The following is a 280,836-nucleotide window of genomic DNA, read 5'->3' as shown; positions in this document are numbered from 1 at the left end:
TGAAACACAGGCTGCTTTATGGGAGTGGCTGGCACACGCTCCTCCTGCCTCTGCTCTACCGTGCCCTGTGCCCCACCTGAGGGGGCAGCCTTGCACGCTGCTGAACAGCTGAGGCCCTCCACACCCACTGTGCTGCCAGGCAGGTGTTTCCTGAAGAGTCTTCATGACAAAAGGTTCTCAAACAAATTGTCATAGGAATGTCATTAAGGCGCAGCAGTCAGTTGCAAAAGGCTCAGGATGGTTGACAGGTAGATTTTTCCAAATAAAAAGGATCACGAGAACAGATGATCAACATTTCATACATTGAATATCAGCAATTCCATGTGGTTTGATGTGAGAGATAGCTGGCTGGCTGGCTGGCTGGCTGGGTGGGTGGATCATGGATGGATGATGAATGGATGGATGGATGACAGATGGATGGATGGATGGATGGATGGATGATGAATGGATGGTGGATGGATGGATGGATGATGAATGGATGGTGCATGAATGGATGGATGGATGATGGATGATGAATGGATGGTGGATGGATGGATAGATGGATGGTGGCTAGATGGATGGTGAATGGATGGTGGATGAATGGATGGATGGTGGATGGATGGATGGAGGGAGGATGGATGGATGGATGGATGGTGGATAGATGGATGGAGGATGGATGGATGGTGGATGGATGGATGGAGGATGGATGGATGGATGGAGGATGGATGGATGAAGGATGGATGGTAGATAGATAGATGATGAATGGATGGAGGATGGATGGATGGATGGATGGTGGATGGATGGATGGATGATGGATGATGGATGGTGGATGGATGGATAGATGGATGGTGGATAGATGGATGGTGAATGGATGGTGGATGAATGGATGGATGGTGGATGGATGGATGGATGGATGACGGATGGATGGATGGATGGATGGATGGATGATGAATGGATGGTGGATGGATGGATGGATGGATGGATGATGGATGATGAATGGATGGTGGATGGATGGATAGATGGATGGTGGATAGATGGATGGTGAATGGATGGTGGATGGTGGATGGAGGATTGGTGGATGGATGGTGGATAGATGGATGGATGGATGGATGGATGGATGGATGGATGATGGATTGATGGATGGATGGATGATGGATTGATGGATGGATGGATAGACGCATGGATAGGTTGATAGATGGATGGATGGACAGAATGAAGGCTTAATCGATCAATGAGCTGGTGAGTAGGTAAGTAGAAGTATGTGATGGAAACAGAAGAAAATATGTTGAAGTAAGATTTTGAACATTTTCTATTTCTTCCACTGTAGAGTAAGCATATTTAGCTTCCAAAATCTGAAGAAAGAAACCTCAAAGCCTTCAGCACTCCTCTCATTTCTGAAGCCAAGGCAGAGGGAGAAATTCCAGTGCCCAAGAAGCTGGTCTGTCCTGGCCCATGGGTTTGAAACAGAGGGGCCTCTTTCTTCCCAGCTCCGGCTGGCGGCCTCTATGACATCACCATCGCAGCGTGTAACTCGAGAAGCATGTTGGGAAGCGTTGGGACTGATTGATCACGCGTGCTGGTGCCCTCTCCCCAGAGGCTGAGGGGTTGGGCTAAGGCGGCAGCTGGCTGTGTCTCTCACCAGCACTCAGGGTGGGAGGCCCCATCGTCATATTCCACCAGGCAGCATTGGGGAAACATCCTCGTGAGTCCTTATTTCTGGACGAGCACAGCAGGGCCCGCAGCCAGGCGCTATAACAACAGGGTCAGGGTCCCTTCCAGGGTCTCCCCCGGCCCCACCTCTCCCCTTGCCCCTCACTCTCTGCCCCCGCCCGACTCCCTGGGTGGCCTGCTGTCATGACCCCTTCTCCACAGAGAAGACAGAGGTGGAGAGGGCTGGGGGATGCCATCCAAGGCATCTGGCAGTGGGTGATGTGTCTGCACTGGCGGATCTGGAGGAGGACGAGCCCCAGGCTGCCTGGCCAATGCCGAGGACATGGGAGAAACGGTAGCTTTGTTTTTTGTCATTTTGTGGTCTGAGGCTGGATGCAGCTGAGTGGCCAGGAGCGGCAGACCCAAGGAGCTTCTCAGCCCAGCTCCACCTGCTGCCCAGGGGCTGCCCCTGCCGAAAGCCTGGAAGCCTCAGTGTTGCAGGCTGTGAAATGGGAAAGCATGCAAGCCAGAAATGTGGCTGCAGGAACAAATGAATGATTCACTTGATGGCTGGACCCAGAGAGTGACTGGCCAGCAGTCCTGCCTGGTCACCCAGAACAGGACTGAGTCTCTGTCTCTGTTGGGTTTCAGGGATCACACAGCTCCCACCCCTGGCCACGGGACCCCCAGCAGGATGGCCGTGGTTGGTCATCCTCCTCCCCCATCTCCTCCAGCAGGTGAAGCGCAGGGCCCATCTCAGCCCCAGGAGGAGCGCCTCTAGTATGGGAGGGGTGATTCTCCACGGCCCCTTTTACTTTCTCATATGTGAGCTCTCAGGACACACGTCTCCAGGCTAGAGTGCCCTGGACACCTTGCTGCTGAGAGCCCATTGCTCCAGAACCTGAGAGGTGGCACAGAGGTGCCTGTCCTGGCAGTCCTGGTGCATGGTGATGCCAGGGCAGGCAAGGCCCCTCACTGTCCAGAGCACCCTGACTTCATGGCCTCTGGCTCTCCAAGGGGACTGGCTGGCTGGGTCCAGGACACAGCATCTGCGTGAGCCAGGAGGGACAAGATGCCTCTTGTTCCCGGCTGGCCAAGGAGCATTCAGGACCCACTGCAGAGCCCCGTGAGTGCCCTGGTTGGGGGGCAAGTTCTGAGCCACTGTGCTGGAGGCTGGACCTACTGCCTTGCAGAAAGGTCAAGGGCAGACCAGCTGCATTTTCTGAGCCTTACAAGACTCTGTGAGACAGAAACTGTCAATGCTCCTGTTCTCACGTCGTCCCTGAGGAAACCGGGACTCAGAGAGGTGAAACTGAGTCCAAAGTCACACAGCTTCTAATCGGTGGAGCTGGATTTCGAGCTGGCATTTCTCTGGCTGCAAAGGCCTGGCTCCTGTGCAGCTAATAGCCTGGTGGGGGTCAGGTCGAATGGCCCAGGCCCCTGGTGGCCTTGTGGGCTCGCCTGAGGCACACATTAGCTAATGCGGTGCACACAGGGATGGTGGGGAAAGAGCAGGTCAGAGTGAAGCTGGCCGTCTATTTTGGGGCAAAACAATGACTTTATGTTCAAGAGAAACAGGCAGAAAGCGCTTGTTTAGATTGCTCTCAGAACCACCCAAGGACCTATTTTCAGAAACCATTCAGATGCTTTTCCTTCCTTTCCTGGAGAAATCCGCTTCCACTCCTCCTGTGCCTGCCAGCTCAGGCTCTGGATGGCAAGGTCTGCAAAGCCCCAGCCCCCTGCCCCGGGTACCCGCCGGGGGTGAGGCCTTGAGGCCTTCCCAAAGCTACTGAAAAAAGTGAACTTTTGAGACCTCGAAGAGAACGCTGCCTTTTTACCAGGGAGGGGGGTGGGGAGGAGATAGGTCAGGCCCCCCTCGCTGAGGCAGTTAAAAAGTACACACAGCCCCCAAATCACATTAAATACATTAAGCAAACACGGGGCAGGCGGCATGGATATTAGGTCATTTCTCATAAATATTAATGCCGGCGTTTTCCAACGGGCGAAATTAAAGAAACAAAGACGCCTCTTCACCTACTGCAGCCCTGGAACCGACCCAGCAGAGCGGGGAAATATCAAGTAAACTCAGCCCCAGAAAGCCTTCCCCGCTTCTCACCAGAGCTGCCAGTTGTGGTTGGCAGGAGGGTGAACTTTCCCCAGCCCAGCCCCGGCCCTGGCAGAGGCAGTGACATGTCAGCGAGAAGAGGCCACATGAGGGCCGGGACCCCAGCGGGGCTGTCTCCCCACCTTGGGGCTGCCCCTCGCCAGGGTGTAGAACTCCTTCCCCCAGTCCCCGCGACCCCACCTGGAGCTCATAACCAGCCAGAAAGTCTGGGAAGACCCTGTCCCAGCAGGCCTGCGTGGCGCTCTACCGCAGAGGCCTGCTCCCCAGAGCCCCAGGCCCCCCCTCTGGGGCAGGACCCGGCGTGTGCCCCAGGCTAGGTGACCCTCTGGAAAGTCCCGACGAGGAAGCTGGAGCCCCAGGTCCCCTCACAGCACCGGACACTGGTCTTTCCCTGATCAGGGTCTGCTTTCCGCCCTGCACCTGCCAGGTCTCATGGAACGGGCACTGGCCCCACAGGTGCAGGTGCAGCTGGGCATGCAGCCCTGCACTTGGGCAAGACAACAGAGCTGGTCATGCCCGACCCACAGGCTGCCCTACCGGGGGTGGCCTAGGCGCCCTGCTCACCCGGACAGCTGTGGCCTGTCCCTCAGCCCACTGGCCCCAGTGAGGCCACAGAAGAGGCTTTCTTCTAAACCACCTGATCAGGCCAGGGCCCCACCCCGCTGGTGAAAGGAAAGGACACAGAGGGAAGGAAACATCACCGTGGAAACTGAAATGCGTCTGCACAGCACTTGCCACTCGGGGGCTGAGGACCCCCCAGACCCCCCTCTGTAGACGGGGTGTAGACACATTCCCATGGCCCTTGCTGCCCAAAGCGGGATCGACCCGGGGCCCCAGCAGCTCCCTCTCTGAATGCGACAGGGATGGGCCTGGGTCCTCAGAGCCTGCACCCCCACCCAGGACCCCTGCACACTGGCCGGCCTGGCACAGTTCCCCCAGGCGACAGAGCAGCTGTGGGTGTGGGCTCTGGAGTGAGGTGGATGTGGCCCAGATTCCAACACTCAGTGGCCCTGGAAAAGCCACCTCACTTTCCAGGCCTCAGTTATTTATTTTTTTAACCTGAAAGAGAGGCTGTGGGGGGTCAGTGGTTTAACCTGGGGGAAGAGAATGTGTTCGTTATAAAGCTGCCCAAAGCCGAGGCCCAGGACATGATCACAGCCTCAGAGAAGGAAGAGGGGCTGCTTGCAGAGGGAGGGCGAAGGCTTCTTGGGAGGAGGCAGTGGAACCGCAGCGTTACCCTGAGAGGGAAGAAACCCCACACACCAGAACTTGTGGGTTTACAATTCCACGCCCAGAAAAAACCTACTCTAAACGCCAAGTGAAATGAAGACTTGAATGAACACACGAAAGCAGGAAGAATTCCTCAGCAGCAGCTCACGCCGCGAGGAGTAGCCGAGAGCCTCGGCCCTGACAGGTGCTGCAACATGACCAGCCCCCGAAAGACCACCCGAGAAAAGGAAGAGAAAGGAGACACCAGTGCGCACGGTCCCACTCCAGTGAGACTCAGAAACCCAACGGGTCTGCAGCAAGGGGCAGCAGTTCCACGGTCATCTGGGGACAGGGCAGCAAGAGGGAGAGCCGGCAGAGGGGCAAGGGAGACTTCTGGGGGGCAGTGGAGATTCTCGTGACCCTGATTGTGGGGAAGTTTCCCAGACTCACACCTGTGCTGAAATTCATCACACTGCATGCTTTAGACTGGGCCATTTCTCGTAAGAAAACTGTCCCCCATAAAGCTACTAAAGAAGATCCTAGATGCTCGCTGCCTGACCTGTGAGGGCACACAGCCGATAATCCCAATAAATGGGAGCCTTAAGAGTGAGCCTTTAAGACAGGGCTTGAGTGGGGCGAATAGTGGAGCCTCAGCCGTCACCTCCTGGGGCCCATTTTACAGGTGAAGCCAAAGTGGCTTTAGGTGCACCCACCAGAGCCCTCCCTGCCCCCTGGAGCCCACCCTACCTGCTGGAGCCCACCCTACCTGCTAGAGACCACCCTGCCCCCACCTCCCAGCTGCCCCCACCCAGCCAGCCCCGAACCTGCTCGCCTCAGGCTCCCTTAGAGGTACCCCCTAGTCGAAGCTCCACTGCTTGGCAGAGCCTCCTGGGAATCTCGCGCTTGCTGGGTTATTTTTGGAAGCTGTTAATGATTCTGTTTGCATTTCCAATGACCTCAAACGTTCCACTGCCTGGACCCCTCCCCCACCACCGGGGGCCCAGCTGCCCCGATTCCTTCCCTCGGAGCTCAGACCCACGGGCAGGGGGCTTAGGACCTTGGCTCCCCACCCCCGCAGGTCAGGTTGTTCCCAAGTGCCTGAGCGACACCTGTGACAGCAGGAAGGGTGACAGAGGCCTCGAGCCTGGTGAGTAGGGCAGCCCTGCCGCTGACTGCTCAGCCCACCTGGGCGACTCCTGCTGCCGGTGCGGCGGGGACAGTCTTACAGCATCGCTGACATGGCTGACAGTCACAAGGAAGAGACAATCGTGTGCAGGTCTGCGCCAAGGCACTGGCAAGTGTCGTGGGTGTGGGGATGGGCAGGGCGTGCACCTGTGTGGACCTGTGTCTACACTGTCTGAGCTGGGAACCGGGTCCAGGAGCAGGATGAGAGCTGGCCCGGGTCGTGGCCTGGGCTGGCTCAGCTGGGTTCAGCAGGGAGTCCGGGGCTGAGGACCTGCCAGCCACCTTCCCTCACACTTGCAGGGAAAGTGTATGCAGCATTTTACGGGCCCAAAGCCGCTTTCCCCTTGATTTCCAAACCCACGTGTATTTATAAAGGAAATTTAATCAGGTTGTTTTTAATTCTCTCACACTTAACTCATCAAAATGCTATTTGGTGAGCGTGGGACCAGACCCAGGGTGCCTGCCAAGTCTGCCTGCGCAGGGCTGAGCAGGGCTCGCCGGACACAGCCAGGTCCGCCAGGGAGGGACGCGCCGCGGCTGGGACAGCTCCGATCCGAGAAGCTCCGCCGGGCCGGGTCCCACACAACGGAGCCTGTGCCCTCCTTGGCCGCTGGGGTCCCTCTTCCCACTGAGAATCTCGAGGACCCTGGATTGTGGACCTGCACCCCAGTGTAAGCCACCTCTGGCCCAGCTCTTTGCTCCTGAGGAGGGGTGGCCAAGGCCAAGCACACAGAGGTGGTAGCAGGAGGCTAGCCCTGTCCCCAAATGCCCGAGACCTCCTCCTGGAGACAGGAGCTGTTCTCTGGAAGGAGGCAGGAGGGCCGTGTCCGCGGAGGCCCAACACGCAGGGCTGCCTCAGGCTGGCAGACACAGCCGGGGTGGACGTCTCTGCTGGCAGCCAATGGCCAGAACAGGTCTAGCCACCATGTTGGAAGGGATGCAGCAGGTGTGCCCCACTCACGACGGGAGCGGCAGGGCACCAGCACACCCCATGCCAAAGGAGCTGCCCTGCTGCTAGAAATGAGGTTCAAAATAGCTGTGTGCACAGGGCCAGCAGCCAGGGGCCAAGAGGCCTTCGAGACACCATGTGTGGGCGTGGGGTGGGGGGGCCACTGCCAGACCCCCCACAGCAGCGCCTTGATGGGCAGTGGGAAGGCAGGGGGGCAGGGGCTGCACCCTTGGCTCCTGAACACAGCCAGACATGGAGGCACCCCAACATGGGCAGGAGTGGACGCTGCCGGGCTCCACGCAAGGCACACACCCTCGCACACAAAGTGTGGCCTGGGACCCCTGCCTGCCCCCATGCTGTCCCATCCAGGCCTGCAGACCAGGTGTTCGATAGGGGCGTGGGTGCCCCACCTCCCGGACCCCCCAGGAAGCTCCCAGTCTCCCTGCATCCACTCCTGGGCCACCCTCCTCCTTCACTATCTTCTCACCTTGGGGAGGAATGAGGGGTTGCGGGGGACCCTGGGTGGGGACGGCCCCTGAGGAGGATGCGTGCAGTTGGTGCCCGGACAAGCTCTGCCCTTTCTCCAACTGGGGAGTTGGCCCTGGGACTGCAGAGCCAGGGTCTAGGGACCCTAATGAGCCTCTCAGAGGAGGCCGGCGTGGACGGCCCTGGCCCTAGCCCCCAACTTCCGCCTTTCCCTCAGCTGCACCTGTGGGTCTTTCCTGCCCAGCCCTGCTTGGCAGCCCTGTGTCCCTCGATGCTGGTGGCTTCGCTCGCATGTAGGGGTGGATGAGGGACGCCCTGGGCATGGGCAGGCTGCCTGCCCCCCTCAGAGATGTCAGGCTCAGGCCAGTGGCTGCCTTGCCCCAGGTGCCCTCAGGTGGAGGAATCTTCCAGCCTGGCACAAGGGGCTGCCAGCTAGGCTGGAGAGGGCCCCGTCCTTGCCCCTCAGTCCCCTAACACCCTCCTGTCCATGTGCCCTCCTCTGACGAGCATCCCCCAAGCCCCTCACCTCCCCTTGGGCCTAGCTTGCTCAGGCCTGGGGTTCCCTTGATAACCTCTCCGGCAGGGGTCTCAGTCCAGTGGGGAGGTGACCAGCAGTCAGGCAGTCACAGTCCTGTGTGGCAGGGGCCAGGAAGAGGTGCCCCACCCCGGTGGAGCCTGGTGGTGAGGAGAGGACACAGGAACGCATTGGTGGCCAGCCCTCTCAGTGAACAAAATCCCTGGGCCTGGGCAGATGCACCGGAACACAGATATCACCCTCAGGCAGGGGCAGCCCCTGAGCCGGAAGTGGAGCCTGTTGCGGCGGGGCAGAGAGAGCCAAGGAGCCCCCCACACACACTCGGAAACCAAGAACCTCCCAGAGCAAGGAATGGGCCCGCCCAGGCCCCTGGCTCTCTGCTCCCGGCTGTTGCCATCTTTTTTCCCATTACTTATGGGGCCCCTTTGTGTGGAACACCAGCTCTCAGGAATAATCCAGGAGGAACCAGAGGCTGCAGCTGAGCCACCGGGTAGGAGGGGAGAAAAGGAAAACCCATGTGGACCGCCCAGGCTGTCCACTCAGACCCCCACCCACACAGCCCCAGGGGGCACGAGGCCCAGGTGGACACCAGGCCCCAGGTAGACACCAGGCCCAGGTGGACATCAGGCCCAGGTGGACATCAGGCCCCAGGTGGACATCAGGCCTAGATGGACACCAGGCCCCAGGTGGACATCAGGCCCCAGGTGGACATCAGGCCTAGATGGACACCAGGCCCCAGGTGGACATCAGGCCCAGGTAGACACCAGGCCCCAGGTGGACATCAGGCCCCAGGTGGACACCAGGCCCCAGGTGGACATCAGGCCCAGGTGGACACCAGGCCCAGGTGGACATCAGGCCCCAGGTGGACATCAGGCCCAGGTGGACATCAGGCCCCAGGTGGACATGAGGCCTAGGTGGACACCAGGCCCCAGGTGGACATCAGGCCCCAGGTGAACACCAGGCCCCAGGTGGACATCAGGCCCGGGTGGACACAAGGCCCGGGTGGACACCAGGCCCGGGTGGACATCAGGCCCCAGGTGGACACCAGGCCCCAGGTGGACATCAGGCCCAGGTGGACATCAGGCCCCAGGTGGACATCAAGCCCCAGGTGGACATCAGGCCCCAGGTGGACATTAGGCCCAGGTGGACACCAGGTCCCCCTGGACAGCCAGGGCCCGTGTCCAGTCTCCTTAGAGCTGGGTGGACAGCCCTCTGAGCACAGGGGCTGGGCCCTGCCAGGTCTCATTGTGTGGCTGACACACTCAGAGGGCGCGGATGGAGGTGCCTGAGAGGGCACAGTCAATGGCCTTTTCATTTCGTTCTATTTCACCTCCATGGAGTGCTCGCTCCCACTCTCCCTAATAGAATTACTCTTATCTGCAAGTGATTTAAAGTCGAAGGTTTACTGAAGATTTAAAGAGTGTGAACACAGTTGGAATGTTTTAAACTAACAGTACAAGTTGCATTTTAAGAAAATAATTAACTCCCAGGGGAGGTGCGGGTTTTGGAGCAATGGCAGATTTTCAAGGTTGCTTTCCCTATATGGAGTTTCCAAATAATAAAATATCTTTGATTCCCTGCTGATGTCAGACGAGAACCTGTGAGTGTGCAGGCAGACTGTCATTTTTTAAAGAGGGCCCATTAGTGCCTTAAAGACGCCGAGCCGAGTCCGCAGGCAGAGGGCGAGGGGTGGAGAGTGGCCTCCGATCTTGCCGGCCAGCTTGTCCATCCTTCACCCTCCCTGCTGGGTGCCCAGACCCCTCCTAACGGTGCACCCCCACCCCCCCGCAGGGCAACACAGGCCCGAGTGTTCCCCTGCGAGGTCATCTCCAGGTACAGCAGCAAAACGCTCACTGTTCAGGCCCAGACCAGGATGTGGGGGTCTCCAGGAGGGGCCTGGCCCAGTGTCAGGGGTGGAGGTGGCTTTTGGGACCCGGACATGGGGGCAGCCCCAGGCGGATTCACACCTGGCTCTACAAGGTAGTGCCAGGCAAGGCATTTTAACTGTATTTCATTTGCTGTTCACATGCCTCCAAGGGGGCATCTTCCCCATTTCACAGATGGGAAAGACAAGGTTTAATGAGGTTGAGGAGTTTACTGAGGGCCCAGCGCTGGTCAGGAGCTCAGCCCCTGAATCTGCAGCCCCCGGCCTGTGCCCCCTCTGTGGTCCCAGGGCCTTCTCTCTCCGGATTTGGGTTCCCAGCACGTCCTGGCCTTTCTGCTGGGTCTGTGGCTCTGAGGAGCAGTGCGAGAGCTGCCGGTCAGCAGCTGGGTGGAGACTCAGAGCGTGGAGCTGCTGGAGCCCAGCTCTCAGCCACAGCGGGAAGCAGTAACGCTGGCCACACCACTCTCTGGGCAGCCGAGGCCGGGGTGGAAAATCGAGGAGGACCGCGGCTGCCAGGGTCGGAGGGAGGCGGGAGAGAAAGGGCGTGAGGGAGGGGTTCTCAGTGCAGCTTTCTCAGCACCATTTCCACTTTCTAGGTGACATTTCAAGGCGGCTTGCACAGTCCACCCACTGGCCAGTCCCCAGGGTCTCGGTCCCCAGAGTCTGTCCAACTTGGCACTGGATCCATGCAGGTGCCTGTGTGCGTGCCCCACAGGTAAGCCTTGTTTGTTCTGGCCTTCCTCAGCCCAGGGCACTGCCACTGTCCTTTCTGGCCAGGGTCAAAGCTCTGGGGACCACCTTCAAGGACAGAGTGGCCAGCTGGCCCTCAGAGAGCCAGTCATTCCAGTTGACATCCCTCAGCTCTCCTGGCCAGGCGAGGGTTGGTGAGGCGGCCCACAGGCCAGCTCTCATCACCCCCCCTTGGGAACTCGTCCTGTGCCCTGGGTAAAGGGAAGAGCCCCCGCATGCTGAAACTGCCACCCTCATCCTCCAGGCAGCACATGCCCTGGGCTGGCTGGAACCCAGATCCGCCTGGACCATCCACCTGGAGGAGGCACGGGCCCAGGGCACCCCCTCATCCTGCTGGCTCCTGCCTCCGGGATTCTGGGGACCTCATCTGTGCAGCTCTAGCCCTTCTCCATCGGGGAGAGGACAGCTCTCCTCTAGCCAATTCCCAAGTGGGGGTTCCAGCTCACTCTGGGGAAGAGGCTGCCTCTACAGGGAGACAGGCAGTCCAGAACCCATACCCCACACTGGCCATGACCGGACCACCCTCCGAGGGGGACGGAGAGGGTCCCTTCTGCCTAGCCAGCTGTGGGAGGCGTTCTAGGAGCTCTGGCGTCCGTGCTGCCCTGGGCCCTCTCTCTGAGGAAGCAGCTCCTGCAGCGGGGAGGTTTGGGGGGCCACCACCCCTTCTGTCCCACTTCATCCTGCTCTCAGAAACCAGCCTGCCTGGCCCTGGCCCGCCCAGCCTTCTGGCTGGGAAGCACGGAGGATGGAAAGCAGCGCTTGCCAGTTGTCCATTTTTCTAACACCTTTCCCCAATGTCTGCCTCTCAGGAATAATTCTTTCTGGTAATTTACTTGCAAAACATTTGGCCATTAACACCCAGCCAAGAGTGGATGGCAGGTCACAGACTATTAAAACTATCCACACCTGGGCCCTCCATTGCCTGCTGAACCACTGCCCTGGGCCGGGGCGTCCCGCCAAGAGCTGTGCCTGCGGCCAGGCTGGGGCTCCCCTTTCTCCCTCCTCCCTCGGCCCCCACACAGCCTCATCCTCTGGCAGGGGCTGCGGACTCGTGCAGGAGGGGTCCCCTGAGACAGCTGAAGTGGGTGAGTGCTTACAGCAGGCTGGCCAGCAAGGGCAGCTCCCACAAGGGCTGGGCATCCCAGCTCCGCCCAGGGACCACTCACGCTGTGGATACAGCACACTGCAGATGGACAGAGGATGCCTCCTCGAACAGAGGCTCCCGCTGCCTCTGTGCCTCAGGACACTGTGTCCTGAGCCCTCCGCTGTGCTGACCAGGGTCCTCCCAGAGGGTCCCTTCTCCTGCAGGGTAGGAGAGGACCCCAGGACCTACTGAGAGTCCCTTTGGGTGTCAGGTGCTGAGACATGGCCTGAGTTGATCTTTCTGGAAGGACAGTGGATGAATAAAACCCTCTCCTCTGCAAGAAGGTCTGCGTAGCAGGAGTTCGGCACATCCAGCCCATTCCGCCCACGCAGGTGAAGTCACTTACTCCTCCACGCCACTCGACAGGCCGGGAAACGGGGGCACAGAGAGGCAGAGCTCTCGGGGCGAGGGGACGGGTGCTGAGCCCGGCCCAGACTTTGCTTTCCCTGTGCCAGGCAGGGCTAGGGCCCCTGGACCTCCAACCTCAGCAGTTTCTGGAAGGCAGCCTCCTTGGGGGTCCTGCCTTGGCCCCTGTTGAGGGAGGCTTTCCTGCTGCTCCGCTGCTCCAAGCCTGGAGCTCCTGTGTGGGCGGCAGCAGTGAAGCGTGTGCTGAGCCCGCAGCATGGATGGGACCCCGGTAGCCCAGGAGCCCAGCCCCCATCCAGTGGGAGGGCATCAGATGCATCTCAGCCCCAGGGAAGTCTGCAGCCCTGTCAAGCCCCCTCCCAGCTGGCTGCCTGTGAATGTGGGTTCCAGAGCATGAGTCTCTTGGGGCCTGGCGAGCCTGGGCCCTGAGGCTTGGTGGGCAGCCTTAATTTCGAGGTGTCCAAAGGAGAAGACACTGATGGGGACTTCTGAGGGGGACCTGCGTGGGCAGGAGCCTGGGCAGTGCTGCAGGGGCCAGGGCCGAGGGGAGGAGGAAGGGCTGCAGCATCGCCAGGTGCGTCCTCTCCGTCCCAAAGCCCCAGCATGGAGTCTTACCATCCACCATCCCATGTGGCTGGCCTGCCTTGGGCCTGGGGTGTGAATTATTCTTCTCTCCCAGCCCCCAGAGCCCTCAGCCCCAGGCCCATCCAGGAGGATGGGAGAAAGACCCAGGCACCACTCGGACCCCAGAGGGGCCCTGTCCCCTGTGCTGGGGGATCCACCTCACTGGTGTGAAAACCAAGGACTTCAGTAGCCAGAGATCCCCAATCCCCCCTCCCGAGTCAGCACCTTCCTGGGCCCTGGAAGGTGGCTGCCACCCTCCAAGGTCAAGTCAGCCACCACTGTGTGGTGGGAGGGCCGGGTGCTGGTGTCCAGGATTTAGCCCTGGCCACCTCGTTCAGCCCCTGAACTGTGGCCAGTCTACCGCCCGGCATCGCTGGGGATACCCCCAGACCCAGTCAACACCTGAACCACCAGGGCCCAGGGACGGTCTGGGGCTCCAGCGCTCAGGAGGCTGGTTCTCGGGGGGTGGTCTCCACCTAGCCCTCAGGGAGCTGGAGTCAGCCATGCTTGTCCATCCCAGGGACAGCGCCAAACCTGCACTCTGCTGGCCTGTCCCTTAGTGCTGCCCGTCCAGGAGCGGCCTTTTCCCCAGGCGTGAAGGGTGGAAGCTGAGGCTCAGAGAGTGCATCTGCTAGGATTGTGGGGATTGAAAGTGATAGAAACTCCAACCCAAACCTGTGTGAGCCAGTCTGTGCCAGCATGCCCAGGCGGGAAGGAGGCAGGGCAGGGGCGGGTGCCCCAGGGCTCCAAGAAGCCGTGAGTGGCCACTGGTGTCCCGTCCTCCTTCACTGTCTTGATTTCCATCTCAGCTCCACTGGCAGCAAGAAGGCGGCCAGGCTTCCCTGCCTCCCGCCCAGGCTTCAGGCCTCAAAGGGCATCAAAAGGCCTGGTGGATCTCGTGGGCCAGCCGGGGAATCACAGGAGCTATTGCTTCTGCCTGGTGCAGGTCTATGCCTTGGGGGTGGGGGTGGGGCCAGCTACCTCCACAGGAGGGGCTGGGGACAGAGAGGGGCGCCTGGGCCTGTCTCAGGACAGGGAAGGAGGCTGGGAGGCGGGAAGGTTGTATCCACCTGAAGTCACCCTCTGGGCGGCCCAGCCCTTCTGCCTCCCAAGTCAAAAGCCTGGCCACAGACCCTCCTGTCTTCCGCTCTCCAAAACCCCTAAAACACAAATGCCACTGAGACCAGGCCCACATGAGGGTGCTGGGCACAGGCTTCAGGGACCCAGTGCCCCTGCTCAGCAAGGCTTGGGTCCCCAGATGGGAAGGACCAGAGCCCTGGAAGGAGGGCTGGGAATCACCGCCCAGATGTGTGGCCACGACACGGTGCAGCCGCTGCCCCTGAGACTGGATCTCCATGCTCCAGGAGAAGAGACTGGATCTCCACGCTCCAGAAGAAGAGACTGGATCTCCACGCTCCAGGAGAAGAGACTGGATCTCCACGCTCCAGGAGAAGAGACTGGAACTCCACGCTCCAGGAGAAGAGACTGGAACTCCACGCTCCAGGAGAAGAGACTGGATCTCCACGCTCCAGGAGAAGAGACTGGATCTCCACGCTCCAGGAGACTGGATCTCCACGCTCCAGGAGAAGAGACTGGATCTCCACGCTCCAGGAGAAGAGACTGGATCTCCACGCTCCAGGAGAAGAGACTGGATCTCCACGCTCCAGGAGAAGAGACTGGATCTCCACGCTCCAGGAGAAGAGACTGGAACTCCACGCTCCAGGAGAAGAGACTGGAACTCCACGCTCCAGGAGAAGAGACTGGATCTCCACGCTCCAGGAGAAGAGACTGGAACTCCACGCTCCAGGAGAAGAGACTGGATCTCCACGCTCCAGAAGAAGAGACTGGATCTCCACGCTCCAGGAGAAGAGACTGGAACTCCATGCTCCAGGTGAGCCCTTCCCAAGTGGGGCACTGGGGCCATGTCCACCCTGGGCCGGCTGCAATCAGCCCTGAGGATTTTCTGAGCCCTCCTCACACCGAGACCCATGGACATGTGCTGGGCCAAGAGGAGGCTCTGGCCGGTCCCCCCACCCCCATGCCCAACGCCCATCACAGGGCAAGTGCTCTGCATGCCTTGGCCAGGTCACCCAGTGGCCAGCCACAGGGTCACTCTGAAGATGTTTCTGCCCAGACTTCAGATGGGAAAGAGCAAGGTGCCCGCCTGGCCACTGCAGAGAAGTGGCCAAGGATGGGGAGGGGTGAAGTGGGCGCCCAGCTCTCAGCCCCCAGAAAGGCCATTTGCAGACGCCCCCACCCTGCCCTGCCCTCCTCGCCATCATACCCCAGCAACACCAAAGGGTTTATAAGGAACTGTTCGGCGCACCAGAGAGAACACCGCCGTCATTAAGGGATTTAACGACAGCTCTGCCCAATTCTGGGATTTGCTCTGCCCTCATTACACACAGTAACAAGCGTTTCTCTGAGACGCGGCCCTGCGCCCAAGGCCACCCTCCTATGCTGTGTGTGACTTTCATTAGAAGGAGTTTTATGAAGCCACCGATCACAGACGCACGTCTGACCCGAGGCCGTGGCAGCTGCTGCTCACCGGCCAGGCGTCCTGCGCTGGGTGGGGCCTGTGTGTACCTGAGGGCCTGTCCTGTGCTGGGTGGGGCCTGTGTGCGCCCGTGGGACTGTCCTGTGCTGGGTGGGGCCTGTATGTGCCCTCGGGCCTGTCCTGTGCTGGGTGGGGCCTGTCTGCCACCCCAAGTATACAGAGAGGCACCTATTACAATGGTTATCTCTGCAGCCAGAGCCTGCCCCTCCCCGACACCCTCAGCCAGGGCTGGCATCGGGGACTGAAGGTCAACACCTGTCCACAATGCTGTGGGCCGAGCTGAGCCAGGGCCTCTCTCTGGCCCCGTGTCGGCAGACACATGCCTTTTACCTTATTTTAGCAGCTGGACTATTTTCCCACAAACCATTAAATGGTGTAAAACCCAAGTCAAAAAGGCAGAGGTGAAGCTGGTTCTGTCGGCACACAATGGCCACCCCTCGCCTCACTCCACTCCCACCCAAGGAGCCCCGGGGACACCCCAAACTCCTGGGAATCTTTGGAACCATACAGTGACTGTGGCCTGGGAGTCCCCCCAGCTCAGCACCTTGCGCCCCTAACAGTGAGTATGGCTGCGCGGGCAGCAGCCCTGCCCCAAGAGGCAGCCTGGGGCACCTGGGTTGCACCACCCGTGGTCTGGGGGCACAGCAGGCCAGGGCCCAGGCCCCAGTGCCCAGCAGAGGAGTGGCTCACTCCGAAGCAGGACTTTGGAGAGAGACAATCCCCTTCCCAAGGTGACTTTGGAGAGAGACAGTCCCCTTCCCAAGGTGACTTTGGAGAGAGACAGTCCCCTTCCCAAGGTGACTTTGGAGACAGTCCCCTTCCCAAGGTGACTTTGGAGAGAGACAGTCCCCTTCCCGGCCATCCGAGTGCCTGCTTGGCCAGGGACACTCTCAGTAGACCTGTGTTTGTAAGATGGGGAAGGCAGGAAAGAGTCTCCCAAGGACAAGCTGCCAAGAAACTTCCTGACAAGCAAGTTTTGCAGCTGGAAGGCCCCAGGTGAAGCAGGGACTGGTGGCCGGGCTCTGTCCCTCTGGTTCTCAGGCCCTGCCACGGACCTTCTGCCCTCCACCCAGACCAGCCACCCTAGGCCAGGATGGAAGCAGCCTCCCCAGGTGCAACCCAGACTGCAGGGTCCCTCTCTGGGCTCCAAGAGCCCCTTCTTCACCATGCCTAGGAGGGGCAGAGATGGGTGGTCTCAGGCTCTCCATGCCCAGCCCCGTGCAGGGCTCTGAAGCTCTGTCTATAAACAGTTGTGGCTCTGCCTCTTGACCAGCAAAGAAGCTCAAAGGAATGAGAGCCACGGCCCAGGTGAGGGGGAGCGGAGTGGAGGGGAGGTGGGACGCACCCACAGCTTCTCAGAGGCCACCTCGGTCCTGCCCCGCTTTCCCAGACAGACGCTTGCAAGATGCGGGCCTGGTGAGGCCTGGGAGAGAGAGTGCAGCAGAGGGAAGCCGGCAGCCCGCTCTGCAGCTGGGCCAAGCGCACCCCGCCCCCCAGAAACAGCCCATGAATAAGTCAGTAACAAGCCCTGGGATCTGGCTCTGCCCTCGCACGGGCCCGGCCGGGGCGGCGATGGCGTCCACAATACCGTGCATTCATTACGCTCCTTAAAAACAGTGTTGTGTGTCTGGAGAACAGGAAGTGGCCGTAAGTCCCCCGTGTAAAAGCCATCTGAAGCCACGGACCAGGTATGTTCCCAATCAGGAAGCAGGCAGTAAATAAACATTTACGTCCCGCGGCCGCGCACCCGCCAGCCCCAGGCTGCAGGGGGCACAGAGAGCGGAAATTTGTTTAGTCCTATAAAAGCACAGGCCGTATATCAATAGATGATTAAAAATGGAAACGGTGCTGGCTAATGGATGGTATTGATTTTAATAAGCGTTAAGTACATGGGTTCAAAGATAAGAACCACACGGCCATCTCTTCACGCTCGGAGAAAGTGGCTCCTGCCAAGAAGAAAAAAAAACCTCTTTTCCAAATGGAAACTTTCACCCGTCTTACTGGGGGAGTGGCTTCCAAATCAGCATTCATTTCAGAGGACAGAGTGTGGCCCGAGTGATATGTTCAGCCACTCCTGCAATGAGGTGGGCACACTGCCCTGGAAGCAGGAGCAGCACAGGCGCAGGAGCCTCCTGTGTCCACGAGCCTGCCTGGGTGCCACGGGTGTGGCCACAAGTGCTGTCACAGGTGTGGCCAGTGTCCACTCACCCTGGGCAGTGTTGATGTGTCCAGGGTCAGGACTCACCCCGTGCTGCTCCCTGGTCAGGGAATCACCGATTCTGGATTTCAGGCTGCCCAAACACAACCGCACTCAACCAAATTGAGCTCTTTAAAAATTTTTTGAGACAAGGTCTCGCTTCATCCTCGAAGCTGGAGTGCAGTGACAGACTCACAGCTCACAGAAACCACCACCTCCCCAGGCTCAGGTGATCCTCCCCCCTCAGCCTCCTGAGTAGCTGGGATGCCTTCACCTGACATGGGAGAGCAGCCTGGACCCTCGGGAGGTTCTAGAAGTTGACCTTGCCCTTTGGCTGGACTCCTTTTAGGCAGGAGGGGGCATAAGACTGAGCTGACTATGTCCTGGGTCAGTGCACAAGGCCCCAGAATAAGGCTCCACCCTCAGACCCAGAGACGGTCACCCTGTGCAGCCGCTGGCCAGATGCAGGTCCCATGCTCCAGCCTCAGTCACTTGGCCGGTGGGGGTTGCGACTGCTTGGGGAGCCCCCGTGCCATGTGTCTGTTATAGCCTTGGTGGGAGAGGCTGGGTACCCCTGGGCGTCTGTCACCTGATGGCCCCGCTGCCCCTTGGATACAGCTGGACTTCCTCCAGCACCGCTCCACGCTCCCCTGGCTCCCACGAGGAGGGCCACTTGCTCGGCTTATTAACTCAGCGTTCTTCTCACCGTCTTTGGGCCTCCCTGCCTGCTGGCCTCCTCGGGATACTGGGCCCTGAGAGGCAGGAACAGTGAATCCAAAATTCACCCGTCAGGTGTGTGGTTGGAAGCACCAGGTCCTCCCAGGGAAGATGCTTCCGGGCGGCAGGGGCAGTAGCAGTTCTGAGACAATGACAACGTGCTGGCGGCTCATCTGCCCGGCTCTGAGCCCAGTCACAACCAGGCACCGGCTGCCAAGGCAGCGCCCCCTCCACTCCCCAGCGCCTGCCCCGGCCGGGAAAGGCCCGCACCACGCCGCAGTCTAACCACTGCAGACAGTCACTGGGAATTTTCTGATAAATTATTTTGTCTAGCCTGCTTTCCAGGCCAACCTCTTTGGCCTCCACAGCTCTTATAAATCATTTCCCATTGAGTGGGAAACTGAATTCTTCCCAAGTCTCAGCTTCAAAGTGGGTGGGTTTCTTTGTTTAGACATTTCCTATTTTTATAGGCAATAAAGAGACCCCCACCTTCATCAGGGCACCAGCTGGTCAGGGCGTGAGGCGGCAGGCTTGGAGGCCTCCCTGGCTGTGAGCTGTGAAAGGGGAAGCCATGGGTTCAAGATGGAGAGTGGGCTGGGGGAAGATCCTTGCTTGTTTTGGAATAAACAAAGTGCCCAGCTGTACATTCTACAGCACCTACTGTGCACGCCAGTTCGGGGGCTGGGCTCTCCACAGAGCTGTGGTTCAGGCCTAAAATGGGATGAGGAGTGGACGAAAATGCCAGCCTTGCTCCGGGGATGCTGTATCCTGGGCTGCTGTATCCTGGGCACATGGCAAGGAACGCACTAGCTAGAGTCCTGTAGCTGTGAGGTGGGAGGCTGGCCGGCGGGGGGATGTGCCGGCCTCCTGGCTGCTCTAACAGTCGGCATCAGTGGAGCACGAAACTTCTCCACACAATACAAGTTTATTCTTTCACAGTTCTGGAGGCCAGGAGCACACAGCCAAGGTGTGAGTGGGGCTGTGATCCCTCCAGAGGCCTTAGGGGAGGACCCTTCTCCCCTTCCAGCTTCTGTGGCCCTGGAAATGCTTGGCTTATAGAGGCATGACTCTGACTTCTGCCTCCTCTTTACAGAGCCTCTCCTCCATGGCTCCTCTCTGTCTCCTCTGTGTCTCGTCTGTGGCTCCTCCATGTCCCCTCTGAGGCTCTTCTGTGGCTCCTCCATGTCTCCTCTGAGGCTCCTCTGTGGCTCCTCCATGTCTCCTCTGAGGCTCCTCTATGGCTCCTCCATGGCTCCTCCGTGGCTCCTCTCTGTTTCCTCTGTGATTCCTCTGTTGGCTCCTCTGTTGGCTCCTCTGTGTCTCCTCTGTGGCTCCTCTGTGGCTCCACGGCTCCTCTATGACTCCTCTCTGTCTCCTCTGTGACCCCTCTGTTGGCTTGTCTGTGTCTCCTCTGAGGCTCCTCTGTGTCTCCTCTGCGTCTCCTCTGTGGCTCCGCGGCTCCTCTATGGCTCTTCTGTGTCTCCTCTGTGGCCTCTGTGGCTCATCTGTGGCTCCTCTGAGGCTCCTCTGTGGCTCCTCTGTGTGTCTGAATTTTCCTCGTCTTATAAGGACACCAGTCATTAGGTTTGGGATCCACCCTCATCCGGTATGATCTCATCTTGACTTGCTCACATCAGTGAAGACCATATTTCCAAGTAAGGTCACATTCGCAGGCCCCAGTGGATGTGAATCTTGAGGTGCCCTGTTCCACCCAGCACAGATGATCCATACAGTCTCCCAAGGAGCCACGCCCGACACCCTCCACTTCCCAGAAGGGCTGGGTCTGTCCTTCTGTGGGGGCTTTGAGCATTCCAAGCCCCCAATCCTAGGGGCAAGATTACTCCAGCCTTGGCAGTCTCACCCTTAAATGTTATTTTACTTGCCAACTACAGGTCTTGGCTTAACTTCCCCTTCTCACAGCTGCAGGGCTCCTCTTCCCATTTAACCTCCAGGACAACTTATTTTTCTCTACTTTTTCCATCATGATCTGTAATGATAAATTAAGCTGTTCCTGTTCCCACAAGACTGTGGACTCCACAAAGGCACAGACTTACCTGTTCACCACCATATCTCTGAACTGGCACAGCACTTAGCAAATGGCCACCTGGGAAATAGTCATTGAATGAATGGGTGGAAGGATGGGTGGCTGGATAGATGGGTGAGTGGATGAATGGATGGACAGAGGAATAGTAGATGGTGAGATGGATGGATGGTGGGTGGATGGATGGATGGATGGATGAGTAGTAATTGGTAAGACGGATGGTGGTGATTGGATGGATGGATGGGTGGATGAGTGGATGAATGGATGGATGGATGAGTAGTAGATGGTAAGACAGATGGATGGTGGATGGATGGGTGGATGAGTTGATGAATGGATGGATGGATGAGTAGTAGTTGGTAAGATGGATGGTGGTGGTTGGATGGATGGATGGGTGAATGAGTGGAGTGATGGATGTATGGATAAGTAGATGGTAAGACAGATGGTGGGTGGATGGATGGATGGGTGGATGAATGGATGGATAGATGGGTAGTAGATGGTAAGAGGGATGGATTACACATGGATGAACAGATGAGTAGAGGGATTGTGGGATGTATGGATGAATTGTGATGAATGCGTAGGTGGATAGATAAGTGGATAGATGGGGATAGATGGAAAGATGAGTGTGGGTGAATGAATAGATGGATGGGGGATTAGAAAGATTGATGAGTGGATGGAAAGACTGATGGATAAGTGGATGGATGGATGGATGGATGGATGGATGGATGGATGGATAGGCAGATGGTGGGATAGATGTAGATATACAGTGGATGGATGGATGGATGGATGCACGGATGAATGGTAGGATGAATGGATAGATGAGTGCATGGGTGGGTGAATGGATGAATGAATTGTGAATATATTGAAAAGTCGATGGGTAGGTAAAGAGATGGATGGCTGAAGAGATGAGTGTGTGGATGGGTGGATGGGAAGATGGATGGATGGATGGATGGATGGATGGATGGATGGATGGATGGATAAATGGATAGATGGGAAGACTGGTGGATGGGTGAATGGCTGGATGAATGGGAAGATTGATGGATGGGTGGATAGACGGACGACCATTTCGTTCAATGTTGTATCTTTATGTTCAACACAAGACGCTGTGCATGGAAGGTATTCAGGGAATGGGAGTCTTGAGGACGTGAAGGAAGTAAGAAACGGAGTGGAGAAGCAGAGCGAACTTGGATCCTGAAGTCAAGGTTATGGAAAGGGACCCTTCCCTGCAAATAAGCACAGAGCAGAATCTTTTGCTTCCATGTGCTGGGGCAGGCAGGTTCTCACAGACCTGGGCACGTAGGAGGCATCAAACGCTGGCTGCCTGAGCAGGTGTGTGAAATACGCCTGTAAGGCTGTTTCACTTTGCCCCAGGGTCGAAGCGCAGCTGTGCTCCACACTGTGTGAGGGGACCCCTTTTGTTTTTTGCCCTAAGACTGTCTCTTCTTGAGGGGTCAGTGGGCTTCTGCTAGGCAGGTCCAGAAGGTAAACAGCACTGCATGGGCCTGAACCACTCAACTCCTCTGCTGGAACCTGAAAGCAGGCATGGGTGGTGCAGAGCAAATGGGCTCGTGGCTGCATTCCAGTGCAGTTTCACTCATGGACACTGACATTTGAATTTCATCTGAAGTTCATGTGTCACAAGATTCTATTCTTCCTTGATTTTCTTTTTCAACCACTGACAAAATGCAAAAACCATTTTTAGCTCACGGGCCATTCAGAAACAGGTGGCAGGTTGCTGACGCCTGCAGGCACTCATCTGCTGACTGGAGAAGACCTCTCCCTTCTTCCCCCAGTGCGTCACCATCGGATGAATGAATGTGCACTCATGCTTTCTCTTTCTTTCTAGAGACAGGGTCTTGCTCTGTCATCCAGGCCGGGGTGGAGATTCCAGCCTCAGACTCCTGGCCTCAAGCCACCCTCCCATCTCAGCCCCCAAGTAGTTGGAACCACAGGTGTATGCCACCATGCCTGGCTAATTTTTGTATTTTTTGTAGAGACAGGGTCTCACTATGTTGCCCAGGCTGGTCTCAAACTGCTGGGCTTATGCAGTTCTCCTGCCTTGGCCTCCCAAAGTGCTGGGATTTCAGGCATGAGCCACCATGCCTAGCCCCATGTATACTCATTCTATAAGCGACTTTCAGGATTTGATGTGGGCATATTCCCCTCACGTTTCTCCTTTCCTGGCTGAGATGAACATCATTTGTGGGTGGGGTTTCTTCAGCAATGCCACATCCCAAAGCTCCCCAGGTCCGTGCCTCCGGCCGCAGGCCTGCCCCCCACCCCCACGGGACAGCAGTGGGCTTGGCTTAGGCTCATGGCTGCCCCAGGTCTGTGCGTTCAGGGGCCTGCAGGACAGTGGTGGACCCTGGGCACACTTTTGTCAGGACGTGTCCCCAGCAGGCAGAAAACCAACATCCCTCAGCCAGAGAAATTGCCCAGAGTCCACAATGGGGAGGTCACCCCACCTCACCGCAGGGGGGCGGCGGGGACAGTATTTGCTGAGCAACAATCCAAACGATCGCTTGTGTTCTCATCAGTTTCTCTAAGTGACTGTTAATTTCCTTAATAGCCCAGAGGCTCTTCGAGGCTGGGAGCTGTGTTTACGTTGTTCACCTTTAGTAAGCAATGAGCAAATATTTGTTTGACCACAGAGTGACACCCGCATGTCTGGGATCCCATTTACACAATGTAATTGCCCCTGCCCCTCCCAGCGCCCTCCCAGCAGCTGTGTGGGAGGCTGCACACCAGGACACCTTTGGGCTGGTCCCACCCTGGAAACTGCAAAGGCCTGGAAAAGGTAGCTCAGACTCTGGGCGCTCAAACAGCAGATGTCCATGGTCTCACGGTCCCCAGAGGCTGGAAATCCAAGGTCGGAGTGTGGGCAGGGCAGTTGGTTCTGAGGCCTCTCCAGGGTGTGCCTGTGTCCTATCACCTCTCCTTCTAAGGACACTGAGTCATGATGGATGAGGGCCCACCTGAATGGTACCGTGCTCACGGATTCACCTCCTTGGAAAGCTCATCTCTAAACATAGCCACACAAGGAGGTTTTGGGAGCTGGGACTTCAACACATGAATTTTCGGGGAGACACAGCTTAGTCCATCTCACAGAGGCTTGCAAAGAGGTCGGCTCTGCTCCCAGAGGGCGTTGGGGGTCTCTGAGCATCGACCTGCTTCTGCCTTTCCCTGCCAAGGAGTTGCAAATCCAGCTGGGCCTCCAGTACTCCACAGTGCACACAGCCCTGCAGAGGAGAGGCGCCTGGGCGCCTGTCTGGGGAGGTGGGTGCTGCTGCGCCGGGTGCTCTCGTCATGAGCAGCGTCCAGATGCCAGTCGTCATTCCCCACTGATTATTTCCATTTCTTACCCAGTGCAGTTACTTGGAATGAATAAACACACCCTCGCCCACCAAGGCACGCAAACCTGGCCTTCCCAGCTCAGAGGCTCCTTGATGGCAGTTTGAGATGAAACAGCTGTGATCAAAGACAGAAGGTGGAGGCAAGGCTTAGCATCCCACAGAGCAGAGGCCCTAGTCCCCCAGGACGGACAGGCCAGGGGTGAAGACGTCCACCAAGCCTGAATCGCGGAGCTCAGGAGAGGTCATGGCCCCATAGGAGAGGATGCTCCCTGGGTAAGCCCTTCCCTGAATCGCAGGCTCAGGACACGGAGGCCCCGGGCCCCATAGGAGAGGACGCTCCCCAGGTGAGCTCCCCACAGCATCCAGGCATTCTGTCTTTGTGCTCCTGTAAAATTGGGCTTGTGTTTGCAAAGTGTCGTGAGAAGTCGGAGGTCCCTGGGAACGACGTATATACCAAACAAACGCCTTGGAGAACGCTCGCAGGATGGGAGATCCCCAGGTGTCTCCCCAGGTTAGAGGTGGCCAGAGACCCCAGATGCCACCAGCCCCTTCTTTCCCTGACCTGTGTCCCCTTTTTCTCCTGATTCTGCCACAGAAAGCTAGAATTCAAAGAAAGACTGAGGCAGATTTCCGAATGATTCCCGGCTCTGTCTTCTCCGTCCACTCTTTGGTCTGGGGTTGAGGAAGGTGTGGGGTTGGGAATCTCACCCAAGGCTCCTGGCCTCTGTGCAGACCCCAGGGTCTGCCCAGGAAGCCACAAAACCAGTGTCCACACCAGCACATGCTGCCCAGGAGAGGAGGATTGGGGAGGAACAGAAGGCCTGGGGTGCAGGTCCCCTCTAGCTCCCACAGCTCCACTCCAGGCCATCTTCCCTCTTGACGGGGGCACCTCCTGCCTTAGAGAGAGGTGGGGATAAACATCTGGGAGACCACGCATCTGGTGGCCCAACCAGTGACGATGGGGAACTCGTGTTTATTTGGCTCATAGCAGCAAGCCTGCCATGGCATATGCTCTGCTGCTTGCAACTATTCCAGAGGCCAGCACGGTTCCTTTCTCCAACCCAGGCTTCGCCACAGAAATGCCCGGTCTATCCAAGACCACCCTGCTGGGGACAGCGGTTACTGATCCTGCCTCCTCTGCATCCACTCTAGCACAGGTGGGAAAGATGCCTGCTGAATCCAAGCCACCCCATCCTCAGTCCCGGGCATGTACAGGCTCCTCCATCATAGGCCAGAGATGGCTGGCCAAACACTTTGTCACCAGGTGAGGCTGTGGCAGCTCCCAGAAGGGCTAGCCTTGGCCTCTGCGTGGTCAGGCCAGAAGGGCTAGCCTTGGCCTCTGCGTGGTCAGACCAGAAGGGCTAGCCTTGGCCTCTGTGTGGTCAGATTGGAGGGGGCTAGCCTTGGACTCTGCGTGGTCAGACCAGAAGGGCTAGCCTTGACCTCTGTGTGGTCAGATCAGAAGGGCTAGCCTTGGACTCTGTGTGGTCAGATCATAGGGGCTAGCCTTGGCCTCTGTGTGGTCAGACCAGAAGGGCTAGCCTTGACCTCTGTGTGGTCAGACCAGAGGGGCTAGCCTTGACATCTGCATGGTCAGATCAGAAGGGCTATCCTTGGCCTGTGCATGGTGAGATCAGAAGGGCTAGCCTTGGCCTCTGCGTGGTCAGATCATAAGGGCTAGCCTTGACCGCTGTGTGGTCAGACCAGAAGGCATGGCCTTGGCCTCGGTGCAGTTGTCCTAGAAGAGCTAGCCTTAGAGAATCAGACATCCTCCCCAAATGTTCACCTACTTAACAGTGGTAATTTTTAATTTAATCACGTTTCTTGATGTTTTTGGCTGAATACTTTGGCTAACTAAATATATTTGGTTCAATGATACCTAATAAAATATCCCATCTGGTGTTTGTAAAGTAAAAAGCAAAGGCATGAAAATGTGCCTCCCACCCCTTCTAAGCAGGGCTCATCCAGCCGGCTGTCTTTTGGCAGCTCACCTCCCCTGCCCTGAGCATCCTAACAAGGATGGCGGTGCCCTGGGCGTCACTCCAGTCTTGGGGCAGGTGGGGCACTCTGCACACGTGCATGGGCATTCAGGCTGGGGCTTCTCTCTACACTTGACCTTGCTGGCAGGAGAAGAAAGCTGTCCCATCTTATCTGACATTTTTGGAACTTCTTATTAGGCAAGGTTACATCTTTCTCCTAAGCATCTCTTTTCTCTGACATTATAGCAGAAAGAGAGAGTTAACGGGCAGCAGGTGACCATGATGTTTCTAAAGCAAATTCCTGCTAGGATATATTCCCTGCCGGCCACCTCATGAGCCCTTCACACCACCCCTTGGTCACTTTTACAGACACTGGCACGTGCGTGGCTCTTCCTCCTCATCCTGGGAGCTGCCACGACAGGCTGACTGCTCAGGACAGCTGAGCCACCCCTGCCTGCCCCTCACCCACATAGTTGTCAGTGATGAATTTGGCCTTCAGTCCCCAGAACCCAGCATCTCCATCCCAGCAGTGACCACCCCTTGACCAGGGACAGCGCGAATTGCATCTGGGATGGAGGGATGGAGCTGAAAGTGGCCAAGAGGCACTCCCCCAGCAGACCTGCTCCGTGCTGCTGTCTGTGGACCCTGCCTGACCATCTCCAAGTGCCCTAGCACTCCCACAGAGGAGGAGCACACTGTCCCCCAAACCTCTCAGCCAGGCCCAGCTCTGGAGGATGCACCCACCTCCCATCATCGGAGACATATCTGTTTGTAGCAGCCCTCTCCAGCAGACAGGCAGGCACCAGCCAAGGGTCTGGCAGAGGTGCTGCTGCTAATTCCCTGCTCGCGGGCTGCCAACAGGTTGTGCTTCTTCCCAGCAGGCTTAAGTCAACAGGGTTGCCTCAGGATCAGCAGGGAGTAGCATGATGCTGCATCATCAAAAGCAGCCTGGGGACGTAAGCTCTGATCCAGGCAGAGGCCGCTTTCCTCACCAGGGCACAGGGCCCATGGCTGTGCCATGCATCAAAAGTCCACACTTGGGTTGGAAGTGGTGGCACACCTATAATCCCAGAACTTTGGGAGGTCAAGGAGGGCAGATCACTTGAGGCCAGTAGTTCCAGACCAGCCTGGCCAACATGGTGAAGCCTCATCTCTACTAAAAATACCAAAAAATTAGCCGAGCGTGGTGGCACACTCCTGTAGTCCCAGCTACTCGGGAAGCTGAGGCATGACACTTGTTTGAACTCAGGAGCCAGAGGTTGCAGTGAGTTGAGATCACACCACTGCACTCCAGCCTGGGTGACAGTGAGACTCTGTCTCAAGAACAAAAAACAAGCAAACAAAAAGCCTACACTTGGGAAACCACTTCCCTGCCCTGACCTTTGTCCGTGTGTCTGTCTTGGAGCCAAAACCAACTGCCCTAATGCCTGCAGATGTGTAAGACTCATTTCTATCTGTGGAGCACAAACTCCCTTTTTGGTTTTCGAGAGTGAATCGGCCCCTCCAAATGTGTTGATTTTTCACATAACTTTAAAAATTAGCCTGTAAGTTTTCACAGAAAACCACATAGGATTTTGATTAGGATCGCATTAACTCTACAAATCAATCTGTAAAGGATTGACGTCTTTACCAACTTGGGTTTTCCAATCAATAAATATGGTATTCCTTACTTTCATTCTGTTTCATGTCTCTGAAGGTTTGTATTTTTCCGTGATGAGGTTTTGCCTGCCTTTCACAAGATTCATTATTCCACATTTGATATTTTGGATGCTACTATAAATGATTAAAGTTCTTTAAGTTTGTTGTTATATAGAGCAATATTTGCAGGGCCAGTCATGGTGGCTCACACCTGTAATCCCAGCACTTTGAGAGGCCAAGGCAGGTAGATTACCTGAGGTCAGGAGTTCAAGACCAAACTGGCCAACATGGCAAAACCCCGTATCTACAAAAATACAAAAATTGGCTGGGCATGGTGGTGTACACTTGTAATCCCCGCTACTTGGGAGGCTGAAGTGGGAGAATCACCTGAACCTAGGAGGCAGAGGTTACTGTGAGCCAAGATTGTGCCACTGCACTACAGCCTGGGTGGCAGAGTGAGATTCTGTCTTAAAAAAAAAAGAGAGAGAGAGAGAGAGAGAAATAATTGATAATCTTATTACTTTTAATAATAGATTTGCAGGCTCTTTTTGGTTTTTTAATTACCTAATCATATTATCTGCAAATTATGACAATAGTACTTCTTTCTTTGTAATAATTATAACTTTTATTACTTTTTCTTGCTGTATTGCACCATCCAGGATCTCTAGTCCAGGGTTGAATGCAATTTATAATAGCAGACATCCTTGTCTTGTTTCCAATCTCAGAGAGCTTTCAACAATTCACCATGGATGATATTTGCTGTAAGTTTTGTTTATTTACTTTGTCAGATTAAGGAAGCTGCTATCTATTCCTAGTTTATAAATTGATGGTTAGTATCATCAAGTTCTTTTCCTGAATCTGTTGAGATTGTCATATGATTTTCTTCTCTATTCTATGTATATGCTTAATTACATTCATTAATTTTAAGAATGTTAATCCAATCTTTTTATCTTTCTCTCTGGTAATGCTTTTTGCCTTGGAGTTATCTGGTCTCACTGTAGCTACTACAGCTTTGTAATGTCAGCCTTTCCCAGCACATCTTTTTTCAATCTTTTATTTCAATTCATCTGGATTCTTATATTTAGATTGTAGGTTTTAAAAGAATATATACTTGAATTTTGTTCACATAGCTTTTATAAGGAAAATATAGTTGAATTTTATTTTTAATTAAGCATGACAGCCTTTATCTTTTAATCAGACCATTTAACCAATTTATATTTAATATAATTAGTGATATACTTGGGCTTAAATATATCTTTTCATTTGGATGGAATAGTCTATGTTCCTTTTAATATCTTTCCTTGCTTCATCTGAATAATTCCATTTTTAAATTACCGCACTCCCATTATTTATATAAATATTAGTTATTTTTATTTGTTTAGAGGTTTCCCAAGAGATTACAGCATGCATTCTTGCCTTATCAAAGTGTAATATTATTGACACTTTTGCTCTCTTCTGAGACAATGCAAACTTTTTAGAATGCCTTAATTCCATTTTATTTCTCCAACTTTTATGTTACTCATATTATATATCTTAATTGTATATGCTTGTTATTTTTGTTTTACAGTCAGCACTCATGTAAATTGAACCACATATTTATCATTTGTGGTGCTCTTTATTCCTTCCCGCATCTTTGACTTTCCATATGAAGGTCTTTTTCTCTGTATTGAACCTTTAAATGTTTCTTATTTAGTGAGCATCTGCTGCTCACAACTTCTCAGATTTTGTTTGTCTGAAAATGTCTCTTTCTCACCTTTTTAGAGATATACTTTTGCTGTCTATAGAATTCTAGATAGATAGTTACTGATATAGTTTGGCTGTGTCCTCACCCAAATCTCATCTTGAGTTGTAGCTCCCATAATCCCCACATGTCATGGGAGGGACCTGCTGGGAGGTGATTACATAATGGCGGCTGTTACCCCCATGCTGCTATTCCCATAACAATGAGTTCTCACAAGGTCTGATGATTTTATACTGGGCTTCCCCCTTTGCTCAGCACTCATTCTTCCCTTTCCTGCCACCATGAGAAGGATGTGTTTGTTTCCCCTTCTGCCATGATTAGAAGTTTCCTCAGGCCTCCCCATCCCTGCAAAACTGTGAGTCAATTAAACCTCTTTCCTTTATAAGTTGTCCAGTCTCCAGTAGTTCTTTATAGCAGCATGAGAACAGACTAATACAATAAGTAAGTACCAGGAGTGGGGTGCTGCTATAAAGATATCCAAAAAAATGCAGAAGTGACTTTGTAACTGGGTAATAGCAGAGATTGAAAGAGTTTGGAGGGCTCAGAAGAAGACAAGAAAATGTGGGAAAGTTTGGAACTTCCTAAAGACTTATTGAATGGCTTTGACCAAAATACTCATAGTAATATGGACATATTGCTGATAGTAATATGGGCAGTACAAGCTGAGATGGTCTCAGATGGAGTTAAGGAACTTGTTGGGAACAGAAATAAAGGTGATTCTTGCTATGCTTTAGCAAAGAGACTGACAGCCCTAGAGATCTGGGGAACTCTTAACTTGACAGAGATGATTTAGGGTGACTGGTGGAAGAAATTTTGAAGCAGCAAGGCATTCAAGAGGTGACAGAGGTAAAAGTTTGGAAATCTTGCAGCCCAATGATGTGATAGAAAAAAAACAACAACAGCATTTTCTGGGGAGAAATTCAAGCCAGCTGCAGAAATTTGCAGAAGTAACAAGGAGCCAGATGTCAATCACCAAGACAATAAAGAAAATGTCTCCAGGGCACTTCAGAGATCTTCATGGCAGTCCCTGTTATCATAGGCCTAGATGCCTAGAAGGGAAAAATGGTTTCCTGGGCTGGGCCCAGGGCCCCACCACTGTGTGCAGCCTTGGGACTTGGTGCCCTGTGTCCCAGCCACTCCAGCCATGGCAAAAGGAGGCCAAGGTACAGCTCAGGCCATGGCTTCAGAAAGTGCAAGCACCAAGCCTTGGCAGATTCCATGTGGTGTTGAGCCTGCAGGTGCACAGAAGTCAAGAACTGAGGTTTGGGACCTCCGCCTAGATTTCAGAGGGTGTATGGAAACTCCTGGATGTCCAGGAAGAAATTTGCTGCAAGGTGGGGCCCTCATAGAGAACCTCTGCTAGAGCAATGCAGAAGAGAAATGTGGTTTTGGAGTCCCCTACAGAGTCCTCACTGGGTCACTGCCTAGTAGAGCTGTGAGAAGAGGGCCACCATCCTCCAGACCCCAAAATGGTAGATCCACTGACAGCTTGCACTGTGCACCTGGAAAAGCCTCACTCAGTGCCAGCCCATGAAAGCAGCTGGCAGGGGCCTGTAACCTGCAAAGCCACAGGGATGGAACTGCCCAATGCCATGAGAGCCCACCTCTTGCATCAGTGTGACCTGGACGTGAGACATGGAGTCAAAGGAGATTATTTCAGAACTTTAAGATTTAATTACAGCCTTGTTGGACTTTGGGCTTGCATGAGACCTTTGTTTTGGCCATTTCTCCCATTAGGAACCTGTGTATTTACCCAATGCCTGTACCTCCATTGCATCTAGGAAGTAACTACCTTGATTTGAGCTTACAGGCATGTAGATGGAAGGGACTCACCTTGTCTCAAATGAAACTTTGGACTTGGACTTTTGGGTTAATGTTGGAATGAGTTAAGACTTTGTGGGACCATTGGAAAGGCATGATTATGTTTTGAAGTGTGAGGACATGAGATTTGGGAAGGGTCAGGGGAGGCATTATATGGTTTGGCTCTGTCCCCAACAAATCTCATCTTGAATTGTGGTTCCCATAAGCCCCATGTGCTGTGGAAAGGATGCAGTGGGAGGTAGTTGAATCATTGGGGTGGTGACCCCATGCTACTGTTCTTGTGATAGTGAGTGAGTTCTCATGAGATCTGATGGTTTTATAAAGGGCTTTCCCCTTTGCTAGGCACACATTCTTTCCCTTCCTGCTGCCAAGAGAAACAGGGTGTGTTGGCTTCTCCTTACACCATGATTGTAAGTTTCCTGAGGCCTCCCAAGTTCTGACTCACAGAAACTGAGTCAACTAAACCTCTTTCCTTTATAAATTACCAATTCTCCAGGCAGTTCTTTATAGCAGCATGAGAATGGACTAACAAAGTTACTTCAAAAATTTAAGTCACAATTTCATTGTCTTTGGGCTTCATGTGTCTGTTACCTAGCTTTTGGTCTAGCTGTAGCTTCTTTGGAAGTAATGTGCCTTACACCTTCTGGGTTTTTTTAGAGTTTCTCTTGTTCTCTGGTTTTGAGCAGACAGGAAAGACCGAGGTGGGTAGAGATATGGAGAAAGACAGCATTTGCCCAATGAAATGGGGTATGAGATGGTCCTCACCCTGATAATTACTCCCTCCACCTTTCGGTAGGCCACCCCACATTTGCAGGATCAACTTTCATTGACCTGTTTGGGATTTGTAGCACTTCTTAAATCTGTGGTTAGATGTGTTATGTGGTTTTAGAAAAATTATAGCCACTATCTATGCAAATATTGCTTCTTCTCTGTTCTTTCCATCTTCTTTCTTCCTCTTGTATCTAATTAGAAGTCTATAGAATTTTTCCCTTTATGTTTTGTGAGTCTTAAACTCTCTTCTGTGTTTTCCACAGTTTGTATTCTTCATGCTTCAGTCTGGATTTTATTTCCCCCATCAATCTCCAAGTTCTTTAATTATCTCTCTGTATGTGTCTAATTTATTTTTCACCTCCTCTAAGTTGCTAATTTTGATTATTGAATTTTTCAGTTCTTGATTTTTTAATTGGGTCCATTTTTCCAGTTTCCAGTTTTCTGTTGAAATTCTAACTCATTTGTGTTACTTCCTTGAATAAGCACAGATGTTTTCATGTTTGTGTCTGATAAGTCCAACATGTGGGGTTCCTGTAAGCCTCTTTCTATTTCCTGTTGTTTTCCTGGTTTTCATTTACAGAGTCTTATCTTCTTGTATACCTAGTTATTTTTTGTCGAGTGCCAGTTATATTTCTTTTTAAACTATAAAAGGAATATAAGCCTAAGAGTTATGTTTTCTTCCTCTAGAGAGAATGTATGTTTGTTTCTGGTGGAAAACTAGTTAGAAACTCGTTACTAAATAGTTTCTACTAAATAGTTACTAAATATTTCTAGATACAAACACTAGTAATCCAAGATCACTTTAGTCCAATGTCAGGCATTGAGATGATGAGTCTCCCAACCACGTCCTCTGAAATTGGTAGAAGCCCCTGGAGAAAAGCCATCCTAAATGGTAGGTTCCCTTCTCTGGACGTTGATATTCTCTTGGCTCTTATAAGCTGTTACTGCCTTGTCTTCTCTGATTCAAGCTCGTTTTGCCTGACTTTCCTAGTCATCCACAGTAGAAGGATTGGCCTGAATTATCTAATCTGTCATTAGTGTACACAGAAACCTTTTTCTTGCCCATGTTTTACTTTCTGAGGTGCAGGTACAAACCTGCAGCCCAGAGCATTGTGTGATGGCCAGCAATGAGACCAGAGGATGAAGGAGGATGATCCGCTGGGGTCCAGGCAGCTCGAGAACCACTGGGAAGGGTCGGGTAGCCAGGGGTCAGCAGCAGAGTGGAATCCAGCTGTGTATTTGGGTTTGCAAGGATTCCTATGGCAAGAAACAGTAAATGCTAGAGAGCCTCAGATCGGCCCTGGGCAGCTCTGTCTCTGCCTGTCCAGTCTGCTGCCATAGCAGCTTTCCTGGCTGACCAGAACCACCTGATCACTGACAGATACCTTCTGACCAAACCTCTGAGCATCACGGCTACAAGGAAGAGAGAGAGGTGGAGAGAAGGGCAGAGTGAGAGAGAGGGGGGTGGGCTGGGAATGGGAGAGGGAGGAGGTGGGAAGAGGCACAGAAGCAGAAAGTAAAGAGGAGATGGGGTGGGTCAGGGGAGCAGAGCAAGGAGGAGAGAGTGTAGAGTCGGGGAGGTGCGGGCAGAGCATGGAGAGCTTGAGGAAGAGGCGGGGAGAAGGGAAAGGCTGTGTGCACTCCAGGCCCTTGGATGGGGCCAACTCCCCACATCTGTGCTCTCGGCTTTCCCAACACATCTTTTTACTCGTCACAGTATCCCGGCTTTGTTGACAAGGCCTTGCCTCCTGGGGCCCTGGGCTGGGAAATGCCTCTCCTCTGAGCCCCGGTCTCTCTCCAGACATGGCCTTGACTCTGGGCTTTGTTGGGGCTGCAGACCAGCCTTGGTTTCCTGCAGCAACCATCTTCCGCACCATCCGGCATCCTCAGCAGCACAGACCATTGCCTGGGACACTGGAGCCCCAGCTTAGCTTCCCTGGGCCAGGGATCATCTCCACAGGGAGTGTGACGCAGCCACCTTCTCAGTTGCTTTGGACATTCTTGACCATGGTGCACATTCCAGATGCTTGGGAGGGTGAAAGGCAGTGTACGGATCCTGCGAGCTTTAGTGTGGAGCTCGGAAGATCCCCCTCCACATAGAGAGTGAGCATCTGAGTGGAGCTGTTTTTATTCCCAGCCCCTCACCTCTGCTGAAGGTGGGCTCTGCCCAGCCACGCTCCTCTCCTGCCCAGGCAGGTTTGATCTTGGCCGAGGCCAGCAGCAGGCAGCTTGGAGGAGCAAGGGAGAGACTGCCAAGCATTTTGCCCCCTCTGCCCACAGCTTCTTTGGAATGTTTCTAATCTCAGATGGCACTTCTGGACCATCCGCTTCTCCCAGCTCTGGAATTCCAGCCACGCCGTTACTGGGATGCGTCTTCCTCACTTCTCGCTAAGGGCCCGTGAAGGCACCAATGCCTGCCCCTTCTGCCCACCCCACCCAGGGCTACAGGGCTTGTTTCCACTCCAAGTGTGCCTTTGAAGAGGGCATCAAATGCCTCACCAAGAGCCTTTTATCATCCCAGAAGCATTTTCAGCTCAAATGTTACCCAAAATAGATCTTGGAAGGCTCCATTTACCTCAAAGCAAAGACAGGGGCACTGGTTTGAATGAAATCAAAACCAACCTCAGGCATTGCCCCAAACAAAGCAGGGCATTTACTGAGATTTGGGGGAATCCCTTGGGCTCAGAGGGGAGTGCACGGCCGTGCACTTTAGAGGTAATGAGAGCCAGGGCCCTGGAGTGGGTGGCGGGGGCACTCTTGGATGGGAGGATGGTGGGAGTCCCCAGTACCTGCTGCTGGGAACCCTCTCCCCAGGCTTTCCTTGGATGCCAAGGGCCACTCAACAAACCCAGAACCCAGAGGGACTCAGACGGGTCCCTCCATGGCTGCTGCCGCCCCCGCAAATGTCCCCCCAGCCAGCCCCTCTGCGTCTTCTGTTTCTTCCTGAGAACAAACTCACACCCTCTGCCTGACAACTAGTTCAGGCTCCAAACTGTCGAAACCCTGAAGCCCAAGGAACCGGTGGCACCGAGGAAAGCCCCGTAGCCCGGCCCTCCTCAACACCCTGCGGGTCTCCTGCACCTGCCACAGCACCCTCAGGAGAATGGCAGAGGTCGGCAGGGCCAGCCACATGGGGTTTGAGGCCATGCAGCCAGTTCTGCAGGCTCCTGGTTGCCTTCTTTCTAAAAATGACACCAGCAATCTCTGAGCTGGACGATGGCACTGGGCTCTGCCATGAGTGTCTTAATGGGGCTGGTCGGGGTGCCCAGCGACCTGTAGGCAAGCCGGGGAGCCAGGGCTGAGGCCAGAGCAGGCAGCCACTCTGTCCTGAACTGGCAGGGTCTGTGCTGGTCACACTGTCCTAGGACCCAGGCCAACCCTCACCAAGCACAAGAGAATGGCATGGTGGGTTCTGCTTGAAGATTCGGGGAGACTGTCTACTTCTCTTTTGCAATAAAATACAGGCACATCTTTACATAGAATCCAAACGACATAAGAACGCAAGACACGGAACATACAGAGATAATCTGTTTGGAGCTGGAAACCCTCCCTCGCCCCTTCCAGCTTCTGGGGCCCCGACAGTCCTTGGCATTGCTGGGCTGGCAGCCGTGTACCCCCCGTCTCTGCCATGCTGTTCACCTGTGGTTTTCCACCCGTGGGCCTCTCTGGCCTCTCATCAGAGGGACTCCAGTCACTAGAACGGGGCCCACCAGACCAGTCTTCATCCCAGTCCTCATCTTAACACGTCATATTTGCAAAACTTAATTCCACATAAGGTCACATTCTGAGGTTTGGGTGGACGTGCCCTTTGCAGGACACTGTTCACCCCCTGGAGAAGCCCCCTGCCCCGGCCCTGCTTCAGCTCCGCCTGCCCACCTGCATTTGGGGATCCTGGGAGCCCAGACTTCCTGATGACTCTAGGGCTCCGGGCCTGAGAAACAGTGACCTGACGTTGTGGGTGAGAGGGCCGGCACAGAAAATAAACGAGGGGCGTGGAGAAAGGACGGGCTGCCCGGCTTGTAGGCATTGGGGATGCTCTGGGGGTGCCTGACAGGAAGGGACACTGGGTGACTCTCCTTCCTCCTGGCTGCCAGCATGCATGCGCAGCCAAGCAGAGCCGTGTGACAGCTTCTGAAGCCAGCCCTAGGGCCTACGGGGATTCTGGAACCGTCCCCTCACCACACGCCCGGCCCTCTCCCGTGCCTGCCGCACCCGGCCCATGTGGAGCCAGCCCAGCCCTACAGCCCAGCACTGCCACAGAGCGGCCAGCACCACCCCTGCCATACAAAGACAGCCTTGTTGCTCCTTTCAAACGTGCAGCGTGCAGCTGTCACAGCAGGCTGACCTGAGCAGGCGTGGGGAGAAACCAATAAAACCGGGTGGCTAGATGCCGGGGCCCAAACAGCTCCAGGTATTGCTAATTGCTCAGACCCTTGAACGTCCACGAATTAGCTGACTACACAGGCTAACAGGTAGGCACACGGCTGGAAGGAGGCTTTTCGGAAGCTCTGATCGCCGTCATCGACCACAGCGATTTTCTTTCCAATGGCCCCATTCAGGGCCCCATCACCTGGCGACCATGAATGATGGCGGTGAGCAGATGCTCTTTAGGGCGCCCTTCTGCAACCAAGGACGCCTCTTCCTCTCGAGAGCCGGGCTGGAGGAGGTCGCCCACCGTGTCTCCAGCAGAGCCTGCCTAGGAGGCCATTCCTGCTGGCCCTGGAAGCAGCTGGGCCCGAGGCCTCCGAGGAAGGGCACAGTCCCAGCTCCCCGACACTTGCTTCTTGCCCTCCTCCTTCCAGCTGTTTATGCTCACTTCCCTTAGGCCCGAGGTCTCAGTAGAAATGCCCTCTCCTCAGAGAGGAGACCCGCGCCCTCCAGGCCAGGGGCTCTGTGAGGACCCCATCTAGTGACCTGCTTGTTTTCACCATCGCACAGAACCACAAGCTGCAGGCATGGGCTCTCCAGCTGTTTGCCGTCCACCATCCACTGTGGGAAGGCAGGCCCCATCCACTCCCACTCCCTGGAGCAGAGGGCACAGGCAGGAGGTGGTGGGCTCCTGGGGCTGCTTTGCTGTGAGGGCCTATCCCCTTGCCCTGGCTTTCCTGGGGCGGGGCTCTGCTCAAAGCCTCCGCAGGGTTCCCTCCCCCAAGAGCACCATAGCCAGCCCTGGGGGCCGGGGAAGGTCACCGCTTGAGCCCTGAGGGATCCTCACTCCAAAGGGGCCTAGCCTGAGCTTTAAAATGCTCCATCTTCGCCGTCTTGAAATTCTTGCCGTTCTGGCTTTGAACTTGTGCTGTATAAATGCAGTCCCACGGGACAATGGAGCATGCACAGCCCTTGCAGCCTCAGCCCCCGCACAGTCCCACCTCCTGCCTGCTGGGTGGATGGATCCCCACTTCTGCCTCCAAAGTTCATTTCAAGCTTGAAACTCCTACATGCGCAGGAGTAGGTCCTCAGTAGTGAGGAGTAGCCATGGAGGAGGGGAAGGGACGCTCCTCCCCGGAGGGAACAGCCGCTGAAGACCCCACCCACAGGGCAGGGGGGACGGTCCCCACGAACCTCAAGTGGCAGGGCTGCCTTGGAGCCACAGGCCCGTGCGGCTGTCCTTGGTCTGCTGGAAACCGGGAGGGCGCCCAGGGCCCTTTACAGGACGCTGGGCTGGTCTTGCCGGGCACCATTCATTCTTCTGTTTCCATAAAGTCACTTCAGCGGCAACTGGCCTTGAAACTGATCCCCTGATTGGAGGCAGGTTGGAAGACATATTGAATTAATGATGCAGCTGGGGCTGTTGTGCCCCAAACCATTTTTACAGCAACAGTGGGAGGGAAGGCAGTTGAGTGGGGTGGAGGGAGGGGGAACTTCAAATAAAAGAGGTTTGGGTCCCTGTTTTGTTTTGCTAACATTTGAATTTTACCTAAGATTACTTTTTCTCCCCTATTTAATATATTATTTTAAATAAAAAATCCTAATAAATCTTGAGCGAAATATGTCATAGCAGAGCTTAAAAACCGTAGTGCAATATATAACAGTTCATAAAATATTCTATCCAAATAGCCAAAATTGCAGGGCATTTGGAGCAGAAGTAGTTAACTGCGGGAATGGCCTTTTATTAGCTACTAAAATTAAGACAGGGCAGCGCTGTTTCACAGCCAGATAATTAAGTACCGTTTTCTCTTTTTTAATTCTATAAAATTAAACTTCCTGTTTTAAAGGTCTGGAGGACCCTGGGCAGAGGGAGCTCGGATGAGCCCTGAGGGCAGAGGCAGGAAACCGGCCAGGCACTCGGGTGTGCCCAGGACTTTAAGACCCAGGGCTTGGAAAAAACATGCTGCAGTCAGCAAAAAATTGCAGGTCATAAATCAGAGATTCATTTTTTCACATCATTTTAACTAATCCATTCAATCACGATGCCCAGGGCTCGATCAGAAACAGAAGCTGCAGCTGTCCAGCACTCACGCCGCCTGGTGTGGTTCAAACGCCGTGAGCGGTGACCCGGGCCCATTAAACCAGGTCCCAGCACCCACACCAAGAGGTGTGACAACGCCGTGAGCAGTGGTTCGAGCCATCAAACCGGGTCCCTGGACACCCATCACCCACTCCCAGCTCTGTGGGCAGCGAAGACAGGGCAGTGTCTCATCTACTAAGAGTGCCACTTTAATCGCAGGGGACAGAGGGGTCCTGAGGCTGCAGCCTTGCCCAGGAACCAACCCTTTCTTCATTTCCTCAGGTTTCTTACTGGTTCTGGCCGAGGAAATAAACGACTTAGATGGGCCTGGGAGAGGCAAGAACTCCCCACACTGGGGGTGGGGGGCAGGTTTTGTGGCCTCGAGTATGTGCGATTTGGGAACCCCCTTTAAGAAAAAGACTAGAAAACAGCTTCGTTTTGAAAATATTACAAAAACATGTGCGCATAAGGCACCGGCGCCTAGCAGACATGCCTGGGCTGAGCTTTCTCTTGTTTAATTCCATCCACTTCGTTTTGCTTCTCCGTTTGGGAGCCTTTTTGTCACAAGTGTAGGCAAATTCTTAACGAATTCAGTTTTTAAAACATTCTCACACAGCCAGGTGGGTTGCTCTGTGGTCAGAGACTTAGGACAGGGTGACCCAGGGGCTCTGTCACTCTCCCTTGGCTGTGCAGTTCCTGAGACAGGGTGGATAGACCCGGGGGTGACTGGATGAGGACGGGAGCTTTGGCTCACTGCCCACCACGTGGAGGTGTGGCTCTGGGTCCGGGCTCAATCCATCCTCCCTGATTTACGAAACAGGTCTTCCTGGGAAAAGGATCCCCTGGCCGCCAGCCACGGAACGTGAGTCTCACCGTCTCCCATCCCTCCAGCCCTTCCCTCACCATGACCATGCAGCGGCATGTCTGGGGCTGTCCAGCCTCATCCATAGGGGCCTGGGGGAAAAGGGCCACACCCCAACCTGGAACCCGATGGAGGGTGAGTGTGTCTGCTGGTCCAGAAGAGTAGCAGGGCAGGGCCAGGGCTATGGGGACTGGGGCTGGGGGCACAGTGGCGCTGGGGGCTGAGGCACTGCTGTGGAACCCAGTGCTTGTGTCTCTGTGGGCAGGGCTAGCATCTCCCCCTCCATGTGCCATCCCTGCGGCTCCTCATGCTGGGTGAGGTGGGAACGCCCGGTGCAATGGGTGTCCCCCTCCCCGTGCATGGGAGGCTCCCCCCAGTGCAGACCACATGCCTTTCTGGGGGGCCTCTGGGGATGAGTGGTTCGGGTCCACCAGGAAGCTTTGACTCCACACCAGATGCAGGTGGGGGCGCAGCACCCCTCGCCAGCAGGATCTATGAGGAGTTGGCCGCCTGGGTCCCTAGGCCTCCCCACACCCCAGGCTCCCAGGCCTTCCACATTCCAGGCCAGCTCTGACCCGCTGCCCACGGGAGCCAAGAGCCCATGGCTAGAAGGCCGTGGAAGACCCAACCCTTTTGTTCATTTATAGAAAAGCATGACCACATTTTCCTAACAAAATACTTGCTAAATCTTAAGAAAAATATGAAAAAGCCTTTCCTGTGGCCATTCAGTTTTTGGCCAGGCTAGGTGATTAGATTTCAGGCACCTCCTGGTGGCAGGGGCAGCTCCAGCTCCAGCTTCCTCCTGACAGGAGACAGGAGCTGTGGCAGGGAATCCTTGGTGAAGCCACAAGGTGTGTCTGCCAGGAGGGGTCCCCAGGAAAAGCCAGGGGCCACTGCACACTAATGTGTGTGCCCACACTCACACACACACACACTGATGTGTACCCACACTAACACACACACACATGCATACACACAGGGGCAGATTCACACTGACACACATGGACACTGACATGCACACACTAACACACATGCAGACAGACACGTACACACAGAGACAGACTGACACTAACACACATGCACACGGACATGCACACACTAACACATGCACAAAGACACACACACACGGGGTAGACTCACACTGACATGTACACTGACATGCACACACACACTGACACACAAGCACACACATGCACACACAGGGACAGACCTACACTAACATACATACACACAGACACACACAGACTCACACTAACATGCATGCACACAGACGTACACACAGAGGAACAGACACACACTAACACACATGCACACTGACATGCACACACACACAGTGACACACATGCACACCTGGCCCACTCACTTGCACACAACTCAAACATGCACAGAACTGACATTCACACTAGCACACACATGCACATGGACACCCTCACACACACTGACACACACTAACCTCTGTTCGCACACACAGCACAGACACACAGTTTTGTTTCCACCAAGTGAGGACACAGGGAAAAGTGGCCCTGGGCAGCTGTGTGACAGCCCTCACCTGAGCCTGATCTCAGGCTTCCAGCCTCCAGCACTGTGAGCAATAAGCCAGAACACACACACACAAAACCAGAAAATGGACACGTGCACACATGCTCACACACACGGACATACACGCATACACACACCTGTGTTTGGAAGAGTCTGGAGAATCCTGCAGAGGTGCAGGCTAGTCATCCTGTTCGGCTAAGGCCCGCGTTCAGCTCTCAGACCCCCATTCTCCAAGCCCCTCAGCTGTTCCTGTTGCTGGGGGCAGGGCATGTGGTCCTGGGCACTCTGACCTGGCCCTGGTCCCAGGATGCCATACAGGGCAGGCAGCCAGCTTGGGGCAGGACACAGAGAAGCCTGTCCCAGAGTGGCCAGGAGCCTGGGGTCTGTTCTCCTCTGGCGGCCAGTGGAGGGCAAGGCATCTGAGGGGTCCCTCTAGAAGGACCCTATGGGGAATATCCCTTCTCCCGGTTGTGAGTAAAGTTCCCCCTGATGCTGTCATGAGAGTGAGCAAGGAGGGGGACTCAGGCATCAGCTAGGAGGGGAGTCCTGCGGCCCCACAGCAGGCCCCAGCACAGGCCCCACAGCCAGGGCTCCCCTCAAATCAGTGCAGAGGAGGGACCATCTCTCCTGAAAGACAGGGCTGAACATGGGACTGGATGGGTGTGTCCGTGGGTTTCAGGGGCCCCTATGCTGGAGGCTGATCTCACACAGCTCACCTCTCCACAGGGGCCATTGTCAACCAAAGGGGACAGGTGCCTGACAAAGAGCAGATTTCCTGATGTGTGGATTGCGGATTTCCCAGTGTGTGTTCATGAAAACCCACACTGATTTTTTTTTAAATAACAGGCATTTACCTATTTAATGGGTCACGGTACACAAAGGGAATACTAAGGTCTGGCTGGGTGCGGTGGCTCACACTTGTAACATCTGGAAGGCTGAGGTGGGAGGATTGCTTGAGCTCAGGACTACCAAAAATCAGTGAAATTAGCTGGGCATGGTGGTCCATTTCTGTAGTCCCAGCTACTCAGGAGGCTGAAGTGGGAGGATCGCTTGAGCCCAGGAGATTGAGGCTGCTGTGAGCCATATTGGGCCACTACCAGCCTGGGCAACAGAGCAAGACCCTGTCTCAGGAAAACAAAGTAGGGTTTCGGGAACCCGAGGTGGGTGTGGGGAGGCCCGAGGTACCTGTGTGGCGGGTGGTCTTTGCCAGGAAGCCCAGCCCAGCACCAGCTGAGAGATGCCCTTTGGCACCAAGAGGGCTAGAAGGGCTGGAGAGGGTGTGGCAGCCACCACGAGCCCGTGGAGCTGCCAGATCCTTCTTGTGGCTTCGTGTGGGTGCGGGCCATGGTCTCATGAGTGTGCATGTGCACATGGATGTGCCCTCCCACGTGGATTACACTTTTCCCCGAGGTTGGAATTGTGCCACCAAATCAAAATTGATGGTTCCCCTCGCTGGTGTCCTGAAGGGGATGACGGTGGAAGTCCAGGATAGATTTCGGTGTCAGAGGTGGCATCCAGACCAGCGAGCGCCCACTGGTGATAGACACCCAGCTGCTGACCGGCCAGGCACTTCCTGTTAGAGCCTACGTCGCTCCTTCCTGCTGGCCCCTGAAGGCCAATGGTTTCATGGAGGAGCCCCCCAAGTCCACACCCACTGCTCCGTGGCCCATTCGGCACTGTGGCTGGTCTGGTTCCAAACTGCAGTCCCAGAGCCAGGCAGGGAGGCTGGGCTAGACAGTGAGAGACAGTGCCCTTCGGCGTTGTAACCAGCAACAGCCAGCAGGCATGTCCATATTGGCAGGTTGTTTTGGGGACTATGAACCTGAGAGTTTCAAGGCTGGCACCTGGCCAAGGCAGAGGGAGGGTCCAAGCATGTGAGCGACCACAGTGGCCAGTGTCTGGAGTGGCAGGACAGGAGAGAAATAGAGTAGACCTGCCTCCAAGGAGAATTTGCAGTCAGCTTGGGGCTGAAAGCTCATAAGGAAGGAACGCGCCTCGGGGAGACGTCTACATGGAGGTGCCCTTGGCTGGGAACATGGCCCCAAGGGCCCCTAATCCAGGGGCAGAGGTGAGAGGCCTCCAGGATAGGCAAGTTCAGGCCTCTCCTGTATGAGTGGGGGAAACTGAGGCCAGCAGGAAAATGACAAAGTCACTCAGCAGCCCGAGGACTAGAACTCAGCCCCTGGCCCTGTTTCCCCCACCTCAGCAGGTGGGCATGGGAGCCCGGGCAGAGGCATGCCCATGAGGAGTCTGGTGAGTGGGGGTCCTCAGAGGGGGAGCTGGGTGGCAGGGCAGTGCCTGGGTGACCTGGGAGTGTGGACCAGCCTGGGCAGCCACTGCAGGAACGGGAGCCACCAAGTGGGCTTTCCATGCATGCCCAGCAGCCAGCAGTGACGGGTGAGGACAGAGCCCACCCAGCCCCCTCCAGAGCTTCTCTCCGTTGCAGCCTTCTTAAAGCCCAGATGCTGGTGAGGAGATTGCTTTAAAGGAGACCCATTAAAATCAGCAGCAGCAACAGCAGCCCCACTCCGTCTCCAAGAGCTCCCCGAGGAAAGCCCTGTCCACTAAGCTGATTTTATAGATGGAAAATGGAGGCAAAAGGAGTTGAAAGAACTTGCTGAAGGTCCTACCAGAAGCGTGTGTGGCAGCACTAAGGTCCAACCCAGGAGCCCACCCTCTCCCCAGACATGCTGCCCCACCCTCTGTGAGAGCAGTGAAATGGGAAACAATGGGAAGACGGATTCGGGAGTCCTGTGGCTGACCAGGAGGGGAGAGCAAAGAAAACTGAGAAAGAGCCCAGGAGTACTCAGCCTAAGGAGTGAGAATTTACCCATGTCAGGACATAGCACCGTGGGAGGTGCACTTGACAGCTTCCAAAGAAGAAACAGAGCAGGTCCTATACAAAGGGCCAGAACTAAAAATGGCTTCATACAAATGTGCTGACAATGAAGCAACACCTTTAAAATGCAGAGGGGGAGATAATTTCCAATCTAGAATTTGATGTTCAAACACACCATCACAGTGTCTGTGAAATACAAATTATTTCAAAAATTACAACGTTTCAAAAATTTACCTCCCATGAGCCCTTTCTCAGAAAGCTACTGAAGGATGTACTCCAGAAAATCAAGGGCATAAACCAAAGGAGAAACCAAGACAAAGGAAATGCAAACTTGAAAAGCTGAGGAACCCGAGGGTGATGGGAAAAGCAAGTCCCAAGACAGCCACTGCCCCAGTGGGCTACAGATGGGGTGACAGTCAGTCCTGATTCCTGCCCGTTTCTCAGTGGAATTCTTAGTACTTAATAATACCTCTTTCATTCCTCCATGCATCCTGATTAGCATAAGAACAAGGAAACAAAACAGAACATCATGAAGCAAAAACAAAGATGCCTCCAAGAAAAATAAGTAAATCAAACACACAGAACCCTAAAGTCCATTTCTAGAGAAAGTTTCTAGAAACTGATGCAAATGAAAATATAGGGCAATTGTTAATGCAGGCTAAGAACAACGTTCCTTAAGAAAGAAAACAAATCTTATCCACACATTCATAAGAACAAAGGCTCAGAAAACTGATGTAATAAAGGTTGTGTACTAACTGAATCAGCAAGTGTGTGTTAAAAAGGTTAAATTTCTGCTCTTCAACAGTGGCCAACAGAAATTCCTTAAAATTTAAACACTACATGTCATATAAGTTTGGGGCAGAAATCAGAGGATCAGTGAGAAGTGAGGAACCTTTTCTTTCTTAAGGAACCTTTTCCATGCCCTGATTTTTCCCTTGGTTTATGCCCTTGATTTGCTGGGATACATCCTCCAGTAGCTTTCTGAGAAAAGGTTCATAGGAGGTAAATTTTTGAAAGGTTTTCATATTTGAAATTGTCTGTATTCCTCATAAGCCCTGAACTATATACATATATCACTTTGACAAAATATTGACAGGTGTAATTCTGATAGGAAATAAACTTTAATTGGAAAAAGAAGAAAGTAGAAACACATGGACTTGTTCTTCATTTCAGGGTTGGTTCCAGCACCTCAGGGGTGGGTGGTCTTGCGCATTTCCTTGTGGGCCAAGACCTCTCTAGTGATCCTGAGCTGTCCCCACCTGGAGGTGCTCAGAATTGCATCCTCAGCGAGGCAGGGACGCTGGAAAAGAAACTGATTTCCATCCACCTCTTGGGAGCTGCTGCCGCCAGCAGATGCCTCTGGACAAAGAGGCGAAGGAGGTCAGAAAGTGGGGAACTGGGACACACCATCCGTGCAGGGTGTCACCAGACAAAAGATTCAAACGGCCCAGGGACAGCTGCTGAGGCACAAAGCAAGACCTGCCTCTGTCCCCAGGCCCGCCTTCCATATGGCTGAGACCTTAGTGCAGGCCCCTGATTTCAGATTTCAGCCTTTGAAATTAACACTCCTCCCTCGCTGCCTAGGACACAGCCCTGCCATCTGACCCCCCATGTTGGCTCAAGCTCCAGTGTAAACTCCAGAGAGTGATTGGGGGGCCTCTGTGTAAGGTGGGGCCTTCCCAAGACACCAGTGACCCAGCCACAGCCTGCAGGAAGCTGGGGAAACTGGCTTCGGTCTGGGTAATTGCACCCCTCGCAAGCCCAGCCATGGTCCCCACAGGCCCTCGGCCTCACCACGAGCACTGCTAACGTCAGATGTTCCTTTCTGCCCCTTCTTGGAAGCCTTCTATGTGTGCCTGCAGCAGAGGTGACCATGGCTCCACAGTGTGCGGCATGTGCAGCCCTGCCCCTCTGATGGCAGCAGGGCTCTGTGGGGATGGACAGGGACAGTGGTCACGGGCCAGCCTGCAAGGCCAGGCACATTTGAGCGTGTCTGCCCAGTGCTCTCCCTCTGCATGCAGCCTGGGGCAGTGCCTGTGCAGTCTCCCTCTGCTCCTGACCCTGGAGGGGCTGCTCAGCCTGCAACAGGGCTTGAGCCCTGCAAGAGGGGGGCCTGTGGCAGGAGGAAATCCCACCGCCCTGGCTGACGCCAAAGGAGAATGTGGACACACGGAGGCCAGGGCTCATGGCATCCTGGTCTCATCTCAGCGAGGGGCCCGTCCCCACAACTCCCAGGACAATTTGAGTCTGGCCTGTCCTCACTCTCAGGCCCATATGGGCCACCCCTCCACCTTCCAACCTGGACACAGTTCCCCAGGGCGTCGAGCCAGGATCCAACCCTGACACCCAAAGGCCGTGGCAAGCCAGCTGTGGCACCTCTGCACAGGGCCCCAGAGAGCCGTGGTCACACTTACAGGCTCTGTAGCACAGCAGTGGATGCCATGGGAGAGCTGGCTCCATGCTGGGTGTCCGGGGCATAGCCAGATCCTTGCAGGAGCACCAGTCTTGCCAGCAGCCCGGCCCCACACGGTGGGCGCCCAGGAACACCTAACCTCAGTAGGGCTCATGGTGAGGCTGAGGGTCTGTGGGGACCATGGCTGGGCTTGGGAGGGGTGCAGCTGCCCAGGCAGAGCCTTTGGGCTGGTGTCCACAGGTCCTCTCCCACAGCCCGTTGGCGGCCTGGCCCCCCAGCCCCTAAGTGTGTCTGGCTCCTCCACTCCCGGGATTCATATCAATTTCCTTCCTTCCATAGCAACAGTGTCCTCTCTAGGAGAGGCTGGTCCTCCTGCTGAAGGAGTGAGTGTGCGCACACACAAGTGCACATACGTGTGTGCATATGTGTATGTGTGTACCTATGACTGTGTGTACATATGCATGAATGTGTATGCACATGCATGAGTGTGCTTCTCTGCATGTGTGTGCATGTGGGGGGCTTGGGTGTGTGTGTGCACACATGTGTATATGTGTATATGCATGGGTGTGCTTGTCTGTGTGTGCACGTGTGTGCACACATGTGTATATGCACTAGTGTGCTTGTCTGTGTGTGTGCACATGTGTGGGGACTTGTGTGCATGTTTGTGTGCACATATGTATATGTGTGTACATGCATGCATGGATGTGTGTTCATGCACAAATGTGCATGTCTCTGTGTGTGTACATGGTGTGGAGGCTTGTGTGTGCATGTGTTTGTGTATGCACATATCTGTATGTGTGCACATGTGTCTGGGTGTGTGTACATGCATGATTGTGCTTGTCTGTGTGTGTGCATGTTTCTGTGTGCACGTGTGCATGTGTGTGCCTGTGGGCATACACAAGTACAGATATGTGTGTGTTCAGCCCGCCCACAGGTGCTGACTGGGGTGTCAAGGAATTGGGCAGAAACGGTAAAATGACGATACAAAGAATTGATATCAGTCCTCATCGTCAAATGGTGCCATCAGCATAACGTTAAAGTCCAGTGGTGTTGGGAAAGGCCAGCCCAGGCCCTCCTGCGCTCAGTGCCTCTGCTGGGGCCTCAGCCTGACCTCTGGCCTGACCCAGAAGACAGGCCCTAGAACCTTCTCTGCTACAGCCAAACACAGGGAAACCAGGCTTTTCCCCTTTGTCCACTTATTAGTGACGGACAGGAGACTCTGACCTTCTTAAAGCCAAAACCAACAAAATCATTGAAACCAGGGGGCTGTGAGTAAAGCCCCAGAGATCCTGCTCCATGACCACAGAGGCTGTGGCCCAAAGGAGCCAGGAGGGCAGGATGTCACTAACCAGGAGTCTGGCTTTTTGAGTCTTTGCTGTCTAAGACCCAAGAAGCTGAGCTGGGCCCTGCCTGGCCGCTGGGGCTGAGCCTCTCCAGAGGCCGCCACCTCCCCTCCACGAGTTCCCTAGAAGGGAGCCGCACTTGGCCTGGCCCCTCTGACTAGGCAGAGCTCAGCCTTCCTCCCTCTCCTCCACACACCTCCAACGGTACGCGTGTTGCTGGGCAGGCCCACATTCCAGTATCGCCAGCCTATACCTGGTGTTGAAAGAGGGCAAAAATGATGAATTGAATGAGAGGGAAATGGCTAAGGGCCGCTATTCATAACCCAGAGTCGAAGGTGCCAGGGCCATGAATCTCCCAGGTGAGGCTGCCACGCTCATAAAGGTCTGATTCACGCCCGGGAGGGGCCGGCCCTGTGAACATGCTGGTCAGGATTTACCCCACTGTGGCTGGGGGAGGCCAGGAGGTTCAGTCTGTGGCAAGGACCCGACAGGAACACACGTGGACTTGCCTGGCCTGTTTTCCAAAGGAGGCTCCCCTCCCCCACCTCCCACACGAATAAGAGGGGACCTGCCCATCCACAAGACCCCCGCCTCTCTCCAGCCTTCCAGCCCTCTCTGGAATTCCCCGGCCCAGGTGTACAGAGGATGGATGATTGTAAAAGCACGTGGGCCAGGTGTGCCCTCCTGCGTAAACATTTCGTGGGGTGTGAACTCGAGAGCGAGGGAGATGCTGGCGCAGGTCCCAGGGGAAGGGGAGGGGCCCTGCCTCCCCTCAACACGCTGCTCACCGCTGAGTCTCCTCCTGAGCTCCATGCAGCCATCTGTGGTTCTGCTCAGATGCGGAGACTGTGGCTCTTCACCCCCCGACACCCGTAGGAACATCCGCAGATCTTTGGGCGTGAGAGTCCCAGGCCAGGAGGCGTCAGGTGAGCAGAGCCGTCAATCTGTTTTTCCGCAGAGACTTCTGCTCATTCAGTCTCAGTTCTGGAAAGAGCTGATCATTTCAAGGTTAGGGTCAGTCCATTTAGGACTGACCTCTCCTTCCTAAGCCCTGAGGTGACGTCTGCAGTCCAGTGTGGGGGGAGCCAGACTGTCGGTCGAGGTGGTGGGGATGGCGGGCAGCTCCCTAGCCCAGCTTTGGCTGAGAAGGGCGTCATCCGGTGGCTCTCGGGCGCCTGTGCCTGCAGGAGGTCCCGGTTCCCAACGCCTCCTTGGAGTTGAAGTCCACCTTGGGCCTGCTGGCAGCTCCCTTCCCATCCGCAGACTCTCCCACTCTTTCCTTCGATCCACTCTTCTGCGTCCCTTCAGGCTTCTGGGCTGTGGGGCTATCCAGGCCTCCTCCGTCCATCCGTCCTCACCTGCCCCACGTCTGATGGCACAGAGTGCCCGCCAAGACCCAGGCTGCTGTGACCCTGTGGGGAGTGGGGCAGGCTCGCTGGGGCAGGTCCATCTCCCTCCCTGTGCCCACCCCAGGAAGGAGGGCTGAGGCTGGCCCTCTCCCCCTCCCTCCACCCAAACCTGCCCAACAGCCATCCCAAGAGGGGTGGGGACAGGTGGAGCCCTCCGGGTCTCGGCCAAGAGTTTGCTGCTTTGAGTCTGCAGTCTCGTCACCACCACCCCTCCCTGCCGCGAGTTCCTGCCCATCGCCCATGTGGGGATGAGGACTGGTGAGGAGGGAGAGTCAGGAGGCCCCATCAGCTCATCACCCCCGAATCCCAGTCACTCGTCTGTCCGTAAAGCCCAGGCCCCAGGACAAAGTAGGGAGTAAAAGGAGGCAAAATACTAGCCCCATAATAACCCCAGCCTGAGTTTGCAGCCCAGGGAGTAGGTGGGGCTCTCTGCAGTGCGGGGAAAAGGCCTGCCAGGCATCACTGGCAGAGGCTGGGCAGGGGCAGGATGAGCAGGAGCCAGTGTGTCCAGGCCTCAGGGCTCCTCCCATGAGCGCCTTCAAGAAAGGGCAGGAGGCCTCCCTAGACCCAGAGCTGGGAGAAGCACAGGAGACTATGGCAGAGGCCCCTAGGGAGGCCCGGAGACCGCAGCCACCCATGTGGTCCAGCAGGGAGGGCCTGGGGCCTCAGACCTGCGTCTCGGAGCTTCCCTAGCCTCTTCTGTTGTCTGATCCCCTCCTCCCCCACGGGACAGACATAGGAACAGCAGAGGAAGGCTACTTCATGTGGCCTGAGGGCCACCCTTGGGCAGATGGAGGGTGCTTGGTGGGTCTGGAGGGCACAGGGCACCCTCATTCGCCTTTCAAAGAGTGTTTTTCTTTCTACAAGGTGGGATGTTTCCTGGCTGCCTGGCTGACAGGTGGGGGTGGGGCCCACTCAAATGAAAGCAGGATCCTGAGCCACGTGGCTGCCGGGTGCCTGGAGCAGGGCAAACTCGCCGGCCATGCCAGGCACTCCCAGCACCCCAGGTGTGGGGCGCTTCTCCCAGAGCAGGCCCCAAACGCCCAGAGGCTCTGCATCATGTGCTCAGGGCAGGCACCCAGCAAGGCCACCATAGGGCCGCATAGACCGGGCTTAAGCAGCAAAACCCCCTCCCCCGGGGCCGGAGATGCAGGTGCCGCAGGGAGGCCCCTCCAAGGCTGAGAGAACCTCCTCCCAGTCTCTGGTCTGTGATTCCTGGCCAGTCTCTGCCTTTACCCACACTGCTCCCTGAGTGTCTCCTTCTGTGCGGAGGCTTCTCAGTTCACAGGACACCAGTCATCTCAGGGTAGGACTATCCTGATGGCCGAATCTGAACTTGACTGTCTGCAATCAGCCTGTTTCCAAATACGGTCACATTTCAAGATATCGGGGGTTGGGACTTCAACATCTGCATCTTGGGGGACACGATTCTACCCGTGACACAAGCCAAGGGCACCCCCCCAAAGCACGGACAGCCCTGCTCACCCCGCAAGGTGCCCCACTTTCCACATCAGTGGCCAAGAAGGGCTCAGGGCCGGATGAGAGGCCCAGGACCAGCTGTCTTTCAATCCAAGAGGTCCCGGTGACAGCCCCATCCCCACCCCGAAAGCCCCAAGGTTTTTGCGAAGCCAACAGCTGCTCCCAAAGACCCTGGTGGGCGAGGGGCTTGAGCCAGCCTAAGCAAGCTCATCCCACCAGGGGCCACCGTGGGATTCTGCTGCTTCAAGCCCTAAGAGCCAAATTTGTCTGGACTTTCAATTATCCCGACAATACTGAAAACACGTCGGCGCGGCCGGCATCGGGTTACGATTGCAGATTCCGACTTCAAGTGCGGCCATAAAACAGAGCCCCCAAGCATGTTTTTCGCTTTTTTTCCAACATTAGCAACTCATCCGATACTTAATCGCAGGCTCTGGTTTCCTGAAAGCTGAGGACATTTTAGAGCCGGCCGGCCGGGGCAGGCCATGGGTAATGAGCGTGTGCAGGCACGGCTGGGAGCCGGGATCACAGGTGCAGATGTGTCGCCCGGGCCGTAACTTTCTTTCATTACCCTCCGTATTAGGCTGATCCTTGTTTTCTACCTGAAAATCTTCAGGCATCAAAGATGAAGAGAGCGCTCTCCCAGGCCTGCCGCAGCTTAACCTCCCTCCCGAAGGTCAAGCGCAGAGCACAATCTTCGAGGCACAGAGAATCCATAAACAGGACCGGGACCCCAGTCCTACTCGCGGGAGGAGGAGGACACCACCCCGCCTTGAGCTTCCAAGGGGCTTCTGCGCTTCAAGTGGCCTCTTTGGAGCCTTCCCCACCTCGGCGTGGATTGCTCCCCCAGCATGGCCCACGCTGGCTCCCAGAGGGGCAAGCTCCATGTGAAGCCAGGGATTTCTGCACTGAGAGGCAGATGATGGGATGGGAGGAAGGGACGTCCTCGCCTCCCCCTGGCACCCTCTGCTCTCTGCCTGGCTTTATTTTTCACTCATTTTATCCTCATCACCCTGCAAGCCGCCACTCAGTGTAGGAGGACGCTGAGCCTTAGTGAAGCAGAGACCTTCTGAGGCCCTCAGGCTGGGGTGTGGCAGTCGAGGGGCACAGCAGTCCTCTCTCAGGTCCTCTCCCCTGTCTCCTGAACCTTCAAGGCTGCAGAGGGCAGGGGCAGTCTGGGGAAATGCAGGAGTGGGCAAGGGTGTGCCCCAGAGAGCAGGTGTCGTGGGCCCCACCCTGCAGAGACCCCTGCATTCCCTTCCATCCCAGCCTGGGGCTCAGCTCTGAGGCAGGTGCCTGGAGGGAGGGTGGTGGCTGTCACAGGCAAGTACGCCTGTGGATGTGCGGGTGGTACCATGCCTGTGCAAAATGAATGCAAGCGCAGAGTGGGCCTCGAGGAGCTCTAGGCTTTGGGGGTCTGCAGCTCGGTGCACAGCGAAAGGGGAGTTCCTGCACCTACAGCTGCTGGGCCCAATGTTGGGCCCTGTGCCTCAGTCTCCTCTTCTGCAAAGGGCAACTCCAGCACCTTCCCTGCAGTGGGTGGGGAATAGATGAGGAAACTGACACTGTGGGAGCTGCCAGTTGACTATCCCACAGCCGGCAAGCTCCATGGGGACACTGCTGCCTGTCTCCTTGGGGCTGCATCCTCTGGTCCCTATCCTGTGTACCTGACCCGTGGCCTGTGTCCTCAGTCCCTTTCTTGGATCCTGCGTCCCTGTCCTGTCCCTGGTCTCTGTCCCGTGTCCCCTGGTCTTTATCCCATGTCCCTGGTCTCTATCCCATGTCCCTGGGTGTCTATCTCATGTCCCCCAGTCTCTATCCCATGTCCCCTGGTCTCTTGTCCCTGGTCTTCATCCAGTGTCCCCCAGTCCCCATCCCGTGTCCCCCGGCCTCCATCCCGTGTGCCCTAGTCTCTATCCCATGTCCCCTGGTCTCTATTCCATCTCTCTCGGTCTCTGTCCCATGTCCCCTGGTCTCTTGTCCCTGGTCTCCATCCCGTGTACCCCAGCCCCTGTCCCATATCCCTTGGTCTCTGTCCCATGTCCTCTGGTCTCTGTCCCATGTCCTCCGGTCTCTGTCCCGTGTCCCCTGGTCTCTGTCCCATGTCCTCCAGTCTCTGTCCCATGTCCTCCGGTCTCTGTCCCATGTCCTCCAGTCTTTGTCCTGCATCACCTGTTCCCTGTCCTTGTCCCTGATACTCTGCTCTGAGCTGTGTCCTGTGCCCGTCCCCTCCAGCCTGTCCATAGCCTGCTGTGGTTGCATGAAGGTACACACTGCACTGTGTCTGAGGGGACACCTGCCTCACTGGGCCTCTCTTCTCCTCTTAGGGGGAGCTATGCAGTCCAGAGCTTTCTCTGGGGCTCCTCCATGGCATACAGTGCCTTTGGGCTAAGGAGTGTCCAGAGATGATGGAGACCTACACTCAGCCCCCAGGGAGAGGAGGGCACAGAAATAAAGATGGATGCCTATGCCCAAATGGCTGTCCAGGTGCCCAGGTCACCAAGAGGGAACAAGGCTTTCTGCCTGGGCTTTCTGTCCCTGAGGAGGACTCAGGGACAGGCAGGAGCCGCAGTGACGCCTCACCCCGCCTGGTAGCAGTGGACAGAGTGAAGTCCAGGCCTTTCCACAACACCAGGGGGACGGCCCCCTCCCTTGCTTCCCCCTGCCCCATATCCCAGCCTCGGGGGCCCGTTGCCTCCCCAAACCCTCCATGCCCTTCACAACCCAAGCATCTTCACTATGCTCTGTCAGTGGCTGGACAATGGCCACTCACTCTTCCAATCCCAGCCGTGTCCGTGTCCCCTCTTTCTCCATGAGGTCTGGCCTGGCCCCAGGTCAGCATCACCCATCCTGGGGCTGCTCCATGAGCCTCACACTGTCTGCACCTTCCAGAAGGCCAGGGTGCACATGGTCTGCACACTGCCGCGCTCTAGCCCCTAGCACTGACCTGACACAGCGGCTCATGCAGACGTCTGCTGAGCAAAGACTAGAGCAAGCGCTGCCACTGCCTGTGGGCCTGCTCCAGGCGCCCATGCTGCCAGGAAGGTGTAAGCTGCCCACACCTGCCCTGCTGGGCTCTCTGCTTCCCAAAGAGTCCCAGTGGGGGCAGGGTGGACCCTTGAGCTGGAGCCAAAAGCTACATGGATGTGGCTGACGTCCCCTCTCTGCACCTGCATAAGAGACAAATGGACCACCGCAGCTTTGCACACAGAAGCCCGATGGCCATACACTCTTCTCATCTCGGACCTGTGCAGGAGCCCAAAGCCAGCCCCTTCCCTTCCCAGACCCACGTAGGAGCCGAGCAGGTGGCCAAGGTCCCTCCAGGCCTGCACAGGGGCTGCCCCTGAGCTGCAGGGCTCCCCGAACAGTAAGGCTGCACCTCGCCAGAGCCAGCGCAGCCCCACCCCAGATGTTGTGCAGGAAGCACATCTGCTAGCCGCATGTGTCCAGATGATGAACAGAAATGCGCCCCAGGAGGGAAGACACTGGTAGCAGGGCTATAGCGGCCCCTGCACCTCCCTCGCAGCACAGGAGGACCTTCATTGGGCATCATAAAAATATCACGCCTGCTTACAGGGGATTTATAACGTCATAAAATGTAAACAAACAGCTTTCTAGATCAAAGAAGCATAAATAACAGACGCCCTGGCTTCTGGAACAGAGTTAATAAACTGAGGGTTTTTCAGCTGAAAGCTGCTCCTGGCATGAACACTTCCCAACCTCCCGGCTGGCGCTGGGTGGGGTGGCGGCCTGCAGCCGATCCACACACGACACACACCACGTGCAGCCTGGCCATCCAGGCCCCTTCATGGGGGATGCTTTGCGACCGCGGCCACCCTGCCCCTGTGCACCACCACCCTGTGCCCCGGGGTCCCGTCTCTGCATCGCCCACACCCCAGCCTACACCAGGCGGGTTCCCGGGGCATCCGGAGATGAAGCTGGACTGGAAGCTCGCCCGGCCCCCCAGCTCCTGGGTCGGCCTCTCTCTGCCTTTTGAACTAGAGAAGGGCGCCTGGTGTTTTCTTAAACTGTAACAGGCTGGCCTGGGTCTCATTTCCCTTGTCATCATCCGAAATCTGACCTGTGTGAGCCGCAGCTCCTCGGGGCCGGAGCCACTCGTTAGTGCCTCCATGAACCTCTGTGCCTGCACACAGAAGACTATATGCTGGGACCTGTATGCATGTGTGTGTGCGCATGTGGGTGTGTGCACGTGTGCATGCATGTTTGTGTGAATGGGTGTGCATGTGTATGTGTATGCATGTTTACACATGTGCACCCGTGTGCACATGTGTGTGCATGCACACATGTGGGTGCATGTGTGTGGTGTGTGCATGTTTGTGTGCATGCATGTGTGTCTGTGCATATGTGCAAGTGTGTGTGTGCATGTGTGCATAGTGTGTGTATAACATGTGTATGTGCGTGTATGTGTGTACCTGTGTGTGCATGTGTATGTGTGTGCATGTGTGTGGATGTGCATGTGTTCCTGTGTGTGTGCATGTGTTCCTGTGTATGTGTGTGCATGTATGTACACATGTGCGTGCATATGTGTGCATATGTGCATAGTGTTCATGTGTATGTGTGCATGTGTTCGTCTGTGTGTGCATGTGTTCATGTGCATGTGTGTGCATGCGTGTGTGCATATGTGCAGTCTGTGCATAGTGTGTGTGCATGCATGTGTGCACCTGTGTGCACGTGTGTGCATGTGTATGCATGTGTGTGCATGTGTATACATATGTGCATGCATGTGTGTGTCAGCATAGTGTGTGCATAGCGTGTGTGTGTGCATGTGTATGCATGTGTGTGCATGTGTATACATATGTGCAGGCATGTGTGTGTCAGCATAGTGTGTGTGTCAGCATAATGTGTGCATAGCGTATGTGTGTGTGTGCATGTGTGCTCGCCTGTGTGTGCATGCATGTGTGTGTGCACGCATCTGGGTGTGCAGTTGAGGCAGCCTATGGAGCTGCTCCTCTCCTTTTCCACCACAGCTCCTCCCAGCCCGGATCAAGGGATTCAACAACTCCCACCCCCAGGTAAGGCCAATCTGGCCTCACACATCTGAGGGGTTTCAGGGTCCAAGCCTTCATTCCCCTTGGGGCATAACTGCATCTTGGGGTGGCCTCCATGGGGAGCCAAGGGGTTGCCCCAGACACAGGCTCCGTGGGAAGGGTGGGAGGATTTAGCAAGGAGAAATCCAGGGTGCATGGTTCTGTTTGAATGTCAGGTAAGCAGTGAGCACTGTTTTAGCGTGTGACGTCCCAGGGTGCGTGGATATGTTTGGATGTTAGGTAAGCAGTGAGCACTGTTTTAGCGTATGACGTCCCAGGGTGCGTGGATATGTTTGAATGTAAGGTAAGCAGTGAGCACTGTTTTAGCGTGTGATGTCCCAGGGTGCGTGGTTCTATTTGAATGTCAGGTAAGCAGTGAGCACTGTTTTAGCATGTGATGTCCCAGGGTGTGTGGATATGTTTGAATGTCAGGTAAGCAGTGAGCACTGTTTTAGCGTGTGATGTCCCAGGGTGTGTGGATATGTTTGAATGTCAGGTAAGCAGTGAGCACTGTTTTAGCGTGTGATGTCCCAGGGTGTGTGGATATGTTTGAATGTCAGGTAAGCAGTGAGCACTGTTTTAGCGTGTGATGTCCCAGGGTGTGTGGATATGTTTGAATGTCAGGTAAGCAGTGAGCACTGTTTTAGCGTGTGATGTCCCAGGGTGTGTGGATATGTTTGAATGTCAGGTAAGCAGTGAGCACTGTTTTAGCGTGTGATGTCCCAGGGTGCGTGGTTCTATTTGAACGTTAGGTAAGCAGTGAGCACTGTTTTAGCGTGTGATGTCCCAGGGTGTGTGGATATGTTTGAATGTCAGGTAAGCAGTGAGCACTGTTTTAGCGTGTGATGTCCCAGGGTGCGTGGTTCTATTTGAATGTCAGGTAAGCAGTGAGCACTGTTTTAGCGTGTGATGTCCCAGGGTGTGTGGATATGTTTGAATGTCAGGTAAGCAGTGAGCACTGTTTTAGCGTGTGATGTCCCAGGGTGCGTGGATATGTTTGAATGTCAGGTAAGCAGTGAGCACTGTTTTAGCGTGTGATGTCCCAGGGTGTGTGGATATGTTTGAATGTCAGGTAAGCAGTGAGCACTGTTTTAGCGTGTGATGTCCCAGGGTGTGTGGTTCTATTTGAACGTTAGGTAAGCAGTGAGCACTGTTTTAGCGTGTGACGTCCCAGGGTGCGTGGATATGTTTGAATGTCAGGTAAGCAGTGAGCACTGTTTTAGCGTGTGATGTCCCAGGGTGCGTGGTTCTGTTTGAATGTCAGGTAAGCAGTGAGCACTGTTTTAGCATGTGATGTCCCAGGGTGCGTGGTTCTATTTGAGTGTCAGGTAAGCAGTGAGCACTATTTTAGCATGTGATGTCTCAGGGTGCGTGGTTCTATTTGAATGTCAGGTAAGCAGTGAGCACTGTTTTAGCGTGTGATGTCCCAGGGTGCGTGGTTCTATTTGAACGTTAGGTAAGCAGTGAGCACTGTTTTAGCGTGTGACGTCCCAGGGTGCGTGGATATGTTTGAATGTCAGGTAAGCAGTGAGCACTGTTTTAGCGTGTGACGTCCCAATTACTGCATGGACATACTGTTTTGGGTTGAATTCTGTCCTCCCAAAAAGATATGCTGATCCCCTAACCTCCCGTACCTCGGAATGAGGCTATATTTGTAAATATGGTCTTTAAAGAGGGAGTTAGAAGTGAAGACAGCAGGGCAGGCTCCAACCCAGCAGGACTGGTGTCCCCATAACAAGGGGGATGAGGACACAGACACACACAGACGGATGGCCACGTGTGGACACAGGAGAAGGTGGCATCTACAAGTCCAGGAAGAGGCCTCCGAGGGAACCCGTCCTGCCAGCACCTTGACCTTGGACTTCCAGCCTCCAGGACCGTGGGAGAGAAAATTCCTGCCTTGAAGCCGCCTGGGCTGTGGTATTTGTTTTGGCATCTGAGCCAAATAATATACATGCTTGCACTAAGAATTACTGTGGTTTGTCTGAATTCGCATTTGACTGGCAGCCCAGCCTCAGGGCATCTCCACACACTCTCCCCAGTGTTGGGGGGGCCTCCTTTCTGCATTTCACTGCCATGTTTCCCCAGTGTCCAGCCCAGGCCCTGGCATGACGCCGCACCTCTCCCACACTGGCAACCCACCTGGGTTGGAGAACAAAGTTCATACTGGGGCTGCCAGCTGCGGCTTCTACCCAGGCTGCCAACCCCCATGCACGTGACAGTGACCACGGAACAGGTGCAGGGCCTGTCCGTGGGCCAGCCGGGGCCACTGCAGGCCACCTTGGTGGGGTGTGAAGTCACCCAACCAGCTCTGCAGTGGGAGGGGCCTCAGGACCTCACAACCGCCTTGGCCTCTGAGGGGCCAGGGAGAAGTCACACTGGTGGCCGTGGGTGGAGCGGTCCAGGCAGAAGTCCTGCACTGCAGAGGCTCCAGGTGTCTCACACGAGGCCAGACTCCTGCTCTGAGCCACACTCCAGCCCCAAAGGTGTTACTCGCTTGGAGGAACAGACTGCGACTCTGAGCAATGGTGACAAGCAGTAGCTCAGAATCACTCTGCGCCATTTCCCGCATCCCGGTGGAGGCGGCAATGCTCGCTCGGATCCGGCAAGCGGAGCTTTTGCATCAGCCTGCAGTCTCTGCAGCCAGGCTGAAATTAATCAGCGCAGCAATTAAGACAGCAGTGGGTCCTTGAGCACAGCTTGGGGCCCGAATCTCTGCTCTCTCCTTGATTTTCACGCCATGTTTGCTTGTTTATGGGTGGAAGCTCGGTCTGTGTCACAGGCTGCTCTGCAAAGCCACTGCATTTGAGAGGCGGTCCAGCTGGGAGCCCCCGACGCACACACTTCTCCTCATCCCGGCCCCACCTGGGAAGGCCCCACCGTGCTCTGTGTGGCGTAGGAGCTGGTGGTGCTCATACAGCAGTGCACATACTCCCCAAGGCCATGCACATCCCGGGAGCAAGTGGGCAACCCCACATGCCACGTCAGAGCCTCTCCCCCAGGCACACAGCAAGCAAGGTGGTGAGGCAGGTCCCTATCCCCCCGTTCCCCCAACCACTCGAGCTGAGTGCACTGCCTGCATATACCATGCTGGGGTGGTCTCAGCTCACGCCCCGAGTTCCTGACGGGTCTGCACACCACACCCCGGGGCACAAAACTGCTGCACTTAGAGGCAGAGACCAGGGCTACACCGCGTCCGGAAGGCCAGCCCATCTCGACGCCCTCCTCAGGCATAGGTGCAGGCGGTTTCATTCCAAATGTGCTCGACTAAAAATATCCCCTTTCTGTGTGTTTTGACTCCACGCCCAAGAACATGAATGCATTTCCGTAGCGAGCGGGAGACGTGAGCCCGAAACATCTTGGAGTGATTTGGACTCCTTCCTCCCAGGACGGTCTCTCCTGGATCTGAAACACCGATTTGGCTGCAATCTCGGTGCAGTGTTTGGTCTTCCAAACCATGAAGATCAGACGCTACAGACAGTTGTTTCTTCAGCGTTTCAAAGCACAACATTGACACCGCATTTTGCTGTAAAGCAATCTGGGAAACGTAATGGCCCTGAGAGGTTTTAAGTGGCATGGCAAATCGCTCCGGCACTGGGTGAGTGGAGGTCGCTCGGCAACACCTGGTCATCCCTCTCACCAGGACAGCCAAAGGATGGTGCCGGCATCCACTCAGCCAGTTGGGATCACTGGGCCCAAGCCCCAGTTTGGCTCGAAAACAGAGTGACGTTTTTCCCTCTCCTTCTTTCCACACTCTGGACAAGACCCTTCCGTAAAAAGGGCAGCGACACATGGAGTCACAGGTGCCTGCACTTCTGTATGCTGGCACCTCCCTTAGGAAGGACTGAGAGCTCGCCGGCTCCATGCTGGATTCAAACCCGGCCCCGGACGTCAGCCCCAGACATCAGCCCCGGATTCCCACCCAGCCCCGGATGTCAGCCCTGGATTTGCAACCAGCCCCGGACATCAGCCCTGGATTCAAACCTGGCCACAGACTTCAGCCCCAGATCCCCACCTGGCCCCGGACGTCAGCCCTGGATTCGCACCCAGCCCTGGATGTCAGCCCTAGATTCGCACCCAGCCCCGGACGTTAGCCCTGGATTCCCACTGGGCCCCGGACGTCAGCCCTGAATTCGCACCCATCCCCGGACGTCAGTCCCGGATTCCCGCCCAGCCCTGGACGTCAGCCCTGGATTTGCACCCGGCCCCAGACGTCAGCCCCAGATACAAACCCAGCCCCGGACATCAGCCCTGGATTCGAACCTGGCCATGAACTTAAGCCCCGGATTCGCACCCAGCCCTGGTCACTCCTCAGACAGACACTGAACGGAATCGAGGCTCTCTCTGGTTGGATCCTGGGCCACTTTTCTCTGCCTTTCACTTGAAGTCAGTTGATGACATTTCTCGTGGTGGGTTCCCCATTCTGACCTGGATCCTCTCTGTGAGAGGCCAAAGTAGTGCAGTGCCCAGTAAAGCTTGACTCTCCCTGAGAAGGGACAGGGTCAGGAGCACCCGGTCACCCCAACACAGGAGAACTAACTCTCCTGTTTACAGGGGGTGGGCAGGAAAAAGAGATGCTGCCCAGGGGGCAAAAAGCCTGACTCCTCACCATGCCCACCTGCACCACCCTTACCCCCAGGTCCCCACCCCCCAACCCTCATCCCCCAAACCCTCTCCCCCAACCCCCACCCCACCACACTCACCCAACAACACTCAGCCCAGCCCAGCTCAGTTCCGCCCAACCCCACCCCACACAACACTCAGCCCAGCTCCGCCCACCACCACCACCACTCAGCCCAGCTCCGCCCACCACCACCAACACTCAGCCCAGCTCCGCCCACCACCACCAACACTCAGCCCAGCCCAGCCCAGCCCAGCTCGGCGGTGGCCTCAGCCTTGTGTCCTTGTTACCTGGGTCCCTGCCAGGCACCACCTATAATATCCTAGGATATCCCAGTGCCCCTGAAAGGGAGGGCTTCTCCAAGGCCACCTCATGTCAGGGACCAGCCAGTCCCTTCACCTAACTCTTCCCAGCAGAGAAAATACCCCAAAAGGAAGCCCTGGGCACCATCTGAGGACCAGACTTCATGCCCACCCACAGCTGCTGAAATCCTCAGAATCAATACCCTTCTCTCTGAGACCCCAGCAACCTGAAGGCATCAGCCATTTCCCTTTCCCACACTCGCCGGGAAGGCTTCAAGGGGCCATAGAGCCCAGCTTCCCCGGCCACCTCCAGAGTCCCCTGGGAACAGTGGCTCAGGCCTGGCCCCAAGTCAGCGTGCCTCGCCTGGGAACCCCAGCAGGCTGAGAGTCCTGCGGAATTCCTTACCCCACACTTGGGATTCCGCCAGGAAATGAGGTTCCGTGAAGCCAGTCTCACCCATGTCAGGGTGGGGTGGGGGGCCAGGGGTGTTTTCATTGGAAAGAAATTTAGCTCCTTGAACCACCCCCCCAATAAAAGGAAAACAAGATGTCCGTGTGAGATCGTGCCATCCGAGCGTTTAAAATCTAGATATATTTCCAGAACCCTGTTGATGGCAAGTCTTACCATGAAACACCCCACAAAAGCATATTGGAGACGTCTATAAATATTTTCAAAATCATAATAGAAGGCTCCATGAAATACAGACCCCCCTCAGCTGGGCACAGAAGCTCACACCTATAATCCCAGCACTTTGGGAGGCTGGGGTGGATGGATCACGTGGTCAGGAGACCAAGACCATCCTGGTCAATATGGTGAAACCCCATCTCTCCTAAAATACAAAACACTAGCCGGCCATGGTGGTGTTTGTCCATTTCCCAGCTACTCGGGATTCTGAGGCAGGGGAATCACCTGAACCCAGAGGTGAAAGTTGCAGTGAGCCAAGATTGCACCTCTGCAGTCCAGCCTGGGCGAAAGAGAGAAACTCTTGTTTCCAAAAAAAAAGAAAGAAAAAGAAATACAGATGCCTCGTAGGATGGAAGAATCTGGGGACATGCTAAGCTGCCCCTGCCACTGGCAGGCACCAGAGAGGGGTCCCCATCCAATGGCATAAAGAACAGAGCCGGGGCTGGCCACTCCCAGACTCAGCATCGGGTGGGCTGCACGGTGCCCCTCCTCCCCTGTGGAGTCCAGGGTCCACACAAATCCCGCACACAGAATGTGGATTAAAGGCCACTAGGGCCTGGGCAGGGCTAGGGGAGGTCTGTGCTCGTGGTTGAAGGATATGGGGTTCTTCTGGAGGTGACGAAATGTTGTCATACTGTTTGTGGTCATGGTTCTGCATAGATCTGAATTTACTAAAAACTGTGGAATTCATGTCAAGTGGGTGAATTGTGCAGCATGTGGATAATAGGTCAATAAAGGTGTTTTTGGTGACAATGCTGACTCTGTCGCCTTCCGGCTGAGCCTTGAGGGGTGGACTCCAGGCAGGGCTCTGGCTGCTGAGTCTTCCGTGTGGGTTCCAGCTTCTTTATTTTCCACACGCACTCACTGCCAGCAGTGCCAGAAAAAATGCCGCGTTCCCAGTTACCTCTGAATGTCACAGCAACAACGACGAAACTGTTAGTGTGAATATGTCGTCTGTATGGCGTGGGCTGTTCCCAGACCCAAATATTATTCCTCGCTGACCTGAATTCAAATTTAACTGCGCTTCCTGAATTGTTAGTTGCTCGACCTGGCCACCCTGCCTGGACCCCCATGGTGGGGGCCGTATACTTAGATCCCCAGTCCCAGTCTCAGTGATTGTGGGACCCCAGGGAAGGCGGACCGCGGAAGGACAGAAGGGGTCAGAGCTGGGCTGGCAGTGGTGCCCAGGACAGAGCAGGCAGCCGCCATGGCAGCCACTCACCACCAGGGGGCTTCCTGGGCCCTCAGATGGGCCCCACAACCCGGACGGACAGATAGGGGCTGCTGCCCTCCTGCAAAGCTGGACGGACAGATGGACAGGAGCAGCCACCCTCCTGCAGAGCTGGATGGACAGACAGACAGGAACACCACCCTCCTGCAGAGCTGGACAGACAGATGGACAGGAGCAGCCACCCTCCTGCAGAGCCCGACATTGGATGGACAGACGACAGAGGCCAGCCCTCCAGCAGAGCTGGCTCTGCTGCTGTACCTCCCCCGAGGTGCTGCAGCTGGGACCCCCTCACCTGCAAGGAGCTGGGACATGGGTCCCACAGCTTCGAGGGGAGAGTAGCCGAAGTCACCCACTCAGCACGCAGCACCCAGGACAGGGGGCCGTGGCGGGACCCCACTCTCTACTCCTCATTCTATTCCTTCTACTTCAAAGGGATTTTGAAATAGTCTCTTTCCAGAAAAGCTGCGGTGACATCAGCATGTGCCATGGGCAGCACTGCCTGGGTCCACCCCTCGGTGGCTCCCGTCTGCCACAGGACCCCAGGCTCCAGCACGGAAACTGACGTCAACTCTTGGAGGCCAGAGATGTGCCCCAGGTGGGTTAGGACAGGGTCAGGGCTCCGGCAGCCTCCTCCTCCACAAGCCTCTCCCCCAGATAAACTTGTGACCAGTGTCCCCAGGGCCCGCTTCCAGAAACTGCAGGGAAAGTTCCCAGGGGAGAGGACAGGAGCCCCAGAGCCAGGCAGAGGGCAGCAAGAGAAGGCCCTGCTGTCACGTTGGGACCCACCAGCCAGTACTGGGAGGAAGCGGGAGAGGCTGTGTCCTCAGGGGTGGCGGTGGTGGGGAGACTGGCTCAGGATGGCGGTGGGAGGCAGGTGAGGGTCTCTCAGAAGCAGGAGGCATGCGGGCTGCCATGGGTGAGCCGGCTTCCCCCACGCATAGCTGAGCAAGGGCACGAGCAGTGGGATGCCAGTGGGTGCTTCAGTGCCAGGCTCATCTGCCAGACCCTCCAGAGCAGCCGGGTGCAGCCGCCGAAGTCCTGAGCCCTCGGCAGAGACCACGGGCCCAGCCAGAGGTGGGTGCACATCTAGGGTCTGCCCCAGGAGCCTTAGGGGAGGTCAGAGAGACCAACAGATCCCAGTGGAGTGAGAGCTGGGGGCCTGGGGCCCCTTTGCCAATCACAGGGACCTCCGGGATCTTTGGGCTCTGGAGCGGGCAGCCCAGGTTCAAACCCCCACTGCCTCACTTCCTGGCTGTGTGACCAGGGAAAACAGCTTGACGTCTCTGTGCCTGCCTCCAGTGCAGGGCGGCCGTGAGATGAGTTCAGATGTGTGGAGCACAGGGAACGGGGCCCTGGAGGGGACACAGGACGCTGGGGCAAAGGCATCCTTGTCCCTCACCATCCGCTCATGCGGGGACCCGAGGCTGTGAGGCAGGAGCCTGTGAGTGAACAAGGTGGCCTGGGGGACCCCTGGGCCCTGCCCATTGGGCTTGGCTGGAGATGGCTGGATCTCCATCTCCAGCCAAGCCCAGAGACCCTGGGGGAGCAGGGGCTGGGAGCCACATGAGAACAGGCCTGACAGGCCCTTAGCCAGTGGGCCCAGGGCGCTCAGCGTCCTCCTCTCCAGATCCCGGGCATAGGGCTGGCACAGCCTCCCCGCTGGACACAGCCTCTCTGAAAAGCTGAGGCAAGGTAGACAGGGTCCCATGCCCCCCAGGAGCTCTCCCTGCCCCCATGTGCAGTGAGCAGAGGGGAGGGGTACTGCTCCCCGCTCCCCCGACCCACGAGGAAGCCCGCGCTGCAGCTGCTGGGCTAAGCCCAGCCATAACGCGCCTTCACTGTGGGCTTTCCCCTGCCCGACTTTTGATATTTTGAAACCCACTTTTATATTTTAATGCATGTTTTTATGGAAATATTTATGGTGCACATGTAGCAGTAAAACACCATTGTAAAGCCGCTTTTCTCCGATTCTGCTGAAATAAATGATGTTACTGTGCTGTTTCTCGGGGCTCACAGAGGTCCATCTGGCCGTAATGAGAATGGTCTGGGCCTGCTGCGGCCGCCGTCCCAGGGGCTTTGGCCTCCGTCTGCACACAGGACCTCACAGTGCTGCAGAAACACTCCCCTGCCACGGCCTCCCTGCCTGGGGGAGGGTCAGGCCTGCAGTCAGGGGTGCCAGGGAGGGACCTCCAAGGATAGGATGGGCCTCTGCAAAGAATCCCACCCCCAGACACCCAGGGGACATTTCAAAGAAAGCCACTCTGAGGAGAGAACTCTGTCTGGGCTTGACTCAGTTTCCCCAGCTATGAACAACTTCTTACTCTGCCTGTTCCTGCCTGGCCTCCGGGGACCAGGCACACATGTGATCATCCCAGCAGGACTCTCCCTGCCCTGGCTGCCTGGCCAGGGTGATCCCCACTCTGGCTGACCCAGGAGCCTGGCTCCTGCTGTCCAGGGATGCTCCTGAGCCATCCTCAATCGCAAACAAAGACTCGAAAACCAAACTCACTTTGGCATCACCTACCTAGTGGCTTCAAAGGAGCAGAACTCAGGCTGGCCACCAAAGTGGTGAATTTAAAAATTGATACGCCAGCATCAGAAAGCCCCATCCCGATGGCCTGCTCCACTGCCTCTCATCCAGGGCTGGAGGTGGTGAATAATTGAGATGTCGCTGTGTGCAGGCTCTGAGGGCGTGAGCGCAGGAACCAGCGTTAAAAGCCGCGCTGGATTTCACAGTTCCAGGCAATGAAGCAGAGGAGACGGCCACAGGTCACCCTCGTGGCAGCTAGGCCTGTCCTGGCCACCGGCCTGCCTGGCTGCAGGGGAGCCGGCTCTCCCTCTGGTTCTGCCCCAGTGAGGCTTCCCTGCCTGCCTGCTGGGGGGCCATCAGGGTCTCATGCCAGGTGTGAGAATCAAGCACGATGAAGAAGACTGGCCTCTGCACAGAAACGGCATGTCGGGCGGTGGAGATGATGATACCCCCCAGCAGCTCAGAGGCCCACAGAGTTTCTCTCCCAGGGGATGACACGGCCAGGGCCCTCAGTTCCTGGTTCTGGCTGGGCCAGCACAGCCCCTCCTCTTATTACTAGAGACACAGGCTGCTAAAAGCCAAAAACAAAACAAAACATAACAACAACAGCAAAATAGGGCAGGTTGGACAACGTGGCAGCCTTGGAAAAGACCCCGTCCTTCTTAAGTCTCGCTAGAAAGTGCTAGAAAGCCCCTTCGGAGGAACCGGCAAAGGCCTCATTAATTTCATAAAGCGGCTTCTGTTTGCCAAGGACTTGAGCATGGGTGCGCTCACTGCCCACAGCTGCTGCTGAAGGTGGGTGGGGTGGGGCTGCCTGACACCCACTTTCAGATGAGAAAAGGAGGTCAGAGGCTCGAGAGCCCCCAAGGCCACCAGCAGGGAAGGGGCGGGAGCAAAGCCCAGGCCTCGCCACCGTCCGACTCCGCTCACACTCCCTCCTTCTCGCCCCTACTGGCCCTCCGGTGCCACAGAGAACAAGTCTTCAGAACAGAAACGGGTTCTGTTGCCTGCCTTGGGTGGCAAAGATATCACCAGAGGCCAGGAAGAGGGAGAGCCGAGCGCAGGAAACCGATCTCCACACCTCACGACAGCAAAGGCGCCGCAATGCAGGACGAGGCTTTAAAAATGTCACGCAGTCTCGTGCCTTCTCTCCCTGGACTCTGAGATCCGCAGTTCCGAGTGTTAACTCCAGACCCCTCCCCCCACCGCTGACGTGAGGCTGGAGGGGTGCTCTCCCGGCGGCAGGCTCGGCTCTTGGGAAGCCCCTCAGGCCAGCTGAATGTCCCCAGGCGGTCACTGTGTCCTGCTTGGCCTCTGGCTCCCTGCCCTTCAGAGGACCCCAGGTGGTTTCTGGTTCATTGTCATGGGTTGAATTGTACCCCCAAAAGATACATTGAGGTCCTAACTCTGGGTGCCTGCAAACGGGCCCTTATTCAGAAACAGGGTTTTGGGAGATGTCGTCTTGCTAACATGAAGTCGTACACACAGGGCAAAGATGGCCGTGGGGCCAGCGGCTGGGAGTCTGGGGAAGCTGGAGCCGCAGACGCTGGAAGGCACAAAGAGGACCCTCCCTGAGCGCCCTGGATTTCAGACCGGTCTTCCAGACTGGGAGAAAATGAATTCCCATGGCTCTCAGCCGCCGGTTCATAGAACTTTGTTCCAGCACGGTGTATTAATGCCTCACACTGAAGGTGCACAGTAACGCCTGAATAAACAGTGGGTGTCCGGGTGTGCTGAAATGAGCAGTGATGGAACGGAGGCACGACAGGAGCCTGGTTGGGGCTTTTAAAATCTGAAAACAGTAAGCAGCCCGCCCCATCGGCCCCTCACCCCTGCCCGCCCCACCGGGCCCCTGCACCTCTGCCCACCCCACCGGACCCCCGCACCTCTGCCCGCCCCATCATGCCCCGCAACCCTGTCTGCCCAGACATGCCGTTGCACCCCTGCCCACCTTACTGTGGCACTACAGGGCGATTTGCCCACAAGTTCGCTCACACGCAGCCTGGTGGAGCCGCTACATTAAATATGCATGGCCTCTGCCTTCTCTGCCTCCGGCCGGCACACCTTCCCCTTATTTATTTATTTTGGGAGTTAAATGTGTGTGTTCCTTTTGTTCCCAGCAAATGCGTCTCCCACATGTTTGCATGTTTTAAATATTCACGCATGTAAAAGAGCCACAACTCATGTCGTTGATTTATTATTTAGGGCACTTTTTCTCTGATAAAACAGAAGCACCTCCACTTGAAGGGGAATTTCACGTTTTATTTCCATTAAAGCCTCTCGTTAAAGTTTAAACCTGCTTTGTCTTGTACCTGAGGACTGATATTTCCGTCTGTCGTCTGTCAGGAAACCCGCGGTGCTTGTCGACCTGACAAGGGGGAAATGCCAGCCTGTCAGCCGGCAAGACGGCGCTGAGGGAACATGAGGCTGGCCCGCAGGGGTCAGGCCCCACCTGGGGACGAGACCTCAGAGCTCGGGTCCTGGGGCAGCCGGATCACAGCCCAGAGGAGGAGACGCCACAAAATCCTCACCGCGACTCGGAAGGGTTCTGACAGTGGTGGTGGAGCGGATGCCGGCCCAAGAGCCCCAGCCAGCTGCCCCACCTCAGCCCCACGTTCCAGCACCTGAGCAAAGTGCAGACAACTACACACGTGAGCACGTGCAGATGTGGGCGCATGTGGATACAGTGGGTGCACGTGCAGAAGCAGGCACATGGCATGCTGGTGTGGCCCCTGGTCACAGGCCACACGCGTGCATCTGCACACAGCCACAGTTTCTCACACCCACGCACACGCTGTGGCTGGCACAGCTAGGAGTGCCCTTTGCCTGCCAGGACCCCGGGGCCAGCCATCAAGAACCCCAGTCCCAGGGCACAGAATGTGTCTGAGGCTGGAGGGGCCTTGGGCCCTGGGTCCTGGGTGAGGTCCTCAGTGGCGTGTATACATGTATGTCATGTGTGGGTGCACATGAAAGTGGATGTGTGAGCATACAACTGCATGGGTGTGTCTATGTGCATATGTGTGCTGTGGGAGTGTGTGTATGTGTGTGCATGTGTATATGTAAGCATGTGTGTGCTGTGGGAGCATGTATGTGTGTGTTGTGTATGTGTGTGCATGTGGTGCTCTGGCAGTGTGTATGTGTGCATGTGTGTACATGTGAGCATGTGTGCTGTGAAAGTGTGTGTATGTGTGTGTATGTGTGCTCTGGCAGTGTGCATGTGTGCATGTGTGTACATGTAAGCATGTGTGCTGTGAAAGTGTGTGTATGTGTGTGCATGTGTGCTCTGGCAGTGTGTATGTGTGCATGTGTGTACGTCTGAGCATGTGTGTTTGGGAGTATATGTGTATGTGTGTGCATGTGTGCTCTGGCAGTGTGTATGTGTGCATGTGTGTACATGTGAGCATGTGTGCTGTGGAAGTATGTGTGTGCATGTGTGCTATAAAATTATGTATGTGTGCATGTGTGCTGTGTGAGTGTATATGTGTGTGTATATGTGTGTGCATGTGTGCTCTGGCAGTGTGTATATGTGCATGTGTGTATGTGTGTGTGTCCTGTGGGAGTTTGCATGTGTGTATACGTGTGTGCATGTGTGCTGTGGGAGTGTGTATGTGTGCTGCCTTCTGCAACTTTTGCCCCTCAGGAATTGGCAGCCTGGTGGGAGGGGATGACCCCACACATGTTTCCAGAGTCATGGAGGGCATCAGCTTGGGGCCAAGTAAATTTCATGTACCCAGTCTGGGTACCTGGGTACCCCTTCCAGCACCCTGGCACACTTCCTACAAGGTCAAGCCAGGAATTTGAAAGGGCTCTGTCCTCTCCCACTGCCCCTCCTGGGACACTAGATTGGTTTTGAAAGATCTAAGACACATCCCGCAGAAATTCATGGAGTAGGGTCCATACCCCGCCCTTGGGGTTCAAGTTGGTGATTCAGGTGTTTGGGTTACAATATCAGCCTAAATTGGGACAAATTTATCTCCTGTTTGAGCCACGGCCTCCAACCTATGGACAGCACGTCCTGTCCCTCTGTGGATCTCCCTCAGGGCAGGCTTCCATGCCCTCACCCACGCCTGCAGGGCTAATGGCTGGCCATTCCCTCCTGCCTGGAGCTGAGCCAAGCATGGGTCCTTCCTGTTGCGGATGAAGGGCTGGGGCCTGCGCCTGGATCTTTCTCCCTAGGCCTTTCTGGAGAAACAGCTTTCTGCCTCCCTCTAGAGCTCTCTGGAAGCTCCTGCAAGCCAGGCCACTGTGTACACAGAGGTGGGGCAGGCAGACAAATGTGCAGGATCCAATGCCCTGGGTCCGCGTGGCTTCTGCCAGCAGCAGTGAGAGTCACTGGCCCAGCTCCCTGTCCTGCTCTGAGCCTGGCCCTCATCACTGTCACCATCATCATCACCGTCATTTGCACAAATCCACATAGAAGGAGGGGTCAGAATCCCCACTGCCCAGCCAGTGGGGCCCCTCAGGGGAGACCCTTTGATACGGGAATCAATGCAGGTTGGCCCAACAGGTAGAAGTCCCAGGAGCAGGAGCTGGACAGGGGGCTCGGCAGGCCCTGAAGGTAGAGGGTCCCAATGCTCCCAGAGCAGACAGCGAGCCCAGCCCTCCATGGAAGATGCTCCCGGGGAGGGCACGCACAAGGCTCCAGGATGACTGCACCTCTCCTGCCAGCCTGCCCAGGGAAGCCCTGCCAGAGGCTAATGGACAGATCAGAGGCCAAGGCTGATGCGTTATCAGAGGCCGAGGTCCCTTTCTGCCCCCTCTGCTGCACAGCAGCCAGTGGCACCTGTGTCCTCTGGCCTCATCCGAGGGAGCCTGTGTGGATGGTGGTGAGGAGAGAGGCACCCCCACTCCCTGGAGCCAAGCTCCACTGGAAGCCCCAGCTCTGCTGATGGCTACCTGGACCCCCTCGCCTTCCACCCCATCCTCACCCTTCAGACCAGGGGGCTACCGAGTCCTCCCTTCCTTCAGGTTTGCCAGCAGCTCAGCATTAAAGGCCCCCTAGAATCACAGACTCCAGGGGTCCCCTCTGGGCCCCTGGGACCCTGAAGCCCCAGCACCCAGGTTCCTGAGGGTGGAGTCTGCCAGGCACCTTTCTGAGCAGGGCAGAGGTCCCAGGAGACTGGGAGGTTGGTCCCTGAGAGCTGGTCCTGAAACCAGGGGCTGGGGGCTGGCAGACATCACTAATCAAAGGCAGCACTGCTTTCTTTGATGGGCAATGTGGTGCCTGCCCCAGGGCTATGGGTCAGGTCCTGTGAAGGGTAGGCAAGACCTCGAGGGCTGAGCCAGGCACACGACCACATGTGCCGCTGAATGCTGGGCAAGGTGCTGTCCCCTCTGGGGTGAGAGTGCGTGCCTCCAGGGCTGGTGGGAGGGAGACAGTGGTTCCCCGTGGTGCCAGTGCTGCTGTCATTGGACCAGGACATGATGGGGACACACAAGATGCCAGCCCAGGACTGCAGTTTGAGGGAGCGGTACACCTGCCCAGTAGGGACCCCAACATGGTGGGGCACAGGCTGCAGAGAGGGGCATGAGCCCTTTCAAGGCACAGAGCTGCCCTTCAAAGAAAATAGTGCCACCTTTGATTAGTGATGACTGTCTGAACACAGGCAGAGTGGTAACAGCACAAGCACCTCCCTGAATGGGACAACATTGCGGAGGGTCACTTTCTGCGTTGTGTCCCAGCTGGGCTGTGACCACACTCAGGCCATGCCCCTATGGAGACCCCAGCACAGGGAGCACTCAGGAGAAGCGTGCAGAGCAGATGAACAAGGCAGCCACGTAATCCTTCCCCAGGTGGGCTCAGCCACAGGGAGATCCAGTAGTGAGGCAGAGTGACAGGGAAACAGGGATAGTGACCCCCAGTTTGAGCCCCTGAATGAATGGGACGAAGCTGGCACCAGGAATGCAAGGCCAAGGTGGCTTCACTCAGGGTAGGCGGGAGGCTGAACAAGTCATGACAGGCTGGGGTACGCTCCGAGGCCTGGGCTGGGGCCACTGGGATGTGGGGACCCGAGCAGGCATGCAGATGCCGATGCAGCCAGGTGCTTCCTCCCATCCCCAGCAGCCATGTCGAATGCTGGCACCAGCATCTCCCTGACTGAACCTTCCAGAACTGTGACCTCTAATGAGTGACTCTCGCAGTCTTCATTTGCGGAGCCTCGGTAATGGTGACAAGGGCCTGAGGGGACATTGGCCAGGCCCCCCTTGCTAGGCCTTCTGTGACTCAGTCCTGGCTCCCTGCCCTGGGGACCCCTTTCCTGCCTTGCTCAGCCTGGAGGGGAAGCACGGAATTCAGGCTCAGACACCCAGGAAGATAAACATGTGGGGAGCCTCCAGCTGCCGGGGTGGGGCCTACAGCCCGCTGATGACCCAGGAATCTGCTCCTGAGCAGAGCTGGGCTGAGGTGCAGCTTCTGGGGTGGCTCCCAAGGCCAGCCTGCCAGCGGTTGCATGGGCCCCCGACCACCCTGGGGAAAAGCAGCTGGTGGGGCCACATCAGTCACATTAGAAACGAGCTCTGGGTGGGTGCAGTGACTCGCCCCTGCCATTCCAGCACTTTGGGAAGCTGAGGAGGGAGGCCTGAGCTCAGGCTTTCAAGGCTGCTGTGATCCATGATGGCATCACTGCACTTCAGCCTGGGTGGCAGAGAGAAACCCCTTCTCTAAAATTAATTAATTAAAACAAAATCGCTTCCTCCAAATGGGGTGTGCCAACTGCCTCTGGGAAGAGCTGCCCGGAGCAGCTGGACTCCCCAGGAGTGCCATCCTCAAAGCTGAGGCCTGCTCTGGGCTCCGCCTGCCTCACCCAGGGCCACCTGGCCTTCCTCTCAAGAAGGTAGGAGGGAGCTCTGCCTCCCATGCCCCTGGGTGGTGGATCCCCTGAGACTTCTCTGGGAGCAGGCGGAGTAAGGACAGCCCTCCACATCCTGCGAGAAAATGGGGAAGAGGTGACTTCCCCTAGCCAGGAGAGGAGGCCTGAGAGGCAGGCACAGCCTGTGCCCGGACATGGGCCCTCAGTCACCATATGTGTGCACCACAGGCTCTCACACACACTCTCACAGGCACCTGACATACACCCACACACTCCAAAATGCACACGAATCGTGCACACTCACACGCACCCCACCTTCCCGCGTCCTCTCCTCAGACCTTGAGATCCCCTGCAGCCCCCAAGCTTGGAAACAGGCAAGTCTGGGCCCAGCCTTGACAGCAGCCATGGCTGCGCCTCTGGGCTCCAAGACAGCCACTAAATGCCGCAGGCCCTGGGAGTCCCCCCAGCAGCCTCCTGACAGTGCGTGAGAAACGCCGGCCAGGATTTATTGAGCGGCGCGGGCGGATGCGATGGCGGCGGCTGCTCCTCCCTCGCTGAATTATCTCTGGCAGGAATAAAAATCAGCTGAGCGCCAGGTTTTGATAGGCCACAATCTGTTAGCAGAAAATTGGACTGTCACCAGCATGCCATGTTCATTTTGGCTGATTAAAGAGATATTAATCTACTGTCACGCGGACAGCTCTGTCAGCGCAGTTAACAGGCCAGCGGAGACAGGGCTGCCGCTCGGGGACAGCGGCGCATTGAAGGCAGCCATAGCTCAGGGACTCACTGGGGACAGCGGCGCAGTGAAGGCAGCCACAGCTCAGGGACTCAGCGTGGGATCTGGGCCACCATCTGCTCTGGGCCACGTCGGGTTCCACGGGGACAGTGGACAGCCCATCTGTGTTGGCCTTGAGGACATGAGAGGAATCATGTGGGTCCCACGCCTCCAGCATCCTGGTGCCCGCCTCCGGGTAAGTGTCTCCAAGGGGACAGACCTCTGGATGTCACCTCGACCCAGGGGCTCGCTCACTTCTCATCTGTGTGCAGAGAAAGGTTCAGGAACCCGGCGGGCAGCACCCTCTGCACCTTCCATCTACACTGGCCATAGGGAGCAAGCAGCATGCAGCCCACGGAGGGTGGCTCAGCAAGAGTGGCTTTGTGGGCCTGGCCCCAGAAGCTTGGAACTGCCACAGAGACCCTGGACCACTGCACCCCACAACCCCTCAGGCCTCTGGACTGGCTTCGAGACCCACACCAGAGGCTCCAGGTAGGCTCTGCCCCTGTGGCTGCCACTGCCTAGAGCGCTGGCCCCCAGCTGGATGGGCACTGGAGTCCCCAGCTGCAGAACTCCCTGGAGGAGACAGGATGTGGTGTCCTCTGAATACCTCCCCAACTCAACTCACAGAGAGTGCAGCTTGGGCTAGGTCCCTGGGACCCAGGGAGGACACCCCCACCCAAGGCTTTTAGAGGCCCCTGGAAGGATTAACACAGGGCTTGGGTGGTCTGGGGGTTGCTCCCCACCCCCCAGCTGGGCTGACACTTCTGTACCTCCATGTCCCACTGACAGGTACGGCCCTCTTCCCCGGACAATGGTGGCCCCTGCTGAGCCAGAGCTCACAAAGTCTGCGCCAATCAATGCGCTGCCTTTCCCAGCTTCTCCACCCTTCAGAAGCCGCCCAAGGCCAAGTCAGGCAGGTGCAGCAGGCCCAGCTCTGCTCTGCTCCCCAGAGGCCCCTGAGCCTCCCCGTGCTCCCTCATCCTCCCACGCAGCCAGCTGTTGAGGAGTAGGCAGTGGATGCCCCTCAGCTGAAGGGGTAGGGCCTGACGCATGCAGGAGAGGAAGGGCTCATGGTGGAGCTATGCCCTAGGCACAGCCAGCCCTCAGGGCAGAGCTCCTAGAGCCAGGAGGGTGTAATAGGCGGTTTCTTGACCTTGTGCCACTGGCTGAGGTCCCGACACAGGGAGACTGGGTGACGGACATCACAAACCCCCAGTGCTCCCGGTCCTGCTGTAGCCCTGAGGATGTCACAATATCCATGGGCCCCCTGCACCCACGGGCCTTCTGCACCCACAGGCCCTGTCATCTACAGCCTGTCCAAGGGTGTTGCCCTCAGACCGAGCCACTGACCCAACCCAGTGCTTGCACTGTGCGAGACTCTTCCTCTTGCAATTGCAAAGCACAGCTCCGAGCAGTTCACACCGAAAACTCGCCACGCAGCCAAAGGGGCATCCAGGGATGCAGCCGGCTTCAGACCCCGCAAGACCCAGGGCCCTGACCCTGGGTGGACACGGTCTCCACCGGTGCCTGGCTCTGCCTTTCCCTCTGCTTGACTCCAGCCTCAGGAAGCGCCTAGGAGCAGGCTGGAGCCAAGACACTGTGCACTCCCACATTTTGAGTGCGCGTGGCTGGGTGCCAACACACCCAGGACTTAGTAACTGGCGACAGGGGCAGCCATGGGTGGCCTCTCACAAGGAAGCTGAGGAACACCCCAGGCAGACTCTGATGTGCCAAGTTCGAGCAACATGACCACCCTTCCCCTCCGCACGGAGGTCTGGGGAGGCTGGGCTGGGCCTGAGTATGTTCCCATCCTTGGAGCTGGGGTTCTGGCCAAGCTCTACCTGGCCCTTTGGGCGAAGGATGGGCGTGATTTGCTGCCAGAGATATTGACGACAAAAAGCCAACTCCTGGTGCTGTCTGCAGGCGAAGATCCCAGGCAGGGCTGCCCTGCCCACGGGCCTGGATTCCACACGTGGCCCTTGATCCTGTGATGCCCCCAGGCATTGCCTGCCCTGATGGGCCCCCCAGCTTGATGGAGAGGCGGGCAATAAATAAGTGAGTAGGTGAGCAAGCAGACAAGTGTCTAATCACAGGGGCCCCACGTCCCACCCAGGCACACCCAGCTCTATGGTGCTCAAACGGTGTGGTCAGGGAGCTCCCCTCTGAGACAGGCCTTGGAAACCATGGCCAGGTGGGCGAGTGGAACCCCGTCTGCCCAGGTCCTCTGACCTAGAGAGTCACCAAGCTCAACCTAACCCCACCACCTGTGCCTTGACTTCCAGGGGCCAGAGCACATGGCACAACAAGGTCCTCTGACAGTGACAGGACCCTCTTCTGGACAAAGCCAGGGTCCGGCAGGGCCCAGGTTCAGAGGACCCAGATGGCACCAGGACTTGGTAAGGAGGATTTTCAGGCTAGAACCTAGTGCTAGATCTAGGGGCCTGGGGTCCCAGGCAGGTTCACATGGGCCCTGGGGGTGCAGCTGGACTCTGCTCCGCCTGGGTGATGCCCACTCCTAGGCCAGGCTACAGGCAGGAAACTCTCAGCAAAACTGAGACAGCAGAAGCAACCTCAGGACCATGTGGCACCCTCACTGTGCCGAACACGGAGCCACACATGGCATAGGCACAGTACGGAGGAGGAGCCTGAGGTCAGAGGTGTCCCCAAGCCACAAGGCTCATGAGGGAAGGGGGTGCTTTCCGACCCAGACCTGCTGGAGCCAGTGCCCATTTTCTGAGCTGCCCACTTGCTCTGCCCCCATGTGCTCACACATGGCTCTTATCTAGGTCAGACAGAGAGCTGGGACAGTGAGGCTCAGCCTGTAACTGACAGGCACCCACTCCGACCAGATCCTGTGACCACGCTGATAGGACTAGGGGAAGCTGGACTCTAATTCCTCTGCCCCTTCATCATCGTCTATGCAGAGCGTCGCCGTGCACAGGCAGCATGAAATATTCAAAAGAATTCTATTATCGAATTAACTATTTATCGATTTATAATTTAAAAGATGCATGCCCAGCTGTTAACAAAGATTCCAAACTGACTTTCGCTTCCTGGAGCCTCCAAGCGCCGCCAGTCCCCGGGGACATCTCTGCGGACTCTCACCCCGGTGCAGGGCGGGGAGGCACTCAGGGTGACCTGGGGGACACAGGTACACTGCAGCCCCTGCCACTCGCCAGTACCAGCCCACAGGGGTCCGAGATGCCCCTGGTCCCATTCCACTGGCTTCCAGCTCTCCTAGGTTGGCTCCACTGGCAGCAAGGACATCTCTGTCCGTCGCCATCAACACGGGGCAGGTGCAGAGCCAAGGTCTGAGCCAAGCTGAGCACAGGGACAGCATCTGGAGCTGTGCTGTGACTGAGCTGTGCAATTGGCTTACACAGTCTCCTTCAGGGCTCACTGATGCTGAAGAGCTGGGCTTTTTTTTCCCATGAGACTTTATTATTTAGAGCAGTTTTAGGCTCACTGCAAAATGGTGTGGGAGGCAGCGTCCCCATGTGAGCACAGACACACCCATCAGCCACCTCCTGCAGCAGGTGCACCCACCACCGTGGGGGGCTCTGCACAGAAACACCTTACCCCTCACCCAGAGTTCCACCGGGCTCGGCCTCCCCTTGGTGCATCCGTGGGAGTGGGCAGGCCTGTGACAGAAGGATTCACTGCTGTGGGGTCCTGCAGAGGGGCCCATGCCCCAGAGACCTCCCACGCATGCCCCACCTGTGTTCCCTCCCTCCCCCGGGGCCCTGGCGCCCTCCCATCTTAGTTCTGCCTTCTCCAGAATGCCCTGGAGCTGGAATCTCACAGCTTGCAGCCTGTTCACACCAGCTCTTTTCACTGGGGAATATGCATTTTAGTTTCGAGGTAGGTATTTTTACTGTGCGCATTTTACAGACTTGGGCAGGAAAAGCAGCTCAGCAAAGGTCACACACCAGGGTCCAGGTGGGCCTGGGACCGAAACCCTGCTCCAGATCGCCCCGCTGTCCAGAGGCCCCTGAGGGACGCTGGCTGGAACTGCACACGAGCGGTCCTGGGGGACTGGGACAAGGCCTGGCCAGACACAGCTCTGTCCCCGAGCAGTTGGGACTGAGGCTGCAGCTCTCAGAGCTGAGGTCTGGCCCCCGAATCAGGAACAGGTAGCAGCTAGCGGAGCCGTGGTGGGAGAGGCTGCCTAACCGAGAGCCCCACCCTGGCTCCCGGGAGCTGCTGAACTCGGGCAGGATTGCTCTGAGCTGAAGGCACGCACTATAAATAATCACTGTTTTAAGACTCCCATGTCGAGTCCCTAATGGCATGACAAGGGCATGAGGATTAAGCCCAGGAAGATAATTACGAGAATATCAGACTCCAAACTGTAATCATACCTGTTAAAAATGACACTCGAGGGAAATCCCTGGAATCTCGGTGCGAGGGGGCTGTCCCCGGGAGAGAGCTCCTCTTCAGAGGCAAACATCCCCGAACGCCGGGCATCTCCCTCCTTGAAGCCAGGTAAGCCTCTCAAGGGGGAGGGAGTTTGCCCCAAGAGCAGCCTGCAGACGGCATCTGAGTCGGGCACTCCTGTCCCTGCTGTGGGTTCAGGGGCATAACTTTTTGGAACAGGAGTGTCGTCACCCTCTAGAACCGTGCACCAGGCAGGTGGCACTGCCCTGCCCCACCCCATTGAGGGTCCTCTGTGGGCATGGAGGCAGCCTCCTCCATGCCTTGCCAGTGAGCTGCCATCAGGAGGAAAGGGACAGGCCCTGGCGGGTCGGCCGGGCCCTGGGTAGGTAGCAAAGCCCCCATGAGGGGCATAGCCTGGAAGGGCCTTGCGTAGAGGTGCAGGCAGGGCAGAGGTACTGGTAACGAACAGGGTTCTCCAAGCCCCAGCCATGGGGTTCCTTATGATGTCCTGACCACCAGGCCTGGAGGGCTGGGACACAAACGTCCCCAGTGGCCGGCCACAGGAGAGGGCCACCCTCTGTGGAGAGCTGGGCCTTTCTGGGAGGCGTCATCCCAGCCCTCCTGCGTCTGAGTAGGAGGGGAGATGAGGGGTAAACCCAATCCCCACCACCTCTGATCTGTGAGGGCGAAGCTGCCCTGGGAAGCCGTGAGGTCAGCGCCCCAGGGATGCAGGGCCAGGTGGAGCCAGAGACCCATGGGGCCAAGGCACCAAGGCACAGGCCTGGACTCAGTAGCCTCCCCGCCCTCCTGCCCCTGGTGTGGAGCTGCAGGCGCCCGGCCGTGGGTGGCCAGCAGGGTGGGCTGCAGCCCTGGCTTGTACCAAATCCCAAGTGGATAGTCCCAGCTGGCCAGGCACGGCTACCCTGTTCCCACCGTCACAGGCTGAGTATCCAGGCCCAGCTAGGGCTGTGGCTGACTTGTCAGACAGCTGGACCCTCCTGAGGGCACTCAGGGCCCTGGCCTGTCATGGGATCCTCACACATTGGCCATCAGATCAGAAGACAGGCATTGCTCGGCGTCACCCACCTCCCATTGTACAGGTAGGTGGGAAAGCCAGGCCCCGGTGCCACCTCCCAACCTGATGAAGGAAGAAAGGAAGGAAAGAGGAAGGACTCGGGGGAGGAAGGATGGGAGGGAGGGAGGAGGGAAGAGACAAAGAGAGGGAGGTGGGGAGGGAAGGAGGAGAGGAGGGAGGGAGCAGGGAGGGAGGGAGGAGGGAGGGGTAAAGGAGGGGAAGGAGGGAGGAGGGAAGGGAGGAAGGATGGGACAGAGGGAGGAGGGGAGGGAGGGAGGAGGGGAGGGAAGGAGCAGAGGAGTGGGGAGGAGGGGGAGGGAGGGAGGGAGGAGGGGAGGCAGGGACTGGGGAAGGGTGGAGGATGCCAGGGGTTCTGTTGACAGAGCCCCAACAAGGAACCCCCTTCTTGGTCTCCAAGGTTCCAGTCAGGGATAACAGCTTAGAAGTGAGCTGGCCCAGCGTGGAGACGGCCAGCCCTCTGCCCCCACCAGCCATGGGGTGATACCAAGTCCTGTTGAGCCCAAGCCCAGCTTGCCGCCAGGATGTCAGAGACGCCAGGGGTCTCCTGCTTGTCCCAGGGGAGGCCTTCCTGGGGAAAGAGCCACACCCACCAGGCTTCCAGGGAGGGACCTGCAGTGTGCCCCATGGCATCTCCACCTGTGAGGAAGCGGGAGAATGTGCCCTGTGCATGTGCGGGTGTAACTGACCTCATCCTCACAGCGCCTGGAGTCCCGAGTGTGCCTCTAAGCACTGGGGGCTCAGCCCTGCCTCCCAGGACATCCCTTCTGCTACTGATCAGGAGCTCTGAGGCACTGTGGGCGCCAAGGGAAGGTGGCCAGGGTGTCAGGTGGGCAGGGCTGTGGCATCTGTCGCCAGCCCTCTCGCTGGCAGCTGCGGACAAGAGGCAGGCCAAGGCCATGTCCTCTGCACGATCTCCTCGGTCTCTGAACTGTCCTCTCCTCTGTCAGCACCTCCATCCGGCAGTCCCTCCCCAAGCCTCTGGGTAGGGTGTTGTGAACTGAACGCGAGCTTGGGAATCTCGTCCAGCGAGAGGATCCCAAACCTGGAAGAGAGCATGCGCTGTAAAAAAAGGAGATAGAAAAGGTGAGGTCTGGAGGGCTACATGCACTATGCTCATGCAGCAATTTTATTTTTGCAATATGTTTCATTATATACTTTTCTGAAGTTAAAGTTGTTTACGCCAGATCAACGTACTTAAGTTACAGTAAGCAAGTTACGCCCAGTAAGTAAGTTAAGCCCAGTAAGTAGGTTACACCCAATAGGTCAAGGTAAGTAAGTTACAGTTGCACCCTGTAAGTTACAGTAAGTAAGTTACCAAGTGTAAATACTTAAGTTAATATTTTACAATGAAGGTAACAAGGGTCCAAAATGAACACAATCAAGCAATAAACCATAAGGAGCCAAAAGTGGACACAATGCCTCCCAAGTCCTCATATCCATAAAGTAATGTCTGTTAATTATTTAGAATAACATAGTCCCTCTCTCGGTTCCTGCTTTCCCTCAGCTCGACTCCCCCAGCTGGGGATTTGTGTCCGGGCTCAAGCTCACCAGATGGTGAGGCCCATTTCCTAGGGGCCTCACACGGGAGCAATCCCCACAGGTCTCCCTTAGTTCTCCCTTTTGTTTTTAGATGCAACTCAAAAAGCTTGAGCTGCAATTGTTGAAGGGAGGAGAACACAAGGCGAAAGAGTACCGGGAGAAGGAAATTGTCATGAGTCCAAATTCCTTGTAAATGGGCCTTAACAAGAGGCCACTGCCATTTAGTGTCATTATATGGAGTAGTAGTCACCAAGAATAGTAACAGTTTGTTCCAAAGCGTTCAGTTTTTCATCAATTTTCTTACCAATATCCATTTGAGTTCCCACCATCATACCAAGGTCCAGAAACGTTAAAGAACCCCAAAACCTTCAGGCGTTTGATCATCTCGTCCATGGTGATCTTGTCGGTGATCTCTTTTACACCTGCAGGGTAAGCGACCTTCCCGTCAGCACTCACGACGCCACAGAGGGCAGTGGCAGGCTTGGGCTGCACATTGAAGTCTATCCTGGGGGACAACTTTTCATTCACAGTCCTCTACCGGCCTCCTCCTCATGTGGGCGGAGGTGCCTCTACTGGGCCTCCATCAGGTGGTTGCACCACCGTCCCTCATTGGGTTGCACACAAAGTGGCTCCGCGGGTCCCGACGCCGCCGACTTCTCTCTGGCCAGACTGGGGCTGCTGTTGCCTTCGCTGACTTACTTCCTGCCGAGCTGGGGCAGCCGTCTCTGCTGACTTCTCTCTGGCCCGCCGGGGGAGCGGCACTGGGGCTGGCGGTGCCAAGGAGCAGCCTCCATGGGAGGAGACGCAGGGTGAGTGAGCACTGGGCCCGCCCGCCCACACCTCGCGCCAGCCTGGGTAGCCTACTCGGACCTGGACACCCCTCACAGTGGCGCGCACTCGGCAGTCTGTGTCCCGGGAGCTGGCACCTCACACACACACCGGCCAGTCACGTGAGTGGTGCAAGAGCACACGAGAGCAGTGTACACTCCTTGCTCCCTCAGTTTTAAGTTTAATCTCAGAATCCACAACCCACGGACAAAGCTCGCACACTATGTGCACAAATTCCTCAACAGTTTTAAGTTTAATGTCACGATGATGTGACTTAATCATATGTTGCAAAAGCTGTACAATTTACACTCTTTTGACTCTATTTGCCTCATGTTTTACTCCAGATGAAAAGGTTATTCACTCACAAATGCTGCAGCTTCACCTCTATAGTTTGTAGGCATCACAGTTGCCCCTCGTGTCCAGGTCCCACATTCGGGGCGCCAGCTGTTGTGAACTGACTCATCCCACGTTGGGCACCAGCTGTTGCGAACTGAACGTGAGCCTGGGAATCTCGTCCAGCGAGAGGGTCCCAAACCTGGAAGAGAGCATGCGCCGGAAAAAAAGGAGATAGAAAAGAGCAAGATCTGGAGGGCTACATGTGCTGTGCCCATGCAGCAATTTTATTTTTGCAATATGTCTCATTATATACTTTTCTGACGTTAAAGTTGTTTACGCCAGATCAACGTACTTAAGTTACAGTAAGCAAGTTACGCCCACTAAGTTATGCCCAGTAAGTAAGTTAAGCCCAGTAAATAGATTACACCCAACAAGTAAGTTACGCCCAGTAAGTACTTAACAATTGTAAGTTACAGTTACGCCCTGTAAGCTACGGTAAGTAAGTTACAGTTACACCCAGTAAGTTACGGTAAGTTACCAAGTGTAAATACTTAAGTTAATATTTTACAATGAAGGTAACAAGGGTCCAAAATGAACTCAATCAAGCAATAAACCATAAGAAGCCAAAAGTGGACACAATGCCTTCCAAGTCCTCATATCCATAAAGTAATGTCTGTTAATTATTTTGAATAACATATAGTTCCTCTCTTGGTTCCTGCTTTCCCTCAGCTTGACTCCCCCAACCGGGGATCTGTGTCCAGGCTCAAGCTCACCGTATGGTGAGGCCCATTTCCTAGGGGCCTCACACAGGAGCAATCCCCACAGGTCTCCCTTACTAGGGCAACCTTACCTGCACCACCCTCCCAGCCCTGAGTGGGGGCAGTTTCCTGCCTTTGCCCTCCAAGGCCCAGCAGCCTTTCTAGGGTTGGACCCCCTCGGTGGAAGCACCCAGGGTGGTCTCAGTCCCGGCTGGGTGCTGCCTGCTACTTGTCCTGAGAGCAGTCCCAGGAAGCAGCCATCGCAGCTGGAATTCCGGGATGGTGGTGGATGCCATTGCCATGAAACCAGCACTGTGCTTTCCACCAAGGAAAAGCTGGACAGCAGCTGCCAGGGCGACACAGTGAGATCACGGTCAACAGCACTGTCGCTTCGTGCCATCCTGATTGAGTTCCCTTTGAAGTAACAGCCTTGGGGACCCCGTGGGGACTGCATTTGACTGGACTGTATGTTGCAGTGGCAGCTGCAGAGAGTGGGGCGGGCCGACTTCCACTGCCCTGAGAACTCACTGGGAGGCGGACTCGCTCCAGCTGCAGTCAGAGAAGCAGAGACCTGCGCCAGTGGCCCTGAAATCATCTCATTTCTTTTAGCCTCAGGGATGACTTCCCTGAAAATAAACCTACATGTAATTGAGCAGACGTTGAAAATGGAGTGCCCTCGTGATGTGTCAAGGCTCTTCGGGGGACATGGGCATTCTTTGGGAAGGGCCAGGGCCTTGGACCTTGGGGAGGAGACCCAGGAGCTCCCTTACCAGAGGAGACTCCAGTGCCTGGGTCTGGGAATTCAGGCGTCACTCCTGGGAGACCTACGACAGCCTCGACGGGCGCTTGCTCTGCTGCATGTAGGTCGCTCTGCTGCTCCTGCTCGCCTTGAGAGCCAGAGGCACCACCCGTGTCCTTGGTGCCCATGAGGAGTAAGCTCATGCTCTAGGGATGGGAGCGCCTGGCCCAGGAGAAGGGGCTTGGAGGCCAAAAGGTATGTCAGGCTTGGCTGCACACATCTTGGGCAAATCATGTGAGGGGTGACATCTAGGGTCTCGTGCCAGCGATCGGATGCAAGGCTGATCCGAGCTAATCCCCCCTAGGGGTTCACCAACCAGAGACTGTGGGCTTGCTGAGTCGGCTGAAGGAGCCGGCGCTCACCTACGCTGGCTGGTCTGTGACAGACCAGGACTCACAGCGACTAAGTCACGTTTATTGTGACGCCAGCACAGCCCTGACCCAATGGAGAAGAGGCCACCAGAGGATCGGGAGGAGCCAGTGGGGCCCATTGATTGGGGGCCCCTCACTCCACATTGCACCCAGGAGAGGCCCGGGCACACCTTTCCCTCGGCTTAGAGAGTAAATTCGTCTGTGACATAAGCCTGGCCTCTTTCAAACTCCACTGTGGCTGGCTCTAGAATCCAGGGCAAGGCAGGAGAGACCTCTCCTTGAATTTGTTTCCGGGGGATGCGAAGACGAATCACTGTGGCCCAGGAGCCTCAAACAATACACAATTACTCTCTCACACGAAAGTAGGAAGCCCAAAGCCAGCATCGCTGGGCAGGGATCGGGGCTCTCCCTCCAGAAGCGCCAGTGCAGAATCCTTCTCGGCCGCTGCCCGCTCCCAGGGGCTTTGACACACCTGTGCTTGTGGCCGCCTCGCTCTGGTCAAGATCTTCCAGTTACCACCCCATCCCGCATGGCTGTCTGCTCGGGGTGTGGCCACATCACCTCTGCGGCTACCTAATGAGGACATCAAGACGGAATTTAGGGCCCCCCAGGGTTGTCCACACATCCCCCCAGTCCCTCAGCCCTACATGGGCCTCCTCGGGGCTCCAGGGCTTAGCAGGGGATATCGTGGCATGGGGTGAGATAGAGTCACTTGTAGCTGATCACACTCCCCAGGAAGGGTCCCGGGGTGTAGTGGGAATGGCAGGTTAGGGAGTGGCAGTGGCCAGGCGGGGTCTCACTGCTGCTGACCCGATAAGGACAAGAGCTGTCACGGGCGGTGGAGACGGCGAGATCATTGGGAGATACAGCTCAGCATGTGCTTTCACTGTGGCTGATTGATTGGGGTCTCTGGGATGGATCAATGGAAGGCCTAGTGGAGTGGGGCTCAACCTATAGGATGCCTCCTCCATGTCTGCTCATCAGAAGCCTCACTTGTGGTGTCACCACCAGGAGTCCCAGCCACTTGCTCATCTTCTGCACCCGCCAGGTGGTGTTCCCCGGGCGCAGGGGCCTTCAGGAAGGTCCCGTACACACTCACGGGGACCTCAGTTGCCTCCCCTGCACTGGCCCCAATCAGGACTGCAGCTGACAGCGGGGCTCCAGCCAGGCCGGCTGGGAGCAGGCTCTGAGTCCATGCTGCTTCCTGGGGACCCTGGGCCCCATGCAGCCTGAAGTCCAGAGGAAAGCAACGCCTGGGTGCTGGCCACATCCACTTTCTCGTGAGCTCTGTGGCCTGAGTCACATCCACAGTCTCGAATGCATGGTTGGACTGGACACAGTGGCCATTGGGAGGATCCCCAAGTTGGCCCCAAACCCACAGAATGACACCTGTTGGAGTGGGGAGAGACAGCAGACGTCCCTGGAGCTTCTCTCTACACCAGTGAGGAAAGCCAGAGCAGGACAGCGCCCTGTGAGGAGGCTGAGGCTGGGCCCAGAGCTGCAGGGGTGGGGATTCCGGCCACCATGGCTGGTGCGGGAGTCAGACGAAAGTGACCCTGGACGAGGGTTGCTCAACCTCAACACTTAGGACCTGGGGGCCGAATGACCCTTTGTGGTGGAGCTGACCTGGTCGTCACGGGGTGTTCGCAGCTTCCTGGGGCCTCCCCTCCTGGAAGCCAGTGGCAACCTCCCAGTGTGATAAGGAAAAGTATCTGCAGACACTGCCCCATGTCCTTCGGTGGGGCCTTCCTCTCCCTGGCTGAGAACCACTGCTGGGGATTATTCTGGACTTCACCTAGGGGACCAGCCACTGATGCTTTTTCAACCATGGAATCTCCACTGGGAGGAGAGGAGTGAGTCCCTTGGGAGAAGGCACAGGACTGGCTGCCAGGAACATGGCTTCCTGGGATCCAGAGGTACGATAGGAGCTTCACCTGGCACGGATGACACTTCACCTGCACAGCCCTGCCCGGGGCCCGCTTCGCCCTCCTGATCGCCACGCCCATGCCCTCTACCAGGATCTTGCTCACCTGGAGGTCCCAGGGCCATGGCACTGGTCTCCTGCTGGTGACATCAGGTCAATTGTTCCTGACGGTCAGAAAGCAGCAAGCATCTTGTCTGACTTCACAGAACATACATGCGCCAGATGCCAGGAATAACCCCATGAACATGTAGGGGCCCAACACGTGGGTGAGGGACCTGCCTCCCTGGCCTGACATCACCGTGTCACCTGCTGCCTGCGCCTAGAAAGAGAAACAGGGTTTGGAGGCCTCCTGGGATCTCAGCCCATGAGCTGCTTTGCTAGCCTCCGAGACGTCAGAGGTCTTCATGGCTGATCGGGCGGCCGTGTGGAATCTCAGAGAAGCTACGGGGGAAGAAGGAGGTACAGATACCCAGGCCTGAGAGCAGGGCTGTCCCTGAAGCTCCCTGCTCTCTCGCTGAGAAAAGCCCAGATCCAGTGACCCAATGACCCAGTGACCCACCACAAGACAACTGTGGCCAAGCTGAGCGCTCCTCTTCAGTCTGGCACTGTCTGAGCCAGCAACCCATGGTCCCAAGGGACTACCCATGAGGGCTGAGGGAGGCAGACGCAAGAGGAGTGTCAAGGGTCTACTGCCCCGTACCCCGCTTCACGCACACCTCCTCCTCAGTCTGCACAGTACAGCTGCGCCCACCTTGGACCAAACACAAAAATTCAGGCCTGGTTCACAGCTGGTCCTGAACTGCTTTCTGTCACTGCCAGAAGTCGTCTGTGGCAGCATCGTGGCTCTGACCCAGAAACCCGAGGAGGGAGTGGGAGGGAAGCCATGGAGGAGGCCAAGCTCCCGGCCACATCTGTTGTCCACTTTTTCCTGACGGAGATGCAGGCAGAGGCCTAGGCCTAGATAGATGTCACCCAGCTGGGGAGACGCATTGATGGCCCCGGCACCACTGGCGCCTGAAAAGAGGGGTCTGGAAGCCAGTAGACTGGATGAGGGCAGGGTGTGCGGATGGCCCTCGGGGAGGGCACGGGATGGCACATGTGCCTAAGGCCCTTGTGAGGGCGCTGAGGCCGACCGCTGCAGGGGATGTTGTTGAATCCAGGCAGAGCCACACTCTGGGGAGGGCCCTGGTCCTCTCTCTGGGGCCTGCTGCCCCATGCTTGCTCAGGAGCCCACCCAAAGTGGCCAGGATGGCAGGGATGGAGGTTGTCATGGGTTGAATTCGTTCCCCAAAAAGATATGTTCATGTCACAACCCCCAGGGCCTGTAAACGGGACCTTATTTGGAAATAGGGTGGTTTTATTTTTTTTGGTTGGGAGACAGAGTCTTGCTCTGATGCCCAGGATGAGTGCAAGGGCACGATCTCAGCTCACTGCAACCTCTGCCTCCTGGGTTCCAGCAGTTCTCCTGCCTCAGCCTCCTGAGTAGCTGGGATTACAGGCACCCACCACCACACTGGGCTAATTTTTGTATTTTTAGTAGAGATGGGGTTTCACCTTGTTGGCCAGGCTGGTCTCAAACGCCTAACCTCGAGTGATCCTTCCACTTCAGCCTCCCAAAGTGCTGGGATTACAGGTGTGAGCCACGGTGCCCAGACTGAGAATAGGGTCTTTGCAGATCTAACAGTGAAGCTGAGGCCTGTGGGGTTGTTTCCAAGCCAGTAGAGCTGAGGAAACGCTACGTGGAGAAGACATATGGGCAGAATGGCCTGCAGTGACAGAGGCGGAGGTCGGGTCACACTGCACAGGCCAGAGAAGCCGCTGAGGAGCCACTGGGGACTGCGAGCCTTAGGAGGGAGGTGGCCCTGCCCATACCTTGACTTTGGAGTTTGGCCTCCAGACCAGAGACATTCCTGCAGTTCTAAGCCACCTAGTTTGTGGCGCTTTGTGGTAGCAGCCCACACCTGCGAGACCATGCATGGCTCAGCAACGTGGTCTCACCCGGACAAGGTGAACCTGGCCACCAGTACAGCGTGGGACCTGCACACCCCTCGCGCCCAAGCAGAAACCACCACTGGGGCCCTGGCGGCAGCTTTTCCCTGGACTTCGTGCCACCCACTCACAGGTGCCTGGCTAATGACCTCTGGCCCCTGACATCAGGGGGCACCATGGAGGAGCATTGGAGGGTTCTCCCTGGGCTGGACTTGTCCCTGCTCCGATGACTCCGCCCCATGCACCTGCCTCCTGCCTCTCTTGCCATCACAGGGCTCAGCTCCGTTCTGCCTCTGGCCACGGAAGTCAACTCACAGAGCCTCTTGGCAATGGCCTCCGCCCTTGCAAATCTTTGTTCCCCTGCATTCCCCACCCCCCGCTGGCCTAGCGAAGACTCAGGTAGGGTGCCCACTGGCCAAGCACTCCCTGAAGGCTGGGCTCTGTCTTCAGGTGTGATTTGTTTTAAACAAGCCACGCTGCCATTCTGCAGCCAACATACCCAGGTCCCAACATCAGTTGGATGCAGAAGGGGCTCATGTTACTCACACCTGCTGACCCACTCCTAGGACACTGACTTCCTGTCCCTAGGACGTTGGACTCTGCTGGTATACCGTCCTGGTCCTCAGCAGAATGCTTCCACAAAGGTGGGTCCACAGAGCTGGAAGTCAGTGTGGGCACCGGGCTGCCAGGCTCTGCATGTTCCGAATCCACAGGTAAGCCACATGCTCAAGTGCCAGCCAGGGTGACGAAGCCGCCGCTGAGAGGGACCCTGGGCTGCAACTGCAGTGGAGGAGAATGAGCAGCAGCCCAGGGCATCTCCGGGCACGACTGGGTATTGCCATGAGGAACTGTGAAAATAGGCTGCAGGCAACAATACACAGAAATAAAGTGACGAGCAGGGCCACTGAGGACTCAGCACCTTTGGTGACAATAACTCAGATTCCCCCACCCGGGAGCAAACCTCGACCAGCTGAGAGGCTGTGGGGGTGCAAATGAAGCAGGGAAGGGGCGTAAAAGAAAGACATTCCCATAAGTATAGTTTGCAGTATGTGACCAGGTGCAGAAACTGAGACCACAGCAATCTATACATGTGTATCCTTACACAGTATGTGTGCTTGTGCATGCTTGTATATGTGTGTTTACATGTGTGTGCATGCCTTTGAATGTATGTGCACGTGTGTTTACATGTATGCATGAGTGTTCACATGTGTGCATGTGCATGCTTACATGTGTGCATATATGTGCGTGCGTTCATGCATAGACATGTGTATGTGTTTGTACATGTATGTGCATGTACTTACATGTGTGCTTGCATGTGTTTGTGTGTGTACGTGTGTGCATGTATATGCATGATTATGTGTGTGCATGTGTGTTTGCATGTGTGTTCATGTATGTATGTGCATGCATGTTTGCATGCCTGTGTGTACATGTGTTTGCATATGCATGTCTGTGTGCATGTGTGTTTGCATGTGTGTTTGCATGTGTGCTTGTCTGTGTGCATGTCTGTGTTTCAAGCCCCCGCATCCATGGCACTTAGTGGTGGTGGCCCTGGGATGCCCTCACTGCATCCGTGCCAGGCTGAGCACAGCCCAGGAAGGTGGGCAGCACTGCCACACTCTGTGGTTCAGGCTGGCTGAAGTCACCAGGTGTGGCCCCAGCATTCACTGGCAAGTGTACCCTCACTGCTGGTGCACAGGTGCCCCAGGAGGGAGGTCAGGGTGGGGGAGGCAGCTCCTGGAGGACAGAGAAGGCAGATTCACCAGCCCCACCAACCAAGGTTAGGTCCCAGGAGCCAGTACCTCGAGGCAGCCAGCACACACTTATGGGAAGCACCCGTGTGAGGTCAGCACCCACATCCCTCAGCTGGCACACACCCCGCCGAGACACCCTCCGGAGAGTGGCCACACCCAGGCTGGGGTTCTCCCCACCAGGCCGGAGCAGCAGAGAGGTCTCCAACCAATTGAGAACCCTTGACCTGGGGAGGCCTGGGCCCCTCTGGAAAGATTTCTTCCACAGAGGCCACACTCCTTCCACATCACCTGGAAACAACCCAGGCTGGGCCCCGGGGTTCCGTCGCTACCTGAGTCCCCTGAGCATGTTTTTCACCTCCTGATGCCTGAAAGGGACAGACATTGAGAAACCCACAGGTTGTTCTATTGATAAGGGTGTCACTGAGAGAAGAGAGGCTGTCCTGTGCAGCACCAGGCATGAGCCAAGGTCCAGGCAAGCCCTAGGCGGCGCAGCTGCTGGGGCCACATTCACAGACCCTGCCAGGGCCAGGCTAGGCTGGGATCTGGGGGCCACCACCCTCCTTTCCCATGGCCAGAGCTGGCCGAGACCCAGGGCATGGCAGGGCTGGAATCTCCTGCTGAGCTCTAGACCACTGAGAGCCGGGGATGGCAGCAAGAAGGGGTCCTCGCTGCCTCAGCGGGAGAGTCGGAGTCAGGCAAGTCCCGGCCCCAGCCCAGGCCTTGACACAGCGACTTCACCATGGAGACTCCCACTGCAGCGAGCCTCCCAGAACAGGGCCGGCCTGGGTCAGGGGAGGGGTCTCTGGGTGGTGGACAGTGTGGAGAGAGAGCCGTCAAAATCATGGGCTGACACCCAGGCCACCCCCAGACCAGCAGAGTGAATGGCTGCTGAGCCCACGAGATCCCTAGGTGCACAGGGTGCACCTGTGTACATGCAGGGGCATCGTGTGCAAACGTGTGCACATGTGCAGGCAGGCGTGTGGGTATGTGTCACATATGTTGTATCCATGGGTCGTGTCTGTGCATCTGTGTGTGGGTGTACCTGTGCACACGTATGTGTGCATACTGGGGTGTGTGGTATGCATGCTTTGTCTGCATCGGTGCATATGTGTGTATCTGCATGTGTGCACTGCCATTTGCCATGTGTCACATGTCACCTGCATGTGCGTGTGGGTACAGGTCTGTGTGTCTGTACATGTGTGTGGGCACAGGTCTGTGTGTCTGTGCATGTGCATGTGGGTACATATCTGTGTGTCTGTGCATGCATGTGTGGGTACATGTCTGTGCATGTGGGGGGTACATGTCTGTATGTCTGTGCATGCACATGTGGGTACACATCTGCATGTCCATGCATGTGTGTGTACACATCTGTGTGTACATGCATGTGTGTGGGTACACATCTGCGTGTCTATGCATACATGTTTGGATACACATCTGTATGTGCATGTGCATGTGGGTACATGTCTGTGTATGTGTGTGTGGGTACAAGTCTGTGTTTCTGTGCATGCATGTGTGGGTACATGTCTGTCTCTGCATGCCTGTGTGGGGATACATCTGTGTGTGCATGTGTGTGTGGGTACATGTCTGTGTGTCTATGCATGTGCGTGTGGGTACGCTTCTGTATGTCTGTGCATGCCTGGGTACACGTCTGTGTGTCTGTGCATGCATGTGTGGGTACATGACTGTGTCTCTGCATGCCTGTGTGGGTACACATCTGTGTGTCTGTGCATGTGTGTGTGGGTACACATCTGTGTGTGCATGTGTGTTTGGGTACATGTCTGTGTGTCTCTGCATGCCTGTGTGGTACACTTCTGTGTGTCTGCACATGCCTGTGTGGATATATATCTGTGTGTGCATGTGTGTGGGGGTACATTTCTGTGTCTGTGTATGCATGTGTGGGTATTTTTGTGTGCATGCATGTGTGGGTACATGTCTGTCTGTGTCTCATGTGTGGGTACATGTCTGTGTGTGCATGTGTGTGTGAGTGTGTGTGCATGTGTGGGTGGGTACATGTTTGTCTGTGCATGCGTGTGTGGGTACATGTCTGTCTGTGAGGTGTAACTCAGATGATAAAGGGGAGGTTCTTCCTGCTCTCCCTCCTGCAGGTTGTTCCCCTGAGCATGGGCCTGGGGTTCCCTGACAGGGTGGGGACCCTAGCCCTCCAGGTCCCTATGCAAACCTCACTGTCTCCAGGAGTCCAGGCCCTGGAGCCAGTGGGATGAAGTGGGTGGGGTGGGACAGGCTGTGTCCTTTCCTCTCTCCTCTGCCTGTCAGCTGAGGGAGATGATCAAGGTTGCTGGCAGGAGCTGCCTGTGCTCCGAATCACCCCACGCCCCCAAAGCCTCCCCCAGAAACTGCTGATGGCCACGCCCCCAACGCCTCCCCCAGAAATTGCTGATGGCCAGATGACACCCCAAAGATGAGAACTGTTGAGGCCAGGTAGCAAAGCTGCTGGATGGGGAGGCTACTGCTCTTCACAGGAACTTCCTGAGTGACCATGGGCAAGGCCAGCCTCCCCCATCTGTTCCTCAGTTTCCCCTCTTTAAAAGAAGGATGGGCCAGATTGTCCCAGACAAAACACATCAGTGGCCAACAGGGCAGAGGAGCAATTCCCCAGCGAGGGGACTCTGAGGGCAGGACCCCTGCAAGGTGGTGTGTGGGAGATGCAAATGAAGACACGTCCACCTCCAGCCAAATCCCCATGGCTTGAGCCTGGGGTCTGCATGGGACGGGGCCCGGCCGCCTGCGCGGAGGGGTCCCCTCCCCACCCCTCCTGGAGTGGTGCCGTCTCTCCACTTTCTTGGGCTGCGCTCTCTGCCTAATTACCCGTAACCTTCTGTTCGAAGAGTGCTGTCCTTGCCTGATAAAAACCAGTAACTTTGAAAGCAAACTGGGTCTTAATTTTCCTTGACAGCCCTGCTTGAAGCATGCAGGCCGAGCTGGGGTTTAATTAAATGCACATTCGTATTCCAAACAAATTAAGTACAATTAAGGACTCTGAGTTATGGGTATCTATCACTCCGTGATGTTTTTGTAAAAATTACCCCATCAAGATCAAAGGCGGAGGATCCCTGTCTTAATTGCTTCATTAGGGCGCCGTGCACCAGGCTTCGAGAGCGCCGGCCCTCGTGTCTCTTTGGGAATTACTCAAACGACGGCCCTCACGGTAATTGCTTCCATATTTCTCTCCCGGAGACATTCCGGACTCCACGGATCAAATGCAATGGCTTCAGGAACCCAGCTCGGCTCAGGTCCCCTCGGCAGCGGCCATGGCGTTTTTATGGCGCCTGCCCTGAGGCCCCACTGGGCTGGCTGGTGGGTGGGCTGCCCCTGGTTCTGCCCATGCTTTGCCTCTGAGCCAGGGCAGCTGGTGGCCCAGGGAGGGGGACCTGGGCCAGCTCACAAGTTCACCAGACAAGCGACCCCACCACACCGGCCCTCTGTTGTCTGAGAGCCACCCTGGGGTCCTCTGCATGCCCCAGCCTTGCCCTCCTCACTTCTTGCTTTAAGCTGAGCAGTGGGTGAGGCACCCCCACCCTAAGTCCTAGATCTGTGGGAAATGCCACTTGCAAATGGCTTTGGGGGCTGAGACCACGCAGGGGCAGGGACTGTGGCTGGCTTTGGTTCTGAGCCCCCGACGCAGCCGGGCCAGGTGCAGAGCCTCCCAGTCCCTAGGGCTCTGCCAGCCCTGACCCCATGCCCTCAGACCCTCCCCTGGAACCCACTGGGAAGGCGCCCGCCCTGCCCAGCTCTGGAGCAGAACGGAAATGCAGCTCCTGCCCCCTGGCCCTTCTGGGAACGGGTGCAGAACGGCAGCCACCAGGGGCTCTCGTCCCGGGCCCAGCTCCCCCTGGCTTCTCCGGGAAGGGGTCAGAGCCACAGCCACCAGGGCTCTTGTCCCGGGACCAGCTCCTCCCATCCCTGAGTGGAAGAAAAGCGGCCAGAACGGAGTCATCAGGGATTCAAGCGGCGTGCTGGATGAAACAGCCACAGGCACTGCACCCGCAGGCCGAGTACGCCTTGCAAGGGATCTAGAACATCTCTACCCCAAAAAAGAGTCCTTGTCAATCTGGAGCTCAGGCTTTCCTGGGGCCTGCACTTTGCTTGGCTTAATGTGGTTACCACCGGGAGAAGAGGGAGAACCTGCTCTCACAGAGGCTCACACTCTCCACAGATGCCCCAGGGTGAGAGGGCGCTGGCACCCAGCCCTGGGGGCCCTGCCTCCTGTCTGGCCCCTGGGCCGGGCCCATGAGCCTCCTTAGGCACCCTCTGTCTGCCTCAACAGCCATGCCTCCTGTGGCTTCCAGTTTGTGGAGGAGGTGGGGGGATCCCTTGGGCCCCAGGTGGAGGCCGCCTCGGCCAGGGTGTGGTGGCTGCCCCATGTGGGTTGAATAATGTCCCCAAAAACTGTGCGGGAGTCCTCACCTCAGGACCTGTGGATGCGACCTCACCCAGTCATGCAGACATAACCGGTTCAGGTGAGGTTGTGCTGGAGCAGGGTAGGCGTAGATCCTATGGCCGATGTCCTTATGGGAAGAAAGCAGGCACAGAGACCCCACAGGGGAAGGCAGCCATGGCCAAGAGCTGCCTGAAGCCGCCAGAACCACGAAGAGGCAGGAGGGGCGTCCCCCAGAGCCTCGGAGGGAGCGTGGCCCCAGCACCTGGATTGTGGGCTTCCAGCCCCCAGACCATGAGGGACCAATGCGGATTCTTTTAAGCTGCAACAACTCAATCTGCTATTTTAAGTCACAATAACTCAATGTGTGTTATTTTAAGCCTCAATGGTTGTCCTTGTTGCAGCATCAACGGGAAACTCATCAGCACCCCTGGGAGGAAGAGGCTCAGCGGGGTGCCAGACACGCCTGGGCCTCGAGGCTCTGGGAGGGTGAGGGTAGGCGGGGCCCCTGCTCAGCCTGTGCCCTCCAGGGCTGGCTGCCCCATTGGGTGTTTGCTGGTGACACATTTCAGATGCCAGGCAGAAGCTTCACTGCAGCTGTCCTCTGCCCCGGCCCTCCACAGGTTTGGCCTGCCCTTCCCGTGGGACCCACAGGCAAGATGCTAGGACCCCAGCCCCTGGCCTGACCCATTCTGTGGCAGACACTCCCTGCCAGGGCAGCAGCTATGCATGGGTCCTGACCTCCAAATGGGGCCATCACAGGCACCCTCTGACCGGTGTGGGGAGCACTCCCCGGTGTGAGGGGTCCCTGTGTCCAGAGCCACGAGTGCTGGCCAGAGTGGAGGCAGAGAAGAGAAGAGAGACAGGGGCTTAGGGACCCCCTGGAGTGGAGCGGGCTGCATGGCAGGGCCTCACCTGGCATAACGGGGGCCAGTGCCCCCCAGCCCCAGCTGTGAGGCTCCCCATCCCCCAGGCCCGGGCGCCTCCTGTACCCTTATCGCTGGGCTCTGCTGGTGGGGCTGTGCTTCTCTCTAGGACAGCACGTCACGCCCACGTCGGGGGAGTCCCAGAATGGGACTCTCGGCCCAGGACCGAGCTCAGGGGGCAGAGCAGGCAGGAAGTCGGGGTCTCCAGAGGCGTCCAGGCCCCAGCCAGTGAGTCCGCGGGAGGTCCCCAGAGGCCCAGAGAGGTCTGACCCAAGCCCCTCCCCCGCCTGCTGGCTCAGGTGGTCACCCACCCTGCAGCTCCCAGCCTGCCCTCCTGGGAGGCCATTTCCTCTCCACTCTGCAGGGAGCAGATGTTTGGACGGGGCCTCCCAAATTTGTCTGTGGAGCCCCGGGGGTTGCAGGGGCTGCGATCGCCCCAGCAGCAGAGCCACTGCTGCCTCTCTCCTTCCTCAGCTGACCCGGACGGAGGCCTGAGGCGGGCGGGGGGGCTCCTGTCCCTTCTGGCATACCTGCGAGGCAGGTGCCCTTAGTGGCTACGTGGTGGGGCTCAGGAAGGACAGGCTGAGAGGGGCCAGCTGCTGCGTCAAAGTCATCCAGTGAGCGAGGGCTGGGCTGGGATTCGAGCTGGACAGTGGTGGAGCCAGGCAGCCTGGGACCCTGCTGGGCTCACTCCTCACTGCAGGCGCCACACCTGCCCTGCCTGTGGCATATGTCTAGCTCCGGGAGCCCAGCACCCTGGCCCCCAGGGCTCCAGACCACCAGCCCTAAGTAGGAATCAAAACAAGCTGGGGCGGGGGGTGAGGAAGCACTGAGGGGGGTGAGGAAACGTCCATGGTTGGGCTCTGAAGATTCCACTGGAAGCCAGAAGTCCCCAAGACCCCAACCACAGCTCCCACCCAACCACGCCATTCCCATGAAGGCTGAGGGCTGAGGCAGGGATGCCTGACCAGACCCTCTGTCTACTGTACCTGGGACCTCCTGGGCCCTGGAGCAGTCTGAGGGGCAGTGGTCAGGGCCCCCAGCCCATCACTCTGGGATGAGAGCCTTGGGGGTCCCTGGCTGATGCTGCTGGCTCAGGCCTCTCCTCCCAACGCCCACCCTCCCTCTGGAAGCAGTGGACACCCCCACCAGGAAGGAGGTGAGAAATGGAAGACCTCCCCTTCATAGCAAAATTTCTCACACACGGGGTCTCCCCACCACCCTCCACCTCCCTCAAGCCCAGAACTGCCCCATCTAGAAATGCCCCCCCAGAAGTGCCCCCCACCCCCCAGAAGTGCCCCACCTGGAAATGCTGTCGTCCCTCGGAAATGCCCCTATCCCTGGAAATACCCTGCCCAGGAATGCTCCTGCCCAAAAATGCTCCTGCCCAAAACTGCCCTGCAGGGTCAGGGGCCTCCCTCTGCAAGCTCCAGGCCATTCTCTGTCTGCTGCCTGGTCACCCCCACCAAGCATGGGACACAGGCCCCGGCTGCCCACAGCTTGGCCTCCACCCTTGGCTCAGGGTCCCCACTTCCCCACCTTCCTCAGCCCCCGGCCACCCCTTCCTGGACCTCCTGTCAGTTCTGATGTCCCTGGCCTCTTCGAGTGGGGACCATAGGTCCCAGACCCAGAGCCTCCTCTGTCCCTACCTGGAGCTCCCCAGGCTGGCTCCAAAGCCCACCACAGGCTGGTGACCCCCGGCGTCCTTGGCCAGTCTGTCCCCATGAGCCCCAGCGGCCGCCCCAGGTGAACCAGCAGGGACAGGGATAGAAGGGACACCAGTACCTGAATGAAAGCCCCAAGCCACCGTCCCCCACTCCATATGGATGAAGCTCCTGCTGTGTCCTTAGGGCCCTGGGAGCCCAGGGGTGTCCATCCCCATGGCCATTCCCAACCCTGTCCCCACCCTCTGGCCACGCTTCCCCAACAATAGCACTGGCGGCTGCCTCCCAGATCCTCGAAGTGTTTCCCAAAACCTGATGTCTGGAGCTGCTCCTAGGAGTGGCTGGCCCATCCAAAGGTAACCCCAAGTCACCCCCCTGCATGACCACCTGCCCCTGTATCATACTCTACTGGCTGGGTGCCAGTAGAGTATGATACAGGTGGAGGGGAGTCACTGCCTCACTCACACGTTAGGATGATACGTCTGGGAAGGTCAGAGTAGCAGAGTCTCCTGTGGCCTGGAGGAAGGAAGCTGCCCAACAGAGAGGCCCCCCAGGGCAGAGGACATGGGGGGTGGGGGCAGGGCAGAGGATGGTGCTGGTGGGGGGCAGGGCAGAAGACAGCAGGTGGGCAGGGCAAGGGATGGTGCTGGTGGGGTGGGGGGAGGAGGGCATAAGACAGTGGGGGGCAGACATGGCAGAGGACATCTGGGGGCCGGGAGCCAGGGCAGAGGCTGTTGGTTGTCCACAGGGCAGAGGATGGCAGGGACTCCAGGGCAGAGGACAGCAGCCACCCTTAGGTTCTGAGAGTGGCTCCGGGTTCACAGCCCCGAGAACATGGGACCTCAGGCCCATAGCCACAAGGAAATATTTCTGTCAGCTGCCAGGATACGCCTGGAAGTGGGTACCTCCCTAGCGAACTCTGAAGATGGGAACGGAGCCCAGCTCCAGGCCAGAGAACCCATGCAGTGATGAGTGGGCACCTGCCATGATGAGTGGGCGCCTGCCATGATGAGTGGGTGCCTGCCATGATGAGTGGGCGCCTGCCATCTGACTGCACTGCGCAGCGTGTGGTGGTGCCATGGCAGGGTAGATCACAACACACCGCACCTCAGGATGCAGGACCAGAAAGGGGCCGGCATTTGTGGGGGAACCGTGGTTCAGCAAAATTAAACAGGTTTCCTTCCCCTGCCTCGATGCTAGGCATGTGGCCTGTCACCTCCCAGGGTGCCAGAGCAGCCACCTCTGCTCACCCGACCTGCCACTCTCGAGGGTCCAGCACAGGACCGCTGACCAAGCCACCCTGGAGGGTGAAGACCCCCGTGCACGATGCCCAGGCAGCCACGCCTGCCCCTCCAGGCCCTTCCCACTTCCCAGCTGGCTGTGTGGCCCCAGCCCTGGGCTTGCAGACACCCCCAAAGGACACTCTTCTCCCGCTCCTCTCAAGTTTGCCCCAAATGCCACCTGGTCTCCGAAGCCTTCTCTGGCCTGCCCAGAAAGGGGGACCCTCTGCCCTGGGCCCTGTGCCTCCTTCACATGCCGAAGTGCCCTCAGCTCCCCCTCAGCTGTAGGGCGTGGGACACCCAGATCGCAGGCACCTGGTGCCAGCACCACAGACTGCGTGTGCAGCGGCATCACTCCACACACACCTGCCCGTGTGCACTCGTGGGCCAGGGCCAGCGGGGGTGGAGGGCACCGTCTCCCTCTCCCTCCCCCTCCACACCTGTCACCCACTGCTAGGCTGGCTGGGCTGCGGCACAGACAGTGGGGACAAGCTATCCACCAGCTTCTGAAACCCCACTGGGAAGCTGGCCTCGGCCAGCCCAAGGGAGCAGGCAGGACTCTCCTGGGGGTGTCTCCCTTCCTAGGAGCATGCAGGGGATGGGGTCACCGCGGACCTCCCGGAGCCACAGAAGCAAGCTCCACAGAGAGGTCAAACCAGCTCCCCTCTCACACAGGGGACCCTGCCCTCCACACTGCCCTCTCCAAGCCAGAACTGGAGCGGGGAATTAGGGGAGGGGCTGTCCAGACGCTTCCTCTGGCCCAGAGCTGCACCCACAGGGGTGCACATTGGATAGGGTACCTGGTGTGGCCCCGGGCATGGGTGTGGGCACTCCTGGGAGTGTGGGATCATGGCTCACCCCGGATGCAGGGGCAAGGGGTAAGGGGATCCTGAATGGGGGGTGCACTGTTTGGTGTGAGGGTGGAGAACGGGTCTCATCTGGGAAACAGACCACAGGGGGAAGAGTCAGAGCTAGAAATTCTGTGCTGAGAGCCTCTCCTTCCTCTCTCTCCCCTCCCCACCCCCATCCTCAGCCCACAGCACACAGGGTCCCACACCAGTGTCGCATGAGCCAGGAAAGTCGTGGCTGGCCGGCAGCAGAGGTGCTGGGTGGGGTCTTTGGGGCCAGCACAGCAGAAATGGGGCACAGGGTGCCTCCTGGGCAGATATTTCGGAAGATGATGGGCAGGGCTGGGAGGCGTCACAGGTGCTGCCACAGGTCCTGGGCTTGGGAGTGGAGCCGTCCTTGGAGTGGAGGGATGAAGGGAAGCGGACGGGCTAGGTCAGTGTTGGCCACACAGAAAATGAGTCCCTGTGGCGGCCATGACTGTGTCAGGAAAAGTCCAGAGGTCTCAGGAAGCCCCGGCCGGAGATGCGTCCTGCCCACAGTGATGCTGAAATGGTGGCTCTGCTGGGGCGCTGGGAGGCTGGAGCACGGGGGCCTAACCTAGGAGTCCAGGCAGCCCGGTCAGCCGGGCCCAGCCTGTCCCTGAGACAGCCACAGAAGCCATCTCTACCCAGATGCCCAAATGCCCCTGCCCAGGCAGCACCCTCTCACCACCAGCTCGCAGACACAGCAGCCCCCAGTCTCAGCTCCCAGGGAGGGCAGGGGCTGTGGGTGACGCTCTGGCTGGAGGCAGTCCCCTGCGTGTTGAAACGTACATCCCTCCCATGCCCACAAAGACGCCCTGCCTCAGCCAGCAGAATAATGAGATCAAAGACCACTAGGGCAGGGCTGGGGAGGCAGGTCGTTACCATGGTGATGTATTAGTTTGTTCACTCACCCCCTGCGTGGTTCAGCCAAGATTTAAAGAGTGGTTACCGTTTGTGCATGTGTATCAGTAATGGATTCACAGAGCACTCTCCCAGCAGCCACCGCCAGCACACCTGACCCCACAGCCTCCATCCAGGCCAAGCTCATGGCTCTTGTCCCTGGAGCCCTGTCCCCAGCCTGGTACTGCCATGCTCAGCTCAGAAGGGTATGGGGGTAGAAGCCTGCCATGCCTCCTGGGCCCAGCTGACACCCTCCAGGAGTTCACACGCCATCTTCAGCATCCTGGCGTGGAGAGAGAATAGGCCATTTCTCCACTCCTGCCATCAGACGGATTCCCGTTCCTTATGCACTTTCTATTAAAAACTAGGAGACCCCCTCCCACACTATGGTGCATTGAACAGAGTCCCCCAAATTCAGGCCCATCCAAACCTCAGAATGAAGCCATATTGGGGAATGCAATTGGTTAAGGAACTGGAGATGAAATCGTCCTGGGTTTACAGTGGGCTGTAATCAAGACTGGCATCCCTGAAAGAGAGGGGAGGACGCATAGACACCCACGTACACACACTCACACACACATTCACACTCAAACACACACATTCACACACAACAGTCACACTCAGACACGCATTCACACACACATTCATATTCAAAAACACATATTCACACAGTCACACTCAAACACACATTCACACACATACACACTCACACATACTCATACACATTCACGCTCACGTACATTCACACATTCACACTCAGACACACACATTCACGCTCAAACACACACAACAGTCACACTCAAACACACATTCACATATACACACACTCATGCACATTCACACTCACATACATTCACACATTCACACTCACATTCACACACAACGCAGTCACACTCACACATTCACACATACACACACACATGCACATTCACACTCACATACATTCACACATTCACACTCACATTCACATACCACACAGTCACACTCATTCACACACATACACACACTCGTGAGGACAGAGACACACCAGGAGAAGTCCCCATGAAGGAGGCAGGGGTGGGGGACAATTCGGCCACGAGCCAAGGGCCACCCGGGACCACCAGGCACTGGAAGGGGCCAGGACAGCCATCTCCTCAAGACGTCGTGGGGAGTGTGGTCCTGCCAACACCTGTTTCCGACCCCCGCCCTCCGGAGCCGGAGAGGGCAGATGTCTGTTGTTTTGAGCCTCCGGTCTGTGGTCCTTTGTCCCTGTGGCAGCGGGAAGCTGAACAACTGGGATGGGGACGCGGCTCCAGGTTCCCCGTGCAGCCGCACAACCGACTTGGCTCTGCCTCTGCCCTGGGAATTCCCTCTGACATGAGTACCTTCCCCATCCCTTCCCACCACAGGCCTCGTGGCAGACCTGGCCTGCAGTTAAAGAGGAGTCAGCAAGACCCACAAAAACACTTTCACCGAAGTCGTGTGCCCGGCATGGAAAAGCATGGGTCCACTCCCTCCCGTTGCTTGGGCCCAGGGCTTGCTCCCCAGAAAACAGGGGCACCTTTTCACTAAACACCAGCTTGCTGCTATGCCTCCCGGGAGGTCCCCAAGTGAAGGTGGCCCAGCCTGAATGGAGGCATCAGGCTCCGGAGACCACTGGTGCAGGCCAGCATGTTGATTTCCATCCTGGAGATGCAGGAGGAGATGGACAGGGAAAGGGCACAGTCAGTGTCTGAGATGGGGACATACACACGACAGCATCATTTCCCACCTGGGCAGAGAGCATTTGGGAGGGGAGGACAACGTTGTCTCTTTGAGAACTCATGTCCCATCTGCCAGCTGAACGCACAGCAGGCAGACGTGGTGGGATTTAGCTGGACAGGAGCCGGGTAGGTGGTGAGAAAGGGGCCCGAATGTCAGCTTCCACAGCCATCCTGCTTCTGAAAGCCTGGCCCAGGACTCAGGGAGTCCGGCTGCCATCCATGAAGGCCAAGTGCTGTTTCTTTTTCCTGCAGGTAAAGTGAAGCTGCAAGGGCGGGCGCCTCTTGAGCCTGCGACACCTTCCCTTTGTCCTTTCCCTCCACCAGGGACATTGATTGCAAGTGAAAAGCCACGAATCTAAACTTGACCGCTATTCATTTTCCATAATGGTATCTTCTCAACCTTGAAACTACTTTCTGTTTTGAAAATTATCTGGCATCTGAAAAAAGCCACTTTGGAGGACACATGCCGGCCACAGTGCCCGAGAGCAGGAGCCAGGAGCAAATAAGAGTCTGGGTCTGCCAGTGCTGCTGGCAGGGAGGTGGACAGAGTTCCTCCCGGACGCTCTCACACCGGCCCCCTCTCAAAAGCCCATAGTGGCTCTGGCTGTCCCCCCACCAAGGGCTGGGTCCCCAGCTTCACTGCTCCACTAGGAAGCAAATCCAGCAGGCGCTGACCTCCGGACCCAGACGTGGACTCACACCCATGGACAGACACAGACCCAGAACCACGAGGGAGGTGTGGGGCTGGGAAGAGATTAGGAGGCACTTGAGGTCAACAGGAATACCCCGGGTGGGTGTCCACAGTGGGCGCCAAGGGCCAGCACATGCAAGTGTGGAATACCCAGGCACTCACACATGTTCTCACGAATGAACATCACACACAAGCACAGCCACACACACACATCCACGCATATACAGGGCTCCCAGGGCACACACCCTCAGGGACACACCTGTGTACACACAAACACACACACGCACAGTCCCAGCACTAAGGCCTGGACAGGGCCTGGCAGATAGCGCCCCCATTATGGACCGGAGCATGAAGGAAAAGGCTTGCAGAGGAGCCGGCCTGTGCCGGGCCCGAGCACCCCCTGCAGTGGAGGCTAAGAGGGTCAGCTCAGTGTCACCTGGGCTGAAACTGGGCCCTGCAGGTCAGCAGCCCCCACTGCACCAGGAGCCTGCTCTTCCCAGGATTGGTCCTTCCCCCACCACAGGCCCTGCTCACAAGGCTGGCCATGAGGACCCCCACCCCACCCCTCAAGCAGAGGGCCCTGTCATCTGGGCCCGCCTGGCCCCTGGCAGCACACACTGGCTGCACCCAGCACCAATCCAGCCCACCGCACCCAGCGCCCACCCCCAGCCCACCACACCCAGCACCAACCCCCAGCTCACGGCATCCAGCGCCAACCCCCAGCCCACCATACCCAGAGCAAACCCCCAGCTCAGCGCACCCAGTGCCAACACCCAGCCCACGACATCCAGCACCAACCCCCAGCCCACCGTACCCAGTGCCCACCCCAGCCCAAAGCTCAGGACTCTGTGCTGTGGCCCCGGCCCGGGTGTCAGGAGACAGGCTGTAGCCAGGTGGATAACCTATGAAAACACATGAAGGGCTGCAGGACAGCCAGGCATGGCCGCTCCCCTAAGGGCCAGGGACACCGGAAAAGGGGGGTGGGTGGGGGTGCAGCTGTTTGCCCCCCAAGCAGCCAGGGCAGGGTCCCAGCAGGGCCAGCAGCCTCAGCCCCACAGGCAGCTGCCACATCCGCCTGGCCGAGCACAGGCTGGCAGCCCACTTGCTATTTTGAGGCGATGGGCGGGAGCCACTCAGTGTCACCGGGAGCTGGGAGGGGGGAGGAGGACAGAACCTTCAGAACTAATGTCAATTTTCTGCATCAAATATTTTGATAATTAAACAAAGCTGATCAAGAGAGGCAAGCAGCGAGGCTCCGGAGCTCAGGAAGCAGAGCCCATTAAATAGAGGGGCCAGAAAGCGCCCGGGGCGGCAGCCTCAGATTAATGACTCGGCGGTAATAGATTTTCCCAGCTCAGCCGCACGGGGCAGCGGGGGCAGGGCACGCGCGGAGCCGGCCCGGAGATGCAGTTAAAGAAGCAGGGACGGTAAATCAAGGCGCCCACGCAGATGGTGGGGCTGGCCTCGGTTGAGACCCACCCACCCATGTCTGACCCCAGGCCACTGCTCCCCAGGTGAAGAAAAGCTAAGGTCCAGGTGCTCCGGACGCCCCTCGGACCAGCAGGAGGGGTGCTTCTGGCACAAGGGGCCACGCAGAAAGTCAGAGGGGACCCGTGCCGCCCTCTGACCTCTGTCCTGAGGCTGCAGGTCTGACGTATGTCTGGGTCCTGGGGTGAGGACCTGTGCCCCCAAGGGTACCCTCTGTACTGCCCAGAGGAGGGTCAGGCTGATGGGGCCAGCCGGATTCATGCCCCAGACCTCACCCACCTGACGCCTGCTCACATCCCCATGGCCATGAAGTATGGAAACCAGATGAAGGAAGCAGGTTCCAGTCCAGCAGAGGCTGATAGAATCACTCTGCAGGGATGGGTTCGATTTGGGATATTTTCCAGGGCTGGGGGCAATACAGGGTAATGAGACCCAGGGCTCTGGCAGCCCTGTGCTACCCTTGTGCCTGCAGCTGACTAGGGAGGGCTGGGATGCGCTTCTGGGGACAGCGCCCATGGGACCTGGTGCTACGGGGAAGCGGGACCTTGTGGGAGGAGGCCCTGACCATTCAGGGAGGCTCCACCAAGCCCCCGACAGACTCTTGGGCCCGTCTGTGAGATGAGAGTATGGGAGCTACTGTCACATGGTCCTCCAAGAAGCAGCACGGCCGTCCCTGGAAAGAGTTGGCCGGGGTCCAGGACCTCCTGTGTGCGGGTTTCCCAGGCTCCCCCGGCCTTCGAGGTCTGAGGTACACAGAGTGGGGGTGCATACACCCTTCTTTCTGGCTGTCATTCAACAAATGCATACTGGGGGCTGTGGTGGGCCGGGCTCAGGAAGGCAGTGGCGGCCTAGGAGGGTGATGTTCCCAGAGGAGCTGGAGGGCCATCTGTGTTGGCACAGCAAGTGCTGTGTGGCCGGCAGCCCCCTGAGAGGGGCCATTGTGTCCCCAGGGTCACAATCACGGCCTGTGTGCCACCTGCTGGTCTACACCACCCTGGCAGCAAAAAAGCGTAGGGGGCACTTGCCAAGCCATGCTGACCGCAGCCACCCAAGACCAGAAGAAATGCAGTCACCTCCTGATGCCCCTCCCGCGGGGCCTGGCCTGAGCACAGCTCCTGGGTAGAGAGGCCTCCTGGAGCTCACGGCGGGGTGTGAGCTTGAGTCCTTCACCCATGCCCAGTCCTGGGGCCCAGGAGGTCCGAACCTGGGAGGACTCTGCGCTCTCTCGGCCACCCTCCCTTCTCATGCCCAGAGGACCCCCGGCAGTGGGACTGGTCAGAAGGAGCCTGGGACACCTGGGGCTCTCAGCTGCCCTGTGGGTCCTTTCTCACTTCGCATCCCAGTGTGGACGGGGAGGCTCCTGGGTGTCCTTCCAAGGCCACGGAGGGTAACACAGGGCTTAGTCCTGAGTTGGCTTGGCCCCTGACGCCCAGTCCCTGCCTAGCCCCTGAGCCCATGGAGGTAGGTCAGGCCCAGGGTCCTCCCCCAAGCCCAGCAGCCCCACGGACTACAGCCCCGAAACCCGGTGCCCTCCCCACCCCTCCAGACAGGCATGCAGGTGCCACCACCCCACCCAAGTTCCCGTAAGTGAAATCACCCTGTCTCTTCTGCTTCACGAGGTTGGGGAGCTGAACTTTTCCACAACTGCCTGGTCACCCTCTGAATACAACTTTTTCTTCGTAGGGACATAGGTTGTTGTGATTAGAATCATGCATCCTGAGCACGCCTGCCTTTAGCCTGGACGGGCAAAAGTGTGGTTTCCAGACCGGAGAGGCTGGCAGGGAGGGCAGGGTGGTGCTGGCTTCGGGTGCCAGGCCTTCCTGTGCTGTAATGTGCACAGCATGTGCTAATGTGTGTGCTTGCAGTGTGCCTGTGTGCACGTGTATACCTGCCAAGTGTGTGTCCATGCAGGTGTGTGTGTATGAGTATGTGTGTGTGAATGAGTATGAATGTGTATTAGTGCAAGTGTGTGGATGTGTGTGAATGAATGAATGAATGAATGTGTATATGAGCATGTATGTGTGTGATGAGCGTGTGTGTGTATATGAGCATGTGTACGAGTGTTTGTATGAGTGTGTATGTTTGTGGGTATAAGCGTGTGAATGTGTGTGTGTACGTGTGAGTCCTCACAAGTGTGGGCACCCTGCCCAGCACCACACACTCAGGAATCGGTGCTTCGGGAGCCCAGATCGGGTAGAGAAAAGGCCACATGGCCGCTGATGCAGTGGCCTCCCCCAGTCATTTGTGCACTCAGCAAACACTTGTCTGGCCCCTGCCGTGTCCCAGTCCCCATCCCTGCCCCACTGGGTTCCCACTCTAGTGTCTGGTCAGCAGGGTGGGGGCGTGGTCCCTACCACGCCCAGGGTGACCGTCCAGCTCACAGGGCAGGATCGGAGCTCGTGGCCCAGCGTCCCTGCCCACCACAAGCCCCATCTCCAGCATTTCCTGCCTTAGCCTTAGAGCTGTTCCCTCTGCTTGGCCGCCCTTCCCTGCCTGGCCCACCAGCAACATCCACCCTGCTCTCCCAGAACCTGCAGAGGCCACAGCTACAGGTGGCGGCCCCCCCCAACCCCCAGCCCCATAGCCCTCTGTTCCTGCTGCCCTGGGAGCTGCACCATAGCCCCCACATGGTGGGTGTTGCTGCCCCACACCCACCCAGCAGGTATTCAACCCCACGCCACTGAGATCCAGGCCTGGGCCCAAGCACCGGCTGGCCCCACAGCCCCACCACCCCTCCCTGAGCCTCTACTCCTCATCTGCCCAGAGGGTGGGAAACACAGGGGTGGGATCCTGGCTGTGAAGCAGGAGCTGTCTGTCTCCAGTCCATAAGGGTTCTCCCACCCACAGGTCCTGCAGGGGTGCAGAGGCCAGAGCAGGGTCCCTGGAAGCCCCCTGGGCACAGCATCGTCTCAGCCCCAGGCAGCCTGGCTCAGCCCTGTCCCCAGAGCAGTTGGTGTCACTCCGGGTTTGATTCTCCAGGAAGTGACTCTGTGCAGCCCCACGCGGTGGTTGCTGTGATTTGTGCTCGGTGAGGAGCCCGGAAACTTCCTTGAGAGGGCCCCGGGTTAGGGACCGCCTGTAGCACCCACACAGAGCGGCTGACACAGTTGCACGTCCGGCCAGCGTCCACCGTCCCCAGCTGAGCAGGGCACGAAAGAGCAGCCCAGGGGATCTTCTCACGTGGGCCTCCCCATAGCATGCCGGGATTCGGGGCCCCCTCCCAGCCCTCAGTGGGTGCCACTGTGGGACCAGGACTCTGGCATGTCTGCTCCTCCATCCAGGTGGTCCTGAGCCAAATGTCCAGGAGCCCAGGGCTCACGGTGACCCAACCCTGAAGGCCCCAGGGCTCTGAAGGAAGTGTGGCTGATGACATCCAGGCAGGGGCTCAGGGGGCAGCTGGGCAAGAAGGGGTCAGGGAAACGGCAGGGAGAGGACAACAAAAAAGCCGGGCTCCCAGCTGAGCCCCACCCCAGTGGGGGCCAGTCAGGACTCCCGTGGCCAAAAAACAACTTGGGCCAGAGGAACAAGGAAGGGGGTGTCTTGGATAAAGGGCCAAGATAAAGGGGAGGGAGCCTCCCGCCCCTGCCCACCGAAAACTCAGGGCCCCAGCCGTCCCCTGAGCCAGGCGTCCATGTCCCCAGCTAAGCCACATCCTGGCCCTGAGTCCAGGCTGTACCCTGGAGACCCCGTGCCCCCACTAGCCCGGGCCTGGGTGACCCCGAGTCCACCAAGGCACGGCCACAGCTGCACTGGGGAACCTGACTGGCAGCTCTCCCCCGCACACTCGGGAGGGTTCCTGCCATGGCCCAGAGCCCTGCAGGTCAGCAGTGGCCTGGGGGTCCGCCCCTCGGGGACCTGCATGCAGGGGCCGCAGCATGGCATCAGGATTGGCCGCCAGGTCCAGCAGGGCCCATCAATCACGAGGGTGGCCACTGCCCACTCGGTCACTGTAACTACAGGGCAGCTCGGGTGGCCCCTATATCTATTGGCTGTGACAGCTCAGATAAATCTGGCCCAGCCAATCCACTGTGGGCAGCAGGCGCAGCGAAGGTGGGTGGCCAATCCAGGTGCCTGCTGTCTGGAACTCCCGTGACCGGGGGACGGCAGGGAGGCCGTGACCTTGTGGTCACCCTCGCTGAAGAGGCCCAGGGGCTAGGAACCGGGCACAGAGTGGGCAGCAGAGGCTCATGCCAGCCAGTGGAGGGGGGCTGGGCCCACAGCTGTGGAGATGTAACTACAACCCCAGGAAGGGCCCCGGGACCCTGGACCAAGCGCTCCCACAGGGGCCCATGCACACAACCCACACACCAGGCCGTGGCCAGACCCAAAGAACTTGGCCCCTGTCAGCCAAGCACCCCGGGACAGCCCCTCCACGAGTCACCGTGTGGCAGGGTCACTTGAGGCACCTTTGAAAACCCGGAACCCTCCTTGAAAGACAGGCCCAGGGATGGCTGAGCAAGTGAAAGGGCCTGAACTGGGAACCCGGCTCTGTTCAACAGCTGAGGTCAAGGAAGAGAGGACCCCGAGGAGACAGACTCCAGGGAGCCCCTGAGCAGGGTGAGGTCCATGCCCTTTCCTGTGGCTTTGGGGCCCCCACCCTGGGACCAGCAACCCCAGCCTAGACAGCCCCTGCAGCTCTCCCCTCCCTGATGGGAACCCTCAATTTCAAGACTGGTGAGCTTTAAGCCCTTCCTCCAGCAAGGAGAGTGCCACCCCTCCACTGGCAGTGGCTGGCACAGAGTGGATGGGACAGGCGGTGGGCATCTGGCTCCCTCCCTCGGCCCTGGGACCCCAACCTTTCCATCCGCCGAGAGGCTGAGCCGCATCCCTTTCCATCTGCACCCGATCCCGTCCACTCTCGACACCCACCCCCATCCTTGATAGATAATGGTTTAATAAGCGATCTGTTTTTTATTTAAAGGGTCGGCAGTAAAACCCAGATCACATTTCTCACTTGGTGGGTTAAAAAACCGCTTACGCTCATTTCTGCAATGTAAAGCGACACTATATCAAATCAAACATTTCCAGATGTGCCCAGCTTGCGCGAAGGTGCAGGCGGCCCCCGGCAGGCAGGCCAGCGAACGGGAAAGGCAGGCCGGAGACACCACCTACTGGCCGGCCAGGCGGCACCCGGCTTGGCTCCCTCTGCGGATGTTTTAGATTCCTGCAGGGTGCGAGGGTCTGAGGACAGGAGGCTTCACATCCATGTGGCCAGGATCGGGTCGGGGGCAGGGCACCCAGGCCAGCCCTGCCACTCTACCCAGGCTCCTCTGGCCATGTTCTGCCTCCCAGCGGACACCCCTGCCCACGGCAGATGGAGGAGTGCGGGAGAGCCCCAAGAGAGAGGGGCCTGCACCGAGCACAGACACAGTGTCCGAGACCCACTGGAAGGCCCAGAAATCAGGACTAACCGAGAGAGGCTGGTGGAGCTCCTGAGCTTCCTCAGGCCCTCCTCATCCCCTCACATGCCCAGGAAGCGGGAGTGGGTTTGTGACATCTTCCTATGGATGGGACCCCAGGTCTCCAGGAGCCCCTTGCCTTCCAGACTACAGCAGGCCAGGCCACCGGGTAGCTCCATCAAATGGAAAAAGGAAGCAGGGTCTCGGGTCCTGCAAAGCCCCCAAAAGCTGCAGCCACAAGAGACGCCGGCCCATACGCCATCCAGTCACGCAGAGCTCACAGGCGCTGGCGTGAGGGAACCTACCGGAGCATGTTGGGGTGGGGAGTTCATGAAAGCCCATCCTCTGGGGGCTCCTGGACCCACCCGGGCCATCTCTGGGGTGGGGAGCCTTGGAAGCACATTAGCTGACAATTGCCCTAAAACACATTCCCAGGATCCCCCCACAGTGTGCGGTTTTAACTCCAAATTAAAGCCAAGGCCAACTTTCAATTTCAAGAGAGAGCTGCAAACTCTTGGGGTATACGGAGGGCTGCCCGACCCAAGAGGAGCCAGGCTCTGTCAACAGAGGTCCTTGGAAGCCAATTTGGGGATTTGGTCCAAAGCCTGTGGAATTACCTTTTGTGAGAGCTGCCATGTGTCTGTGTGGGTCACAGTAGGGGCTGGGTGACAGGAGCCCCGTGAGCCCCACCCTGCCCCTCCTTCTAGGGGATCTTCACCTTAGACACGGCACCCCAGAGTTCAGCGCCTGCCCCACTCTTTGCACCATGACAAGGAGCGGAGGGAGGGAAACTGAGGACGGACAGGAGCCAGCTGGCCTGGGAAGGGCCATCCTGCCTGGGTGGCCCAGCCAGAGATGGTCGGGCAGAGCCAGCTGGACTCACCCTCCCCCAGCCTTCCTGCAAGGCCAGCGCTTCCCCTCCGCCCTGCAAACAAGAGGGACAGAGAGTCCTCAGGGGTATCTGAAATGCCAGACCTCCCCCTCCCCGCTCTCTAATGTTGTGTCTGCAGGACACGGACGTCTGCCTGCCAATGCCTGCAGCCCGCTGGTCACTCCAAGCCCGGCTGGTGGAGCTGAACCCATGACATCACCCAGCAGAGACCTAGGGGCTCTGGGTCTCTCTCTGCCCTGCCCAGCACCCGCATGGCTCACATGCCCACAGGGGCTATATCATGCAGACTCTGACCTGGGGGCTGACCATCCACCCCCACCTCCTCTGAATTTTGCCCACTAGGGTAGAGAAGTGTCCGCCCACCTTACATCAGGTTTTACATTTCCCAGTGAAAGAAAATTACACCGGAGAGGGAAATGCTGGACTCTGCTCTTGAGGGAAATGCCGCCTCTTCCAAGAAGTCTCATTGGCTTAACAGCCCATCAAGCCTGGCTCCTCCCTCCCTCCTACTCCAAGCATTTTCTTCAATTCCCTTCAGGACCTCACCGCTGTCACCAGCCCTCCCTAGTCCTGGCACAAATTGTGCCTCCACTGGAGGGTGTGGGGCGGAGGCCAACAGGTGGGTGGGTCCTTCTCCGTGTGAAAGCTCTGTTTGCGTTTTCAATAACAGCACTGGGGGAAATGTGGGGCTGCCTCTGTCCGGAGAGGAGAAGAAGGCTCCGTTTAAGGAGCATCAGGGCGCCCCGTTTCCGCACACACTCCCTGATCCCACCCCAGCTCAGAGCCACTGCTGCCCCATCCAAGCCACTCTGGGAGGTGGGAGGATGCTGTGATGGGCCTGCCTGCCCTGCTCCTGGCTCTGAGACTTCAGCAAACCCACGGGCTGCGGCCACTTTGCTTTTTCCACATTTCGTGTTTTCTGCAGGCCTTTCCCTGCCCTGCAGCCACCCGGGCCTGACCTTCCGGCACCGCCTCTGGCTAGACTTTCCCGGGCAGGCAGGACAGACACGGGTGCCTCCCTGCACCTCCACGTCCTTGTCTGAAGCCATAGGGTGAGGAGGGAGAGCCCCTGCCCGCAGCCCCTGTGGGATTAAATGGGGACAGACAGGTGCGGGGCCGCTGCGGGCACCCAAAGGGAGCTGTTCTTGTCACCGTCATCACCATCATTGCTGTGGCCCATGAGCCACCACAGTCTCACCTGTGTCCCCAAGAGCTGCCTGTCCTGGGCCTGGGCAGAAGCTGGGGAACCTGAGGAGTGGCCGCCTCTGTCCTCCAGGCCTGGGCAGCCTCGAAGGGCAAGTGGAAGGGCTTGACTCTTACCCAGGGGAGAACCTGGCAGCCCCCTCAGGATCCTTGCAGGGACTCAGAGACAAGGAGGGTCAGGTGGAGACTTGGGGTCTTCAGGGAGGGCTTCTTGGAGGGGGCAGAACTGGAAGAGAGGGCAGAGATTGAACCCGCCCGGCCCTGGGACAGAGGAGCCTTAAGCATCACCTCAGGGCACCTCCAGGAGAGCAGGGACAGACAGAGAGAAGGGTAGGGGAAGAGAGAGAGACTCCAACCCCGGGACAGCAGCACAAGCCTCCTGGACTAAGCAGTGGCAGCTGCTAAGCAATCCGGGCTCAGGGAATTCCGGGGGAGGAGGGGTCTCCTGAACCAATACCCAGGACAGCGCCACCGCCTGGAAGTCACGTTCCTTAGTTTCACTTTTTTTTTTTTTTTTTTTTTTTTTGAGAGTCTTGCTCTGTCACTGGGCTCACTGCAACTTCCACCTCCCAGGTTCAGGCGATTCTCCTGCCTCACCCTCCTGAGTAGCTGGGACTACAGGGGCACCCACCACGCCCGGCTAATGTTTGTATTTTTAGTAGAGACGGGGATTCACCATGTTGGTCAGGCTGGTCTTGAACTCCTGACCTCGTGATCCACCAACCTCGGACTCCCAAAGTGCTGGGATTACAGGTGTGAGCCACTGCACCTGGCAGTTTCACTTTATCTTGTAAATGAAGCTGCAGTTTGGGGCTTCATGTTTTTTAGGCAAAAATAAAACAAACAAATCTGGCCAGGAGCAGTGGCTCACGCCTTTAATCCCAGCACTTTGGGAAGCCAGAGCTGGTGGATCATCTGAGGTCAGGAGTTCGAGATCAGCTTGACCAACATGGTGAAACCCTGTTTCTACTCAAACTACTAAAAATTAGCCAGGCGTGGTGGTTTGCACTTGTAATCCCAGCTACTCGGGAGGCTAAGGCAAGAGAATCACTTCAACCCTGGAGGCAGAGGTTGCAGTGAGCCAATATTGCACCGCTGCACTCCAGCCTGGGTGACAGAGGAAAACTCTGTCTCAAAAAAATAAATCCTCAAGTTGGCAGGCAGGGGAGAGCTTGCAGCTATAATAAACAGAGCTTGTACTAACAGGGTGTGTGTGGCTGGGTTTGGGGGGGAAGAGTTACCTTTTCCTAGGGTCTGAGGAGCATCTGGAGAAGCAGAGGGTCAGTCCGGGTGCCTGGAGGCCGGGGGACAGGCGTGGACAGGACAGGCTTGGCTGACCCTTCCCCACCAGCCATGCTGCTCTCGGGGCCTGAGGAGGAAAGGCCCTCTGCACGCTGTCTGCCTGGCTGAAGGTGGACGTTTTGATCAGGCTGCCCCTCCCGCACCTCCACCAGAGGGATGAGATGCAGTTAGGAAAGTGGGGAGCAGCGGCCAGCACCCCTCAACCCAGACAGAGAGAGGCTGGGCCCCAAAGGAAGTCATGCTGGGGACACAGGCCCCGGTCCCTGACTTGGAGCTCAGGGGCCGGGATGCATCTCGGCGGTATCTGGGTAGTGCCAGCTTCACCAGAGGCCTCACGGTGAGGACTCACTGGACAATGTTCTGCTGTCACTCCACCTCTGCCTGACTCCCTGGTCCTCCTCCCCAGAAGGCCCCAGACACACAAAGAAGAAAGTGGACTCCCCATCTGCTTCCGCCAGTCCTCCCAGGCTCCTCCAAGCTGTGCAGAGCATCCAAATAGTGACCAAACCGAGGGACTCACTCCGGAACAGCACATTCAGGAGGAAGCTTCTGAGAGCTGCTGTGGCGGCCCAGCCCTGACCAGCCAAGCTGCCCGGCTGGTACCCAAAGCACTCAGGGACCTTGTTTGTCAGGGATGAGTCACAGAGTGGCAAATTGAGGGCTGTTTTTCATATCAGCTCACCTTCCAGTTCCCTTCACCATCCCTTAGAAGGAATGTTCGAACAGTCCCTTTCAGCTTTGGAGCGTTTAGTTTAGTGGGAGGAAAATATGAGGCTGTGAGAGATGGGAAGCCAAGTGCAAAAGAGGAAGTACACTTCGAAATGCTTCCAGGCCAGACCTCAGCCTGAGCTTTCCTCCGTGCTGGGAGGGAGTACAGCCAGAGGAGCTGCACCATGTGGAGGAAGGATAGCTGGGCCATCCAAGGCTGCACCATGTGGAGGAAGGATAGCTGGGCCATCCAAGGCTGCACCATGAGGAGGAAGGATAGCTGGGCCATCCAAGGCTGCACCATGAGGAGGAAGGATAGCTGGGCCATCCAAGGCTGCACCATGTGGAGGAAGGATAGCTGGGCCATCCAAGGCTGCACCATGAGGAGGGATAGCTGGACCATCCAAGGCTGCACCATGAGGAGGAAGGATAGTTGGGCCATCCAAGGCTATACCACAGGAGGAAGGATAGCTGGGCCATCCAAGGCTGTACCACAAGGAGGAAGGATAGCTGGGCCATCCAAGGCTGCACCATGAGGTAGAAGGATAGCTGGGCCATCCAAGCCTGCACCATGAGGTGAAGGGATAGCTGGGCTGGGGCTGGGCTGGGGCTGGCCCGGCACCCTGGGATGAAACTCAGTCTGAATTTGCCCTTCCTGTCTGAGTTTACCTCCCCACTGGGCCATGGAGGGGAAACCAGCCCTGGGCCAGATGCCTGTCTTTGAGCCCAGCCCTGACATTGTTGGCTAGCAGGGTGACCCTGGCCCCGCCACCTATCTTTGTGAAGCCTCAGTTTCCTTGTTTAGCTTCCACTTCACAAACTTTGTTCTCACCAAGTCCTTGCCCCAGAACTTTGGCTCAGGGCACAATAAGCCATCACTAGAGGAGGCTGCTGGGCTCCACTTTGTTAGAGCTCTCTGGGGCTCCCCACCATGGGGTCCCTGTTGGGGTTTCCAGCCAGACCCTGGCAGTGGGGCCATTTGACCCCTCAAGGTTCTGCAATAACCTCAGAAGGCTGGAATTCCCAGGCCCCCAGGGAGTCTGGGGAGGCCCAGTCTCCAGGCGAGGTGCTAAGACAGGCTCTGGTGAACAGGATGACCCCACACTCAGGGTGGCCTGACCTACTGCCACCTCCCCACTGGATGCTGGCTGGGCTCAGAGTTCTAGGACTTCTGGATAGGGCTGGGTCGGGGAGATGGTGATGACACCAGGCAGTGCCCACTCACCCCAACCTGACACACACCCCAGGGGAGCCTGTCCACTTCCAAGCAAGGGGCCGTCCTCTCCTCCACACGCCCCTGCCCCACCTGGCCAAGAGAGACCCAGCTACCCTCCCACCCTATCTAACTCCCTGATCCATCTCCACCCTTTTGACAAGGTACCCACAGTCCTCAGGGGAGAGTGTGAGACGTGAAATCATCCAGTGGTCACACAAAGCCTGGTGCCTACATGCGGAATGACAGTGGGGGGGTCAAACTCAGCCATGGGGATCAGGAAAGGCTTCCTGGAAGAAGAGGCATTTAAGTGGAGGCAAAAGAGCTGGCCAGGTGCAGCCAGGTGAGGTAGGGAGAAGGACAGTCAGCATCCAGAAGACCCAAATACCCAAAGAGCGCTGGCCCTGGGGGCTCCACTTCGTGGAGATGCAGGGGGTTGGGCTGGGCCTGCTGCCTCCCAGCAAGTGAGGGTGGGAGCCTGGCTTCCCCTTCTATGGGATTTAGAGCGAGGATGTCCCACGAGGGTACAGCCGGAGCCTGGTGCATAGTGGGTGCACAGAGGGTACTTGTTGAAATGAAGCAGTGAATGCTCCTCACCAGAGAGCCTGGGGCTTCGCACACGCCGAGGAGGCTCTGGGTCCCCATCTGCCCGGCCCTGTTCCCCAGGCCCTTCCACCCCCTCTTCCCTCTGGGGGCCGCACACTGGCAGGGCAAGGGCCAGCTCTCCTCCTGGGGCCTGAGGGAGGGACCCCCACTTCCCCTCATGGGCCAGGCCTGGGTACAAATCTCAAGAACAAGGAGAAAACCCCACACCCCACAGCTCCTCGGAGCCCCCACCTGACTGAGGACCCTCGTCTGGTGCAAGGGCCTCGGGGCAGGGGTCGCAGGCTGCCTGCTCCTACAGGGAGAGCTGGATGGTTCTGGGCCACGCTGGCAAGGGGAGGGACACAGCAGGTGACGACCCAGCTGGTAGCTCCCTCCTCAGCCCCTGTGCAATGGGGATAGCTGCGTCCTCGTCCTTGGGGCCTTGGAGCTTGGGTCCAAGGGAGCGCTGGAGCTTGGGTCGCTGTAGGGAATCACCCCGCCCCAGGAAGTGAGCCGGTTTAGGGCCAGAGGGAGGCCAAGGCTCCAGGGCACTGTGGGCCCACATCCCCCAAGTGGGAGCTCTTGAGTTCCTGCCTGTACGTGGCTGGGCTCCAGGAGCCAGGGACCAGCCTCGGCCAAGCCTGGCCCTCGGGGAGCTGACCACTCGGGGAGCTGACCTCTCGGGGCTCTGGCCACCCTGGAACGGGGCGGAGGGTGGGTTGCCCTGAGAAGACGGATCAGGTCCAGACCCTTCCTCTTCCCTCCAGGTGCCCCCACTCCGGCCTCATGGCCTCACCAGCCTGTTGCCACAGCCCCCACCGGCCCCATTCCATCTCTGCTCTTCCAAGACCTTGTCCTGGCTCTGCAGCATCACCTTTTCCTCCACAGCCTTCAGGGGCTCCCTTGGGCTCTGAACCAGAGCCCCACTCCAACACCTACAGCCAGGCGCCCCACGGACCAGCCCTGTGGCCTGTGCTCTCCCTGCCAGAGGCCCCCACCCTCTGAGCTCACAGGGTACCCCACCTCTACAGCTCCCAAACAGCAATGTTTCCCAGCTTCCTACCTTCTTGCACCCTAAGCCCTGCCCAGGTCACCCCCCTTCCTCAACCACTGGAGAGAAGCCCCAGCCTCTGGCTCTAACTCCTTACCCCGCCCTCACATTGCCTCCACTCCTGGCTGACTGAGGCAGTGACAGCAGCTCCACCCCTCGTCTGACCCCAGGAGTCAGATGGCTTCGTGGACAGTTCTAGGGACCATGACTGCCCAGCCACCCTGTGCACAAAGACTCAGAGGAAGAGGCCATAGACGAGGGACTCTCAGCCGCAGGCACACCACGCCATCCTCCCCCTTGTGGGAAGGACACCCTCCACTTCCCCCTGCCCTCCGACATAGGGCGATGCCCCTCCCATGAAGGGGCTGGCCCCTGCTCCTGGGTGTCAGGGCAGCCTGGGTGGAAGTCCAGCTGGCACAGTCGGCCCATGGATGGGCACCGGGCAGGGCCTTTGCTGATGGCCGCCCTGCACACCAGGATTCCTCCGTCAAAATATTTGCAGCATTTGCTGTTTAAAAAACCCTGAGGTAGGAGAGTGCACTAATCTTTAAAAAGGTTAATTTATTCATAGAGATTTTGACAGAGACATATGGCCCGGCAAGGCCATGGCCCTTCCCCGGAGCAGAGGGGAGCACACAAGAGAAGAGCTGGTGATGCAGACCGCAGACAGATGACAGCGTCCCCCCAGGGCCAGCCCACCCTCCCGCTGCATCCCCCGAGGCCGGCCCACCCTCCCGCTGACCCTGCTGCCGGCCCACCCAGCCCAACCTCACCCATCTCCCCCCCACCCACCGCCTCGCCCATCATAAAATGGCTAGCTCACATTCTTGGGTGGGAAAAGGCAGAGGCTCCTGAACCCCTGACCTCTACTCAACGCCCAGGCGGGCAGCATCCATAGGTGGCACGGGGGCTGCAGGCCGCAATGGTGAAGGCCTCTGGCTCTCCTTCCTTCCTGGGATCTGAGAGGAGCTGAGATGCTCCTGTCTCCAAATCAGTCCCCGGGGCCCGGGGCTGCAGGCCCTACCCTGGGGTGAGCACTGACCCCTCAGCTGCACCCAGGGCATGAGGAAGCAGAGGCTGCCTTCCTCCTGGCCAGGCTGCTGGGGCTCAGGGCAGCGAGGGGCTGGAGGGAGGCCAGCAGACCCCACAGGCAGGCTGGCCCCCTCACCCTGCAGGTGACCAACAGCAGCATAGCACCCACCCATCAGACAGGGCAGAGGGACCAGCAACTCTAGAGTTTGTGTGTTTTTAACACTTCAGGGCAAAGAAAATGTCCCGGGGGCACTTTGGATGGTCTGGAAGCTAACTGCCTGTCATCCCAGCACCCTAAGCGTGACCTTGATGGCCTCACTGACGCTCTTCCTCCCCGCTGGGCTTTCAGGGAAGAGTTGGCCTGGTCTACGTTCCCAGTCTTTATGAGCACCAGACCCTCATGGACTGGCTCCACCCCAGGGTCTTTGCACAGGCTCCGCTCTGCCCAGGACTTCTGACCAGACCTCTCCTGGAGGCTCAGCCTCAGGATTCCAGCCTCAGCACAAACATGGCTTCTTCTAGGAAGCCCTCCTGACTCCCCATGAACACCCTCGATCCAGGACCCTGTATGTCAGTTTTTCTCCAATCTCACTTGTCTTTTGTCAGTCTGTGGTTAGCCTGGCCAGGCGGCTCCCACACAGCTGGAACAGGGGCTCTCCTTGGTGGCCGCACCCTCAGGTCAGGACTGGAGAGTGACCCCGGGTCCAGGTCTTTCCTTTCTGCAAAATGGGTCCATGGCTCTGTCTGGGTCAGCCCTGAGCACAAGGGAGGTTGAGCAGATGGCATGTGATGTCCTGGGGTCACTGCGGCCCTCCTCGCTGGGCTGGCACCAGCAGCTCCTCCCCCTGCCCAGGTAAGGCCAGAACCCCTGTGTGGGCACCAGGCCCCCTCCGGCCGCTCACCATAGGGCCCCGCCCAGCCTGTGGGCACCTACCCCACACCCCGAGTCCACACCCTGAGTCTCGAAGGCCCTGAGTGCCGAAGGCCACGGGTGCTGCCCAGCCGCCATCGAGCCCAGCCTGCCCCAGCTCCCCAGCTTGGAAACCTCTCTGCTGTCCTTGAAACGCAGGGCGGCAGCCACGGGATATGGGAGACAGATGCGCTCTCCTGAGCCACGGTAAACAGGCGGCGAGGGGCGGGGATTGGGTTACCCCAGTGAAATATCATAAAATAAATAGAAGGACGGTTGGGGTACTTCAGGTAAATTAGCCTGATTCAAGCTGTCAGCTTGAGGGAGTCTAAATAAACACAGCTTGCCGCCTCTTCCCGGCATAGGAAGGGGCGAGGACGCCGGCTGGGCAGGGCTGCTGAGCTAATCCGTCAACCTGCGAGCCAGCAGGCGGTCTCAGCCAAGAGGACCGGGGTGCTCCCAGCCCCACCGCGGAGGGGCCTCGCTCGGCCAGAAGCACCCCCTGGCCTGTGGCTTGTGTCCCTAAGCCACCGTCTTTCCTCTGCCTGGGGCCTCCCACCCGTCTCTCTGGGTGCCAATCTGCAGGGTGGGAACGGGCATGAGTGAGCTCTGGGTATCGGGGCCCCTGCAGGTCTGGGAGGGTGTGCAGCCAGCTCGCAGGGCCCTTCCATGTCACTGTGTGGAGGGATAGGGTGCAGACGCTCGGAGGCTGCCCAGCTGGGGTGGGGCGGTCTCAGGAATTGCCTCACCTTCCAAAGCCCAGGTTTCCTATGCAGCGAGACTCGGGTCCCTCAGAGCACATGGGCCTGAAACCAAGTGATCCCAGAGCCCCTGGCATGGCCCGGCTTGCAGGGAGCCCTGGATGCCAGTGGAGGCTGACCCGAGGCCAGTGCGATGATCACTGCTTCAGAACCAGCCACCTCCTGCACAGCACCAGACTGCAGGACTGAGGCCCTGGCAGCAGGGACAGGATGAGGCCTTTGGACGGTCACCTACGTCACTACCCAGGGCTCCTGGGCAGCCAGATTCAGGAGACTCGCCTTCCTACAGCAGCCTCTCCAGGCCAACCTGGTCCAGGGTCTCAGACTCAGAGCTGCCGGGGCAACCCCAGGGCCTGCGCCCTGAGTGAGCCCTCAGAACCTCCATCTCCCCAGCAGGCTCCCTCCCTCCCTCTCTCCATCTCTGTCTGTCTCTGTCTCTGAGTCTCTCTCATCCTGCTCCTCCTCAGAGCACAGTTGTGCCTCCACCTCCCTTGCCTGGGCAGTGCGGCCAGCATGGGGCAGGCACAGCTGGCTTGAAGGCTTGGCTGGCACTGGCCCCGGGTCCTGGGCCGCCCCTTATCCTCGGGGCCTTGGCTCTATCATGGCTTGAGCTGGGCTGTGAGAAATCCTCCTGTGACTGCTTCTGTAGACATAGCTGCCCACCAGTGCTGGGCAGAGACGAGTCCAGGGTCTCCATTTTTCCTGGTCCTCAGTCAGGGACCCCTCAACCCTGCCAGCCCAGAGCCTCTCAGAAAGGCACTGCAAGACCCTTGCCTGTGTGACAGGTGGGCCCAGGAGCATTTGTCCTCTGGACACAGCCCCAAGGGGGTCTAAGCCACATGACGCCCCCGAACCCACTCCTGGGAGCTAGATCTGGCTGTGCCTCCAGGAGCCCCAGCCAGAGGTGTGGGCAGAGGAGCTTTTGTGGGGGTCTCTTGACTCATGGAGACCACCGACCCTGCTTGGGTAAGTTATTCCAGCCAGGCTTCCTGGGAGGTCCACACTCCTCCCCCCATGTCCTCCCCACAGTCTCAAGGGGCTCTGAGCTTCAAGGGGAGTGGCATCAGAGCGGGTGCATGGAGGGTCTGTTCAGTCAGGCACTGGCACCCCCCCCAAGAGAGGGTGTGACTGGGCACATGTCAGCCCTGGTGCCAGCCCCACCCTGCAGGACCCCATCAGTGCCACTGCTGGAGCCCCCACCCAGGCTGCCTGGGGACCCCTCACCACAGCAGCTGTCTCTGAAAAGTGCTTGGCAGCAGCTTACAGGCTGGGTGGGTGCTGGGTCTCCCCACACCACGCTCGATGGCCTTTTGAAACAGTGTCCTTGACCAGAGGCTCTCGCTGCTCTGAGAGCTGGTGGCTCCCCCGGGGTGAGGGGCAATGGAGGAGGCTGCCAGCCATGCCGTGGCCCCTGCTCCTACTGACCCGCTCACTGCCGGCCGCCTGCAGCCAGCCCAGGAGGCGATGTCACCCGAGGTTAATGCCAAACCCAACAAGACCGTCAGCTCCTGAGGACCAGAGCTTGGAATTCCAGGCCTTCCTGGCCAGGCGCTTTCTGGGGAGGGATTTTCAGACACCCCCACGGCCTTGACCTTGGTGGGCTGGGAGGCTGTGGGCAGGGGCTCCCCCAGGCCCTCTGCCACTTGCCGGGAGCCCGCTGACTAACAATATTTGAAGGTGCAGAGTGGTCCCAGCTCACCTCACATGCACCCCCAACAACCTTCCTTAGGTCCCCTGAGCCGGCATGCAGGGCCAGGGAAGACCAGCAAGACTGGGGAGGGCTGGGCCGGGGGGCAGCACTGGAGGTGCTTGGGGCGGGCGGGAGGAAGTGGTTTGATCTCCGGGATGGAAGTTTGTTGATATACATTTCCTTTCCTGGAGAAGCTGCCGTCCGTCTTAATTCAGGGAAACAGGCTGGAGTCAGCCGCCCCCAGAACCAACCCCACCCTCAGGGAGTTGGGGGTGGGGGGTCAGGAAGAGACCCCCAGGTTTTCTCCCACCTGAGTGGAGCCCAGCTAAGCTGTCCAGGGGCCACCCCACTGGTGCCAAGGCATCACCGTGGTCCCAGACCTGCAGCTGCTAACGCTGTGCCCTTCAAAGTCAGCCTTTTCTTCTCAGACCCCTGCAGGGACCGGGGCCCGTGGCTGACGCCTGCGTGTGGTGTGGCCTTCCTCCACCCACCCGGCCTGAGGGGACCCTGCCTCCACAGCTGGGCCTGGCTTCCCCAGGGTCCCCTCCCCAGAGGCTGTGGGGCTGAAGGAAGCAGGGTACTCGATCAGGAATGCCTCACGGTGCCTCCTTGTGGGATGTGGGGTTTGGGGTGAATGTGGCCTGGCTGGCGCCTCAGCTCGCCCCCTTGACCAACACCCCTGCCATGGCCAGCACCCCCTGTGGCCAGCACCCCCTGAGGCCAGCACCCCACTGTGGCCAGCAGCCCCTGTGGCCAGCACCCCCCAAGACCAGCACCCCCCTGGCCACCAACCCCCTGTGGCCAGCACCCCTGTGGCCAGTAGCCCCCGTGGCCAGCACCCCCATGGCCAGCAGCCCTGGCTCAGACACATGCTGTCCTCTCCTGCCCTCCCTGGAGCAGCTGAGGCCCCTCGGGTGGAGTTTCTGGCCTCTGCTGCTTTCAAGTCCTCATTTCTGAGCAATACTGAGGGCCATGGAGAGGCCGGGAGGTTGGAGCCGCCCAGGTGTGGTGTATCTGGGCGGGGCTCCTGAAGATGGGGGCCCCTCATGTGGTTGGAAGTCAGCATCTCGGGCTCGCCTTAAATCTCTCAGCATCTGGGGGTGGGTGAGTGCTCACTGGGAATCCCAAGAAGAGGTCGGCTGAGTGTTGGTTCCCAGCTCCCAGGGGTTAGCTTGTTGTCCCCCCAGGGAAGTGCTGGGGGCTTTACCTCCAGAGGCTTCTGGGACCCAGCAGCCCCTTTATTGGTGACCCACTCTTGTGACCCAAAAAGGCTCAGTGGGCCCCAGTCTGGCACAAAGCCACCCCGAGAGCCTTGGTCTCGCCGCTCCTGGGAAGTACCTGGAGGGGCCATGGATGGAGGCAGGTCCCTGTCACCCCATCCAGGAAGCACAGCAGATGTGAGGAGATGGATGGGGGCCCCGTCCAGCAACAGCCACCACCATGGACAATTAGTTAACATCAGCGCACTCTGAGCTGTCCAGCCAGAGGGGGAATCGGGTACTGATTGCTGCTATCGATAACAAATTGATCACCTCCTACGTGCCAGTCTGTGAGTCTGCAGCTCAGAGCCCAACGCACTATGGGTTCAGCCCCCAGCCAGCAGAATCTCCCAAACCCTAATCAGCCCCACCTGGAGGCTCACACCAAATGACAGATAACACAGGCTTCTGGTCCAGCTCATCAGAGGCGGGGCCTCGGCCCTCCCGTGTGCCAATGCTGGCCAGGCACTGGGGTCTTAGGGGTCACTCAGACGTCGCTAGATGTGTGAATCCAGAGGCACTTGGGACTCTCACTTTGCCTCATAAAGAAGTCAACACCATCGCCCTTCAGAGACTGGGCTGCATTCACAGTCGGGTCACTGCCAGCCTCAGAGGCCAGATGGAGTCCATTTGCAGCGGCTACTGGAGCCTGGGAGCAGGTCTGTCCGCAGGCTGGGGCGTCCTGCCCCTGCAGCCCCATGCACAGATGCCAGCGGCATCCTGGCTCCATGCTGCAGGTCTGGGCACCTCCTGAGCAAGGAGCTCCTCCTGGGAGCTGCAGGCAGGAGGTTCCCCTTCCTGGATCTGAGGTTTTAATTGGGAAAAACTGTCCTCCAAGCAGCGAGGAGTGTCTGGTTTGGCACAGGTAGGTTTTCACCTGGGGCACTCTCTCTACCACCCTCCCCAGCTTCAACAAGCTGGGCTTTTCTCGGGGAGAGTGGTACACCAGGGGCAGCCAAGGGGTCTGAGGACAGGGCCTGCCTGCTGGGCAGAGATGCCAGCCTCTGGTTGACCAGGTGAGCTGCTCCCATGCAGATGCTGTGCCAGGGGCTCTGGAGTGGCCCAGGGCTGGGTGGACCAGGCTCGCCACAATGCCACCAAAGCAGGGAGGAGGCCTGTCTGATCCTAGAGCCTCCCTTCTGCCAGTTCCCTGCAGGGACGGGGCAGTTCCTAATTTGACCCCGCTCTGGCCACACTGACTTTAGGGAAAGGCCAGGTGTGTTTGGCTCAAGAAGGGCCCCCTAGACACAGAGACCCCAGCAAGCACCCCCAGACGCAGAGCCCCCGGCAGGCCCCCACCAGATGCAGAGCCCCCGGCAGGCCCCCCCCAGACGCAGAGCCCCTGGCAGGCCCCCCCACCAGCGGCAGAGCCCCTGGCAAGCAGCAGTCTCTGACCTGGGAAGGAGCCTGCTGGGGCCTGGGCAAGGCTCCCAGAAGATCAGGGCTTTCTCAAGGCCCAAGGCACTGCCCGTGAGTGGAAGGCTGGGACCACCAGGCCCGTCTCTGGAAACTTCCCTCAGAGGAGACTCCGCCTAGGACTGAAGGCCCCCCCAGGTGAGTGCTCCCCCTGCTCCCCTCAGTGAGTCCTGCCCAAGGCATGGGCTCTCACCGCAGCTCCTGGGCTTTCCAGCAGCCCCCCATGCCCCGATGACCACTCCTCAGTGAAACCACGGAGCCGGCCGCACCAAAGCAAGAAGGAGGCTTGCCTGACCCCAGAGGCCTCCTTCTGCCGGCTCCCTGGGGAGACAGGGCCCTGGGTTCAGCCGCTAAATTGACATGCTCCCGAGTGTCCTGGAGGGGTGAAAAGCTGCCCAGGGGAAAGCACACCGCCCCCAGGTCTTCAGGCCAGAGGAGAACAGCACAGCATCAGAGGGAAGCCAGGTTTGCTGACCACCCAGGGATGGGGAGGAACTTGGCTGTCAGGGTGTCCCCAGCACTGGGAACCTCCGGGGACTTGCTGCCATGTTTGGTTTTGTTTAATTTTTAGATCAGTGAGGAAGAAGCAAAACCCTCAGAACACAGTGTTTGGCCACCGACAAGGGGAGGGTGGTGGCCTCTCCTGGGATGTCGCTGAGAGGCTGGCCCACCTCAGTGGCATGCCGTTAGGGACACTGAGCCGGGTGCCCGGCCTGGTAGGGCTCAGTGGGAACAAATGGATGCCGATGGCAAGAGCCCTTCAGCCACCTCCTCCTGACTGTCCCTCCTGACCGCCCAGAAGAATTCCAGGAAAGCCCCAAGCAGGCGGTTTCAGCAGAGGGCATCCTGCTAGCCCTGGGGGTGCCCTCTGTGTGTGGCACGGTCAGCCCCTCGGCCCCTGGCTAGGGATAGGCAGAGAGTGGGGAGCAGTCTGTTGCCTTTTGGAGGCCCAAAGACCCCCCATCTCTGCTATGTGGGTGAGAGTCAGAGAGGCATGGCCACCCCAGGGGCATTCCTGGGCCAGGCAGTGCGGACGGCAGAAACCGGCCTGCTGGAGGTCCCAGTGGCAGAGGTGGGAAGAGCCTTCACGTCATTCGCGCTGATCTGGTTACCTCCACATGGGGCGTGAGAAAGCTTCATCACCCCTGCTCAGGGCCTGGCACACAGGACCCCGTGCTCTGCCGACCCCAACCCGTGTACCCCCTAGTGTCTCGGGCCCTGCTCTGTCCACCTGACAGATGAGGAGGCGCAGGCAGAGACCTCCAGTGGCTGTCCCAGGTCGTCCTGAACCAGGACCCTGCTTGGGGCCCCTGACTCTGGGCCATCCCCCACCCTTTCCTCCAGGTCTCTGCCATCCCTGACTCCAGCAGCACCAACCGTCACTCCAGAGGCTGCTGAGTCCAGAGTGGGTGAGTCCACAGGTAGCTGCCCCTCCACAGGGAGCTTCCAGGCCACAGCCTCTAAAGTCAAGGTTTTCACAGGAAAACTGTCCTCCAAGCAGGCAGCCTGTCTCAGGAATCACTGAGCCATCCAATCTGTGACGTGGGTGGAATAGCACCCACCTGAGGACGCAGCCACAGCTCTCGAGCCTGGCTAACGAGGAGTCAGCCAGGGGTCTCCTTGGAAGTGACTAGAGATACTTCCTCCCTCCTTCAACCTCCTTCCTCCCTCCTTCCCCCTCCTTCCCCCCTCCTTCCCCCTCTCCTTCCCCCTCCTTCCTCTCTCCTTCCTCTCTCCTTCCTCTCTCCTTCCTCTCTCCTTCCCCCTCCTTCCTCTCTCCTTCCCCCTCCTTCCTCCCTCCTTCCCCCTCCTTTCTCCCTCCTTCCCCCTCCTTCCTCTCTCCTTCCCCCTCCTTTCTCCCTCCTTCCCCCTCCTTCCTCCCTCCTTCCTCTCTCCTTTCCCCTCCTTCCCCCTCCTTCCCCCTCCTTCCCCCTCCTTCCCCCTCCTTCCTCTCTCCTTCCTCTCTCCTTCCTCTCTCCTTCCCCCTCCTTCCTCTCTCCTTCCCCCTCCTTCCCCCTCCTTCCCCCTCCTTCCTCCCTCCTTCCCCCTCCCTCTTTCCCTTCTTTCCTTCCTTCCTCTTTTCCTCCCTCCTTCCCCTCCCTCCCTTCCTTTTACTATTTGCTGATGCCAACATGAACAAGTGGGTATTGATGTATCCCTGGAGCCATAATCTGACCAACACCTTTTGTGGCACTGGGGACCCTCCAGGGCACCGACTCTGAGTTCCTCGGCCATCCCCACCCCATCACTTTGTTCCTCATCCCTCCTTATCTCCTGGCACCACGGGGGCCCCAGACTCATCTCAAATTTTCCCCGAGCAGCCCTAGAGCCCCCCTTCTCCGAAGATCTCTGGCCCCTTCACTAGGGACAGTATCAAACGGGGTCAGGGTGCTGGGTATGTGCCTGGCCACAGGGTTGTCCCCGCTGGGCCTCTCAGCAGATATGGTGACGTAAAACATGGGTGCATGCCCACCCGGATGTGCATATGTGTGTACACCACCCTGCGTACCGACAGGTCAGCATACGTGTATACACAAACATCCCAACATGTGTCTGCGTGGGGTGTATAACACATACACCCCACAATAGCACATATACACAGCATCTGTGTCCGTGCCTCCCTGTGCACGTGTCTGTAGGTACATGTGGACACCAAGGCGTGTAGGCAGCTCACAGGTCTATAGTTGCCAGGGTGATTTTTAACAGGGCTATGGGAGAGATGTGTTCATGCCCTGAGGGAGTTGGGGCCAAAGGCACAGATCTGGGGGCTAAGTGGGTGCTGACAGAGGCGAGAGAGATGTTTGGGGTCAGGGAGCCAGTGGTGATGTTGCAGGTGGGGGTTTAAACTGAACCCCAGGGACGGATGGGGTGAGAGGCCAGCGTGATGGGGGACTCTGCAGGGCAGGCCAGGCAGGACCTGGAGAGAACCCGTTTGTAGAACTACAAGGGTGGGGCCCAGTGGGGAGGGGGCGAACACGCCAGGCACAGACACAACCTGTGTCCCCCTCCACGTTTCCTGCCACTTGATACAGAAACTGGTGAACGCTAGGGAGCTCGCAGGGCAGAGGGCATGCAGCGTGCCCCAGCGAAGTCTCCACCCATGGCCGAGGGTGTGGGCAGAGGGAGCCTGGGCAGGGGCAAGAGGACCATCTTCGGGAGGAGGCCAAGTCCTGGAAAGGCACCAGCCCGGGTTTGTCTGATATGTTTCCGGTGTCCAGCCTGGGATTGTGGGCTTTTTGAAAAAAATCCCAAAAAGAGGGGTTATGGGAATTCTCTATACTCAAGCTTTATTGCTTCTCTGTTCATCTAAAATTATTCCAAAAAAAAGTTTATGGTAAAAATCACTTTGATGCAGTAGGCACTCAAAATCTCGACACTCACTGGGGTCCCAGCGGCTCCCCAGGCTCCCCCTCGAGTTTCAGGGCACCCACTGTGGGCAGGACGCTGGGTGCTCTCGGGAACCAAGGCCCAGATATGCATGAGGCCAGAACCCCAGGGACTGAGGCAGCCCCCGATCCACAGAGGACACCAGGCTCCAGCCACCGCCTAGTGAGTGGCCCCGGTGAACCCCAGGACCGTGAGGACCTCCTGTCCTTACCTCAGCCACGCTGGACCCACGATGTCACCAGCACAGCATCCCCTGCCCCGATACAAAGGGGCCCTTGGCTGGGGTGAGTCCCTGAAAAGCAAGGGCCCCTCCCAAGCACAGGGTGGGGGTCGAAGTGACCTCCAGGGGCCCAGCACTGAGCTCAGCCCTGCGCCCTAAGCAAGGAGGTGCCCCTTGGTGGGAAGCACAGTGCAAAGGGAAATGATCGGCCCCATTGCCAGTGAACCCCACTAATGACCGTCTAGTGCGTCTGTGACTTTACCAGCAAAACTCCTCCTGCCAGTCCCCACGAGCTGGGTCCTTGATTAATGCTAATGGTTTTTCTCACCAGCTGTGAAAATGCATTTTCCATAATTTAGCTGTCATTACAGGGGAAGGATTGATAAAACACACGCACACACCTCGGGCTTGGAGGGCCCGGAGGAAAGCAGGAGGAGGCCAGGAGCCAGCTGGTTCTGCCTGTGAAATGCGGGCACAGGTGCCCAGCCACACCCAGTCAACCAGCCACTGGCTCCCAGACCAGGGCAACACGGTGCTGCCCCCGCCCTCATGCATGGCTCCACGGCAGGGCACAGACCTTCCCGGGGCTCCAAGCATGGGCCTGGGTGCAGGACGAGACAGTGGCCCCCAGGCAGGGACCAGCCCTCCCGCCTCTCCTGGGTACAGGACCACTGGGCAGTATTTGCTGGGCAGCTCCAGGCCCTACCTCGATGCACGCATCTCACAGATGAGGAACTTGAGGCCGGAGGACTCAGCAGCTCCTGCAACTCAGCCGCAGCTGGGGAGCTAAGCAGGAAGTCAGGCTGCTGTGTCGGCTCCACACAGCTCTGTGCCCCCACCTCCTGCTGGAGTGGGCTGGGGGTCTCACTGCCTACCTTCCGAGGAAATGGACAGAGAAGAAGGCAGGTTCTGAGATGGAGGGACCTCGACCCACAGCCCAGTCTCAGTAGAAAGAAGAAAAGAAGGCGAGAAGGGGAGACGGAAGGAGGGAGGGACTGGCCTCTGCGTGAGGTCTGAGGACTGTGGCCCCAGCCCCAGCCCTGGTGTTGAAGCTACTCCTGACCTCTCGGGGTGAGGCCACCTGTCCCCGCCATGGAAACACCCAACTTTCAGACATTTTCGTTCACAGTTTTTGTTTAAGGAAATTATTCTCAAAGTCACAGAGGCCAGAGTCCAGGAAGGAGGGAAGAAGGGAGGGAAGACACAGGCCTGGCCCCAGGAGGGGGTGGGGGGACACCAGACCTATCATTTGAGAGCCCCTTTGAAGATCCCAGCAAAGCAGAGGTCACGGGCTGCGCAGGCACTGCAGTCTGGGTCCTGCCATGGCCCTCGGCCAAGAATGGGAACCCAAGTGGCCGGGCCAGTGGCCAGCAAGGGCAGCCCACTGGCCATCCCCCACCCCCAGCCCCCGATCTAGCCTGACCTCCAGGCAAGGCCCAGGCAAGGGCCCCCCAAAGTGGTTTCAAGCACAAATGAGTATCTGAAAAGTGCATCGGGGTAGGGTGAGCAGGAGAAGACGGAGCAGAGCCAGCGTCGAATCGATTAGCGTGCGTTTCCCGAGCTCCGCTGCGCTCTGCCTTCCATTAGCGGGTCCTCGTCCGGCTGCAGGCCCAGAGCCGCGACGCGGAAACGTTCTCCTCATTTTCATCTTCACCGAGCCGGCCTTTCGCCTCCAGCCCGTCTAATTGAAACTAATCTTAGTGGGCAAGGCCTGTCTCTCCTTCTAATCCTCCTCCGAGGAAGTTCACATGGTCCCAATTACAGCCGCACCGGCCCTTTCATTCCCGGCCTCGCCTGCCTCTGCCAGCCTCGGGTTTTGAAAGTCTGCATTATTAACTCCATGCTTGCGAGTTCCCGCCTGTCACGGGCCGAGAGATGCTATCTCGGCTGCCCAGGGATAAGGTTACCGGGAAGGCATTTTGTGGATTACGTTTCGCACGAGGCGACAGAGGGCAAGATAGCGCAGAACCCGTGAGCTCCCCAGGCGGAGAGGGAGCCGGGGGAGGGCTGGCCCAGGCCCAGCTCCCCAACCTGCAACCTGTAGGGTGGAGCGTTGAGGAGGATTCTGGAAGCTTCCTGGAGGGGCAGAGAGGAAGAGCGGGGAAGTGGGGCCTCCCCAAGGAGTACAGCACCCGCTGCAGAGCCTGCCTGGCTCCCTCAGTCCCTCATGGGAGGCTGCCAAGAGGGAGACGGGGTCCCTGGAGCCGGGCTCCGCATTACAACAAGCTGAACGGAAATCCCACATTTCCAGGCTGCCGAGAACGTCAAGTTTCCCTGCTCCGGGCTGGAATCCCACGCCGCCATGTGGGCACACAGTGACCGTAGCTGATCAAACTTCAGATGGCAGCAGGCATGTCTCTCATTAAACTTTCTAAAAAGAGAAACTGCAATAATGATCACTTAATGAAAGCAGTTGCATAAAGAAAATTCCCCACCTCCAGGATGACAGAAGGGAAACAACACAATGGCCCTCCGGCAGGGTCCTCTGGGAGGGAACAGGACATGGGAGATGAACCCCCAAGGCCCCCTGAACTGACCAGATCCCATCCCAGATGCCAGACTCTGAGCAGAGTGTCAGAGGTAGTGAAACTTGGCCTCGGTAAAGACAGGAGGCCCTCGTGGTCCTGGTGCCCACAGGGGCATGTGGCTGGAGCCTGGTGTCCTCAGTGAGCCGGGGGCTATCTCAGTGCCTGGGGTCCCGACCTCGTGTGTGTCTGGGCCTGGGTTCCTGAGACCACCTGATGCCCTGCACACAGTGGTGCTCCAAGATGCAGGGAAGAGCCTGGGGAGCCATCAGGACTCCCCTCGTGTTTAGACTGGTGCCTACTCTCTGCCCATCACCCTGCAGGGCCTGGGGCAAGGCTCTGCCATTCTTGACCCTGATGTGTGGCTAGCAGATTGAGCCGGGGACTTAAAGCTGGAGGTGCATCAATCCTCATCCACCTCCCCTACCTGTGCACTCTGCCCGGCACCCCTGGTTCATTCAGAAGAGCTCACAGAGCAGAAAGAACTCCACACAAGAAACTCCACCCAACTGAGACCCCATGGAGTGGGACCCCCATGCTCTCCTGGAAGCCCCTCACACCTCCTTCCACCAGGGCAGGGCACAGAGAGCCGGCTTCCAGGCTAAGCTGTGAAACCATGTGCAGAGCTGCCCTTGTGACTAGGACACCCAGGCCGAGGTGACAGCATGTCAGGATGCTGCCCTTCCTCCTCAGTCTGTGTCTCCCAGTGCCCACTGTGTTACCCAGCTGGATCTTGGACCCTTGAGCTGGCTTCACAGTTCTTTCCCCTCCAATAGTGTCTCCTACATGGAGGTCCATGGGGCTTACCCCGACAGCCAGCACCAAGCCTGGCTTTCTCTCCGGCATCATGGAGCCGGAACTTTCATCTGGGCCAGGTGAGGACAAGGTAAAGGAAACCCTGTGGCCCTGGCCAGACCAGGGCAGGATGTGCGCTGTGCCCCCATCAGAGACCTCTCCCCTCCCCATCACCCGCCAGACCACCTTCCAGCTGTCTAGTCTCTGCTGCAGGCCTGCTTCCTCTGGGCAGTGTCTGGGGGCCCCCAGCAGGAGCCGGTGCTGGTCCCAGGTTCCAGGAGTCAGCTGCATGCATGTGAGTCTCACCTTCGGATGGGAGTGAACCCCTAACCCAGGACAAGATGCCCCACACAGGCCGTGTCTGCAGCACCCAGATCACTGCACAGAGCTGGACATGGCAGACACCAGCCGCCGCCACAGCCAGGTCACTGCACAGAGCTGGACACGGCAGACACCGGCCGCCACCACAGCCGGATCACTGCACAGAGCTGGACATGGCAGGCACAGCTCAGTGCTCCTTCCTGGCCCGGAGGGGCAGTCAGGGGAGGCCAAGTGAAGATGAGCAGGAGGCCACAGAGATTATGGTTAAGGCAGGAAAGGAGAGAGAGGAAAGGAAAGTCACAGCCGCTCTGTAGTGTACATGTGTTGTACACAATCATGATATGCAATTTTTATTTGCCAGCTTAGAAGTTAAAACAAATTTTTTTGACTTGCTCTATCACCCAGTCTGGAGTGCGGTGGTATGATTTTGGCTCACTGCAGCCTTGAACGTGGAGGCTCAAGCGATCCTCCCACCACAGCTACCTGAGGAGCTGAGACCACAGTGTGCACCACGACACTCAACTAATTTTTGTAGAGATGGGGTCTCATTGTGTTGCCCAGGCTGGTCTCAAACTCCTGGGCTCAAGCAATCCGCTGCCTCAGACTCCTGAAGTGCTGGGATTACAAGCAGGAGCCACCATGCCCGGCCCTAAAACATTTCTTTAAAGGAGAGAAAAAGGAAATCAAAATGATTGACAATGAGAAGTGCTGACCAGGTTGTGGAGAGACGAAGTCAGCACCCCACGCACAGCCATTTCGGGAAAGCACTGGGCAGTTTCCTTTCAGGTTAAACCTACACTTACACCATGGGACCCAACATTCCACTACTGGATATTTAGCCGAGAGGTGAAAACAGGTGTCCACCAAACAACCTGTGTGAATATTCAAAGCAACGGTGTTCCAACCCTGCACTGGAAATCACCAAAAAGACACCAAAAGGCTAACGGACAAATGGCCTGCGATTTATGGTACAGCAGATACATGCAACACATACAATGTGGGTGTATAGAGTGGATAAGATGTGCGGGTGTCTCATGGATACAATGTGGGGTGTATACAGTGGATAAAGTGTGTGGGTGTCTTATGGATACAATGTGGGCTGTATACAGTGGATAAGATGTGTGGGTGTCTGATGGATAGAATGTGGGGCATATACAGTGGATAAGATGTGTGGGTGTCTCTCATGGATACAATGTGGTTATATACAGTGGATAAGCTGTGCGGGTGTCTCATGGATACAATGGATACAATGTGGGGTGTATACAGTGGATAAGATGTGTGGGCACCTCATGGATAAAATGTGGGGTGGATACAGTGGATAAGATATGTGGGCGCCTCATGGATACAATGTGGGGTGTATACAGTGGATAAGATGTGTGGGTGTCTCATGGATACAATGTGGGGTGTATACAGTGGATAAGATGTGTGGGTGTCTCATGGATACAATGTGGGTGTATACAGTGGATAAGATCTGTGGCTGTCTCATGGATACAATGTGGGTGTATAGAGTGGATAAGATGTGTGGGTGTCTCATGGACACAGTGTGGGGTGTACACAGTGGATAAGATGTGTGGGTGTCTCATGGATACAATGTGGACTGTATACAGTGGATAGGATGTGTGGGTGTCTGTTGGATACAATGTGGGGTGTATACAGTGGATAAGGTGTGGGTCTCTCATGGATACAACATGGGTGCATACAGTGGATAAGATGTGTGTGTGTGTCATGGATACAATGTGGGTGTATACAGTGGATAAGCTGTGTGAGTGTCTGTTGGATACAATGTGGGGTGTATACAGTGGATAAGGTGTGGGTCTCTCATGGATACAATGTGGACTGTATACAGTGGATAAGATGTGTGTGTGTGTCATGGATACAATGTGGGTGTATACAGTGGATAAGCTGTGTGAGTGTCTGTTGGATACAATGTGGGGTGTATACAGTGGATTAGGTGTGGGTGTCTCATGGATACAATGTAGGTGTATACAGTGCATAAGATGTGTGGGCATCTCATGGATACAATATGGCTGTATACAGTGGATAAGATGTGTGGGTGTCTCATGGATACAATGTGGCTGTATACAGTGCATAAGATGTATGTGTGTCTCATAGATACAATGTGGGGTATATAGAGTGGATAAGATGTGTGGGTGTCTCATGGATACAATGTGGGTGTATAGAGTGGATAAGATATGCGGGTGTCTCATGGACACAATGTGGGGTGTATACAGTGGATAAGGTGTGTGGGTGTCTCATGGATACAGTGTGGGGTGTATATAGTGGATAAGATGTGTGGGTGTCTCATGGATACAATGTGGGGTGTATACAGTGGATAAGATGTGCAGGTGTCTCATGAATACAGTGTGGGTGTATACAGTGGATAAGGTGTGTGGGTGTCTCATGGATACAATGTGGGGTGTATACAGTGGATAAGATGTGTGGGTATCTATGTAAATTATTCCTCAAGAAAGTTACCTACATTTTTATAATTTAACAGGTGAAGTGAAACCCTCTGAGTCCTAGCCTCCACCCGGGCAGCTCACATAATAAGCTCTCAGCCTCCGAGTACTTTGGGGACTAGAACCTTGTCCTCAGATTCCTCAGAGAAGCTGAGCACCCAGAGCTGCCCCTCCCAGGTCCGCCCACTCTCCAGTCACTGGTCCCAGGGAGACCCCCTCTCTGGGTTCCTCCTCTGCAGTGTTCAAACAGACCTGTGAGCAAGTGGCCCATCCCTACCCATGTCCTCAGCCCTGCTGGATCAGCTCAGCCCTGAGGAGAGGGGAGAGCTAGCTGCATGGGTGAAGATGGCTGCATGGGTGGAGATGCCCCTACAGCCTGAGACTTGAGGCAGAGGTGACAGCAGGATGGCATCCTGGCACAGTGATGGCATCCTGGCACGGTGACAGCATACTGGCACAGTGGCAGCCCCTGGGCGATCTCGGCCTCACCCCTGTGTGGCAGACAAGGACTCCTGTCTCCTGATGAGAACCCCAAGCCTCACCCACAGCTGCCCTAGGCAGAGGGGCTCGTTCCCCCACCCCTGGGTCATTGCCCAGCCACCTTGGAGGCTGCCCCAAGCCCTTTGCTGGCTAGAGGGGTGAAGAACAGACTGTGGAGCCTGCAGCCACAGAATAAGCCGGGAGATAAAGAAGTAAAAAAAAAAAAGCCATGTGCTTGCACTTGTCTAGAAGGAAATGAGCCGAATGTGGTGGGGACTCACCAGGGGCAGGAAAAGCAGCTCCGTGGTGGCGGCGTGAGGCCAACTCCCAAAGCACAGGAAGGTGCTGGCCAGGCGCAGGCGCTCCTTCCCTCTGCAGTGCCGGGGACAGGAGTGGGCCGTCCAGAATGTGCCCAGAGGCAAGCAGACAAGACTGGGCTGGCCCTCCGCCCCTCCCTGCGCTGAGCTGGCATGCTTTACCCAGCACCAAGGGAGTCTCCAGGATCCAGGACTTTCCATGTGAAAACTAGGACGGTCCTCAGCAAACTGGGCTGAGCTGGTCACTCTGGGGTTTCTCCAGTTTGAAAAGGGCCTTTGGGTGCAAAGAAAGAAAAGTGAATTCTGCCGAGATGGCTCAAGCGCCCACCCATCGCCTTCCCCCTGGGTGGAGGTTCTCTTGCGTCTCACTCTGCCATGTGTGGCCACCTTTTACGGTTGGCTAATGGGATCATCAGGGATTGGGATGGGTGAGAAGAGACTGGTTGACGGACTTCATGGTTCCTTCATTCAATATATAAATGTTGTAAGCACCGGCTGTGTGCCGCATGCCATCCTCAGCACTGAGATGAAACAGGCAGGGGCCTGGCAATCTCAGGAGGAGGGCAGGGGTGTGGCCCAGGAGGTAAGACCACAGCAAGGCTGGGGTGATGGCTCTGCCAGGGGCATCTTCCCAGGTAAACCTGAAGATGCCCATCAGTGCCTGCTTCCGACTTTTATTATTTTTGAGAAGAGTGACCAGTCACAAAGGTATGAAGAGCCAGCATGTCCAAGGAGTGTCCATTTTTGCACATGGCTAAGAATTTTCCCTCCAGGATATGGTACCATCTGAGCATCACACCATGGGCTCATGACCTCTCTTTCAAAAATATCTTCCCTGGAAGTTCTAATCAGAGCAATTAGACAAGAGAAAGAAATAAAAAGACATCAGAATTGGAAAGGAAGAAGTTAAATTATCCTTATTTGCAGACAACGTGATCATATGTATATATCCCTAACAATACTACCAAAAAACTATTGCAACAAATAAATAAATTCAGTAAAGTTGCAGGATACAAAACCAACATGCAAAAATCCATAGTGTTTCTATACACTTAACAACAAACTACTGAACAAAGAAATAAAAAACAATCCCATGTGTAATAGTTACAAAAATTAAAATAATTAGGAATAAATTTAGCCAAGGAAATGAAAGACATGTACACCGAAAACTACCAAACATTGATGAAAGAAATTGAAGAAACACATAAATGGAAAGGTAACCAATATTCACGGATTAGAAGAATTAATATTGTTAAAATGTCCATATACCCAAAGGGATCTACAGGATCACTGCCATCCCTATCAAAATTCCCATGGCATTTTTCACCAATTTAGGGAAAACAACCCAAAAATATGTATGGAACCACAAAAGACCCAGCATAGCCAAAGCAATTTGAACAAAAACAACAAAACTGGAGGCACCACACAGCCTGACTTCAACATATACTGCAAAGCTACAGTAAGCAAAACAGCATGGCACTGGCATACGAATAGACACATCAACCAGTGGAACAGGATAGAGAGCCCGGAAATAAATCCACACATTTAAGGTCAATTGAAACAGCTGAGAACACACCATGGGTAAAGGAAGTTCAGCCTCCTCAACAAACGGTGTTGGAGGAACTGAATATCCACAGGCAGAAGAATGAGATTATACCCTTACCTCTCACCATGTACAAAAGATCTGAAACTGTAGAACCACTAGAAGAAAACACAGAAATCTCTGTGACTCTGGTCAAGGCAGAGAGTTTTTGGATAGGATCCCAAATGCACAGGTAACAAAAGAGTAAATAGGCAAATGGGATTACGTGAAACTAAAACTTCTCTACACAGCCAAGGAAACAATCAGCAAAGTGAGAGACAGCCTACGGGCCAGGAGAAAAGGTTTGCAAAGCACACATCTGATGAGGGGTTGATACCCAAAGCAGATAAGGAACTCAACAGCAAGAAAACAAATAACCAAAGTTTAAACCGAGCAAAGGACTTGCTGTGGCCACAGCATGTGTCCCCTCCAAAATGCATGTTGAAATGTAATTGCCTTTGTAGCAGTATTAAGATGTGGTACTGTCAAGAGGTGATTAAGCCACGGGGGCTCCTGCCTCGTGGGAGGGATGGGGCCTTATAAGTGGGCATGTTCATTCCACTCTTGCCCTCTCTTGCTCCCTCGCCTTCCACTGTGGGATGACGAAGCAGGAAGGCCCTTGCATGATGCCAGCCTCCTGATCCGGGACTCCCCATTCTCCCAATCTGGGACTCCCCAGTCTCCTGAACTGTGAGCCCACAAATTTCCGTGCCATCTGTGGAACGGCATGACAGCAGCAGAGTGATTTCAATTCGCATTTCTCTGATTAATATGAGGAACCTTTTCTCATAACTCTGTCGGTCACATATGCACCTTTGTTTGAGAAATGTGTCTTCAGGTCCTGTCTCTATTCACTTTGTGCAGCTGTCACAGAATGGCAGGAGCCGGGTACACACTTCTCAAAAGAAGACACACAAATGACCAACAGGCACGTGAACAAGTGTTCATCATAATCATCTGAGAAATGCAAACTAAAACCACAGGAAGACACCACCTGTTACCAGTAAGAATGGCTGTTATCTAAAAGATGAAATACCACAAGTGTTGGTAAGGATGTAAAGAGGAGCGAAAACTCGACACTGCTGGCAGAAATGTACGTTAGCGCAGCCACAATGCAAAACTGTGGGGCGGTTCTACTGGGTATGAATCCAAAGGACATGAAATCAGTGTGTCAAAGAGATGTCCACTCGCCCATGTACACTAGCCACAAGAGTCAAACTATGGAATCAACCAATGTGTCCATGAAGGGATAACTGAACAACAAAGTGTGGCACACACGCACGAAAACACACAGACACAGATACAAGCACACACCCACACATGTGCACACACGCACGAAAACACATGGACACAGATACAAGCACGCACACACATGTGCACACACACACACAAACACGGACACATGCAAGCACACGCCTACACATGTGCGTGCACACATGCACACACAGGCACATGAATACACACACGTACACACACATAAACACATGGGCACACCCACACATGCACATGCACACACGCACACACATCCACACACACGCACATGTGCACACACACACACATGCACGCACACACATACAATGGCCTTGAAAGAGGAGGAGATTCCCCTGTTTGTGATGACATGGGGTCTCTGTCCCCCTCCTCTGGTTCTGCATGGGGAGCTATGGTGCATGGCAGAGGACAGCATCCTGGGGGCCTGGGAGCCGCTGGAGACCCCGCTGAGGAGACCCCCTGGATCTCATCAGACTGAGACAGGGACAGGAGAGGAGCCTGTGTGCTCAGCCGCAGCTGCTAAGGCTCCTTCTGTGCCCCCGCCCAGCCTGCCCTGCCTGATGCAGTGATGGTGGAGAGGAAACGGGCTGTGAGAGCAGACCCCAGATGCCCCCCATTCCCCCACCCTCGCTCCAAACGGTTCTGAGAAGCGCTGGAGAATGTGGGCATTCCCAGCTCAGGCTGCAAAGAAAAGAAATCCCCCGTCTAGACTGAAAACCACCTTCCCCGCTGGGACTCTCTCTGGGAATTCCATTTCAGCTGTGTTCTCCAGGACTCAGACTCCTGATGGGCCCTGATTAAGGCCAGTTCTGGACTCTAAAGATCCCATGTGGTGGACGCTGTGGCCGAGACCGACTGAGGAGTGAGGACTGAGGCCGCGCCGTGGGAGGCTGGGAAGGGGGAGGCCGAGCTGGCTGCTGGGCTTGAGGGAGGTGGGAGCGGGGCGGAGAGTGCTGGTTCTCGTCCAGGACAGCTGCCTCTGGCTGGGGATGGGCCGGGTCCTCAGGCGGCCTCTGTCTTCTCACTTTATCCCCATTACATTGCTCATTTCCTTTCATGGTCCTCAGAGACAGGGGAGGCATCCGGTTTCCTGCAGGGTAGCTCTGCATATTCGGACACAAGAGGACCTAGACTTGTGAAGAAACCCCTCGAGGACTTTCACTGAGGCTCACATGGGTGGAGAGCCTGTCCTACAAAGACCTTGTAGATATTTAATTCCCACAGCGGCCACAAGGTGGGGATTAGCATCTTCCCATTTCTTAGAGCTGAGAAAACAGAGGTCAGCTGAGCCACCCAGTTAGTCTGAACTGGAGCTGTGATTTGGACTGAGGCCCCCAGAACCCTCTGTCATTCCCACAGTGGGCAACTCACCATGTGAGATGTGACCCTCACGAGCTCCAGTGAACCATCAGACTCGGGAGATAGGGGCCAAAGAACTCATAAGCCCCACCTGGGTTTCAGGAGGCTCTCAAGGCGTTTCTCCACGCTCTGTTGCAGAATCGACATGAACTTTTAAAACATACCCGTGATTTGTTAACTTATTTCTTGTTTTTTTTCTTTTCAAGATGGAGTCTTGCTCTTTTGCCCAGGCCGGAGTGCAATGGTGCAATCTTGGATCGCTGCAATCTCCACCTCCCAGATTCAATCAATTCTCCTGCCTCAGCTTCCTAAGTAGCTGTGATTACAGGTGCGCACTGCCGTGCTCCACTGATTTTTGTTTTTGTAGCAGAGACAAGGTTTCCCCATGTTGGCCAGCTGGTCTCAAACTCCTGACCTCAAGTGATCCGCCCCCCTCGGCCTCCTGAAGTGCTGCGACTACAGGCATGAGCCACTGTGCCCGACCTAACTTATTTCTTACACAGTTGCACAGGGAAAAGATCAAGTCTTGGCGGTTGATCCATTTGCACCACAGTTCAATTTTGTAAAGAAATAAGCCTGTTTCAACTCAGTATTGAAGTAATTTCAATTGCATAACACATTATGATGCATCTGATCTTCCATTATAATAGAGTGGATTCTAGCAGACCAATCCTCCAGCAAACACATCTGAAGACTCTCTACACACAAAACCACAGCACCAGCGAAGCAGCGGGGACACGAGACCAGCTGGCATCCCGGAGAAAAGGGAAGGCAGGGAAGAAAGTCTGAGAGCCGATTCTGTGGTTGGAGTGGCAAGGGTTTGTGGGCTGACAATGCGAGCTGACAATGCAAGCTGACAGCAGCAGAGAGCATCCCGGCAGCATCACCCCCAAGCTCATGGCGCCATGTTCAGATCCTGCCAAACAAGCAGTTCCCTGGTAAACACCAAGGGCTTTCTGCCAGTATGACTCAGCAACTCCTCCCAGGAGCAAGAGCAGCCTGGAGAGAGGCCAGGCCTCAGAAGAGCCAAACCCAATGGAATCAACTCAGTCCTTAGTTGGACAAAGGAGATCTGGCCTCATTGCAGCCACCTGCCAGGAACCAAAGAAAGTCTCTTCTAGGGAGATAAACAGCCCAGAGGGCTACAGAGTTTTCTAAACAATGTCTAGAATTTTCTTTTTAACATTATAGGGGTGGTGAGCTGAGTGGTGGCCCCCAAAAAGATACATCCACCTCACAAGTCCTGGAACCTGTGAATATGACCTTATTTGGAAAAAAGGGTCTTTGCGGATGTGATCAAGTCAAGAATCTTGGGAGAAGGAGCTTATCCTGGGTAGGTCCTAAAGGCAGTCTTACAAATCTTCTATAAGAACAGACTAGACTGAGAAGCACAGAAGGAGACAGGCACACAGAGAAGAGGGGAAGGAAATGTGGGCACAGAAGCAGGGACGGAAGCAATGCAGTCACTTCATCCATGAAGGAATTCCTCAAGCCACAGCAGCTGGAAGATGCAAGGAAGGGTCCTCCCTGGAGGTGCTGGTGAGAGTGCAGCCTGGCTCACACCTTGGCTGGGGACTTCTGGTCTCCAAAACTGAGACATTAAGATCCTGTTGTTTTAAACCACTCGGTTTGTGGTAGTTTGTTCTGGCAGCCACAGGAAACTAATACACCAGGTAAGCCAAGAGAAGAACAGCAAAGCAGACGATAGAAGTAGAACCACAGGTGATCCCGCTATTGGAGTTGGAGACAGGCTTAACAAAAGTGCTCTTAAGAAAGTAGAGAATTTCACCAGAAAATTGATACAAAAAAAATACATGGAAATTCTAGAACTAAAAAATCCCTCTACTTCTCAACAGAAATGACAGAAGGTAATGGCATGTCATAAAGTGCTGGGGAAAAGTGTGTTAAAATTATGCCAACTTAGAATTCTAATGCAAGGGAGAATAACTTCAAAAACAAAGGCCAACAGTTCCTTTAAAGGTTAAACATAGCCCTACATATGACTCAGCAATTCCACTCTTCGTTATGTACCCAAGAGAAAGAAAAACACATATCTACACCAAACTTTGTATTAAAAATGTTCATAGCAGCATTATACACAAAAGCAAAACAGAGGACACAATTCAAGAGACCACCAACTGTTGCATATGGTGGAATATTATTAAGCCATAAAAAAGTACAGATTCATGCTATCTATCACATGGCTGCACCTCAACAGCATTATGCCCAGTGATCGAAGCCAGGCACAAGGAACACATATGACAGGATCCCATTGATAGAAAATGTCCAAAAAGTCAAATAGAGAAAGACACAGAGCAGATCCATGGCTGGCCAGGGCTGGGGGAGGAATTGAGGAATGACCATAAACAGGCTTGTTTCTTTTTAGGGTGCTAGAAACCTAAGCTTAGATAGTGGAGACAGCCATGCAACTCTGAAAATACTAGAATTCATTGACTTGTGCACATAAAACATGAATGTTATCACCTGTCAATTATATCTCAATAAAGCTGGTTTAAAAAAGAGAAGGCAAAATAATTTTGCAAACAAGTAAAAACTGAGAGAACCGAGGTAGCAGCAACACACATGCACACACAAATACACACACACAAATAAATATTAAAGAGAATTCTCCTGCAGAACAAAAATGATCCCAGGCTGTGGAAAGGAAATTTAGGAGAAAATTTAGTGCACAGGAATAGTAACTAGATAGGTAAACATCAATGAATCTCAACTACACAATAAATGATGTCTTATAGGGTTTTAAATATACATAGAAAATACACAGCAGTCACACAACAGGTAGCAGCATAAAATGGAGTTAGAATATTGCAAGTATGCCTACTTTCTTTTGTAAAAGATTTGGATTCTCTAACCTGAGAATTTTCTTGTCATGCAACCCACTGGGCATGCAGTTATCACCTGGCCTTCTTCCCAGCACCCTGTGGGAACTGAAGCACAGGGAACTTTCCCAGAAATTCTAATAGTGTAGCTACTGCTATTTCTATGTGTAATAAACTGTCAGTTTCTGACCCAGGGGGAAATTAATTAATTAATTAAAATGACATCTTCTAAGGTACTTGCCTTGTCTTGGAAGTGACAGAAGTAGACAATCATGGTAGAGTGTAATAAATCAAGAACGTGTGTTTTTAATCTTTTTTGAGGGAAAAGACTAAAAAGAGAATAACATATAGGATATTTAACAAGTTAACAGGAGGACAAGAAATAACACAAGGGAAAACAGGAGAAAAGTGGATAAAAACCAGACTAACCCAATAGATAACCAGTCGGATGATAGATGTAAGCCACAAATATCAGTAATTACATTAAACGTAAAAGTACTAAATATTCCAATTAAAAGATAAAGATTGTCAGACTATATTTTTTAACACCACTTACATGCTGCTTGTGACACCCTTTAATTAGAAGGACACAAAAATCAAAATAAAGGGATGGGATAGTCAGTGCCTTGTAAATAATAACCAAAAGGAAGCTGATGCTGTGCTGACAGACAAGGTGGACCTCCAGGCAAGAAGCCCCGCTCAGGATCACCAGACAGCACACACAGGTTAAAACGATACAGGTTAAAATGGTCACTCCATCAGGAAAATGTAACATTTAAAATTCACATGCACTTAGTAATATATGTTTAAAACACAAAGGGCAGGAATTGAGAAGGGAGAAATGAACAAAATTATCATCATAATGAGAAAATGTTCACCTGCTTCAGCCTGTAACTGATAGAACAGACAGCAGATGAGTAAGGATATATTAATTGGCAGTTTGAAAACGTGATATTAAATATGGCCTGATGTATGGATTGTCTTAGTCCCTGTGGCTGCAGTAACAAAGGGCCCTGGATTGGGTGGCTTGCATACAACAAAAATCTCTTTCTCACACTTCTGGAGACAAAGTCTGAGATGAGGGTGCTAGCATTGTCGGGTTCTGGTGAGGGCCCTCTTCTGGGATGTAGGCAGCTGACCTCCTTTGTATCCTCACAAGTGAGCTCTCTGGGGTCCCTTTTATAAGGTACTGATTTCATTCTCAAGGGCTCCACCATCATGACCTAATCAATTCCTAAATCTCCACCTCCTAATATTGTCATCTTGGAGGTTAGGATTTCAGCAGCTGAGTCCAGGGAAATACACTCAGTTCATTGTAAAGATACACAACACTCTCCCCAAAACTGCAGAAGACACGCTCTTTTCAAGTAGCTGAGGAAGAGTAACCAAAATTTATCACATTTGGGAACAGAAATCAGGCTTTGACAAATGTCAAAGGCAGGTCCAGGACTAGGGTGAGTCCAGTGAGTTCCCCAAGGCCCAAAATATAAAGGGATGCTCAGACCCAGATTCACTCAAGCAGAGGAGTGGGAGGGACCACAGGAGAACTCAGCTAGAAAAAGATGAGTAGAGAGCAGGGAAATTCACGACCATAAAACAAACTATCAGAAAACGAGAGAAGGGAGCTTCCTTACCCCAACCAAGAGCACCTGCAAAGGGCCTAGAGTGCATACTCTACCTAATGGTGAAATCATGGAAGGTTCCCCACGAGATTGGCAACGAGATGAAGATGGCAGCTCCCCTGCGTGGTTTACACCGAGGTCCTCACCAGTGTGATCACAGCAAGAAAAGGAAATGAGGGGCATTCGATTGGAAAGGAAGACATAAAACTTTTATTATATGTAGACAACATGATTTTATAGGTAGAATACCATAAGGACTCCACAGGTAAACCATCGGAATGATGAAGGAAACTCAGTGTGGCCACCAGATGCAAGGTCACTACATAAAAAACAATGGTGTTTGCCGAGGCTGGGGTTGTGCTCACCCCACTGCAAGAAACAAGACAGACTTCCCTCCCGATGCTCCAAAAAGTTGATTTGGATGTCAATACTGATGATGCCTTGCATGCACACACACACACACACACAAACACGCACACATAAACACACACACACACGCAAAAACACAAACACACACATAAACATGCACACACAGACACAAACACACATAAACATACACATAAATACACACATATAAACACATACAAACACACATATATAAACACACACAAATGCACATATATAAACAAACAAAAACACACACAAACACACACACACACACCCCAAGAGGGTATGCAAGGCTTACTAATCACACAATGGGGCTTTCTGGAGAGAGCGGGGCTGACGCCCAAGTTTGTCTGAAAATGGCTTGAGGGAGCTAGGAGAGGAGGTGGACTCAGCCTTCCCAGAGGTCTAAGAGGTCCCAGAGGTCAGGGATGGGCTGGGATGAGGGTTCCCATGGGCAGGTGGGTTGCCGGGGTGGGGGACAAGGGTTTGAACTTCCCGCCAGCACCACCAGAGGGGGACCCAGGCCTTCTCATCAGCTCACAGGAAGGTGGGGCAGAAGGGGAGGGGAGAGGTGAGGCTTCAAGACCATCTCCAGGAAAACCTCAAAAACGGAGTCAGAAGCTTTACTGTTCCAGCGGATTGTGTTAATTGTGTTTAGAAAGGGAAATAACCAAGAAGTAAAATGATACTGAGGCAGGAGACCGGGGTCTGGAGGCAGGGAACCTCGGGCTGGTTCGGCCGACTTCCTAGAACTGAATTGAAAGGAAAACCCTACCTCTCCACACCCGAGTAACAAAACCATCAGAGGCTACTCCTTTGCAAACCCTCCAGCTCCACCATGTTGCAGCTGAGAAATGGAAAGTGCCTCTGATTGGTCGCATCCGGCAACCAATCAGACTGCTCCCCTCCAGTAACCAATGGGACTGTTAAAGGGCTGCTCACTCTTCATTTGCACAGGGGTGTGACTTTGTGACTTCATTTCAGCCTCTGATTGGTCCCAACCCTTCAGACAGGTCGTGGGCCCCTCCACCTACAGTGTAAGCAAGTAACCAGAGAGAAACCTCCAGAGGCTGTTTAGACTCCAGAACATTCTGTAGCCAGTGCCCTGCAGCTGCTGGCTGGAGCCCCTCTCGCTCTGTGGAGTGTACTTGGGTTTCAGCAAGTCTGTGTCTTCCTTGCTTTATTCTCTCACTTTGTTTGTGCATTTTGTCCGACTCTTTGTTCAAAATGCCAAGACCCTGGACGACTAGTCGTCAAGACCTTCAGCCGGTAACAATATCATTTACAATGACACAAAAAATCAAATACCCGAGAATACATTCAAAATGTGCAAAACCTCTCACAGAAGACTACAAAACATCATTTTACAAAAGTAATGGAGGCCTCTAGTGGAGGAACCAGGCTCGTTCACGAATCAAAGGTGCGACAGTGGAAAGATGTCAGTCATCTCCGTGTTAACTGCCTGGGTGGTTCCATGCAACGCTCATTTGAAAATCCCTACAGGTTTCTGACTGGGTGCGGTGGCTCACGCCTGTAATCCCAGCACTTTGGGAGGCTGAGGCTGGTGGATCACGAGGTCAAGAGATCGAGACCATCCTGGTCAGCATGGTGAAACCCCATCTCTACTAAAAATACAAAATAATTAGCCAGACGTGGTAGCACATGCCTGTAATCCCAGCTACTTGGGAGGCTGAGACAGGAGAATCGCTTCAACCCAGGAGGCAGAGGTTGCGGTGAGCCAAGAATGCCCCATTGCACTCCAGCCTGGGCCACAAGAGTGAAACTCTGTCTCAAAAAAAAGGAAAAGAAAAAAAAATCCCTACAGGTTTTCATTGGTGGAAGGTAACCACTCTGTTAAAGTGTACAGGAAATGAAAAGGTCGGGGCTGGGCCAGGAGTGTTTGCTCACACCTGCAGTCTCAGCACTTTGGGAGCCCAAGGCAGGTGGATCACTTGAGGTCAGGAGTTCAAGACCAGCCCAGCCAATATGGCAAAACCCCGTCTCTACAAAACATACAAAAATTAGCCGAGTGTGGTGGTGCACACCTGTAATCCCACTTACTGGGGAGGCTGAGATAGGAGAATCACTTCAACCTAGGCAGCGGAGGTTGCAGTGAGCCAAGATTGCACCACTGCATGTTAGCCTGGGCAACATTTTCAATTAAATAAAAAAGAAAGAAAGAAAAGGTCAGGACAAGCCAACACAGGCATACAGGAGAAGAGCCACACGGGAGGACCTGCTTCACGAGATGCTGAGGGTCTAAGACGAAGGTACAATAATTCAGCAAGTGTGGTGTTGGTTCACAAACACACCCGTGAAGCAGGCCCATGATAAATGGTGACCTGGTGGCCAATGAAGGTGGGGGCAGGATGGTCATTTTAAGAAATGGTGCTGAGTCGCATTCCAAAATATCGGTTCCTGGGATGCTACAGATTCTAAACATGAAAGATAAAACCTCTAGAAGATGACAAGGGCAGAATGTTGTTGACTTCAGGATAGGCAAAGATTTTTTAAGCCCAAACCTTACGGCACAATTAAGAAAGTAAAACAGCAAACCACAGACCTCGGCTAAATACTCGTAACAAGTGTGTTTGGTAAAGGACTCGCTTCCTGGATATATACCTGATTTCTACTAGTCAGTAAGAAAGAAAGGCAACCCAAGAATCAAAAAACGTCTCTGACAGGCATTTTGCAAAAGTTATCCCATAAGCATTTGACCAAAAAAAAGTGCTACATGTCCGCCGGGTGCAGTGACTCAAGCCTGTAATCCCAGCACTTTGGGAGCCTGAGGCAGGCAGATCACAAGGTCAGGAGTTCGAGACCAGCCTGGCCAATATGGTGAAACCTCGTCTCTACAAAAAATACAAAAAGTAATCGGGTGTGATGGCATGCGCCTGTAGTCCCAGCTACTTGGGAGGCTGAGGCAAGAGAATCACTTGAACCCGGGAGGCGGAGGTTGCAGTGAGCCAAGATTGTGCCTCTGCACTCCAGCCTGGGCCGCAGAGCAAGACACCATCTCAAAAAAAAAAGTGCTAAATGTCAATCCTCATTAGGGAAACGCACATTAAAACCACCAGCCACCCACACACCTATGAGAGGCATGTTGCACACTGACATGGGCAAAGGTTGGTAAGGGACAGAGCACCAGAACTCCCACCCTACTTGCAGGGAGAGAAAGTGGTAAGACTCGAACACTGGTATCCATCCTTACCACAGCCGAATCTCCACGTAGCTTACGGCCCAGCAATTCTGCACCTAGCCAAGTACTCCGTGGAAATGTGCACACACGTTCACCAACAGACATACCTCAGCGTTCACAGCAGCATGGTTAGCAATATTGCCAAGGTCGGCATGACCTGCTAACAGGAGGATGGGCAAGAGGCTGTAGCATCGTCACAACTCGGGATACTGCATATTGAAGGTGACAGATCACAGCTCCGCATGTCACAGAGTCATCACAGCATCGTAATGTTGAGGGAAAGAAACTAGACAGAAAGGAGGGCACGTGGTGTGATTCTATTTACGTGAAATTCAGAAAGGGTCAAAACCAAGCTATGGTGCTGGCAATCAAGGTAGCAGTCGGTAGCTTTGTAAGGAGAGCCACGTGCTCTGGGAATGGACGTGGCTGCCCTGCTTCCCAGTCGGCAGGGTGATTCCTCAAGTGTGTTCAGCCACAGTGCTGCAGTTTCCTTCACAAGCTTCAGTTAAAACAGAGCTCCCCCAGTGTGGGTTCCTGACCTCCTAGGAAGCTTCATCTGTGTTAACTGCCATTGCCCACCACTCGCATCACTAATTGAGCCACACCTCCTGTCAGACCAGCCATGGCACCACGGCATTCAATTCTTACAGAAGCCAGGACCCTACCGTGAACTGTGCATGTGAGGGATCCAGGCTGTGCGCTCCTCATGAGCGTCTAATGCCTGAAGATCAGCCACTGTCCCCCATCACCCCCAGACAGGACCATCAACTAGACAGTCCGGCTGATTCTACAGGATTCCACATGACCTCGTGTTGTCGGATCATTTAATTACATACTACAATCAGAATATAAGTAAAGTGCACTATAAATGTCACGCGCTGGAATCATCCCAAACCATCCCCACCCCCATATCCATAGAAAACTTGTCTTCCGAAAAACCAGTCCCCAGGCCCAAAAGGTTGGAGGCCACTGAATGAAAAGGTTCACTAGCAAAGGTGGAAGAGGATGCCGTTTCATTTCTGATGGGATCAGCTGCAAGTTATTCAATGTCCTCAGCAAAACCCTGCAGTCAGGCATAGCCGTCATGGAAATCCCATTTTTTCACATGTCCAGGGTGAGAAAAAAATACTCGTGTCTCATCCCCTCATGTCACACAGACTGCACAGGGCAGCCCAGGTGTAGAAGAGCTGAATGTGCCATCTTTTTGAGCAGTGGGCCCAGAAGATAAATACCCTTAACCACAGCGTGGCGGTATATCGCTTTTCCAGACCTGGCTCCCCGTCTGCCGTGGCAGGAGGGACAGTTCCGGACTCTCGCCTCTGTGAATAAATGCCTGTGTTCGCTGCATTCCAGGTCCTCCTGCTCTGCGTGGCAGAGCCCTTCCCCAGGGCACAGTGATCGTCCCCAGAAGAGGTCAAGTAAATGAAATTTCCCTTCTTCTGTCACCGATTTCTGGAGACAACAGGACAAAGGGGGTTGAAGCACTCCCGAGCCACCTACGGCCATACACTAATTCACGTCTGCTCCTAGTGGATTCTAAGCATGGACTCAACCTCCCCACCGAGGGAAGTGCCGGGGCTCCGTGCTGAGCGCCTCTGCGCTGCCCTTGGCCGTTACCTCTGTGGTCTGTCCAGGACCTTCTCAGCAGCCACGCAGCACACCCGTTCTGTGCAATTCTGAGCGGAGTTTTCATCACTTCTCTACCTTTCACAACAAAATCCTTCCACTTAAACCTAAAAAGCATTTTGCAGTTGTTCTGGGGGAAATGGTTTTACCCGGAGGTCCCTGAGCCTTTTTAAAAAAGATGCAAACGCTTCGAGGGGTCCCTGCCCGTATTTGACGAAGTTTCCCAGCAGACAGTGCCCCCCACTGGGGTCAGGGAGACGGATCTCAGCCCTGCAGGCCTCACAGCCCGTCTGCAGCCCTTCAGAAGAAAACAATTCTTATTTGCATAATGGGATTTCTACAGAAATCATAATTAATCTTACATTTCACATTAGTGAATATATCTGAACCAAATTGCTTCAGCACTTCTTCATCTGAAACAACCAGGCCACCTGAAGACCACTTGAAAGTGGCAGGAGCCCGCCAGGGGTCCGAGACTGTCCTTCAGGAGACCCCGTCTGAGGCAGAGAGAGAAGGGGCAAGGCTGTAGGGTGCTGGGGGAAGGGTGTGGCTGGCAGTGGTGGGGAAGCGGGCAGGAGAGGCCGCCAGGGCCAGCAGTTTTCCTGGACTACATGGATTTTATTAGCAGGGAATAGGGCGGGGGCGAGTGGCTGCTGTGTGGGAGGGGAACCACCCAGCCAGGTGTGGGGCCACCACTGAGCCACTCTTGTTTGGACAATAGCCTGGAATCTGCCCCTGCTCAGTGCTTTAAACCTGAAGGTGAGATTTAAAGGGACTGGGGGAATTGAGAGCGTTCTCAATGGCGGCCACTTGATTTTTTTCCGGATGACCTCACGGGTTCCTGGGGGCTCCAGCTTGCAAGCCTAATGACTCCCAGGGGCTGGCCCCTCCCACTCCACCATATGGTCCCTGCGCCGGTCCCTGCGCCACTCCCACCAACCAGGCAAGTGTCCAGGACCTGGCCTGGAAACCTGGGTCCAAGCCCACCACCCTGGCTGTCAGAACCCGGGATCCCCAGGGGCCTCGTGCCCCAACCACCAAGCCTGGCTCGGCCCAGCTTCTAGAAGGCACCAGATGGTGAATTGCACAGTGGGCAGAAGGCACTGGCTGCCTGGGCTAGGTCCGCCCTGGTTTGGGGCAAGGGCAGTGCACAGAGCCCCCATTCTCCTCTCTGCCCTCCCCTACGGAACGGTGGAGACACATTGAGATTTCCAGGGAGGTCTCCCTGTGCCTGCTCTGGCTTCCTGCATGGCTGCGCCTCCTGGCAAAGCCTCTATGTCCATGGCTTCCTGCCAGGGCCCCCACTGCAAACTTCTGCTCTATAAACACCTAACAGCTCCCGACCCCGACTCCCTCCAGCTCCCAGACCCACCGCCCACCTCCCCTCCCACTCTCTGTACCCACAAACCCCCGCTCCGGGTACCCACTGTGCGGGGCACGCTCGATGCCCAGAGGGGAGTTTGGGGGAAGCATGCATAGACCTGGCCCAGGGCCTGCCCAGGAAAAGCCAAGGCAAGGACGGCAATAACCATCCTCCTAGCTGGACACGATGACCGCAGAAGTGGCTCCGCCACCACGCCTGGTGTCTTTATCTCTAACAGGGAGGAAAGGTGTCTCCTTCACAGGCTGCAGGGGGAGTGGCGGAGACGCCACTGCAGTGAGGCATTTTTCCTGATACTTTCCCCAGGGCGGGGGAGGCATTCTCAGGGGTGCAGTCAGCCGGCCAGACTGGGCCACAGGACAGCATTCTAGCACTTCTCTGAGGCCACTTCAACAGCAAAATCACCAACAAGAACTGCACAAAGCAAGAAACGTGGCACTAAACAGACGTCAAAAGAGGCTTGCCTGGCACTCTGCACATCCCAGTGACCTTGGAGCATAGGGAGTATTGATTTCAGGGCCACAAATGCCTTTCATTTCATAGGCAAATTTCTAAATGTAGAATCGGTGAATGAAAAAAAATCACTGAATTGTACACTTCGATGGGTGATTGGTGACTTACACCTCAAACACGATGCTCTCCTCAACCACACAGCTCTGCCCTGAGAGAGGACGTGTGTTGACATGTGCAGCGAGAACGGAGATATGGGGGGGCCCCACCGCACCGCTGCTCACCCCAGTACACCACTCACCACAGCTCACCACTCACCCCAGTACATCCTCACCCCAGTACTTCCTCACCCCAGCTCACCACTCACCCCAGTACATCCTCACCCTAGTACACCACTCACCCCAGTACATCCTCACCCTAGCTCACTACTCACCCCACTACATCCTCACCCCAGCTCACTACTCACCCCAGCACACCACTCACCCCAGCTCACTACTCACCCCAGTACATCCTCACCCTAGCTCACCACTCACCCCAGTACATCCTCACCCTAGTACACCACCCACCCCAGCTCACCACTCACCCCAGTACATCCTCACCCCAGCACACCACTCACCCCAGCTCACCACTCACCCCAGCTCACCACTCACCCCAGTACATCCTCACCCCAGCACACCACTCACCCCAGCTCACCACTCACCCCAGTACATCCTCACCCCAGCACACCACTCAACCCCCCCAGCTCACCACTCACCCCAGTACATCCTCACCCCAGCTCACCACTCACCCCAGTACATCCTCACCCCAGCACACCACTCACCCCAGTACATCCTCACCCTAGTACACCACTCACCCCAGCTCACTACTCACCCCAGTACATCCTCACCCTAGTACACCACTCACCCCAGCTCACCACTCACCCCAGTACATCCTCACCCCAGCACACCACTCACCCCAGCTCACCACTCACCCCAGCTCACCACTCACCCCAGTACATCCTCACCCCAGCACACCACTCACCCCAGCTCACCACTCACCCCAGTACATCCTCACCCCAGCACACCACTCACCCCCCCAGCTCACCACTCACCCCAGTACATCCTCACCCCAGCACACCACTCACCCCAGTACATCCTCACCCTAGTACACCACTCACCCCAGCTCACTACTCACCCCAGTACATCCTCACCCTAGTACACCACTCACCCCAGCTCACCACTCACCCCAGTACATCCTCACCCCAGCACACCACTCACCCCAGCTCACCACTCACCCCAGCTCACCACTCACCCCAGTACATCCTCACCCCAGCACACCACTCACCCCAGCTCACCACTCACCCCAGTACATCCTCACCCCAGCACACCACTCACCCCAGCTCACCACTCACCCCAGTACATCCTCACCCCAGCTCACCACTCACCCCAGTACATCCTCACCCCAGCACACCACTCACCCCAGCTCACCACTCACCCCAGTACATCCTCACCCCAGCTCACCACTCACCCCAGTACATCCTCACCCCAGCACACCACTCACCCCAGCTCACTACTCACCCCAGTACATCCTCACCCTAGCTCACTACTCACCCCAGTACATCCTCACCCCAGCACACCACTCACCCCCCCAGCTCACCACTCACCCCAGTACATCCTCACCCCAGCACACCACTCACCCCAGCTCACCACTCACCCCAGTACATCCTCACCCCAGCTCACCACTCACCCCAGTACATCCTCACCCCAGCACACCACTCACCCCAGCTCACCACTCACCCCAGTACATCCTCACCCCAGCACACCACTCACCCCAGCTCACCACTCACGCCAGTACATCCTCACCCCAGCTCACCACTCACCCCAGTACATCCTCACCCCAGCACACCACTCACCCCAGTATATCCTCACCCCAGCACACCACTCACCCCAGGTCACTACTCACCCCAGTACATCCTCACCCCAGCTCACCACTCACCCCAGTACATCCTCACCCCAGCACACCACTCACCCCAGTACATCCTCACCCCAGCACACCACTCACCCCAGGTCACTACTCACCCCAGTACATCCTCACCCCAGCTCACCACTCACCCCAGTACATCCTCACCCCAGCACACCACTCACCCCAGTATATCCTCACCCCAGCACACCACTCACCCCAGGTCACTACTCACCCCAGTACATCCTCACCCCAGCTCACCACTCACCCCAGCACACCACTCACCCCAGTACATGCTCACCCCAGCTCACCACTCACCCCAGCTCACCACTCACCCCAGTACATCCTCACCCCAGCACACCACTCACCCCAGTACATCCTCACCCCAGCTCACCACTCACCCCAGTACATCCTCACCCCAGTACATCCTCACCCCAGCTCACCACTCACCCCAGTACATCCTCACCCCAGCACACCACTCACCCCAGCTCACCACTCACCCCAGTACATCCTCACCCCAGCACACCACTCACCCCAGCTCACCACTCACCCCAGTACATCCTCACCCCAGCTCACCACTCACCCCAGCTCACCACTCACCCCAGTACATCCTCACCCCAGCACACCACTCACCCCAGCTCACCACTGACCCCAGTACATCCTCACCCCAGCACACCACTCACCCCCCCAGCTCACCACTCACCCCAGTACATCCTCACCCCAGCTCACCACTCACCCCAGTACATCCTCACCCCAGCACACCACTCACCCCAGCTCACTACTCACCCCAGTACATCCTCACCCTAGCTCACCACTCACCCCAGTACATCCTCACCCTAGTACACTGCTCACCCCCGCACATCCTGGGGCCAGGCAGGGTGACCCAGCAGGAGCCACTGCTTCTCCATCGCACCCCCTCTGTCCACTCCACACCATCGTTCCCTTCACATGGCACTCACAGTGAGGACGGGCTTGGTAGGATAGGCTTGGGAAGGGGAGCTCCCAAGCACAGTCAGAGGGAGAAATGGGGTGGAGCTGCATGGGGGAGGAGAGGCCTCGATGCCCAGGATGGCCCTAGTTTGTCCCCACTATCCTAGCCAACAAACAGCTCTCCCACACTCTCAAAAGCACCCCAGTCTCAGCAAACGATTCTCTGACAATGCTGCAGCAGGGCAGCTGGTCACAGTCGGCATGGCCGCAGCACTGTGCTGGGGGCACAGTGGAGGGAGATGCGGCTCTCCCTTTCTCAGCGGGGGCTTTAGCTAGAGGGGCTTCAGCCAAAACATGGACCTCGTTTTCTTCCCTGCTGGAGGCAGAGCAGCCATGCCTGGTCCTCCTGAGGCAGCAGCACCCTGCCCGCCATCCGAGAGATGGCTGTATGGATTGTCTGATGTCTGCTGTGAGTTCAGGGGAGCTCAGGTGCTGCCCGGGAAGGATGGAATGGGAGACCCCAGTGGTGCAGCTTCCCCCAACTCCACCCCCACCCCCTGCACTGCAGCACCCCAGGCGCCTGGCCTGGATGGGAAAATATTACAGACAGTCACCAGGGACCATCCTCCACCCACGCTCCTTCCCGGCCTCAAGTGGCTCCATCAGGGAGAGCATGTTTTATTAATATCGGATATTAAAGTTTAATACTGTGATTGCAAGGGAAAAATGGGGCTTCACCTTCGAGGAGTATTAGCAGATTCCAAAGAGAGCCTGTGCGCGGGAGGGACATTTGTCCGGGCTGTGAGGACGGGTGCCGCATCCATCACGCCCTTGGTGAGCTCTCCATGCTGCTGGCGGTGGCCACGGGTGGGTGTGGTGACGCCCTCCGGTGCTCCCGCAGGGTCAGCTCCCACCCCAGGCATCTGGAGCCACCAGGGGAGAAAGTGTAGGTGAACAGGGGCACCAGGAGTCCAAGGAGGGGGCTCCAGACTCTGCATCCTGCACCTCCAGGTGTGGCTGAGACAAAGGCCAACCCCCTCACTGGCCCGTCATTCTGTGCAGAGAGCTCTGTGGGCCCCTCTGGGGCCTTTCCTGAGCCCCCAACCTGAAGCATGGATCCCTGGCCCCAGTTGGTCCTTGCAGGCCCCTCGGACTCCTCTCACACCTGCATGCCTGTGATGGACAAAGGGTAAGGGGCCAACCCCTCTGCTCAGAAGCCCAGGACCAGCAGGGTGGGGCAGCTGAAGAGCTGTGGTGGAGGCTCTAGAAAGGGGGCAGGGGTCACTCTTGGTTCCTCTCTCGCTCCTTACAATCCCTGCATCTGGCAGTTGGGGTGTGAGCCTCAGGCCCAGGCTGGAGACCCAGAAGCTGCTCAGACCCGGCCCCTAGGCTCCTCCCCCACTCACCTCCCACACACCAGCTGCCCTGCTCCCCCCCCACCCCTCCTCCCCACCGGCAAATGCACAGGCCGCCTCTGCCTCCCCTGGCCCCACCTGCCTGACTATTCGTTCCTCCAGCTGGCTGCACTGGGCCTGGCCTCTCCTGGACTTTGGGCCTCCCCCTATACACCTTCCTCCTGCACCCCATGCTGACCGATCCATGTTTGTGGGGGTGATGAAATCAGTGAACACATCTAGGAAGCTGCGGTTGGTAACAAAAAGGACTGGCGACCGGGCCGTTAGGTCCTGGGGTGGCCACAGCTACACCCGTCAGCTCATGAAGGGACCTTAGTCCTTCCAGGTGACCATAACAAAATGCCACAGGCTGTGTAATTTACAAAGAACTGAAATGTCTGTCTCAGCATTCTGGAGGCTGGGAAATCCAAGACCAAGGTTTGGTGCCTGCTAAAACCTGCAACCTGCAGAGGGGGACACGCTTACGCCAGGATGGGTGGGTGACCTCACGGAACTCTGTGGACTCCCAGTCATGAAAGGTGGAGTCCTTGTGGCCCAATCACCTCTTAAAGGCCCCACCTCTTAATGCCATCACATTGGCCACTGAGTTTCGACACCTGATTTTAGAGGGAACGCAATCAAACCACAGCAGATGGCAAGGGCTGGGCAGGCTACAAAAAGACTCAGTGGCAGACAAGGAATGCCTGCCCATCGAGCCCACCCTCCCATCCCTGTGCGCACGGCAGACATCACTAATCAATTGCCACACTCACTGCTGCTCAGTGCAGACCCAACTGGACCCTCCCCAGCACCGGCCAGGCAGCCACGCCAGTTGGTGAAAGCAGGTGTCCCAGAGGGAGTGCAGCCAGAGGTCTGCCTTTTATGTGGGACATGGAGGACGTGGGAGGGCAAGCAAAGTTCTTCAGTTTCTCCTCAGAAAGGAAACAAGACTGGAAGCTCTCACGGCGGTGGTACCCAGGCACCCACCTGTGTATTTGGGTACACAGCAAGTGCTCCCTACGTGCCTGTGGGTGGCCACGCCCAGCCCTGAGTGTGGCAAGTTCCTGAAGGCCCTGCTTCCTGCGAGGCAGGCCCCACAGCCTTGGGAAGACCTTGAAGGCCAGCCTCTCACACTCCGCCCATCCCAGCCTCTCAGGTCCCAGATCCAGGGAGAGCACGGACAAGTGGCTGCATCTGAGGCCCCTCCAGTACCTCCCCAGAGGTTACGCCACCTCAGGGGACAGGAGCAGCTCTGTCCTCGGAGCTCTGGAGCCTGGCAGGTGCAGGCTGGAGAGGAAGAGCTGTCCGCGGGGACCCAGCCCTGGGAGGCTCCACAGACGGGAAACATGATCCGTGGCCACCAGGCCCTCCCTGGGAAGAACTGAGTGTTAAGAGGAGCAGAAGCCATGAGGGGGACAAACCTCCCAGCAACGCAGCCCCCTGGGGAGTGGCCCCAACTCACCCAGAGGCCACAGCCTAGCGGACAGGTGGAGACCACACCGGTCCTCTAGCCCCAGGTTAGCCCCCAACCTGCCCCCGGCCCCTCCTGGCAGAGCTGAGGAGGCCCCGAGAGACCAGGCCCCAAGGTAGGAGCCCGGGCAGGGTGTCAGAGCTCAGGGCTGCTGAGAGGGCTGTGGAGGCTGCTCCTGGCACCAGTCTCTGAGGAGTCTGGCGGGCACAGTGCCCAGGGACTGCCACACTGAGAAAGGCACCCACAGGTGGCAGTGAGGCAGCGCCTAGCAGGAGAGACTTTGGTTGGTGCTGTGGTGATGGCTGTGGTCTTGGCAGGTTGGCGGTGGGAGCACAGGTGGCACCTGGTGCTCACGGCACCTGCACCCTCTCCCACACTGGGGCTCTGGGGATGGCGGCAGGATTGGGGGGCGGGGCAGGGCAGGGGGCAGGGCAGGCAGGGGTGGGGCAGGTGGAGGCAGGGTGGGACAAATGGGGGTGGGGCAGACGGGGGTGGGGCGGGGCAGACAGGGCAGGGCGGGGCAGGGCAGGGAGCCTGGCCTCTCAGGGAGACCTTGTGCATTCTGAATTTTGCTTTTTAAAAATAATTCCATTACTAATCAACATCCTCACATTTGTCTGACCACATACATTTGCCACCCCAGAAATGCTGTCTGTCCCCCAGAACTGAGTGAGAACGGAGGGCGATGGTGTCACCGAGGTGCTGGGAACTTCTTTCTGCATCAGAGAATTGTGGCCAACACACGAGGAAGTGACCAGAATTTCCCGGTTACCTGCCCCGTGCAATGTACCCACCTGCCGGAGGTGGACATTTAAATTTAAATAAATTAAGACAAATAAAATGTAAAGTTGAGTCCCCACTCACACTAACTATGCCTCAAGTGCTCAGGAGCCTCCCATGGCCCATGGACACAGGACGTGTCGGCCAGTGCAGGCAGCTCCAGGGATGGCGCCAGCACCCACAGCCCGCCCTCCGTCTCCCAGGGCTCCACGGAGCACACAGAGGAGACTCAACAAGGACTTGCAGGACCAGGACCCCAGGCACGGACTTGGGTTTGGCCATCTTCATAGGCATTTACTGTGTCCCTGGCTTCCTGCAAGGAGGAGGCTTTAGCTGTGTGAGGGACTTTGGCACTCCCATGGCTGAGGCACCCCCAGAGTTCAGCTGGCTCAATGCAGGTTTGGGGGAGAGGCTGGTCAGGGAGGGCTTCCTGGAAGAAGTGGAGCCTTGGGCAGTGGGGAGGGCCGTTATTTGATGAGTGAGCAGAGAGGGCGGTGGAGGGAGGCACCTGGCCAGACACAGCAGCACCTGGACGTTGGAGGTGGGAGCTCTCCAGGGGGAACAGGAAGACGCTGGCCGGAGTGCACAGACCCCCAGGACATGGACTCACACGGCTGTCCTGACGGCCACTTCCTAGGCCATCATCCTGTCTGTGACTCTGATGAGCGGAAACTCTTTCCAGAGGGAGTCCGAGGCACCAGGAAGGACGAGGGGCCCCGGGCAGCCTAGGCCTGGGCAGAGACGAGCCCCACAGAACCTGGAGGTCTTGAGGTCTCTTCCTCTGCCCTCAGAGGCCCCGGGCAGGGTCCCCACCACTGGAGCCGCCCCTCATCTCCCCTGATTCTAAAGCTTCAAGGAGCCAACAATGCCCTAAACAGAGTCCGCTCCTTGTGTTGTGTTTTTATTTAATTTTCCAACCAGCACACTCTTTTATCATCCAAAACCGTGAAAGTAAATTAAGGAGAAATGGGTTTCTTTCAATTAGGCTCTGCGTTGCTTTGAGTAACTGCCTATAATTCTATTTAATGAAAAAATAAAATCATTATTCCACTCTCTCCTGCCCTGTCACAGACCCACAGACGGGCTCCATTAGCGTGCACCGTAGATTTATTTAATTAGAAAAATATTTTGTTTTCTCTGATTCTTTGGGAAAAGAAAAGGGAAGAAAAAAAAATCCTCCAGGCACAGAATTAATCAAATCTGTTACCTGATAGTTAACGGATTCTGCACTCCCGAGTCTCTCAGTCCTGCACTCCCGCGTCTCTCAGTCCTGCACTCCCGCATCTCTCAGTTCTGCACTCTCTCGTCTCTCAGTCCCCACGGTTGCTCCCACCCTTGATTTGGACCGAAACTCAATCACAGGCCACAAACAGGCCACCACCGCACCTCCCTGGCCGCGTCAGGCAAACTCTGATGCCAAGACCCTCGCTGCCAGGTGGAGGGACCCCCGCGGCAGGCACATGGGGAAAGGGGGCCAAATTCTTCCTTAGCCACAAAGCATCAGCCCCCCGGCCCTGCGTGATGGGCAGGAAGCTGAAGCCAGGGACACACGTGTGGCTCGTTAAGCAGAGCCGGGGACCATGCCCACCTTGCTCCCAAACCCGGCACAGGACTCCCACCCCGAGGCCTGAGCTGCTTCCCAGGGCCCAGGGGTGGCAGAGAGGGTGTTGGAGAGAGGCGAGCTGGCTTTACAAAAGAGGTTGTCTCCCAGGGACAAAGAGGCTCCCTCTGGGGACCAAGCTAAGGTCTGGGAGGCAGGCCCTACGGACGCCTCGTGTGAGTTCTGGTGGCCCTGCTGTGAGCTCAGGGTCCCCCGGCTGTCCAGCAGGAGCGTGCCACCTGTGGTGCATGTGGCATGTGGACAGATGGACTCAGCATGGACTCTGGGTCTTTGGGGCCACCCTGGGCCCTTTTCTTCCTGTCACACCTTCTTTCTCTTCTTTCTCTCCCTTCCTGCCCCATCCTCCCTTCCTTCCTTTTTCGCTCTCTCTCCTTCTCTCCTTCCATCTCCCCCTCCTCCCATCCTCCCTTCCTTCCTTTTTCCCTCTCTCTCCTTCTCTCCTTCCATCTCCCCCTCCTCCCATCCTCCCTTCCTTCCTTTTTCCCTCTCTCTCCTTCTCTCCTTCCATCTCCCCCCCTCCCATCCTCCCTTCCTTCCTTTTTCCCTCTCTCTCCTTCTCTCCTTCCATCTCCCCCTCCTCCCATCCTCCCTTCCTTCCTTTTTCCCTCTCTCTCCTTCTCTCCTTCCATCTCCCCCTCCTCCCATCCTCCCTTCCTTCCTTTTTCGCTCTCTCTCCTTCTCTCCTTCCATCTCCCCCTCCTCCCATCCTCCCTTCCTTACCTTTTCCTTCTCTCTCCTTCTCTCCTTCCATCTCCCCCTCCTCCCATCCTCCCTTCCTTCCTTTTTCGCTCTCTCCTTCTCTCCTTCCATCTCCCCCTCCTCCCATCCTCCCTTCCTTCCTTTTTCGCTCTCTCTCCTTCTCTCCTTCCATCTCCCCCTCCTCCCATCCTCCCTTCCTTCCTTTTTCCCTCTCTCTCCTTCTCTCCTTCCATCTCCCCCTCCTCCCATCCTCCCTTCCTTCCTTTTTTGCTCTCTCTCCTTCTCTCCTTCCATCTCCCCCTCCTCCCATCCTCCCTTCCTTACCTTTTCCTTCTCTCTCCTTCTCTCCTTCCATCTCCCCCTCCTCCCATCCTCCCTTCCTTCCTTTTTCCTTCTCTCTCCTTCTCTCCTTCTATCTCCCCATCCTCCCATCCTCCCTTCCTTCCTTTTTCGCTCTCTCTCCTTCTCTCCTTCCATCTCCCCCTCCTCCCATCCTCCCTTCCTTCCTTTTTCCCTCTCTCTTCTTCTCTCCTTCTATCTCCCCCTCCTCCCATCCTCCCTTCCTTCCTTTTTCGCTCTCTCTCCTTCTCTCCTTCCATCTCCCCCTCCTCCCATCCTCCCTTCCTTCCTTTTTCCCTCTCTCTTCTTCTCTCCTTCTATCTCCCCCTCCTCCCATCCTTCCTTCTTCCTTTTCCTTTCTTCTTTCTCTCTGGACCCTGTGGGACCTTGTCAGTAGAAACAGCCCGTGGTTATGAGCAGAAACTCACGTTCTCTGAGGACCTTTGGGGTTCCCCTTTGGGATGCTCTTTGGGAACCCCCAGAAGAGCTACCAGCAGGTTTCCCAGCCTGTGTTTCGTGGGATGGGATGCCTGTGGGGCTCTCCTGACAAGGGCTCCCAGCCAGCTGAGATTGGGGTGGGGTCGGGGGACCCTGCAGATAGAGCTGCCAGAAACTCCAGGCCGTCCACTGACCCTGGAATCCCAAATCAACATCCAGTCATTTCTCAGCATAAGTATGCCCCAAATCGTGCACAGGATGTACTTACACTTGGAAGGACATGCTGATCTGGGATTCGAACGTCCCTGGGAATCCTGTATCTCTGTGTGCTCTAACTGGCCATTCCTGGGGTAGACTTTGGCCTCCTGGGAGGCCCCAGCGCTGCCCCTTGCCCTCTGAGGCTCTGAGAAGTGCTCGCTGCACCCCTTCCTCTCACAGCCAGCGGCTTCTCCTGCAGCTGGTGTCTTCACCACTCGGAGGTGGGCCGGTCACCACCTCAGCCCACCAGCGGGTGTGCGAGCTCCGGGCCAGGGGACTTTTCCTTCTCGGGGGATCTCAACTCCGCAAGATGGGAGCCCTGGGGCCGGCCTTCCAGTGGCCCCAGCATGTCCTCAGCCAAGCCTGGCCCGGCCACCTCCCACCAGGCACCGCGCGTGGCCCAGCAGTTGGTAGGTCCAGGTCCCCAGCAGACAGATGTACCGCAGAGGGAGGTCATGAGACTTGGCCGAGCTGCAGCCAGGCACCCGGACCTCATTGCCCCAAAGCCAATCCCAGCCAGATGGGAGCCAGGCACAAAGCTGACACGTCGGCCATGGCAGCGCCCACCTGGGCGAGGCTGTGGGCTCTGAAACGGCCACCGCCTCCCTCTTGCTTTCTGTTTTTTCCAGCAGAACCTCACTGTTGGAAGCCAGCACCTCAACTCATGTGGGTGTGGACCCAACCCTGGTCCGCCCCACACAGCTCCTGTAGGACCTCGACGACCCAGGGGACAGGGGTCTCCTGGACTGACCTGAGCTGGACATCTGTCAGGCCAGGCCACCCCACCCAGGTCACAGCCAGTGACGTCACGGACTCCGCCCAGGGCCAACAGCTTTTGGGCTAGTTGGGGATCAGAATAACTTTTCCTACCAATTGTGGATCTTCAGGTAGGAAGATGGTCTAGTTCGGGCATTTGTCCTCAGGCACACCTGTGTTGAACTGCCATCCTCCAGGGCAGGGCGGGCCTGGTGGGGGTGGCTGGATCCCAGGTGTGGGAGGTGGCTGAATCATGGGTGTGTTCTTCACGCATGGTTCTCACCATCCCTTTGGCGTTGGTCTTACAAGTGAGTTCTCGGCAGATCTGGTCGTTTGAACGTGTTGGCTCCTCCCCACTCTGCCTCCTGCTCCCGCTTTGCCTTCCACCATGACTGGAAATACCGTGAGGCCTCCCCGGAAGCAGAAGCCACTATGCTTCCAGCAGAGGCTGCGGAACCCTGAGCCAATTACACCTTTCTCAGCCTCAGGTATTTCTTTACAGCAATTCAAGGATGCGCTGATACAGACAGGGGAGGGGTGGTGCTGAGGAGGGGGCTGGCTCTAAAATGTGCACTGGGCAGAGGTCGCCAGGAGGGCCAGGTCCTGGAGACGGCAAGACCCCACATGAGGACAGGGCGCACACAGCTGCTCCCAGCACGTGTGATCCAGACCGCTCTCTACAGCCAGAGCCTGGCCAGTGTCTGGCTGAGTTAACGCCACCCCCAGCCTCCTGACCACTGGTGCCTTCCTCAAACAGCCCCGAGACTCCGAAGTGGCACTGGGTGGAATCCATCCCACTCCACCAGGTCTCATGTGAAATTCTCAAACTCAGTTGGGCGGCCTGGACCTGCCTGCCATGTTCTGCCCACACTCAGCAGCCCCTGCTGGCACAGGAGTGGGGACATTTTCCACCTGGGGCCCAGGGCTTTGGGGGCGGGGGTCCAGGGGCAGGGACCTAACTGAGGAAAAACGGCTCCTAAGAAACAGCGTTTGAGAGAATCTGACCTCGACCCAGCTGTCTCTGCTCTCGGCCTGGCCGTGTGGGAAACTGCAGGTTTTTCTTATTGCACCTTAACAAACACCTGCCCACGCCCCACTAGTGGGAGAGCCACAGACGAGGGGTTCCCCTGAAAGCTGAGCCGCCCGTTAGGGCTGAACTGTGGTAGGAGGGCCACAGACAAGGGGGTTCCCCTGAAAGCTGAGCCCCCTCCCTCCGTTAGGGCTGAACCGTGGCCCTGCATTAAAAAGGTGGCTTGAGCGAAAGGACGTCATACAGGCGGGTCCTAATCCAGGTGTCCTTACAGGAGGAGGCGAGGACAGACACATGGAGGGCCGCCCCTATGAGGACATGGGGAGGCTGGGGAGGCGCCAGCCCTGATCCTGGACTTTCAGCCTGCAGGGCCGGGGGGAGTCCTGTGTTGTGTAAGCACCCAGGCTGCAGTTTTCTGCTGTGAAAGTCCCCGCAAACCGACCCCACTCTACTGCTTTGTGGCTTGAAACAAACAGAAATGTTTGCAAGCTCCGTCCCCAGATAACAGTCAGGGGTTCTGCTGAGTATGGACAGCGTCCTGAGGCAGAGCCCTGAGGGCGGCGCCAGCTGCAGAGGGGTCGTGCCACAGCTTGACTGGGAATCTTCTCCGTTCCGGAGCACCACCTGCTCAGGGCATGGGCGCCAGACGCTCCCCTCCTGTCCTGGGGCCACCTCTCAGCCAGCCAGACGCTCCCTCCTGTCCTGGGGCTACCTCCCAGCCTCTGTCCACTCTGAGTCCCCAGACAGGAGAATGGGCTGCAGCGATCGTCCTGTGGGTCACATGAGCAGGGGACCAACCCCTCCCCCAGGCACGATTCAACGCTCATCGGGTGGAATGGAGGCCCCTGTGGGGATGTGCAGAGGGGAAGTTTCAGCCAGAAGCACTGGTAAGACTTGTGCAGGGGTCAGAGCAGGACCCCTCTGCCCTCCGAGGCCCAACATCGCTGGAAGCTGGATGGGGGCTGCCAACCTGGACTCCAGACCACAACCCCCGTGGCTGCAGGCCCTGAGACCTGAGCACCTCCTGCCCACTGGCCCTGTCTCCTCACGGCCTGGAGAAGCCCGGGGTGGCTGCGCCCTCCAGCACCCGCCAAGCCCAAGCCCAGTATGTGGGCCAGGAGGATGCTCAGTGCAGGCCCAGCTCCAAGGGCGCCAGCCAGGCCTCCACCACGCCCTTCCCACCCAGGTCCAGGACCCTGCGGCCTGAGCCCCTCCCCAGCCTCCCCCTAACTCGAGTCCATAGAGGAGAAGTGGTTCCGGCATGGACAGCCCAGCTGTGCACGGTGTGCGGCTGCCCTCTGCTGGTGCCCACAAGCAGCAACCGCGGGAGAAGGCCAAGCAGCCACTGCCCCACTGTGAACTCTGAGCACCCCAAGATGCCACCAAGAGGGGCAGGGCCAGGACTCAGGAGCAGTGACAGTGAGCTCTGGAGAGGCCCCTGATCCCTCCTCCCACAGCCTTGGCAGAGGCATCGCTAGCCCCATTGCACTGAGAAGAAAACTGAGGCACGGCCGGGAGACAGCTGTCCAGAGGTGGAGCGGCTCAGCCCCCATGTGCCCACCTTGAGGTGCCCACCTCTCATGACCACCTCTCTCCAGAGGGCACCTCTCGGCCTGGACAGGGAGCCACACGAGCATCAGCGCCCTCCCCCACCCTCACCCAGCTGGAGACACTGAGACCTGGAGCCTCAGGCCCCAAGTCCCAGTCGGCCCCGGTGGAGGGCTTATCCTCCCACAGGCGAGTGGTCCAGGAGCTGCCTCGGGCAGGGATGCTTTGGAGGGAGGCCCAGAGACAGGTGTCTGGGGCAGGAGAGGGCTGAGCAGGGCCTCAGCTGGTGGGGCTGGGACCGCCCTTGGACCCGAAAAGACCTCTTCCCCAAAGCGGCTAGGAGGTGGGCTGTGCGCTTCAGGGGGTGTAGGCTCTGTCTGCAAGAAAACTGAGTGTGAGAACTGGTGGCTTCAGGGGCATCACCCTAGAAGCTGGTTCCCCCGGGCCCATCCACGCATGACCCCTTCCCTTGGGGCTGCATCTGAGCACGGGTGGCGGTGGGGCTCGGCAGAGTCAGGTGATCTGTGCTCAGGGCCTGACTCCACCAGTGTCCAGCAGCCACCCCCAAGCTGCAGACTCTTTCCCAGCCTGCCATTCCCAGAAGCCACAAGAGGCCTGGCACTGGCCATGGGACCCTCCTTGGCCCCCTGAGTCCTGGTTGTGCTGGTCTGGAGCTGAATGCCAAGCCTGGCTTGGAGGTTCTGACTTCTGTGGTCCACCCTGGTGCCACCGGCAGCCGCAGCCCCTCCAGGATGCCAGGCTTCCGCAGGCGGCCAGCAGAACTTGCCAGCCAATGTAGCTGAATGGCTTCTGGCTCCAGAGACAGGGGCTGGTGATCTTGGCGGGAAAAACATCAGGGCCAACTGTTTATCTGTCCTAATGGCAATAGGCTGGGCCATTTCTGTCCGCTGAACCATCACTAGTGGAACGTCCGTGCAGCTGGACACTGGCGAGAGTGCACGCAGATCCAAGGCTGGGCTCACCTCCACCCCTCACCAGAGGCCTGCTAAGAATACAGGGCCACCACCCCACAAGCCTCTTGGCCTAGCACTTTGGCCCCCTGCCTCTAGGCTCCCAGTGCCCTAAAGCTCCCGCCTGCTGGCTCCCTGGCCCCCAGCCCTTCAACCCCTGGTCCCCCAAGACCCTGGACCCCTGGCCTGGCACTTCAGCCCTGCCTGGAACCCATGTGCACAGGGTAGAAGCATGGAGGACGCTAGGCCAGGCCCATTCCTCACAGCTAGGACTCCTAGGACAGCCTACGGGAGTGACTCTTTGGGCCTCTAGCTGATTTAGAGTCACTCGGGAGAAACTGAAGTCCTGGAGGTGAAGGCAGGTCCTGGAGCTGGTGCAGGTCAGGGATAATTAGGGGTGATCAGTCAGAGGTTTTCTCGCTTCACTACTCTCCTGTCCTCCTGGGAAGGAGATGGTCATGCTCTCACTTTCAAACCTGGGGAATCGGTCATGGGGTGGCAAAAGGACAGGGAAGTAGTGCAGTCAGTCCTGGACGCAGATGCACTGACTCCTGAGCGCCATGGGCATGGGCTTGGGCACTGCACCCAGGGAAGAGGCATGGGTGGGTGGAGCAAGGGAGCTGAGTCCCAAGGACAGGGCCCAGCAAGGTCAGATGCAGGAAGAGGAAAAGAGCTGCTGTTTCTGGAACCGAAAGGAAGGGCTGCATCTATCTTGGGGTTCACAGGGCATCCCCAGAAAACACAGCTGTGTGGCAGAGCCAGGCAAGTGTGCCCACCAGGTGTGCTTCTATGTATGATGGTAGGTGTAGGGGTGTACAGATGTGTGCATGCAGGTGTGTAGCTGTTCAGGTGTTGCATGCAGGCATGTGTGTACAGCTGTGTGTGGATGTGAATGTGTGTTCATACAGGTGTGTGTGCCGATGTGTGGGGTGAGCACGTATGTGCAGCAGGTGTGTGTGTGCAGGTGTCTGCAGGTGGGTATATGCAGGTGGTTCAGGTAGGTGGGTGCGTAAAGGTGTGTGTGTGCAGGTATATGTACAGTTTGGTGTGTGCAGGTGTATGCATGCAGGTGGGTATGTAGAGGTGTGTGTGTTCAGATGGGTGTGTGCAGGTGTGTGCATGCAGGTGTGTGCATGTGCAGGTGGGTGTGTGCAGGTGTGTGCATGCAGGTATGTGTAGGTGTATGCACGCAGGTGTGTGTAGGTGGGTGTGTGCAAGTGTGTGCATGTGCAGGTGTGTGCATGCAGGTGTGTGCTACAGATGTGTGTAGGTGGGTGTGCATGTGCAGGTGGGTGTGCATGTGCAAGTGGGTGTGTGCAGGTGTGTGCGTGCAGGAGTGTGTGTAGGTGTATGTGTGCAGGTGTGTGCAAGCGTATGCATGTGCAGGTGTGTGCATGCAGGTGTGTGTAGGTGGGTGTGTGCAGGTGTGTGCATGTGCAGGTGTGTGTGTGCAGGTGTATGCACACAGGTGTGTGCATACAGGTGTGTGTAGGTGGGTGTGTGCCAGTGTGTGCATGTGCAGATGTGTGCGTGCAGGTGTGTGCATACAGGTGTGTGTAGGTGGGTGTGTGCAGGTGTGTGCATATGCAGGTGGGTGTGTGCAGGTGGGTGTGTGCAGGTTTGTGCATGCAGGTGTGTGTGCAGGTGTGTGTGGGTGTAGAGATGTATGCATGTAGCTGTGTGTGTGCAGGTGCCTGCATGCAGGTGTATGTAGGAAGAGAGACTGCAATGGCTGGACTACAGAACTTTAGCACTGGTCACGTGACCCTGCACAAATTCTTGGATTTCTCTGCATCTGTTTCCTTCATTTTAAAATGAGAATAGGGCAGATCCAGGTTTTGTAGGTGTAGAGCTTTTCAATTTGGGAGCCCACTTTAAGAGAAAGGATATAAAATTAGGCATAGTGCCTTGAAGAGGCCCAGGCAAATGAGGACCCCGAAGTTAGCTTTCTAATGAATCTGTCCAAATGGGGAAATGGTAGTCCCCCTTGGCGAATGCCTCAAGATCAGAGGCACTGCAGGACAGGACTATGGGATCACCTGCCTAGGACTGGCACTGCACAGGTGTTGGGTTTCACTAGCGGGCTGGGGTATACACATGCATATGTACACACGTGCACACATGCACACTCACGTGTACACATGCACACTCACGTGTCTAACATGTACCCGAAGCACATATGCACATGTATGTACATGCACATATGCCTGTGTACATATTGCGTTGCACTTTTACACACACGTGGACACATACATACATGTGTGTGTGTGTGTGTGTGTGCTCACACCTGAGCACATGAACAGATGTACCTCTGTGCACAGGCACACACACACAGACTCAGCGTGGCATATACACACATTATTCATGCTTGCACGCTCACATGCACACACTCACACATGCAGAAAGGGCCTTTGTTTCTGGTGTCTTGAGAAAGTTTGGGGCTTCCTGGCAGGAGAACATGAGGAGAACACTTGAAGCCAGAGCTCAGGGAAGGCTCAAGAGCTGGGGTGGGGGAGGAGAGAGCCAGCAGAGCAGGGTCTATTTCCCCTGCACCCCCCACAGAGCAGGCAGCAGGGAGAGCCTGGGGTGCCCCCGGTTCCCATAGTGGTTAATTATGGTGGTCCCACCCACCAACACGAGAAGCAGGGGCCCAGGCTGACACCCCTAGCCCAGTGGGAGCAGGGGCAGGAGGAACATGGGTTCCAGCCCAGGGCCCTCAGCCAGCTCTGAGCCCTGGAGGGCCTGGTGGCTTCTACAAAATCCGTGGAGGGATGGGGAGCCCGGAAAAGATGGACACTGAACCCCTCACCAGCTAGGGAGGATGAAGAGGTGGGTGTGCTTGAGCTGATTCAGCACACACCGGTGTCATGGGGTCAAGGTCAAGACCACCACAGCAGCCCCGGCCAGACTCAAGGCCTCCGTGGGCACTGTGGGCCTTGTCCTGGGGCGTGGGAAGGTGCAGGAAGGGCTTGGCAGGGGAGCAGCACCCTCGGAACAGGGGATCCTGCTGACCGGCAAAGAACGCAGGGCACAGGCCAGGCAAGGCGGCCCACTTCCAAGGGTGCCTGTGTCCTGGCATGCCTCAATACCATGCTGCCTAGAAGAACCGAGGTCCTAGAGCGTTTACTGGAATACTGCCGTGATTTCAGAATTTTTAAGAAATCAGAATCCAATCCTTTATATCATGAGACCAGGATCAATAATTCAATTGCTCAATTTATTCAGAAAGACGAACCCCTGCAGAGCCTAGAAGCCTGGGGGTCCCCATCCGCAGGAGCCGGAACAAGCACCCGGCACAGCAGTGATTCCAGCTTCTTCCGAAACAGTGAAATGTGCGCCCAGTGGAAGGGGGGTTGATATGGTAATAAATGCATCGGAATGTCCATGCGGACGGCGGAAGCCTCGGGATGAAGACAGCAGGAGATGCTCTCTGAACAACGATAGCTTGATGCCAAGAAGGAGAGAGCAGTACCTTAAGAATATTCAATTTTCCTGCTTAGAGAAAAGAAAGTTCAGCTGGCTGCGAGCACTCATTTCATTTTACATAACATGCTCTTTGAGGCCAAAACAAATCTGACTGATTTTCAATGTAAAAATAAAATATAAAAACTGTTCTTGGAGTTATGTCTAAACAGAGCTGACCTCAGAATCATCTGAATCATCAGAATCATCTATTTCGGGAAAATGGGATTCATCCAATGACTCTTTGGCCAAGAACTCTTTGAGAGCAAAGTAACCACACATGGGAATGCCACGGTGTTTTCAGCGATCGGAAATCACGCATGGGAATGCCACGGTGTTTTCAGCAATCGGAAATTACGCATGAGAATGCCACGGTGTTTTCAGCGATTGGAAATCACGCATGGGAATGCCACGGTGTTTTCAGCGATCGGAATTACGACATTCTGTAAATGGAAACACCACTACTGGAAACAGAATAATACAAACAGAATTTTGTTTCCAAAGTTGATATTCTAGAGCGATGCAAAAATAATTATAAAAGCGAGATCTTTTGTGGCAAAGCTGTCTCTGTAAACGCTGCAGGCGTGAGCACTGCTGGCGGGTATTCTCAGGGCAAACTAGAAGAGGGTTAAAAGAATGTCTCAAAGTCCAAAAAGCAGCGGCACCTCAGAGCAGCTGAAACTCCATCCTTCCCGTGGTGGCATCATCTGCAAGGTGGGGTGGCTACTTTTCCTGAAGGAGATGCAGGCTGACCCCACCTGCTTTGAGTCCAGACTGACCACTGGGATCCATGAATGTGGCAGCTGACAAAGTTACAGCAGCCCCGGGGCTTCCCCTATCCATCTCTTCCCCACCCCCAAAAAACCTGCTTCTGCCTTGAGGACAAGTTCAAGCTAGCCTGTTGGAGGATGAGAGGACATGCAGAGGAGACTTGAGGAGCCTGAGCACACAGCCAGTCCAGACTCAGCCATGGAGAGAGCCAGCCTGGACCTGCAGCGTCACCCTGCTCCATCCTCTGATGACCAAAAAACACGGGACAATGGTTGATACGGATTGTTCTAAGCCACTGACTGTTGGGTGATTTGTTAAGCAGCGATCACTGACTGATATCTACCACCCAGGCTGCTGTGCAGTGGCACAGTCATGGCTCACGGCAGCCTTGACCTCCCAGGCTCAAGCAGTCCTCCCTATCAGCCTCCTGATTAGCTGGGACTACAGGTGCATGCCACCACTCCTGAATATGTTTTGTATTTTTTGTAAAGACAAGGTTTCTTCAGGTTGCCCAGGCTGGTCTTGAACTCCTGGGCTCAAGCAATCCGCCCACCTGGACCTCTGAAAGTGCTAGGACTACAGGTGTGAGCCACCACATGCAGCGCTCCAGGTTTTCCCTTATTATGTGATGTTTAATTTTTTATAACACACTTTGCTTTCATTCATTTACCTGCTAAAACCTTCTTTTAGAATAGTAAATGTTTGATGTCTATAGTTTTATAAACATTTATTTTTGGCTAATGTCATATATTTAAGGACTTTACATCTCAAACGTGGCAAATATTTAGTTTATTTGATTTTTTAATGAGATTTGAATACTTTAAAAATAACATGCTTTTCCAATATCATGAGAATAGATAGCAGAAGAACAGCCACCATGGCCACAGCCTAGGCGACACTCAAAAATGTGACAAATCCCAGGTCAGCGCTGCCTGACCCAGACCCTGGGGTCCTCGTCCTCCTGCCCAGCATGGGCGGTGCTGGCTGTACGGAGGCCAGGGCCAGGATTACAGGGACTGAGCTGTGTGATTAGGTGCATTCCCAGATGACCTCTGGGCAGAGGCTGCAGCTCCGAACGGGAGGTACAGGGACAGACCAGCCTCACCCTTCAGGCCGGAGGGGAGCCAGGGAGTAACCAGGCTCCAGGTGGAGACCCCTGCCTCCTTCCACCGGCGTCCTCCACCCAGGCTGGTCCTCCTGCTCCCTGCCCCCAAACCCCAGCTGCCACCCCACAGGGGTCTTAAAAAGTTAAAAACCCAGTTCTTCCTAAGTTCCTAAGTTGCAAACAGAAATCTTACTATTATTTTATTTTATTTTATTTTATTTTTAAATTGCAGTAATCATTTTCAGGCCAGGTACAGTGGCTCACACCTGTGATCCCAGAACTTTGGGAGGCCAAGGCAGGTGGATTGCTTGAGCCCAGGGGTTTGAGATCAGCCTGGGCAATGTGGCAAACCCCATCTCCACAACAAAATACAAGAATTAGCCAGGTGTGGTGGTGAGCACCTGTGGTCCCAGCTACTCAGGAGGCTGAGGCGGAGGTGGCAGGGAGCCCTGATGGCGCTACTACACTCCAGCCTGGGCAACAGAGTAAGACCGTATCTCAAAAAACATAAAAAGTTATTAATTAAAATGCAATCATTGTTAATGGGGGAATAGCTAAATTCCTTTAAACATTTTAGATCCTTATACCTAGAATACAGTACAATTTTTTTAAATATATATTTTATTGCATTTTAGGTTTTGGGGTACATGTGAAGGACATGCAGGATTGTTGCATAGGTACACACATGGCAGTGTGGTTTGCTGCCTTCCTCCCCATCACCTATATCTGGCATTTCTCCCCATGTTATCCCTCCCCAACCTCCCTACCCCCTACTGTCCCTCCCCTATTCCCCTCCACAGACCCCAGTGTGTGATGCTCCCCTCCCTGTGTCCATGTGTTCTCATTGTTCAACACCCGCCTATGAGTGAGAACATGTGGTGTTTGATTTTCTGTTCTGCTGTCCATGGAATAAGGACACAAACTCATCATTTTTGATTGCTGCATAGTATTCCATGGTGTACATGTGCCACATTTCCCTGTCCAGTCTATCATCGATGGCCATTCGGGTTGGTTCCAGGTCTTTGCTATTGTAAACGATGCTGTAATAAACATTCGATACGGTTCAGTTTTTTTAAGTACTTCCATCACCTCAAAAAAAAACCTTCTCAGGTACTTATTAAATACTTCTTCGAATTTTAGTGAATTAAATTGATAAACATAAAAGAATCTTTAAATTCCCTTAAAATTCCAAAACTATTTATATGCTTAGTCAAGTTACAAATCTGAGTCAATTCTCTATTACAAATCTTAAGCCAGAATCAAAAGGCTAACCTATTGGATAGTGTAACATGCCACACTCTCTTAAACATTGCAAGTGCTAAAATACCAAACAGAGAGACATGATTTCTAAATTTGTTAACAATATCTGAACACAATCATTTGGTCTCCCTGTGCCAATTCTGTGCATGCGCCTCTTCTCCCAGGGACAGGGGAAGTGGCTCCCCAGGCAGATGATGGTGTGGGTTCAAGCTGCCTTTCTCACAGTCCACACGGTGAGGCTCTTCCTAACCACTGTGAAATGGCTCCAGAACCAAAAAGGGTTGGTCTCACAGTCCAAACCAGTGATTTTAGATCCAGTCATCTCTCAGTGCCCCAGAGGAGTCTGCCACCCTGGCACCAAACTGATATGAATCAAGACTAGATGAGCCCAGCAAAGCCCAGCAGACCACAGTCAACCAGAAGTCCTCATAGAATGTGATCCATAAACAGTCATCATAAGCCACCAAGATACAAGGCATATCAGTGTGATTTCACACCGCCGTGAAGAAATACCTGAGACTGGATAATTTACGAAGGAATGAGGTTTAATTGACTCAGAGTTCCCTGTGGCTGGGGAGGCCTCTGGAGATTTGCAGTCATGGCCAAGGGGGAAGCAAACACGTCCTTCTGTACATGGCGGCGGGAAGGAGAAGTGCAGAGCAAAGTGGGGGAAAAGCCCCTTATAAAACCATCAGATCGTGAGAACTCAGTCACCACCACGAGAACAGCATGGGGGGACCTGCCCCCATGATCTAATCACCTCCCATGAGGTTCCTCCCCCTACATGTGGGGGTTACAATTCAAGATGAGATGTGGGTGGGGACACAGAGCCAGACAATATCACGACGCTTGCCTGTTGCCGCAGCAAACGCTGGCAGATGTCCTTTTGCTGCTTCTCTTAAAACATAAAAATGTCTTCTCAGCTGGTTTTGCAGACACTTGAATGCCACCTGCCACTGCCTGCAGCCTCTCTGTCACTCCAACTGAGTCCTTTGAACTCGGATTCTTTCCCTCTGCCCTTGTAGGACAGGACAACTCCCTTGGGTGACCAAGTGGCTTCCCAGTGAATTCTGCCTGTCTCTCTCTGCTTGGAATCATGCTACACACAGCTCTCCAAAATATGTAGGGGTAATCATGTCAGTCACTAGGCACGCAATTCCAGAACTTCACGGCACCCCACCTGGGTGTGAGAACAGCACCTCCCCACCTGGCTCTGTGACATGGGCATGGGTTCTCTGGGGCAGGAGAGTGCCTCCTGGGTAAAGGCATTTGGGCGAGGCTCTGTGCTAGAGTCCCGTTCAGGGACATCACAACACATTAGCCTAGTAAAGGCTCTGGGAAGTCCTGCTGTGGAGAAACACATTTCATTGTATTTGACCCTGTGTTTCCACAGACATGTCACACTACAGAGCTGACTTCTCAGGCCCTGGTGAAGGGCCATCATTCCTCCTGCTAGAGCCTGGACCATCATTCCTCCTGCTAGAGCCTGAACCATCATCCCTCCTGTTAGAGCCTGGACCACCATCCCTTCTGCTAGAGCCTGAGACACCATCCCTCCTGCTAGAGCCTGGACCGTCATCCCTCCTGCTAGAGCCTGGACCATCATCCCTCCTGCCAAAGCCTGGACCATCATCCCTCCTGATAGAGCCTAAGCTATCATCCCACCTGCAAGAGAGCCTGTGTCATCCCTCCTGCTAGAGCCTGGGCCATCATCCCTCCTGCTAGAGCCTGGGCCATCATCCCTCCTGCTAGAGCCTGGACCATCATCCTCCTGCTAGAGCCTGGGCCATCATCCCTCCCGATAGAGCCTGGACCATCATCCTCCTGCTAGAGCCTGAACCATCATCCTCCTGCTAGAGCCTGGACCATCATCCTCCTGCTAGAGCCTGGACCATCATCCCTCCTGATAGAGCCTGGACCATCATCCTCCTGCTAGAGCCTGAACCATCATCCTCCTGCTAGAGCCTGGACCGTCATCCTCCTGCTAGAGCCTGGACCGTCATCCCTCCTGCTAGAGCCTGGACCATCATCCCTCCTGCTAGAGCCTGGGCCATCATCCTCCTGCTAGAGCCTGGACCATCATCCCTCCTGCTAGAGCCTGGACCATCATCCCTCCTGCCAAAGCCTGGACCATCATCCTTCCTGATAGAGCCTAAGCTATCATCCCACCTGCAAGAGAGCCTGTGTCTGATTTTCAGCCACATCTGCCCTGCAGCTTCAAGGGAGGTTTCTAAGAATCTCATCAAGCTCCACAGAGCCCCCAGTAGGCCCCTTGTGCCTCCTCAGACAGGAACCCCAAAACAGTGGCTTTCTCTCAAGGCTTGTGATGCGGAAAGCAGAAGGCAGCACTCCTACCATCCTCATCAGCACCACCACCCTCACAATGGCCACTGTCCCTGCGTGTCCCAGGTCTCACCTCCACCCTCACTGCAGCCCAGTCAGCCCAGCGAAGCCAGGACACTGTGGAGATGCCTGTAAGTGTCCTCGCCCCCCCCCCCCACTTTTCACCAGCACCAGGGCCCAGGTGCAGGAGGGGCAGCCTCGTCTGATTTCATCAACCTCACACTGGTTCACATGTCTAAGTGCACAGGATCTCCTGGAGCGAGTGACCCAGCTCCAAAACCACACCCTAAGGGGCTGCTTTCGGAGACCACCTTGATCGGGGCTCCCCAGAAAGCAAGCACAGCCTAATGAGCGAGGGCTTGGGGCCATTATCCTAACAGGAAGAACAATCCCAGGAGAAGTGTGACCAATGGAGAGAGGGAAGCCATAGGAGATGGCCTCAAGGAAGATGAGTCACCAGGTGTCCCCTGCACGTGGCCCAGGGAACCCCATGCAGCGATCTGTGCCCAGGACCTTTTGTGCAACAGAAAAGGAGAGGCACTCACATTCCCCACTCCCCCGGGCTCCTGGGCACTGACTGCCCTGCGGGCTCTGGGCACCACCCTGCAGTTTCTTCCTCAGGGACCTGGGCAGGAGGCAAGAGATAGCCCTACTGTGTCGGATGCTGCTGTCTGAAGTCACCCAGAGCCCACATCAAATGGAGAGAAGGGCAGGTGAGGCTCAGAGAGTCTAAGATGGAGCATGGTGGGCGTCTCAGGTGGCAGCTAGTTGGCTAGGTATCTGGTTTTAGGATGCCAGTGTCAGACGTCATGGGCCCAGGGCTGGCCCGGTGTCTGCATGCTGTCCTCCCGTGGCTACTTTTGTGCTACCATAGCTTTGCAATCTGAGCCCTTTTCAAAAAACATCTTCAGCCCCCACTCTGGGGTGATTCACGGCCAGCCTCGCCTCCACTCTGCAGTGCTGGGGACGTGCTGCACGTTGGGCTGATCGAGGTGCTGGGGAGAGGGTGGTCGACGGGCCGAATCCTGCCCCAGCAGCCGGCACGCTCACCAGGGAGAAACACAGGCAAGCACAGCCTAATGAGCGAGGGTGGACCCCTGTGCACGGCTCTTTGTGTTGCGAAGGCCCTGAGGCAGGAACTGCCTGGCATGTCCAGGGGCAGCGGGGAGGCTGCGGTGTCAGGGTCCGGGGCTCAGCAGCTGCTAGGGCTGCAGGCCTGGGGTAGGTCCCCATCTCTCCGTCCCTGGGCTTCCTGCTTGCTGAAATGGTGCCGGTTCTCACCCCCACAGGGCTGCTCTGAAGGTGGCGGAGGGTGGGGCACACATGTCTAGTTGGATAAACTGTGTCTCCTGGGAGAAGCCAAGCCCCAGTTGACCAAGAGGCTCAGGGCCCAGGAGAGGGAACAGGCACAAAAGCAGAGGACCTGGGCTTTGGGATGGGAAACAACGGGCTGCTGACTGCTCTTCTCAGTCGGCCTCATCCGGGCCCCACTTCAGCCCCTGGGGTCCAGCTGTCACAAGAATCCCACTAAGGCAGCTTCGAGCCAATCCCCGCCCTGGACGGGGGATCTCTCTGCCTTGAGCAAGAATCTGTGAAGTCGGTTTAGCACCAATCTCCCTGCCCTGATGCCTCCCCCTTGTCATTTTCCATCCATCCACCAAGCCCCTACCCGGCTCCCGGGCTGTGAACCCCACTTGTCCTGGCATCTGGGATGGAACCGTCTCTCTCCCCTATGCAATAGTCTTGAATAAAGTCTTCCTTGCCAAGGGTCAGAATAAATAAATTTTCTTTACCAGGGCCCCTCCTTTCCTGGTCACACCAACCCAAACCCCGAGGAGGAGAGGGAAGCCAGAGCCCCACCATTCAGGGGCCAGCCCGAGGTCATCGGCTGTCACCTCCTAAGTGCACCCAGCTGACGGGCGTCCCAGAGACCACCAAGGCCACCCCACCCCACCCCCACCTCACGGGAGGGGCAGCCTCGCCTGAATTCATTAATCTCACACTGGTTCATGTGTCAAAGTGCACGGGATCTCTTGTAAAAATGATCCGGCTGCTAATTAGGCTGTTTATAACTTGTTTCCCTGGTCGCTAATGATAATTAACATGCAAATTAGCTCAGGGAGGGGAGGCTCTGGGGCCCCCGGTTCATTACCACGTTAATTACTGTTTGCATACTTAAGTATCACAGATATAAATGGCAGCATTTAGTGTAACGGGCAAGACGATAATTATACCAATGGCATTTTGAAAAGTCATTTCGCTGTGTTATTTTTCTGTGTGATTAATGATTCCGGGTTGCCTGGTTAATAAAGTTCGTTAGTTCACACCAGCGCCGGCTGTGTACACAACCGGCCCCCAGCTCCCCGCCCCACACTCATCAATCTCGCCCCAGGGCCTGTTGGTTGGGAAGTTTCAGGGAAAGGAAAAGACAAAGGAGAACATGGAGCTTCCAGGGCTTCTCCGCGGGACGGAAGCAGAACCCTGCCCTGCCCAGTTGAGTCCGGCCTGTGACTCTCAGCCGACCTCATTCCAGGGAAGCCGGGCTCTCCCCTGCCCAGTGTAACGCAGAGGTTGGAGAAGACGCCTCTGTTCAGCCTCCCTCCCTCATTCCTTCCTTCACTCCTTCCCTTACTTCTCTTCTACCTGCCAGGCACCTGCTGGGGGGCGGCAGCCCCTGCCCTCTTCACCCACACACCAAGGAGGAAACGTCACCGATGCAAAGAGTGTGGGTGGCAGAGGGAGCGGGGCCAGGGAGCAGCAGTGGGGCTGCGTGAGGTGGGAAAGTCGGCCACAGTCTGCTGAAGGAAGGACTGAGTCCAGACCTCCAGGCAGTGGGGCAGCAGCCAGCAGTGCAAAGGCCCTGGGGCAGGAACAGGCTGTGGGGAACAGGATGGGGTCCAGTCCAGGAAGGGGTCAGCATGGCTGGGCTGAGTGGCCAGGCAAGGGCACAGATCCCCAGTGTGGAAGCGGACGGGACCACGGTGGGCAGCCTGGAGTGGGAGCCTCACAGGGGTGAGAGAGATGAGAAGCCATCATGCCCAGGGTATGCCTTGGTGGGGAAGCTGGAGGCCTGCAGATGGGCAGGTGTGGGTGTGAGGACAGACGAGGTCTGGGAGGGGCTGTGGGGTTGTGGCCCCTTCCTTGACCTGGCCCTTCCCCTGGGGCTGCGTGGTCAGAGTCCCTGCAGGCCTCGTAAGATGCTGCATTGCTGAGTGTCCCCTTCGGCCTCAGAAACAAGCTACACAGTTTGGCAAAGCTCCTCCCTACCCAGAGTGCCGGCCCCGAGAGAGCCTCTTCCTCCAGCATCCCCCAAAGGCACTCTGCAGTCCACGGCTGAGCTGTGGGTCCACGAGAACCCCCTGAGCCTCCACGGTGCCAGGATGTGAATATGGCAAACCTGCTCCTCCATAAAACAGACACCTGGCCCTCGGCCTCACCCACAGCAGCCCCAGAATGCAAAGGGGCCCTCAGAAGCCACCCCTGCCGCTGAGATGGCAGCAGTGGGAGCAGCTGGCAGGTGGGGGCAGGAAGATGGAGGCTCCTCCCTCCACTGCAATATTGATCAAGGATGGAACAGGAGCCCCAGGGAATGAGAGGAGCTGGCTCAAGGGTGGAGATGGGCCCTGCCCCGCCTGCCGGCTGCCAGGCCTGCAAGAAGCTTAGCTCGAGAGGGAAGGCGTGGAGCAGAGAGGCCTCCCCGACCCCAGGCTCCTCCAGGGAGGACTGTGCACTTCTCTGCCTGGCTGTCCACCTGCAGGTCCTGCCTGTGTGGCCCAAGGTCAAGAGGCGAAAATTTCATCTGGTGATGGCCATGTCCCCCAGCCCCACCCTGGTCCCCTGAAGCTACCCAGGTCTCCTGGACAATACCTCAGGTAAACACCAGGGCCGGAGGGGCTCCCCTGAGCTGAAGTGCTCCAAGTCATGGGGGAGGGTCCTAAGCCCTGATAGCCAGGGCTCTGAGGGGCTCACACACCCTGGGAGGGCAATCTGGGTCACATGGGATAGAGGTGCCCCTTGGGTGGGGTGGGCACCTAGCCAGGGAAATGACCAGAGTTGCACCTGCTCCCAGGTCAGTAGAGCAGGGGAGCACCCCGAGAGAGCCCAGGGCCAAGGCCCCCCTTTTGGGGTTTGGGGTGCAGCCTTGAGCTGTTGCTAAGGCTTCTCCTCTCTAACCAGGGCTGGCTTAGCCAAATTCATCTCCTTCTCCAGGTGAGCACCTACCGGGGAAGAGGCGCAGGTGGGTGGGGAGGCTGCAGCCCTAGGGAAGCTGCGAGGAGGCCCTGCCTTGCAGAAGGGCATGCAGGCCTGGCTGGGCCCTGGGCCTGGGCTGTGGGGACCCCCTGCTTTGTGCTATAATGGTCAGGGGACAAGGACACGTGCACCACCACCCAGAGGTCACCAAGGCCCAGGATCCTTGCCACCTACGCTGGCAGCCCCCAGTGGCAGGAGCGTGTGGCTCTCCCTCCCAGCTGGGGGGGGATCAGCCTCAGGCTGCCAGCACTGGCGGGGTCTCCAGGGTCCTGCAGGAAGGGGCTTGGCAGCAGCAGCAACTCACAGCTGGTCCTGCCTCCCAGTTGCCGGCCTGACCTTCAAGGGCACTTGGGTGTCTGGAGGACAGGGGTTCCACTGACTAGGATGAATGAAGCACACCTGTTTGCATAAAGACCACGTGCCCTGGATTCCTCCTCCCCGTCCCTCTCAGGGAGGCTCTGAGGCGGCCCTGGGAAGGGTTCCTGAAGATTCCCTTGCCTGATGGGCATACCCGTGCCCACTCTGGGGGAGCAGAAGAGGAGCTCCAGACAGGCGGGAGAGCCCAGCCCAGGGTGGGCGCCTCGCTGCTCTGTGGCACCTGCAGAAAGGGCAGAGTGAGTGCCGCCTGCAGCCGTGCCTGAGCCAGCAGCCCATGCGAGGCCCCGTGAGCCACAACTGTGAGGTCAGCCAACTCCACCAAATCAACTGCTCTCACTGCTGGCTTCTCTGCTGTGCTCCTGCTCAAGCAGAACATTCTGGAGATGGCCCAGAGCTCCTCCCAGAGGGTGGCGACTTTAGCCCAGGCCTTCAGTGTGACTGGGATGGGTCCTGCCGGCGGCGGGCCCTCTGGAGGGCATCTCTGGTGGGGACCGTGTGCTCCTGCTCAGCCTGGCATGGGCAGGCAGGCCCTTTCATTTCTGCAAGTCTGAGTGCAGGGGGTGAGGGGGACTTCGCTAGGGGCTGACGCAGTGTCCTGCCCCTCCTCCCACCTAGCCAGGTCTGACCACGTAAACTGAGGCAGCCAAGCAGGCTCAGAGCAGGAGGAGCAGCCCCCAGGGTGTTGGGAGTAGCTCCTGAGTGCTTTTCAGGGGTCTCAGGACAAGTGGTTGTTGTGGGTGGGGGCCAATTCCTGCGGGTGGGGGCCGATTCCTGCAGGTGGGGGCCGATTCTGTGTGGAGCTGCTCAGTCCTGGCACCCAGGGTGTCAGTGCAAGCCCGTCCAGTCAGGGCCGAATGCTTCCATCACCCTCAAAACCTGTTTTCCCCCGAAGTATCAGATGAGCCAGCTCCCCACACAGTCAGTCCCCAATGGTCTGGAGCAGGACAGTGTGCAGAGGGCAAATGAGCAGCATGCCCTCTGCTAGCCTTGAGTTGGAAGTGGGGGAAATCCATTTGCCTCATATACTAAAGCAACACAAACCCGAACACAAGACCCCGAAACTGCCAGGCACCGGCCTCGGCCTCCCTGCCCAGCTCCACTGCCAACTTTCTTCTGCGGCCAAGTAAGAACCGAGAATGAGAAGTGGGGGATGGCCTGGAGGAGGCCCTGGGGTTACCTGCGTCCAGGTGTGCTGCCCAAAGGCAGGGGCTGTGAGGACCACCAGGCTCATCTAGCCGGTGCCTGTGGGCCCAGGGCAGGGCACCGTGTGCAGGGCAAAGATGCAGGGGGCCTGTCGGCGCTGCTGTGATCACAACTGTTGCGCAGACCTGCCACCTCTGTGCCCCAGGCCTTCCGCAGCCCTGGTGACAGCCCCACTCCATTACAGCTCCCGCCTAATTAGGGCAATTAAAATGAAAGTAATCAACATGGAGTAATGGGAAATTTCTTAATAAAGCTCCCCCACTGCGTTACCCACACAGGCCCTGGGCCCTGGTGAAAGTCAGGGAGCTGAAGAACTAGGCCAGGCAGCCCCAGCCCTGCTGACCCCCCTGCCCTGTACCCTCAGACTTGACCCTGACTGCTCTGCCTACACTGCAGGGGCTCCACAACTTCCCCAAAGGGCGGGGCGGGGGCGGGACCGAGGCCTGGTAACTTCCGGCCACAGTAGGGCGCTGCAGGACAGCCAGGAGGCCTGCAGGTGTTGACGCTCTCCCGGGAAACGCGGGCTGTGCCTTCCCCAACCCACACGCAGCAGTCTCGGGAGCCCCACCCAGGCCTGGGTCACCCAGCCAGCCACATCCCTCCGTCCCCCACCACCCACAAGGGAACCTGGGTCCACAGGGCACGAGCGGCTCAGCCTCCGAGCTGCAGGCCAGTGTGAGTGTGTCCATGGGTCCGAGAGGGGTTGCTGGGGCTGCGTGTTTCACGAGGGAAGAAAGGGCAACTCAGAGCTAGTTCTTCAGGTCAGGAGGCCTCAGGACGGGGAAGAGGGGAGTACCAGGGGCTGTCCCTGGAACCTCAACCTCAGAACTGAAACCCCAATGGGCCAGGGTGGCTCCCCCGACCCAAGGGCCTGGCAGGCACACTGTGTGTGAGAGAGTGAGCAGGGTGTGGCCCTGAGTCCAGCTGAGAGGGCAGCCTGCACTGACAGGGGGTGCGCCTTCCTGAGGGGCTCAGGGTTGGGAGGGGCCAAGGGTGGGATTGGCCCTGACCCCTCAGGCCACCGTAACCCTCCCACCATGGGCACTCAGGGGTCAGAAATTCTGAGAGGGCATGAGCTGGGCGGTGCCACTGTCCCATTCCTCAGCAGAGGAGTAGGCTGAGGCCCCAGATGTGAACAGTGGGAGGCAGCCCCAGCCCAGGACCCCCCAGTTTTCACCCGTGGGGTCTGCACTGACCCTGGGGGCTCAGTGGGAAGGGGCGGAGGTGCCTTGAGGCTGGGCACGGGTAGCCACAGGGAGGTGAACTGGCCGCCCTCTGAGTACTCACCGTGCTCCTTCACCCCCAGGTACGGTGAGAACTGGACATGGGCCCGTTGGGGACCCAGGCGTGATGTCGGCCCAGGAGCTGGTGGCCTGCCTCTGCCGGGAGGGGGAGCAGCACCTGGCGCTGGGGGAGCCGCCCCTGGCCACCGCTTTCTACCTGGCTGCCTTCAGCTGCCACGCCCCCTCGGCTGTGAGGAGTGTGCGCACTGCCTTAGCCCAGGCTCGGGGGGCGGCGGTGCTGGCCACCCTGGAGTCCTGGTGCCGCGGAGACAGCCAGATCCCCGCCATCCACTGGGACGGCATGGCAGTGGTCTCCCTGACAGGGTCGCTGGCCTCCGCCTTCCTGGGCGCCCTTTGCCCGGACCACCCAGCAGCCGTCCTGCACTTGCTGGCCGGTCTCCTGGCCCGCGGGCACCACCAGGAGGTGGTACAGCGCTGCAGTGCCCTGCTGGACTCTCACTCCCAGCAAGTCCTGGAGCTGCGGCTGACACGCGCCCTGGCCTGGGTCCTGTCCAGGGCGCAGGCTGGAGACGGTGTGGCCGCCTACCTCCAGGCCTTCGCCTCCAGCGCCGACAGGACAGTGGCTTTCATTCGCACCCACCAGCAGCCCTACCTCCCCGTGCTGCTCAGCGCCCTTCAGGACTACCTGTCAGGGCATCTGGGGGCTGAGCACAGTACCAGCCAGCAGGAGACCAGTGGCCAGCGACTCCTGGCAGCTCTGGACCCCAGGGGCACCCGGAGTGACACCCTGTCCCCTGAAGCTCTGCTCCACAGTGGCAGGTATGAGGACTGCCTGGCGGCCTGCAGCCAGACCCTGGAGGCCCAACCCACTGGCAGCAGACCCCAAGGTAGGAGAACGGTGTGGCCCTGCATAGCCAGGGTGAAAGCTGCCCCACCACCCCTCCCCACATGGTTATGTCCTGCTGTGATGGGGTGTGGCTGGGCTGGGGTTGGGGCACCTGGGTGACAAGAAAGTCAGGCCCTGCCCCTTTGGTGCACCCAAAGACGCAAACAAAATGCGCCCTTTAAGAAATGGGGCATGCATGGTACTGCTCCAGCAGTTGTTGTTACCCAGTTGTTGTTCAGCTCTTGTTACCCAGGCTGGAGTGCAATGGCGCAATCTCGGCTCACTGCAATCTTCGCCTCCTGGGCTCAGGCAATTCTCCTGCCTCAGCCTCCTGAGTAGCTGGGATTACAGGCACACGCCACCATGCCCAGCTAATTTTTTGTAGTTTTAGTAGAGACGGGGTTTCACCATGTTGACCAGTGCACTTTACAGTTTCTAAAAGAAAATATCTGAGAATGTCATTAAGATTTCTACATACAGGTGGGCGTCCTAAGATACAAAACAGGGGACCAATAAAGAAAAAAATGGCACATCTGATTAAATTTTAAAACCTCTATTTTGCCCCTAACTATGGAAACTGAAAGGATAGCCCACAAAAAGAGAAAAATGCTTGCAAAACACACAACAAGCAAATAAATTAGTATGCAGAGTATTTGAAGAACTCCTACATATCAATAAGAAAAAAAAATTCAATACAAGACTTGGCAAAGCATTCCCCAAAAGAGGAAACACAGATGGCTAATAAAACATGTGAACAATATTCAGCAGCATCGTAATGAGAGAAATGCAAAATTAAAACAATGAGAAACCATTTTCCACCCACCAAATTGGAGAAAAAGTTTAATAAGTGAACCTCACTAGTCATCAGGAAAATGGAAATTAAAACGATAATGTGATAGCATTTACATTCCCCACCAGCTAGTCAAACATTTTCTATCTAACAATAGATCTGGCTTCGCGTCATTGTGGAATAGCGTGCCTACATGTCCCACAGATGACAATTATAAAAGTTGGACAAAATATACAAAGTGACTATTTGAAGGCATGGGTTAGCAACCACATGTAGGCAGAAGCCAGCAGTTGACCCTTGAACAATGGTGGTGTGTGCGGTGAGACAAGCTCTTTGCCTAAGGGGATTCCTCAATCTGTGAGTCATGGTTCAGCAGATGCTGAAGTTCTCGTAACTTGAGGTATCATAGGACAGTTCAGGGTTGAGAAAAGTGAATGGAAAGTTAGACAAGAAATCCTGAAAAGGAGGGAGCCACAGAGGGGGTGTGGCCCCACATCTGTGTGTTAAATATACTTAAATCTTCAGCCCACTGAACTGCACATACAGGGGAAAGGCTAGGTGGGCTGCAAGAGCAGCCACTGGAAGCTGCAAAAACCAAATGGGAGACTTTGGTGCTGCTCACCAAAAAGCAACAGAATTTGGAGTTTAAACCCAGCCACTAAAACAAAACTCAGCCCTCTTCAGAGGAACGTAACTGAATCCAGAGTCTCTACAAAGTGTCCATCGTGCCTGCTGTGTGGGAAGAAGCTACTCTTCATGCAAAGAGACGGGAAAGTAAAATGTGAGCTACAGTGGGGAGAAGAAGAAACCCCCAGAAACTGACTTTGGCGTGATCCACATGCTGGAATCAGCAGACTAAGGAATGAAAGGGACCATGTAAATATATTCAAGGACTAAAGGAAAATACAGTCCTAATGACTGAACTGATGTGGAATCTTCCTAGATAAATGGAAAGTACAGAAAGGAACAGTCTGGGCATGGTTTTTCATAAAAAGGAGTCTCAGCACTTTGGAAGGCTGAGGTGGGAGGATCACTTAAGCCCAGGAGTTCAAGACCACCTGGGTGACAAAGTAAGACTCCATCTCTACAAAAAATTCAGAAGTTAGCTGAGTATAGTGGTGCATGCCTGTAGTCCCAGCTACATAGGAGACTGAGCCCGGGAGGTCAAGGTTACAGTGAGCCATGTTTGCACCAATGCACTCCAGCCTGAATGACAAAAAAAAAAAAAATCTAGAGTTGAAAAGTGCAGTAATTGAAATGAAAATATTAGAGACAGCAGAAGGGTCGGTGAACTTGAGGACAGAATCAAAATTACTCCATATGAAGAAGAGAAGAAAAATGAACTGAGGCTGGGTGACCTGCAGGCAGTATCAAGAGGTCTGGGGTGTAACTGGAATCTCGGAAAGAGAGGAGAGACCACCCTTTCATGTGGGAAAGTAAACAGCCCCCCATTACCCCCAGGCCCCAAGTGTTCTCCCTGGTTGCAGCTCCCTGGGATCCATGAGCTATGTCTGCAAAGATCAGTGTTGAAGGGTCAGTAACTGACAGGAAAGGCTCAAAGTGTCTTTTACTTTGGCCACCAGGACTAGGCAGGGTGACCTGTGGCTGCTTGCCTGGCTGGCCTCCAGGCCCGAGACACCTTCTGTGCCGGACCCTGTGCTTACCTCAACAGCAGCAGGGCAGGGAGGGACAGCAGCAGCTTTGCTTCTGCACCTGTGTGGTATTTTGTCCTCTCCAGGATCCTGTTTGAATGCAATGGATTGTTGCTCTTGTAGCTATTACATGGGTTTATAAGGAAAAGCTGTTGGAAAATTCTGAAGGACTCGGTGCAAAAAGCACTGGAGCAGAGGTTGGGAGATCTGGGATGCACCCTGAGAACCTCCCTCCCCTGCAGCACTTTGAAAACCTGTAAAAATAAGGGTGGGGCCATGACCTGAAGCTCCGCCCAGCACCCAGTGTTCCCCGACTCTCTCAGTGGCCTGTGAGCCCTGCCTGGGGTCCTTTTTGGGATGTGGCGGCTCCACTTCCTTTACCAATCAGAAAGCCCCATTCGCGTTTGCTCAGACACGAACTGTAACAAGGGGGTGGGGGCGGGTGTGCAACGAGGGTCCTGGGGGAGTTGAGATGGAGATACTGCTGCCCCTGACCCCACTGACCCACAGGATGCGCCAGGCCCCCTCCAGGCACTGGATGTGGGTGAATCCGTTTAATCCTTCCTGCATGTGGATCATTATAACCCAGTATAGTGCAGACCAGGGAACAGACGCATGAGATTCCGTAAATGCTAGGTCCACCCTCAGTAAGTGCCAGCACTGGGTCCCCACTTGGCCCAAAGAAGGCAAGAAACGAAGTGCCCAGGAGTCAATGGTCACTGCAAAGGTCATAGAGTCAGAGCCTCAGCTCTGCCGGGGGAGTGGAGAGGCACTGATTCCCAGAAAAGGAAACTCAATCCTAAAACCCATTATTTAAAAGTCAGGCACAAGGAAAGGCGTTGTGACTACATTTGGTTTGCCCTGAGCGGTGAGAGTGACTCTGAGCCCACCCTGAGAACAGTGTCGCTGGCAGGCAGGGCAGCGGCCCACTCGCCACTTTACCAGCACGGTTCTCACCCTGCTCCGTCACTAATGGGCCTCGGGCCTCCTGCCAACTCGTGTCCCGGCAGTGCCATGCCCAGGGCCAACCTGGAGGAAGACGCCAGGGGCAGGAGGACTCACGGACCCCGGAGTCCAAGGCCTGGACCTGGTGGGGGCCTGCAGGTGGCACCCCCGGGAAGCCGACCCCCCGGAGGGGTGGGGACCCACACCTCTGCTTCTCTCCGCAGGTGAGCGCCGGGCCGCCCTGCTGGTCACCCGTGCGGCCTCGGCCTTCTTCTTGGACGGCCGGGCCCAGGACGTGCTTCGTGACCTGCAGGAGGCCTTCCGCGAAAGCCCTTCTGCGGCGCGCAGGCAGTTCCAGGCCGTGTTCTCCGCCCGGGACCAGGAGCACGTCCGGGCTCAAGCGCAGGAGGCCGCAGACTTGGGCTTCGCCCGTTTCCAGGAAGCCGTGCGGAACCATCCCGAGCTCCGCGAGGACGCGGACCGGGAGCTGCTGGCCCCGGTAATCCGCGCGCTCCGCGTCCTGCTTCGCCTGGCGCCCGCCGGGGCGCAACCCGCGCTGGGAATCCGCCTCGCCGAGTGCCTGCTGCTGTCGGGGGACGCGGCGAGCTCCAGGGCACTGTGCGAGCGCCTGCTGCGGCTCCCGCGCCCCGAGGACCCTGCTGGGGACCGTGCGGGGGACTGCGCGCCCCTCCTGGCCCTGCGCGGCTTCTGCGCGCTACACACCGGAGACTCGCGGCGCGCCCTGGAGGACTTCCAGGCGGTGGTGGAGCAAGGCACGCCGCACCTGGGTGGCTGCGTGCGCGCGCTGTGTGGCCGTGGGCTGCTGCGGGTGCTGGCAGGCAGCGCGTTCCTGGGCACACTGGACTATGTCACCGCCTGCAGGCTGCGGCCCGAGGACACACTGCTGGCCACCAAGGCCTTGGTGCCCTGGAACCAGCGGGGGCTGCTGCTGGCCGTGCTGCGGGAGGAGGCGCGCGGGATGCTGCAACAATCGCCGCTCCTCGGGCCGTCCAGAGCGCAGGGTCGCTGCCAGAGGGAAGCTGTGGAGACCCGAGGCCCCGCCGCGCAGGAGGGGTGAGGACCCGCCCGGCGGGAGCGCTGGGGCTTCTGTTTCTTGTTGGTCTCCTTCGAGGCAGCGAGGGATGCGTTTCCTCCTGTTTTGCAGAGTGGCGGTGACCTCCTGGGCACCCGAGGCAGGGCCAGCTCCGCGCGTCCATGTAGGGGCCGCAGTCCCCAAATGCAAAAGGAACATTTGAACCGCAACACACATTTCCTTCCAGGCCTTTCGTTTCGTGCAAGTAAATAGCTCAACAGCCTGAGGCTGGTGGGACACGCGGTTCCTGCGCTTTTTCTATGCAGTAGGTCAGAGCAACTCCCTTCGTGGCTAAATGTGCTTCGGGCAACTCCGCCCGGACCTGCGCCCCGGCTGCGACTCCTGCCAGCAGCCTGGGGAGTGTGTGTGTGTGTGTGTGTGTGTGTGTGTGTGTGTGTGTGTGTGTGTGTGGTGTGTGTGTGTGTGTGTGTGTTTTCTGAGATGGAGCTCTGTCCCCCAGGCTGGAGTGCAGTGGTGCGATCTTGCTCACTGCCACCTCCTCCTCCTGGGTTCAAGCCATTCTCCTGCCTCAGTGTCCCAAGCAGCTGGGATCACAGGTGCCCACCACCACGCCCAGCTAATTTTTGTGTTTCTAGGACGGGTTTTCACCATGTTGGCCAGGATGGTCTGGAACTCCTGACCCCAAGTGATCCTCCTGCCAGGGCTCCCAAAGTGCAGGGATTACAGGCAGTAGCCCCGCGCTGGCCTTTGTTCTTGGCGGCGCTCCAACGTGGGTCATGTCCTGTCTCCAGGAAGTCCTGTCCTGAGGATGGAGACAGGCGCGCAGTTCCTGAGTCAGGGAGCGGCCACTGTAGGATCCTTGACTTCAGGAGCTGCCATCCCCCCGCACCCCGATGCCCATTTTGCAAATTCTTTTTAATTTTACCTTAGCTTCTGGGGTACGTGTGCAGGTTATGCAGGGTTGTTGCACAGATGTATACATAACCAGGTGGTTTGCTGCCTCTATTCCCCTTTCACTATGTCCGGCATTTCTCCCCATGTTATCCCTCCCTACCCTCCCCCAATTTTGCAAATTCGTTGCCAGCGCAAAGCCCCAGCAGGTGACCCCCAGCTGCTCTGACTTCACCCCCTAACTGCTGGGAAGTGGCAGGAGGGGATTCAGGAAAGTTAAAAAGCACTGAGACTGGGGTTCTTGGGGGGCATCATTGATGTCAGCCTCCCCACAAGGCGTGTGTGTGCACGTGCACACACACACACAACACAACACCACACACACAACACAGACACACCACACACATCCCACACACACCACACTAGACAACACAAAACAACACACACAACACAAAACACCACACACAACACAGACACACAACACACCACACACACACACAACACAGACACACCACACACACATCCCACACACCACAGTAGGCAACACAAACACACACACCACACAACACACACACCCCATACACACCACACACACCCAACACACACAACACAGACACACCACACACACCCAACACACCACACTAGACAACACAAAACAACACACAACACACAACAGACACACAACACACCACATCACACACACCACAGACACACAACACACTACACACACACCACACACACCACAGACACAACACACACATCCCACACACCAGACACACTAGGCAACACAAAACACACCACACAAAACATACCACACACCACACACACACCCCATACACACCACACACAACACAGACACATCACATGCATACCACACACAGACACACCACACACAAACACAACAGACACCACACACACACAATACACACACAGCACACACACCATACACACCACACAGAACATATATCACACGCACCACACACAACACAAAAAACATACACACACACATCATACACAACACACAGAACATATATCACACGCACCACACACACCACAGACACACAACACACCACACACACATCCCACACACAACACACTAAACACACCACACACACCCCATACAGACACCACACACACAACACACAACACAGACACACCACATGCATACAACACACACACCACACACAACACACAACAGACCACACACAGTACACACACCACAGACACACCACACCACACACAACACACAACATATACCACACGCACCACACACACCACACACACACCAGACACAACACACACAAAAATACACAACACAAAAAAAATACACAACACACATAACACATACACAGTTCCTCTGCCTCCCTGGTGTTTAATGTGCATGGCTTTGGTTCGCTGGTGGTAGGAACTTTGATTATGTGCTGGCATTTATATTCATTCTCTGGGAATTGTCAAATTTGAGGCTCTGGCTCCACTTCCAGTGAGCGTTCATTAACATTCCCGTGTGGACACAGGAGCATGCCATGTGCAGCTGTGTGTTCTCTTGTTCTGCCTACACACACACCCCAGGCCCAGAAAGGCCAGATTGCTGTCTGTGTTTTTGCAGAAAAGGAAACTGAGGCAGGGTCCGCTCAGGTACAGCTCTGCCACTGCCTGTCTACACCACCTCAATCCTGCCTCCCACAGGGTGGGGGGACGGTGAGGGAGAGGGCGAGGGCCGCGTGCTGGGCAGGGCATCTTTGGCTTCTGGGGATGGCGTGGAGTGAGGGTCCCCCCAGAGGGAGCTGCCCAGGTCGGGTGCATGGAGATGGGATTTCTCCACGTCCCAATCAATCACCTGGGCAGGTGGAGGGACTGTCAAAAAGGGCAGCCCCCTGAGCCACTCTCCACACAGGGATGCCCGCGGCGTACACCAGCTGGCCACACTGCTAATGGAGCTGGACGCAGAGGACGAGGCCTCTCGCCTCCTGGCGGCTGATGCCCTGTACCGCCTGGGCTGCCTGGAGGAGGCGCACAAGGCCCTGCTGGTGGCCCTTTCCCGGAGGCCCCAGGCAGCCCCCGTGCTGGTGCGGCTGGCCCTGCTGCAGCTGAGAAGGGGCTTCTTCTATGACGCCAACCAGGTGAGGAGGCCCGAGGGGTCACACAGGACAGGTAGAAACAGGCCCAGCTGGGAGGAGGGCACAGACCTCCCGTGGCCCTGGCTTTGGAGCAGATGGACGGCACTCAGCCCCAGCTCTGCGCCCCAGAGTTCAGGCTATGCAGCAGGTGACGCATTCACCTCAGCTCTGCACCTGCTGCAGGCCCTCGCCTCTCTGACCTTCAGTCTCCTCATCTGGGTCCTGTACCACAGGATGTCCGGGAAGTTGGCTGGGGCAGGTCCCCAGGGCCGTCAGCTCCCCACCATGCGTAGCTGCTTAGTCGTACTTGCTTCCACTGTGGTTACAAAGCAGGAGGGCCAGGAACCCACCGCAGGCCGAGCTTCTTCCAAGTCTCTCACATTGACCAGGCCTGGATGCAACCCCGCCTTGGGGTGGGTAGTGGAGGGGCCCTTCCTGCCTGCGTCCAAGACCCCCTGCTCCCAGGAAAGGCAGACCTCACCTGCCTCGGGCTATCCCAGATTCCTGTTTGAACGGAGGTCTAAAGGTTACACTCTGGTGGGATTCAGGGTTGAGGATCCTGTCGCGTCTTCCTCCCCAGGGACCTGGGTCCTGATCTCCTTGCCCTGCCCAGGTTCCAATGCCCTGAACCTGTGTCCTCTTGCTCCGCTTGGTGAAACCTTGTGCCCACCAACGGCCAGCAGGGGGCAGCATTGGGCCTCCGTCAGATGGAGCCACGGAGAGGGGAGTTTAGCGGGTGGAGATCCCGCCTTGCCCAGAGACCTGGTCCTGCTTGGCCGTCCTGGGCTTTCGCTTGCACTCCCTGGTGCCTCCTGACCCTTCATGACCTGAAACCTCCTTCCTCTGCTTCTCATTTGGACCTTGCTCCAATGTGCCCATTAGAGCAGGGTCTCCACCTCCATGGGACGGAGGAGACCTAGACTCGGGAACCCAGAGAGCCCCAGCCCACCAATGCCAGGCAGCAGTCAGGAGCGGCTCAGGGCTCCCCATCCCTGTCTACGCCTCTGCACCAAGCTGGGGACACACAGTCCCTGCCCACTGTGGGACCCCCAAAGGCTCAAATGGCCACGGCTGCAACACAGGCCCAGCCTCCTAGTGCTCAGAGAGGCAGAAGCCCCCAGGCTCACGGACATAGCCAAGGCTGCTGGAGGCAGCGAGGTGGGAGTGGGGGATATCCGGGTGACGGCACAGGGCAGAGAGGATGGGCTGAGGAATCGCCAGGGCCGTTGGCACTGGGTGAGCCCTGGGGCAGCAAGGAGGGGGCTGGGGGCATTGGCACCAGGTGGATCCTAAGGCAGTGAGGGTGGGGGGGGTAGCAGGGACATCGGTATGGAGGGTGTCCAGGGCATTGGTGCCCAGGGCATGGGCAGTGACTGTGGCACCCCTGTAGCTGGTGAAGAAGCTGGTCCAGTCCGGTGACACCGCCTGCCTCCAGCCCACCCTCGATGTCTTCTGCCTTGAGGACCGGCAGCTGCTTCGAGGCCACTGCCACACCAGGGCCCTGGCCATCCTGCGGGCACGGCCAGTCGGGGCTGACGGCAGGGCCCACACCAAGGAGGCCATCGCCTACCTCTCTCTGGCCATCTTTGCTTCAGGTAGGAGCTGCCCACATGCCCTTAGGGCCTAGTCCTGTGCCAGGCATGAGGGTCATGGGGAACCTCTGCTATGCTGGAAGGCAGGGACACGCACACTCCCCAGGTACAGGAGCCTCAGGAACACCCACAGGGTGGACAGGGCAGGGACCACTCAGCAAGGGCATCTCACCATTAAGGTGGGTGCACCGAGGCCTGAGACCAGGCTTTGAGACCTGGGGCCTGAGCTGGGAACTGAGCTGTGCCCAGCACCCACATCCCTGAAGGTACAAGGGCCCCTTTCCCAGCTAATGAGGGGGAGGCGAGGTCCTTGATCCCCTCAGCCCTTCCTTGAAACAGTGACTGAGGCTCTGCCTGTGCACACTTGGCCTCCCCACCCTGGGACACCAAGCACAGGGGTGCTGCCTGCTTCCCGGAGTCAGGGCTGCTGGGCAGGGGGCACCAGGCACCTGGAAGGAAGGGGAGATTCCCCAGGACTTGCAGGGATCTCCCGGGGTGCAGGGAGCATGATGGTCTGGACCTAGATCAGGCTGCTGCAGAATCTGGCTGTGCACCTGGTGAGCACCCTCACTCTCCTCTCTCAGAGTGGGGCAGCAGAATAGTCCATGTGGGGTTGGAGTGGGGATTCGGTGAGCTCATTCGGGGACAGTGCCTGACACAGAGCACATGCCCTGCATGCATCAGCGGGAAAGTATCCGGCCTGGAGCAGCCCAGAGTGGCCCAGCATGTTGTCCCATGTCCATTACCATACAGACATGCAGAGGGGCGGGGTAATGACAGCCTCTTTGGGGAGGGGTCTCATGCCCGGAATCCAGGGGGCTCCTCCCAGGCTACCCCACATCCAAGCCCCCACCCTCCTGCTGCTGCCACTCCAGGCCCCGCCCCAGGACCCTGAACCCCTCCTTGCCCAGCCTCAGAGGCAACTGCAGTGCCCCCTCCTCTCGGCAGCACCCCCAGCTGTCCCCAGTCCTGGCTGGACTCCTCTTGCCCTGTAGCCCATGCTCCCAAGTCCATCCCGACTATCTCGGTGTGTCTTGCGGCCCAGTGCCCTGGAGGTCCCCAAGGTGGGCCCTGAAGCTCATGCACCCTCTGCCCTCCCCAGGTTGGGCAGGAGGGACACTGGGGGAAGGGCCCAGCACAGTCTCATCCTGACCCCATGCCCTCTTCCTGCAGGAAGCGAGGCAAGTGAGTCCCTCCTTGCCCGAGCCCGATGCTATGGGTTCCTGGGCCAGAAGAAGACAGCCATGTTCGACTTCAACGCAGTGCTGCGGGCTGAGCCAGGGAACGTGCAGGCACTGTGCGGACGGGCATTGGTGCACCTGGCCCTGGACCAGCTGCAGGTGCCGCCCCATTCCCCACCTGGGCCTGGGCAAGCAGGGGAGGGGGACCCAGGGTGCTGCCTTCCTCTACCCCAAGGAGACAGGGAGCCGGGTAAGCCGTCCTGAACAGTGAGATGCCCACTGAAACTTGTGCTCCCATCCCCACCTGTACTGCGGCTCATGGGAGCCTGGTCCCCACAAACCCAGTTTCTGGGAGTCCTGCCCTTTCATCCTCCCAGCCTCAGTCTGCATGGATAGACATGCAAGCCTTCGGAGGTACTAGGGGTCCTCCCCAGCTTCAATAACACTCAGTGCATGCAGGGGTCCCTCTGGGGTGTTGGCCAGGAGGTGTGCCCTTGGCTACACTGGTGGGGCTGCCTGGCCCCTGTGTTGAGAGGAGTTTGGAGGACATGCACAGAGGGAGTAGCTGCTGGCCTTGGTCAGCCATGTCTGCCACAGACAGGTGCAGGGGTGCAGCCCCTGGACCCTGATCTGAGCTTCATGTACCTGCTCTGAAGTTCAGTATCTATGCATTTAAGACTTTCTTCTGCAGAAACTGCTCCAAATTTAAAGTTGGAAGAGGGGCACTGGCAAGAAGACAGATCCCACTCAGCTGGGGGAGGCCTATGTGCTGGAAGATGGTTTCTGTTCTGTTTGTTTATGAGCATTCCTTTCTTGCAACTGCACTGAATTCCATGTTGTCTAACTCTGAGGGACTCACACTGGACCTGTGTGCTCAGCCCAAGCCTGTTGCCCTGAGCACTGTCTCTGTGGAGCCCAGAAAAGTCTGGTCCAGGTCCAGCTAAGCAACCGCAGCCAAATCACTTCACCTCCCCAGGCCTCAGTTTCCTCCACTGTAAAAGGAGGAGGGGGCTAAACAACCAATGAATTACAGCAGAAATCACAAAAGAAGTCAGACAATGCTTAGAGATGAGTGAAAAGGAAAACAACACACCCCACATCATGAGACACAGGGAAAGCAATGCTGAGGGGAAATGTATAGCTGTAAATGCTTCCATTAAAAAAGAAGAAAGATCTCAAGTCAGCAACCTATTTTATAACTTAAGAAACTAGAAAAAGAACAAATGAACAGAAAGAAAGAAAGAGAGAAAAAAGAAAGGAAGAAAGGAAAGAAGGGGAGGGAGGGATAAACTAAGGAAAGAAGGAAGGGAGGGAGGGGAGGAAGGGAGGGAGAAAGGAGATTACAGCAAAGATCAACAAAACAGAGGAGAATAAATAGAGAAAAATCAATGAAAACAAAAGTTGGTTCCTTGAAAAGATAAAATTTGACAAACCTTTTGCCAGGTGGACTAAGAAAGAGAAAATTCAAATCATTGAAACCAGAAATGAAAATGAAGTCATTATTACCCATTCTACAGAAATAAAAATAATTATAAGATAGTAATAGGACCAATTGTAAGTCAGCAAATCAGCTAATCTAGATGAAGTGGGCAAATCACTAGAAACACAAAACCTACCAAGACTAAATCATGAAGAAATAGAAGGTCTGAATAGACCTATAACTAGTAAAAAGATTGAGTCAGTAATCAACAATCTCGCAACAAAGGCCAGGACCTGATGGCTTCACTGGCGAATTCTACCAAACATTTAAAGAGCTAACACCAATCTCCAATCCTCAAACTTTTCCAAAAATTTAAAGGGGAAGGAACACCTCCTCATTCATTCTTTGAGACCAGCATTACCCTGCTACCATAGCCAAAGACACTACAAGAACCTACAGACCATTATCCCGTATGAATATTGAGGCAAAAATCCTCAACAAAATACTAACAAAACAAATTCAGCAATTGTTAAAAGGATGACACACCATGACCAAGTGAGATTTATTGCTAGAATGCAAGGATGGTTCAACATACAAATGTCAATTAATGTAATATACCATATTAACAGAATGAACGGGAAAAAATGATCATCTCGACTGATGCAGGAAAGCATTTGATAACATTCAACACCCTTTTATGATAAGAACACTCAGCAAACTAAGAATAGAAGGAAACTGCCTCAATATAAAATCCATATACACAAAACCCACAGCAAACTCACTGGTGAAAAAGAAAAGCTTCTCTAAGATCAGGAATAAGAAAAGGATGATTGCTTTTGCACGTCTCCTCAACACTGCACTGGAAGTTAGAGCCAGATAAGTAGACAAGAAAAAAAATACCAATCATCCAAATTTGAAAAGAAATAAAATTATCTCTGTTCACAGATCTGATATGAAGAAATCCCTAAAGATTACACACACACACACACACACACGAACTGTTAGAACAAATAAATGAATTCAGCAAAGTAGGATACAAAGGCAACAGAAAAATCAGTTGCATTTTTGTACATTAATAATGAACAATTCAAAATGGGAATTAATAAAATACAGTCATCTCTTGGTATCCATGTGTGATTGGTTCCAGGACAACCCTCAGATACTAAAATCCCCACATACTCAAGCCCTGTGGAACCTCCAACCCCTAAATACAAAAAGTTGGCCCTCTGTATACAAGGATTTCACATCCCAAGAATTGATCTGCATTTATTTGGCTGTGGATTCAGAACCCACCAATACAAAAGGCCGACTATATTTATTGAAAAAAAATCACATATTAATGGACCCACATAGTTTTAACCCATGTTGTTCAAGGGTCAACTGTAATTCCATCTACAATAGCATCAAAAAGAATAAAATACTTAGAATTAACCAATGAGGTGAAAACTACAAAACATTGCTAGAAGAAATTAAAGAAGATATAAATAAATAGAAATATTCCATGTTCATGGATTGGAAGACTTCATATTGGTAAGAAGTCAGTATTATTCAAAGTGATCTATAGATTGACTGCAATTCCTGTCAACATTTCAATGTTTTTTACAGAAATGGAAAAGCTAAAATCTAAAATTCCTGTGGACTCTTAGGGGACTGCAAACAGCCAAAACAATTCTGAAAAAGAATCAACAAGCTGGCAGTTTCACACTTCCTGATTTTAAAACTTACTACAAAGCTACAGTGATCAAAATAGTGTGGTACTGGCACAAAAACAGACACAGAGACCAATGGAACAGAATAGAGAGCCAGAAATGAACCCTCCCAAATATGGTCAAATGATTTGACCAAGACCATTCAGTGGAGAGGGACAGTCTTTTCCACAAATGTTGCAGGGAAAACTATGCAAAAGAATGAAATTGGACTCTTTCCCAACACCACATACAAAAATTAATTCAAAATAGATCAAAAAATCTGAAACTATAAATGTCTTAGAAGTAAACATGGTTGGGGGAAGCTTCACAGTGTTGGATTTGGCCATGACTTCTGGGCCACAACACCAAACACACAGGCAGCAAAAGAAAAAATAAAGTTGGATTTCATGAAAATTACAACTTTTATGCCCCAAAGGACACTATTATAACAGAGGAAAAAGGCAACTGACAGGATAGAAGAAAACCACAATATTTGAAAATCACAGATCAGGAATCAATATCCAGAATCCACAGAAAAGTCCTAAAGCTCAACAACAATAAAGCCAAAACCCAATTCAAAAATGAGCAAAGGACTTAAGTGGACATTTCCCTAAAAAAAGATACACACGGACACGGAGCACATGAAAAGATGCTGGACCTCACCAATCATCAGGGAGCACAGATCAGAACAACAGTGAGACACACCTCATTCCTGTCGGATGGCTACTGTAAAGTTTTGTTTGTTTGCTTTTTGGATTTTTTTTTTTTTTTTTTGAGGTGGAGTCTCACTCTATTGCCCAGGCTGGAGTGCAGTGGCATGATCTTGGCTCACTGCAACCTCTGCCTCCCGAGTTCAAGCAATTCTCTTGCCTCAGCCTGGATTACAGGTACCCACCACCACTCCCGGCTAGTTTTTTGTATTCTTAGTAGAGACGGGGTTTCACCATGCTGGCCAGCATGCTCTTGATCTCCTGACCTCAGGGGATCAGCCCACCTCAGCCTCCCAAAGTGCTGGGATTACAGGTGTGAACCACCGCACCTGGCCATAAAGTTTTTTAAAAAGAAAATAACAAGTGTTGGTGGGGATGTGAAGAAACTGGAACCTTCTGCACTGTTGGTGGGAAGGTAAAATGGTGCAGCACTCTGGAAAAGGGGATGGCCATGTCCCAAAAAGTTAAAAATAGAACTACCATATGACCGAGCAGTTCCACATCTGGGTCTGTACCCAAAAGAAATGGAAGCAGGGTCTTTCAGAGATATTTGTACACCCAAGTTCATAGATGGCAGCCTTGCTCACAAGAGCCTGGATGAGGAAGGCACCCAGGGTCCACTGATGGATGGGCGGATAAGCAAAACGGGGTCCATCCATACAATGGGGAAGTATTCAGCCTTAAAAAGGAAGGAAATTCCGGTACACTCTATGACATGGATGAACCTCGAGCACATTATCTCAGTGAAATAAGCAGCCACCACAAAAGGACAAACACTGTGTGATTCCACTTCTATGAGGTCCCTGGAGTCATTGAATCACAGAGCCAGGAAGTAAGATGCTGGGTGCCTGGGGTTGGGGGAGGTGAATGGAGAGTGTTTATCAGGGAGAGAGTTTCAGTTTGGGAAGATGAGCTGGTTCTGGAAAGGGATGGTGGTGATGGCTACATTACACATGTATATAATGCCACCAACTGCGCACATCAAAACAATTAAGAAGGTAAGTTTTACGTTATGTATATTGTACCACAATAAAAACAAGTTGGAGAAAGAGCAGGGTGGGTGCTGCCCCTCCTGGGGATCAGAGGAGGCACCCTGGGGATGTGCTCAGGTGCTGCCTGCCCCTCTCCTTCCTGTCTCCTACACAGCGCTCCCATCAACCTCCGGTGAATGCAGGTGGGGCGGAAAAGGAGTTGTGGCTGAAGAGTGGTTCCTTTAGCCTGTAAACAGGCAGGACACAAGGAATGTCCCCTGTGAGACCACTGGTCACCCTCTTGGGTACTAGCCTGAGCTGTCTACACAATAGGATGCAGGGCAGGGGCAGGAGGGGTCCACTCCCAGGTTCATGACAAGACATGCTCACCTGGGAATGTGGGCTGCTGTTCCAGCCCGTCGGATTCTCACCTGGGAGTGTGGGCTGCTGTTCCAGCCCGTCAGATGCTCACCTGAGGATGTGGGCTGCTGTTCCAGCCTGTCAGATGCTCACCTGGGAGTGTGGGCTGCTGTTCCAGCCCGTGAGATTCTCACCTGGGAGTGTGGGCTGCTGTTCCAGCCCGTCAGATGCTCACCTGAGGGTGTGGGCTGCTGTTCCAGCCCGTCAGATGCTCACCTGAGAGTGTGGGCTGCTGTTTCAGCCCATCAGATTCTCACCTGAGAATGTGGGCTGCTGTTCCAGCCCGTCAGATTCTCACCTGGGAATGTGGGCTGCTGTTCCAGCCCGTCAGATTCTCACCTGAGGGTGTAAGCTGCTGTTCCAGCCCATCAGATGCTCACCTGGGGGTGTGGGCTGCTGTTCCAGCCCGTCAGATGCTCACCTGGGGGTGTGGGCTGCTGTTCCAGCCCATCAGATGCTCAACTGAGGGTGTGGGGGTGCTTTTTCAGGCTGTCAGATGTTCACCTGGGGTTAGAGAATGCTGTCCCAGGCTGTCCGATGCTGACCTGAGGTTGTAGGCTGCCGTTTAAAACTATCAGATGCTCACCTGAATGTGAAGGCTGCGGGCCAGGCTGTCATATGCTTTCCTGAAGGTTTGCGTGTTGATCCAGCTTGTCAGATGCTCACCTGAGTATGATGGTGTCGTTCTAAGCAGTCAGATGCTCCCCTGGGGGTGGAGGGTGCTGCTTTAGGCTGTCAGGTGCCCACTTGGGGGTGGGGGTTCTGTTATGGCTTGTCACAAGTTCATCTGGGGGTTGGAGAATACCATTCCAGTCTGTTACACACTCACTTGGGGGTGTGGGGAGATGTTTTAGGCTGTCCACTGCTCACTTGCAAGTGGGGTGCCATTCCAGCCTGTCACATACTCACTTGGGTTTGTGGAATGCCCTTCCAGTCTATGAGATGCTCACGTGGGAGTGTGGGGTGCCATTCTAGGCTGTCAGAGGCTCACCTGAGGGTGTGGGGTTCTGTTCCAGGTTGTCAGGTCCTCACCTGTCATTAGAGAATGCTGTCTCAGGCTGTTACACTTTCACCTGGAGGTGTGGGTGTGATTCCAGGCTTCCTCATGCTCACCTGAAGGTGTGGGGTGCCATTCCAGGCTGTCTGGTGCTCATTTCATGGTGTGGAGTGCTGGTCTAGGCTGTAAGATGCTTACCTGGTGATGAAGGGTGCCATTCCAGGCTGTCAGAGGCTCACCTGTGGGTGGGTTTGTTTCAGACTGTGAAATGCTCACCTGAAGATGGCAACAGCTCTTCCAGGCTGTCACCTGAGCAGAAGTGCTGTTCCAGGCAGTTAGATGCTCATCTGTGGGTCGGGGAGTTGTTCCATGCTGTCAGATGCTCACCTGGGGTTATACTGTACAGTTTCCGGTTGTCAGATGCTCACCTGATGGTGGAGGGTGCTGTTTCAGGCTGACAGATGCATACCTAGGGTAGGGGAGCCATTCCAGGCTATCAAATGCTCACATGGGGATATGGGGTTTTGTTCCACACTACCAAATGCTTATTTTGGAGTGTGAGGTGTCATTCAATGCTGTCAGATGCTCACCTCGGGATGTAGAATGCTGTTTTATGCTGTCAGATCCTCACCTGGAAGAGTGAGATTCTGTTCCAGGTTGTCCAATACTCACCTGGGATTGGAGAATGCTGTTCCAGGCTGTCACATAGTCACTTGGGGGTGGGATGCTGTTGCAGGCTGTCAGATGCTCACCTGGGTGTGTGGAGTACCATTGCAGACTGCCTGATATTCACCTGGAAGTGTCGAGTGGTGTTCCAGGCCATCAGATGCTTGCCTTTAGGTGTGTGTTGCCATTCCAAGCTGTCAGCTGCTTACCTGTGGGTGGGATGCTGTTCCGGGCAGTCAGATGCTCACCTGGGAGTGTGGGGTGCCATAAAGGTGATCAGATTTTCACCTGGAGGTGTAGGGTGCTGTTTATGCTATCAGACGAACACCTATCTGGTACTGTGGGGTCTTGTTCCATGTTGTCAGATGCTTATCTGCAGTTGGAGAATGCTGTTCCAGGCTGTCACATACTCACCTGAGGGTTTTGGTATTGTTTCAGGCTGTAAGACACTCACCTGAGAACACTGGATGCTGTTCCAGGCTATAAGACACTCCCATGAGGGTGGTGGGTGCTGGTCCAGACTGACACACTCACTTGAGGGTGTTAGGTGCTACTTCAGGCTGTAAGACACTCACTAGAGGGTGCTGTGTGCTGTTCCAGGCTGTAAGACACTCACCTGAGGGTGTTGGGTGCTGTTCCGGGCTGTAAGACACTCACCTGAGGGTGTTGGGTGCTGTTCCAGGCTGTAAGACACTCACCTGAGGGTGCTGGGTGCTGTTCCGGGCTATAAGACACTCACGTTAGGGTGTTGGGTACTGTTCCGGGCTGTAAGACACTCATCTAAGGGTGTTGGGTGCTGTTCCAAACTCTAAGACACTCACTTGAGGGTGCTGGGTGCTATTCCAGGCTGTCACACGCTCACCAGAGGGTGTCAGTGCTGTTGCAGGCTATAAGACACTCACCTGAGGGTGTTGGGTGCTGTTCCAGGCTGTAAGACTCACCTGATGGTATTGGGTACTGTTCCGGGCTGTAAGACACTCATCTGAGGGTGTTGGGTGCTGTTCCAGGCTGTAAGACACTCACCTGAGGGTGTTCGGTGCTGTTCCAGGCCGTAAGACACTCACCTGAGGGTGTTGGGTGCTGTTCCAGGCTGTAAGACACTCACCTGAAGGTATTGGGTGCTGTTCAAGGTTGTAAGAAACTCACCTAATGGTGTTGGGTGCTGTTCCAGGCTGTAAGACTCACCTGACGGTATTGGGTGCTGTTCCAGGCTGTAAGACACTGACCTGAGGGTGCTGGGTGCTGTTCTAGGCTATAAGACATTCACCTGAGGGTGTTGAGTGCTGTTCCAGGCTGTAAAACACTCACCTAAGGGTGTTGGGTACTGTTCCGGGCTGTAAGACACTGACCTGAGGGTGTTGGGTACTGTTCCAGGCTGTAAGACACTCACCTGAGGGTGTTTGGTGCTGTTCCAGTCCGTAAGACACTCACCTGAGGGTGTTGGGTGCTGTTCCAGGCTGTAAGACACTCACCTGAAGGTACTGGGTGCTGTTCCAGGTTGTAAGAGACTCACCTAATAATGCTGGGTGCTGTTCCAGGCTGTAAGACTCACCTGATGGTATTGGGTACTGTTCCGGGCTGTAAGACACTCACCTGAGGGTGTTGGGTGCTGTTCCAGGCTGTAAGACTCACCTGATGGTATTGGGTACTGTTCCGGGCTGTAAGACACTCACCTGAGGGTGTTGGGTGCTGTTCCAGGCCGTGAGACACTCACCTGAGGGTGTTCGGTGCTGTTCCAGGCCGTAAGACACTCACCTGAGGGTGCTGGGTGCTGCTCCAGGCTGTAAGACACTCACCTGAAGGTACTGGGTGCTGTTCCAGGTTGTAAGAAACTCACCTAATGGTGTTGGGTGCTGTTCCAAGCTGTAAGACTCACCTGACGGTATTGGGTGCTGTTCCAGGCTGTGAGACACTGACCTGAGGGTGCTGTGTGCTGTTCCAGGCTAAAAGACACTCACCTGAGGGTGTTGGGTGGTGTTCCAGGCTGTAAGACACTCACCTGAGGGTGTTGGGTACTGTTCCGGGCTGTAAGACACTGACCTGAGGGTGTTGGGTACTGTTCCGGGCTGTAAGACACTCACCTGAGGGTGTTGGGTGCTGTTCCAGGTTGTAAGAGACTCACCTAATGGTGTTGGGTGCTGTTCCAGGTTGTAAGAGACTCACCTAATGGTGTTGTGTGCTGTTCCAGGCTGTAAGAATCACCTGACGGTGTTGGGTACTGTTCCCGGCTGTAAGACACTCACCTGAGGGTGCTGGGTGCTCTTCCAGGCTGTAAGACACTCACCTGAGGGTGTTGGGTGCTATTCCAGGCTGTAAGACAGTCACCTGAGGGTGCTGGGTACTGTTCCACGCTGTAAGACACTCACCTGAGGGTGTTGGGTACTGTTCCAGGCTGTAAGACACTCACCTGAGGGTGTTGGGTACTGTTCCGGGCTGTAAGATACTGACCTGAGGGTGTTGGGTGCTGTTCCGGGCTGTAAGACACTCACCTGAGGGTGTTGGGTGCTGTTCCAGGCTGTAAGACACTCACCTGAGGGTGTTGGGTGCTGTTCCAGGCTGTAAGACACTCTCCTGAGGGTGTTGGGTGCTGTTCCAGGCTGTAAGACACTCACCTGAGGGTGTTGGGTGCTGTTCCAGGCTGTAAGACACTCACCTGAGGGTGTTGGGTGCTGTTCCAGGCTGTAAGACACTCACCTGAGGGTGCTGGGTGCTGTTCCAGGCTGTAAGACACTCACCTGAGGGTGTTGGGTGCTGTTCCAAGCTGTAAGACACTCACCTAATAGTGTTGGATGCTCTTCCAGGCTGTAAGACTCACCTGACGGTATTGGGTGCTGTTCCAGGCTGTAAGACACTGACCTGAGGGTGTTGGGTGCTGTTCCAGGCTGTAAGACACTCACCTGAGGGTGTTGGGTGCTGTTCCAGGCTGTAAGACACTCACCTGAGGGTGTTGGGTGCTGTTTCAGGCTGTAAGACTCACCTGACGGTATTGGGTGCTGTTCCAGGCTGTAAGACACTGACCTGAGGGTGTTGGGTGCTGTTCCAGGCTGTAAGACACTCACCTGAGGGTGTTGGGTGCTGTTCCAAGCTGTAAGACACTCTCCTGAAGGTATTGGGTGCTGTTCCAGGCTGTAAGACACTCACCTAATAGTGTTGGATGCTCTTCCAGGCTGTAAGACTCACCTGACGGTATTGGGTGCTGTTCCAGGCTGTAAGACACTGACCTGAGGGTGTTGGGTGCTGTTCCAGGCTGTAAGACACTCACCTGAGGGTGTTGGGTGCTGTTTCAGGCTGTAAGACATTCACCTGAGGGTGTTGGGTGCTGTTCCTGGCTGTAAGACCCTCACCTGAAGGTATTGGGTGCTGTTCCAGGTTGTAAGAGACTCACCTAATGGTGTTGGGTGCTGTTTCAGGCTTTAAGACTCACCTGACAGTACTGGGTGCTGTTCCAGGCTGTAAGACACTGACCTGAGGGTGTTGGGTGCTGTCGTAGTCTGTAGGACACTCACATGAGGGTGTCAATGCTATTCCATGCTGTAACACACTCACCTGAGGGTGTTGGGTGCTGTTGCAGGATGTAGGACACTCACCTGAGGGTGTCAGTGCTGTTCCAGTCTGTCACCTGAGGGTGCTGGGTGCTGTTCCAGGCTGTAGGACATTCACCTCAGGGTGTCGGTGCTGTTCCATGCTGTAAGACACTCACCTAAGGGTGTCAGTGATGGCAGGAGGCTGCAGCCACGGGGAAGTGGGAAGGGGCAGGAATCCGGGTGTTCAGACCCTCTAGGACCCCAAGGAGAAGACCAGGGAATGAGAAAGATGGAGCCAGCCCTCCTGCTCTGCCCTCTGCCCAGTCTCTCCACCTAGGCCGACTCTGCTACCGCCCCGCCCTCCCTCCTTGCAGGAAGCCCTGGATGACTTCGTCTCTGCTCTGAAGCTTGGCCCTGAGACAGTGGTCCCCGAGCTCAGCTCTCTGAAGCCAGAAGCCCGGGCCCTCATCACACAGGGCCTCTACTCCCGCTGCCGGGCTCTGCTGAGCCAGCTGCCGGACCCTGGGGCCCCTCTCGAGGACAAGGACTCCCAAGGCCTCCTTGCTGTGGGGGAGGCACTGATCAGAATCGATGCACAGCAACCCCACTGGCACCTCCTCCTCGCAGACATTCTCACGGCACGAGGTATGCGGCAGCCCCAGAGTGGGGAACACAGGGTCTGGGCTTCTGTCCCCGTTCCACTGACCTCTGTATCCTTTTCTGTAAAATGGGAGAAAGAGACCTGGACCACAACTGCTTCCGAGGTATCTTCCAGCCCAATCCCATGATCTCTGGCCCTGCCCCCTGTGAGGCCTGGTGCGTAAAGAGCTCTCCGCTGCTTTACCCAGCTGGCTCTTTGCTTGTACAGAGGGGTGATCCTGGTCCATGAAAGGCCTCAGATACTTCACCCCCTCATTCATTCACGAACCTCCAGCCATTGTTTACCGGGTGCCCACGGGATGTCAGGCCCTGTTCCAGGAGGAACTGTTGTAAGCCCCATGTGCCAACATGTAGGTCTTTCCCGCAGGTTTCTACAGCCCCTGGTCATGTGGAAACCTTTCTCCACTAATTCCGAAGGGAGCTCTCTCTGCAGTCTAAATTTGCCCCCCAAGGGCTTTGGGGGCCCCAGGGCTGCTCCCTCCATGCCACTCGGCTCCAGTAGGCCCAGAGTTTGCCTCTAGTTGCCTGGGAGAGAAAGCAGCCCCTTCTAGTGTCCATGGTGAGGGGCTCAGCATCATGGAGTGGGGTCAGCGGTGAGTCCATGTGATCTGCCTGGAATCATGGTGCACCTCTGCTCCCAGCTCCTTCTGGGGCTGAAGTGAGTCTCACCTCTGATCCCAGCTCCTTCTTCCTGGGGCTGAGCCGTCATCAGCTCCCCCAGGCCAGCGTAGGGCGGAGAAGGAGCAGCCAGCAAGTCTCACCTCTCTTGCACTTCTGCCCCACCCCACTCACTGACTGTGACCCTGAATCCCTGACAGGCAGCTACGAGGAGGCTGGCACCCACCTGCAAAACACCCTACACTCTGCCCCAGCATCAGAGGCAGTCCAGGCCCGACTGGGCCTGCTCCGGCTCAAGAAGGGAGACGTGCCAGGGGCTGCACGGGACCTGCAGGGCCTGGCCGAGGTGGATGCCCCGGACCTCAGCTGCCTACTGCATCTCCTGGAGGCCTCAGAGCAGCAGAGCCTTGCCCAGGTGCGCAAAAGAACCCCACACACCCAACCTTCCCCAGCACACAGTCCTGAGACCCCTGGGCCCACCGCTCCAGCAGCCCTCTTCACTCTGCAGTTGGGTTGATTTTAGTTGGGTTTGGGGCACCCAGTTCTGGCCCAGGAAGACAGTCTCTAGCCACCTTAGCCCTACAATCTCACCGACCTCTCAGCCTCTTTATGTGGGGTGTATAAGCGACAGGTGACTTGAGTGCAAGAGAGGGAAGGGGACCCTGCCCTCAGGGCCAGACTGACCCAGCCAGGGGCACTTGCCTGGCAGGAAGCCCACCCCAAGCCCAGTGCAGGTGGGGAAAAGGCAGGCGGGGAGTAGGCAGGCTGGGAGGCCAAGAGCACAGCGGGCTTTGGGGTCCCAGGGACTCGGAACCCCGGTGGGGCCTGGGCAGGATTTCACCTCCTAATGCTTCGTGACACCAGCGGGTTCTAGCACTCGGGGGCCATGTAGGAAAACAGAAACCACACTAGGAAGAACAGACGGATCTCATGGAGGAGTCGGGGCTACACCAGCCTGAGGGGCAGTTGGGTGATAAGGAGGGAGAGCAGCCGCCCTGAGCTGAGGGGCAAGGCTGAGGTCGGGTTAACCCGATCTAGAGGAGGAGGCCGGGCTGGGGATCTCAGAGCTCCCAGGAGGGACTGGGGGGTTCCAGGGCTGCGCTGGGGGAGGAGGGCCTGGCGCGGGGGGGGCCTGGCTCCTGGTTGGAGCCATGGTCCCAGAGCCCAGAGGAGGCGGCTAGATGCGGTCTCCTGAGCGGGGGTCACAGAGCCCGGAGGCGGGGCTGGGCGGGGTCTCCCAGGCCGCAGACTGGTACTGGGCGGCGGCGTCCGGCGGAGGCAAGAATCTGCCGGACGCGGACGGTTGCCTGGAGACAGGGGCCTAGCGGAAAGTGAGCCGGAAGTGGCTTCGCCCCGCTTCCTGCGCCCCGCCCCGCTCAGGCCGCCCCTTCGGGGTGGCATTGCGCCTGCGCGGTCCGCGGCCCTTCCCCGCAGCTCCTGTGCGGCCTGGGGGCCCGCCCTCCTCAGGGAGCCAGCAGAGGCTGGCATGCAGAGGAGCTCTGCAGGGCAGGGGCCGCCGGGCTTTTAGGGCTGACCCCGCACTCTCAGCCTTTCTCTGTGTCCCCCATGCAGGCCGCAGCCCAGGAAGCCAGCACCCTCCTGGACACAGGGCAACCCGGGCGGGCACTGGGCTACTGCTCACTGTCTGTCCTGGCCGGTGGCGGCAGTGCATCTCACCTGCGTCTGCGGGCCACCTGCCTGGCCGAGCTTCGGGAGTTTGGCCGGGCCCTCAGGGACCTGGACTGTGTGCTACAGGAGGCTGCAGGGGATGGTGACCTCCCAAGGCGGGCAGAGGACTTCTGCTGCCAGGGCCGCCTGCTGCTCAGCCTGGGGGATGAGGCAGGGGCTACAGGGGCCTTTGCCCAGGCCCTGAAATTGGCGCCCACCTTGGCCCAGAACAGCCTATGTGAGCAGCCAGGCCGGGACCCCACTGCACACATGTTCCTCCTCCTCGGCCGGTGCTGCCTGGAGGAGCAGCGTCACGCGGAGGCCTGGACAGCAGCCGAGAGCGGCCTCCTGGTGGACCCCAACCACCGTGGCCTGAAGAGGCTGAAGGCCAGAATCCGGAGGGAGGCATCCTCAGGCTGTTGGCTCCAGTGACGGGGCTCGACCCTCTCCCAGACCTGATCACGGGGCCACCCTAGCACTTGCAACCAATGTCCAGGTCCTGGAGTGCACCCAGCTCCCCAAATTGGAGAGGTACCCACCCTGCCTCCCCACAACCCCTTCCTGGCCCTCTCCCATTCCCGTTCCCAGCCCTCCCCACTGCAGGGTCCAGCCCCACAGGGTCTCGTGGGTATTCTTTTGTGTGCGGAGATGACAGATCATAGAAAAGAAAGACACAAGACACAGAGATAATAATTGGGCTGGGCCGGGGTCCACTGCTACCAAGGCACAGAGTCCAGCAGAGGCCCCAATGCCTGGACACGCTGATATTTATTGTATACAAGGCAGGGGGGCAGTGCTGGAGAGTGACTCATCCTACATGATTGGTAGAGGCCAAGCAAATCACATACTGATAATATGTGGGGGGACGTGGGTCCAGTACAAGGGGCCCCTCCCTCTCAGGCAGCTGCTGCAAGGAGGGGAGGCACATACGTCAGTATCTTTCTATGCACTTATCAGAGAGATCAAAGGCTTTTAGGATTCCTGTATTCTTCTAAGAATTTACAAGGGAGCATCGGGTGGGAAAGTGGACGAGGATGGTGACCATCGGAGCTCAGCACCACGGAGAGGTGTTTAAGCCCCTGGATGTCTGTGGGTCGGCCTGGCTAGTGTCAGACCTTCCTCGAGAGCCGGATGGAGCAGTGTTCTCTGAACTCCCCAGTGAAAGGAAAATCCCCCTCATGGCCTGCAAAGCAACAGGTGCCTCCCCAGGCTCTGGCGTTACTGCAAGGCTTGCCTGCTAGGTAACAGGCGTCTTAACCTGGCGCTACTGCAAGGCGTTTACTCTCACCTCCTGATCACCTCTCACAACGTCCCTTCAGGTCCGAATTACATTTCACCCGGTTATTTCTATACTATAAGGCTAAAAATGTTCCTTCACTGTAGTACTAAAGCGAAGCTTAATAACCTTTGTAATGTAATAAGACTGAGCATATAATTCATTATGTGATTGCACCTAAGTCTAATTGGTGTCCTTGCTATAAGTAATCATTTATTATGCTATAACTAAGTAATCAGTAAACCTATTTGGTATAATTGCTATATATAAGTAATCATTTGTTACACTGGCACAGATTGTGCCTTCAGTCTCTTGCCATGGCACCTGGGCAACTTTCTTCCCACACCCCGCTTCCCGGCCCTCCCCACACCCCACTTCCCCACACCCCACTTCCCCACATCCCACTTCCCAGCCCCCAGCCCCAGCATGAGTCAGGGCTGGGCAGCCAGCCTCACACCTTGTTGCCTTGGGAAGGAGGGGCAGCTTCTTACTTGCATTAAGGGAGCATCCTGGAAGTTTCACAGTCCTACCACTAGCAACCCTGCCCCTGAAGTTGGGCGCCCGCACCTGGGGCTCAGACCTTGAAGAAGCAGGCCCAGGTCTTGTCCATGGCCTGGGGTCCTACAGGTTGGACAGGATCGATGCCAGACCCCTGGGGCTCTTGGGGAAGTGGTACCAGCCCCAGAAGTCCTTCCTTGGGTGTGAAGCTACCTTTTGCTCAGACCCCAGCCTGAGTCTTGTGCCAGCCTCCAGTGGAGCCTGGGCTCTCCCCATTGACAGAGCTGCCAAATGGGCCCAACCAGCCCATATCCCAAGCTGACTATTCAGGGTGCTTTCATGGGGGTGCCCTCCCCCCCCCACCTTCCCTGCTCCTCCCAGCCTCCTCACCTGGGACGTCCTGTCCTGTCTGTCCATGCAAGGCAGGGCAGATGCCAGCCCCGCTGAGGCTCCTCCACGGCCTCGGGACCTCTATTTCTCCCTCCCCAGGGGCTGCCCCCTCTGCCACTGGCTCACCTGGAGGGTCTCTCTCATCAGCCTTTGCCTGGCCTGGCTTCTTGCTGTGCTCTGAGTGTCTGCGTCCCCCCAAACCTCATGTGCTGAAGGTGATGGTATCAGAAGCAGTGCCTTTGGGAAGGTGATCTGGGTGGAACCTCATGAGTGGAATTCGTGTCCTTATAAGAGACTGCAGAGTGCTCCTGAGCCCCTCCACCATGTGGAGACACGGCGAGAAGCCGTCTGTGAGCCAGGAGGGACCCTCACCAAAGAGCAAGCTGTGCCTTCGTCTTGGGCTTCCAGCCTCCAGAACTGAGAGAAATAAACGTCTGTTGATGAACCACCTGTCTCTGCCATTCTGTTGGGGCAGCCCAGACAGACAAAGACATGCCATTTCCCCAGCCCACCACCTCCGCTCTGACACTGGTCCTAAGCACAGGGGTTGAGTTTCGGTTCCCCTTATCCCATCCCTGCTGGGGTCCAGCCCTGGCTTTGCCTGAAGGAGCTGCTCCAGGACTCAGCAGAAACCCACAATCAGCAGCCCCTCAGCGTGCTCTGTGGGTGGGGATCCCTTTAGGTCTGCGCACTCAGCAGGGTTCCAGGAAGACATGGATGCACTTGTCCCCGAGGCCTGGATGTGGCACCTGGAGGGGCATGTCCATGGCTGCTCTGGCCGCTTCCCTGGGCAGTCCCTGGCCTGCCTCTTCCTCAGTGCTGAGCTGGAGGCGGAGAGAAATCAAGCCTGGACGGAAGGAACTGTGCCCTTGCCTTGCACAGTTCCTGCCTCGACATGACACTAGGGACATTCTGGCATCTCCCCTTCAGTAACCTTAGACCACCAGCAAATCCAGATTTCATTCAACTGAGTAAACTGGTAGAGTCATTTTCAGCCACTAATGTGAGCCGGCACATTAAATTCAGAATCTCTAGTCAGTAACCCGCATCAATAATGCCAAGCCATCCAGCTGCGTTAATACGCTCCCTCCATTCCCATGTGGTTCCTGGGAATCGGCGTGTGAATTCGAGGCATCTCACAGGCATTTGGTGTGAAAATGGTTTCCTCCTGAGTCAGGCTTTGTACTTGACCCTTCCCCTCCCTGGGAGCAGGGTGAGGTTCTAGAGGCCACGGGTGGCTCTGGCGTTCATGAGAATGAGCGTCATTTCTTATCACAGGGTTTTCCAGTGAAAATAAAAAATAAATAAAGGCTACTCTCAGACTCCAGAGGACAAGCTGCTTCCCCTGGAAGGAGAGGCTCAGAGAACCAAGAGGTTCACAGTTCCCAGCTTCATCTGAGCCCAAAAGGACACCCCCATTCCAAGCTTCAGCGTCCAGTTCCTTCCCACTCAGTACCCAGGTCTCGGTGGTGAGGTGGTGAATGCGCACGAAGTGAATGCACTGCTCACACTGCAGTCACACGCTCAGAAGTAGACTGCATGGAGTTTACTTCTCAGTGCCCAGGTCTTTGTGGTGAGGCGTGAATGTGAGGCACACTGCAGTCACACACTCAGAATTAAGCTGCGTGTCCGAGTTTCAGTGCCCAGGTTTCAGCGGTGATGCTGTGAGTATGAGCCACACTGCAGTCACACACTCAGAATTAAACTGTGCGTCCGAGTTTCAGCAGCAGCAGCAGCAGCCCCGAGCCTCTAAGGAACAAGGAACTCTTCTGTGGCCATGGCAGTCCTGATGCTCCGGCTGTGACTTAAGCTAAGTTTAGAGACCTGAACGTGTGGCTCCTTCCTGTTAGTGCTGCTGGACACCCAGGGGACCCCCACAGCCCTTGCGGTGGTGGCCCTCCTCGTGGCTGCGACAGCCTCGCGCAGCAGCACCTGGGCTCCCAAGGCCCTCAATACTGCTGGTACCTCGTGGCCAGCACAGGGTACAGCTCGGTTAACCGTGAAGCTCCCGCATGCTGCGGGCAAAGAGCCTCCCCTTCCCCGTGGCCAGGAGCTCGGGCCTGCAGCCCAGCGTGAGCAATCACCACACTAACCTAACCCCCAGACCTCACCTTTCGTTGGTGACGGGAGACAGACGAATCCTAGGCAGACAGGCGTGTTCCCAGCAAAACTCCACGTCCATGCCAAAGGCAGTTTAAAGCCTGAAAGCCAATTTGTAAGTAAACTTTCGATGCCACAAAAGAAACAGCACTTGAAGGTATGTCCTCTCAGCAAGGCAGTTTACTTCTATAGAAGGGCGCAGGGCGCAGGGATGGAGCAACAGTGGCTGCCGCATGCTTAGACAAGCAGGGAGGAGTACATACGCCCGACGGGGGGTCATTCCTACAGCCGTGGCATCCCCTATTGGCTAGGGTTAGACCGCACAAACTAATCTGATGGGCTCTTTTGAAAAAAGCAGGGGTCCAAGCTGGAGTGGCAGGGTGAGTGTTTTGGCGGGAAGGATGGTGACAGGTGTGTCAGGCAGCAGGTAGCCTGGGTGATCGGGTGACCGGGATGATTCAGGATGGAGCCTGGGGCAGGGGGAGCCGATGTGAACATTCAGTTTGGAGAAGGTTGTTTACTGGAATTACAAGGAACTTAAACTTTAAAACACAGAATTAAAGAATAAGAGAGCTGAACACACTGACATACTGATTCTCTGAAGAGAAACAGGGTTCACCATAACACCAAGCTACAAATTAAATGCTCAGACCAGACTGAGAACTTGTCCGGCACTGAGCATGCTTTCCTCTGACTGACCTCACCGTTCCCGTTTCACATGGCCCCACCCCTTCCTAACTGGTTTTCTGCACTGTCGTGTCCACCTTGAGTGGTGCTTTTGGTTAAGACTTTTTCTGCACTATCACAAGCCACTCAGCACACACTCCCCCATTCTGAGCCTGTAAAAGTCACAGACCCGGCCACACTGGGAGAGAAACCACCACTGTGGGGTCCAGCCCTGCTGGGTCTCGAGGGTATTCTCTACGGGTGCAGAGACAAGACACCATAGAAATAAAGACAGATGCACCAAGATCGAGAGAAAAAGAGCTGGGTGCAGAGGAACCCCACCACCACTACGCGGAGACCCGTAGTGGCCCCAGTGCCTGGACACTCTGGCTTTTACTGGGTACAAAACGGGGGTAGGGTAAGTAGGGCGAGTCCTCCACAGTTACTGACAGGGTCAAGCAAATCACATGTCTAAGGAACAAGGGGCCCAGGGCTTGCAAGGAGCCGAAGTCGGGAGCAGGGGGATGTGTCAGCTCTTTACGTTATGCCATCGAGTAAGAACAAAGACTTTAAGAACTATTCGACTCCTTACTGTCTACAAAAGGGGAACCAGGTGCAAAAGCAGGGAGTGAAAGCAGACACAGACTGTAACCACAGACACAGCACCACACAGAGACGGTGAAGCCCCCAGTAGCTGTGGTCAGGCTTACTGACAGCAGCCCTTCCACGAGAGCCTGGGGGAGTGGAGTGTTCTCCAACTCGCCTGAGGACAGGGATGTTCCCTTCCAAGGTCTGCTGAGCAACGGTTGCCTCCCCAAGCACTGGCACTCATGCAGAGATTTTAGGTGCCCTCCTGATGCAAGTGTGACAGGGCTGGCCTTTGGCATTCAACAGGTTATCTCCTCTGGGCACCTCCAGTCGATGTTTGACAGGTATCAATGCTCTTGCCTCACGCCACATTCCATCGTGTCCCCATCAGTCCCTGACCACAGCAACTTGAAGTTCCTAGATAATCATGGATGAAGTCCAAGAAGGCTTTAATCAAGCCTTAATGTTAATAAGATTAATATCTAATCACTCACGCTACTTACTCCTCAACTAGACTCCTTTCTATTTTGCATTTATTAAGCAGGAAACTGCCGAGGCTTCAGTCTCGGGCTTCGGCACTTACGGGACTTTCCACCCATAACCTGAGTTCAAGTGAGGGACCACCCCGACATCGCCTCTCTGCTGAGAGCTGTTCTGTCACTCAATAAAATTCTTCTCTGCCCTCCTCACCCTTTGACTGCCAGCATCTCCTCATTCTTCCTGGACACGGGACAAGAACTTGGGAACCACTGTTCATGGATAAAAACTGTAACACAAGCGGGCTGGGGCACACCCAGCTCGGCCACAAGCTGAGCTGGTGCACAAGCCAGGTGTGGCCCAGGCAGGCTGCATGGGCGGGCCACCTCCCGCAGCAGGCAGCATGGTCGAGCGAGGCCCCAGCGAGTGCATCACCAGCCAGAGGTAACCGGCTGGCAAAGTGACCAAAGAGGTACCTGACTGTGTCACTCTGAGGGTCTGTCTTCTGTGTCACTTTGAGGGTCTGTCTCCAGGTACCCCTCTAAGTACATGTTTATGTGTCACTTGGGGTCTACTTGTGAGACGGAAGCCACAACTGTGATTCTAATAGCATGAATTCAATGTGCAGAATTGTTCACTAGCTCTGGGTAAAAACAGCTCTAGGGAATCATGGAAGCTGCAACCACAAAATTCAGACAAGTGACCTGGCTGGGGCACTGGTGACAACCGTCACCTGCCACACAGCCTCTCAGCTCAGGTGGCCACACTCCTCTGCACCTGCCCCCTTCCTCTCTCAGTTGAATCTTGACCACACCTTTGCCTGGCACTGTGCCCACATTCACTTGCATTTAACTCTGCAATAAATCTACCAAAAAAAAAAAAGAATAAGAAAAAAAACCATTTTTAGGAGAGTGAAAGGAAAATAAATCTTGAGGCCCCAAAAATCACCAAGCCAAAGGGAAAGATCAAGCTGAGAACTGCTTAAGGCAAAGCTCCCTCCGCTGCTATTCAAAGTCATTCCCCTGCTCACTGAGGTAGAGGCATATCTGACTTCCTGCTTTGGAAAGGCTAATCAGAAACTCAGAAGAATGTAACTTCATCTTACACCTGTTGATTGATGTCTCAGGTCTCCCTAACATCTAAAACTGAGCTGTGCTCTGACCACCTTGGGCATAAGTCCCCAGAACCTCCTGAGGTGTGTCACAGGCGCACATTCTTAATTTTGGCAAAATAAACTTCCTAAATTGACTGAGACCTGTCAGATATTTGGAGTTGACAGGTGAGGTAGCAGAGGCTCCAGCAACTGGGGATAGACTGGTGGCTCAATGACACAGAGTTTGGGGCAGCAGAGCCACCAGGCCCCTTCCCTCTTGTCCTGGATCCCCAGGGCCTGACTTCAGGAGGTGGCTGGCAAGGAAGGTGGGGGATCCCAGAGGCCTGGCTGTCGTGCCAGCACCCTGCGTGCCTCAGAAACATTGGCGACCTTTTTCCAACTTGTGCGTCTTCTCTAAGTGGGGCACCTCATGCCTCCCCAGAGTGTAGCTGGGCAGACCTGAGGGAGAGGTTCTGCTCCCACTGGGCATGGCTGGGCTGCAGCAGAGCACTGGACCTGCCACCAGTAGCCCAGCCCAAGAGTGTGAGGCAGTCACAGGCAGGTGTCTGCAGGGCCTGAGGACAGCCCCCACAGCAGTCTGACAAAGGCTAGTGCCCTTGAGGCACACCCTGGCCCCAGGGCTGCTACTGGAAGAACTTCGACAAGCCCCATCCCACCTGCTTCCTTAAACCCCTGAGCTGGGGCTGCTCCCCAGATCTCCACATCCCACAGCTACGCCAAGAGCAAGACAGCCAGGGAACACCCACTTTCCCCCAACCCCGCTAGAGACAGGATTAATGTCTACCTCTGAGGTGCTGAGCTCTGGCTATTCGAGTGTCTGGGGGGACGATGTGGGTGTTTGTGGGGCATAGTCTGAGTCTAGGGGGACCTCCTTTCCCAATCTGTCTTGGCTGGCAGGTGCCAGGCCAGGACCTGAGCCTCCTGCTCTCACCTAGAAGCAGAGAGAACCTGGGGATAAGGGATCCCAAGTTTAGCAGCCCAGGTCACCAGGTGGCCTTGGGTCAAGGTGGGGGCTGCTGGGCTGGGCCAGGCTTGGAGTTCAGGAAGGAGGAGCCTGCGCAGGGCTGGCCTTGCAGGGTCCGGAGTCCAGGGAGCCCTTGCTGAGAGTAGGCCAGACTCCCGAGTCTGTTTCTCCCTCTGCGGCTTTATACCTTGGAGACAAGGGACACTGTGACATCCAGAAATGGCCTGCTGGCACCTGGGCTGTCAGGCAAGTGGGCTCGGAAGAGCTCTGGCCTCTCCCCAGGGCAGGAGCCTCCATCCAGGCTGGACCCTGGCCCACTCCCCGCTCCCCAGAAAGGGCAGTCCCAGCTGCTTGCTTGGCTCCCCTTGACCTTGTTTCCATGTGGACCAGCAGCCCAGGGAGCCTCCAGGCTAGACTGCAGCTCCTGGGTGGGTTACTGGGCTTAAGGGCAGGAGTTGCCAGGAGAGCCAGCGGGCCCCAGGGAGCGCCTTCCGGGGCTCAGGGGTAGTGTCTGGGATGGGATCCCAGCCTGACTGCAGCTCGAAGCCTTTCTCCCCCAGGCCTGGCCAGACTCAAGGGCTAGGGACAAAGCTTCCAGCAGCACCAGCGTGGGAGATCCAGCCGGGAAGGCCGAAAGGGGAGTTTGCCATGGGACCCGTGGCACTGTGGCCCAGCCCCACCCAGATACCCTGACACATACCAGGGCCTGGGCAGGAGGACTCGTTCTGGAGATTCTGAAACAGAAGCTGGGAACCTCATCAGGCCTGGAGAATCAGAAAGGGCCTGCTCTGCCTGGAACCCCCATCTGCAAGCAAGGCTGGGTGCGGGGCTCACGCTGTGATCACTGGGGACCCCTCCCAGGCCATAAAGCCCTTCCAGCTCTTCAGCCAGGGCTGCCTGCCCTCTGTAGCTTGAGGTCTGAACCTCACGAATTTTCCATACACAAAGGGAGGCAGCCAAGCCCAGGCTGGTATCTCTGCATGGGAAATGCCCTGGCAGCCGGCGCCCACCCCCATCAGGACCACCCCTTTCCCTTGCAGGCTTCCAGGCAAGGCCCCCAGAACCCAAAATCCTCCTTGGAGATTGAAGGGAAAGAACACCCACTGTGGGACCTTGGCAGAGCAGAGCGTGTGGAGGGGGAGAAGGGCCTGGCCTTCCTCCCAGCAGCCCGTGGGGCCCCTTTGGACTGACAGATCAAAAGACAAAAGCAAGGGAGGAGGGAGGCTTGGGAGGCAGGGCCCAGAAGCCCTGAGTAGGGCACCCATGAGGCAGGGCAGGCTGGTGCCAGGAAGCTGCCCTCTGCCCCTCCCCCGACTCCACAGCCTCCTGATTGTGAGGAATCACACCTCCAGGAAGCCCACGCCTGCATCACAAAGGAGGCCTGGAAACCTGCAGGCAGCCTCAACCCAGCCCCAAGCCACTGCCCTCCCATCCCAGTCCCTGGAAATCCACCCGCTTGGTCCAGCTCACCCCAACTCCAAGCCACCGGGACCCAGTCTCCAGGTACCTGCCTGCAGGCAGCGGCACTCCTGAGTGAGCAAAGGTGAGTTGTGCTGAAAGGGTGCCCAGCCTGCTGTCCTGGGTCTTGAAACCCTCTCCAAGCACCCAGCCCCTCTCACAAGGCCAGGGGGGTGCCAGGCAGGCAGCCCCCTCTGGCATATGGTTTCCCTTACCCAAAAGACCCGCTGTCCCCCATCCTTAGTAACGTGGAGAGGCCACGAGTGTCCCCAGGCAGCCACAGGGCCTTCGCCTCAGCGGACACTCCACATCTGCCCCAGGGCCCTCGGCTTAATTTGAAGGTGTTTATTTCGTATGTGCCTTTGGGGCACATGGAGACACTGGTGGACACCTGTAGGACGAAATGAACTCAGAATGCATAGCAGCTTCATTAATTCCGATCAAAGTAAGAGTGCGTGGAAGCCCAGCTCAGACTTGTTCAAATGATTGATTCACTCATTCATCATCATTCATTCATTTAGACACCCGACAGAGGCTGACTGAGGTCTCTGGGGTGGGGGTGCCAGCCTAGGTGAGGCAGCCCCACAGAGGGAGCCCCCGCCCCCATGGAGCTGATATTCCCAGGGGGCAACAGAAGGAGAGAGGAGTTGTGGAGGCAGAGCCAGGAGTCCCTAGAGAGGCAGCAGGGGAGGGGCTGAGGCTCCCCAAGTTGAACCCGAGGCTGGGCCAGGGAGAGCCCCACTGGGAAGGGGGCCTTGGCAGGAATCCAGGGACCAGTGGGGGAGACAGACCTCTCAGGGGAGGTGGTGGAGCCTGGAACAGGGGGTGAGTGCAGGAGGGAGAAAGGGTCCAAGCGGGATGGACTTGGAGGCTGAGGACTGGAGCAGGATGTGGAGGCAGGCAAGGGACGCAGGTGACTCCCAAGTTCAGCTTCAGCCACTGGCAGGACGGGGTTGTCAAGGGACACAGCAGAGGCCATCAAAGGAAGCGTGTGAGAGTGTGCCAACACATGAATGTCACCGTTCACAGGGCCAGGGACTGAGAGAGGTGGCCAAGGGGACAGGAAGGGAGCAGAGAGGGGACAGGAGGAAAGGAGTGAGGCCCAGGTCCTTGTCCCCACTCCTCACACAGCCAGAGGTCAGGGAGCCCTGGAGGAGTCGCCGAAATGAGCTGGTCGTGCCACCTCTGAAGGGTGATGCCCAGACAGGTTAAGGGACATCTAGAACCCAGGCAAGGCCACCATGACGGCGGTGGGGGAGGCGGGCGGTGAGGCAGAAGCACATTTAGCCTGGGTGCCGGCAGTCTCAGCAGCCAGTCCCTGACAGGCAAGGCTGCACCTGGCTTCCTTTTGCTGCTCCCAAATTATCCACACTGCCTGGTACAGGTCTAGGCCTGGAGCTAAGCACAGCAGGTGATTGTGTGTGACGACTGAAAGTGCTAGAGCCCAAAGCACCCAGCGGCTTCCCCAGAGCCAGACAGCTTCCCGGCAGGGCTGAGTGCCAGCGAGGGATGTGCACACGCACGCATGTGCTCCCATATGTGCACACAAACACAGGCACACACCAGAGCACATGCACACACGTGCACACCCACAGTCACACACGGACACATGTGCACACACAAGCACACCAGAGCACACACACATGTGCACACCCACAGTCACACACATGCACACAGAGGCACACACCAGAGCACACGAACATACGTGCACACCCACACATTCACACATGCACACAGGCACACACCAGAGCACACACACATGCACACCCAGTCACACACACAGGCACACACCACAGCACACACACATGTGCAGTCACATATATGCACAAGTGCACACACATGGGCACACCAGAGCACACGCACACACGTGCATACCCACACACGGACACATGCACACACACAGGCACACACCAAAGCACACACACATGTGCATACCCACAGTCACACACATGCACAGAGGCACACACCAGAGCACACGCACACACTTGCACACCCACACATTCACACATGTACACAGGCACACACCAGAGCGCACACACACGTGCACACCATCACACACATGCACATAGGCACACACATGCACACGTGCACACACAGGCACACCCCAGAGCACATGCACATGCGCACACAGTCACATATATGCACACACGGGCACACACCAGAGCACACACACATATATGCAGTCACATATATGCACACGTGCACACCCACATCGTTACACATGCACATGCCAGAGCACGCACAAATGTGCACACCTACAATCACACGCAGACGCAAGAGCACACACACGTGCACACCAGTCACACATGCACATGTGCAACCATGTAGTCACACACATGCACACACCAGAACATGTACACACGTGTGTGCACACACATACACAGTCACACATGCACACGCCCAACCACGTGCACACACTCATTTGCACACATGTGCACACTCCGGTTCACAATCACATGCATACATGCTCATCGGAGCACGCAGCCTTGGGAGCCTTCTGAGTCCGTGTCCTATGCCCCCAGCCCTGCCTCCCCAGCTCCCTGTCCCACCTAGAGCAGCGGCCTGTCCCCAGCCTTGTGTGTCTTCCGGTGCTGCCCACTGCTCAGCTAGCTCCAGGAGGGGTCCCCTCCATAGTCACAAGGTCAGGGGACGACGAGAGCTGCACCGCAGCCAGGCGGCTGCCAGAGCTGAGCCTCAAGGCTTCCTGACCCTGCAGGTCCCTTCCTGGCCCACGGAATCATTGCCTGTGTGGGTACCGGCTCTTCAAGTCTCGCCAGTCCCTGGTTGCTGGGCTCCAACAGGAAGGGTGAGCTGGGAGCCTAGAAGCCCAAGTGGCCTCCCGAACAGCGCCCCTGACCCAGCATCCAGGCCCGCAGCTCCAGGACCCCCAGCACGAAGAGCCCAGGCCGGCTGCACTGCAGGGGAGTCCCTTGACTGCTCAGGAGCTGAGCCTCTTGGGTCCAGCTTGAGATCCCAAGCTGGGAGCATCTGTCCTAGAATCTCCATGCACTCAGAGACTCCGGCCCAGGGTTGTGTGGCAAGTCCCGGGACCCAGTGCCCAGGGTCGGGGCTGTGGGCTTGGAGAGGGAGACGGGAACAGCGTGCTGCGAACGCACCCAGAGCCTACTCCCAGCCAGCGTCTGGCCCTTTCCGCCTCGGCCGGCCGTCTCCCCTGGCCTGGGCTGCAGGCTCCTCCGCCCTCCCTGCTCTCCCGTCCAGAGCCCTGCTGATGGGGAAGTCCGAGAGCCCCCTGGGGATGGTGGAGAGCGCCGACCGAGCGCGGCAGAGGCGCCCGGGCTTCCTGGAGGGGGGGCTGCTGCTGCTGCTGGTGACCGCTGCCCTGGTGGCTTTGGGCGTCCTCTACGCAGACCGCAGAGGTGAGTGCGGGTGCCGCCCCCCGCCCGTGTCCGCGCCGGCTCTTCGCGCTTGCCCCGCTGCACCTGCTGCCGGGTCCGCCTGTCCCCGCCGGAGCCCGCCCGTCAGGTCTGCGCGGGGCACCCAGAGACTCCCGGGCCGAGCTGCCGACTCGGAGGCGGCGGGACGGGCACTGACCTGCGGGGAGCCCGAAGCCCCCTCCGGAAAGCTCTGCCCCCGCTCGGACTGGCGCGCTCTGCTTCTGCGGCTCCGCCTCCGCCTCCACCTAGCGGAACTCCCGGGAGGGCGCAGACCCGGCCCCCGCCCCTCCGCCCGCCCCCTCCCCGCCTCCCACCCCGGAGCCTAGCGGCGCAGCCTCCTGTCCCTTCCGCCGGCCGGACGCACCTGGCGTCTCCCTCCCCGCTGCCATCCTGCGGAGAGATCCGAGGGGCCTCCCGCCGCCGCCCCGCTCAAGGCTGGGTCAGGTCAGAGGAGGGGCCGGGCTGGGGTCCCATGGAGACAGAGGCGTGGCCAGGGCTGCACGAGGGGACCTCGGGCAGTCCCAGGAACGACGACCCCCCACTCCTCCCTCGCTCTCCCTTCTCGGGTGAGGGGCTCCCAGGCACCCGCAGACCTGGCCACCTTCCAGCCGCCCCGGCCAGCCCCTCCGCAGGCCCAGCCCTAGTCCCTTGGAGCCTGGGCAGCGCGCGCATCTGGGGCAACGCTCACCCCCGGGGCAGGTGCAGGGTGCTCCAACCCGGGCAGGCAGGGGACTCAGAGCTCACGGGGGACCGCGCACCCCCAGATCTCACAACAGGGAGCCCAGCCTGTGTGACTAGAACGCCCCTCATGTCGGGAGCCCTCCGCAAGGCCTGGACCGCCCATCCATCCCCGAGGGAGGCTGCCTCTGTGGAGCAGAAGTGGGTGCTGCGGTGGATGTGGAGGGGTCCCCGCCCGGGGCTGCCTGTCGGGGCCCGTGTGCAGTGTGGCTGCTGCCCAGGCCGCGGTCCCTGGCCCTCCAGGGTCTCCACCTGGGAGAGAGGGGGGCCCTGCTAATAGGCGGTGGGCAATGGGGGAGGGAAAAGCTGGCTCACCCTGAGGAGCCCAGAACCCAGGGAAGCCCCGTTCAGAGCCTACTGGGCTCAAAACACCTGCTTTCCAGGCTTTCATAAAACAGAGCTTGACCCCCCCCATCACACACCCCCCCAGCTGTGGGCTAGGAGGGAGTCCCTCTCTTCTTCTGGGCCATGCCAAGAGGCCTGAGCCCACCCCTCCTGGAGAGACCTTCCCTCCCTGCCTAGCCGGGAGTGCCTGGGAGTGCCCCTTGGTGCCATGGAGCTCAGCAAAGTCTGCCTCCGCCCACTCCAAAGCTGAAACCGGCCATCGACCCCCTCCCTCCAGGGCGGCAGAGTCCTCTGTCCCCGTCAAGACCCCTGTGCCCCCCACCAGGAATGACCCCACAGCTGGGGATTATTTGTGGAAGGTTTTCTAAGCAGTTATTATCATTCATTTCTACGTGTTTTCTCATCCCATTAAGACTTCTTCGTTGACTTGTAAGTCATTTAGAAATTTTAAATCTTGAGACGTGAGTTTTTAGTTACCTTTTAAAATTCTTGATTCCTAACTTAATTGTGTTGTCAGAAACCATGGTCTGCGCCATTATTTATGTGGTTCTTTGATATTTGCTGGGCTTGCTTTGGAGCTAACACTTGATCAATTTTATAAAGAAGCCTGTGCTGCGGAACAGGCCCCATCACTAAATGCCGGCTGGCAGTGCCTGCATACGCCACTGGCTCAGTCAAGGCTTCTATGTATTTGCCTTTTTTTCCGTCTCTTGATTTAAAAAGAATGAAAGACTTTGAAATCAAGAGAATGATTTCCTGAAATAATGTATTGACGTGTACATGTTAAAATCTTGCACTAAAGAATCACCCATTCTGGTAGTTATATCAAATCTTAACTAATTTACCTATTTAAGGCTGTATTGCTATGTGAATGCAAATTTAGGTATGAATTATAAAATTAGCTTCATCCATGTAACAAATATTCTATTTAGATGCACATACGAAGTTAATAAGCCTTTCGCCGCATGCAATCGTGCAGTCACCATTTCTGTTTTAACAAGGCTTTTTGCCTTAAATTCTGCTGAGTCTGTCGTGCGTACTGGCTGCTCATCAGCATTTGCTTTGTCTATTTTTCCCATTCTTTTTCTCTGAAACATTTCTTGTCCTTAGCGTTAGACGTGGTGCTTGCAGTGGCAAATGGCTGGATTTGGGGCTTGTCTTTTAGTCGGAGGACTTCCCAGCTGACTAAGACGTCTGCTGTGTTCTTTTGTGCTCCTCATGCTTTTCTTCCCTTTTCTCGCCTTATTTGGGATCAGCCTATCATTATGTCCTCTATTTTCCCTCAACTAACTTAGAAGATTTTTATTTCTACCTTTTTGACAGTTATCTTAGATTTTTTTGTTTTAGTTATTTATTTTTAAAGTCATAGATAAACTTTCTTTCATAAAATGAATGTTTTTACAAAAACGACAGTGAGAAATACAGTCTCATGTCCATCCCAGAATTCTACTCCTCCGAAGCAACTGTTTTCATTTTCTAGTACAGCGGTGGCGAATTATGGCCCCTGGGCCAAATCTGGCCCCTTGCTTGTTTTTGTAGATAAAGCTTTATTGGAACACAGCCACACTCATTCATTTATGTACAATCTATGACTACTTTCCTTCTAGAACAGCAAAGTGGATCAGGTGAGATGGAGCATGCATGTGGCCCTCAAAGCCTCAAATATTTACATCTGGCCCTTTACAAAAAGTCCAACCCCCAGACCGGAGTACCCGTCATGTGTCTAAACCTCGTCTGTGAACACTTCTTTTTATCATACAGTTTAGATCATGAGGAAGCATTACCAGATTGTGGTTAACACCCAGGCTCATAGTTTTTGACCCCTCAGAGAGGTCCATCCACATACCTCTTCCCCATATGTCTTTGTCACCAATTTTCCAATCATACTTCTTCCAAGTCCCGGACCATCCAGCCAAACCATTGGCTCCAGCCCATGCATCAGTGTGTGATCGCACACCCGGCCACTTCTCCTTCCACGCAGCCCAGGCATCAGCGTGTGATCGCACACCCGGCCACTTCTCCTTCCACGCAGCCCAGGCATCAGCGTGTGATCGCACACCCGGCCACTTCTCCTTCCACGCAGCCCAGGCATCAGCGTGTGATCGCACACCCGGCCACTTCTCCTTCCACGCAGCCCAGGCATCAGCGTGTGATCGCACACCTGGCCACTTCTCCTTCCAAGCAACGTGCACAACCAGGTGCCCTGCTCAACGTTCTGCCCACTGGGAAGATTTCCCTTCACTGCTGTCCTTCAGGGATGTCCCAGAAAGGGGCTGTGGTGCCGCAGCTGTCCACTTTCGGGCGGTGCCTGCATGTCATGCAGAACCATCTGTGAACCAGGTCCTCATCTCTCTTCCTCTGTCAACTGATCATAGGGAATGCCTCATGAGGCCATCGGTGCAGGCTGCGGGAGAGAAGGCAGGTGGCAGGAGTGGAGACCATGGGCATTTTTGAGCCACTTCCTCATGTAACTGACTTGTACCTTCACGACCTGCTCAAACCTGATCACCTGTACACCACTTACCTGTGATGGTGGAACACGGCTGTGCACAACCCACTCTATGGCTTTCTGTGGTCAGAAAGCAACCAGTTTATGGCTGACTTGATTCTATGGTCACACGGTGACTTGATTCTATGGCTACGTAGTCAGAAAGCACACAATTCATGGCAGGCAGTTCAGGTCACATGGTGACTTGATGACTCAGAGTCAGACGTTCTGTTTCCACCAAAGCCCAGTAACAGGCCAAGAGCTGCCTCTCAAAAAGGGAGTAGTCATCTGCAGAAGACACTGGGGCCTTGCTCCAAAATCCTAGAGGCCTCTGCTGTGATTTACCTCCGGGGGCCACCAAAGGCTCCACACAGCATCCCTGTCTGCTGCTGACACCTCAGGCACCACTGGATCTGCTGGGTCATGTGCCCAGGTGGCAGAGCAGCTGGCACAGCAGCCTGCACCTGCTGCACAGCCTCTGTCCTGGACCCCACTCAGAGCTAGCAGCCTTTTTGGTCACTGGATAAATGGGCCGGAGTAACACACCCAAGGGAGGAATGTGTTGCCTCCAAAATCCAAATAGGCCCATCAGGCCTGAGATACCTAGTCTCAGATGAGACTCTGGACTTGGAACTTTGAGTTAGTGCTGAAAGGAGTGAAGCCTTTGGGGGGCTGTTGGGAAGGCACAATTGGTCTCTCAATGTGAGGAGGACGTGAGGTTTGGGAGGGGCCGGGGCGGAATGATGGGTACAACTCTGCGTCACCACCCACATATCCTGTCCGTCTGTAATCCCCATGTGCCACGGGAGAGGCCAGGTGGGAGGTGCTGGATTGTGGGGTGGACTTCCCTCTTGCCACTCCCGTGATAGTCAGTTCTCACACGATGCGGTTGTGTGAAAGTGAGCAGCACCTCCTCCTTTGTGTGTCTCCCCCAACTCCACCATGGCGAGATGCGCTTGCATCCCCTTTGCCTTCTGCTGTGACTGTAAGCTTCCTGAGGACTCAGCCACGCTTCCAGCACAGGCTGAGGAGCTGTGAGTCAGTGAAACCCCTTTTCTTATCAATTACACAGTCTCAGTAGTTCCTTATAGCAGTGGGAGGACGGACGCCTGCAAACAGAGACGGAGACAAGCGGTGTTTGCACTGGGCCTGGGGCTCGCTGGTAAGAACTGGGGCCCTGGCTGTCATTGTTCACACTGCGTTATCAGCAGGATCACCCCAATACAGCTGGGGGAGGCGCGGAGACACTTCTCTGCAGACTTTGGTATTTGTCAAAACCTAAAATAGGTTGACCAAGTCAACAGGAGTTTCATGAAGTGTTTAAACGTTTACATTTGGCGTATGGGGCTTTTTAAAATGGTAGAGGCAGGAGGGTTTCCTAATACACAGAGTTAGGCGCCCCTCCTCTTCCGTCAGCGCCTGAGTGTGAGGGATTGAATTCCCCTCAGTAGGGTTATGCTGGGGGTTCTTTTGCTGTTGTTACTCTCAGCACAGACGCACGTTTCTGCAGCAGTGAGCTCCTGTTCCCTGTGCTTAGAGAAGTCAGCCTAGGGACCAGATGGTTCTCTCCTCCTCCCTGCCCCAGCCTTGGCCCTCGGCAGCCTGGATGCCAGTGACACACAGGCACTGTGTCATACCCGGGTCCCTCTGCCAGTGTGGGTCGCTGTTGCTGTTCCTGGCCAGCACTAGCTCGTGCTGGAGGTGGGGGCTCTCTGGTGCCCTGGCCCAGTCTCAGGCTTAGGCAGGCCTGGGGCACCTGGGGGGGGGAATCCCCCTCTTGGCATCCCTACCCCACTCCCATGTCAACCAAGCTTCCCCCTGTCCCTGAGGTGTCCACCTCTCCCTCTGACTGCAGAGGCCACGGCTTGATGACAGTCTAGGATTCTGGGCCCACAGGATTTCCTGGCCTTCCACAGGCAGAGGTTTTACTCCTGACCCTCCTACAGAGCAGGTGATTTGCCTGGTCCCCGGGGGTGAGAGGGGTTCCACCTACCTCAGTGGTTTAAAGCTTTTGCTCCCTCCCAGGTGTGCGTAGTTTCATGCCTTAGCCAAAGCAGGTCCCTGCCTGCATCCCTAAGCCACCAAGGGAGGCTCTCCCTAGCCTTCTGAGTCCCGCCCCAGGCTCTCTCACAGGCGCCTGGGAAGCGCCATGGACAGAGCTTGGGGTGAGTGAAAAACTCTCCATGGTGAGAGCTCCCGGCTACTCCAGACTCATGTGCCAGCCGCACTTGGCCTGTAGAATGTGTGAGCAGTTTTAGCCGCTTCTTCTGCCTCGCTTGGCACATCTCACGCTCAGGTCTTGGCCAAGGTGAAACAACTGGCGGCCCCGCCTTTCCTCAGAGGGCTTGTCACTCTGAAATTCCATTTACCTTATTGTCTTTGACCTCAGGTCTTGGATGGGCTCCAAAATGGTGTGCTTTTTGCAGATTATTTGGCTTCTTCTTGTTAGGAAGGAAATGATACTCAGTTGTAGCTTTTGATGTCCTAGGCGAAAAGTAGAATCTCTCCCGTCAATTTTTATGGGCATATTTATCTTGAATATTAAACTCATCAATATCTCCATTATTTCTTCCAAACAATGCAAGCATTTAGAACAGTTTAACTCTTCACACTACTACCCCATCCTGTTCATGTATTATTCTGTTAAGAACTTGGTTTCTTTTTCTTTTTTTTTTTTTGAGACAGAGTCTCGCTCTTTCACCCAGGCTGGAGTGAAGTGACACAATCTCGGCTCACCACAACCTCCACCTCCCGGATTCAAGCGATTCTCCTGCCTCAGCCTCCTGAGTAGCTGTGATTACAGGCGCCCACCATGCCCAGCTAATTTTTGTATTTTTAGTAGAGACGGGGTTTCACCATGTTGGTCAGGCCAGTCTCAAACTCCTGACCTCAGGTGATCCATCCACCTTGGCTTCCCAAAGTGCTGGGATTGCAGACGTGAGCCACCGCGCCTGGCCAGGAACTTGGTTTCTAGCTTGCTTTTTACCTACTGCATATCAGCCACGTTATTATTTAATACACTCAGTGTTAAGTCAGATATCACCATATTCTCATGAATTCCATTATGCATCTTTCCTCTTACCTCTTGGGCAGTTCTTATTAAATAGTTTTTCTTCTTTCTGAAACACATACTTTGGAGTCTCGTACTCAAAGTGCGGTCCACAGACCAGTGGTGTCAGCCATCGCCTGGAAGCTTGTTAGAAATTCAGAAACTCAAGGCCCAGCCAGGACTGTAGGACCAGCGTCGGAGTTTAGCAACCCCAGGTGATTCATCTGCACATGAGTGTTTGGGAAGCACTGGTCTAAAACAAGGTTGACCAAATTTGCTTGATAATTGCAATAACCTGGGGAAATTGTTACAAATCCAGATGTTGGGTCCTGCCTCAGTTTGCCTGGGCTACAGTCACAAAATGCTTAGGTGGCTTTAATACAGAAATGTATTTTCTCACAATTCTGGAGGCTGTGAAGTCCAAGTCTAGATGCCAACTGAATAAGACCCTCTTGTCAACAAAAACAGTCAAACTCTGTAAAATATTTGAAGAGATTTATTCTGAGCCAAATAGCATGGCTCTCGACATAGCCCTGGGAGACCCTGAGAACACGTACCCTAGGTGGTTAGATGACAGTTTGGTTTTATACACTTGAGGGAGATCTAAGACATCAATCAATATGTGTAAGATGGACACTGGTTCGTCTGGAAAGGTGGGAGAACTCCAGGTAGGGGTTTCCAGGGCACAGGTAGATTCCAAGGCTTTCTGGTTGCAGCTGGCTAGAGAGTTTACCCGAAGACTTGGAACCAATTGAAGGGAATGTCTGGGTTAAAACAAGGGATTGTGGAGCCCACAGTCCTTATTATTCAGGTGAAATTCCCAGGTGCAGGCTTCAGAGAAAGTAGTCTGTGGTTCTTATCAGACTTCGTCATAAGACTCTCAGGCCTAAGGTCTCTGGTTTCATTTGCTTTTGAGACAGGGTCTCACTCTGTCACTCAGGCTGGAGTGCAGTGGTGCAATCACGGTTCACTGCAGCCTTGACCTCCTGAGCTCAAGTGATCCTCCCATCTCAGCTGCCCATGCAGCTGGGGCCACAGGCATGCACCACCACACCTGGCTACTTTTTTCTATTTTTTGTAGAGCTGCATCTCACTGTGTTGCCCAGGCTGGTCTCGAACTCCTGGGCTCAAGCAGTCCTCCCACCTCAGCCTCCCAAACTGCTGGGATCATAGGTGTGAGCCATTGTGCCTGGCAAGTGTCTGTTTTAAGGTGAATGCTGGTCAACTGTCCCTGAATTCCAAAGGGAGGGGCCATAAGGAGCCCCCACTTCCCATTATAGCCTGAATTAGTTTTTCAGGTTAACTTTGGAATGCCAAAGTAATGGAGGGGAGGCTCCATCAGCCACTTGGGAGGTATAGTTTATTTCTGGTTTACACTCTCTTCCCACAGGCCCCACACTTCTTTAAATTTTATTTTGTTGTTTAAAAATGTGTTTCCACTTCAACATGCTGGTCTGCCAAATGGCCACCTTGTTGCTGCATCCTTGCATGGTGGAGAGAGACAGTGAGCTCCAGAATTTCTCCCTCTTCCTGCGAAGGCACCAGCCTTGCTGGATTATGTTGCCCCCACCAGCCCTGCCCGTTGAGCTGGTATTCAGACCTCCTCACAGACCCTGTCTCCAAACAGTCACATGAGGGGTTAGAGCTTTAAACATGAGGTCAGTCCATAACTGGCCCCGAACAGAGTCAGACCTGGGAATCTTGAATGGCCCCCAAACAGAGTGAGCAGGAATCTCGTAGGGTAAGACCTCTGAATCCCACACACATTCGGGCCCTTTCTTGTGACCAGACAAGTTGGGGGAGCCCTGCTTGAAAATAATCTATCAGCAGTGAACTCTTAGCTCCTGTCCATGTGAGGATAACTTCATTTGGCACGCATCCTTCAGTGACAGTTTAATTGGTTAAGTGAGTCTGGGCTGTTACTTTCTCTCAGTATCTTGAAGGTTTAGCTTCCAGTTCTTATGACTCCCCTTGCTGCTGTTTGGAAATCTGCTGTCAGTCTAACTATCATTCCACTGTGGGGTAAACGCTCTTTCCTCCCTGAATTTTTACCACGAGTTGTCTAACTGTGAAATCATTTGCATTTATTCTGCTGTGGATTTGTTGTGATTCCTGAAGCTGAGCACTGATGACGTTTATTGATTTTAGAAAACTGTACCCATTGTCTTCCTAGATGTTCTGTCTCCCACGTCATCTCGTTTCTCTCCTTGTACAAAACGTCCACTCCGTTTTCCCCACCGTCCTCCTGCCTTTCCACTTGCCTTTCATCATTTCCACCTCTGACTCTGTCCTGCATTCCAGGTCAGTTCTTTAGAACTACATTTCACTCCACTAAGTCTCCTGGTTTGTTACATCTGCTGCTCAATTCAGCCTTTTGAGTTCGTAGCAGTTTTTGTTTTTTAAATCTCAACAACTATTGGTTTTATTTCTAGAATTTACAACTTATTCTTTTTCAAATTGATTTTTTATTGTTCCTTGTTTCTGTTTTTGATTTTTTTTTTTTTTTTTTGAGATAGAGTCTTTGTCGCCCAAGCTAGAGTGCAGTGGTGCGATCTTGAATCACTGCAACCTCCACCTCCTGGATTCAAGCGATTCTCATGCCTCAGCCTCCTGAGAAGCTGAGATTGCAGGTCGTTGCCACCACACCTGGCTAATTTTTGTATTTTTTAGTAGAGACAGGGTTTCACCATGTTGCCCAGGCTGGTCTCAAACTCTGGACCTCGAGTAATCTGCCCGCCTTGGCCTCTCAAAGTGCTAGGATTACAGGCATGAGCCACCACACCCGGCCTTGTTTTGATTATTTTTAAAGTATTTCAGACATACTTATTTTATTTTAGCAACTGGGGCCTAAAAACCAGCCCAACACTCACTGGTGTAAAGCAATGATTCATTGTGAGGCACCTCCACTGTTAGGCCGGGCTCAGCTGGGGTGCTCTGTCCGTGTCAATTTCATCCTCCTACTGGAGCCAGCAAGCCTGCCTGTGCAGACCCTCTCCTGGCAGTGAAAGAAATCCAAAGGACAGATGAAAACATGCAGGGCCTCTTAGGACCCAGGCTCAGGATGGGAACACTGTCCTTTCCACCTCATTCTGTGGCTGAAGCAAGTCACATGGGGCACCACAGTCACAAGACAGAAGAAAAAATATCCTTTGCCCCTTTTGTGGGAGCAACTGTGGAGCGACGTGGCCAAGGCACAGATGCAGAGAGGGGTCAGGCCCCAGGGCCCGTGGCACTATGCCTTCCACACATTCTGGCTCAGATCGTTCCTCAAGGGCAATCTTTTGGGTTCTAGTTTTGCTGTTTGTTGTCTCTCACTAATGTAAGATTTTCTTTTTAGAAAATGTAAACACATATTCAGATTGGCTTTATTGGTGGCACTCCTGAGTTACTTGGGTGAGAAATGTTTCCTCTGGAGAATATGTGTTTGTTTCTACCAGGAACCTTGGGACACGACCAGCCTGGAGTTTCTTTAAATTGGCTTCTCAGAAAAAGGTTTCCTTGGCCACACAGTTCCGTAAATTCATACCCGACAACTGCATGGCAGCCAGTCTGCAATCACTCACTCTCAGGGGAGGGTGTTTCTCCACTCTGTGAAGTTCTTGTGGCTTTTCCTTCTGAAAGAGGGATTGAGAAGAGAGGAGAAATTTTAAAATGTAAATTATTTAAATCAAGGTTGTTTTAATCCATATGTTTTGCTCTAAAGGAAACCTGAGACTGAGAAATTTACAGAGAAAAGGGGTTGATTCGGCTCACGGTTCTGCAGGCTGCTCAGGAAGCACAGCTCCCATCTACCTCAGGCTGCCGCATTCACGGTGGGAGGTGAAGGGGAGCCCCCGTGTGCAGATCATACTTCATGGCTCCCGTCTACCTCAGGCTGCCGCATTCACAGTGGGAGGTGAAGGGGAGCCCCTGTGTGCAGATCATACTTCAGGAGAGAGAGAGAGAGAAAGAGAGAGAGAGACAGAAGAGGTGCCGGGCTCTTTTCAAGCCGTCCAGTGGACTCAAATACCTCCCGCCAGGCCCCACCCCCAACATTGGGTCTCACATTTCAACATGAGACTCCGTGGGGCAAAATACACCATATCCGAACCATGGCAGGGGTGTTATTCAAATCAAGGAATTCGGAAAGCTTTAGGAAAACTAAATGTTCAGAGGAGATGTCAAAGATAGTTTTTAAAATGCACAAAGCGTATGTAAAAATGAGTGGCCTATTACAGAAGTTATCCATGCAAATAGAAAAGAATAAGAAGACCCTGTGTCAATGGAGCATTAAGGAAAGCTGCTCCCTTTTGGAATTATGAAAAAGAAAAATATGCTTTTGGAGAGTTTGTTGATGGTGTTTCCAGTGATCATAGTCAGCATGAGGGTGAGACTTTGTGTCTTCTCAGCCGTTGTGTCAGAGGGTCTCACTGTTTCTGCCGATTCTCTTAGAAGAACAGAGATGTTGAACACCAGTATGGAGTCTGGAGGTCCAAACCCTGCCATTCCCCGTAGGAAAGTGACCTTGGGTGTATGATCTTGCCTCCCCAACTGGTTTCCCAAGAAAAGTAGAGGTGGGCAACCTCACAAGCTTCTTTTTTGCTTTTGTTTTTGAGATGGAGACTTGCTCTGTTGCCCAGGCTGGAGTGCAATGATGCCATCTTGGCTCACTGCAACCTCTGCCCCCCAGATTCAAATAATTCTTCCACCTCAGCCTTCCAAGTAGCTGGGATTACAGGCGTGTGCCAGGCTAATTTTTTAATTTTTAGTAGAGACAGGGTTTCACCATGTTGGTCAGGCTGGTCTGGAACTCCTGGCCTCAAGTGATCTGCCCACCTTGTGTTGATTAAATGAGACACTGTAAGTCAAGGGTAAAAACATGCCTAGCTCATCTAACTCCGTGTTGAAAACATTCCCGCAGGAGCCCACTGCATCCTCAGGCAGCCCCTGATCTGCAGCATCTGGTGAATTTCCATGGGGGTTCCCCCCAACAAGGTCAGGGGAAATCCCATGTTGGGAGTGCAGCGGGGGCAGCAGAGGGGGATGCAGGCATGAAGGAGGCACCAACTTGCCTCTTTAGTTATCCAAATTTGCTCTGGATACATCTGACTAGATGGGAAAGAAAGAACTCGAGGCACTGTTTGGGTCAGGGTCTCCAATCACACTTTGGTGCTCCCTCTTTAACCTTCCCCATATGCCTCATTCCTGCCCACCAATCTGGTCTTCCCACCGTTTTTGTGTCCCTTCTGAGTGATGACCTTTTCGCATCGGTTGCAGTACACATCTGGTAGAGACAAATGCTCTCGGCTTCAGTCTAAAATGCCTTTATTTCACTTTCACTTTTGAAATATGTTTTTGCTATATATAGAATTCTAAGCTGCTAGTGTATTTTTTTTTTCAAGCACTTAAAGAGCTCATTCCATCATCTTCTGGCCTTCATTGTTTCTGATGAGAAGTTGCCATCATTCTTACTGTTGTTCCCCTGAATATGTCTTTTTTTCCCCCTCTGCTTTTTCTTTTTCTTTTTTGAGCTAGGGTCTCACTCTGTTGCCCAGGCTGGAGTGCAATGGCATAATCACAGCTTACTGGAACATCCCCCTCTCAGACTCAAGCAATCCTCCCACCTCAGCCTCCCAAATAGCTGGGACCACAGGTGTGCACCAACATGCCCAGCTAATTTTTGTATTGTATTTTTTTTGTAGAGGTGAGGTTTCTTCATGTTGCCCATGCTGGTCTCAAACTCCTGGACTCAAAGAATCCACCTACCTCAGCCTTCCAAAGTGCTGGAATTCATGTATGAGCTACCATGCCCTGCTCCACTGACTGCTTTTAAGTATTTCTTGAAGTTTTTAATTATGAATTTCTCTTTATCTTTAGTCCTCCACAGTTTGGCCATGATGCTGCTGGGTATGCTTTTCTTTGTATTTTTCCAGCTTGGGATACACTGCACTTCTTGGAGTAGATTTATATCTTTTACCAACTTTCAAGATTTCTTGGCCATTATCTCTTCAAAGATTGTTCTCTGGGACTCTAGTTACATATATGTTAAGCCATTTAATGTTGTCCTACAGGTCTGAGATCCTCTGTTCAGGTTTCCTTCAGTAATGTTTCAAAAATGTAGAACAATTTTAGATTTGCAGAAGCATTGCAAAGATAGTACAGAAATTCCTACACACCCCGCACCTAGTCTCCCCTATTATTTGCATCTTGCATTAGCATGATATATTCACCACAAGTAATAAACCAATAGTGAGAGATTGCTATTAATTAATGTTCTTACTCAATTCAGATTTTCCGGTTAATGTTCTTACTCAATTCAGATTTTCCGGTTTTCCCCTCATGCCTTCTTACTGTCACAGGATCGTACCCAGAACACCACATCCTCTCAGGCTCCTCGTGGCTGTGATGGTGTCTCAGACTTTCTTTGTTTTCCTTTGTTTTTGTTTTTATGATCTTGTCCGTCTTGAGGGTGACTGCTCAGGTGGAATGACCCTCAGCTGGAATTAGTCTAATGGTCTTCTCGTGATTGGACTGGGGTAACTCATGTTGGAGAGGAAGGCCACAGGTCACAGGTGCACACCCTCGATGACTTGACTTCTCACTGTTGATGTGAACCTTAATTGCCTGGCTGGAGATGGTGTCTGGTTTCTGTACTGAATGTTACTTTTTTCCCTTCTTTTTCATAGTGCAGTCTTGGAAAGGGAGTCACTGTGTGCAGTGAGCATAACTCCACACCTGAGGAGCAGGCAGTTAGCTCCACATCCTTAGAGGCAGGGGATCCACATAAAGCATTTGGAATTCTTCTGTATGAGAGATTTGTCTGTTCTCCCTCATTTATTTATTTGCTCAATGATTTGTGAATAATTTATTTTATACTTTGCATTATAATCCACTACTATGTTGCGTTGCTCAAATTGTTCCAACTCTGGCCACTGGGAGTTGTCAGCTGCTCTCTGACCTTCTGTGTATCCCCATTACTGTGACTTTGGGGTGAGTTTTGGGGAGGGAGACCTTTCTTGTTTTTTGACACTTCCACACGTCCCAAGCTCATTCCGTATGTTTCCTGCCCTCGTTGTATAATCGACCATTTTCCAAGGAGCCCATTTTACCGGATAATGGTATCAGAAACCAAGAGCCTCTAGGATAAGGTGGTGTCTAAAAAACGAACACACAGAAACCCAGGGCCAGGTCCTACTCACTGCTCATCACTAGTCCCTGGTCGTTGCTGCTCCTGGCCTAGCTCACCTGGCAGAGCACAGGAATGTGTTTGTATCTATGACTCCATCTAGACACTCATCTCTATAAATATTTCTATATGCACCATCTGCCTCTATATTAAGCCAAAAATGAGCTCACACTGATGTCTCTGCCACCACATGGACCCTTCCAACCTCTTTCCTTTCCTTGTCTGTAACTTCTCACTGCAGCAGCAACCAGCCCAGCCACCTGCTATCCACTTACTTTTTCCATTACAATACACACGAGTAGTGGTTTCAGAATTAGGCTGGGATCCCATGAAGAACAGCCCTAACACCCAGAGGACAGCACTTACCTACAGTTTCTTTGGCCTTTAGTCTCACAGACTCTACTCGTTTCTAGTTACTTAGGTCAGCACTTGACTCCCCTATTCATTTCAATGAGACTGTTTTACACGTCTGTCACACACCTCGAGTCTCGTTCTGCATTTCACCCTGGGATCTCCTGTCTACATGATTCTTTAATTTGCATACAGTAAGGTTTACTCTTTGTGCTATAAAGTTATGTGGGTTTTAACAAATGCATTCACCATTCACCATCATGGTATCATACAGAATAATTTCACTGCCCCCAAAAAGCCCCTTTCCTTTATCTATTCAACATCCATTGCCCCGAACTCCTAGCAGCCACGATTCACCATCTCTCATCTAAAGTTTTGTTTTTCCAGAGTGTCACATAATTGGAATCAGACAGTGTGTAGCTCATGGTATTTTTTTGGTTTTTGATTTTTTGGGTTTTTTTTCCTTGGGAAACACCCCTCTATTTCTCTATACCTTTTATTCTGAAGTTGCAAGACTGAAATAAAATTCTTGCCTTTCCCACTTAACAGAGGCCCATGTTTTGGGCATCAGCTGATGGATGTCATGTATGTGCATGTACTGTGAAATGATAAGCTATTAGACGTGTGTCAGCCCCAAAATGGGGGCACCACACTTACAGTATGCCCACAGGACAGGCTTGTCAGGGCTGTCTCATACACTCACACATTTACTTGGCTAGTTGAGTAGCGGAGATGCACCAGGTCCTGTTTTATCCAGTGTGTGACCCCTGCTCTGCTCTCCATGTGACTGGAGCCCCAGGTCTGGCTGGTTCTCGGCCGCTCATTCTACTTACTGCATTTCAGAACTTCACTTGTTTGTTTGTTTGATTTTTGTTTTTGTAGTTTCTTTCTTTTTTTTTTAAATTGCATTTTAGGTTTTGGGGGTTTTGGGGGTTTTTTAGACAGGGTCTTACTCTGCCTCCCAGGCTGGAATGCAGTGATGCAATCTTAGCTCACTGCAGCCTCAACCTCCTGGGCTCAAGCAATCCTCCCACCTCAGCCTCCTGAGTAGCTGGAACTACAGACGTGTCCTGCCATGCTTGAACGGCCTTGCCTGGCATGTCTGCCCCTCCTCGTGCTTTGATTCCAGAAGCAGAGCAGCCACAGGCCTCTCCTCTCCTGGGATGGCCTCGTTCCTCTCTGGGATTCAATTCATTCTGGTTTCTCCATGTCCTCGGCACTCGTGGGTTTCTAAATGTGCCCGTGTTGTAGCTTCTCCAGCTCTCACGGGTAGGGTGGGGGCCACAGTCAATTTCAACTTGCCACATCCCAATCAGAAGCAGAAAGCACTTGCCGTCCTTGTCACCACTTTGGTCGGAGGTCAAATGTCCTTCCGATCCACTCTTGCTGAGGAGGGGGCCTCTGGTGTCCACAGTCAGGCTCTGGTCCGCAGGCTCTGGGTTGCCGACACTGGCAACCCCACGGGGCAGCCGTGTCTTCCACTGGCACACACCTCCTTTCTGTTGCTGGCCTGGGGTTCCTTTGCTCTGAAGCTCAGCCCTGCCCATCAGCACTTTGCCTCCATGTCTGCAGCACTTTCTACGTTTCCATCTGGTGGGTGGGGTCGGTGGCTCCTTGAGAGCTGGGCTGTGCTGGGCTCACATCTGAACTCCAGTGCCCAGCATGTGGCCTGGTTCACAGCCATCGTCCAATGCTGGGTTAATGGTCCTTCGAGTGGCCAAGCCCCCAAGGGGCTGATATTTTTGTAGCTTCTAGCACTCTCTCTGCAGTCTCTGCCCAGGGCTAGCCCAGATTTGAGGCCTGCCAACAGCCCTGACCTGAACGAGCCCTGTTCCCTCCTTCCACTCAGTCTTCTGCATGCCTCACTGCTGGGGAAATTCAGCCCCAAGCCGGGTCTGAAGGTAGCCAGACCTGGCTTATCAACTTTCTGAACCTGGGGTCCCTCCTCTCCCCGGCCCTCCGTCCTCTCCCACACCTCTCTCCAGGCAGATAACAGCCATCCCAGGAGCCCCCGGTGCTGACCAGGTAGGCCCCTCCCAGCAGGCAGTGGAGGCACATGGGGAGGGTGGCTTGGCACCTTCAGCAGACAGTGAGGGTGGGGGGGGCTGGGGTTGAGGGTCATCAATCAGCGGGAAATCAATCACCCCCTCCAAAGGGGCCCTGTCCCTCTAAATGAGCCTGCCCTGTGGGACTTCAGGAGCACGCCACCTTGTGTGGGTCTGGCCGGGGTCAGGAAGATCCTGAGGTAGAGGAGGCTATCAGGAGGGGAAAGCACCCCAGGACCCCTCTAAGCCCTGGGACATCCGGGACCGTGGGATGGGTGGAGGCAAAATTGAAAGGGGGGCTGGCAAGGCAGGGCAAACCGCCCCCATTCAAGCCCAGCGGGAGGCACGTGGAGCAGCCCCTGCATGCCCTCTTCGGTTCTCCTATCTTGCTGCCCCAGGGACCAGCCCTCACTACAGGGGCAGGGCTGCAGCACCCAGCACCGTGGGGAAACAGCGTGCTGCCCCACGGAGGACCCAGCACCCAGGGAGTTGCTCCAGGGAGGCCCTGGCTGAACTCTGTGTTTCTCCCCAGGGAAACAGCTGCCACAACTTGCTAGCCGGCTGTGCTCCTTAGAGGAGGAGAGGACCTTTGTAAAACGAAAAGCCCGAGGTAGCCTTGGCCTTCCCTTCCAAAGTAGCCCTGGCAGGTGGGCACAGGCCTCCCGTGGGGCAGGGGACTCCGTGGAGGGGCACAGAGCCTGCGGCCAGGCTGGGTTCTACCCAACTGTCACATGCCGCAGGAGGGGCTTGGGGAGAGACAGAGGCAGGGACAACAGCCAGGTGCGTCTGCTGGGCGCAGGAGGCTTTCTGGGCACTGTGGGCGCTCCACCCAACTCCTACGTGGCCTCAGCACATTCAATTCCACCGCCTGGCACAGGGGTGGGGCAGGCCGGACAGGGCATGCAGAGAGGGCAGCAGGGCAGGCTGCCTGGAGGAGCTGGTCCTAGCAGCAGGTGAGTGTGGGCTGGGCAGAAGGCAGGAGGGAGAATGGCCAGCTTCAGCCCGTGGGGCCTGGGGCGGCTGTGGGGGTCCACAGAGGCAGAGTGTGTATAGGGGCTCCCAGGTCCCTGCAGGGGTCAAGGACGAAGAACGAAGCTCACCATCACCAAAGGCCTCAGGCCCAGGCCACCTGGGGGAGGACCTGGGCTGCCAGGCTGGACCGCCCATGGGAGTGGGAGATGGGTGGAGGTCCACGCTGAACCCACCCCAGCCTATGCCATTACCCGGGCCTCGCCCTACTTGCTTTAGCTCATGTCCCCACCCACCCTGGCCTTGCTCCGCACCCCAGTCTATGCCTAGCCTCATGCCACACCCACCGGGCCTTGCCCCGCCCACACCCACTCCAGTCATGCCCCGCCCTCTCGGCGGCTCCAGTGCTCAGGCTGCTCCTTGCCGGCAGGGATCCCAGAGTCCCAGGAGGGGAGCGAGGTCTGCACCACCCCTGGCTGTGTGATGGCAGGTAAACACCCCCCCTTGCCCTCCACAGCCTGCTCTGGGGCTGGGGGCTCACGGCTGACATGGGCACAGGCCCTGTCCAAGACCCAGGGGAGCAGCTCCAAGACAGGGCTGTGGAGCCACATGGGCCGGACTCGCTGTGGAGTTGGGGGAGCTGGTGTTCTGCTGGCGTCTGGCACCCGCTGGGTCCCCAGTCCCGAGCCTCCAGCAGCCAGGCCCTGCCACGACGTTCTACAAATAAAATTTTTTTAAAATAGCATTCAGGCAAGGTGGCACACATCTGTGATGCCAGCTTCTGGGAGGCTGAGGCGGGAGGATCGCTTAAGCCCAGCAGCTCAAGGCTGCGGTGAGCTGATCATGCCACTGCTCTCCAGCCTGGGCAGCGGAGTGAGACCCTGTCTCTAAAAATAAATGAGTGAAAACTCTAGCACTGACCCCAGGCTGGGTGATTCCATCGCTGCAGCTCAGAGAGGGTGGTTAACTCTCCCAGGGCCCACAGCCTCACTGGATGGACAGCAGCCCCTTCCCAAGGGACCAGGCTGTCTCCTGGGCCGGGAGACAGGCTTCTGGGCTGTCCACAACTCTCTCAGTCTCCCCTCTCCCTGCTCCATGCCATGGGGACGAGCAGCCGCCAGGATCCTCCAGAACATGGACCCGACCATGGAACCGTGTGATGACTTCTACCAGTTCGCATGCGGAGGCTGGCTGCGGCACCACGTGATCCCCGAGACCAACTCAAGATACAGCATCTTCGACATCCTCCGCGACCAGGTGGAGGTCATCCTCAAAGGTAACAGCGCCTGGTGGGTGAGCAATGGGTGATGCCCAACAAGATGGCACTGGGCCAGGAGTTGGGTCTGGTTGTGTCTCGCCCCTGTTTCTGCTTCCTCCTTGGTCCAGTGTGCACAGAGGAGAGGGAATAAGGGCCCAGCAGCTGGGGAACCGCCTCTTGCCAAGTGCTGCAGAGGTGTGGGGACCTGTGACTTGGCCCCTGCAGCCTCGTCGGGCCTCTGTCCCACCTTCTCCTGTGCCCACAGTGGTGCTAGAGAATTCCACGGCCAAGGACCGGCCGGCTGTGGAGAAGGCCAAGATGCTGTACCGCTCCTGCATGAACGAGAGTGAGTGGGGGTAGTCAGGAAGGGGCCGATGTGGGGACCGGGGCAGGCTGCCCTGCCAGGGCCTATCACAGCCCGAGGACCCCATGGCTGCCCCCAGGGTGCCTTCAGGACTCATGCCAGAGGGCCTGAGTACTGCACCCCACACCCAGCCACTGGGTCCAGGCTCATAGTAATGCCAGCTGGCCTGCAACCTCACTCACACCCCAAGCCCAGCACAGGCCACACTTTCCAGGTTGCAGGAAGACTCTGTGTGTGTGTGTGTGCGTGTGTGTGTATTATATGTATATGTGTGTATGTACATGCATGCATGAGTGTATGTTTTATGTGTATGTGTGTGCATGTGTATATGTGCATACATATGTGCATGTGTTTACATGTATATGTATGTATGCATGTATCTGGGTATATGTATATATGTGGTTTGTGCATGTGTACATGTGTCCATGAGGGCACATGTGTTGTGTATGCAAGTATATGTATTGTGTTATGTGTATGCGTATATGTATATGCATGCATGTGTGTACATGTGTACATTGTGTGCACGTGTGTTGTAACATATGTGTGTATTGCCTATACTGTATATGTGTATTGTGTGTATGTGTATGTGTGTAGTGGGTGTTGTGTGTGCATGTATGTGTGTATGTGTGTGCATGTATGTGTTGTGTATATGTGTACTGTGTGTATTTGTGTGTACGTATGTATGTGTATGTGTTGTGTGCATGTATATGTGTATGTGTGTAGTGGGTGTGTGTTGTGTATATGTGTAGTGTGTGTATTTGTGTATGTGTATATGTGTATGTGTTATGTGCATGTGTGTATGTGTATGTGTGTAGTGGATGTGTGTTGTGTGTGTATATGTGTGTTGTGTATGTGTACTGTGTGTACTTGTGATGTGTATATGTGTATGTGTTGTGTGCATGTGTGTGTTGTGTGTATTTGTGTGTGAATATGCGTGTGTCACATGTGCATGTGTGTGTGCATGTGGATGTGTGTGTGTGGTGTGGGGGACAGATTGTCCCCGTTTTGGTTCCCATTAAAGGAATTCAGTGCTTCACGCACCCCCTCCCAGCGCCCTTTAGCTCCTCCGCTTGGGGGTCTGCAGGCCCAGCCCGTGGTTGTGGTTGCTGCAGAGACGGCACCTCTGCTGAGCACCAGGGTTCAGAGCTGGCTGTTTTCTCCGGGGTGTCTTGTGAAGCCTCTGCCCGACTGTGGAACTCACTGGAACCCTGGCTTTAGGGGGTGTCTCTGTGAGACCCCCTGCCTGGGTGCACTGGGCTTGTCTCCTCCCCATAGAAACTGAAGGTCAGGCCCCCAGTCTGGGCCATACCCCCAATATCCCCAAGGAGACGATATCCTGTGTCCCCACCTTTACTTAATTTTTGGCCTGAGAGGCTAAATATACAAAGAGCAGGGGCCAGACCATCTGGAAACCTGGAACTCGACTCAGGACCCTGCAGCCCAACCGGGAACCCAGCCCTTTATCCGCAGTAGGCAGCCCAGGGGTCAGATGGCACTGCCCACAGCATCCCGCCCAAACCAGCAGGGACCCAATTCATAACTGACAGCTTCCCCTGTAATGCCTGTCCCCGCTTCCAACGTAGGGCCCCAGCCAAGCCCAGAGGAGCCTGGCTTCTAGTGAGCCCACCATAGCCTTCTGGGACAGCGGCCCCCACTCTGCCCACCGGGTCTCCCCTGTGCCACCAGGAAGCCCTCTCGCTCCCTGCCAGCCCCTGGTCTGACTGGGCACCTGCCTCTGTGGTCGTCACCTGTTCCCACGGTGATTCCCTCCACATCCCCACCTTTCACCTCATCTTGAGGACAGTGCTCCTGAGCTGCTGAGCCAAGACACAGAACACATGCGGGCCCCAAGGACTCCCCTGCCTCCCCCCGCACCCCGTCCCAGCATGCCCGGTGCCACCGCCTGAGTCCTCGCGGAGGCTTGGCCTGCACCCAGAGCCTCCTCTCCTCTCCCAGGCTCCCTGCCTGCTGGCCGGCTCCTAGGCCCAAGGGGCTCCCACCCATCAGCCTCTTTGTCCCCCAGGGCTCATGTGCTTTTATCAGCCCCCAGGTCTCCTTTCACACCCGAGTCCAATCTGAGCCTCCACCTCCCGCACTGCAGAGCTGCCATGATGCTGGTCTGTGATGGGAGGGCGTGCGCCTGCCCTGGCCAGCCGCGTCCCCAGGGCTGTGTCATGGTGCGTGAGCCACGGGGAGGCTGGGAGAGTGACCACTGCGTCCCTCCTCAGATGTGATAGAGAGGCGAGGCTCTCAGCCCCTGCTCGACACCTTGGAGGTGGTGGGAGGCTGGCCAGTGGCCATGGACAAGTGGAACGAGACCACAGGTAAGGCCAGTCCTGGTGGCAGCCTCATAGGCAGACAGAAGAGGACGCCGGCCAGGGTTCCTTGGGGCTGAGGTCTTCCAGGAAGGGATCCTACCCCTAACCTCCAGCTGCCTGCTCTCAGAAGCCCCAAGAGGCCCAACCCAGCCACAGCCACCTCAGGGTCCTGGGAGGTAGCTCAGGCTCCATGCTGGAGAGGCTGTAGCCCATGGCCAGTCCCATCCAGCCCTGGGGAGGGGCGCCCTTCCCAGCCTCCTGGAAGGAATCAACTCCCAGGTCCAAGCCAGCCCCGGCTCACGCACCATGACACAGCCCTGGGGCTTGCACTCCATTCTCTCGGGAGCAGGAGTGGTGCCAGGTGCTGCGCCCAACCCCCTCCCATCACCTGGGGGCCCGCCTGTCGCTCCTGGGGGCTCTTAGAGATAATGTGCCCCACATCCCCCAGCTTCCAAGGCCCACAGGTGAGCTCCCCACCCTCTGCCCCTGAGTTCCTGGCTCCGGAGGCCAGATTCACTGACAAGGGGCTGGGCTGGGACCCCAGAGCCGCCAGTCTCCAGCCTGGGTGCTGCCTCCGCAGGCCTCAAGTGGGAGCTGGAGCGGCAGCTGGCGTTGATGAACTCACAGTTCAACAGGCGCGTCCTCATCGACCTCTTCGTCTGGAACGACGACCAGAACTCCAGCCGGCATGTCATCTACGTACGCGCCGCGCCAGTAGGCAGGGTTAGGCAGGGCCCCCAAGCCTGGCTGGGGCTCTCGCAGCACAGCAGGAGGACAGGCCAGGTAGTCAGGTGGGCTCCCCACTCCTGTCCACAGCCATGGGCTATGCAGTTCCTGTGGAGCCTCGTGGCCGAGCTGGCGGTCAAAGCACAACCCGGCTCTGGTCAGAGGGGCAGGGGCTCCTGGACAGCGGGGCTGGGGCCAGAGCAGGCAGCCTGACCTCGAGGAGCCACTGCTGGCCACGGGCTGGAGACCAAAGAGAAACCACATGAAACAAATACGCACCCCACTCTGGGGGAGCCGTGGATGCTGCGGGCCCCTCCATCCCACCCAGCCCAGCACCCCCACCATCACCCAGAGCAGGGCCTGGGCTCCCAAGTCCAGCACCAGCTCTGGCACCGACTCCTGGGCAGAGCACCGGTCCACGGGCACAGTCCTTGGGCTGCTGCCCACCTCAGCCAGGCTGTGGGGCCCCTAGGCCCCTGGCCCGGGGTCACAGCTTCTATGTTTCCAGATAGACCAGCCCACCTTGGGCATGCCGTCCCGAGACTACTACTTCAGCGGCGGTAGAGACCGGAAGGTGGGTGGGGCCTCACTGCAGCACCGGACCCCCGTGGCCCCCACCCCATGGGCTGGCCTTCTCATCACCCACCCGGCTTCACTCCCCGCAGCTGGTGTAGTGAGCAACTGTGCAGTGAGCCCAGCACTGAGGTGGGGGTGGGCAGACATAACCCATTACTTGCCACCATCCCCGGAGACGTTCCCTCAACACGCCGGCCAGGCCCGGGGACAATCTCTGCTCAGCAGCAGCTCCATGAGGCAGAACTGTCATGCCCGTCCTCGAAATGCAGAACCTCCCACCCCGGCACCCACAGCCTCAGCACCCACCCTGTGCCAACCCTTACAGGCAGCCACACAGTTTAAGCCCCCAGCAGCTCCAGGGGTGGGTCCCCCAGCCAGAGGCTCGGGCACAGGTCACGTGTCTGAGAAGCTCCCCCTCAGCACTCTGTGTACCCAAGAGCTCACTGGCCAAGGTGGGTTGACAAGCATCGGGGCTGCCCCATGTCCTACGCCCACTCCACCCCCACAGAGGCCCCGGGGGCCATGGTGGCCAAGCCCACCCAGCCCCGCCCTGCGTCCTTTGGCCCAGGTTCGGGAAGCATACCTGCAGCTCATGGTGTCAGTGGCCACGATGCTGCGGGAGGACGAGAACCTTCCCAGGGACAGCCGCCGGGTGCAGGAGGACATGGCGCAGGTGCTGCAGCTGGAGACGCAGCTGGCCAAGGTGAGGGGCGGGGCGGACAGGGATCGGGCAGGGAGCTGGCAGGGAGACCCAGGCTGCATCTGGGCCGCCCACCTGTGTGACCCCTGTCCCTGGCAGGCCACAGCACCCCAGGAGGAGAGGCACGATGTCATCGCCCTCTACCATCGGATGGGCCTGAAGGAGCTGCAAAGCCAGTTTGGCTTGAAGGTGAGGCACACACCGCCCAGGAAGCTGGTGCTGACCAGGTGGGGACTCGTGGGGGACATGGAAGCGGCCCTCTGAGGGGGCACCTTGCCTCGAATTTAAGCTCAGAAACATCCCCACCCCGAGCAGGGAGCCCCTGTAACTGATCACCAACACTGCTCAGAGCAGTGCCGGCACGGTTACTCATGTCGCTGGGCAGAACAGCAGCACCCACTGCACCATCCTGGGACAGAGTCACCCATCTGTGCGGTGCTGTGATAACCCCGGTCACCAGCAGCTCCCTGAGCAGGATGGAGGCCTCAGGGAGCTGCTGGTGTTTGGGGGTGTGCAGAGTCCCACCCAGGGCTCTCAGACCGCAGGCCCCACTCAGAACCTTAGCACGGTGCTGGCTCCTGGTCCTGCCTGCCAGATGGAGCAGCTCCCCCTGGCCACACCCTCAGGAGCTCTCCTCCCCAGTGCCCAGGCCAGGCCCCGCCCTGTGATCAGAGATGGGGGCTAGAGAGGAGCGGCCCAGCCTGGGAAGGGGCGAGTCCCCCACCCTCTCAGACAACTCAGAGCAGCGGGCCTTCTCGAGGGTCTCCGTCACCGGGAGACACAGGCGTGCGGCTGCCGAAAAGGACACCCAAGTCAGAGGGGGGAGGGCAAGGGCAGAAGGGGGTCCAAACTCCTGCCCCCCCAACTGAAGGATGTCCCTGGCTTTATTTCATGTTTGCTGTGACTGGACTGCTTAGGACTTTGAGCCTAATGCTGATGTCATGACAGCAGACGTTGGAAGAAACGCCTGTAGCATTTTACCATGAAATTTTACGTTTGGTTGGGTGCGGTGGCTCATGCCTATAATCCCAGCACTCTGGGAGGCTGAGGCAGGCGGATCACCTGAGGTCAGGAACTCGAGACCAGCCTGGCCAACATGGTGAAACCCTGTCTCTACTAAAAGTACAAAAATTGGCCAGGCGTGGTAATTTTTGTCTGTCTCAAAAATAAATCAATAAACAAATGAATAAATTTTATGTTTGCTATGGACTTGTTTTTGCTGCTGCAGTTTCATACATTTCCTTTATCAAATTACAGAACTTTCCTTCTATTTTTGTTTTCTTTTCCTTTTTTGAGGCAGTCTTGCTCTGTCACTCAGGCTGGAGTGCAGTGGAGTGATCTCAGCTCACTGTAACCTCCGCCTCCCAGGTTCAAGCAATTCTTGTGCCTCAGCCTCCCGAGTAGCTATGATTACAGGTGTGTGCCACCACACCCGGCTAATTTTTGTATTTTTAGTAGACACAGAGTTTCGCCATGTTGGCCAGGCTGGTCTTGAACTCCTAGTCTCAGGTGATCTGCCTGCCTCAGCCTCCCAAAGTGTTGGGATTGCCAGCGTGAGCCACCGCACCTGGCCCTTCTCTTTTTACTTTGCCAAGACGGCAGATTTATGAGATGCCTTTTCTCCATCTGTTGAAGCATCCGTGGCTTCCCTCCTTTATTCAGTTACCCTCGTGAATCACACTGATTGGATTTTCAACTGTTACACCAAACTTGTATTCCTTGAATCAATCTAATTTGGCTGTGATGTGTTAGCATTTTATACAACCATGGCTAGGTTCTATTTGCTCATGTTTTGGTTAGAACATTTGTACCTGTAACACACATAAGACTGGCTTATCATTTGCTCTGCTTCTAATATTCTCACTTCGGTAGTAAGGTTATTCTTGGCCTCAAAGATCAAGTCAAAAAGCATCTTCTCATCTCTGGAGAGTTTTAGTAAGATGGCAGTTTTCCTTAAATATCAGATAAAGTCCACCGATAAAGCCAGATGGGCCTGGAAATTTCTTTGTGGGAATGTTTCAAATTAAAGGTTCCATTGATTCAACCTGGAAGACTATTCATATTTTCTATTTTTTTCATTTTTGCTAAGTTGCATTTTTCTAGGAATTTGCGGTTATACTTAGCTTTTGCATTTATCTGCATAGTCGCCTGTGTTTGTATAGCTGTAGGAGGTTCTGTAATAATGCCACCGCCCTTTACTGATTCCAACTGCCTGCACCTTCTCTCTTATTCCTCGAACATTCTTCAGTGGGGGCTGGATTTCTTTCTTAGGTTCCCAGGAACTGTTTCTCCCTCTCCCTCTTTCTCCCACTTCCTCTGTCTGCAGGGATTTAACTGGACTCTCTTTATACAAACCGTGCTGTCCTCTGTGAACGTCAAGCTGCTGCCAGATGAGGAAGTGGTGGTGTACGGCGTCCCCTACCTGCAGAACCTTGAAAGCATCCTCGACACCTACTCAGCCAGGTGAGGCCCAGGGAAGGCTCCAAAGGCCTCGACATTGGCCCTGCTCTCCCATCTCCCCAACGCAGCTTCTGCTCCCAGGAGGGGACCCTATGAAGCATTTGCTCTGTGGGTGTGGGACATGAGGGGTTAAGTTTCCGTGGCCAGTGGAGCCTCACATTACAGGTGTGTCACATCCCAAGCCTCCGGGGCAGACTGGCTGGATCTGGAGGCGATTGTCCTGGAGGCTTTCTCCAGCACCCATAACTCTGTTTGGGGTGGAACATGCCAGCCAGGGGCCCTAAGCATATCCCCTCCCTTGCAGAGACCACTCACCTTTGTCCCCCACAACCCTCTACCCTCTGCCCAGGACCATACAGAACTACCTGGCCTGGCGCCTGGTGCTGGACCGCATTGGCAGCCTGAGTCAGAGGTTCAAAGACACACGAGTGAACTACCGCAGGGTAAGCCCTGCCTCCGCCTGGAGCCTGGCCCATCACTCACTCATCCCTGCCACGGTGCTGAGCAAACACTGTGGGCAAGCACCGAGGTCCACACCAGGGCCCCAGACAGGGACGAGGCGGGGCCAGGCGCCCACCCTGGTGGAGGGTCAACCATAAGCAGTCAACACAGCGGAACGCAGCCCTGCCAGAACCACAGAGTGTGATGTGGTGGGGAGGACGAGGGCGGGAGCACTGCTTTGGGGAGGTGACATCTGAGACCTAAAAGCCTAAAGAGACTGCAGGGTGATTTCCCGGGAGCAGAAACAGCCAGGGCCAGGGCAGAGGCCAAGGCCAGAGCAGGCAGAGGCCAAGGGGCCGGACCTGGGGTCAGCAGAGGACAGGAAGGAGAAGAAAGAGGGCAGGGAGGGAGAGGAGGTGACCACCAGGAGGGAGGGGAGGTGACCACCAGCCGCAGCAGCCAGTTTGGGTTATACTCCCATCTGAAAGGCGCTGCGGTGCTAAGAGCAGAGACTCGGTCAGATTCCTGCTCCTTTGGTCACTGTGGCTGCTGCAGGGCTGGGGTTAGGGTGGAGACAGGGAGGCCCTAGGGGCATTCTGGCTGTTCTGGGGAGAGTGAGCTGAGTGGGGGCAGTGTCAGCCTGGAGGCTGATGTCACCCAGGGGAGGTGACAGGCTTGGCCAGGGCGCTGGCAGACAGACAGACAGAGGGGAGATGTGGAGCACAACGGCTGAGGGGCTGGGCAGAGGGGCTAAGGGCAGAGGGGAGTCGGGACTCTCAAGACCTCTGCTGGAGCACTGGGAGGGACAGAGGCCCCACCGAGATGGAGAGACTGAGGCACAGGCAAGCTGGGGCAGGTCAAGCCTCCCGCTGCCATGGCGGGTCAGAGACATCTATGAGCCAAGCATGGGGGGCACTGAGTCTAGGAGCTCTGGAGAGGAAGGAAGGGCTGCCTCCCTTCCCGGAGGGCAGGAAATCCTGCAGCGCAAAGGCGTGGCAGGACCATGGGCAGAGCTGTCCCCGGGCTGGCCTGAGCCTGGGGCCGAGTCTTGTGCCCCTGGGTCCCTGGGGACAGATGAGCAGGTGTTCTCACAGCTGCTTCAGCAATGGGGAGAGCAGGGCCTAGGAGCTGGTGGCTGAGAGAGACGTGGTCCTAGGCCTTGCTCCGGGGTCAGCACCAGCCCTGTGCCTTGTGACTGGAGGTGGAGTCCTGGAGAGCAGAGTCCAGTCAGACAACTAGGACAGGGGCGGGGGAGGAACTCCCCCAGCTCCCCAGGGTAACAGCCCAGCTCTCATCTAGGGAGCCCCCCCACTCACAATGGCACCCCCATCCTCCCCTGGCTGCAGCAGCACCCAGAGGTGAGGCTGAGACCATCCGTCCCCCCGCCGGGCCCCAGGGCACCCTGAGGCTGAGGATGGGTAGGTCTGCTCCCCACATAAGCCCAGGGCACCCCACCAGGCCTGGGGAGGCTGACAAGGGTGCCTGGGATGACCGGTGGTCCCCAGGCACTGTTCGGCACGATGGTGGAGGAGGTGCGCTGGCGTGAGTGTGTAGGCTACGTCAACAGCAACATGGAAAGCGCCGTGGGCTCACTCTACGTCAGGGAGGCCTTCCCCAGAGACAGCAAGAGCATGGTGAGCACCTCATCCATGGCCCACTGGGGCCAGCCTTCCACGGGGAAGCCCAGCCTCCCTGCCCTGGGACTCCCGCCCCGCCCAGGCTTAGGGGCAGCTGGGGGAGCCACGTCTGCTCCAACACACCAGACGGAGGCCAAGGGAAGCCCTTCCCTCCCACCCCCATGCCCCTGACCCCAGCTGCCATCAAGCCCCACTCCTGGGCCCTGCAGGTCCAGCTGAGAAAGGCACAGGTGGTACAAGTTTTCCCAGGCCCATGAGGACCCTGAAAGGGGGGTCATCCCCCAACTGCCCTATACCTCACCTGAGAGGCTCACAGGTGGGTGGCCTGGGCCTTGCCCCACTGGGGCTCAGATTAGACGAAGGCTGGTCACCTTGCCTCCGGGTGAATCTGGGACATGAGGGCCATGCCTGCCTCCCAGGTCAGAGAACTCGTTGGCAAGGTGCGGGCAGTGTTTGTGGAGACTCTGGATGAGCTGAGCTGGATGGACGAGGAGTCCAAGGAGAAGGCACGAGAGAAGGTGCGTGGCTTACAGAGGCTGGGCAGCCGGGACCAGACCTGGGCACGGGCAGCCACCCCAACAGACCCGCCCAACGGCCCCCCATGGGGAGATGGCCATCCTGGGAGGCACAGACAGGACCACCCGCCCACTACAGAGCTGAGGAAAAGCAGGCGGGAATGGGAACCAGGCCTGGGACATCCCCAGTGCTCCCCAGGAGCCAGTGTGAGTAGCAGTGACCTTGGGAGCGAGGGTCAGACCCACCAGAAACCCCTCTGGACCCAAGTGACAGATGGCAGCCAAGTGACCTCTCCAGGGTCCCCACCTGGACCCCCAGAGGGCTGTTGTGTTCTGAGTCAGCTGGGCAAAGCCCCCCATGTTCTGTCCCCATTGAACCTCCCAAGAGCCTGCAAGGTGGGGGCCCAGTCCTAGAGCCCCCCCAGCCCCTCACCCACAGGACAGGGAGAGCACAGCCGGGATGCTTCAGGCCGACCCGTCCCGCTGTGGGGTAGCTACTGACCAGATCCCCAGCCGACCCCTCCCACAGTAGGACAGCTACTGACCAGATCCCCAGCCGACCCCTCCCACAGTGGGGCAGCCACTGACCGGCCCCTCCTCCCCACTCAGGCCATGAGCATCCAGGAGCAGATTGGCCACCCTGACTACATCCTGGAGGAGAGGAACAGGCGCCTGGACGAGGAGTACTCCAACGTGGGCCCCCCCCACCACTGCTGCCCACTTCTCCCCTTGTAGCCACCCCAGTCCCAAACCACCCCCCACACCGTGAACATGGGGCCCAGATTGCCTGGGGGTGCTCCATGCCAAGCCCTTCGCCTTCCTACCAGGCACTAACACCACCGTCCTCTAGGGTGGTGGCTCCAGTACTACTCTCAGTGTACAGATGGGGAAACTGAGGCCTGGAGGGACGAGGGACTTGCTTGGAGTCATGTAAACCCTCACTGCCAGGGTTCACCTGCACCCACAGCCAGCTGTCCATGTGCAGATGCCTGGCAAGGCTTGAGGTCCTTCCCCAACCTGGACCTCTCCCCTTGCCCTGCTGAGGGCCCAGACTGAGTACCTGGCAGTGACTGGCCCTCTCCCACAGCTGAACTTCTCGGAGGACCTGTACTTTGAGAACGGTCTGCAGAACCTCAAGGTGGGCGCCCAGCGGGGCCTCAGGAAGCTTCGGGAAAAGGCGGACCCAAATCTGTGAGTGGCGTCACTGGTGCAGCAAGGGCAGGGCAGGGAGTGGTCAGCAAGGCGTGCAGGGCTACCTGGTGGGCAGGGGGACGATGCGTGGCTGGGGTGCAGTGGCAGCTCAGAGGGGCAGTCACTGGGCCCGTCTCAGACTGAGTTCCCCATCACCCTCTGCTTTCTGGGGCCCAAGTCTCCCCTTCCTCAGGGACCCCAGGAAGGAACCAGATCTTGGGATAGGCCTGGCCCCTGCTCTAGGATGGCTGGGGTGGGCTCTGGTCCATCGAGGCAGGGAGGGGCCAGAGGGTCCTGGGAGAAGCGGCTCCCAGAGACCGGCTTATCAATCACAGGTGGATCATCGGGGCGGCCGTGGTCAATGCGTTCTACTCCCCAAACCGAAACCAGATCGGTAAGTTCCTGCCCTCCCCACCCGCATGGGCCCTTTGGTGCCAGAGCTGAAGGGGTGGCTTGCCAGCCCCTGCCGACCCTTCCTCCTGGGGGTATCCCAGCCTGTTCTCAGAAGGGGAGCAGGCACCCGCTCTCCCAGAGCACCCCTTGCTGCCCCCAGGGGAACATTAGCTGCTGTGCCCGTGCGTGGCTCCAGGAGGGACTGCACAGGAGGTGGGAGGAGCTGAACTGGGGTCCTGGGTCTGCCTCTGAACCTCCGTGTCCTCATCTGTAAATTGAGGGGTCTTGACCTCTACCTCCCAGTCTGTGGGGTGGAATGTCAGAACCCCAGCGGCGCCATCCCTGAGCCTGGCGCATGGAAGATGCATCCACTCACAGCCTGTTCTTTGTCCCACTCCTGGGGACAGTGTTCCCTGCCGGGATCCTCCAGCCCCCCTTGTTCAGCGAGGAGCAGCCGCAGGCCTTGAACTTCGGAGGCATTGGGACGGTGATTGGACACGAGATCACCCACGGCTTCGACAACAGCGGTGAGGGCCGCCCTCCGACCACGCTCCCCTCCCCTCTCCACGGGAAGAGCCCGAAAGGGGTCTGGGGGTGGCCCATTCAGCCCCTTCGTGGCTTCAGTGGGGACACCGAGGCCAGGTCCCCAGGGAGCTGTAGGGGCAGAGCAGACCTTGAATGCCAGGCTGGGACCTTGCATGGGGGCATCCACTCCCACCATAGAGGAAGAGACCCAGGGACTCCAGCTCGTGACCCTGACTCCACCTAGCACTGGGCACTTTCCTCCCTCGGCCTGTGACATGGGAACAACAGCACTGCCCAGCACAGCAGTGAAGCCCAGATCCCAGCCTGGGGGCCTCTCCAGACCTGGCATCCTCCACCCTGGGGGTGTCCAGCCCCACCATGGCCATGCCGATCTCTGCCACTCAGGGGGGACCACCCTACCTGGGACAGGGGCCCCGCTGGTTTTCCCTTGTGGCTCAGCCATCAGGACCTTCCGTGGGCAGCCCCACGTCCCCAGGGACCACGTGCTCCCCTCACCTGGGGCTTAGAGTTTGGGCATCACAGAAGGAGCCCTTAAACTCTGGAGCTTCAAGACATCAGGACCCAGGTGCTAGGCCCTTGCCTCGGGGTAATATGGGAGGCCACTGAAGGCCTCCCTCTCTGGGGGCCTGTGTAGCCCCAGACAGCTGCTGCCCCTTGGAGCCCGCGACACTCTTCAGGCTCAGCCTGCTCAGGACAGTGGGCTCTCTGTGGTTGGGCTGCCTGCAGTGGGGGCAGGAGACGCCAGGCGCAGCACGGCCAGGGCTGTGTGGGCAGCCCTCCTCTGCCCCTGCCCAGGCCGGAACTTCGACAAGAACGGCAACATGATGGACTGGTGGAGTAACTTCTCCAGCCAGCACTTCTGGGAGCAGTCGGAGTGCATGATCTACCAGTACGGCAACTACTCCTGGGACCTAGCGGAGGGGCAGAACGTGAGCGCAGCCACCAGCACGGAGGCTGAGGGGGACTGGAGCCCCAGCCCTGTCCCTCGGGAGAGGGAAGTCAGGGCCTCGGCTGCCCTCAAACCTGGCTCCTGTGCGCAGGTGAACGGATTCAACACCCTTGGGGAAAACATTGCGGACAATGGAGGAGTGCGGCAAGCCTATCAGGTGAGGCCCGGAGGGGATGGGGCGCTCGCTCAGGACCCCGGCAGGGGATGGGGCGCCAGGGGCTCACTGGGGAGCCCAGCAGGGGATGGGGCACCAGGGCTTGCTGGGGACCCTGGCAGGGGATGGGGCACTGGGGGTTTGCTCAGGACAGGCGCTGTGCAGTTGGCTGCCTGGCCAGGGATCCCCCCAAGCCCAGCTCAGGGTTCCCTGAGTGACTGAGGTGGTAAGCGCTCACCCATGGGGTCTGCGGAGGGGCCCTGCACAGGGTCCCTACAGGAGCAGTACCCCCACAGGGGTAGGTCCTGGAGCCAGACCTCTGCTCTGCCCCAACACCTGAGGGCTCTGGAGTCCAGGCTGGCAGGCCCGAGCCCAGCTCCCGTCCGGTGCCTGCAGGCCTACCTCAAGTGGATGGCAGAGGGTGGCAAGGACCAGCAGCTGCCCGGCCTAGCTCTCACCCACGAGCAGCTCTTCTTCATCAACTACGCCCAGGTGGCAGCCGCAGTCCTGGTCCCACCGTCCCCACGATTCCCTGCTCATCTCTGGAGGACCCGCTCTGGGGACCAGAGCACAGCATGGAAGGCCCCTTGGGGGAAAAGCATGAGGGGCAGGGTGGGAGCTGGAGGAGTCCAGTGCTGATGGGAGGAGGGGGGACACCCACTGGCTCCCCCCACCCCACCCTAGAAGGGACAGCCTGGGGATGGTGGAGACCCTCCCCCACCCCTCCCGGCCATCCCACCCCTATCTTCTGTAACCACGCCCCCCACACGCCCACAGGTATGGTGTGGGTCCTACCGGCCCGAGTTTGCCATCCAGTCCATCAAGACGGACGTCCACAGTCCCCTAAAATACAGGCAAGTGCTCCCATGCCCACACCCCCCTTGCCACCCATGACCCCCTCGACCCCACCCCAGTGGCCTGTAAGAGTTAAAGAAAAAAGCACAAAAAGCGGCTCCACAGTCAAAAACAGGTTTACTTTGGGAATGAACCTGGATGGGGCTTCTCGCTGATTTCAAGAGCATTCTCTTACCAACTGAGAGTACTTAAGGGTTTAGGGAGGGAGAGCTTATCGCAGGCTCAGAACGTTTCTGTGTGAGGAAAGTTTTATTGCAGGGTTGGCGTGTTTCTGGTTGGAGGGAGTTTATCTCACGGTTGGCATCTTTCTGGTCATGCTGACATTAGCCATTAGGCTGACGTTGGGCTGGTTTCTAGTCAAGGGAATTAAAAGTGGCCATGTTTGTGCGACGCTCCTGCTCAGTCACACTTGCCCATCCACACACCCACAGGGTTCTGGGCTCGCTGCAGAACCTGGCCGCCTTCGCAGACACATTCCACTGCACCCAGGGCACCCCCATGCACCCCAAGGAGCGATGCCGCGTGTGGTAGCCAAGGCCCAGCCGCACTGCGTGGCCCACGCCCACCCGCTGCTTGGAGGCCTGTGTGGAGAACGTGCAGCCAGCGGAGACCCAGCAGATGCCCCGCCCCAGCTGGCCATGTCAAACCTGCCTGCCAGGTATCTGCGCCTGGCCTCCAGTGCGGCCACCTGCCTGACACCCAGGGATGAACAGTGTCCGGTACAGTGGCAGCCCAGAGCCCCCTCCACAGACACTCTCAGGGCTCAGCGCCCCACCACAACCCTACAAAGACTGTGTCCTGCCCACCCTCCAAAGCGCAGTCTCCCAGTGTCCACAGCTTCAGACTTGAGCTAAGTAAATGCTTCAAAGAAATCGGAGGCCTTGCTTGTCTGGGACAGACTAGGGTGAGCAGACAGGTGGCAGTGGCCTCGGGCGAGACAGCTGCCTGGGGGGGAGAGTGACAGCTGGGAGCTGAGGGGGAGGGAGCCGGTTCCAGCCAGATTTCCCAGGGTCCAGTCCAGGGTCAGCAGTGACCAAGGTGCCCCCAAGTGCCTGCCCCCAGGGACCACATGTTCAGATGTGGGGAGCCCCGCTGGGACGCTGGGGGAACCTAGGGAACTGCCACTGGGGGAATTTTAGCTGTGTAACTGAACGCCAGAGGACAGGCTGAAAGAAAAGGGGTGTGGTCCTTGCTTTGCATTTTTTTAAATGGCTGCTGTGAGGGTGGGGTTGGGGGCAGGAAGGGAGCCATGAGGCCAGCAGGAGGCCACAGTGGTCTCTGGGTCGGAACTGGGGGGGACTGGGAGCACTGTGGTTGTCATCAGCCTGCATGGGAGGGGAGGGCCCTGAGCAGGGAGTCTGACCTGGGAGGTGAGGGGCTCTGCTCTGGACCTGTTGGGACCTCCAAGGAAAGGTGGCCAGGAAGCTGGACATACCTAACTGGACCAAGACCCTCCCAGGCCGCTGCCCTACAGGCCTCGCAGGCCATCCCCAGCGGGTGCAGTGATTCTGACACCAGAAAAGGGCCTTGTGGCGGGCTGGCCCACCACCCGAGGGTCTCCAGGGCCCATGGCCCCACCAGGTGGAATCAAGCCCATCTGTGCCCTGAAAACCCACTCTCCTGAGTGGCTCCCACAGACACAGGCACTGACCTCGCCCCACTGGAGCCTCACCCTGACCCCACGCTCCTCTCCTGACATGGGCTGGGGTCTGTTGCCTTTGAAGGAAGTGACAAGGCAGTGAGGTCACCATCCCCTCCCCAGTGACGCACAAGCTGAAGGCCCAAAGTCTCCAGAGACACTTGCAAAGCAGGAAGGTGACCCCCGGGACTCACAGCTGCCCTGCGAGCGAGGTGGGGGCCACGGGGGCTGCAGGGCTCGGGGGCTGGCGAAGCAGTGCTTGCCCAGGAACTGCAGGGTTAATGGCTCGTTGCTGTCCACGGATCAGAAGTTCAGCAGCCCGGCCCAGCAACGCCAGGACAGTTCTTCCAGGCTGACTTCCAGCACACCCAGGGCAGCAGACACCTCCCAGATCCTGGAGGCCAGGGCCTTCACCTCCCTCACAACTCTTTGTCACACTGCAGGGACAGAGACACGAGGGACACAAGGCAGCCCAACCCGTCAGTCATTCCCCTCCATTCCGGGCATAAGAGGCCGGCCACCAGGACCACACCAATGCCTGACAGGGCCCCTCAGACAACCCCCAGCCCTCCCGAGGCAGAGAGGACAGGCCCCTCGGCCCCTGCCTGTGTGCAGCCCCCACCTCTGAGGACAGCCCCGCAGTGTCTGTCCATCTAGCCATACTGCCCTTCTGCCCCTCTCAGCCCCTCTGCAAGTAGGGTCACAGTGGCATCTACATCCCAGGGGACCTGGGGGCATGGCATGGGTTGGCATGCAGTGCCCCCAAGACCCAGCTCACCTGAGGCGGCCTGCTGGCACACACCTCTGCAGAGATGCCCAGGACCTGCAGGATATGCTCCTGCGGAACATCGCCTGGAGACTTCTGGATGAAATGCAGCAGCACTTTGTCACCACCTGGAGCAGCGGGCGGGCAGTCAGGGCACCCAAAGTCTGCCTGTGTCACCACCTGTAGTGACTGGCAGGCTGTCGGGACACCCTGGAGGCGGCCTGCATTTTGCAGCCATGTACTGGGAGGAGGGGGAGCGGGGCAGCCCTGGTCGGCCATGTCCCCCACCTGGCTACCCAGATGAGTGAGCTGTTCTGCCGCAGCCCCGCCCAGCCCAGCAGACATGCTGAACAGGCCAGCTGCAGAGGAGGGGCTGTGATGAGACTGACTAGCCAGAGGGCCTGGGCTGGGCCACCGAGAGCAGCAAGGCCCTCCCCAAGGCAGCAGCCGGGCCCTCCCTTAACCGACCTTTGCTGACCACCAGCAGCCCTCCACTCTGCAGCAGGTCCCCAGACAGGTTCCCCTGGATGCCAATAGCCTTGGCCTGCCAGGAGTGGGTAGAGCCTGGGTCAGACCCAGAGGGAAGGCCCCTGGGAACTCCCACCACCCCCGTCCTACACAGCCTTGGCCTGTACAAACCTTGGCAGCCACATGGTGCACGGGCTTCCCCAGGGCAGCAGGGAGGATACTCAGGCTGCTGTACCTGCGAAGACACCAGCACACTCAGCCAGATTCCAGAGAAGCCTGGGTCCAGAGCCTGCTCCAGGCCATGAGACCAGCTCCTAAGTCATGCCTCACCCCACCCTACCCACCCACCTCACCAGGTCTCAGAGATGGCACAGGCTGCCAGATCAGCAGCCAGCCCAGCCCACTGGCAGGTTGGACCGCAAGCCCAATGGCTGCTGGCCAAGGGCCCACAAAGGGTGCAGGGAACACAGATGGGGCCCCAGGCTGGGTGGGCCCAGGGATCTGGCTCAGCTGGCAGCTGCCAAGCAGGGGAGGTGGCCTGTGGCACAGACACCAGAAAGCTTGCATTGCCTCTGATGGGGTACCAGGCTCCACCCCCAAGATGGTCTGGACACGGAGAGCAAGATTTGGACGGAGGGCTCGTAACACCAAAGTGAAGGCCTGGCGGAAGGGCTGGTCGGCAGTGCCACCAGACCTGCCTTGCCCAGGAAGGCTTGAGGGGACAGCACCGCAGAGGGCAGCAGGGACAGGAGGTGGCAGGGAGTGGTGGGCACCCCCGGGTCCTCCACCCCACACTACCCCTTGGGTGCCCGCCCCACTCACCGCTTGAAGCCCAGTTCCTTATAAAGCTGCTTGCTCTCATCCAGATAGAGCTCTGGAAATCAGAAGGCTAGCCCAGACTCTGCTGCTGGGCCCAGGTCTTTGCAGGGCACCACCGGGCCACCAGCTGGGGGGCGGGGAGGCAGAAAGAGAGGAGGGACGCTGATCCGTGGGCATATCAAGGCCGCCCAGGAGACAGAAGGGCCGGGGCTTGGCAAGAAGGACCCGAACACACCGAGTTTAGAGAAGAGTCTCCGCGCCGCAGCGGCAGGAACAGGACGCACCTCCCGCGAAACAGCCGCTGTCCAGGAACTCCTGCAGACCCAGGGCCTCGGGCCCCACGCCCACCAGGCGCACGCCGTGCTGCTCCAGGAGCCCCGCGAGGCTGCCGAGGTCCCGGGCGATCCAGCGACACACCACGCACCCGAAGCGCCGCAGCCCGGCCACCACGCACGCGCGCTCCCGCCACAGGCTCCGCAGCTCCACGGCCTGCAGGGCTGCCAGGTCAGGGGCGCGCCCCGCCGACCCCGACCCCGCCCGGTCCCGCGGCTCCACCACTCGCTCGCTGCTAGGGCGCCCCCCGTCCTGCGCCCGCCCGGCCTCACCTCCCCGGTCACCGCATGCTTCAGGACACACGCACCCACGCGGGCAAGGTCCACAGTGCTCAAGGCGCCCGCGGCCCACCCTTTTTCAAGGTTCCCGGCTCCTGGCTCCCAGATCCAGCTCTAGGCCCCGCCCTGAGATGCCTGGTCCCGCCCCGAGATGCCATGGCCCCGCCTCTCGGGCTAGTCTCCGCCTCGTGCCCCGCCCCCAAGATGGCCGCGGCGCGCCGGGTCACAACCCCGGCCGCACCCTGAGACCCGCTCCGCCCCGTCGGATCCGACCCTTGTCCCGCCTGGTTTCCCCGCCCACTCCAGGCCAAGCCGGGAGATCGCAGCTCCAAATTCCGCCGCCGCCCGCTTGGATCCCTCCCGCCTCCTCACTCCCGGCCTGGCAGTCCCGCGTCTCGCATCCCGGTCCCGCCCCCGCGTCCCGCCCCCAGCCCCGCCTCCCCGTTGGGTCCCAAAGTTGGAAGGAAACGCCCACATCATTACATATGCGAGCCCGGCCTGCCCTCGGCGCAGCGGGCGGAGCTGGGCTGTGCGCGCCTGTGCTGAAGGCGGCTGGGGTCCGGCAGCGGGCTTGGCATAGTCCCGGGGAGTGACGGGGGACTGCGGGGGGCGGGCAGCGAGCTTGGGGTGATCCCGGGGGGGGCGGGGGGCGGCGGGGGGTGGGCAGCGGGTTTGGCATGGTCCCGGGGGATGGCGGGGGGCTCGGGCAGCGGGCTCGGGGTGGTCCCGGGGGTGGCGAGGGGCGGCGAGGCGCGGGCAGCGGCCTCGGGGTGGTCCCGGGGGGTGGCGAGGGGCGGGCAGCGGGGTCGGGGTGGTCCCGGGGGGTGGCGGGGGGCGGCTAGGGGAGGGCAGCGGGCTTGGCATGGTCTTGGGGATCAGGCAGCGGGCTCGGGTGGTCCCAGGGGCTGGCGGCGGGCTCGGGATGGTCCCGGGGGCGGGAGGGAATGGCGGGAGGCGGCGGGCCCAGGGGTTGTCCCGGAGCGGCTGGGGTGGCGTGGGGTGGCGGGACCAGGGGTGGTCCCGGGAGCGGCAGGGGTCTCCCTGCGGGCTCGTGTGTGACTGAGCTGGATCCAGGGTTGAGGGGAAGGGACGAGTGAGAGGTCGTGAGCTTGGGTGACTGCGGGGCGGGGATCCCAGCAGTGGGAGCCCGAGGGCTTAGCCTTTCCGTGTGGTCTGATTTTGGCTTGAAAATCCCCGCAAATGCAGCGGTATCTCAATTATACATGTACGAGTTGTCTTTAATAATAAAATGCTGTTCATTTCATGCCGGTTGCATATCAGCTGTAACCCCCAAACCTAGGGCAAAATGGACCCAGGGAGATAAGCACAGCTACCAGAAGTGCACCGCGGTCCAGCACCTGGCAGAGGCGTCCTGTTCCTCCCACTGCAGCCCTGTGACAGCTTTTATTGCCAAGTCACAGCTTCACCCAGGCTGGGCTCCCACCTGGGTGGGCCCAGCCTGGCAGAGTTTGATCTCCTAGCACTGGGCCTCACTCGCCAGGCTCCAGGACAGCTCTGGGCACCTGGACGGTCTGGAGAAGGAAGGGGGAGACCCCACCCTGTATTCCACAGGACCCCAAATAAAGGGGGGCCCAGGAGGGGTGCTGCTGCCTCCACCTATGCCCTTGCCCTGGGAGAGGGTGCTGGGGTGGTGACCGTCCAGACAGAACTGTTACTATGTCAGAAAGGGCAAAAGCAAAATAAAAAAGGGGAGGCACGTGGAGTGAGGAGCTGTGGCAGCTCCAGAGCCCAGGAGTGCAGCCCCCTGCTCCTGAACTGTGCCGGGCTATGCAGGAAGGAGCCCCTCTGCCGTCTGGGGCTGAGCAGGAGGGGGCTCCTCTACCTTCTCAGGGTGTTCAGGAAGAGTCCCCTGCTGTCTCGGTCTATGCAGGAGGGGCTGCAGCCTCCTGGGAAGCTGGGATCCCAGATGTGATTCAGCCATTTTCAGAGACATCCCCAGAAACAAGAATGTGAGATCAGTTCTTCTCTTGGCATGTCCCACCAATGCCGTCCACTGCAGCAGCCTCACAGGAAGCCAGCGGGCAGAGGAGAGGGAAGGAGCTTGCAGCCTCCTGGCGCCAATGCTGCAGAGCAGAGGTGGCCAAGACGCTGAGAAGCCGTGTATGTGTCTGCATATGTAGGGGCTGAAAAACTCCACCTCCATCCTTTTGGGGTCCTGGCTGGGCCCAAGAGTTAAATCAAGATGAGACAGGTCATCATGCCAGTGTTTTTTGTTTTTTTGAGACGGAATTTCACTCTTGTTAGCCAGGCTGGAGTGCGATGGCCCGATCTCAGCTCACTGCAACCTCTGCCTCCTGGGTTCAGGCAATTCTCCTGCCTCAGCCTCCTGAGTAGCTGGGATTACAGGCACGCGCCACCATGCCCAGCTAATTTTTTGTATTTTTAGTAGAGACGGGGTTTCACCATGTTGACTAGGATGGTCTTGATCTCTTGACCTCGTGATCCACCCGCCTTGGCCTCCCAAAGTGCTGGGATTACAGGCTTGAGCCACCACACCCGGCCGCCAGTGTATTTGATTCAAGTTGGATGTGGCTTAGGAGCCCTCAGAAGGAAATGAAAACCCAGTGAAGCAGACTCAGTCACTTAGGGCCTGAACTGGACAAAGGGCAGTGAGGTTTGAGGAAGCAGCTGGCTGATATGGGCAGGCTAGAAAGGTGGTCAAGGACTGCATAGCACTCACCAGTCTCAGCTTCTCATCCTTGAGCATCAGAGCTCTCTAGTGTAGGGAGATCATCTTTCCCATAGGAATTTCCATCTTCTGCTTTTAAGAAACAGAGAAGAGATCAGAATGCTCTTTCTACACCTGTTTTTTTAACCTCCTCGAATTCCAAATAGTGAATATGCCAGAACAGCCTGTCTTAACTCCATGTACTGTACATATCCGGCCCACACAATTTAAAGTAAATAGACAGGTTTGCTTACTTTATTCTCAGGTGTAACACAAATCAGTGCAGACACCCTCAGGAGACAGCTCCTTCTACACCCATGTCGACTTTCTGTCATCAGTGACATGTTGGTCAGCTCTCTCGCAAGCCTCTGTCAGTCACAGCAACCAAGTTTCACCTCCCACTCATGTTTCTCGTCGGCCACAGGCTGGCTCAGCTCCTGTTGCCTCCTTCATTCTGGAGTCCAGGCTGAGCAAGCTTTGGCTCTCTGGAACACGCTGTTCTCCTGACAGGGAGAACATGGAGGGGAGATGGAGAAACCACAGCACGCTCTCCCAGCGACCTTGCAGAGCTGGGATATGTCACTTCCACTCGGATGCCACTGGCCAGAGCATGTCATGTGGCCAAGGAGGCTGTCTGAGGGGCAGGAAAGAATGCTTCCCCCTTGTGGGGGCGGTGTCAGCTCTGGGACTGGGTTTTAGCTTTCTTACAAAGGAAGAGCTGGCCCGTTACTGCATCAGGGAGCTGACAGAAGACATGAAACTCCAGGGTCAGAGACAAAGGACTTTGTCATTCACGGCATGGCAGACAGGTGCTCACCTGTGTGTTTGGCCTTCTCTCTTTGCCCCAAAGTTCCACAGGTATGATGTGGGTGGGTCTGGGTGGGCACTGCGCAGTCAGTGGCTTTGCATGGCCACTGAGGAGCCCTGCGGGGGGCTCAGCTGTTTGCAGCAAGCAGTGAGCAAGCTCCTCTTTGTCCCTAGGGGACTCTCAGGGCAGACCACCCTGAGAAATGGGGGAGGGTGCTCAGGGCCTGCATTCCTGGCACGCCCTGTGAGAGGTGGGGGGCGCGAGACGCTCGTGGAGGACTGCCCTAGACACAGGAGGTGCTGCCACTATGAGAGGCCGAAGGGATTCACCCTGAGATTTCACCAGCATCCCTGGGCTTCCTGGCGCCACATCCATGAAAACAGCCATCTCATTAAGCTTGTCCACTGAGGAGCCGTTGACGGTGAGAGGGTCTTAGTCTATTGAAGCTGCTATTTAGAAAAAACTACCATAGACTACATGGCTTCTAAAGACTTCTCACATTTCTGGAGAAGTCAAGGCACCGGCGTATTCCAAGTCTGTGGGTGACACCCCATGGGCACCGAGGAAGGAGAACTGTCCACACCCCAGGCACAATCAGTGCCTGAAGAATATCTTATAGTGTTATTACTGAGCTCTTTCCTTTATATAATCCTTTATATATAATCATGTATTAGTTTACAGTCAGAACAATTAGTGCCTGAGGTATAACTTACTGCTTACATATATCTAGCTTATATAATCATGCTTAGTACTTATATCTACTTAGTTCTATATAATTTTCTCTATAATCATATAGATATTGTAGTTGGAGCTGTACCGACACATTTAGTGCTGATTTATAGAATCCTTCTATATAACCATATAATAGTCTGTAGTAGGAGGAATGCCTAGAGCAGTCACAGAACAGAAGCAGCACATGGGAAAACAGGCAGACCAGGACGAGAACCAAAGACCCAGGTGGAGGCGTCCCTGCCTGAAAGGGCAAACACTGTATGGCAGGCTTGGAGCAAGAGCCTCTCCTGATAAAGGAGGTGTAGATGGCCCTTTAGACAGCATTTCCTGTTTCTAGTAACATGTTGATGAGTTTTTCTTTGATTTTTTTGGTGTTTTTTTTTTTTTTTTGAGACAGAGTTTCGCTCTTGTTACCCAGGCTAGAGTGAAATGGCGCGATCTCAGCTCACCACAACCTCCCCCTCCTGGGTTCAGGCAATTCTCCTGCCTCAGCCTCCTGAGTAGCTGGGATTACAGGCACACACCACCATGCCCAGCTAATTTTTCATATTTTTAGTAGACACAGGGTTTCACCATGTTGACCAGGATGGTTTCGATCTCTTGACCTCATGATCCACCCGCCTCGGCCTCCCAAAGTGCTGGGATTACAGGTGTGAGCCACCACACCCGACCCAATGAGTTACTTTTAAACTGTCTACTGACACCCATATCTTGACATCTGAGGTTCTGTTCTGTTGACTCTGTTTTCTTTTTCTGTTTTGTTTTATTTTGGCTTTTTGTTTCGTTTTGAGATGGAATGTTGCTCTTGCTGCCCAGGTTGGAGTGCAGTGGTGCAATCTCCGCTCACTGCAACTTCTGCCTCCCAGGTTCAAGCCATTCTCATGCCTCGGCTGGGATTATAGGCATGCGCCACCAGCCTGGCTATTTTTGTATTTTTAGTAGAGACTGAGTGTCTCCATGTTGGTCAGGCTGGTCTCGAACTCCCAACCTCAGGTGATCTGCCCGCCTCGGCCTCCCAAAGTGCTGGGATTACAGGTGTCAGTCACTGTGCCCGGCCTGTTCTCTTTTTTTTTTTTTTTTTTTCTTGAGACAGACTCTTGCTCTGTCACCCAGGCTGGATTACAGTGTTGTGATCTTGGCTCACTGCAACCTCCACCCCCTTGGTTCAAGTGATTCTCATGCCTCAGCCTCCCAGATAGCTGGGACTATAGGCTTGTGCCACCACGCCTAGCTAATTTTTTGTATTTTTAGTAAAGACAGGGTTTCCTCATGTTGGCCAGGCTGGTCTTGAACTCTTGACCTCAGGTGACCTACCCACCGTCGCCTCCTGAAAGGCTGGAATTACAAGTGTGAGCCACCACACCCGGCCAGCCTGTTTTGATGGTTGCACACACCTTCCTGCCTCTTCTCATGTCTACATCTTGATTCTAGCCCTGGGCCCTGCAGAGGTTAGAGGGGCTGTGCCCAGGACAGAAACGCACGTATGTGCGCACAGATGGGTCACTGTGAGGATGTGGGGAGATCACAGGACCTGAATCAGACTGGAGCTTGCTCAGATGCTGGCTCTGGCACCGCCCAGCTGGTCACCACAGGTAAGTCACCGCCCTGTCTCACCCTCGGTTTCCTCATCTGTAAAACAGACCCTGGTAACCGCCTTTGCCAACCACACACTCAGTTGTTAGCCACTCTGAGCCGGCTCACCTTGCTTCTGAGCGGCAGGAATCACAACCCCACTGTGGCTGAGAGGATGCCCAAATGCTCCAGCTCAATCCCACATGGCCCCTGGCCCTGCCATCCTGCCTATCCCCCTCCTTCAAGGCCCGAGATTTCCCATGAGAACCTCACGGACTCCAACTAGGTGGGCAGGTGCAGAGGACCCCTGGGGAAAGGCAGCTGGGTTTCCCCAAGTCCCACCGTATATTACAGGGATTTGATCGACTTTCTTTCTCTTTCTTTTTCTTCTCTTTTTATTTTTGTTCTTTTTGAGGCAGAATCTGGTTCTGTCACCCAGGCTGTAGTGCAGTGGTGCAATCTCAGCTAACTGCAATCTCCACCACCCAGGCTCAAATGATCCTCCCACCTCAGCCCCCCGGAGTACCTGGGGCTACAGATGTGTTCTGCCTGGCTAATTTTTTTTTTTTTTTTTAGACAGTCTTGTCCTGTCGCCAGGTGCCAGGCTGGAGTGCAGTGGCACAATCTTGGCTCACTGAAACCTCCACCTCCCGGGTTCAAGCAATTCTCCTGCCTCAGCCTCCCTAGTAGCTGGGACTACAGGTGCACGCCACCACGCCCAGCTAAGTTTTGTATTTTTAGTAGAGACAGAGTTTCACCATGTTGGCCAGGATGGTCTCAATCTCTTGACCTTGTGATCTGCCCGCCTCAGCCTCCCAAAGTGCTGGGATTACAGGCTTGAGCCACCGCGCCTGGCCTAATTTTTGTATTTTTAGTAGAGACAGGGTTTCACCATGTTGGCCAGGCTGATCTTGAACTCCTGACTTCAAGCGATCCACCTGCCTCAACCTCCCAAAGTGCTGGGATTACAAGTGTGAGCCACTGCACCCAGCCTAAAAATTATTTTGTAATTGTGATAAGATATACATAACATAAAATTTGCCATGTGAAGCATTTAGTGGCATTAGGTACATTCACGCTGCTGCGGCCAGCACCACCACTTATCTCCTGAACTTTGTTCATGATCCTAGACTGGAGCCCCGCACGTGTGAAGCACTACAAGCCTCCCAGCCCCTGCACGTTCCGCTCCACCTCCTCTGTGTAAACTTGACGACAGCAGGCCCCTCATAGAAGTGGCATCATGATAGCACTTGCCTTTTATGAATGGCTTACGTCACGTGGCATAAATTCCGCAACATTCATTGATGGTACAGCCTGTGTCCGAACTGCCTCTTCAAGGCTGAGCACTTTCCCCTGGACCTACCAGCCACATCTGCCTGATTCCCGCACCTGTGGATGAATATTTGCCTGGCGTCCACATCGGAGCACTTGTGAACACTGCATTTTGACCCTGGGTGTGCAAATACACGCTCAAGTCCCTGCTTTCAGTTCTTTGGGATCTGTGCCCAGGGTGGAAGGGCTGGATCACAGGGAAATTGTGGTTTTAATTTCTCAAGGAACTGCCCTCATGTTTCCACATTGCCACCAGCAGCAGTACAGGAGTGTGGGTGACACCCCCCCATGGGCACCGAGGAAGAACTGTCCAGACCCCAGGCACAATTAGTGCCTGAAGAATATCTTAGTTTACAGTGTTGTTACTCAGCTGTTTCCTTTATATAATCCTTTATAGATACTCACATACTAGTTTATAGAATTAGTGCCTGAGGTATAACTTACTGCTTACGTATATCTAGCTTATACAATCATACTTACATGTAGCATACTTAGTCCCATATAATCTTTCTATATAATCATACAGGTGTCGTAGTCAGAGCTGTACCGACACATTTAGTGCTGATTTATAGAATCCTTCCATAGAACCATATAATAGTCTGTAGTAGGAGGAATGCCTAGAGCAGTCACAGAACAAGCAGCACATGGGAAAACAGCTAGACCAGGACGAGAACCAAAGACCCAGGCGGCAGCGTCCCCACCTGAAAGGGCAAACGCTGCATGGCAGGCTTGGAGCAGGAGCCTCTCCTCCTGATAAAGGAGCTGTGGCACCTTGCATCCAGTTCCTGTGGAAAGTCAGCCTCAGGCCTGAGATCCTGGAAGTAACCGAGGGAGAAGAACCCCTCTGGTGTGACCAGTCACTGTGGCTGTACACCTGTCAGTCTTTTCTTGCTTCTGTGCTAGCTCAAATCATCCTCCCATAAATATCTTAAGAGAAGAGCACAAGTCTGTCAGCTCCCACTGCACGGGCTTACAGTGTCTTTCTATTAGAAACCCTTTGAAGTCTCCAGCCCCCAGATAAAAAGTGTTATGCACGACACCTGCTGCACACAGCCCACCTCCTTGCCTCGGTGACCTAATGGGGGTGGACCCCTTTTCTGTACATGACCCTCTACTACTGCACACGACACGGCCCCCTACTGTGCACAGCCCACCTGTCTGCCCAGGTGACATAATGAGGTGGCCCCCTAACTTGTGACTCATGTGATTATGTATGCCTTATTACTAAGCCTATAGATGATGACCTCACTCACGACCCTGCCCCCTGCTTGTACCTCATAAATACAGAAAATACAGATGCTTCTGGGCATCTGGGGCTCTCGCTGATCTCCGTTTACAGGTGGCGTGGCCCCCTGAGTCCAAATGCTCTTCACCAGTTCTTCAGTGTCCTGTCTCTATTTCTTGGATCCTGCACCTCAGTACAGCATAAAGGACACCCCACGACCACGTGGGGCCCAACAGCCCTACACAGGAGAATTCTAATCTCTCCCCTTCCTCGTCAGCAATTATTACTCTCAAGGTCAGGCACGGTGGCTCACGCCTGTAATCCCAACACTGTGGGAGGCCAAGGTGAGTGGATCACCTGAGGTCAGGAGTTCAAGACCAGCCTGGCCAACATGGTGAAATCCTGTCTCTACTAAAAATATAAAACTTAGCCAGGCATGGTGGTGTGCACCTGTATTCCCAGCTACTCAGGAGGCTGAGGCAGGAGAATCACTTGAACCCAGGAGGCGGAGGTTGCAGTGAGCAGAGATCTCACCACTGCACTCCAGCCTGGTGACAGAGTGAGACTCTATCTCAAAAAAAAATTATTACTGTCTGTACTGGGGGCCTGAGGCGGCCTCTCCACTGTTCTGATTTGCATTTCCCAGTTCCCTAATGCTCGGCAGAGCCTCGCTTCATGGGCATGGTGGCCATTTGTGTGTCAGTTCCATTCTACTCCTATTCCATTTTTTAATCCAGTGTTTGTTTCTGATGTTGCTGGGTGGCAAGGCTCTTTACATATTCTAGATGGAATGCCTGATCTGACACATTTTCTCCTATTCCATGTGTTGCATTTCATTACATGAACTCATTTTTATAAACTCCTGTATATCTATTTCTACAGGAGCTCCCTACCAAATCCAACGTCAAGAGGCTTGTGTTTTCTTGAGGGTTTTAGAGTTTTAGGTCGTAGGTTTCAAACAAGCCCAGGCTCCGGCAGAGTGGCCCCAGCATTCTTGTCTGCCATCTGGGGTCACAGCCCAGCGTCCAGCCACAGCCCTGTGCAGACCAGGGAAGGCCCAGGCCTGGGAGGGTCTTTCTGCAGGATCCTGGAAAGTTGCTTAGGGGAGGCTGAGACCAGATGGGCAGCCACCTGTCTGAGAAAGCCCTGCAGAAGTCCCTGTGCTGACAGTCACATCCTGGCCATGTGGGCGGGAGGGTAGGGAGCACAGGGAGGCAGAAGTCCTTGTTTTTTCCTGCAGATAGCACAGGCAGCGCTGGGCAGGACCTGAGAAGCCCAAAGCCAGGAGTCACTGCCCCTGCTCCTTCCGTGCCTGGCGCAGCTCCAGTTCATTGGGTCCGGGCCACCCCCATCCTGTGCCCCCCCACTTCACACTCGAGGGTCTGGCTTCCCCACCTGTGACCTTGTCTCCCCCATGGGAGGAGCCCCACCATCCTTCTCACTTTCCATGATGACCATTCAGTGAGAAATGAGGACGGCAGCTCCTGCGTTTAAAAAGGAACCGTCCGCGTGGCTCCCACAGACTGGCCCCTCGCTGGGGCAGTGGGGCTTCTGCCCTGAGAAGACCCTGACCCCACAGGCCTGGCCCCGGCTGAGAGGGGGTTGGAGTCCCTGCCTGGGGCAGCCCCTCTGCACCTGGGGACCTGGAGAAGGAGCCTTGGCTGCCGGCAGGACTTTCCTCCCAGCTTTGAGAGTCACTGCCCTGCACATGCAGTGACTTCTGATCACTTCCGTTTCACACCGTTCATCCTTTAGATGACTTTTGATGGTGAGATAACCCACAGGAATGATGAGCTTCCAGGCAGAGAACCCACATGCAGGGAGGGCCCTGTCTCCCCCGGGGACCCCGTCTTCTGGGGAACCTCTGGTGCCACATGGTCAGGATGCAGGGCTTCTCTGTGGGCACCCAGGCCTCCTCTGAGCTGTTTTAAACTCTTTGGCTGCATGCTTCCTTCACTGTGGCAAAAGCTACATCACGTTAAACTGACCATTTCACCATTTGTAAGTGTGCAAATCAGTGGCTCTAGTCCACTGGCAGTGCAGCTGGAGCCGCCCTTTCCTGAATCCCACAGGCCAGGGCTGAGAGCGGCAGGCCCTGTGCAGCAGACTGGAACCCGCTGTCCAATGGCAGGGCTCCCTTCTGGGAAAACCACAGGTCCCTGGTGCCAGCCTTCTCCCAGCAATGGTGGTTCAGTCTCTCTATCCACTTCCCGTGCAAAAGCCACACAGTGGGTCCAAACCTCAACACTGCAGACAGGAGGAGAGAGAGAGTGAAAGTGGCTCCCAGCCTCTCCAGCCACCCCCGGGAACAGCTGCACACAGTGGGTACAAACCCCAAAACTGCAGACGGGAGGAGATAGAGAGTGAAAGTGGCTCCCAGCCTCTCCAGCCACCCACTTGGGACACCTGCCTGCCCGGCGCTCTTCAGACACCAGTACTCCCTGAAGCCAGCGTGGTCAGTGCTCTGGGAGCTGCCCAGGCCCAGGGAGCCGCTCCTCTCAGCAAAGTTCAGCCCCAGGGATGAGCCCAGATGAGGAAGGAGAGCTCTGTGCCTCCAAGGCTGCTGCCCTGGCAGAGCTACCCCGGGAACCCGAATTCCAGCCCAGACGGTTCTGGACCCAACTGTGTCTCCCCTGATTTTCTGTGTGGAGCCCTAAGGCCCAGTGACGATGCATTTGGAGGTGGGCTTGTGGGGAGGGAGAGACACCATGCCCCCTCTCTCTGCCCTGCCCAAGGGGAAGGCCGAGTGGGGACATAACGAGCAGGTGCCATCTGCAAGCCAGGAAGAGACGCTGCTGGGAACCAACCCACCTACACTGGCTCTGGGTCCTCTGACCTCCAGGACTGTGGAAAATGCATGTTCATGGCTTCAGCCAGCCAGGCTGTGGGACTTTGTCCTCACAATCAAGCACACTAATACAGCCAAGGAAAGTGTGCACATGTGTGCAATCACACAAGCACCGGGAAGCACACAGTGCCGGGGTGAGGGAGTGAATACAAGCCAGGGCCGGGCTGGAGTGGCTGGGTGGAGAGACCTGGGTTTGCCAGAGCCCGTGGTGGAATGCAGCCTCCTCAGAGCCCATGACTATCAGGGAGGGAGCGGCCCCAGGAAGCCCTAGGAGGCAGCCAGGGACAGGGCCCCTGTGGATGTCAGCGTCTTCTGAGACTTGGGCATAACTGGGCTTTTCCCGGGGTTGGGCCGGACCTCCCAGGGGCTTCAGGACTGGGCCAATCTCTGGACTCATCAGGCTGCAGCCACACCACGGCTGTGGGTCATGGGTCTGTTGGGTGCAGGTGGACCCAAGGGATGGACAGGCAGAGGACAGCCTGGTGCCAGTTCCCACTTAGAAACACATCACCTGCCTCAAGGTCCATGTGACGTACATTAGAGCCCACCCGCCATGCATGTGGGAGCCGCTGAGTCTGGCAGGTGTCTGCCCGCGCGCAGCCAGCCTCCCTGTCATGATGGGACATGTCCAGCAGAGTTCCCTCGTTGAGCTTCTCTGGACTGAATGATATTTCCCCGGTTCACAAGTCTCAGCCCCACCCCAGTGTGACTGTCTTTGGAGATGGGCCTTGAAGAGCTGATGAGGCTGAAGAGATGTGATTACGGCCAGCGCTGCATGGTAGGAGTGTGTCCTCACAGGAAGACGAGGAGGCGCCAGGGTCCTGGGGCAGAGGGATGACCCTGTGAGGGCACAGGGAGCAGGTGCCACCTGCAGGCCCAGGACGGAAACAGACACCACCTACCCCTGCATCCAGGACTTTCAGCCCAGAACTAAAAGAACAGCACGTCTCCATTTCTGGAGCCCCCACGTCTGTGGCCCTTTGACACCCAGCAACACCAGCCCCTTCCCAACCCTTCCCCAGCCCTGGTCCCCATCATCCCTGACCTTTCTCTCCCTGCAGATTACATCTGCCTGTTCCAGAATGTCACCTAATCACAAAAACCACAAATGCGGTGCCTCGGCCCAGCGTCCTGCACGTGGCCTGATGTCTGCTGGCTCATCCATCATGCAGTGCGTCCATGTTCACTTCCGTGCTGCCCAGCAGCAGCTCACGGTGTGGCCCTATCCGGGTGTGTGAAGCCGCTCACCTGCCGGTGGGCGTGGCCGTGGCTTCCAGCTCCTGGCTGGCACAAAGCCAATGTGAACTTCTGCACACACGTTGTGCTGGAGACAAATCCTCCCATTTTACTTGGTTACCGGGGGGTGGAATTGCTTGTCCTAGGGAAGGTGTGTGTTTATCTAGAAAAGAATTTGCCAAACCGATGCCCAAAGCTGCACCCTGTTACGCTCCTGCCAGCAGCACCTGGGAGTTCTAACTGTGCCACGTCGTCTAGCACCTGCTGTGGGAAGAACCTCTCAACTCCCACTGTGACGGGTGCGAAGTGGAACCTCGCGGTGGTTTCATGGCCTTTCCTGAGTGACTGCGGGTGCTGCCGTCGGCACATTGCTTGGGTGAAGTTCAAGTCCCGCCCATTAAAAAACCATCGTGCTGTTGGTCTTCCCACGGACTTGCAAGCATTTTCTAAGAAGTGTCATGAGCCTCGTCACCCACTGCGTGGTCTGCCTTTTTATTTTTTTGAGATGGAGTCGCCCAGGCTGGAGTGCAATGGTGCAATCTCAGTTCACTGCAAACTTCGCCTCCTGGTTTAAAGGATTTTCCCACCTCAGCCTCCCGAGTATCTGGGATTACAGATGTGCGCCACCATGCCTGGCTAATTTTTGTGTTTTTAGTAGAGATGGAGTTCCACCATGTTGTCCAGGCTGGTCTCCAACTCCAGACCTCATGATCCACCTGCCTCAGCCTCCCAAAGTGCTGGGATCACAGGCTTGAGCCACCGTGCCCGGCTGCAGTTTGCCTTTTAATTTCCTGAAAAGCACAGGTCCAAGAGCAGGATCTCATGCTGATGAGTCCGATTTCTCAGATTTTCCATCATGGCTCTTGTGTTTTGTGTCCTGTCCAAGACATCTCTGCCCACGTCCAGGCCACACATCTTTTCACCAGGGATTTCTCGGGAAGCCTTAGAGTTTGAGCTTTACAACCTACCATCTGTTTCAAGCTGATTTATTGGGTCATGTAGGTAAAGGTCGAGGCCATTGTCCCCTGTCATTTATCCAGTACTCAGAAACCATTTGTGAAAAGCCTGTCTTCACCCGCCTCATTACCTTTCATGTCTGTCCGAGACGCCTGCTTCGTCTGTGAGTGACTCTCCCTCCGGCCCCTCCTGTTCCACTGACCTCTTGGCCCTCCTCATGCCGCCCCACTCCCTCTCAATGGCTGAAGCGCTAGTCAGTCCTGACGTCAGGAAATGAAAATACCCCAATTTTGCGCTTCCTTTCCGCTATTATTTGGCTGCTGAATGTCCTGTCTGTTTTCATGGATCTCTTTAGATCAGCTGCTCGATTTCCACGTCCAAGCCTCCTGGAATGCTGACTGGGATCGCATGGGTCCATGCGGGGGGAGGTGTGTTTTCCCCACACGCAGTCTTCCGATGCGTCCACAGCCAGGCTTTTCCCGTTACTAGGTCTTCTTTCACTTCTCTCGGCAGCGTTCTCACTGGCCGTGTGTGGATTTGGTTAAATTTCCCCTTCAGCATTTGACGGTTTTTTTGATGCTGATATGTTCTTGCTTCCTCTAAAATTCAAATTCCAGTGTTGACTTAAAAAATCTCGACCTTGCGTCTTGTGACCTCAATAATAAGCTTACTGGTTTTCATACCTGTTTTGTCGGCTTCTTGGACTTTCATAGACACAAGCATATTCTCTGCAGAGAGGCGATGTCTTTCCCCTTCCCGTCCAGTCCTTATACCTTCCATTTCTTTCTCCTGTCTAACTGCCCCAGCTAGGACCTGCGGTACCATGTTGAGTGCAGGTGCTGGAGGGGGATCCTTGCCTGGCTCCTGATGGTCCGGAAGACTCGGCATATTTCACCTGCGGCGTGAGGCCGGGGGCGACTCTGCAGCCGACTCCCGGCTCCGCTTCTGCGTGGCTCCCTGGTCTCTGCAACTTGCAATTTCCAGCTGCCATCCTTTTTCCATTAACCAGTCCATTTCTCTTCTTTTTTGGTCCTTTCCTTCCTTTGTTTTGGAGAAGAGGCTCTCTCTATATCGCCCAGGCAGGTCTTGAACTCCTGGACTCAAGCTGTCCTCCCACTTCGGCCTCCCTAAGTGCTGGGAGGACAGGCGTGAGCCATCGCGCCCGGCCCCAGCCCATTACTTAAAGTGTAAAGCGGGTTTCTTGTGGGCGGCCTTTGGTTGGCTCTTGGCTTTGTGTCTAATATGACCGTTTCTGTATTAACTGGAATATTGGGACCATTTCTATTCAAAGTCATCACCTGTGCGGTGGGTGTGGGAACATCACCTTTCCATTCTGTGCTGTTGCACGTTTCTGATTCCCCTTTTCCTACCCTCTGTCTGACGATTTCTGTCGTATTTCATTTCAGCCGCGTGGCTGATTCTTAGCGGTCCGTCTTTGTTTTCCTTACTCGGTGGTTGCTGCAGGGTTTGTGACGTCCATCTGCCCTTGTGACAGCCTGTGTTCAGGTTGTGGGAACACTGAACACGCCTGCACCGTCCCAGGAAGCACGGAACCAGAAGAATCTCACCGCCTCACTCTTGCCTTTCCCCTCCGTGCCTGGGACTATTATCATGCTTTTCATTGTACATTCCACAGACGTCACAGCTCATCGCTAACACGTTTGCATTAAGCAATTTATTATTTTTGAAGGTATTTAAAGTGAGAAAAAAGGTCTCACATTTCCTCCCACATTTGCCATTTCTTTCATGCATAATTCCTTTTATTATTATTATTTTTATTTTTTTGAAGACGGGTTTCACCATGTTGGTCAGGCTGGTCTTGAACTCCCGACCTGGGGTGATCCGCCCACCTGACCTCCAAAGTGCTTGGATTACAGGTGTGAGCCACCATGCCTGGCCTCATCCATAATTCCTTTGAGTAGATGTAAATTTCCACATGAGGCAGGGCACGGTGGCTCACGCCTGTTATCCCAGCACTCTGGGAGGCCGAGGTGGGCAAATCACCAGAGGTCAGGAGTTTGAGACCAGCCTGGCCAACATGGTGAAACCCCATCCCCACTAAAAATACAAAAATCAGCCAGGCGTGGTGGTGCGCACCTGTAATCCCAGCTGCTCGGGAGGCTGAGGCAGGAGAATTCCTTGAACCCAGGAGGCAAAGGTTGCAGTGAGCCAAATGGCAGCAGTGCACTCCAGCCTTGAGACAGAGTGAGAGTCCATCTCAAAAAAAAACCCAATTTCCATATGAATCAAACTCCTTGTGCTTGAAGAAAGCCCTTGGATGTTTCTTGTCATGCAAGCCTGTCTGCTGTGAGACCTTCTCTCAGCTGTCAGTAAGTCCTCCGTCTTTGATTTGCTTCCATTTCTTTCTTTCTTTATATATTTATGTATTTATGAGATAGAGTCTTGCTCTGTGGCCCAGGCTGGAGTGCTGTGACATGAGCTCGGGTCACTGCAACCTCTGCCTCCCGGGTTCAGGCGATTCTGGTGTCTCAGCCTCCAGAGTAGCTGGGACTGCAGATATGAGCCACTACACACGGCTAATTTTTGCATTTTCAGTAGAGACTGGTTTTGCCACATTGGCCGGGCTGGGCTCAAATTTCTGGCTTCAGGTCATCCTCCCGCCTCGGCCCCCCTAGACTGCTGGGATTACAGGTGTGAGCCACTGGGCCCGGCCTCCAGTTCATTTATTTTTGTAACTTAAAAGACAAGGTCTTGCTCTGTTGCCTGAGCTGGCCTCGAATCTCAGGGCTCAAGGGATCCTCCTACCTCGGCCTCCGAGTTGCTGGGACCATGGGCGCAGGCCGCCATGCTTGGCCCATTTTTGACGGAGAGATTCACTGGGTTTGGAATCCAAAGTTGAGCTGCTCTCTCAGCGTCGTAAGGCTGTTTGCTTGCTTTCTGCCCTGCCCTGTTCCTGGGACGAGTCCTTGCTTCTTTGTACCTGAACGTGGCCTCACCCGAGCCCGTGTCCAGCTCCTGCCTGTGGCCCTGGTTTCTGGGCGTTGATTAGGATTTGCTGCTCTGCACCTGCCTCCCTACTGACCCCTCTTAGGGTCTGTTATCCTTTTGCATTTGAGAGATTACAGTTTTCTTGTAGTGTAGAAAACTTTCACCTGTTTTTCTTCAACTGATGTTCTGTTCCCTCCTCTCTCTCTCTTTCTCTGGGACTCTAACTGCACTTCTGTTAGGCAGCTCCGTATTTTCCAGGGCATCTTGAAGAATCTGCTCCTTTATGCATTTTCTGTTTGTATCTCACGTGGGGTAGATTCTGATACTGTATCTTCATGTTCACTGGTATTTTGAGATGTCTAATCTGTTGTTAATCTGTGTTTTTGTTTTTGTTTTTGTTTTTGTTTTGAGACAGGGCTTCCTCCGTCGGCCAGGCTGGAGTGCAGGGGTGAGATCATGGCTCTCTACAGCCTTGACCTCTGGGGCTCACCGGCTCAACGGATCCTCCCACCTCCGCCTCCCGAGTAGCTGGGACTCCACGTGTGCGCCACCAGGCCTGGCTACTTTTTGTATTTTTTGTGTAGATGGGGTTTTGCCTGTGCACAGGCTGGTCTGGAACTCCTGGGCTGAAGCCATCCTCCTGCCTCAGGTTCCCAAAGTGCTGGGATTACAGGTGGGAGCCAGCGCACCTGGCCTAATCCTACTGTTATCGCCTGAACGGCATCCCTCTGGAACTCACGCTGTCTCAGAGTGGGACGGTGTGAAGAGATTTGGACTGTATAGAGGTGACTGGCTGAAGGAGGCCGTGTGGGCGGGCCCTGACCCCGAACGACTGGAGCTCTCCTGGGGGAGGAAGTGTGGACAGACATGTCAGGGAGCTGCAGGCACAGAGAGAAAACCCGTGAAGACATCAGAAAGATGCCACCTGCACCCCCAAGCAGAGCTCTTGGGGGCAAAGCTGCTGCCCCCTCACCCCGGTTTCCAGCCTCCAGCCTGAGGCAGCGTTTCTGTCGGGAAGCCACAGACCGAGGCGTCCTGTGACAGCCGCCCTCGGGGACTCAGGAGGCTTCCCGGCATGTTATTCCTTTCAGACTTGGTTCCCTGTCACAGCTTCCGCTTCTCACACCAGGCGTACGTTTTCCTTCAGCGGACACCGTGGCTGTGATCTCAGGGTCCACGTGACCGTTCCTCCGTGGCTGCCCTTCTGGGTCTATGGCTGCTGATTCACTTGCCCACAGGCACCTCTCCCTGCCTCTGGGCAGGGCGGCAACTTCCTCTTGGGTGCGGACCGCGGTGCTGTGACGGCTTTGATCTCCTGGCATTTCTGCTGGGTTGCTTTGGGCCTTCCTTGAAAGGACGCTGCCGTGGAGTTCAGCTCCCTGCTGTTCGCTTTGGTCTTCCCGTGGCTGGTTCTGAAGCCTCTTAGAGCAGGTCCGGCCCCACTCCCGGGACGTGCCCTGCTGGGCGGCTGCCGACGGCCCAGGGTCCTCAGGACTCTCCCTCTGACGGTTGGAACTCCGGTCTCCCACCTGTGAGTTCTGGGGGTCCACAGCCCCCTAGGGCTCCCGCCACGCTCACGGGTCTACCCTCCACACACATGGCGCCCGACTCTGGAGGCCTCGGAGACCCTCAGCAGCCTTCTGGAGCTTTCTGTCTGTGCCGTTCCCTCCCTTCTGGGGCCCTGCCTGCCAGGTCCTGCTGCAGACGCCTTTCTGAGCCTTGAGCTCCTTCTCCTCAGCCCTGCAGGACCACCCGCCCTACCTGGACATCCGCCCCTGCTCCACTGTTCTGAATGGGCCTCCAGCCCAGGGCCAGGGTGACCCTGGCCTTTAGCCCCGCCCCCCTCCTGCTGGGGGTCCGGTTCCATGGGGCCCGGTGCTGAAAACAGTCCATCCCAGGTTTCAGTCTCCCCCTTTGACATGAGGGAAGCTACCGGCTGTGTTGGGACCAGCTCCCTTCCAAGGAACACTCTGGCTGGTTCCAGAATTCTCCTTTGCTACGAAGGCCGCCGGGCACATCCCGCACTGGCCACCCTTCACCTCGGATGTGCATTTATCGATGAGATGCCCTAATGGGACCTCCTGGATCAAATAGTGTGATGATGTAGACACTTGGCGTTGACCTGGGACCTGCCTCCAAAAAGGCCCCCTGCTCCGGCCTGGGATCCCGTGGCTCTGCCTCCAGCTGCCCCCATACGCCCCGCCACCTCTCTGCGCTGGCTCAGCCACTGCATGTTCCTCTGTGTGCACCAAGGTGTCCGCCCTGGCACTCTCTTTCCCCTCTTGGCAGGTGGTCCCCTGCCTGCCGAGTTTGCAGCCCAGACGCCCCCAAGCTCCCCACAGCTTCATGGTATGGTGACCTGAGTCCTCCTCTGGTCCATCCCTTTCCCAGGGTCAGGGGACCCATTTATGGAACCAGGACAGGAGGTGCCTTCCCCTGAGCCCTTGTCCGGGAGGCAGCACTGTCCGGGAGGCAGCGCCCAGCGGTGGCTCAGCCCCCAGAGCCACTTCTGAGGTCCGACAGTCCTTTGCTCCCCTCAGGGAGGTCCCCTGGCCTGGACCCCAACTCTCGGTGCCTCAGTTTCTTCACCTGGAAGGTGGGATGTTGAAGGTGCCTGGGGTTGTGTCTTTGCACTGTCCTAGGGCGACCGTGAGCTTGGAGAACTCGAATGTCTGGCAGGTGGGCTTGCTGGAGGTGGTGGCTCCTGCTGTGGAGCAGGCACTGACGGGGGAAACGGGACATACTCCTGGCAAGCACGGGTGGCATGTGAAAAACCTGGGCTTCCATTGGCTGCACCACGCCCAGGAGCAGAAAGGGGCCACAGGGGCCCTGGTGCCGTCACGTGGGTCACAGGCCTCCATGTGATGCAGGGAGCAGGCAGTCATGAGGGACTCACTGGTACCTGCCTTGAGGCCTGGGGCTGTGGCTGCTTCTGTGCAGAGGTCTCCTCAGCACTAGGCTCTGCAGGGCAGGGAAGCCCAGCGGGACCTCGGCCACTGGGAGGCTGAGACCTGGTCAGGGCAGGGTCCACAGGGAGACCGGGTGAGCAGCCTTCGCAGTCCACGAAGCGTCTCTGCAGGGGGCGCAAGAGCTGCCCCCTCCCCTCCCAGGGGGCAGGTGGGGGCTCTGGGCCTTTCCCACTCTCTTCCCGTCACGTCACAGGACGCAGGGCTGGCGGCATGTGACTGAAACTGGTCAGACAGCACTGTGGCAGTTTTACTTCGGAAGGGAAGTTTAGGCTCTTGGGCGGAGCTGAGATGGGAACAGGAAACGGACAGAGCCCCTTTATTCGGCAAAAACGTCAGTCGGCACCTCAGGGTCCCTGCACGTGTGAGTGAGGTGGGAATGCACCTTTCGGGGCTCCCCCTCTACAGGAAACCCAGAGGGGACTAAACCTGTGAAGGGGGGCACTCGCCGCTCCCATGGGCGCCTCCTCCACACCTACCCTTCCCTATGGCTCTGCCTGGACAGCTCCTGCCCCTCCGCAAGCCCACCTGTCCCCCAGTGCTGCCTGCCGGCAGGCCTGAGCCTTTCTCTCCTCTCAGACGCCCCTATCACAAGCTCTCTCGCCACTTGGATTCTCGGATTCTGAGGCACAGCCTCTCACACAGGCAGTTTCTCTTTCTCTTTCTCTTTGAACTGATAGGCGCAGCAATGGCACCGAGTTCCTCTGCCGGAGGTCGACCCACTGGCCAGGTTCCTGGACTGCTGGCCTGAGCCGAGGCACATGGCCCCTCTTCCCTGGAGACCAGCCCCCAAAGCCGACCTCTTGAGGCTGGTGAGCCCCCAAGCCTCCTCCCCATCTGTTCCCAGATACTGGTTCTGACCCCAGGGCCTCTCAGAGAATTCCTTTCCCCACCCCCACCACCCCCATACTGGCTGTGGCTGGGTCCCTTGTTCAGCCTGTCCCCTGCTGCCCAGGCCTCTCCAGCTGACCCAGACCCCCCCGCACTGGGCTCAGCACAGAGAGGGAGAAGCAGAGCCGCAGCCCACCCCGCTGCCACAGGCCTCCTCCTGTGTGTTCCCCACTCACCGCTCCATCCACGGGCAGCTGGGGAGGCTGTTTGGCAGGATGTGGGCACTTCCGGGGGCTGGGTGTCTCTGGGTGGGTCTGGAGTAGATGACCCAACTCCCCAGCAGCCCTGACCTTGGTGACAGGTGACAAGATCATGTTTGTGCAGCAGGGGGCTGGGCCGGCGGGGGACACCCTCCGAGCCTGTGTGGCGCTCCTGCCTGTCCAACTGCTTCCCCCATCAGGGTCCCTGACTACCCATCAGCCAGCCCAGGAATGAGCCCATGGCAGAGCTGCCTCCCCAGTCCTGACAGCCCTGGCCAGCCTGTCACCCACTGTCTGGCTTGTGAGCCCTGGGTGCTGTCCCTGGCTGCCCTGCTGGCTTGACAGGGATCAGCAGGTCCAGCCTAGACCAGCGCAGGGGCTGACAGGTGGTCTGCCAGAGGGCTCAAGACTCCCAGGTGTGGGGCTGGGGACCCTGGACAGGGCCAAGTATCAGTTCCCAGGGTGCCACACTGCCAGGCAGGGGCATCAAGGCTGGAGGAGGGACGGTCCCCACTGGACCCCAGGCTGCAGGGGTGGGCACGGTTGTTCCTGAGCCTAGCCTGGGGCCTGCTGCTGTCCCCTCTGCCAGACACTGCCACCCTCCCCATTGCACAGGGGGAGGCTCAGGCTGTGGGGCCAAGCATCTCCCAGCGCCTGTCCTGGCGCCCTTAGGTGCTATATCTCACCATCCTGGGAGCCCCCTGCTGCGCCCCAGCTCTGCCCTCCTGCAAAGAGGATGAGTACCCAGTGGGCACCGAGTGCTGCCCCAAGTGCAGCCCGGGTAAGTGCAGCCCCCGGTGGGCCGGTTCCATGGGCTGAGGGCAGACACTCGTGCCCCTCTCCGCCCTGGACACCCCGTGTTCTCTGCTCACACAGCCATGGTGCCGTGAAACCCCAGGCCCAGCTGCACACACAGGGAGGGAGGGAGCCCCAGGGCAGCAGCTTGGGCAACTCACCCTGGGAGACTCGAACAGCCACACTGCACAGGGGTGGGTCTGAAGGATGTGGCTGGCCCATCTTGACCAGAGATATGGGCTCTGGGGTGGGGGGGACATACCAGAGCTGGGCCAGGTGTCCCAGGAGGCCCTACGTGCTTCCAGAACTTTCCGATTCTTACCAGAGCAGCTCCGCTCATGGAAGGCAGCTGGGGCTGTTGTGTCCCTCAGGGAACAGCTCATGGGCCATCTGAGTCCCCTTAGCTGGTGTCCCCCTGCTCAGCCCCCAGGCGCAGGCATCCATGATGGGTGGGCTCCCGCAGGGGTCTCCCACAGCCCTGCCAAGTTCCCACCCTCTGGGCGGCAGGTTACCGTGTGAAGCAGCCCTGCGAGGAGCTGACGGGCACAGTATGTGAGCCCTGCCCTCCAGGGACCTACATTGCCCACCTCAACGGCCTGAGCAAGTGTCTGAAGTGCCAAATGTGTGATCCAGGTAAGGGGTCGACACAGCCGACCCACACCCTCCTGCCATGACCAGTCTTCCTGGAGGCCCCAGCTGCCCCAGGCCAGGTCCTACCCCCATCTCCATGGGTGTGCCCTGCAGGGGACACCTTCAGGCCAGTACTGGCCTCCGCCCACTTCTGCCTCACCCCAAGGGGGCCGTGCCCCACCTCTCCCTTTGTCAGGTGGGCTGTCCTGAGCTCAGCACCTCATCCTTGGCCCTCCGGTGCCCTGAGTGGGTGCCCAGACCTCTCCTGTGCCCATGTCCCTAGCTGGAAAGTGGACTGGCCAGTGCTGGGGCTCTCTGGAGGGCACTGGGACCTGCTGCTTCCCCACAGGGCTCCTTGTCTCTTTCTCCTCCAGAAATTGGGTTCTCACATGACCCCAGGGGAAGGGGCTGCCTGGAGGCTGGTGCCCACCTGGGTCAAGGCAGACAGGGGAACCAGCCCCAGAGGCATGCCTTTGAGTTGGAGCGCAGAACCAGGCCATGCAGCCAGCGGCTCTGTCCCGTCAGAGCCTCAAGCCAGGCTCAGCACAACAAGTGCTCACCAGGCCAGGCAGGACTGCAGCTGGGGCAGGGCCTGGGCCTTGCAGGGAGGTACTGGCAGGTGGGCTATGAACAGAACAGAAGCTGGAGTGCTTTGAAGGTTTATGCATGGGATTTGGGGTTCACACCTCAACCTGCATGCCCAGTCCACTGCCCTCCCCTCTTGTGAAAGTACCTGTCTGATTGGGCTAAGAATCTGGGGGTACAGCCTGCAGGTGAGGCTGCCCCCAGGAGGGGCCCAGGGCTGGGGCTCAGACCTAGCTGCTACCCCACCTCCAGCAGCACCTGAAGAAGGGGGCTCTCACCCTACCCGCCTGGTTTGCACAGATGGGAAGCCTGTCTGAGGGCTGAGTGTCCAGGGTGGGCACATAGGGCAAAGACCTGCCCGAGGGACCCTGCCCCAGGACTGGCAGTGGAAGCTCTGTGTCCTGCCCATCTGGGCAGAAGTCTGGTTTCTCCACAAGGCCTGGCTCCCGTCAGTGAGACCCTTATAGGACCCTCCCGCAGGCCCTCATCCCACACACAGCTCAGCTGTCCCTTGGTGCCCCTCCGGGCCTCAGGTCCTCCATGCCAGGCACCTCATTTGGCTGAGCCAGGGGTGCAGCCCGGCAGGGGACCCGGGCAGCAGTCCCTGGCCTGTGGACGCTGTCCCGGCCTCTGCGCACCGCGTCCAGGATAGGACATCGGCACAGCCTCCCAGCCCGGCTGCTGCTCTCAGCTCCCCCTCTTGGACCCCAGCCATGGGCCTGCTCGCCACCCGGAACTGCTCCAGGACAGAGAACACCCTGTGCAGCTGCGGCCCAGGCCACTTCTGCGTCCTCCAGGACGGGGACCACTGCGCTGTGTGCCAGGCCCACGCCACCTCCAGCCCAGACCAGAGGGTGCAGAAGGGAGGTGAGTGGTGGGTGGCGCCCCAGGTCTCCTCGACATCATGGCCTGCCCAGGGGCCCTGGTGAGGCAGAACCTTGGCCAGCTCCAGGCCACACACCCCAGCCTTGCCCAGCAGGGAACAGGCGATGGAGCTGGGGGAGGGGCAGGGAAAGGCCACCCAGGTGCATCACCCTTGGGGTTCTGGGACTCTCCAGTCCCCAGGCCTCATTCTTGGGCCCCAGGCATGGAGCCTGGGTTTATAGGAGTGGCCATGGTCATTGCCACTGTTCAAGCTCAGTCTGGGAGGGGTGAGCGCCCAGCCTGGCCTGGCACCTGACAGGCAGCCCCCACAGTATTGCGGGATGTGGACACAGAGGGACCCCCAGACTCATGAAATCCCAGCTTCTCAAGGTCTGGGACAGCCAAAGCCACCACCCCAGGCCTCACCTGCAGGACTCCCAACAGGGAACCTGCCCCTCCGCTAGGCCCTCACACCACCAGCAGAGCACCCTGACCTAGAAGGGCACAGACAAGCAGCCCCCAGCCCCTCCCAGCCTGGTGCCCCCAGCCACCTCCCAGCCTGGTGCCCCCAGCCCCTCCCAGCCTGGTGCCTTCAGCCCCCTCTGCCCATTCCTTTCTTTTCTCAGGCACTGAGGGTCAGGATACCCTGTGTCAGAACTGCCCCCCAGGGACCTTCTCTCCCAGTGGGACCCTGGAGGGATGTCAGCACTGGACCAAGTAAGAGACCTCAGGGGAAACCCAGTGCTGTGCCCTGGGGTGGGGGCTCCACATTGCTTCCCTGGGAGATGATCGTCTTCTCCAGCAGAAAGGTCTGAAGGTCCCGCCCTGGGCGGCACCTGGTCACAGGCCTGTGTCCAGGAGAGCTGAAGAGCTGAAGCCTGTGTGCCCCAGACAAAGGCTCATCAGATCTGAGCTTCCTGGAGACTCAGGATGGGCCTTCCCAGAAGCGGGCCAGAGGGAGGCTGCCTCCAGAGACCCTGTCCCCTGGGGTGGTGGGTGTCCCTGCATGTCAGGGCCATGGAGGGCTCCCTGGGCTTCAGGGGGCGGGAGAGGCTGTGAGTTCTCAAAGTGAGCTCCCTGCTCTTTGTCTGCCTGCGGGGGGACACCTCAAATGCTGACCCTGGGCCCAGCTGACCTGAGACTTCAGAGCTTCTTGAGAGGAGCTAGGGTACCCCAGTGGAGTTTGGGATGGGGCAGGGGTGGCTGCCCCAAGGAGGTGGGTAGAGGGGCCTTCCACCCTGCTCTGCCCTCCTCATCCTCTGGCCCCAGCTCAGTGCTGTCTGTCTCTGGCTCTGGCTGTAAGTTTCTATCCCAACACTGGCTTTCCCTCCACCCTCTGTCCTCCTCCGCCACTGCCGCCCTGCCCTGTAGTCCCTGCACGCCGGCTGACTCCTGCTTCTCTCCCCTGCCCCTCTGCCATCCTGTCCTCTTTGCCCAGTCTCTCCTTGTTTCTCCCCTTTTCCTTTCTTCTCTCCACCTCCCCATAGCCCGACTTGGAAAAGCCAGACAGACCTCTGAGGTCTCATCCCAGAGCTGGCTCTAGCCCAGCCTCCCTGGGACCTGCCTTCACCACTAGGAGCCCTGGGAGCCGGGACCGCCCTGGAGCTGAGTGAGCTTGGGCACTGCACCTGCCGCTCCCACGTCCTCGGCCCCACTCCTGCAGGTGCAGCAGCTGGCTGGAGACCGAGGCCAGACCCGGGACCAGCAGCTCCCCCAGGGCGTGGCCTCTCGTCGTCATCATCATCGTCATTGTCATCGTCATCGTTGTCCCCACACTTGGCCTAATCATGTGGAGGAAAAGAAGAAGAAGGCGAAGGGGTGAGCACACAGTGGCCACATTGGGGCTCGTGGCCCTAGCCGTCCCCTCTTGGAGCTCTGTCCCCCAAACCTGGGAGGTGGCCCCAGAGCTTTTCCAGGATCTGAGGCTCCTCCCAGGGCAGATGGGCTTCCTGCTATGCCCAGAGCCTGGGTGTCCGGTGGCCGCCCCAGGGGAAGGGAAGGCCACCCCTGACCAGGGAGCCCACTGCCGCCCCTGTCCACACACTCTAGAGCCCTGTGGCCTACCCCCTGCTCCCAGGGGCTGCGGGGAGAAGGGCAGGCTGAGCTTGGCTGGGACAGGCGCTGGGCTGAGGGTCAACAGACAAGGCCGTGTCCTCATTGAGGAGAGTAAGGCCATTTGTTCATTCATTCATTCCTCCACTTATCCACGGTGCTGTGGGCACCTGTGCTGTGCCTGGCCTCCTGGGAACTGACCCAGCTGTATGGACTGAGCTGTGGCCCTGGGAGCCCTGTGCACAGCCCCCAGGGACACAGCTTCTAACACTGAGGTCCAAAGGGGAGGCCAGCCCCATCCTCCAGCCAATGGCAGCAAGGCTACCTGATTCTCCCCCATGGCCCCCAATGCAGGGAGGTCTCAGGGTCTCAGACTCTGGGGTAGGCTGGGCAGCAGCTCAGTCTCACCCATCTGGGCACCTGCTGGGATGGGGGACAGGACCTCTCCGCTGTCAAGTGCTTGTCCCTCTCCCGTAGACGATGGTTGAATCAGGGTTAGTTACACACTTGGGCGGCAGCTGAGGAGGTGGGCCGGGCGCCCCCAGCCCTCCTGGACAGGCTGGGCTGGCAGTCCAAACACAGCTGGTCTCTGCTCTCAGATAGGGCCAGTCCCTTAGGGAAGGTCTCCCAGGGAGAGGGAGGAGTTGGTGCCCCCACCACTGCCGAGAGCCTGTGTCCCCGCCATCGCCATGAGACCCCCATTGCTGTGAGCCTGTGTCCTCTGATCAGACACTGCCGCTACCTGACCTGTGTGTCTGTTCATTGCAGGCGACTTCCAGATGAATGCCTCCCTCCAGGTATTGATTCTCCTCTGCCCCCTGTTTCTCCACTCCCTGCTGGGCTGGTGTTTTCGGTGTGCAGGGAGGGGGGTTCCAGTTCTCTGAGGTTCCCAAGTCGCTCAATTATAGCCAGGCGAGCTCAGGAGGGAACCCACCTCCTCAAACTGAAAGCAGTAAGATGAGCCCGAGGACTTGTCGTGTCCCTGGACAGGAGGCAGGTGAGGAACAGTCAGTCACCGAGGCCCTGCAGACTCCTCCGCATGTCACCACGGTGGCCGAGGTGGAGACAACACCCACATCCACGGGGGAGAGCCCAAACCACTGACCAAAAGACTGCACACCTGATGCCAGAAAGACCTGGAGCCTGGCGGGACTGCAGGCGCCAGAGGAGCTCAGGGCTCTGCCTGGGCTGATTCCCGTTTCCTGTTTCCTCCAGCGGAGGGAGAGGTGGGCCCCTGCTGGGGTGGGGCTGGGGATGCCATGTGCCCTCCCCATGGCCCAATGAGCTCCTCCGTTCTGCGGCTGCCTGAGCTTCCCGGAGCCCTGAGGAACAGCCCTCACTCTTGGCCCACACGCCCAGCCCTCCTGGCCAGGCCAGAGGGCCCTCCAGACCCCAGCTGTCCGCCAGTCTTAATCCTCAGCAGGACAGGCCCCGGGCACTGCCTCACAATCAAGGCTGAACTGGTTGGCCACGTGTGTGGCATCAAATGGATATCACAGTCGAAGCGATTTTCTAAGCTTGAGCTCAGCTCCTGTTGTCTATTTGTGGTGAAACTGTATTTGGGGAGGTCCTGTGGGTGTGGGAGGTTGAAATATCCTGTTTCTCCTCAAACTTTCACCTGCCGGTATTTCTTGATAAATGAGGAGTTCCGGGATGGCTGCTGGGCATGCAGCCACCCTGCCCTCCCCCTCCACGCTTGGGCATTCCCTCTACCCTTGATCCACCCAAGGAGGAGCCCCCGCCAGCCCCTTCGCACCCAACAGCCCAGTGCTCAGCGGGCCCTCCTGCCCTCAAGTGGTCTCAGATTTGCCCAAAAAATACCCAGATCTACATCTGACATACACTTCCCAACTGTATCCACTGAGATATCCCAGCATCAGCGACGCCCTCTGTGCCCAGCCGACCCCTCCCCCCAGCCTTCACCCGCCACCCGACAGAACCAGGCCCTGCTGGTAGGGGTGTGCCCAGGCCTCTGAGCCACACATTCGTTTTGTGCCTGGGATGAGGCCCTTTTCCCCACATCCGGAGGCAGAACCTGTGAGGGGAACAACCCGACCGCCACGCCGTGAGGGTGGAGGAGCCCCAAGGTGTGCCCTCTCCACATGTCCTTCCCCTGTAGGGAGAAGACCCCTTAAGCACCGAGGCAGGAACCAAAGGCCTCCACCTGTTTCCACACAAATAATGAAGAAGAAAGTAACTAGAAATATAACCGTAGTAGTTATTAGTTATTCACAGGGGACCTTAGTTATTCACAGGTGAGCTCAGTTATTCACAGGTAATCTTAGTTATTCACAGGGGACCTTAGTTATTCACAGGTGACCTTATTCACAGGTGATCTTAGTTATTCACGGGGGAGGGAAATCTGTTATTCACAGGTGATCTCAGTTATTCACAGGTGATCTTAGTTATTCACAGGTGATCTCAGTTATTCACAGGCGATCTCAGTTATTCACAGGTGATCTTAGTTATTCACAGGTGATCTCAGTTATTCACAGGTGATCTTAGTTATTCACAGGTGATCTCAGTTATTCACAGGTGATCTCAGTTATTCACAGGTGATCTTATTCACAGGTGATCTCAGTTATTCACAGGTGATCTCAGTTATTCACAGGTGATCTTAGTTATTCACAGGTGATCTCAGTTATTCATAGGTGATCTTAATTCTTTTTTTTTCCAGTTGCTATGTTCCTTAAGCCTCTTTTAATGTAAAAGATATATATATATATATAAAATTGCATATATATATTATTGCCTATATATGTATAGTCTGGGGTACATGTGCAGATCATGCAGGATTGTTGCATAGGTACACACATGGCAATGTGGTTTGCTGCCTCCATTCCCGTCACCTGTATCTGGCATTTCTCCCCATGTTATCCCTCCCCAACCTCCCTACCCCCCGCTGTCCCTCCCCTATTCCCCACCAACAGACCCAGATCTTAATTCCTTTACTAATGTCTCTCAGGTCGGAAATGTGAACCTGGGTGACACTGTGAAATGAATGACTCTAAGGCGAGATGCTCTAAGCCCTCTGTCACGCCCACGCAAGGGCTGCCGGAGGGTGCCTCGGCTGTGCCGCAGCGGCAGCACTGTGAAAGCGCACGCTGTTTAGCCAGCTAGGGAAGGAGACGTCCAAGATGGCCGAGACTTCTCCTTCCTTGGGGGAGTTAGGAGAAAACTCCGCTTCTCCAAGCTCTTTCTGTAGGCCTGATGGCTGTCAGACATCGGGGGTTTAAATGTTTCTGTGTGATGCTGTGCTTCAGCGGTCACATTCCATGTCAATCTCATAATCCACTTCTGCACCCAGTTCCTTTTTTCTTGTAAGAATTAATCAGTAAAAGTAAGGTAAATCTTAATGTCTTTGTGACAAGTATGGAAAAGTGCTGATACCTTATGCCCCTTACCTCATCTCAGCTGTGGAAAATTCCTGCGCCCCTACCTGTTTGACCGATGATGTACTTTTCCCTGCCCCCAGCTTTGTACTCAATAAAAGTCATATTGTGCGGACACTAGGGGTCCCTGCAGGCCTCCAGGCTTTGGTTGGCAGTGGACCCTTAGTCCCAAACTTTCTTTTCTCTATCTCTGTGTCTTGTATCTCTTATTTCTACAGTTTCTCCAGGAGAGAGGGGCTCACAGAACCCTGTAGGGCTGGACCCTACATCCCCCCTCGTTTCCTGCTCACCTACTGCCTCCAATAGAGACCCCCATCTGAGCCGCCCACCCCGACTCCTCCCTTGTCACCCTTTGTCCTGGCCCCTATTTCCAGGGAAGCCCTGGCCCAGCGTCCTGGGGTGTGGAGAGACCCCCCCCCGGCCAGCTGGAGCCCTGGGGCCCCTACAGAGTGGCTCTTCCAGATGCCCTGCCCCACATTGTCCTCTCCCCGACCTGAGGAGTGCTCCCCAGGGACCCCGGGCCTTCCTGTGCACGGACCAGCTCCCTGACCATTGTCCAGATTTCCAGGGAGCTCTTCAGAGGCTGACCCCATGTACCCAGCTGTC

At 56.4% G+C, this 280,836-nt stretch overlaps 4 protein-coding genes and 7 long non-coding RNA genes across 27 annotated transcripts; 5 read left to right on the top strand and 6 right to left on the bottom strand.

The window, feature by feature from the left end:
* Positions 1–152,515: 152,515 nt before the first annotated feature.
* LOC144576916 (uncharacterized) lies at positions 152,516–153,530 on the bottom strand. The gene is made up of 2 exons (XR_013519739.1): positions 153,130–153,530; positions 152,516–153,038 (listed from the first exon to the last, which is right to left on the bottom strand). It is a non-coding gene; the product is annotated as an uncharacterized LOC144576916 (long non-coding RNA).
* Positions 153,531–170,568: 17,038 nt separating this feature from the next.
* Positions 170,569–172,457, top strand: LOC118155322 (uncharacterized). The gene is made up of 3 exons (XR_004745673.2): positions 170,569–170,650; positions 171,141–171,232; positions 171,809–172,457. It is a non-coding gene; the product is annotated as an uncharacterized LOC118155322 (long non-coding RNA).
* A 5,206-nt stretch (positions 172,458–177,663) lies between these two features.
* TTC34 (tetratricopeptide repeat domain 34) lies at positions 177,664–203,582 on the top strand. Its single transcript, XM_035307455.2, has 8 exons — positions 177,664–178,482; positions 182,093–182,942; positions 185,708–185,933; positions 187,321–187,525; positions 188,696–188,862; positions 199,474–199,744; positions 200,578–200,792; positions 201,950–203,582. Exons 1-8 carry the CDS (start codon positions 177,702–177,704, stop codon positions 202,475–202,477), a joined length of 3,243 nt encoding a protein of 1,080 aa, XP_035163346.1. The 5' UTR covers positions 177,664–177,701; the 3' UTR covers positions 202,478–203,582.
* On the bottom strand, positions 193,067–199,600 carry LOC118155320 (uncharacterized). Of its 2 annotated transcripts, XR_013519732.1 has the most exons (7): positions 196,030–199,600; positions 195,500–195,948; positions 195,297–195,378; positions 195,026–195,148; positions 194,822–194,944; positions 194,499–194,699; positions 193,067–194,416 (listed from the first exon to the last, which is right to left on the bottom strand). It is a non-coding gene; the product is annotated as an uncharacterized LOC118155320 (long non-coding RNA). The 2 variants fall into 2 exon arrangements; XR_013519733.1 differs by lacking the exon at positions 196,030–199,600 and having other exon boundaries at positions 195,297–195,337; positions 195,500–195,625.
* Positions 203,583–205,742: 2,160 nt separating the features above from the next.
* On the bottom strand, positions 205,743–207,875 carry LOC144576911 (uncharacterized). The gene is made up of 3 exons (XR_013519734.1): positions 207,739–207,875; positions 206,321–206,410; positions 205,743–205,958 (listed from the first exon to the last, which is right to left on the bottom strand). It is a non-coding gene; the product is annotated as an uncharacterized LOC144576911 (long non-coding RNA).
* A 2,297-nt stretch (positions 207,876–210,172) lies between these two features.
* On the bottom strand, positions 210,173–211,383 carry LOC144576913 (uncharacterized). Its single transcript, XR_013519736.1, has 3 exons — positions 211,223–211,383; positions 210,819–210,882; positions 210,173–210,305 (listed from the first exon to the last, which is right to left on the bottom strand). It is a non-coding gene; the product is annotated as an uncharacterized LOC144576913 (long non-coding RNA).
* Positions 211,384–211,553: 170 nt separating this feature from the next.
* Positions 211,554–248,076, top strand: MMEL1 (membrane metalloendopeptidase like 1). 14 transcript variants are annotated; one of them, XM_035307459.3, is made up of 25 exons: positions 211,554–211,661; positions 214,293–214,382; positions 214,796–214,953; positions 231,685–231,762; positions 232,552–232,611; positions 233,236–233,397; positions 233,645–233,725; positions 235,972–236,067; positions 236,642–236,760; positions 237,296–237,361; positions 237,932–238,066; positions 238,163–238,252; positions 240,390–240,526; positions 240,873–240,966; positions 242,470–242,598; positions 243,021–243,119; positions 243,726–243,809; positions 244,204–244,307; positions 244,643–244,701; positions 245,108–245,227; positions 246,042–246,175; positions 246,287–246,352; positions 246,746–246,841; positions 247,127–247,203; positions 247,636–248,076. In XM_035307459.3, exons 3-25 carry the CDS (start codon positions 214,806–214,808, stop codon positions 247,733–247,735), a joined length of 2,334 nt encoding a protein of 777 aa, XP_035163350.1. In that variant the 5' UTR covers positions 211,554–211,661; positions 214,293–214,382; positions 214,796–214,805; the 3' UTR covers positions 247,736–248,076. The 14 variants fall into 14 exon arrangements, 13 of the variants coding, with proteins under 13 accessions (XP_035163350.1, XP_035163351.1, XP_035163354.1 ...); XM_035307460.3 differs by lacking the exon at positions 214,293–214,382; XM_035307463.3 differs by lacking the exon at positions 214,796–214,953.
* A 1,030-nt stretch (positions 248,077–249,106) lies between these two features.
* PRXL2B (peroxiredoxin like 2B) lies at positions 249,107–252,371 on the bottom strand. Its single transcript, XM_017973960.4, has 8 exons — positions 251,991–252,371; positions 251,502–251,621; positions 251,181–251,385; positions 250,900–250,951; positions 250,249–250,312; positions 250,078–250,153; positions 249,622–249,737; positions 249,107–249,280 (listed from the first exon to the last, which is right to left on the bottom strand). The coding sequence occupies exons 1-8, from the start codon at positions 252,369–252,371 to the stop codon at positions 249,263–249,265; spliced, it is 1,032 nt and encodes a 343-aa protein (XP_017829449.1). The 3' UTR covers positions 249,107–249,262.
* A 351-nt stretch (positions 252,372–252,722) lies between these two features.
* LOC144576912 (uncharacterized) lies at positions 252,723–254,749 on the bottom strand. Its single transcript, XR_013519735.1, has 3 exons — positions 254,451–254,749; positions 254,209–254,286; positions 252,723–253,591 (listed from the first exon to the last, which is right to left on the bottom strand). It is a non-coding gene; the product is annotated as an uncharacterized LOC144576912 (long non-coding RNA).
* A 137-nt stretch (positions 254,750–254,886) lies between these two features.
* LOC144576914 (uncharacterized) lies at positions 254,887–260,018 on the top strand. Its single transcript, XR_013519737.1, has 2 exons — positions 254,887–255,054; positions 258,439–260,018. It is a non-coding gene; the product is annotated as an uncharacterized LOC144576914 (long non-coding RNA).
* A 9,163-nt stretch (positions 260,019–269,181) lies between these two features.
* Positions 269,182–280,417, top strand: TNFRSF14 (TNF receptor superfamily member 14). 3 transcript variants are annotated; one of them, XM_035307454.3, is made up of 9 exons: positions 269,182–269,386; positions 271,502–271,633; positions 272,585–272,693; positions 273,215–273,340; positions 274,634–274,789; positions 275,413–275,503; positions 276,450–276,604; positions 277,607–277,635; positions 277,829–280,417. In XM_035307454.3, the coding sequence occupies exons 2-9, from the start codon at positions 271,583–271,585 to the stop codon at positions 277,940–277,942; spliced, it is 831 nt and encodes a 276-aa protein (XP_035163345.3). In that variant the 5' UTR covers positions 269,182–269,386; positions 271,502–271,582; the 3' UTR covers positions 277,943–280,417. The 3 variants fall into 3 exon arrangements, with proteins under 3 accessions (XP_035163345.3, XP_035163343.3, XP_035163344.3); XM_035307452.3 differs by lacking the exon at positions 269,182–269,386 and adding an exon at positions 271,053–271,185; XM_035307453.3 differs by lacking the exon at positions 269,182–269,386 and adding an exon at positions 271,092–271,194.
* Positions 280,418–280,836: the final 419 nt, after the last annotated feature.

Source organism: Callithrix jacchus, chromosome 7 (genome assembly GCF_049354715.1).
Source record: "Callithrix jacchus isolate 240 chromosome 7, calJac240_pri, whole genome shotgun sequence".
Classification (NCBI taxonomy): Eukaryota; Metazoa; Chordata; class Mammalia; order Primates; family Cebidae; genus Callithrix; species Callithrix jacchus.
Note: the sequence above shows the minus strand (reverse complement) of the source record. Positions and strands in the feature narration are given on the sequence as shown.

Excerpts from the sequence above, each read along its gene's own strand:
- TTC34 (XM_035307455.2), top strand. The coding sequence starts at position 177,702 with ATGTCGGCCCAGGAGCTGGTGGCCTGCCTCTGCCGGGAGGGGGAGCAG. Across the intron at positions 187,526-188,695 it reads TCTGGCCATCTTTGCTTCAG|GAAGCGAGGCAAGTGAGTCC; the intron begins GTAGGAGCTGCC and ends CTCTTCCTGCAG. Across the intron at positions 200,793-201,949 it reads AGCAGCAGAGCCTTGCCCAG|GCCGCAGCCCAGGAAGCCAG; the intron begins GTGCGCAAAAGA and ends TCCCCCATGCAG.
- MMEL1 (XM_035307460.3), top strand. The coding sequence starts at position 214,806 with ATGGGGAAGTCCGAGAGCCCCCTGGGGATGGTGGAGAGCGCCGACCGA. Across the intron at positions 236,068-236,641 it reads CAAGTGGAACGAGACCACAG|GCCTCAAGTGGGAGCTGGAG; the intron begins GTAAGGCCAGTC and ends CTGCCTCCGCAG. Across the intron at positions 244,702-245,107 it reads CCCAAACCGAAACCAGATCG|TGTTCCCTGCCGGGATCCTC; the intron begins GTAAGTTCCTGC and ends TCCTGGGGACAG.
- PRXL2B (XM_017973960.4), bottom strand. The coding sequence starts at position 252,371 with ATGCCAAGCCCGCTGCCCTCCCCTAGCCGCCCCCCGCCACCCCCCGGG. Across the intron at positions 251,622-251,990 it reads GGCAGGCCGGGCTCGCATAT|AGCTGGATCTGGGAGCCAGG; the intron begins GTAATGATGTGG and ends GGCGGGGCCTAG. Across the intron at positions 251,386-251,501 it reads AGCATGCGGTGACCGGGGAG|GCCGTGGAGCTGCGGAGCCT; the intron begins GTGAGGCCGGGC and ends GCAGCCCTGCAG.
- TNFRSF14 (XM_035307454.3), top strand. The coding sequence starts at position 271,583 with ATGGCCCCTCTTCCCTGGAGACCAGCCCCCAAAGCCGACCTCTTGAGG. Across the intron at positions 272,694-273,214 it reads CTGCCCCAAGTGCAGCCCGG|GTTACCGTGTGAAGCAGCCC; the intron begins GTAAGTGCAGCC and ends TCTGGGCGGCAG. Across the intron at positions 273,341-274,633 it reads GTGCCAAATGTGTGATCCAG|CCATGGGCCTGCTCGCCACC; the intron begins GTAAGGGGTCGA and ends CTTGGACCCCAG.